Source organism: Melozone crissalis, unplaced genomic scaffold, assembly GCF_028551555.1.
Source record: "Melozone crissalis strain CALT ecotype California unplaced genomic scaffold, PUWL_Pcris_2 ptg000012l_1, whole genome shotgun sequence".
Lineage (NCBI taxonomy): Eukaryota > Metazoa > Chordata > Aves > Passeriformes > Passerellidae > Melozone > Melozone crissalis.
This window is the reverse complement of record NW_026535790.1, coordinates 14434798-14718074: the sequence shown is the minus strand read 5'-3', so window position 1 is coordinate 14718074 and position 283277 is coordinate 14434798. Positions and strand designations below refer to the sequence as shown.

Below are 283277 nucleotides of genomic sequence, written 5' to 3'. Positions count from 1 at the left end.
GCCCCAATCCCAGCACCCTCACCCTTTTCCCAGCCTAAATTGGCTCTTCCCAATCTCATTTCCTTGCCTGGAGTTTGCCAGTCTTAGAAGTCAGGGAGAGGATCCAGGAGAGCTGCAGTGGGTGCTGAGGTGAGCCATCCATGCAGTGGAATTCCTGCTCCCGGAATGTGGGTCAGGTGAGGGAATGATGGATGGTTGGGAAGGAGCTGTTGGGAACAGCTCTTTTCCCACCTCTTTTTCACCTGGAATTAGGTCTGGATGTCCCCACATGAAAATCAGGCACAGGAAAGCTTTGAGATCTCAGTCTTGGCCGGTTTTCCTTAGCAGAAGCCATCCTAAAGCAGAGATTCCCAAGGAAAGGAGCCTGATTTCACCATCCCAGGATTTCCTTCCTGATGGCTCAATCAGATCTGTGCAAATCCAGAGGAATTTGGGGTTTTCTGGAAGCTTTCCTGAAGGAAAATACAATCCCACATCGTTGGAAATTTGATTTTTCAAAGAAGGTTTGGATGTTCCGCCTGATTTCCATCAGCAACAGGGAAATTTTCCTGGATCTTGATCGAATCTGCTCCAAAATAATAGATTATAATGTGGGAAATTCAGGTTTTTCTCTTCAGACAGAGGAAATTTCATCCCTTCTGCTGCTCCAGAGGATCCATCAATCCATGTCTTTTTAGGAAAAAGCCTTTTCAGAGCTGTCCACACTCCAGGATTTTATGGTTTTCCTCTTTCACTCTCAGGTGAGTCAGGGTCAACACCAGCACTTGGCCAATTTGGAATAAATTTTCCACAAAATTCCCTTTCTCCTCTGTTTTCCACGATCAGGAAATTCTCTTTTCATGGATATGCAACCAGGAAAAGGAAACACAGAGGGGAAAACCATTGATCTGGAAGGAATCTTTGAGTTTTGGCTCCCCAAATATTGAGATAAAAATCAGGAAAATGGGATGGAAAAGGAAATTTTCCACGGCTTGTAGGCTGAGTTGAACAGATTGTGTGAAAAGTCCTGGGATGAAGCAGCACTTTTCGATCTGGAATCAATCCTGGCAGGAAGTGGAAACATTTGCCGTGGAGTGGGAAACAACACATGGTTGTTGCATTATATTTACCCAATAAAGTCCTTTTTTTTTTTTTTTTATGTAGGATTGGAAAAAAACAGCATTTAATAAAAGAAGGATGCTGGGAATGCTTTTCCAGTTAAGCAGGGAGAGATGAGGAATATTTTTTTGCCATTTTCTCAGGATTTTAGCAGGTAGGGAATGATCCTTCCATGATTTGGAAAAAATAAATGCTGGAAAATAAACAAATACTGATATTTTTAAATTTGATTTTTTTGTCTGATGATGTTGTAGGGATATAATCCTCCTGTGTGCAGATTCCAAATGATCCCATCTGCCATTCCCATGGAGGAGAGAGCCCCTGGACCCTTTGGAGCTGAGCGTTCCCCAGTGCTCCCTGTGCCAGGCTGGGGGAGAAGCTGAATTCCCGCTTTGATTGCCACGTGTGTGGGATGGCACAGGAGGAGCGTGGGCAGGGAAGCGATGGAAGGAGCTCTCCCACCTCCTCACGGCATTTCAGGAGGAATCAGGCCCTGCCTGGGAGGAGAAGGAGCCGCTGGTGAGGGCTGGCGTTGTGTAACGGGATGGTGGCACGCGGGATGTGTCACCTCCTGTCCCCACACGGGGCTCCAGGCGAGGATCCTGCTGCAGGTGGCTGATCCAGGAGGGGTGGCAGCTTCCCTTTGGATGTGGTCATGGCACAGGGTCTGGCTGGTGAGGAAGGTTTTCCACGCAAACCTCGGGAATTGTCCCTATGAAGGTGCCTATAGGAGCACAAAGTGTGGCTGGAGCTCTGCCAGAGCCTCTCCTTCTCTGGGTGGGGGGGGGGCAGCTGATGACCCCACTTGTCCAGGGGTTCAGAATCCCAGAATCCCAAAATTCCTGAGGTTGGAAAAGCCTCCAAGGTCATCGAGTCCAAGCTGTGCCTGATCCCCACCTTGTCTCCAGCCCAGTGCACCAGGGATTCCTTGGACACCTCCAGGGAGGGGAACCCCAAACTTCCCTGGGCAATTCCAAGGCCTGACCAGCCTTTCCATGGAGAAATTCCTCCTGCTGTCCACCCTGATCCTCCCCTGGCACAGCTTAAAACCTTGGATTTCTCAGACTTGTCAATGGCAAAAGCTTTGCCAGGTCCTTCACACCGGGAGGGAATTTCCCAGGATGGGGACTGGGGAATGTCCAGCCTGGCCTTGGACACTTCCAGGGATCCAGGGACAGCCACGGCTGCTCTGGGAATCTGTGCCAGGGTCTCTCCACCCTCCCAGGGAACAATTCCTGCCCAGTATCCCATCTCTCCCATTCCCTGTGTGCTGTCCCTCCATCCCTTGTCCCAGGTCCCTCTCCAGCTCTCCTGGAGCTCCTTTAGGATCTGGAAAAGGGGCTCTGAGCTCTCCCTGGAGCCTTCTCCAGGCTGGATAATCCAAGTTTTCCCAGCCTGGTTCTGGGGCAGAGGGGCTCCAATCCTCTCATCCCTTCCCAGCTCCCACAAGGGCTCTCCAGTGATGGAAATGTTTCCATTTCCAGGGAAACAGCACCAATTCCTTAATTATTGCTGCTCAGAGCTGGTTTCCACAGAAACATTTCAAACTCTGAACCTGGAGGATTTTCTTCCCTCAGCTCTCCCTTATCCCATTCCTGATGGGAATTATCCCAACCCAGAGCAGCTCAGTGTCCTGAACATTTCCCAGCCAGGTAAACCAGGCTGGGAAAAGGCTCAGGATTTAAACCAAGAGGACAATTGTGCTTATTCCTCATCATTTTTAACCTCTGCCTGTTGGAAAACCTCTCTGTGGTTGTCTGGGAAGGGAGAGACAACTGGAGACCAGGAAAAAACAACTTTCCTTTTCTCGGAGTGCCTGCAGCTGTCAGCTGAACCCATTCCTGCCCTCTCCAGAACAACAGCTGGAGCAGCCAAAAATGGGATGCTGGGCATGAAGCAGAACTCCTGCAGGGATCATTTACAGCCAGCACCTCGCAGATGCCACTTCCGTTCAAAAACATAAACTGGGCAGGAAAAAAACACCCCACAGATGGAAAAATTATTTGCCTGACATTGGGAATTCTTGTTGTTACATGACCCCCACCATGTGTTGCGCTGCAAAAGGCGGGAGGGGGAAGAAAAGGGAAACTGGAGGAAGGACAAATTCTCCGTGAATTCGCTTTTCACCTGTTGTCTCAGCCTGGGGTGTCTGGGGATGTCTGGGGGCAAGATGGGGCCACTGGTTTGGCTCCAAGGATTCTCTTCCCCAGAAATATTTCCAAAAGGATGGAAATTCCTCTCTAGCAATTGGGGGTTTTGATTTGCTGGCTTGTGGAGTGGTGAAATTGGGTGTTCTTCCCTAGAAAATCCCATTCCAGCTCAAGTTGGAGTGAAGGAAAATTTGAAAATGGGCTCTGATCTGTTTGTTCCTGGTTAAGCAGGCAATGTGTGGCTGGAGAATGGGATGGAGGGAATAGAGGGATGGAACAGAAATCCTGGCACAGGGACGTTCCTGTGGGCCACACACCTCACTCCATCCTTGCTGCATCCAAACCTTGTGATCCCCAAATCCTGACACACACAGAGCCATGGAGCTGGGATGAGGATGTGGGGAGCCTGCATGCATGGAGCATCAGGAAAAGCTTGGATATCAGGGAAAGGCTCTGTGGCGGGGCACTGAACAGGATTCCAGGGAATGGTCACATTCCCAAGGCTCCAGCAGCCTTTGGACAATGCTCTCAGACACAGGGTGGGATTGTCGGGGGGTCCTGGGCAGGGCCAGGAGTTGGGTTTGATGATTCCCATCCCTTCCAGCTCAGGATATTCCATGATTCCATGAAAACATCCCTTCCACCAAAGGAATCATCAGCCCTTTTCCCTGCTGTGGAGATATCCGTGAGATTTGGGAAGACATCAGTGTAATTTGCGAAGACATCAATATAATCTGTGAAAACATCAATGTAATTTGTGAAGATATCAATGTAATTTGGGAAGATATCAATAGAATTGTGAAAACATCAATGTCATTTGGGAAGATATCAGTGTAATTTGCGAAGACATCAATATAATCTGTGAAAACATCAATGTAATTTGTGAATATATCTATGCAATTTGGGAAGATATCAATGTAATCTGTGAATATATCAATGTAGTTTGCAAAGACATCAATAGAATCTGTGAAAACAATGTCATTTTTGAATATATCAATGAAATTTGGGAAGATATCAATATTATCTGTGAAAACATCAATGTAATTTGGGAATATATCAATGTAATTTGGGAATATATCAATGTAATATGGGAAGATATCAATATAAGCTGTGGAAACATCAATATAACCTATGAATATATCAATGTAATTTGAGAAGACATCAATAGAATCTGAAAACATCAATGTAATTTGTGGATATATCAATGTAATTTGTGGATATATCAATGTAATTTGGGAATATATCAATGTAATTTGGGAATATATCGATGTAATTTGGGAAGATATCAATAGAATTGTGAAAATACCACTCTGAATTGTCAATATCCCAGGATATTGAGAAAACATTCCCAGGGTTTCTCCTCCGATGCTCCCCAGGTCCAAAGTTCCTGCAAACACTGATTAGTTCCAGCCCTGCAGCTGATCGATCACTGCCTCCCCTCCGTGCTGCAGCTCTTGTCAGCATTTCAGGGCTTTGTCTGGGGCTCATTCCCAGCATCATCCACTCAATCCGAGCTGCTCCCCACGCACAGCTCATCCCAGAGCCTCCTCCTTGGGCTGGAGCCTCTCCCAGCTCCAGGAGTGGGGGAAGAGTGGCCAAAACGTGGGGACAAAGTGGGGACAAAGTGGGGACAAAGTGGGGACAGGAGCATGGGTGGGACAGAGGTGGGGAGGAGATGGGGGGCTTTGAGGGGAGATGGAGGCAGAGCCTTCCCAGGTAGGGTGAAATGGCAAGAGAGAGGGGAAAAGAGGGGGAAAGAAGGGAAAATAGGAGGAAAGAGGGGGAAAGAAAGAGAAAGAAGGGAAAAGAGAGGGAAAGAGGGAAAAATAGCAGGAAAGAGGGGGAAAGACAGGGGGGAATAGGGGGAAATAGGGGAAAGGAAGGGGAAAAGAGGAAGAAAAAAGGGGAAAGAGGGGAAAAATAGGAGGAAGGAGGGGAAAAGTCCTGGCACAGGGGCACAGGAAAAGTGTGGATCCTCAGCCTTGGAGCTGTTCAATGCTAATCCAGGTGAATTCCTTTCATCTTCAGCTTGTGGCTCTTTTGGGGCTGGATTAGGGATCTGTGCGGTCTATTCAGACCTGTCCCAGTGTGACACAGGGCTTTGCAATTTCCCACAACATTCCAAAAACCTGGAAGATCCACAATGTGCATCCAAGCCTTGAGGACCAGGATGACAGCCCTGGAACAGGGGAGACTTCCCTCACCTCCTCTCTGTCCTCCCCTTCCATTAGCCTGGAATGACCCCCCCCCTCCAATCTGAAGCTTTCTGGGTTGCAATTTCAGCATCACAGACCTGGATTGACTTTCCCAGATCCCGGCGCTGCCCATCTCCCCCTCACTGTGAACCTGGGGAGCTGCACAGCCCCACATCCCCTCCCTCCAGAGCTTTGGGAAAAGGCAGCGAGCGCGAGGGATCTCGGAGAGCTTCTCCTTGGAGCCTCAGCCTCCCCATTAGGAGCGAGCGGGAAGCATTTGCTGCTGCTGCTGGTGGTGGGAGAATGTTCCCTGTGACAGGTCCCAAAATAATTGTGGAGGTGACAAGAGTGAGCGACACCGCTAATGAGCGCGAGTTGGTGGAGCTGCCACCGCTCGCTGCGCAGCTCCGTGGTCCCCAGGGAGGCTCTGCCGCCCCCGCCGCGCCCGATTTAACACAAAGTTTGGGAGTTTCACTTCACCCCGAGCACAGCTGAGGTGCTCCAACTTCTCCCCGTTCCTCTGGTGCAAGATAAACGTTAACTCTTCCCTGGGATTTGATTTCCAGCTCTTTTTCAGCGACTCCGTGTCCCAAAATATGTGCCCCGGTGTGGTGTCCTCACCCATTGGGATGATCCCAAAGGAGTTCACCCCTTTTTAGGATCATTTCCAGCTTTGGAAGGAGCAAATGTCACTTCCAAAGTGTCCTTTTGCTGGTGGCTTTCAGGCAGTTGTGGTACAAATGTTGGGAAAAGGATTTAGGGTCAGGAAAGCTGATTGTGGCTGCAGGGCTGGAGTTTTGTCAGGATTTGGACATCTCTTTGTACACCCTTGGATTTTTTTCCAGCTGTGGAAATTTGGATTAAATGTTTTGGGAGGGACAAATCCCTCTGGATTTGAAACAGAGCTGGACCCTGTCTGTGAATAAATGGAGACCTTTGGGGTGTGATGGTTTAATTTAGAGGTGGCACCTGACGTCGGGCTGAGATGATCCCAACCTCACCCAGTCTGGGAATCTCCCAGATTTTGGGCTGGGAGCCATGAGGGATTTGGGATGTGGGTCCAAACTTCCACCCTGGAGACTTTGGGAAGCTCAGGATCCCAAGGGATGATTTGCTGCCTTATCACACGCCACGGAGAGAGGAATCAGCTCCAGGTTCCTCTTGCACCAAACCCAGGGGATCATTCCTGTTCCTCCCTTCAAATCTCCCTGTGAACTTCCACTTGTGCCTCCAGCAGCAAGGACTTCCCATGATCCTGGGGAAAAAAGGTGACATTTTGTTGGAGAAATCAGCTGGATCTTCAGGAGCATCCCTTTGGGTTTGTCTGTGATTTTTATATCCAGACGAGCACAGGGAGTTCCTGTTTGTGCCAATCCAGCAAGGACACCCCATTCCCTCTCTCCTGACATTCCTTGGAGCAGGTTAAAGAGAGGAGGGAAAGTTGGGGTGAAGGGCTGGGAAGCAGCTTGAGGGGGGACACCAGGAGTGCAGGATTTGGAGAACATTTCTCCTGAGTTTTCCTCCTCAGTCCCTGAGATCCCTCGAGCTCCAAGTCCATTCCATGGGATGTGTCCTTCCCTCTCCATACCCAAAATCTTCCCACCTCCCCCGTAAATCCCTGCCAAATCCCAGTTTCTGCTGGGATTACCCAAATTCCAACCCCTCCAGAAGTATTAAAACTTCCCAGCATTATCATTCCAGATAATTTAGTTTTCCTCTAAAGTAGTTAAGTCACTAATTTTCTGACCCTTTCCTTTTCATCTGGGAACTCGTGTTCTGGAGAGAATTCCAAACCCCCTCCTACTTTTCTTTCCTGCATGTTTCCCCCAGAGCATCCTAATTAATGATCATCAGCTTCAACGCCTCCAGATTACTGCAAATGAGTGATGCCTCCCTAATTAATAACGTCTTAATCACGTTATCACCCTTTGCCATTGCCAGACAGACTGCACAGAGAGGATTCCTTCCTTTGGGAAGCTCTCCACAGAAATGATGGATGGTTTGGAAGGAATCCCTCTGTGTTTGACACGTGTTTTCCCCATGTTTATCCCCAACACCCCATTCCGAGATAACGTTATCAGCAAAGGCCTTATCAGGGCAGGTTTCATTCGTTTATCACCTGCTCTGGGTGTCAGGGTTAACAGGGCTGGGATTCCTTGGATTTGCTCTCCTTCACCTGGGATAATTGCAATTAAAACATTGATTGTTTTCCTGCTGCAGATAAGGAGCCACATCCACACGGGGCTGGAATCTCCAGGCCCCACATTCCAGAAGGTTTTTCAGAGCAAATCTGGGAAATATTACAGATCTTTATTCCCCTCTAGTGGCACATCCACAAAAATCCAGCTGAATATCCAACATGCTTCTTCCTCAGGGATCAGATTTTTTTTTATTGCTTTTCTTCCCAGTCCAAATATCCAGGTGGTGTTTGGTTATTAAATTGATTTTTGATACGTCGAGTGTGGAGGGAGCATTTCCAGCTGCTGCTTTTTCCAGGATGGGAATGGGGATCACAGCACATTGTCCTGGAAGGGATTTACCTGTCACTAACCACAGGATAAAATCAGGAATAATTCAGAATTTGAGAAGGAGAATTGATGGAAAGAGGAGCATTTTGGGAGAGTCAGCATCACCTGCGTCAAACGTGCTGGGAGAGCAACTGGATCCCAATCCCTGCATGGAAAAATGGGAACTATTCTGGGATTGATGTGATTTTTATCCTGCAGGAGAAGGAGGCTGAGCCCATCTGGGTGCACACATGTGGGACAGGGATGCAGGGCTGGGAACACTCCTGGAATTCCCAACTGGGCCACTTTGGATGGATTCACCCTCCAAAGCAAACCCTGAAAATGAGAGAGATGTGGGAAACCTGCAAAGATGGGAGAGAGGGAATAACATCAGTGGGAAAATCCTGTTATCTTGAAATGTAAAATATTCCTCGTTTTTAAGCTTTTGTGGCAATTTTGGTTGACTCCAGAATTCCCCAAATTGTGGCTTTGGCTTAGATTCTTCCAAGCTAAGTGGAAGAGAGAAGCTCATGGCACCTCAATTCCCTTGGGAAGAAAAAAACAAATAAAATCCACTATTTTATCTCCAGGGTCAGCACCCACTGAAAACTTCGTTTAAAAAATTAATAAATGATGGAATTAACAGCAGAATTTCCTTCAGAATTGTTTTTCCTAAAATGCAAGAGTGGCCTCTAGTGGTGTCATCTCCTGAGTCATCCTTCCCAGGATATGAAAAACAAGTGATTTGACTTATTAATTAGTAATAAATAATTGATATTGGACTTATTAATTAGTAATAAATAATTAGTATTGGACATATTAATTAGTAATAAAAACATAATTAGAAAATTTAAGAACTCTTTCAGGAATTCAGCCTTCTTTTCCCAATAGCTTTTCTGCTCCTTATCAATTCTGATCTTCCCAAGCCAACCTTACATCAAAAATCAGACTGAAATGAGGTGAATTTGAAATTTATATTATTTGGGACATTTGATAGACTTACTATGGGAGATAAAGATAATTCTGATTTTTTTTTTTTTAATAAAGTAAAACTGGGAACAAAGTTTTTTTTGGGGTTTGGTTTGGGATCTGGCTTTTTGGGGTCTGCTTTGGGGTTTGGTTTGGGGCCATGTCCAGGGCCCAGCTGCAGAATTTCCATGCAGCACTTACACAGAACAAAGTAAAATCATTTTTCCCAGGATAAATGCACACATCCCACATTTGCTGTGCCCTCAGGAACACTCTGAGCCAGACTCTCCTTCACCCACCAGTGGTTTTCTATTCCCACCTGACCAGACAAACCCAGCCTGAATAAATGATTTAAAGCATTGAGAAACCGCTTTTGGGAGTGGTGATCAGCGCCAGCTCTCTCCAAAGCTGTGCCAATCACTCTGGGAGATTATTTGGATTATTCCTGGATTATTTCCCTCTTTTTGCTGCCAACTTCAGCCCCTGCTTTGTGCAACTGCCTGGCTATTCTCAGGTTAAGCAGGAAGGAAAATGATGATAAATAACTGTGCCAAAAACAGACAATGGTTTTGAGCTGCTCTGGAGGTTTGGGTAAAGCAGCAAATCCCACAGATTCCCTTTCAAAACTGAGGGAAAAGAGCTGGGTGAGGATCGTGTTTACTGGCAAGGGTTTATCAGGAATAGACATCACACAAAAAGCATCACTTATTTCTAAGAGAGTCCTTCAATCACAGGGGAAAAATATGTGGGAAGAGGAGTTGCATAGAAATCCTTTCTGGATTTATAGAAATGCTTGGATCTGGCTTTAGGGGCTGAAAATTGGAACTTTTTGCCCTAAAGGATGGATATGTACAATGGAAAATCCAGTGGTTGTGTTGTTCTGTTCCTTGTTCCTTGCATATTCCCATGGCATAGGGAATGGCTCTGCCCAAAACAGGGCAAAGCTAGCCAGCCATCTGCAGGAGAATCCTGGAAATTGTGGGGAAAACCTCCTGGGAATTATGGCAAAAACCTCCTGGGAGTCAGGGTAAAATCCTCCTGGGAATGATGGCAGAACCCCTGGAAATTATGGGAAAAACCTCCTGGGAATTATGGCAAAAATCTCCAAGGAATTATGGTAAAAACCTCCTGGGAATTGTGATGAAAACCTCCTGGGAATTATGGCAAAAACTTCCTGAGAATTATGGTAAAAAACCCCTGGGAATGATGGCCAAAACCTCCTGGGAATTACAGCAAAAGCCTCCTGGGAATTATGGTAAAAAAGCTCTGGAAATTATGGCAAAAAACCCCTGGGAATTATGGTGAAAAAACCCTGGGAATTATGGCAAAAATCTCCTGAGAATGATGGCAAAAACCGTCTGGGAATTACAGCAAAAGCCTCCTGGGATTTACGGAAAAACCTCCTGGGAATTATGGTAAAAAGTCCCTGAAATTATGGTAAGAAACCTCCCTAAACTGACATGGCTGGGGAGGAATAGTGGGAATTCATGGCCAAGCTCTGCTCTGGACCAGGAGGAGGAGGAATTTCCCTTGGGGAAGCACAAAATTCCATTTTCTATGGAATGGGAATGGTTTGGGGGGGGAGGGACCTCAAAACCCACCCAGTCCCAATCCCAATCCTAATCCCAATCCCCAATCCCAACCCCAGCGCCTTCCAGGGCTCTCCAAGTCCCATCCTGAACAATTCCAGGGCTGAGGCAGCCACAGCTTCTCTGGGAATCACTGTAAAAACCCTCTTAATATCTCCTCTAAATCAACCCATTTTTAGATTTTAGAAAACCATTTTTGGATCATTTTTATTCCCTTCAATAATTCCTATTTTTGAGCCGCGGGACGCGGTGCCCTTGGCTGTGACTCGAGGCAGGGCAAGCTGTGCCCTCCCTGTGCTCCTCCAGGCGTGGCCCAGCTCCTTTCCTGGAGCACGATGATCTTCCCTGACCTTCCAGCTCAAGCTGTTCCCAGGAAAAAGGAGCTCCAGATGCTCCACAAAATCCCTTCTGCACCAAGGGATGCAGTTGGTTTGAGAAACTTGCCCGGAAAAAGCTCCTTCGTGAGCTCAGCTCGGAGTATTCCTGGGTTCTTGGTCCTCTCAGGAATTTAAAATAAAAATTACATGTGAAATTCCTTGGGTACTTGGTCCTCTCAGGAACTTAAAATAGCAAAAAAAAAAAAAAAAAAAAAAAAAAAAAAAAAAAAAATTAAACACAATATCCATTTAAAATAAAAATTGCATGTAAAATTCTTGGGTTCTTGATCCTCTCAGGAATTTAAAATAGCAAAAAATGAAATGTAAAATCCTTGGGTTTTTGGTCCTCTCATGAACTTAAAATAAAAATTACATGTAAAATCCTTGGGTTCTTGGTCCCCTCAGGAATTAAAAAGATGAGATTTTACAGCTGTGAACATTCCCACTTTTCCTGCCTCTCCACCTCCCCTGCAGCCTCTCCAGGGGCTCTGGGTACCCAAACTTTCCTTTCTCAGGGGAACATTCCCAATTTTCTCAGCCTCTTCTCTCCTACTTGGATATTGTTGAATCCCCTTTTTTCGGACTCTCTATTCCTCATTTTTCTACACTGATTTTTGCCTTTTTTTTTTTTTTCTTCCACATGGGCAAAATCCAAGCCCTATAAATCCACTGTGTAAACAGGAATATCCTTCCCTGAATGGGATTATTATTCCCAAAGAGCAAGCTGTCATTCCAAGAGGCAAAATCCTGTTTATTCTGGAGACACCAGCACTGCTTACATAAAATCCAGACTAAATTAAAAGCTCCCATTTGGACCATTCCTGGACAGTTTGGGACCAATTTTCCAGGTTTTCAGAGCCCCAATTTCTCTTTTTTCTCCAGTTTAGTCCCTGTTTTCCTGTCCAGGTGTGGAAGTTCCTCACTCCCTGTGGAAGCAGAGCTGTGGCCCCTCAAATTCCAGATTTTTTTTGGTCTTGGAGAGTTTGGAGGAGCTGAGATCCAGAGGGTGCCCCATGGAGAGCTGAATCCTGCTTGGGGTCACGCCAGGACAGTGGGAAAACTTTTTAAAATAAAAATATTTTCATTAACAAAACCCTTTTCTGTTTAAAAATATTTTATTTATAAAACTATTTTATCCATAAAATATTTCACTCATAAAGCATTTTCCTTATAAAAATATTTTTCTTTTCAGTTTTTGAATACATTTCTATTCAAAAATCCTTTTTGAATTTTAAAAAAAAAATCATCACCTGCTCATTTCATTAAACTCCACCAATCCCAAACTATTCCTGACAAAACTCATCCGCCAAGGATTTTTTTTCCCTTATTTATCCCAGCTCCACCCATGAATTTAAAGGTTGTTTTCCTTCTTTTATTTGGAAAAGCTGTTGCAGAGCTGTGTCAGCTTTTCCATGGAAACAGCCCCGCCTCTGCTCCAGGGCTCAGAGCACTGGGAGCACTGGGAATTGGGGCAGAATGGGAATTTCTGGGAGCTCTGATGGATCAGGAGAACCCCAGGGAAGGGAATATTTAAACCTGGAATGGGAAAGGCGCAGAGAGGGAAAAACTCCCCTTTCCCTTCTGGTGTCCCCAGGCTGAGCTAGGATTCCCTTTTCATTCTCATCCCTGCCCAAGGAATGGTGCTGGAGCTGCCATGGGACACCTGGAGCTTCCACCCCTGCTGCAAATCATGGGAAAAGGAAAAGGAAAAGGAAAAAAGGGAAAGGGAAAGGGAAAGGGAAAGGGAAAGGGAAAAAGGGAAAGGGAAAGGGAAAGGGAAAAAGGGAAAGGGAAAGGGAAAAAGGGAAAGGGAAAGGGAAAGGGAAAGGGAAAGGGAAAGGGAAAGGGAAAAAGGGAAAGGGAAAGGGAAAGGGAAAGGGAAAGGGAAAGGGAAAAAGGGAAAGGGAAAGGGAAAGGGAAAGGGAAAGGGAAAGGGAAAGGGAAAGGGAAGGGGAAGGGGAAGGGGAAGGAGAAGGAGAAGGAGAAGGAGAAGGAGAAGGAGAAGGAATGAGAAAATTAAATTCAGAGCCCAAAGTGACTTTAAATAAATCCCCAAAGTGGTTTTCCCAAGGAAGTGACCAAGGGTAAGAAAGTGTGGGCATGAAAATCATGGAATTCTGGAATGATTTTGGTTAGGAGGGACCTTCAAACTGATCCAGGTCCATGGGCAGGGACAATTCCCACCATCCCAGGGTGCTCCAAACCCCATCCAGCCTGGCCTTGGGCACTGCCAGGGATCCAGGGGCAGCCACAGCTGCTCTGGGAAATCCATTCCAGCCCCTCCCAGGGAAGAATTCCTTCCCAATATCCCATCCACATCTCCCCTCTTTCACCTCAAAGCCATTCCTGCTTTTCCAGCTCATGCTGGAAATATAGAAATGCACAAATCCCAGAGATTTTATTGTGGCTTCGTTGTTTCCCTTTTTTTCCCTTTCTCCTGCTTAAAAAGATGCCGAAAACTCCCAAAGAAAAATTCTTTCCATGTGATCCCAGCACTTTCCCTCTTGGCTGGAACTCTGGATGTGGTTTTGGGTTCTGTGGTGGAATTTTTTTCATCCTTTTTTTTTTTTTTTATAATCCCATTTTTTTTTTCATTTTTATTTCCATCCCTGGGAGAGGCCCTGCAGAATTCCAGACTGGCAGCGAATCCCGAGGAATCCAGAGCGGGACAAAGGCTCGGGAGCGCGGCACATGTTGGTGCAAGCAAAGAAAACCGGGGAAAAAATTCCTTTTGCCAAGGTTTCCTAAGGATCCAGGCTGACTTTCCGTGTTTCTCTTGGATCCCAGCACGGGAGCTGCAGCCTGCCTGGAGAGCTGCAGCAGCTCAGGAACAGCGAGGGAAGGAAAATCCAGGGATTCTGAGGGACCAGGTGAGCTCCAGGGATCGGGATAAAGGGATGGGATCCCTGTGGGATCAGAGCATTCCCACCCTGCTGAAAGATTCCTTGGGAAAAGCAGGAATGAGGGGGTTTGGGAGTGCTGGGCTGGTTTAATTTGTCCCAATTAAAATTCCTGATCCCATTATCCACCCTGCACACGCCAGGACGGAGCTTTCCCAGCGGGATGGGGATGGATCCGCCATGCCCAGGGGATACAGGGCAGGAAGGAGTCGCTTCCCGGAGCCTCCACAAGTGTGGAAACTTCCAAGGAATTCGCTTTTCCAGCCCTTTGGGGTGTGCTGCCCTCTCGAATTCCTCCGGGGAATTCGCCTTTCCAGCCCTTTGGGATGCGCTGCTAGCTCCGGGATGGGATCCAGGCACCGCATCCTGGGATGGGAAGAAAATCCCACCCGGGACCCTCTGCAGGGACAGCCCCGAATTCCCGCTGTATTCCCAAATCCCGGGAAAGCTGCTTCTCCATAGGGAAAGGTGAGGGAAGGATCGGTCGCTTCCATCGGGGGGGTTTGTCCTGCTGGAGAAGCTGCCCTGGGAATGACTTTTACTGTAATTCCTGCTGAATCACCGCCTGCGCTGGCTCGGGAGCCGGGAATTCTGCCAGGGAGCCGCCCAGCCTGGAGCAGGGACAATTCCAGGACGCTGCAGGAGTCAGAGGTGCGGGCAGGGACACGGGGAGGGAGAGAGGGAAGAGCTGTTCCCTTGGGAATTGGGAGCATCCTCCTGCTCCATGCCTGTGTTCCCTTCGCATCACAAACCTCCTCCTGCTCCCTGTCCTAGGGCAGGATGGAACCTTGGGAATTTGCAGGAATCCAGGGAATGTTTCCATCCAGGCACAGCCTCTCCTCCTGCAGCACCCCCATGGAACTGTGGTAAATCCATCCAATCCCCCCGGGGCGCAGGGATATTTCCTTGGGAATCTCGTCTCTTCCCATTCCTGGTGGATTCCAGGTGAACTCTCAGCAGGTGAGCACCCCAGTGTTTGCTGTTCAGGAGTGGATCCTCCCAGGATGGAGGAATTCAGGGAATCATCCCCACTGGAACAGGCCTAGGCTAAAAAGCATCAGAAAAGTAAAAATAAACTGGATAATTGGAAAAGGAGCTGTGAATTCCCAGACAAATGTTCACCCAGGCACTGCAAATCCTGCTGCAGCTCCACTCCTGGATCTCTCCATGGCTGGGTCCTGTTTTTCCCTCCATTCCTGCCTCTCTCCCAGTGTCCAGCCCCTCTTGTCCATCATCCCAGGCTTGGATAAACACCCGGGACAAGGACCTTGCTCATCCTCCAACCACGACAGGCAGTGGGAATTCCCAACCCTCTTCCTTTTTGGGATGCAAATATTCCTGCCTGGGAGTTCTCAAACCGCTCCTGCCACAGCCCAGCTCCTGCAGGACCTCCGGGATATTTTGTCGGCACAGAATCCAGCAGCATTTTCCTTGGAAAACTCACAAAATCCTCCCGTGCTTTGGGCTTTTCCACAAGGAGCTGACCACTAAGAAATTTTAGATCCTCCAGGGAGAGAAAATAAAAACAAATCCCGGGGAAATCCTTTCCAAGAGGAAGTGCAGTGTTGGACAATCCCAGCCCTGAGGATGCCTCGTTTCCTGCTGCTCCCGATCCAAGGAGCTCCGGAGCCGTGAGGAGATTCAGGCTGAGATTCAGGCTGAGATTCAGAAGATAAAAGGTAAAAAGGCACAATCAGAATATTTTCCATATTTCTGGAATGGTGCTGAGCCTCTGAGCTGGCACATCCGTGAGTTTTCCATCAATTTTTTTGGGTTTAACTCTGGGGTTTTAATCAAGGTTTTTCCTAAATTAAAGGGGGCAGTGCCTGGTGTTGTCCATGGATTTAAAGCAAGGATTGTCATGGATTTCTTTTGCAAGTGAAGCCCTAGGAATAACCCTAGGAAGGAAAACATCAGCAGGAATTCAGGGCGTGGCTCAGGGAGTCCTGGAATTCCTGAGGCTGGAAAAGCCCTCCGAGACCATCAAATCCATCCTGGGCTGTTTTTTAGGATTTTCTGCCCATTTAATCTTCCTTTGTTTCTATTCCCAATTGGAAACTCAAAGATGACTTTAAAAAGGATTTAATTACCTGGAATTCAAGCAATTAATGCTGGTGGAAAAGGGGGATTGATCCCTCCTCCAGCTGCTCCTGGAATGAGGTACAATTGCAATTGTACAAATCCAAAGGTATTTCCAGTCCTGATGGATTTCAGGAAAGAACATTCCCTGCTCTCAATGTCAATATTTTCCTGCTAATAAGGATGTCTTGGATTTCCAGGAAGCTGGAACAGTGTGAGTGACACTTCTTTTGCAGCAGGGAAGAATGGGAAGCAAACATTTCCCAGGAATGCTGGCCCAATCCCACTCCTGACAGGTTTTTCCTCCTTTTTTCCTCCCCTGCCTCATTTTGTTCCCAGGGAAGCAGCTCCAAGGCTGGAAGTTCTCCCTCTGGATGTCCATGGAATGAAACCCATGAAATCCATGAATCCTGGATTTCCAATGGAATCCAGGCCATCCAGCACCCCCTTCCCAAGCCATTCCAGGAATTCCAGCTGGTGGCAGAGGAGCCATTCCCAGCCCAGGGTCAGCCCGAGTCCATCTCACTAATTGGACTTTGGAGAAGATCCACAGAGGCATCGATCCAAGAAATCTGTCCTGGATGAGGCTCCACTGCAATCAGTGCAATGACACCAATTACACATGGAATGGGAACCAGGGGCCAATCTCCAGCTCCAGTCCTTCCCTGGGAACAGGTCAGTGAGGAGCCAGAGAAAATTCCTCTTCTTTTCACCTGTTCCTAGGGAGGGATTGGAGCTGAATCTGGGAGAAATCCAGGGAAAAAATGCCTCAGATGGAGAGATGGAGATGGATGGAGATAAAAGAGGAATTTTCACCCTGGATTTCTCCCAGAATCAGCTCCAATTTTCCTTAGGAACAGGTCAATGATGAGCCAGAGAAAATTTCTCTTTTTTCCCCATGTGAGGCAATTTTTTCCCTGGATTTCTCCCAGTATGAGCTCCAATCCCTCCCTAAGAACAGGTGAAAAGAAGAGGAATTTTCTCCCTGGATTTCTCCCACTATCAGCTCCAATCTTTCCTTAGGAACAGGTTAATGATGAGCCAGAGAAAATTCCTCTCTTTTCCCCATCAGACACATTTTCTCCCTGGATTTCTCTCAGCATCCAGAACCTTTGGAGCTCGCCAGGAGCAGATGAAAATCTAACCAAGGATTCCCAAACCCCAGAGTTTGTGCTGAGCACATCCAGTTTGGTGCAGTTTGGTGTCGCTCTTTGTTTTTCTGTTCCACACATGAGAAAATCAAACTGGAAAATACACGCAGGAATTCCAAGAATATGGAAATGGATAAACCATGGAAAGAAGTCACCAGCAAGAGGCTGCTGGAGAACACTTAAAGATAGAAATACTTTTGATTTCTTTTGGGTTTGGTTTTCTTCTGGGCTTTCCCTCCCAAAAAAATCAAGTTTTAGATCTATATTTTAAAAATTTCCATATTTTGCCCTTCATTTTGAATTTTTTGGGATACTGAGGCACCAAAAAATCCAACAGAGCATCGCTTTTGTCTTTTCCCCAGAAATTTCCCGTAGCACTTGTTCCAGGAGCTTTTCCAGCGGAGCCTCTCCTCCCAGCAGGTTTTGTTTGGCTTGGGATTTTTCCCCCCCCATCCTTTTGTTGACCTGGTGTCTCTCAGCAGCTGTCACAGGTAATGCCAGCCAGGAATCGCCTTTTCCAGCGCTCCGAGGGTCACCGCTCCCACCTGGAGTCTCCCGGCGCCGCTCCAGGAGCCGTTAATCATTAACCCCAAGGAAAGCACTCGCCAGCTGGCCCTGATTGGGATCGCCCCGTTAATGGTTTGTGTTCCCTCTCCTCCCCAGCTACTCCCCAGGGAGGATGAGCTCCGTGATCCTGCTGCTGCTGCTGCTGCTTCCCGCCGGGAATGCCGGTTCTGAGGAGCTGCCCAGGCGGCGCCTGGCGTGCGTCAGGTGCTGCGGGCCCTCGGAGCAGCCCGTGTCCATCTTCTCCCAAAGGTCTGCCAGGATGAGCGGCCATCCCCAATATCCCCTGCCCAAAATCCAGCCCACCATCGACATCACCATCCTCAAAGGTGGGTGAAGCTCGCTCGCCCCTCGGCCTTCTCCTTGCTGATCTTCCTCGGTGCTTCCCTACGGAAAAATTCAGCTCAAAAGTCAAGAACGAGCAAAAGGGGTGCCCAAAAGTGCCCATAATATGGTTGTGCCCAAAAGTGCCCAAAACGAGGTTAAGGGGTGACCGAAATGTGGTTGTGCCCAAAGGCGTGCAAAATAAGGTCAAGGGGTGCCCAAATATGCCCAAGCAAAGGTCAAGGGGTACCCAAAATGTGGTTGTCATGCCCAAAATTTGTCCAAAACAAGGTCAAGGGGTCCCCAAAATATAGTGGTGCCCAAACATGGCCCTAGGTTAATCCTTCTGGGAATTGGGAAGCTGCCAAAATCTGATTGATATTCCCAGATTAATTCTTCTGGGAATTGGGCAGCTGCTGATATCTGACCATGGATTAATCCCTCTGGGGATTGGGAAGTTGCTGTTATCTGATCAATATTCCTGGGTTAATCCTTCAGAGGAATTGGGAAGGTGCTGCTGATATCTGATTGATATTCCTGGGTTAATCCTTCAGAGGAATGGGAAGGTGCTGATATCTGACCATGGATTAATCCCTCTGGGGATTGGGAAGGTGTTGATATCTGATTGATATTCCCAGATTAATTCTTCTGGGAATTGGGAAGGTGCTGATATCTAACCATGGATTAATCCTTCAGGGAATTGGGAAGGTGCTGATATCTGACCATGAGTTAATCCTTTAAAGGAATGGGGGGGTGCTGATATCTGATTGATATTCTTAGATTAATCCCCCTGGGAACTGGGAGGGTGCTGATATCTGACCGATACTCCCAGGCTGGGCAAACGCCCCAGCACCTCCCCTGCTGCCTGTCCCCAGGCCATTCCCACCACCTGACCTCCCCACCCTTGTGTTCTCCCTCTTTCCCCACCCTGGGCAGGCGAGAAGGGCGAGATGGGCGAGCGAGGATTCCCCGGAGCCGCGGGGAAGGCGGGAGAGCGCGGATCCCGCGGGCTGAGCGGCCGCAAGGGCCAGAAGGGGCAGCCGGGCCCCCAGGGCCACCCCTGCAAGCAGCTCTTCGCCGCCTTCTCCGTGGGCCGCCGCAAGCCCCTGCACAGCTCCGACTACTTCCAGCTCGTCACCTTCGACACGGAGCTCGTCAACCTCTACCAGCACTTCAACATGTTCTCCGGAAAGTTCTTCTGCTACGTGCCCGGCATTTACTACTTCAGCCTCAACGTGCACACCTGGAATTTCAAGGAGACCTACGTGCACCTGATGAGGAATGAGCAGGCCGTGGCCATCCTGTACGCCCAGCCCAGCGACAGGAGCATCATGCAGAGCCAGAGCCTGATGCTGGATCTGCAGGAAGGGGAGGAGGTTTGGGTCAGGATGTTCAAGAGGGAGAGGGAAAACGCCATTTACAGCGAGGAGTCGGATCTTTACATCATCTTCAACGGGCACCTGATCAAACCTGCCCTGGAGTAGGAGCTCCTCGGCTCCAGGGTCATCCAGCAGTGTCTTCCCTCTAAAAGTGCATCTTGAATTCCATCTGGAATGGTTGCAGCCCTGGAAGAGTTGTTTCTCCACATCTATATGTCTCCAACTGCACAAGAATTCCAGAAGGTTCCCAGCTCCCTTTGTGGCCCCTCAGGAAGATCGCTGAAGAGCTGCAAAGTTAGCAGCAAAATTTTTTCTTCTTTCTGCCTCTCCCACTCCATTTGGAATATTTGGAGCCCTTGGAAGGGTGGGTTTCCACCCCTGTGTGGACAAAGGTGGCTGTTCCACCTGCACAAAAATTCCAGAAGGTTCCCTGGTCCCTGTGTAGCCCCTCAGGAACACCCCTGAAGAGTTTGCCAAGTTGGCAGCAGAATTTCCTTCCTTTGCTGTGCTTCAGATAAAGAATTATAATAATTAGGATATGATTACAGTAAAATAATTATCCTTGAGGACCAGAGTGGTTATCCAGGTGCTAATTAAGGAATTTTGTTATTCCTGCAAAAATCTCAGCGAATTAGAGCCACCCCCCTCAGCAGCATCAGGTTGGCTCCTCTCAGGCAGGAATTTTGGCATTAAAATCAGTATTTTGCACAGGAATTAATCCCAAATTCCAGTTTGGTTCCATTCTGTGTCATATTCCATGGTTCCAGCAGAATGGAGGAATTAGAGCAATAACAGCAGATGGATTCAGGAAAGCTTTTCCAGGGAAACAGATCTTGGTACAATCACAGGCTCCAGAGGAAAACTTCCCAGAAGAAAATACAGCCTGGGAATGTGCTTCCCAACTGGACAAAATGCTGAGAATTTGGGATTTGCCAAGCTGGAATTTCAGGCTCTGCTCCCATCTGGACGTTCCCATTCTGGAACACCATAATTTCTGGGAAACGGAGGAGAAACTGGAAAGAAAAAGGTTTTTGTTGTGTTTTTTTTGTTCTTTTTTTTTTTTTTTTGAGCATTTGGGGTTTTTCCTCAGAAATTACCATCTTGGAGCACCATAATTTCTGGAAAATGGAGGGAAAATGGGAAATAAAAATTAGTTTTTCTTCAAGCAGTGATTTTTAGGTATTTGGGTTTTTTTCCCTAAAAAATTATGGATAGAACCATGGTGCATGCAGCAAAACCCCTTCATTTTATCCCATTCCTTCTTCTCCTTTCTCCCAGTCTCTTGTTTGCTTCCCAAACCTTTTGTACAAAGAATCCAGGGAAATTCTTGCCAAGAAAACGTTTCCATGGATCTGACCTTCCCCAGCTTTGGGAAAAGTAGCTGAAATAAAGATTTTGCTTTCAGTACCTGGGGTCGTTTCTCTCTTTTCCATAAGTTTTTCCATAAGTTTTTCCACATTTCCTAGCTAAAAGCACTACACTGACCATGGAAAAGTATCTGGGGGCAATTTTAGCTCCTTTAATCCAAAGAATTCCCAAAAGGAAGCTGTCACCAACTCCTTTTCCTCTAAATCAATCCCAAATCTTCAAGACCTCCCAATTTTCCTGAAAATAGGGACTTTTCAGCAGAAAATTCCAGATAGAAATGCATCCCTAGCCTTGAAACCTGGTGTATGCTCCTGCTTCCCTTAACCCACATCCTAAAAAGGGAACCTGGAAAATTTCCATTTTTAAAGCCACATTGGAGATCTCCACATCTTTTCCCCTCCTTTTCCCACTTCTAAACCCTTCCCTGTCCCATCCCTGGGTTAGAAAAATAACTCCAAGGCTGGCAGGATCTCTGTGGTGGAGCAGGGGCATTCCCAGCTGCTCTGGAATTCCTTATTCCTCACAGATCCAGCAGATTTCCCACAATTTTGGCTCATTCCCTTCTCCCATTTGCTGCACTGATTAAAATTGCAATTAAAAATATTTCTGATTATTGCCAGGGATGGAAAAAACCACACCCAGAACATTTTCAATCCACAGAATTCCATAGAAGTTCCTTTTTCCAGGGAAGCAGCAAAATTCTATCATTTTTATCCCTGAATAAACTCATCTCCAGGGGAGATATTTGGATTTTGGAGCTCTCATGACTCATCCCAGTGCCAGGAGCAGGGGAATCATTAAATCCACATCGATTCCAGGGGCACAACGACCTTTCCAAGCATCCAAAGGGATCCACAGAATCCAAATTATCCCTAATGGTCCAAAAACCAACGGGTTTTTGGATAATCCGGACCAATCTCAATCTGCCAAGGTTTTGGGGGAAAAACTGGAATATGTCAAAGCTGAGTGCTCTCACTGCCACATTTTAATTCACTTTTCCAGGGCTGGACATTCCTTTTGGGAAGGAAATTTCCCAAAAATCCAACTTAAACCTCCCCTGCTCTGCTCGTTGAGCTCCCTCTATCCTGGGAATGCCAAAATCCCTCATTCCCATCTCCTCCCAACCTGTTTTGGGGATAAAGAGGGAAATCATGAAATCTGCATCAATTCCAGGGGCAAAACCCAGAGGGTGCCCACAGGATCCAGATGGCCTAAAATCCACCAGGAGTCTCAGCCTGCTGAGGTTTTTTGGGAATGAATTGGAACTTCTAAAAGCTGAATGTCCAAAGAATTTCCCACTTCCACCTTTTAAAATCCCTTTTTGGGGCTGGAATCCCTAAACTCCAAATTAACCTCCTCTGCTCTGTGTGGTTCTGCTCCCTCCATCCCAGGAATGCCACAACCCCTCATTCCCATCTCCTCCCAGCCCTTTTGGGGACAAACAGCCTGTTTGGGTGTGGTTCCATCCCTCTGGATGGATTTTTTCTCGGGAATAACAACAGGCACCCGTGCCTTGGGCAAACTCTTCCCTTCCTCTCCAGGAGGAAACTTTGGATTTATAACAGGAACGGCGAGATAACATCGAGGCTGATAAGGAAACCAGGCAACAAACCAGACTAATGGATTGCCTCTGGATGAGTGGAATGGGATTTAATGGCTCCAGCAAGGATCTATCCCACCCCAAGGATTGGGAGAAAATGCAGGAGATGGGAGGGGAAAGTGGGAAAACAAACAGAGAGTGCTTCCAAGCCAGGGAGCAATCCTGGCTAAAAGCTCCAGGATGGAGACTTTGGCCTTCCACACCCTCCCTGCAGGCTGGGAATGGCAATTCCCAATCCCTGGACAGGCTGGGAATGGCAATTCCCAAACCTGGATAGGCTGGGAATGGCAATTCCCAATCCCTGCACAGTCTGGGAATGACAATTTCCAATCATTGGACAGGCTGGGAATGGCAATTCCCAATCCCTGGACAGGCTGGGAATGGCAATTCCCAAACCTGGATAGGCTGGGAATGGCAATTCCCAATCCCTGCACAGTCTGGGAATGACAATTTCCAAACATTGGACAGGCTGGGAATGGCAGTTCCCAAACCCAGAACAGACTGGGCAATTCCCAAAATCTGGACAGGCTGGGAATGGCAATTCCCAAAGTCTGGATAGGCTGGGAATGGCAATTCCTAATCCTTGGACAGGCTGGGATTGGCAATTCCCAATCCCTGCACAGACTGGGCAATTCCCAAACCTGGATAGGCTGGGAATGGCAAATTCCCAAACCCAGGACAGGCTGGGAATCTCAATTCCCAATCATTAGACAGGCTGGGAATGGCAATTCCCAATCCCTGGGCAGTCTGGGAATGGCAATTCCCAATCCTTGGACAGGCTGGGAATGACAATTCCCAAAGCCAGAACAGGCTGGGAATGGCAATTCCCAATCCCTGGGCAGTCTGGGAATCTCAATTCCCAAAGCCAGGACAGGCTGGAATCTCCATCCTTCCCTGGAATGAGAAGTGGGATTCATTTGGGTGTTTCCTGTTCTTGCTCCCTGCTCTGTCCCTGTAAATCCTGAGGATTCCTCATTCTCCTCCTGATTTTCCACAGTGGTTTTATTTTTCCTGGCAAGACGCAGAAAATCCATGTGTGATCTCTGCCCTCAGCACCTTTTCCTTGCCTAATTTTGCGAGATTTCCTGTTCTCTCCCAGGTTTTTCAGTAAAATCCCTAGGATTTGGATGGGACAGGGCCATCCTGTGGGGATAACAGGATTTGTGTCCTTGCAGGGCTGGATTTGGCCCCAGCAGAGATGTGAGAAGAGCTTCATCCCCTCAGGAATGGGCAAACAGGGAGAGGAGCTGGATCCCTGGGATGAGGAGGGATTTGCTTTCCTGTTCCCAAAGCTGTGGATGTTTCCCCTCACAGCTGCATTTGTATTCCAGCCAAAAGCTGCTGCAGAGATTTGGGCACCCAACAATCCCTGCCAGACATGGGGAATGACAGCCTAATGCTATTTCCAGGGAAAATCACATTAAAATCCAAGGAATTGGTTTTCCTCTGGATGGTTCTGGAAGCAAATCCCTCTCTGCTGGCTCCAGGCTGGAATGCTGCAATCTCAGCCTCCCCAAGGCCATTCCAGGAGTGAAATTCCACGTGCAGGAAACTGAGGACTTGCCACTGGATTTGGGGTTTTGCTGATCCAAAACCCAGCACAGAGCCTGAGTGAATTCCCAGGGGATCACATTGGAATCATCTCCCTTTTTAAGAATCCAAAACAATTCCTCCACCAGATCATTTCTCCCTGGTTTTCTCTGTTTTGATCCCTTTTAAGTCAGAATCCTGAATTTTTCCAGGATGGAAAAGACACCAGGACAGGGATGAGCTCAGTGATCACAGTGATCCTGTGATTCCAGGGATGCAGAACCCTCCATTCCCATTCCCATTTCCATTCCCTGCCTCTGTCAGCTCAGCTCCCATGTTTCCATCAGGTCACAAACCCACAGATCTGCTGTTCCCTCCCTGAAAACGTGCTGGAAAAATCCAAACACCATCGAGTGCCATGAATTAATTCCATGGAAATGCCTCTGATTCCTGTCAGGAAATAAAAGAATTCCAAATGTGGTATGGGGCCTGTCAGCCCTGTCTGGCACCCGGCATATGGGGCTGGGATCTGTGGAAAAAACGGGACAGGGATGCAAACAGGATGCTCTCATTAATTCTGGGAATGCATAATTAATTAATTACCCTGCCCAGGGGAGCTGCTGTCACCACGGCTCCCGAAGCCAGCGCTTCTCCTGCTCTGGTGAAGCAGGAATTGTGCATGAGATTTGTGCTGCCTACTCTTGAAAACAGGAATTGTGCATGGGATTTGTGCTGCCTGCCTCTTGAAAACAGGAATTGTGCAGGAATTGTGCATAGGATTTGTGCTGCCTGGTTCCTGCAGCAGGAATTGTGCATGGAATTTGTGCTCCTTGATTTTTGGAAGCAGGAACTGTGCTTGGAATTTGTCCTGCCTGTCTCTGTTGTTCCTCCTGGATGCAGGAATTGTGCCCAGGATTGCTGCCCCATCCCTGGAAGTGCCCAAAGTCAAAGCTTGGAGCATCCTAGAATAGTGGAAATTGCTCCTGCTCATGGCAGGGGTTGGAATGGGATGAGCTTTAAATCCCTCCCAATCCAGAGCATTCCACGATTCTTTGTTTTGCTAGGAAAAGCCAGGAGTGCATAAATTCATTGAGGCCTTGGAGGGATTTTTATCCTTTGTTTTTTCCACCAGATTCTCCAGAGGAACCCATGGTGGGATTCACCTCTGGAGCAGGGAGGGGAAAAGCCCCAAATCTCCCTGTGGAATATGAAATAGAGATCCTATGGAGCAGGAGAGGCTGAAATCCTGGATCTCCCATCCCAGAGGGATGCACCAGGATTACAAACACCAGATCCAGCCAGCAGAGGTGATCCATGGAAGGTGAAGGGAAAACTCTTCCCTGATAATTCCCAAGTCACTGCAATTCCAGGCCTGGGGTGTGTTTGCATCCAGGGTCAAATCCCCACACAAATTCCAGTGTTATCTCCCACACCCCAGGCCAGGATTGTTCATTCCCAGCTTTTTCCAAGGGCTGCCGCTTTTCCTGTTGGAAAAATTGATTCATCCCAGGCTGAGGGAATGGGATCCATCCAATATTTGGGATGACTCCCAACTCGAGGTCAGGAGCGGGATCCAGGGCTTAGAGGCTCAGGAGAAGGGAGGCAGCAGGGACAGCTTCACCTGCTGTGACTTTCCAGGGAATGATGGGCAGATAGGGAGGATTAAGTGTGAAAGGGAGAGGGAACACAGAAACCCCGAGCGTCGCCCATCCCATGGCAACAGCGCCGGATTTCCATGGAGTTCTCCAAACAACACCCAAAGGGGAGGGAATGAAGGACCCAGGAGCACGAGGAGCTGGGTGAGGTGAGCAGCTGAGGCATTCCAGGTGAGAGAGGGGCTGGAGCTGGATAAAATACCCTGGGAATAAAGCTGGGAATGAAATCGGCCGCTCCTGCCTGGGCTGCAGCTCCAAGGAGCAGGGACTGGAAATTGGGATTTGTGGGATTTAAGGATGCTGCTCATGGGTCAAGGCTATGCCAGGACTCTGTGGCACAGGGAATGTTTGGATTCCAGGGATAATCCCAGCCCTGGAAGCTCAGGGAACAGAGAGCTGGGAGTTTAACTGGGAGTTAAAGAGGGGAGGTGCAAAAATTCCATGTGTGCCCTGCTCTTACTCCAACATCAATCCATTGATAAATCCCAGGATAAATTCCACACTCCAGGCACTTTCCTGGGTCTTTTCTCCCTTGGGGAGCAGCCAGGACAGATCCCAAAGATCCCAAAGCCAGAGGATTCCATGGTGACCCTGCTGAAACCCAGGAGGTGCCCAGTGAAGCCCATGGATCCCAATCCCTCTGGTATGCCCACCTGAAATCTGCCCTTTGGAATTGCTGTCTCCTAATGCCACTTGTCCAAACTGAATCCATTATTTCCCCCCCTCAATTAAACCCATTTTTCATGGAATAAAAGTGGATTCCTGAAGGAAGCTGTTCCTGTATCCCAAAGGTTGCCTGGTGGATTTTTCCACACACCCTTCCTTCCCATCCTCTGGTATCCAGCAGCTGCAATTCCCTTTATTCCATGGATCTCATTGAATATTCATAGCTGGAGCCTGAACCACAAAATCCAGTTTATTTTTTATTTATTTTTTTATTTCATTTTTATTTTATCCAAATGATTTTTCCACCTCCTGAGGGTCAGGTGGGCACCGGGCAAATTTTCCGTGATCTTCCCGTGGGTGGTTTTTTCTTGGTTTTTTTTTTTTTTTCCAGCACAGCAGAGCCAACATTTGGAATCCTTGGATAAATCAAAGAAAAAGCTGAATAAGCTGGAATTTGGAAGGATTGTCTGTCAAGGTATTAAAGATGTCACTCAATCCCTGGGGCTGAGGGATTGGGGCTGGAATGTGTGGATAGAAAAAGGGATGTGGGGAGTGTCGGTGCTGTCTGGAGCTGCTGGGAAGGGCTGGCTGGGAGGACAGATTCTCCCTGGAATTTGTCATTCTTTGTGGAAGGATGACATGTTTTGATGGGATGTGTGCAGGGACGTTGGCAGCTCAGCTGGCTCCTCAAAATTCCTCTGCCAAGCTGCCAGGAGAAGCCCAGGAATGGCGTTTGGGATGCAGGGAAAAACCAGCAGAGCTCCTTCCCAAGGCATAGATCTGAGGAAAGATTTGTTAGGATGGGGAGGGAATCCCATGGAGCAAAGGCTGAGTGGCACTGGGAGAGATGATCTGCAAGAGCTGATCCCAGAAAAAATTCCTAAGGCCAGGAAAACAAAAATCTCATCCAAAGCAGCATTCCCATGGCACTGAATTCCCCAGGGAGCTGCTGCTTGGAAAGGGAATTTTCCTGGGAATTGGGGCTTTAAGAGCTTTCCTGAATTTGCTCCATAAATGTGAGGGATTGCAGCATTACCAATGGGAATGTTGGATGGACTGGCTGGAATTTCTGTTTTCTGGGAATTGGGATCCCCATCCTGATCTGGAGGAAAGAGGTGGGATTGGTCTGGGGCAGGTGGAAAACAAGGCCCAGGTTTATCCACCTCCTTTCCAGGGTCTGTTCCCTCTGGATAACACTTCCCTTGGATTTGATTCCCTTTAATTCCAAGGATTTGATCAAACTCCATGGAAGGAGAGGACAAATGCTCTTTGCTTTGCCCAAAACAGGGTTTAGCTCCTTCCCAGAAATCTGAATTTATTAAAATCTTTTCCTTTTTTTTTCCAAAGCAGATTTTCCTGCCCCAACCTTGAGCTTTCCAGTCATTTCCCTCTCCAGAGCTTCCAGGAAGGATCATTTCAGGTGGAAAACTGAGGGAATCACCACTCAGCTCATACCAAACCTACAGGAAAAGTTCATTTTATTAATTAATCAGCTAAACCTGGCTATGCTGGGATTTGGAATGTGCTGCAGGGCAGGTGGGCACTGCCTGCTACTGGGAGAAACCTGGGAGTAAATTACTCATGGTCCCAGCCAGGCTCTGTGCTTGTGTCTTGGTGAGTTCCTGCCTTTGGGAATGTGAGGGTCACATCCAACAGAACAAATGGAATGATGGAATCATTAAAGTCGGGAAAAACCTCCAGGACTGAGGCACAAACACCCCCTGGCAAGTGCACCAGTCAGGAGGGGATTGAGCTGGGTTTAATTTCTGAAAACACAATTTTGAGTCCAAACTTATGCTCAGAGGGGATTGAACTGGGTTTAGTGTCTGAAAACACAATTTTGAGTCCATACTTTTGCTCAGAGGGGATTGAGCTGGGTTTAGTGTCTGAAAACGCAGCTTTGAGTCCAGATTTACACTCAGAACCAAGGAATGGACACCAAACCTCCCCAGGAGCCCACGGCCATCAGCACTGACATCACAATAACGGGGTCACAGCACATTTCATGGGGTGGCAAGGTGGAAATGTCATGGCTGCATTGATTCCTTTCCAGAATGTTTTCCTAATCTTGGTTTTTTTATCCTTTCTGGCTGTGTTTGAAGGGTTCCTGGCTGTTCTGGCTCCCTGGGATGGGTTAATGGCAGGAAAACAAAGCAAAGGCAGCACCCAGCACAACCAGAACCCATTTCCAGAGCAGTGCTGGTGCCTTTTTTGCATGAAACTCTGAAGAAATCTCATTTTCCTTTCAGAAATCCCCTTGAAGAATTCCCAAATATCCCAGCTGAGCTGTTTGCTGCTCAGAGCAGATCCCAGCAGTACAAAGCAACCTTAAACCAAACTTAACAAGAGAATTAGAGCTGGCTTAGTGTTGTTTGCATGGCTAGAGGGGCACAAAGCCTGGAAATCATTCCCTGGAGGCCCCAAAGTGGTCCCAGACATCAGATGCATCAGGACACCACCAGAGCTTGGCACTTCCAGCTGGGAAAAGCAGGGAAGAGCCCTCTGTGTACATTTGTGGGAGCTTCTGGGGCTCCACATTTTCCTTTTGCATGAACTGAAGTCCCCAAGTCCTCCAGGGGACTTTGCAGTGCCAGGCCATGCTCCATTTGAAGTCCCCAAGTCCTCCAGGGGACTTTGCAGTGCTAGACCGTGCTCTGCTTGAAGTCCCCAAGTTCTCCAGGGGACTCTGCAGTGCCAGGCCATGCCCTCAGACCTTGCTGGTCTGCATGTGCCCGTTGAACTCCACGTTCCTCTGGGTCAGCATGGACTCCTGCAGGCGACTGCTGTTCTCCTGCCTGTGCTCCACGGGCTCTCCATCCTCCGCTCCATCGCCCTTGCAGAGGCAGAGAACCTTCTGGAAGCTCTGCTTGAAGTTGTCGGAGAGGAAGCCGTAGAGGATGGGGTTGGCGCAGCTGTTGGCGTAGCTCAGCACCACCATGAAGAAGTAGAGCCCCTCGAGGACGGGGTCGGCGGGCAGGATGAGGATCAGGTTGACGATGTTCATGGTGTAGAAGGGCAGCCAGCAGAACACGAAGACCACCACGATGATCACCACCATCCTGGTGACCTTCCGCTCCGACCGGCGGCGCCGCGTGGAGCCCACGCGGATCCCCGAGGACTTCACCTTGACCACGATCAGCAGGTAGCACAGGCAGATGACCAGCAGGGGCCCGAAGAAGCCCAGCACCGAGGTGTAGATGATGAACGCCGCCGACCAGACGTTGACCGGCTCCGGCCAGTTCATGTTGCACGTCTGGAAATCCTCCTGCACGTCCGAGAAGATGATCACGGGCAGCACCACCAAGAAGGAGAAGGTCCAGACCGTGGCGCTGATGAGCTTGGCCACCCTGGGGCGTCTCCACTTGGTGGATTTGATGGGGTGCACCACGGCCAGGTAGCGGTCCATGCTCATCACCGTCAGGCAGAAGATGCTGGTGAACTGGTTGATGCCGTCCACGGTCATCACCAGGCGGCAGAGGAAGGAGCCGAAGGGCCAGTAGGAGATGGCGTTCTGGGTGGCCAGGAAGGGCAGGCCCAGCATGAAGAGCACGTCGGCCACGGCCAGGTTGAGGATGTAGATGTTGGTGACCGTTTTCATCTTGGCGTGCCGCAGCACCACGTAGATGACCAGGGCGTTGCCGCTCAGCCCCAGGGCGCACACCAGCAGGTAGCAGATGGGGATGAGCACCTTGTGGATGTACTGGAATGGTGGCACCTCCGGCAGCGTCCCGTTCTCTGTCCCGTTGGGCAGCAGGGACGAGTTGGCCTGGCTGGGAGCGGCCTCCATGCTGAACGTGCTGGAGAAGTACAGAGGATCCATGGGTTTTTTGTTTTGTCTCTCCGTGGTTTTTTTTTTCTCTCTTAGGAGAGATTAAACTTCACGGGCATCTTGTTCCTAGAAGGAAAAATCGAAATGCGAAAAGTCAAAATTCAAAGATTAAAAAAAGAAAAAACTTTAAAAATTATAAAATAAAAAAATAAAAGTAAAACATTTAAAAAGTAAAAAAAAAAAAATTAAATATTAAAAAATTAAAAAATTTTAAAATTAAAAATTTCAAAGAATCAAAAACTCAAGGAAAAGAGAGACAGCACTTTCACAAAGTGGACTTTGACAATCACTTCCATTTTCTCTTCTATTCAGGATTTGGGGTTGGGTTATTCAGCCAGGAAGGAGGATGGGATCAATTCCCTACAAAGGAATTGCACAATGGGAGAATTCCCGTGCTCCTCCCAGGTTCTGTTTCATTTTCACAGGATTCAGGGCTGGGTGTAGCTGTGATGGATTTTTCCCTGTGAAGGTGGAGAGGATCTGGAACAGAATTTCCAGAGAAGCTGGGACTGGCCCTGGATCCCTGGAACTGTCCAAGGCTGGGTTGAATAAGACTCGGAGCACCCTGGGATAGAGGAAAGTGTTGAGGTTGGAATTGGGATCAGGGGAGGAAGCAAAACTTTCCATAATAATGGAAAATACTTGGAAAAAAATCCCTGAGTTCCAAGACAGAAAGGATTGTGTCTGAGATCTTCCCCACCAGGACAGGGTGTGTGCACAGAGAAAGGAAGGAATAAACTCCTTTTTTCCATCTCTCAAGATTATTTTTTGTATTCCTGCATCCTCTCCTCTCACCCTGAACTGCTTTTTATCCCAAAAATCCCTTTTTTCCCTGCAGGAAATCCAAGCTGCACTGGGCAGCTTCAGGACAGCTGAGCAGATTTGAAGCTGGAATAAATTTTACCAGCCATCCTGAAAAAGGTGGAGAATTCCCATCACCCCTTTCCTGCGGTGAGCTGGATCTCCAGGAATATTTTTCCACCTTTTTGTTGGAGTGGGGTTCGATTTATCAGGTGGAGAAACTTGGAAACATCATATGAAAAATGGAGATTTAAAGCACCAAAAAATGGATATTTAAAGCATCAAATCCTGGTGAAGGTGGAAGAAACACCCAGCAATTTTTGCTGCCGTCACCTGACGATCAGATTCCCACAATAATCCGGGGGTTTGGGGCTGGAATCACAAACAGCCAGCCCACAGCACTGGAAAAGCTCCTTGTCTCCAGGAGCAATGTGAAACCACCTCCATCCATGGCTGGGCTTTCTCCTGGGGTGAGAAAACCTGGGGGAGAGGAGGAGCCCCTGCAGCTCCCGGGAGGAATCTCAAATGTGCCGAGCTGCTTTGGGAATGTGCAGATGGGGAGTAGGTGTCTCACGTGGCTGGGTGGAGATGCACCGGGGGAATTGGGAGTGCAGGAGGAGCTGGGGGAGCTGCTGGAGCTCCAGGGGGATGGGGAGGATGGGGCAGGAGGAGCTGGATGTGCTGCTGGAATATTTGGGGTTCAGGTGTTGGGAGCATCCCTGCAATTCCCAGCGTCCCGCTGCAGGCAGAGCTCTTTATAAATTAAACAGGAGAGGGTCAGAGGCTGGGTAAAATACCACAGGGAAAGTGTCTAGTTCTGGCTGGAAAAGTGGATTTTTAAATCCTGATCTTCAACCTGTTTTGAAGTCCTGAGCTGCAGCAAATCTCAGGTTATTTATGGGGGAATTCTGGGAGAAGCTGAATCTAGGACGCCTCATTCTCAGCTGGAGGGGTTTGGAAATTCCCATTTTCCTGCTGTGACCCCACTGGGATCACCAAAGGGAAGCACAGGAAGGGAAAATGCATAGGATGGGGAAGACCAGATTTATAAACTCATATCCATGGAGCTGCATCCTTGGGATTGGAAAATTCTTCCCAGAGAAGCTCAGCACATCCAGGCTGGGCCCAAAAAGCCCAAATTTCCATCTGAGCCTGGGAAAAATTGGAAGGCACGGAAAGAAGCAGAGCTGGAGCTCAGCAGGGAAGGTCAGGAGGGGCAGTCATGTGCGGCTCATCCTCTAACAAATGGGAAAGGACACCTTTTCCAAAGTCCCTTTCCTACAGAGTGAAATCCTTGGATTCAGGACTGCAGGAATTGCACAATGACTTCAGTCCTGCTCCTTCCACCACCTCTGCAGATCAGGCCTTGGAAAAAGGATAATTCTTTGGATAATTCCCATTTCTTCTCCCCCTGGAGAAATCCTCCAGCCCCAAATCCCTGTTTGCAGAGGGCCTCAGGCTCTCCCAGCCATCCATGGGCATTCCAGGGGTTATTCATGAAAGGCTTAGGTGTGTTTTCCATGGAGAAGGGTGGATATTTTGGGCTTCTTTAGTGGATTTTTGGATTTTTATTTTCCAACAGAGAGGAATTTCCAGGTTCCCTCAGCAGCCAGACTTTTCCTGGAATTAGGGACACTTTATCACCTCAGCGTTTTGGGGCTCTCCCTGTAATTTTGTGGGAACATTCACCTTTCCCTCAGGATTTTTGTTCTGTGGGATGAACTGTAGAACATTCCCTGTCACACTGAGCAGATTGGGAAGGGAATCCCAGAACCCTGGAATGCTTTGGGTCGGAAGGCATCTCCAAGCTCATCCATGAGCACCTCCCATCATCCCAGATTACAATTCCAGGGATGCCCCAGAGCATTTCCTGAGGGGAAATCCATTTCCCAAGGCTCTGCTGCAAATCCTTCCAACTCTTCCCTGCTGTTCTCAGCACCAGGAAGGAATTTACTCCACCTGGACATTCCCCATTCCCAGGATTTGACGTCCCAAATTCCCCCAGATCTGCAAACCAAACCCAGATTGCCATCCCACCTTTGCTTGCCTCAGCCTTTGCCTTGCAGCCACCAGAATTTTGGGATTTTTCCTGGGAAAAAAAACCCAAAAAAACCCTCAGCTGCAAACCCATGTTTTCCTGGCTGCCTTGGAGGAGCACAGGGAATTTTCCCCCCTGTCCAGGTGACAATTTGTCCCTCACCAGCACCATTTGGCCTCAGCTCCTTTTGTCACCACGACCCTGAACCTGCACAAAGGGTGATTAAAGATGATGATTAAAGGTAATTAAGAGGCGCTGATTGATCCCTCATCGCCTTGTTTGGTGTTCTTAATTAAGGGATTAATAACAAACACGCCTCCAGGGGTTTTTCTCTCATTCAGCTTTTTATTCCACTTCGATTTCCAAGCCCCCACCCTGGGATTGTCCATAAATTCTGGGTTTTCTGCTTAAAAATGAGGAGCTGGGAACGTGGACCTGGAATAATCACTGACAGAATTCCAAGTTTTGACAGAGCACCATCCAGGAAAAAATCAGCATCCACAGCAGCTGAATATATCTCTGTCTCTGCTTCCCAAAAAAATTCAGGGAATAAATAGCAGAGGTGTTATGGTGCTAGAATTTCGCATTTGTGAAAACTCCTAAATAAACCTGGGTGAAAAAAACCCCAAGCATTAACAGAACAGCGACTGAAAAATCATCCCAACCTAAGGAAAAACAAACGTTTAAAATGGAATTAACATTTTTAATTTAAAATTAAAAATGCCCAGACAGATCAAGGCTGAAGTTTTCCCTGGGCTCAGGTCACAGCAGGAAAGCAAAAATAACTCCATGGAGAACATTGCATGAGAGTGGGGCAGGAATTGCAGGAATTAAACCTCATTTTCCAAGCTGGATTGGATCCTGCTGCCTGTTTGCCTCTGGAATCATCACTCTCTCATCCACGATAATTGCTGGGAATGGAATTACAGCACCAGCATGGCAGATTGCTGCTTCCAGCAGCAGGATAATTAGGGATAACACAGCCAGTGGGAATCCAGGCTTTTCAAACTGTCTTGGGAGGAAAAACACCCCGAGAACTCTCCAGGAATTGTCTCCTGACAGCAGAGCTCCCATCCCGTGGAGCTGGCCGCAATAAATCCCTGGGGTTTTGATAATTTCATTGTTTTCATGTTTTGGAGCTGTGTCCATCAGCTGCTGCTCCTCAGGGAGCTCCTGGGGCCTCGTTTGTGGGTTTGGGTGGATGGGGCAGGCAGGGCAAGGAGGGAGGGAGACTGTTGGGGAAGATGAAACAGGAAAGCCTCACAAATATGATTGCCTGGCAAAAGATGTTGAGAATATGGAAACTATAAGCGAGATTGAAATGAAAGCAAGGTTTGAGATCCCTCAGTTACTGAACAACTGGAAAACAATGGTGTGGCCAGCTGAAGGTGATCCCCTTTTGATGGAACAACACCCTCTGCTTGCAGGCAGGCCCAAGGCTCAGAGCAGACCCTACAGCTTGGCAGAAGGGGCCCAAAGAGGAGTTTTTAGGGTTTAAAATGTAACACAGTGTGGTAATGTAGTGATTCTTATAGGCTGTATGTAAATGCTATAGGATTTGTATCTTGTACTGGATTGGTTAGTGAGAATCAGAATATTCAGCACAGAAGAAGATTTATTGTATTGGAACGGGAACTTGGCTGTCTTAGCTCTTGCCTCTTAGCTCTTACTCTCACCTCTTGTCTCTGAGCTCTTGCCTTTTATGCTCTTACCCCTTTTACTCTCTTATGCTTTTACTCTCTCACCTTCTCATCCTCTCTCCCCCTCTTCTCTGGGGCCTGCTCTGAGCTGTGATTGGCAGCTCCCAGCAGGGCCCTGCACCCAGGCCCTTTGCAATAAACCCCAAATCCCAGCAGGGCCCTGCACCCAGGCCCTTTGCAATAAACCCCAAATCCCAGCAGGGCACTTCACCCAGGCCCTGTGCAATAAACCCAAGTTCCATGACCAGAAGAAGATTTATTGTATTGTAACGGGAACCTCACTGTCTCATCCTCTTTACCACTCTCTTTACCTCTCTTTCTCTCTCTCAGTCCTGCTCTGAGCTGTGGCAGCTCCCGGCAGGGCCCTGCACCCAGGCCCTGTGCAATAAACCCCAAATTCCACGACCTGGCTGCAGAGATCTCTCGTGTCCGTCTGTCCCCACCATCCTACCCCCCTTCAATCTTACAGGAGACCTGGCAGGGCAGCTCTGGGATAGCTCAGAAATCCCAGGAAAGCTGGGAGGGGAGCAGCAGGGAAATGCAGCATCACCCTGAGAGCTGCCTCAGCTCTGAGGGATGGAAATGTTCTGCACAATGCAACAGGGACACTTCGGTTTTCCCATTCCCACCACCTGGAGTTTAAAAAAACCCAAAGGAATCCTTTCAGATTCTCCTGAAAAGGAATTTTCTCCTTGGACAAATCTTTGATGCTTCTCAGGGGGCGTTTGTTGCCCTGAAAAAAACAAATTATGGATTTTTCTCTGCTGAAAACAAAACTTTCCCATCTGAAATTGCTCCTCTGCTTCCACTCTCTGAATTGGGACTAAACCAATCTGCTGAATTCCAAGTTCAACAACTTCTTCCGACTTTTAACCCTAAAAAGTCTTTTAAAATTGTATGTTTGGCACCACCTTGTTACCCCTCAGCCCTTCCCAGGGTTTCCCAGAGCACCTGAGAGGCTGCTCCTATTTTTATGAGCAAACAACTCATAAAACAACTCACAAACCCAAATCTTTGCTGAATCTTTTTTTCTCCCCAGACACATTTCAGTCATGCTCAGGGATTACTCACTTGGGCTGAGCTGCTCCTGCCACACCAACACTCGTGGAAAGCAAAAGCTGCTGGGCTTGGTCCCAAATTTAAACTGGGTTTGGTCCTGGATTTAAACTGGGTTTGCTCCCGGATTTAAGACGGGTTTGCTCTCAGATTTAGACTAGATTTGCTCCTGGATTTAAGGTGGGATTGCCGTTGGATTTAGGATGGGTTTGCTCCTGTATTTATGGTGTGTTTGGTCCCAGATTTAAGGTGGGTTTGCTCCTGGATTTAAGATGGGTTTGGTCCCAGATTTAAGGCTGAGTTTGCTCCTGATTTAAGCCAATCCAGGCAGAGCAAGGTGTGCAGCTCCATCTCTGCTCCCCCACGGGCAGTGGGGCTGGCGTGAATCTCCCAAACCCAGCTCCAGCTCCAGTACATCCCCAAACCCAGGAGGTTTCCCCAAAGGTTTCTGTTCCTCCCTTTCCCTCTGCAATCCAGGGACAGGCAGGGATTTCAGGGATATTCCAGGTGGGTGCAGGAGTGCTGATTCCAGTCTGAGGGAGAATGGGAACAGCCCTGGCCCTGCGATGGAAGAAGCTCAGGAACAGCAGCTCTGGGGGGGGAAATTCCAGGATTTGGGGTGTCTGGCTTTAGGATCCATCCCACCCCAGCAGTGCAGCTCCACTGCAGCCACCGAGGCTGGCCCCAGGAGCTGGGGGTCGCTCAAGCACCTCCAGACTGGTCCCAGCACCCCAGGGAGCAGCTGTGGGGTCTCACCCGGGGGTCTCCTCCTCCCCAGAGCTACAAAAGTCTCTGCTTGATCCCAAACCTCCCGAGCCTGGCTCTTTCTGAGGCCGGCTGTTCTCTCCCTGTTTTTCCATGCCAAGCTCTGGGTTCTGGGGCCGGGAACTGCAGGGATCCAGCCCAGGGACAGCCGGAGCTGCTCCCAGTCCGGCTCCATCCTGACCCTCCTGATGTCACCTTGGCCTGACCCCTCGATGTCACCTCGACCTTGACATCTCTGCTCTCTGACCCCCCTGGAGCAGCTCCCAGCTTTGCTCTCCCTGCCGTGTTTTATCCCAGGGCTCTGCTCTGTCCCTGAGCCCCACCAGGGCTCTGTCACACCCCCGGGTGACAGCGGCCCCGGGCTGTGCCCGCTGGTGCCCTTCGAGTCCCTTCCCAGCCCCAAAACCGCGCTCAGGCTGCTCCTACTTCAAATGCGGCATCATCCCCACGGCCGGGGGTCCCTCCCGGGTATTCCAAGCTGGGATTGTCACCTCACTGCCCAGAGGGTTCCTCCTTGTCATCCTCCCAGCCAGAACTGTCACCTCACTGCCCAGAGGGTCCCTCTCCGACATCCCCCAGCCAGGATGGAGTCACTCCAGCACCAAAATCCCCCTCAGAAGGGCAAATTCGGTGTTTCCACAAGCGGGACCGACGGCTCCGGTGCCTCCTTCGCTTTGCGGATCCCCCGCCTGCCCCGTGCCCATCCTCCCCGCAGCGATCCCGGCTCCCGTTCCCGCATCCCCGTTCCCGTTCCCGGCTCCCGTTCCCGCATCCCGGCTCCCGTTCCCCGTTCTCGGCTCCTGTTCTCGGCTCCCGTTCCCGTTCCCGGCTCCGGGCCGTGCTCACCTGCGGCTCCAGGGCTGCTCTCCGGGGCTGGAGCAGGAGCCGCCGCTCCCGCAGCCGCGCCGGGAGCGCTCCCCGCGCTGGCCGCTCCCCCGGGAGGAGCCACGGGGCCCGGAGGGGCCGGGGGTGCCGCAGCCCTGGGGCCGCCCCCTGCTCGCCAACTTGGGCTGGCAGCGGCTGCTGCGAGCGGGAGCGCTGCGCAGGGATGCTCTGCCCGCCGGTGCCCCTGCGAGTGTGTGTGTGCCCCCTCCCCGTGTCTGTGCCACCTGCGAGCGTGTGTGTGTGCCACCTCCACTGTGTGTGTGCCACCTTCAAGTATGTGTGCTCACTCCCCGTGTGTGTGCCACCTTTTCATATCTGTTCCCTTTCCCATTTCTGTGCCGCCTCCCCATGCCTGTGTCCCCCTCCCCACGTCTGTCCCCTTTTCCGTGCCTCTGCCCCACTCCCCCATCCCTGTTCCCCATCCTTGTTGCCCCCTCCCCATCCCTGTCCCCTTATCCTTATCCCCACTCCCCCATCCCTGTTCCCCTATCCTCATCCCTGTTCCCCTGTCTCTGTTCCCCCTTCCCATCCCTGTTCCCCCATTCCAATCCCCGTTCTCCATCCCCATTCCTGTCCCCCCCATCCGTGTCCCTCCATCCCTGTCCCCACTCCCCCATTTCTATCCCCCCATCCCCATCCCTGTCCCTCCATCCCTGTCCCCCCATCCCCATCCCCATCCCCATCCCCGTTCCCCATCCCGGGCTGTCCTTACCCGGCTCTGCCGCTCCCGCAGCCCCGGGGCTGAGCCGGCGGGGGAAGAGCCGCATCTCCCCCTGCTCCAGCTCCGAGAAATCCCCTAAAGCCTCCCGCAGGCTGGGACCGAGCCTTTCCCAAACCCCAAAGGCAGCAGCCGAGCCCGGGGGCGCGTTTGGGGACAGCGGGAGGGCTCTGGCACCTGCGGGGTTCCGGTTTCACGCCCCCGTGCCTGGGCAGAAGGAGAGCCCCAGTGCCAAGGGCGCATCTCCATCATCCCCGCAGAACGGGATCTCATGTGGGGAGGATTTCCTCCAGCTGGCTCCGAGTCAGGCCCTAAAATCGCTCCCTGGAGGGAAGATGGGGGCTGAAAATCCAGGCTGGGAGGAGAGCCCGGTGTTGGGTTCGCTCCCTCCTAAACTCTGCTGGGCAGGAAGGGGCTGAAGGATTTGGGATTTTGAGTATTTTGCGATGCAACAAGTGCGATAAAAGTGAGGCAGAGCTCTCCCCCCTCCTCCCCGCACCCTCCCTGTGCTGTCACACATTCAAACATCGCTCCCAGCATCACCTCCCCAATTTCTGGGCAGCTTGGGGGGCTCAGAGCAGCTCCGAGCTCAGCCCCTCCTCATCAGCATGCACAGAGCATCGCGCTCATAATAATGGATCTGATCTTAATCCTCTGTTGAGGCTTTTCAATTAGAGCCGGGTGCTTGAGTCAGACGTGTGAACACGGGGGAAAAAAAGCGAGGCAGAGCTGCTGCTGGCATGTCAGGCTGGAATTCAATCTGCTGATGTATTTATGGGCATGGGTTGCTAAACGCGAGCGAGACTCCAGCCTGCTCTCGCCATGACAATGGGAAGAGTCATCTGATAAAAATAGAATTTGGCATGATAAACAGGCAAGGAGAGGAGCTTCGCATCACCTGCTCGGCAAACACGCCCAGAAAATGCCCACAATTTATTGCCCAGCAATGATCCCGCCAGGAGCGGCAGCTTGAAGCCAAATGGGGTTAATTTAAAGGAATTATCTTTATTTTATTAGAATTTATTGGCAGTTTGTGCTAGGGAAAATGTTGCTGGATAAACACGGTGGTGCCTAAGTTGCCCTGAAGAAAGCAGCGCTTTTCCTGTAAATAAACACTGGGAAAAGAGGAATTTTACTGGAATCTGAGCAGGAAGACAGGCAGGATTTTCCAAAGCTCTCAAGGCTGGTTAAATTCTTTACCCACTTGAGCCAACAGCGCTCTGTTGGGGCTGAATGAAGGGAACACAAAGCCTGGGAGAGAATTCCCTGCAATCCCGATTTCAGTGCCCAATTCCCCTGGGCAGAGGGCAAAGAGCAGAGGGAAAAGAGCTCCTGGCACCCGTGGGTGGCACAGGGACCTTTGGTGGCACAGGGGACAGTGCCCTACAGGGACGGGAGAGTTTCTTTCCTTTAGAATTTGTCTGTGTCTCCCCTTTTGCTGGATGGGATATTTGACGATCCATGTGCTTGTGGCATTTTTTATGTTGACATTGCGGAGAGGAAGCAGAGCTGAGATGGAGATAAAAGCCTCAAAATGAGGGACTTGGGTTGGTTCTGCTCTTTGTGCTGTCCTGGTGGCCGTGAAGGACAATGGGATGGTGAGGTGTGTGGGACAGAGCATTCCCAGCAGGACAAGGAGTGACCCTGCCCCTCTGGGTGCTGTGTCCTGCTCTGGGCCCCAGCACAGAAGGGACGGGAGCTCCTGGAGGGATGTGAGGATGAGGAAGGGCCTGGAGCAGCTCCATGCCCAGGAGAGGGTGAGGGAGCTGGGGCTGCTCAGCCTGGAGAGGAGCCCCAGCTGAGCTGAGAGGGGCCTCAGCCCTGGGTGTCCCTGGGTGTCCCTAGGTGTCCCCATGTGTCCCCATGGATCCCTGGGTGTCCCTGCGTATCCCTGTGGGTCCCTGTGTGTCCCTGGGCATCCCTGGGTGTCCCCAGGTATCCCTGTCTGTCCCTGGGTGTCTCTGGGTGTCCCCATGGGTTCCTGGGTGTCCCCAGGTGTCTCTGTGTGTCCCTGGGTGTCCCTGTGTGTCCCCAGGCATCCCTGGATGTCCCTGTCTGCTCCTGGGTGTCCCTGGGTGTCCCCATGTGTTCCTGGGTGTCCTTGGATGTTCCTGGGTGTCCCTGTCTGTCCCTGTCTGTTCCTGGGTGTTCCTACCTGTCCCTGGATGTCCCTGGGTGTCTCTGGGTGTCCCTGTCTGTCCTGTCTGTTCCTCTGTGTCCCTATGAGTTCCTGGGTGTCCCCAAGTGTCCCTGGGTGTCCCTGTCCTGCAGGGAGGGCTCTGCTCCAGAGGAACGGGCAGGGACTGATCCCAGGAATCCCCTCTGAACTCCTCCTCAGCCCTGAGCAGATCCCACAGAGGGTGTGGAGTCTCTCTCTTGGGGATATTCCTGAATTTCAGGAGTTATTCCTGTTGCCATAGAAATAATCCCACTCTGGGATGACCCCTGTGCTCCCTCCCAACCTGGCCCAACCCAGGATTCCATGATCCGTGTCCAACCCTCTCCCAAATCCCCTTAATTTGGGTCCAAGCCTGGCTGGAACTGGACGGAAATGTTGGAATTGGGTGGAAATGTTGGAATTGAATCCTTCCTCCTGAATTTAATCCTGACTCTGATTAAGGACTGGAGTAATTAAATCAAGATCTCTTCAAACCTCAGAACAGCAGAGGGACTGAGGAGCAGAAGGTCCTTGAGTTGCTCCAAGTTTTTGGAGACGGCTCCAAAAATGGATTGGATGGATGGGAAGGATTTGACACAGAATTTTCACATCCAGCAGAGGAAAAAGGTCAAACCCAATGGAATGAGTGTGGAAATGAGGGAAAATCTGCAGAGCTTGGCCAGGCTGGGAATCAACAGATTCAGAACCATCCCAAGTGGTGAAAGAGCAGCTTTATTTTAAAAAAAATCGAGTTGGAGGCTTTGGAAGAGAGGGAAGCAGATCCTGGTTACACAGAGGGTTGGGGCTGGAGATTTGTCCGCTCCTCATTCCCACAAAATTCCCCAAAGTGCAGTAAGGCCTTGGGAAGATCCCAATCCCAGCCAGACACAGAATTTCCAGTCAATTTGAGACTCAATCCCAGTTCCTGAGGAACCCAATCCCAGCCTCTGCCTGGAATTCCCACCATGTTTTCCTCTAAGGATTTTAAAGACTGATTTTTAACTTGAGGTGAATGAGATAAAAACTCTGGATGTTGCTGGGAAAGTCATGGATCAGAGTGGGAATCATCACTTGGAGTTTCCAAAGGCAGCTGAGATTTGGGCTCTGGTGAGCCCTGAGTTATTCCTGTTGCCATAGAAATAAATGGATGTGTTTGCTGCTGCTCCCTGCTCCGGAGATATCCACAGATATCCATCACCACCTCCAGCAATGGTGCTTCATTCCCAGCTTTTCCTTCTCCCAGGAATTCCATGTGCAGCAGGAAGTTTTGTTATTTTTAGTTTTAGTTTTATTTGGTTTTATTTTCATTTTCATTTTAATTTTTATTTTTATTTTTATTTTTATTTTTATTTTTATTTTTATTTTTATTTTTATTTTTATTTTTATTTTTATTTTTATTTTATGTTCATGCTCATTTTATTTTTATCTTTTGTTATGTTTAGTTGAATTTTAGTTTTAGTTTTACTTTTATGATTATGTTTATTTTTATTTTAAATTGTATTTTTAATTTTACATTTTAAAATTATTTTTATTTTTATTTTTATTTTCGTTTCATGGGAATTTCTGCCTAGGAGGGCTGGGATGGAATTCCCAGAGGAGCTGTGGCTGCCCCATCCCTGGGAGTGGATCCTCCAGCCTCACATCAGTTAGACTCAGAGTTGAGCCTTAAATGAGTGCTCATGGCCAGGCCTAAAATTAAGATTAAATCCACTTTGGGATGCACGAGCCTCTGGATACGGATTTATCTTGTCTTCAACCCTTATCAGCTTTATTTTGCTGTTCCCTCACCTCTTTTCAGTTAAACTCAAAGTCAATCCTGAGTGCTCAAAACCAAGCCTAAAACAAGAATTAAATCCCTTTTAGGATGGATGAGCCTCTAGAAAAGGATTTCTCTTATCTGTGACCCTTATCAGTTTTATTTTCCTGTTCCTCCTGACTACATGAGTTAAATTCAAGCCTTAAACAAGAATTAAATCCACTTTGGGATGGATGAATCTCTGGGTAAGGATTTCTCTTATCTGTGACCATTTCTGAGCCTTTTCAGCTTTATTTTCCATTCCTCCAGCCTCATAAGAGTTAAGCTCAGAGTTGAGCCTTAAACAAGAATTAAATTCACTTTGGGATGGATGAGCCTCTAGAAAAGGATTTATCTTGTCTTCAACCCTTATCAGCTTTATTCTCCTGTTCCTCCACCGCTTATCAGTTAAAGTCAGGCCTTAAATGAGTGTTCAAAACCAAGCCTAAAACAAGAATTAAATCCCTTTTAGGATGGATGAGCCTCTAGAAAAGGATTTCTCTTATCTGTGACCCTTATCAGTTTTATTTTCCTGTTCCTCTCATCCACCCAAACTCCCCATCCTTGGGTTTGTGGTTTGTCGCTCTCCGTGGTGCTGCAAAACTCTGGATGCACCAAAATTCCGGTTTTTGGCCTCATTTTCCCCCCAGCTCCCACTCCTAGCAGGAATTTATTCCAGCCTGAATTCCATGTTCTCCAAAGACCAGAATTCCACAGGGAAAGCTGATCCTGGAACACAGCTGTGCCTTATTCCTGCCCCATTCCCATTAAACCCACCCTAAATCCCATTAAACTTTCCCAGTTCCAAACAAGTCTGAAACTCCTAATTGCTTCCAGTGAGTCATTCCAGGGTGGAATTGTTCCCTAAAAGTCGTGGATTTGGGGCTGTAATCAACACTGAAATGGTTTTTCACACGAGGTTTGAATAAATCCATTCAAATCCTGACAATTCCTGATACCCTTGGATTGTTCTCCCAGACAAAGCCGAAGTGAAACTCGTGAAAAATCCCATTATTTTTGGAATTTCTTCTTTCCAGCGCCTCCAAAACGTGGTGAAATTCCTGGAAATTAATTTTCTACCATGCCAGACTTTGAATAAAATTAAGGGAAGGGTCTGGAAGGGAAAGGGGCTCCCAAAATTCCCCAAAGGAAAAGGATTCCTGCTTTTCTCCCTAGGAATTCCAAGTGCTGATTTTTGGGAACCTTTGGTGAATAGTCTTGCCTTGGAAAGATAACAATGCTCAGCTCTTATCAAAATCCCTCAGAATCCAATTTATGGAAATTTTAAAAACCCAAAAAGAATAAAAATTGTTTTATCCATAGGGGCCCAAAGCTCTTGGAATTGGAATTCTGGGAATAGAAGCCTTTTCCTAATGATCCCTCTGGAATGCACAGGGGAAAGATCTGCTGGGAGAAAGAATTCCAGGAGCAAAACCCTCTCCTGCTCCTTCCCAGGGCACAATAAAGGAGATTTTTAAATATTTTGGGAGCTCTGATAAGACTCTGCTTCCCCCATTCCTGGGAGCAGCCAATTTTCAGGAGCCATCCTTGAAATCTCTCTTGGAAATAAAAAAGATGGAATTCTCCAACCAAATCCATCCCTGAGTACTAAAAATAACATTTTAATACTTCCTTTTTACCAGAAAAATGGCGTTTTACCCCACATTTTTGAAATGGGGGGAGATTAAAAATAGCCCCAGTGCCAAGGCCCAGCACAGCCTGTGGAATCTTGTGGAATTTGTTCTGCTCCATGGAAAATTCCAGATTTTCCCCTTGTGTGGAGTTTGGGCTGAGTAGAAGAATTTTTAGGGGGAAAAAAGGGCTTTTTTTGGGGTGATGGAATAATTTCATTTGGTGGCAAAATCAGGGAATTTTCTCACCTAAAAGGGAAAGAAAAGCTGGGAAAATCCACCAAAATCCCAGGTTATTTTGGGGAGATCCATTCATTTTCCCTGGGTTCTGTTTCCCATCATCAAAGAACAGAAAACTTTGCTAAATCCCAAGAATCCCATGGAAACAAATAGAAATAACCCTGAAGTGGCTGCAGGATGGTCTGGATGGGAAAATCCAAGAGCCAAGGAAGCTTCTGGATATTTCCGATTTAAATTCCATAAAATAAAGCAAAATTAGGATTGGCTTGGAGCAAAAACTGAGAAAAAAAATCAGGAATTCTGCTCATTCCTGTCCTGATTTCCAGGAAATTGTTGATCCCAAAGCTGCAGCTCCAAGATTCTCCTGGTTCTGGAGAAACCCAGGATGGGGCAGGCAAAGCAGGCATGTGGGTGAGGAAAATTCCAGGAATAAATCCTTTGCCACCTGCTGGAAAAATCTGCTGAAGCTTGCAAACACCAAGGTATTTAAGGAAAACACCAGAAATTCCTGCCCTGACTGCGTGGGAATCCTTGGGAAAGCTGGCAGCTCCTTCCTGACGTTTGTTCTGGGGTGGGAATTTGAAAATCTGTTAAAAATCCACACCAAAATTAAATTGGTGATTTAATTCAACCTGTGATTCCTCCAGAAAATGCTGGGACGGAAAGGGAACAAGGAGGGAGGAGAAATTCCAGATATGAATGGTGAATCTCTGGCCCCAAATGAATCCTGTTGGACTGAACCCTAATTCCAAGAGGAATTTGGTTTTTTTCCAGAGGAAAACTCCTTGCAGAGCAGCAAAACCAGCTGGAATTTTATCCCAGAGAGGACTCTGGTATTGCCAAACCCTGAGATCAAAAAAGAGTTGGGAAATTGGGGATTTATGGCTCAATTTGAGACGTTTGGGAGTGGAATTGCATCATCCCAGCTTTCCTTTTGCTTTTCCTATTCCTGCAAACTCCAAACTCTTCCTGTTTCCCTGTTCCCAGTTTTATTAAAATCAGGGAAAAGTTTGATTTATGAGTGAATTGCTCCCTAAAATGATCACAGAGAATCCTTTGTGTTTAATGCAGCCTGGGATGTGGGAATGCCTCAGCTCCAATCCCACAGAGGGAAATGGGATCCCACAGGCCCTGTTCCCTGCACTTCCCAGATTTAGGATCCCATTTTCCCTCTGGCAAATCCCACCAGGAAAACACGACAGGAACACCGTGTTTACCTCCCTGCTGGATTTCTGCCGTTCCATTTTTATTCATTTCCTGGGGAACATCATCCCAAATGAGGTTTAATTTATTCCCAGCTGCTGGTGTTTATTTAATTCCCACCTTTTTCCACCTGTGGGATAGCTCCATCCCAGCAGATGTTCCCTGAAATTTGAGGATGGAGCAGGAAAAGCTGCTCAGAGGGAGGGGTTGGGGTGGGATGGGAAGGTGAGACCTGTGCTGGAAGTGGGGAAGGGAAAAGGGAAAAGGGAAAAGGGAAGGAAATATTTTATTTCCACCTGGATATTGCTATTATTCCTAAGAAATATTCACTCCTATTCCTTATTATTCCTAAAAATGTTCACTCCTATTTAATTATTAGGATGAAATCCCCCAAAATAGGCACACATGCTATAGATAGATTGCAGATGGAATAAATTGATTTTAAGATGGTTTAAAGTCTGTTTTATGGCTTTCATAAGGAAAGGAAAGGAAAGGAAAGGAAAGGAAAGGAAAGGAAAGGAAAGGAAAGGAAGGGGAAGGAGGAGAAAGGGAAAAGGGGGAAAGGGGAAAAAAGGGAAGGGAAAGGAAGGGAAGGGAAGGGAAGGGAAGGGAAGGGAAGGGAAGGGAAGGGAAGATTGCCCCATGGATGCAAATTTGGGATGAAGAGAAGTTGGAGAGCCCCATAACCTCATCCCAAAGCTGTTCATCCCTTGGGTTGTTTCCCAGCCTGGTTCCTCACTGCTTTTCCAGAATTTTTCATTATCCCAGCTCCCAGGCTCCCTCTCTCCAGAAGATCCAGCCTAAAATCATTACAATAATCTGCCAAATTGGCTCTGTTTTCCCAGGAATGAAACATTTCCACTGCAGCCAAATGGGCCCTGCCCGTTCCTGGGGAACATCCGTGTGCTCTGGTGGCACAGGCAGTTAAATGGAGCCTGGGAGATAATCTCATTTCTGCCTCCTCTGCTTTTCATTCCATTTTCCCTCCAGACCAATTATCCCCAGGAATTGAATCACAGGAATTGGCACCGCCGCTGCCTGTGGGAGAAGTGGGAAAACAAGAGGAACCACCGGAGGGAAAGGAGGGAAATGATTTGGGATGGAGGGAAAGGGGCTGGGAATTCTCCCTGAGAGCCACAACTGCTCTGGGATCCTTCTCCCAACATTTTCCTGCCCTTGGTAAGGTTGGAATGGGATCACCCCCCCACCCTCCCCAGCAGAGATGCTCCAAAAATCCAAAATTCTGGTGATTTTAAAGTCCTTTCCAACCCAAACCATTTGGATTTTATAGAAAATAAAAGGAATTCTATTTCACCAGAATTTTCCAACCTTTCCCCCTCCAACTTTCAAACAGGCTGGGAATAAATTCTCTCTTATCAGCAGAGGGTGATTAATGTTGGGATATTTGATAAATGTGTCAGGGTATTGGATAAATGTGTTGGAATTATTTGTTTAAATGCCTTGGGGTGTTTGGATTCTTTTTTCCCAGCCCATTTTTTCACTTTTTGGGGATTAAAGGCTGAGGTTTCCCACGCTCAGGTTTCCCTTTTTCCAAGTGCTGCTGGTTGGGAGGGCTGGGAGCAAAACTTTGCTGCTTGGAGTCCTGGGAAAAGTGGGATAAAGGCTGCTCCAGGGTTTTCCCTTCAGTCATAATCCTATAAAATATAATAATTCTATATTATAAATATATTTAGCAATAAAAAAAGGGAAGATTTTCGGAAGGAATTCCAGGCTGGGATGGAATTCCAGACAAGTTGTGGCTGCCTCATGCCTGGAATGTTCAAGGTTGGACAGAGTTTGGAAAAATTTGTTGGAGTTGCAATTGGATGGGTTTGAAGGTCTCTTCCAACCCCAATCATTCCAGGATTCCCTGATTTCTCCCTCAGGATCCAAAATCAGGGCTATCAAATGCAATCATGAGGAGAAATCCATGAAAAACCCCAAAGGACAACCCAAACTCTTGGATCCCAAACCCTCCTTGACATTCCCAAAGGAATGGGAGCAGCTTTTAGCAGGAAAAGCAATTCCTGGATAATCCTGAATTCAGAGAACACAAAATCCCAGGAATTCCAACCCCACACCCCATCCACGGACTCTGCAAATGGCCCTGGCCAGGGTTTTTTGTGGCAATTTTGCCTTTAAGGAGTTTTTGTTTTCCCTTTGAGCCACTGCTTTTTAAAGGTTAAAAATCCCTGTAAAACAGGAAATGATGGAATTTTGGTCTGGTCATTTTTCCCTGGTTTTGGACACTCACATATTTAACAAATGCCCAATAATGGCTGCATGGCATTTGCTGGGGATGTGGATAATTGTGGATAAAATGATGGATAACAGCTCATCCACAGGCTTTGCTTCCAGGGAAAGGCCAGAACACAGAACCAGCTCCATTCCACATCCCAGTGATGAAGTGGAAATTCAGGATTGCATCCCCAAGCTGGTTAAATTATCTTTTTATTTCTTGAAAAAAATTTAAAATTAAAAACTCTTGGATTCATCTCAGCAGGTGCCACGGATTGGGAGTGGTTTTCCCAAGGGAAAATTGTCATCAAACCTGGAAAATGTGTGGAAAATTTGGTTTTTTTATTAATAATGTCTGAGCAGCCTAAATTCCTTGCTGAATGAGTGTTCCTCAGTTTTATTGCTCTCATTTCAAGCTATAAATATTTTATTTCCACCTGGATATTTTTATTATTCCTAAGAAATATTCACTCCTATTCCTTATTATTCCTAAAAAATGTTCACTCCTATTTAATTATTAGGATGAAATCCCCCAAAATAGGCCCACATGCTATAGATAGAATGCAGATGGAACAAATATATTTTAAGCAGGAAAGGAAAAGGAAAAGAAAAGGAAAAGGAAAAGGAAAAAGGAAAGGATTTTATCCTAAGTAGAAGAAAACCGAGTGAACACAACACTTCAATGTACAATTTCTCAATTTATTCATATGAAAGCTCACAGATTTTTTTTTTTTTTTCACACTTGCCAATGGCTGAACAGAAAAAAGGAACAGTTTTTCTCCTGGGTTTTACAGGCTGGGTACAGAAATCACTGTTGATAACTCGCCACCTCCAGGTCCACAGGGTAGCGAACTCGGTAGCCCATGCACTTCTGCCTGTCAATAAAAATGCTGTTGGCTTTCACAGCAATCTCCTTCTCCAGCTTCATCCTGGTCTCCTCCAAATTCTTCAGGTTCTGCTCTGACTCCATCAGTTTTCTCTTCAGGGCCTCCAGGAATACTGTGAGTCCCTCCACTTCATTCACCAACCTGCAAGGAGTTGGGTTAAGCCATGAAAAATCAGGGGATGGTGAGCAAGAGATTGGATATGGGGTAAAGAGCAACTACAGATTCTAAAATTCATCAGGAAAAGACCTCAGAAAAGTGAAAAAAAATATTTGATTTGGGATAAAGATTAACTACGGAATCTAAAATTTATCAGGAAAAAGCCTCAGAAAAATTGCTCAAAAAGGTAAGATTTGGGATAAAGATCAATTACAGAATCAAAAATTTATCAGGAAAAAACTTCAGAGAAATCCAAGATTGGATTGGGGATAAAGATCAACTATAGAATCTCAAATTCATCAGGGAAAAACCTCAGAGAAATTGCTCAAAAAGTTAAGATTTGGTATAAAGACTACAGAACTACAGAATCAAAAATTTATGAGGAAAAAACCTCAGAAAAATCCAAGATTGGATATGGGATAAAGATAAAACAGAACAACTACAGAATTGAAAAGTAATTTCTGACTTCGAGTAAAAAAAATTAAAAGTCGTGAGGCAAAAAATTGAAAGTCGTAAGGCAAAAAACTAAAAGTTGTGAGGTAAAAAAAATTTTAAAACGGCCCCAAATCACTTTGGGATGGAACAGGAGCCTTGGAGGAGTTGATTAATGACCTAAGTTGGAGTTAATTGTGTAAATTGGGGTTGATTTACTGACCTGAACTGGGGCTCATCCCTGCAGAGCTCGACGTTGGGCCTGGAGGATCTGTCGTAGAGCCTGGTCTGAGCCACCTTCAGGAAAGCTTCCTTGTCCCTGATGGCTTTTTTCAGGTTCTCAATGTTGGCCTCCTCATCCCCAATATCCTTCAGGATCTGGAGAGAAAATCCAAGGAAAAAACATCTTCAAACAATGATGAATAGCATCCCCAAAAATATCTGTTCATGGTGAAGCGTTAAAGTTTTTACCACCAGTCTGGGGAATTAAGTACAACAAGAATAATTTTCATTTTAGATGATAATACAATTAATTTTATTTTATTTAAGATTAAATACAAAAATTAAGGTGGGTTTGACCTGTTTATTTTTAATATTACACTGAGAAGCACAGCTTTAGTTGAAATAAAACAGAAAATATTCTGCAGCTTCTCCCATGTCCCAAAACCATGGGAGAGATCCCAAACCTCTCTCATGGGATGAAAACACATCCCACATCCATGGAGTGCTTTGAATTGTAAATTTTAACTGGAAATTCAAGAAAAAAAAATCAATTTATTTTGAGGGAGAGCTGCTGATTAGCTTGGAAATACCTGGTTTTCTCAAGAAAATGGAAAAGACAGGAAACCCTGAAATTCTTCCCTTCATAACCATTGATACACGTGCAAAAAATAAAGATATCCAGTTGTCATTCCCAGATCCTAAGGAATTATTACTTTTTCCATACTTGCCAATGGCTAAAAGAGAAAAAAGGAGCTGCTCCATATTGGAAAAGGGGAAAGGCCCAAAGTCACCCCTTGTTCTTAGAAAAAATAAAAGTACTGTGGTGGTTTTGACCTCTTTATTTTTATTATTACGCTGAAAATCCCATTTTCAGTCTAAAAAGAAGCTGGAAATATTCCCTCAAAACTTCTTCCATGTGTTCTGTGGGATGACAACACATCCCCAGCCCAGGAATTGCCACCAGGGGCTAAGGAATTACTTTTTCCCCACATTTCTAATGGCCTCGGTGCAGAGATGAGGAAAATCTTTACTTCCAAAGTTTTTAAAGAAGGAGCAGGATTTCATTAAAAAAAACCCAGTAAATAACTTTTAAAGAGCACAGAATTCCACGTAATATCCAGTAAAATCCACAAAAGAAGGAACTGCTCCACATTGGAGGAGGCTGAAGCCAACTGCCAGGTTGACTTTGCTGCCATCCCAGAAAAATCTGGGAATCCTGGCTCAACCAGAGCTGCTTGATCAGCCAGTTTCAGGGTTTAATTCATGTTTAAAGTGTTTAATTCATGTTTAAAGGGATTAATTCAGGTTTAAAGGATTTAATTCAGGTTCAAAGGGTTTAATTCAGGATTAAGGTGTTTAACTGAACTCCAACCCAACAAACCCACCAAGACTACAACAAAACCCCAAAACCTCTCCCCGTATCCTAATCTGACACAAAAATACTTCACTCCTGTGTGGATTAAACCAATTTTTTTTGGTTTAATGATGCCAAAACTCCATGAAGTGCCCCTGACCTGCTTCAGGTGGTTCTCCAGGCGCAGTTTGGCATCGTCCAGCTCCCTGCAGTGGCTGTCAAAGGCCTCGCTGACCGCTGCCCGCTGCATGCGCAGGTCCTCAGACGCGTCGTGGATGATGTTGTTGATCAGGGACCGGAGCTGCACCGACGCCAATTTTTCCTGTTCTGCCCTGGAAATGTTGTCGTGGCTGAACTGGGCCCAGGACTTCGGTGTGGAGGCGCTGGAAGAACAAGGAATGGGGTAAATTGGGAATTTTGGCATTAAAAAGGGTTCTTACCCTGGGAAAGTGGGGTTGGCTTTTGGTTGGTTCGGGTCTTGCTTGTGGTGTGGATTTCTTGTGAGGAACAGGATTAATCCTTTAATGAATTAATAAAAATCCTCAAATAAATTAATATAGATTCTTGGATAAATTAATATAATATTCTAATAAATTAGTGAAAATCCTTAAATAAATTAATAAAAATCCTCCCATAAATTAATGGAAATTCTTGAATAAAATAAGAAAAATCCTTTAATAGATCAATAAAAATCCTCAAATAAAGTAATAAAAAGCCTTGAATAAATCTGTTAAAATCCTTGAATAAATTAATAAAATATTCTAATAAATCAGTTAAAATCCTTGAATAAATCAGTTAAAATCCTCAAATAAATTAATTAAAAATCTTGGATAAATCAATAAAATATTTTAATAAATCAATAAAAATCCTCGAATTAATTAATAAAAATTCTTAAATAAATTAAGGAAAACTTCTAATAAATCAATAAAAGTTCTCAAATAAATTAATAAAAAAATCCCCAAATTAATAATCTCTTTCTCCTGTGGCTTCAGAGGGAGCTAAAGCCTAAAATAAATTCAGTCCAAGTGCTCCATCTTGAGCTAAAGCTGGTCAGAACATTCCACACATTTTTTGTCCAGTTCAGTCATGGCAAGTAAACTTGGGAATAGATCCAGGATTTAAAGGATGGAAATTAAAAAAAACCAGGATCTTGACAGGCTGGAGAGGAGAAGGTTCAAGAGAGAGCTCAGAGCCTGAAGGGGTTCCAGGAGAGCTGGACTGGGGACAAGGGATGGAGGGACAGGAGACAGGGAATGGCTACACATGGAGAGATGGGATATTGGGAAGGAATTCCCTGAGAGGGTGGGGAGGGGCTGAAATAGAATTCCCAGAGAAGCTGTGGCTGTCCCATCCCTTGGAAGCACCCAAGGATGGAGTTTTGAGCAGCCTGGGATGGTGGAAGGTGTTGGGACTGGAACCGGATGAATTTCCAACCCAAATAATCCACGCAGAACATCCAGCACAACCCTTCCAACCATGGAGCTGCCATGAAGATCTTCCCCCAGCTGGGATTGGGCATTCCAGGTGTGCTGTCCCAGGAGATCCTGGGAATTACTCACTTCTCCTCGAACTTGACGGAGCTGGGGTGGAACTGGACGTCGGTGCTGTCGGTGCAGTAGCCGATGCATTTGTCGTCGATGTTGTACGTCTCCACCTTATCCGACCAGTCCAGCTCGCAGTTCTCCTTCTGGATCCGGTTGGATCTGCAAAAGTTGGGATCACAGCTCAGCTGGAAGCAAGAGAATTCCCAACCCAGCCCTCTTTGGGAAGTACAGCTCCACCTTTTGAGTTCTACAGGGAAACAAGAGCGTGAAATTCCTTGCGGGTTGGAAAATCCCAAACTCTCCCTTCCCACCTCCATCTCCTGGAAGAGGAGCCTGACTGAGATGGGATTTTGGGAAAAAAATTGGAAAAAGAAGCCTGTTTGAGATGGAATTTTGGGAAAAATTCCATTGTGAGGGTGGGGAGGCCCTGGAATAAAATTCCCAGAGAAGCTGTGGCGGCCTCTGGATCCTTGAAGTGTCCAAGGCCAGGTTGGAGCACCCTGGGATTGTGGAAGGTCCCTGTCCATGGAACTGGATAATCTTTAATGATATTCCGATTAAAATTGCTGCTTTGTTGTTAATTAGAGGCACACATCGTTCAGTTAATTATAATTATAATGATTCTAATTACAAAAGCCTGTGGGTTGTTATCAGCTGATAACAGCAGGTGTCACTCTCAGCCAAGGAATTGGGAATTCTCTTGGAAAAAAGGAATAAAATGGGACTAAACTTGGACTAAAATGGGGCTAAAACTGGGCTAAAATTATCTTAAAACAATTAAAACCCCCAAATTAACCTCATTAGGCTCCTCTCATGCTCTAATTAATATAACAGAGCAACTTTATATTAATTGGCATTTACAGCCATTTTTAAAGACCAATATTTTTTTATCAGGTAGAACAGGAGCAGATTGAAGGATTTTTTTAACTAAAATATGAAGTTTCCAGCATGATTCCTTTATATTGATGGACTTTAGGACACAATAACATCTTTCCAAAGGGTTTGTTAGAAATTCCAAGGAAATAATCCTTTGGAATGGCAAGGAACACCTGGCCTGGCACAGAAATTCCAGATTTAAAGTCCACACTGACCTCTGGTGGCAAGAAAATTCCTTTGATACCAAAAATCCCTGTAATAATACAAATATCTTCTCCAAGAAGATATCCAGAGAATATTTTTATAGCACTGGAATTTAGTGTTGGAAAACAAATCCAACACCATTGTGGAGAGCAGGAAAATCTAAATCTACCTGAAAATCCGGGTTTGCATGGAATTCCCTCAGCTCCTAAGCCTGGCCTGCCTGAGATCTGTGTCCACCTTCATCCCAGGAATTATTTGGCTGAAGAATCCTGGGAAATGCTTTACCTTATCTGGGTGGCAGCTTGGATGATGGTTCTTTTCAGAAGATCCCGGATATCCCGGATCAGATCCGCTTCCTAAAGAAAAACAGGGAGAATTCCATGGATCCAGAGCAGGAAACACCATCCTGAGGAGCAACTTGGGGATAAATCCTTACATTTCCTTATCTACTCTCACTTTGTTAGGGTAAAACTTGGAATTTTGGAGTCATCAGATCCTGAGGGAACTCAGCCCTAAACCTACGGAGGCTGAAACACCTGGAATACTTCAAAAATTTGTGGATTCCATTAAAAAGTCTGAGTCTTATCCTGTCATGGAAGGAATTTTTCCCTGGCACAGATTCCCAGAGAAGCTGTGGCTGCTCCATCCCTGGAATGTCCAAGGTCAGGCTGGAAGGGGCTTGGAGAAACCTGGGATAGTGGGAGAGGGTGGGAAGAGTGGGAAGAGGTGGGAATTTATTATTTTTAAGGTCCCATCCATCCCAAACTATTCCAGGATTCCATGACCCCATCAGATTAAATGGAATAAATTCATTCCCTGCTCAGTTTTGAGATAGGGAAAAATCAGGGAATATCCCCATGCCTGGAACCATGGACTTCATGAGCCTTAAGTCTTTTCCAACCTAAAAATTTTAACAATTCCCACATGGAAATATCCTGCACCAACTCTTCCCTGTTTATATTTTTGACTGGAAAAACCTCTTAAATATTGATTATAAATCAGAAATTACACTCGATTTCCATTCAAAATATTCCTAAACCCTATCATGCCCTCCATGTGGAACCCTAGAATATCCTGAGTTGGGAAGGATCCACAAGGAACAAGAAATTCGTGGTTCTTCCCAGGATAATCCCAAACCCCCATCAGGCTTAAACATTTCAGTCTGATCCATACTTTTCAAATATTAATTCTCTGGTTTAATGAGTAACTGATTATGAATTGACTCTGATGGGAGGCTGCAGGTGAATAATCCTTAATTAATTTATGGGACATTGGAATAGGTGTAATTCCAGGATGGAAGATGTGTTTTTTGTAACATCCAGCACAAGAATGACACTGGAATTTTACAGGAATCTCGGTGACAGGGTTGGATCATCACCTTGGCAAAACACAGGCAGAATTAATGACAGAAACTGCCAAAATTTGGTCAATTTGAGCATGGGAACAGCCAAGGAATATCCCAACATTCCTGAACTTCTGGATTGTGGAGTTTTAAAGTGTAACCTGCAGAGAGGAGGGGATTTCAAGGCGAGTAGAAAAGGAATTTATGCCAAATTAGGATTTTCGTGTTGGTGCAGGAAAACTCTGGGTTGGCTTTGTTGGGGTCTGGGCTGAGGGGGGGATCTGCTCTCCTCCAGTTACACTTCCCAAAGTGATTTAATCACTTCCCAAAGTGATTTGAACACTTTTTAAACACAGCAAGGACTAGAATAAATCCTCAGAGTGACACTGGGAATACAGGAAAGAGCAACAGACCCAGAATCGAAGGAGACACTTCCAGCAGCCACAGTTTCACCTCCTCACTGCTGCTCCCCATTTCAGCACTGTAAGAAGGGTTTAACTTCTATTTTTAGAGTCACAGTCTAATGTTTTGGTTGAAACTATACTTGCATATGGGGATACCAGACATTAGTTCAGGTTTGAGGATTAGGAGCATTATGGGGATTATATGTAGGGCTGTGAGAAGATGTTCTCGTGTGGAGTTTTGGACTGATGTAATGTGGGATGGGAGAGTGCCTGGTTGTGTCATTATGAGCATGTATAGGATGCATGAGGCAGTAAGTAGGATTGTGGCTCCTGTTAGATAATTGTGAAGGTGGATCAGTTGAAAAGTGTGATTACAATCGTTAGTTCTGCTATGAGGTTTGTTGTTTGTTAGGTTAGCTAGGAGTCATCAGGTGGCTATGAGTGGTAGAAGGGGCTGAAGGCCTCGTGTAAGTAGGAGGATTTGGCTTTGAGTTTGTTCGTAGTTGGTGTTGGTTAAGCAGAATAGTATTGAAGAGGTTAAGCCATGCCAGATTATTAGAATTATTGCCCCTATTACCACCAGAGCAGCAGCGCCGGGTCTGTCACCAAGCCCAGGCACCGCTCACCTTCATCAGCTGCTTCTCCACCTCATCGATCACCAGGTCCGGGGGCTGCCGCCGCTCCCGGCACTCCAGGTTATCGATGACAACCGAGTAGGGCACCTCGGTGGCATCGAGCGCCCGCTCCAGCCGCAGCTTCTGGGCCACCAGCAGGTTGGTCTCGGCGTCCAGCTCCATGATCTCCTTCTGCAGCTCCACCCTCCAGAACTGGAGGTCCTGCAGCCGCTGGCCCAGCGTGGCCTTGGAGTATCCCTGGGCTCGCTGCGCGCTGGCGGCCGCATGCTTCATCAGGTGCTTGGCCTCGCCGCGGCCGCGCTCCGCCTGCTCGCCCGTCGCGTACGCCTCGAAGCAGACGCCCGCGTTGCGGCGGTGCCACTCGGGCAGATGGTATTTGGCGGTGCGCAGGCCGGCCAGGGCCATGCCGCAGCAGGAGCGCGGCCTCTCGGTGGGGACCACATCGCAGGTCTTGCTGGGCAGCGGGCAGGAGGGAACGACCGGCGGGTGCGGCTCGTCGGGCTGCGCCATGGCGGAGCCTCCGCCGCTCGCCGCTCCCGCCGCTCGCGTCCTCGCCTCACCGCGGCAACCAACGACTGGGCGGGCCCGCTGCTCGATGGACAGCAGCATAGACCAATCAGAGAGATGATCCGCACATAGCGCGGCGCTGATTGGTGGGCGGGCTGTCTGTGCCCGCCCCCACGCTGCTCGTTGCCGTGGTAACGGGAAGGCGGTTGCAGTTAAATTGGGAAGGCCGCGGTGAATGAAGGCCGCGAGCTGCGGAGGGCTGAGGGGAAATGCCAGGGATTTTGGGAGGGTGAGAGCACCTCGTTCCAGGAAGGAAAGGAGCGGTTCAGATCCGGTGCTTAGCAACACCTGGAGCCTGAAATCTGGTGTTTGCTGCCACCGCCAGAGCCCAGATCCAGAAATTTCTTGGTGCCAGGGCAGCCAAAGTCCAGCAATTTGCTGGCATGGAAAGGCAAAATCTGACAATTTCCCGGCACTGCCCAGGTCTGGTAATTTGCCGGTGCCAGGACTCCAGATCCAGCAAATTGCCGGCGCCTGCACCGCCCAGGTCTGGCATTTGCCAGCACCGGCACCGCCCGGATCCGGCAATTTCCTGTGGCTGGGGCGCTTGGGGTGTCTGGCTGAGCAGCAAAGGTGACCCTAAGCCAGGAACTTTCCTTGGCTGCAGCAAAGCCTCGGCACACAACACCCTTGCCCTGTGCCAGGAGGGATTGTGCCAGCAGAGCTGACCCAAAATTCCTTCTCCCAGGCAGCTTTAGGTACGCGCAATATGGCGACGCCAGAGGCTGCTCAGCTTTCTGGAGTCCTTCACAAGAACCTTGTGCGGGAAGCAGGGTTTATGTGCCAGGGTGGGCAGTTCAGAGCCTTTTTCTCCCCCGTGGGCTGAGGGTCTGGCCCTTGCCCTTTCCAAGAGCCCAAGGATGGCCACGGTGAGGGTGGCTCGTTGCCATGGTGACAGGAAAAGGCGGGAAGGCGCCTGAGGGAGGTGTCATGGTGGCCAGGGTGGCCCTCATGGAACCATAGGAAGGACGTCAATATTAAACTTATCCAGAGGAGAGCAACATGATGAAGGGCTTGGAACACCAATGTTTAGAAGAACGGCTGAGGGAGCTGGGGTTGTTTAGCCTAGGAAAAAAGGAGGCTCAAGGGTGACAGGATTTCATCTCAGTTCCAACCCCTCTGGTTTCCCCCGGAAGATTCCAGAGAGCCCCCCTGGTTTTAGGCTGCTCAGCTGAACACATTTGTGCTCTTTGTTCTGCTTTTATTCCCAAATATTAATTGTTGAGGCCTTTGCTGTGACTCTGGTCCTGTTGGGGAAAAGGGAAAAGAAAGGAGAATAATCCCACACTCCAGGTGGATTTTAAAAGCACCTCTCCCCATTCCTGCAGAGGGGAATCACTCCCATTTTGGAAAACCGGGAATGTACAAGAAAAGCAGGATTTGGAGGGAATTATTGCTCAGATTGCAGCTTCTCCCAGCACCTCGGAGCTTTGAATGCAATTTTGGGAAGGATTATGGGTATCTCTGCTGAATTATGGATATCCCTGCTGGATTACAACAGCCCTGGGAGAATTCCAGCCTCCAATCCTGTTTGCTCCCAATCCTCCCCATGCTCTGGAGCTGATTAGCTCTTGGAATAATCCCTGGAATGCAAATAATCCCAGGTCTGTTCTGGGTTTAGGATCATTTCAGAGGATCAATGGGATCTGACAATTTCTGGGATTTACTGTACAGAGAAGTGCTGATGTAATTTATTTAACTCCTTCATGGAAAAGAGGGATGAGGAATTTCTGAGTTTTACTGTGTAGGGAAGTGCTGATGTCATTTACTTAATCCCTTCATGGAAAAGCGGGATAGAGGATTTTTTTGGGATGCTGGCAGCAGTTTGGGAAGGGTGGATGAGGGATACAAAAATCATGCCTGGGATAGCTCAAAGAAAAGGAAAAGAGCCCACCCCTCCCATCTTTCCCAGTTTTTCAGCCTAATAAAAGGATCAGGGATGGACAGATCCTCCTGGGGAGGGGAGAGGGACACAAGTGCCCCCCATTCCCGGTGTCCCCCCTATTCCCGGTGTCCCCCCATTCCCGGTGTTCCCCCATCCACTCCCGCTTTTCCCGGCACACATTCCTCCGTGTGCCTGCGGCGCTGCCGCCGTGCAGGAGCCGCTCGCCCACGCAGCTCCAATTCCCCGTCTGGAGCAGGGATAAAAACCTGGAGCGATCCCAATCCCAACATCCCCGGCTGGCTGCTCCCGGTGTGGGGGACAGGAGGAGGGGAGGGCACATCCAAGGGAATTTTGGGATTAGGGAATGTGGCTGTGCCACAGGGAGGGATTTTTATCCTGGTTGGAGGGGGATTCGAACACAGGGATTTTATTCCCAGCGTTTGGAGCAGGGGATTCTCCGGGATAAAGGGAAAAGTCGGATGTGCTGGGATTTGGGGAAGGAAGGGGGCGATTTTGAATATCCCAGGAGTTGCTGGCTCTGATCCCAGCACTGTGCCCGGAGTTTTGTGGCATTCCTTGTTTTCCACCCAGGGGAACATTCCTTATTTTCCACTCGGGGAGCATTCCTTGTTTTCCACAGAGGGAACATTCCTTGTTTTCCACTCGGGGAACATTCTTTGTTTTCCAAAGCAAATCGCTCTTTCGAGAGAGGCCACACAGAAAAGCAGGAAGGGAACGGGAGCTTCCCTATAAAATATTCACTGGCTCAGCTCCGCTGGAGCCTCCTGAGGAATTTTGGGATCTGGGATAATGAGGCTCTGCCGCTCTTCCCGCATTTCTGCCTCCTCCTGGCTCATCCCTTATTTATGTGCCCTTTCCATGACTTTTCGGGATGGCTTTTCCTGCAGGAGCTTTTGATGCCTTTGTTCCTGCTGGAGGAAGGGAAAGCACCGCTGGAAAAGTGGGAGAAGGGAATTTCCTTCACGGAATTTGTTTGGATTAATGGGATTTTATGGAGGATCCCATTGCAGCCCTGTCATGGATGGGGACACTGGGGTTCTTTCATCCCAGCCTAGAAAACATTTTTATGGGAAAGAAAGAGGAATTCTTTTTCTGCTGGGATAATCTGAAGTGCAAGAGGAGCTTTCCCATTCCAGGAGGAACCTGGAGGCTCCTGCTGCTTGGATCATTCCCATCTTTTTTTTAATCCTAAAATCCCACTTTTTTGTGGGATTGACTCTGGAATGGTCAGGCCAGGATGATCCTGGATTGCTCCTGCAATGGTTTGGATTGGGATCTTAAAGCTCATCCCATTCCAACCCCAATGCTTCCCATTATCCCCATCCTCAACCAGCCTTTCCTTGGACACTTCCAGGGATCCAGGAATTCCACACAGCTTCTCTGGGAATTCCATCCCAGACAGGATAGAATAATTCCTTCCCAATATTCCATTTATCCCTGCCCTCTGGCAGTTGGAAGCTATTCCCCTTTCTCCATCATTCCATACCCTTGGGAATATTCCCTCTCCATCTTTCCTGGACATTTCAATCATTCCCACCCAGCTGAGGGGATTTTCCTGGGGAAAAAAAAAAAAAAAAAAACCCTTAGGTGGTTTTATCCCACTTTTTTAATGCCGGAAATTCTCCATCCTTGAAATGGAAAGAGAGAAATCCAGGAGAGTGAAACACCGGGAGTTGAAACCGAGGGAAAAGCGGGAGCGGGAGATTCCAGCGGGAGTGAGGTCAGCGGGAATCCTCGGCAGGAAAACCCGCCTGGTTCCCATGGAAACGCCCAGCCAGGATTTCACACTCCACGAGTTTCAAGTCGGAATTCCTTAAAAAAAAACGGGAAAAACCCAGGGAGGGAATCCTGAGGGAACCCCTCCAGCACCTTTATTTTTCCTGCATGGAATGCGTGGATAAATAGGAATATTTGGGAGTGGAGCACAATTCCAGGGAGCTGCTCCCAGTTTAGACACTTTCAGGTGATTTTCCCAGATTCCAGAGGGTTTGAAATTATTTTGCTGTGGGATAATCGGTGGCACAAAGAGCTTGTTGGAAATGAAAGGAATTTTAGGGGATAAATGAAAGAAAATTAAGGAAAAAAGGGGAATAAGAGGAGCTTGGAGGTAAAGAATCCATAAAAATCCTGATTTTCTTCTTGGGAAAAATACAGGATTGCTGGATTTGGGAGGGAAAAGGAATTTTAAGGAGGATTTTCTATGGCAATAAGAGGTTGCCATGGGCAACAGGAATTCCTGCCCCGAGGTGGGAATTCAGGAATTCCTGAGTGGAGCAGGGATTCCCTTCCAGCAGCAAAGCCCATGGAAGAGGAAAATCAGGAATGCAGCTGGAAAATCCAATTTAAAAGAGTAAAAAAGGCAAAATTCCCAAGCTGGAGCTGTTGTGGACCCTGAAGGGTTGGAATTCCAGGAGAAAATGGGAAGGGGTTTTCTGGGATGAAGTGGGATGAGTGGGAATGGGAATTGGCAAAAATATTCCATAACTAATCCTCAAAAAGTCAAATTAATCCGGATTTTTGGGGATGATTCGGAACTCCAGTGGCATCTCTGGGCTGGGCAAATTTGGGAATTCTCTCCAAGGAGAGAATTCCAAAAGAAATCCATGGATTTAGCCATAAAACAGGAGTAATGATAAAACTGGATTGGGAATTTTGTTATTCCTTATCTCCTTTGGGATACACCAGATAGATTTATTTGAGCCAAAATATCTCAAAAATCCCCTTTAAACAGGAAATAAACCATAAATAAACAGGAATGAAGCCCATGGACAGCCCGGAATCTTGGGAAGCTGCTCCAGCTTTCCCTGGGAATCCTGCTGGAATGAAAACCCCCTTACAGGGCAATCCTGAGCCTTTGGAATCATGGAATTAGGGAATGGTTTGGGATGGAAAGCTCAGTTCCATCCCAACACCTCCCACAATTCCAGGTTTATCCAAGCCCCCTCCAGCCTGGCCTTGGACATTCCTGGGACGAGGCAGCCACAGATTCTTTGGGAATGCTGGGATTTTAGGGAAAATCATGGAAAATGTTGTTCCTGAGGAAATTTGGGATGGAAACCAGGCTGGACATTAAGAGGAGGAGAACAAAGGAGATAAAAGGAAAATTCCCGAATTGTCCTTGAAATGTGGGATGGGAAGAGCTTCCAGGCCCTGGAGGGAGCTCATTCCTGCCTTTCCCAATCCCACATTAACCCCATTATCCCGCTTTTCCCTGGCTAAAACTCCCTCTGGAGAGGCTCCTTTCAGCCTCTGGATCATTCCCAAAGATCTGTTCTTATCCAGGCTTTTAGAGCCAAAGCTGGGCTTTACAAAGCCGGGCTTTTAGAGCCAACCCCGGGCCCTTAGAGACAAGGCTGACTTTACAAAGCCAGGCCTTTAGAGACAAAGCCAAGCCTTAGAGGCTAAACCAGGCTTTTAGAGTCTAAACTGGGCTTTTAGAGGCTACGCTGGGCTTTTAGAGGCCTCCCATGAATATTTTAGGCTGGAGCAGCACAGGGATGAGGCCAGTGAGAGCTCCAGGGATGGGAGATGCTCCAGGGGGAATTTTCCGGAATCTTCCAGCTGGATTTGCTGGGATGAGCTGGGATTTTTGGGGGTGTCCTTCCCTCAGGGTCGGGAGCAGCCAGGGAAAGCTCTGGAACAGGAGAAGTTTTGTCTTCTGGAGTTGGGATCAGCTTGGATTTCATCCCAATGTGGGCTGGAGGATCCCAGTTTTCCTGGTTTTTTGTGGATTTGTGAGGGAATTCCCGGCTCTGCAGCCCCTCTGCACCAGGAATTCCTGGGGCCCTCACAGCTGGGGCTGCTTCTCCTCATGTCTATCCCAAAAAAAAAGGGAATAATTTTGGCCAAGAATGGAGCTTCCGGAGCTCTCACCTCATTTTTCAGGATCACCAAATCATTTGGGCTCATTTGACCCCTCCCGCTCCTGGTTTTTAGAGGCCAGATAAGGAATCATCCCAATTATCTGTGGAAAAGATTATTTTCCTTTTTTCTGGCTTTATTCCTTCCTTGTTGTCCCCAAAAAATGAACATCCAGGCCAGGAGGCCAAGGAATCTCCCAGATAACAAAGAGAAATTAAATTACTTTATTCCCCCCTGGCCCAAGGAGGTGAATTCCTCCCTGAACTCATCCCTGAGGATTATCAGGAATAAACTCCAACTTTTCCAAGGTTTTTAACCTGGCCCAAAGGTTCCCTGACCTCATTCTGGGCTGAACATTCCGATTGGAGAAGTGCTGAGCTTCCCAAAAAATAATCACAGCTTGGAAGTGGAATTCTGGGAATTGGAGGTGCCGACCTGAAATTTGAGAATGCAAAGTTTGGATGAGGGAAGAAACTTTGTAGGGAATATTTAGGAAGTGCAAGTGGCTTGATTCTGGTTATTCCCAATATCCAAAATTCCCTTTAAAAATTATTTTCTGGAAAACACCAGTATTGCCTTCAAATTTCCCTCTCCTGGTTTTCCCATGTTTCACAAAATCCCAGAATGGTTTGGGTGGGAAGGGGATAAAGCTGATCCCATTCCAAATCCCAGGTTGCTCCAAATCCCATCCAACCCGGCCTGGGATTTTTCCAGGGATTGGGCATCCCAACTTCTCTGGAAAACAGGGAATTCCTGCCGTGGCTCTCCCGCTGATCTTGGATATCTGCCAGGATTAATTCCATAAATTTCTACTTTTCCCTCATTTATTTCAGGGATAGGGTGATATTGAGGGCTCTTGGAAGCAGAGAATTCCAGGGATTCAGGGGCTCCTGAAGGATCCAACCGGCCCCAAAGGAAATCCATGAGCTTATTCCCTGCTCCTGCAAGAGCAGAAGGAAATCCCTGTGAGGATCAGATCCTATCCAAGGATTGTCCCATATTTGAAGGGCAGCCCCAAATCCTTCCCAGAGGGATTTTCCCGTTTTTCCCTGGAAAAGAGGCTGCCAGCAGAGGGCACACAATCGATGGAGATGGGATCCTGCTCCCAGCTCTTCCCGAACCCGTTTTCCAAGAGGACAAATGGAGGCAGGAAGCGAGGTTGAAGAGGGTCGGGAATGGGATCTGGAATCCACCAAAACTTCCAGGAGTTTGGGATGTGATTATGGATCAGAAATCCCTGGCTGCTCCTTGCCAGGGATCTGAGATCCCTCAGAACTTCCAGGAGTTTGGGATGTGATTATGGATCAGAAATCCCTGGCTGCTCCTTGCCAGGGATCTGAGATCCCTCAGAACTTCCAGGAGTTTGGGATGTGATTAAGGATCATCAATCCCTGGCAGTTCCCTCCCAGGCCGGGTGGGAATGCCATAAATCCCAATAAAACCAGAGGAGCATTAAAGGAATCAGGAGTGATCCATAAAAAAACATGGAAAGAGCCGGATGAGACTCCCAGAGCAGGAGCAAGTCCTGGCTGTTGTTCCCTGGCACTTTGGAATGGGGTTTGTCCTTCCTGGTCCATCCTCAGCCAGAACATTCCCTGCTCCATCCCAAACTTTAGCAGGGATGAAAATTCCCCTCTGGATGCACTCCCTGATCTTGGATTTGACTTTGAGGCTGGAAGGGAAAAGCCAAACAATTTCTGGGATGGAAACGGGACTGGGAGGATCCACAGATCCCAAACTCAATGATTCCTCCTAAAACATCCCGAATTTATTAATCATAGCATTTTCTTGATGGATCCCTGGCTGGATGAACTCCTCCAACACATCCAGCTCTCCATCAGCATCCCAGATAATTAATTTCAGGAATTTGCAGCAATTCCAATGATTTTGTTCCTTTGGATTTGGGATTTGGTACCATCAAGGGGAAAGGAAAAGGAAAGGAAAGGTGCAAAGCAGGGATTGCACTGGAGATTCCACACTTTTCTCCCAGCTAATCAGGACAAATCCTAAATTCCAGAGGGGAGATGTAGTTGGAAGTTGGTGGACCTCTTCTGGAGTTTCCCACTCTGGAATTCTCCCATTTGGGATAATGACTTTTAGAGGGAAACAGGAGGTGGAGTCAAATGGGAATGGGGAGCAGGAGGGGCCAGGAGGTGCCTCAACCCCATCCCAAAGGCAGGCAGTAAAATTCCCGGCTTTCCAGTGGGGTGTCAGGAGAGCAGGATGCTCCCGAGAATGCTGGATCCATCCCCAAATCCATCCTCCAATCCATCCCCAAATCCATCCCTGGAGGAAAGGAGCCCACACTTTCCTGGCATGAGGATTTATTCCCTCCCATAATTCCTGAGGATCCCACAAGGAACTGGGGGGATCAGGGCAAATCTCGCTCTGTTTATTCCAGGGTTAATTCCATCAGGTTGGAATCAAAGTTGATGTTTTTTTCACATGGACGCCTTCCACTATTCCAAGATGCACCAAGCCCCATCCTTGAACAATTCCAGGAATGTGACCGGAGCAAGGATCCTCCTCGTCATTCTGGAATTCTCTTTCCCAGAGTCAGGAATCCCAAAAGCTTGGGAAACAAAGTGGCTGAGACCCCCACATGAGCTGGAAACCCCACATCCTTCAGAATTCCCACAAACTCACCCTGGTTTCAATGGAAAACATTGGCAAAAAGGGCAAGAAACAGAGGGAATTCAACCCCAGGGAAGGAATTCAAGCAGAATTCAACTGGAAGAAGATCCTGGTGATTCCTTTTGGATTTTCCCATGTGCCTCATCCCAATCCATCATCCCATATCCCTCCTATCCCCGTGGCATTCCCACAAGCAGCCCTGCACCCAGGTTGGATCATCCTGATGAATTTTTGGGAATGCTTGGATTCCATCCTCAAGGTCTTTTCCATTCCTCTCTCTCCTGCTTGGCGGAGCTTTTCCCTTTGTATCCCACACTAAAATCGCCACACCCGGTTCATCCCAACCCGGGACCATCCCATAAAACCCTGGGATCGCCGCTACGTCCCAGCTCTTTAGGAGCCCCATTAGGCTCAGCTCTGGGTGCTTTGAAAGCCGCCTGACCTCTCTTCCCTATCAATTCCCGGTTATTAACCGGGAAGAACATCGGGAGCTGCATTTGCAAATGGGATGTGCTGCTGGATAATGAGCTCGCACTCCTGAAAAGGTTCCAGGGGACGGGAACTCATCCACTCCCAGATTTCCAACCCATCCCCGCACCCCCAGCCTGAGAGAATTCACGGAATTCCAAGGAATTCAAAGGGATAAAACTTCCAGAGCGGAGCTGAAGGGCTGGAGCCTGTGAGGACTTTCCCTGAGCTGCTCCTTGGGATCCCTGGGAGTTTCTTGGGAGTTAAACCTGGAGCAGCTGAGCTTTGAGCTTACAGCCGAGCTTAGTTACTAAACTGCTCCTACCTCCAACTTGGGCTCAGACGGGGGCAGGGGGAGCACCGGGAGGGGCGATCCACCTTTTTGGGGCTCCATCTCCCTTTTTAGGGGTGCATCCCCCCTTTTTGGGATCTCCCCCCTTTGGAGGTGCCGGAGCCCTCTCGGGATGGAGCGGAACCAAACCCGCACCTCCCGCTCCAAATCCTCTCGGCCCGCCCGGGGGTGCTTTGGGAGGGTCCCCGGCTCGCTGCCCCCACCCATGGGTGCCCTCCCGTCCCGCAGCGCCGCGCGGAGCCCGAACAAAGGCGGGGGAGGGGGCGATGCGGGGCAGCCCCGGCTCCTCCCGGCCCCCGCCCCCGCCGCCCCCGCTCTCCCCTCCCCTCGCTCTCCCTCCTCCCCCGGTAAATCCGAAGTTTCCTGTTGGGCACGGGCGAAGCTCGGCGGAGCTGCCTCCTCCTCGCTCCTTGGGATTTACCGTCGGGAGAGGCTCGGGAAGGGCCCCCGCCACCTTCTCCTCCTCCTCCTGCTCTTCCTCCTCCTCCTCTCCCCAGCCTTCCTCCATCCTCCATCCCCGCGGGCGGGCGCCGCACGCCGAGCCCCAACCCCTCCCTTTCCCCCCCCCCCCCCCCCCCCCCCCGCTGGATTTTGGGGGTGCCACCGTGCCTGGGAGGGGGCTCGGCCACCCCCGGGAGCCGCGATTGTCGCCGGTCCCATGTGAGCTGCAAGGCACGGCTATGCCCCTGGGGACACCGCGCTCCGCCCAACTGAGGTAGGACACCCCCCAAGAATCCGCCATCCCCCAAAAATCCAACGCCGGGAGGCTCCTCCGGGGGCTCCCCGAAGCGTGGGGGGCACCCCCGGCTCGCCGTGGGGGGCGGGAGCGGCCGCGCCCGGGCGGAGGCTCGACCTCCCCCCGCCCGCCTTTGTTGTGGCTGGAGCGCCGGGACCCGGCGGAGCATCCCCGGCGGCGGCGGCGGAGGCGGCCCGGCCCTGACCCGCTGCCCTCGCCCCGCAGGTGCCGCTGGCCGCGACCATGAGCGCCGGCGAGAGCCGGGAAGCGCCGCGCCCGGCCGAGGTGCGGGTGCCCATCACGGCGCTGCCAGCGCCGCGCCGCCCCGCCGAGCAGCCGCCCGAGGATGCCGGCGGCGGCTCCGGCAGCGCCTCCGGCTCCGGCAGCGGCTCCCCCGGCCGAGAGCCGCCCGCCGAGCTGGGCTCCGAGGAGGAGGAGCAGGTGCCTTACCCGGCGCTGGCACCCACCGCCTTCTTCTGCCTCAAGCAAACCACCCGCCCGCGCAGCTGGTGCCTCAGGCTGGTCTGTAACCCATATCCTTTCCCTCGGGACACCCCCGGGACACCGCGACACCCCCGGGACCCTCCCCGTGGCCGGAGCATCCCGGCGGAGCTGCGCGTCCCCGCTGCCGGCAGCGCCCGGGGATGCCACGGAGCCACCGGCGTGTCCTCGGTGTGTCCCCAGTGCCGGCTCGGAGAGGGGGACAAGGGGGATTTGTGGCAGCGGGACACGCATGGAGCGTGTCACCAGTGTCACCAGTGTCCCCCGAGCTGGGGACACGCCAAGGTCCCGCAGCGGCTCCGTGCGAGTGTCCGGGACGGGCCGGACGGAGCCGCTCGGGGGGTGCGGAGCCGCGGACCCCCGAAATTCCCAGCGGGGAAAAATATCCCTCAACTGCACTCGCGGCTCGCCGGGATGGGAATCCTCGCAATTCCAAAGGCGAGTTGGTTTTATTGGAATGCCGGGGGGCATCAGCCCCTCCGCTGTTTATATAAGAGCCGCGAGTGCACGGGAGCTTTCCCGATGGGGGAAAAATGAAGCTGGAGTTGCTTTGGGAAAGGCACATTCCCGAAAAGTCCCCTCCGCTTTTGTTCTGCTGCAACTTGCAGGCAAGGAAGGGAACAGTGAATCCCTTAAATCTCCGCCGTTCCCGGTGTCCTTTCCCGGCTTTAGGAATGTTAAATAATCATCCAGCAGCGTTTTCCTGTGGCTCGTGACATCCAGGAGATGGAATTTTCCCCGGAATGCTGGGTGCGAGCGGGAGTTGTCAGCTTGTGCCCGGAATCTTTGGGAAGTGAGCTTTTAGCACGGGCATTGTGTGGAGAATTCCTGCTTTTCCCTGCCCCTCATCCCTGCCTGCCTCTCTCCCCGTTATTTATTAATTTATTAAGCCCATTATTTATTAATAAGCTGATTATTGATCTGCCTCAGCTCCCCACACAAACCCCTGGTTTTCCGCAGCAGGAATTGCACATTTCTCCCGGGAATGCTGCCCCGGGCTGGGAGCTGCAGGAATAATCTGAGGGAAAATCCCACAGTTTTTATGGATTTGGGGCTGTTTTTGTTCTGCACAAAATGTTGACCAACTTTGGTCCTGTAGTGATTCCTCAAAACCCTCAGGGATTCATTAAGGGTTGGATTTAGTCGGGAAAAATCCCTTTCCCATTTTTTTTTCTCTGGAAAATGGAGCTCCTTGGCCCCAGCTGATTTCTTGGTTCTGCTCGTGTTGGGTGAAGTCTCTGCTTGCAGCAAATCTAGGCTTAAATTCCTCTTCCTAAAGTGCTTCTTGCTGGTTAAGCCAGGCCTAACATCACCAGTGCCATCCTGGGTGCTCGTTCCAGCATTCCTGAGAGCCTGGATGCTGGAAAAAAGGGATTTGGGGCAAGGATTTCCAGCCCTGGGGGGGGGGGAACTTGGATGTGCAAGGGTGGAAAGGAGGAATTGATGCTTAAATATTCCACAGAATGGTAATTCCATAAGAAAAATGGGATGGAGCTGGCCTTGGGGAGGGCACTGTGTTATCACAGGCAGGAGTGAGTCAGGATGGATTTATTCCCTAATCCAGGTGCTTGTGATGGAAAACTTTGGGAGTCTGTGGGAGGAAAGGTCATTTCCTTTGGGTTTGGGGGAGTCTCTGGGTTTGGCATTCCCGAAATCTCCTCTGGCAGGTGGAGAATTCCAAGGCAGGTGTTTTGGGAGAGGGTTCAGGTGTGCTCAGGCTGGGCTTGGATTTTCCTGTTGGGAATTCCCAGCAGAGCACCTGCCTTTCCCAAACTTCCCCATCCAACAGAACATCACTGGAAATGGAGATGGATTGTTAACAGCCAAGCAGGAATTCCACAGAATTCCCAGGATTTCAGTGCTGGTGTGCTCGGATGGCAGCAGGAGGGATGAGCTCCTTACTGGGATTTATTCCCATTTTTCCAGTCTCCAAAACCAAATCCTTGGATTAAATTTTTCAGGGAGAGCTGGTTGGGATTTTTGGAGCCACCTCAGAGCAGGATCTGTGTTTGGGTGTGTTGCACCAGAGGCACCTGGAAACCAGGAGCTTGGGAAAAATTCCATGGAGGGAGTGGGACACCTGGGAAGCAGCTGGATGAGGGGATTGGCTGGATCAGGGCACTGAGGGCTGGAATTCCTGGGAGATTTTCCCAGAAGGAAAAGATCCCACAGAGGGAATTTCTGGCTCTGTGGGTTTAGATTCTCTTCCTGCCCTTCCCGAAGCACAAATCCATAAACCAGGAAAAAGGGTGTTAGGTTTTTCTTAGGATTTATGGAAGGGAGGGATGGGAACTGGAAATGCTCCCAAAATCCTTGGATCTTCCTGAGGTGCTCTCCTTGGATGGGGCTTTTTGGTTGTTTTTTCCAGGGAAGTTGTCCTTGCTCCCACTGGGATTGATTTGGTGGGAAGAGGGGAAGGTCTCACTCCGTGCCCTCCAATTCCCATATCCCTCTTTTCCCTGTGTTTGCTGCTTTGGGAATTCTCCTCCTGTGAGGAATTCCAGCTCCAGGGTCCAATTTCCAGCAGCTCCTTGAGGCTGATCCCATGGGACGCTCTGGGAATGGAGCTGCACTTGGATGAGGCACCCAAAATTCCCATTCCATCCAATGAACCCCTTGGGGATCTCCCTTTCCCACCCAGATTTTCCAGGAGCTGCCGGCCACTCCAGATATTTTTGGGAATCGGAGCTATCCCAGCCCTTTGGCCCGGAGCAGGTGGGAATCTTCCCAAAAAACGTGATTTGTGTGGAGCTTAAGCAGGAAGGGGTCACAGGGAGGCTTTGGAATGGCTAAAAAAAGCTGGAGCCGGGTTCTGGAGGGGACAGGTGGGGCAGGGTCAGGTTACAGAGCCGGGAACATTCCCGGGGAACATTCCCAGCCGGAGGCATCAGTGGGAAATGGGGATGGGGCACACGGAGGAGCTGCACCTCGGGGTTGGGGCTCCACTGCCTTTGGGAATGCTGAGAACAACCTGGAAAAGTGATCCTGGCAAGGATCCTGCTCTGCCTCCCCTCTGCTTCCAGAGGTTTGGGTTCATGGCATATTCCAGTTGGGAAAAGCGCTGATTTTGGGGGGTGGGAGCATTAATTAGGAGTGTGTTAATTCAATTAATCTGAGCAGGGACACTCTGCTGTCACTTTTGCTGTACAGTGGCATTCCTGGATTTATTCCTGGATTTTCTGAGTGCAGGAATGTTTTCCCAAGCTCCAGGGTCACCTCCAATCCCAATTCCCACCCGAAAATCACAGATCACAACAAGCTAACAACCCAAACATCATTTTTGGGATACAAGCCCTGATCCAAACGGGATTTTCCCTCAAACCTGGGTGGATTTTCTCTCTCTTTCCCTGCTGTGCTTTGCATTTCCCTTTGTTTTTTTTTTTAATCCACACAAAATTAGGATCAAACTTCTTTATTTTCCTTCGGATTGGATCTCCTACGTCTGTTTATTTCTGGAGGGCCGTGGGTGGCGTTTTGTGCTGTTCCCGCGGGGATTTGGGGTTTGCCACCCCTCAGGGTTGTTCCCTGGCTTTTCCCAAGTGGATCCATGGAAACCTGGAATGTCAAATGGGGTTTCCTTGAATATTTGGGATTAGCAAGGAAGGAGTGAATCCCTAAAGGTCTTTAGGAGGGGTTGGAAGCATCTCCTGGATTTTTGGGTCATGGATGTAACCCCAGGTGGGCTCTGATGTGAGGAAAGCTTGGAATCCATCCCAGGACATCTCCAAGGGGTTTTCCCTCTGAAAAACTGGGAAAAATGGGATGGAGGGGATGGGAAGCACAGCACTGGGAATCTGCTTCCAAGCCTGGCTTTTCTAGGATCCCTTTATCCTAATCTGTGTTTTATTGCCAATGGATTCTGGAATTATCCATCTCTGAATCCCCAAATCCAGGATTTTTAACAGAAAATAGGAATTCAGTGATTCCAGGGTGCTTTTGAGGCTGGTTTTCCTTTTCTCCTGATTTATTTTAAGTTTGCCTGGGCTGGGTACTCCCTGGAAAATCCACTCCAGTGCACACTCATCCCATTGGATTTTCCTGAGGATTCCTCATAATCTCTGGGAAATATCCTCAATTTATTCCCTGTTCCAGACTAATTTCAGAGCATCTAATTCCCATTTTCCATGGCATTTATGGATGCATGGATCCATAGAAATCCCAGACTCCACTTGGCTTTGCCAGTTGCCTTCAATTCCTCCCCTCAAATTTGCTGAGAATCAACAAATCCCATTCCAATTTGGAGTTTGGTTTGGAATTTTGGGACGTGGATTGAGTCCAGGTGTGTTTCCAGAATTTCAGGATGAAAAATTCCTTGGAAATGTGGAGCAGCGTATCCCAGGAGTGGAACTGGGAATGCAGCAGATCGGAGGCTCCAGCTGATCCCTAGGGTTGGATCTGGGGCAGGGGGATCCCAGATTTTCTGTGGATGTTTCCTGATTAACCATTCAGCTTCTCTGGGGTGTTTTGCTGGTTTTTAGGGAATTTTTTAATGGAAAAATGGGATTAGATTGATTTAAACTCACCTTTCCCTTGGCTTTGTGTTTGAGGGATTGGGCTGATTCCTTGGGAGACAAATCCTGACTTTTTCAAGCTCCAAGTGGGACAATTCCATTGGAACTGGGATCACTCTTGTTTGCAGTAAATAAACTGGGAATTGGGATTTTCTCCCTGTTTTTGCATGGATTTGGGATTTGTTTCCAAATCCCTGCTGCAGTCAAGAATTCCTGCTGCCCACTCAGAGTTTTCCCTGGATTTCCCCCCTTGTTCCCAGTCTGGGATCTCCTCGGGCTGCTGGAAATTCAGGAGGAATCCCAGGGATGCCCAATCCAAAGCCATCCAGGTGTGTTTTCCTTTAATCCCTCAGAATTCCATCCCCTGGAGGGCCTGCCCAGCATTCCAAGGCTGGAATTTCTCATGCAAGGAATATTTTCTGAATATTTACACAGATGTTGGAAACTTGGATTTTGCTTTTAATTCTTGAGGCAGCAGCTGCTGCTTAGGGCAAATCCCTAAATCGTTGGGATTTTAAGGAAAAGACACTTTAGAGGGAATATTTTGCTGCCTGGGATAGGAGGGAAGTTACTCCAGGGTTATTCCATGATCCCAGCTAGGAGTTAATTCCAGAAACTTCCAATCCTTTTCCTGAAGCAGCAAGGGAAGGGAATTAGAGGGTGCTGAGCTCCCTGGAAAACCAGGAATGGTCACTCTGGAGTGGTCTGGGAAAATTTGACAAAAAGCAGCTGAAAAAGACAATTTTCCCTCTTTTTTTCCCCAGATAAAAATCCGGTCTGGGCACTGCAGCAGGAGCAGGGATTTGGCAGCGGATGAAATGCTCGGCTCTGGGATCTCATTTTCCCTCTTTCCATGGACAGATGGGAATTGTGTGAGCTCACAATGCTCCCACTATTTGGCTGGTTTTCCCTAGAATTCCAGAGGAATGGGATGGCTCTGTGTGTGTGCAGCTATTCCAGGCAGGAATTCCAGCTGGGTCTCTGCTCCCAGTCCCTTCCCTCCATCCCAGCAGGGGAGGATTTGCCCGGATATCAAAATCCTGGGAGATCTTGCTGGAAGCAGGAATTGCAGTGTAGGTTTTTGGGATATCAGCCCCATTCCCAAGGGATGGAGGATGCTGGATGGATGTGACAGACAGGGACATTTTGGGGAAGAGCATCCCCATGGGATTTGTGTGGAGCTCGTTGTACCCAAACTCTTTGATCCTCTCTGCCTGTTTGTTTGGTTTTTCCCTGCTGTCCCAGGAATTCCTGGGAGATTTGGGATCAGAACACAGGTGTTTCCATGGATTTCTGCTCCTGTCTCTGAGGATGAGGAGAGAAGGAGGAACTGACACCTCCTTCATTGGGAATGACAGGGAGGGAAGGACAGGAGACAAAGCAAAATGTGGGATTTGGTGCCACAAATGGGAATTCTTTGGGATTGGGAAAGGGGCCACCAGCTCAGGTGGGATGGGGCTATTTAATCCCAAATCCATCTCCAGCATCCCTTGGATAAAGCTGAGGGCAAACAAGGCAGGACCATCCCTGCTGAATCACTTTAGGCCGAGTTTAAGCCAAGCTTAACCTGTGTTCCTGAGAGTTGGGAATAAGGGAGTTAGGAGCAGGGAGATGTGGGAACAGAGAATTCAGGAATCAGAAATTCAGGAGATTTGGGAACAGGGGAAACTCAGGAATCAGGGATGTGGGAACGGGGAAACTCAGGAATCAGGGAGTCTCAGGAATCAGGGGACCCATCAGGGAATGCTCTTGGCGCAGCAGCGTGTCCTGATCCCAGCTCCTGCTGGATGTTCTCCAGGACTTCTACACCTTCCAATGGCTCCTGGAGCGACCCAGTTGCCAACAATTCCTGCTGCTCCAGACATCCCTGGGGTTCTGTCTGCCTGGGAATGCTGGACCAGAATCCCTAAAAAGGCTCCAGGGCCGGGCTGCCAAGAGGGATGAGCTCGATCTGGCTGTGCATCCTGTGCGTTGGTTTCTCTGGAATTCTGGGATGTGCTGCCCTGTCCAGAGGGTTGGGAAGCCAAAAGCTCCATTTTTTCACCAGGAGCCTGTCCCGAGCTCCTTTAGATTGGATATTGGGAAAAACTTGGTTTTTCCATAGAAGTTCTCAACAGTCCATAAATATTACCAAGAATGGGATTGCTCTAGGTTGGAAGAAATTCCAGTCATTTTAAAACTCCTCTGGAGCACTTCATATTCCAAGCACTTATTCCAATCCTTGAATTCTGTAGGCAAAATCCTGGGGAAGCAAGGGTTGGGCTTAGCTCTGATTTGGGAAAGGTTTTGGAATTCCAGAGGTTTAATTTGGAGGAAAAAGCTGTGGAATAGGAGGAAAATAAAGTGAGGAAAAGGCTCTTTTGCAGCACAAATTCCATGGATTGAATCCTGCCTGGAATTTTGGAGATTGAAAGAGGAATAAAAAGATGGAAGGGACAGAATTTCCCAGGAATTTTGTAATTCAGGGATCAAGCATTGCTGTCCTTCAATTCCAGTTGGGAACAAGCGATGACAATGGAGAAAAGTTCAACTGGGCTGGAAAAATGGGAATATTTTAATATTCCCTGTGCTGCCTGATCCCAGAGTGTGGAATTTCCAGGGAATTTCCCTTTAGCAGCTCCTAAGAGAGTTCTGCATCAATTCTTCCCTCAATCCAGGAATTTTGCTGTTAGAGCAGCGAATTTTCCACATTTTATCAAAAGTCCATTTCCTTCCCTGTCTTTTCCAAGTCAGATTCCCTCAATTCCTCTCCTACCTGAACTGGGATATCCACAGGACAATGGGATTTCCTGGCAGTGCTGGAAAAGCTCCAGCCAGGGGATTTTCCAGGAGTGCTTTGTGTTTCCTGGGAATGCCAGAAGGAATTCCAAACCAGAGTTTGGATCTCATCCTCCTTCATCTCCCTTTTCCCATCTTTCCTCATCCTGCTCCTCTTGGAAACCCAACCCCAGGTTCTTTTAGGATGAGGAGGGAATTCCCAGTTTGAATCCAGGGGAAAACAAATTTATCCAAGAATTGGGACCTTGGCGGGACATGAGGGGATAGAGGGGAGAGAAAGCACAGAATTTTTTGCTTCTCCTCAGTTTTCATGGCAAAATCTCATTTTTCCCTTGGGAGCAGCTCTCAGGCACAAAAAAAGGGAATTATCCCTAAAATCCTCATTTTATTTGAAATCCAGTGGGAAAAAGCAATTTGGGTACATGAGTGGGAATTTTGGTGCTGTTCCTTCATCCTTGCACATTCCTGGTGAAATTCCTGAAGGGTTTTCCACCCCGCGCCCAGGAAAAGTTGCTTTGGGTTTGGTTTGATTGGGATGGGGAGAAGGAAAGGAGGAATTAATGAGCGTGGAGCTGTTGCCATAGCAACCTGTTGCTAATGGATCTCTGGGTTTCCTCTCCACCTCCAGCAGCGTTTCCTGGGAATATCATTCCCATGGCAACGGATGGCGCTGATCCCTCCCAGGCCACCGCCTTGGAAGGGCACAAAATGCTCCTTTTTCCATCATCCTGGGAATTTTTAATGGGAAAAAAATTCCTGCTACCCCAGAGAGATTTTTGGGATGCTCTGGAGTAAAAATTCCCAACTTGATCCTGTCTTTTTTTGAGAGTTTTTCAACCAAATCCAGCCCTCACCTCCCATGTGCTCTTTGCTGTCTCCTCTTCCTTGTCCTGCCCTTGAAGTTGGAATTCTGGGAGAAAAGCCCAGGAAAAGTGGGAATTTTGTGATGTGGGATAATGAGGCATGAGGGAATCCTCTTGACCTTGGAATTTTGGGAGAAAAATCTGGGAAAAGTGGGAATTATGTGGCAGGATAATGAGGCACAGGGGGATCTGCTCATTCCTTTGAAAAATTCCCCTTCCCTTTCTGTGTTGGCTTTCTGTCACCTTTGGATGATAAAAATTCCATCGAATTCCTGCCTCCCAACCTGAGCTCTTCCCTCTTCCCAAAGAATCCAGATGGATTTGGATCCAAATGGATTTCTCTGGATGAGCAGCACTCCGAGGAGCTGCTTTTCCAAGGAAAGTTGGGTTTGTTTCTCTTTCAGTCCAGGGAAGGCCACTCGGAGTCATTATCCAAAGATTTCCTGTCCCATGGCCATCTCTGGTGGATTCCTTATTTTCCAAAGGCTTCTGCAGAATGGATGGCTTTGCTAGGGAGCCTGGAATGTTTGGATCTTCATTTAGACTGTTTAACTCAGAGGTCCTGGAGTTCAAACACTTTTCCAGCCTTTCCAGAGGCTCTGGCTTAATCCACCCTGCAATCCCAGGAGGATCAGCACTATTCCAACAGCAGGAGGATTTTTAGGGATTTACAACCCAATCTGGTGCTTCTTGCTCTTCCTTTTCCCCAAAATTATTCCTGGAATCCCCCTCCCAGCCGGTGTGGTTTCGCTGTTCTCTTCGCTATTCTGTGCCGGGTTCCTGGTGGTGCCTGGAGAGGAAAGGTTGGATTTGAGGGAGATTTATGGATTCTGGCAGCTTTTGCAAGGATGTTCCTGCATCCTTGACCTTGGAGAAGAAGCTGGGCAGCACTGCAGGTTCCCACTTGGCTCCTCGGCGTGAATTCCCAGCCTGTCAATCCCGAAAATGCTGATGTTGGGATTTGAGCGGAGCGTTAAAAATCCGGGATAATTACCTTGGAATTAGATCATTCCATGGGAGAGGTGCACAGCTGCTCCTTCCTAATCCGAGGTGCTGATTTAGGCTTTATTCCGTATTTCCTCTTGGATTGTTTAAAGGGAAAATAAATTGGCTCCATTTAAAAAAAGATGGAATTCTTGCTTTTCCAGCAAATCTAGGCCGTGATTAAATCCTTCCACGGTAAAAAAAAATCATTCCAATTATTGGAGAGGGAATTTTTTCCAACTAAAGCTTAAGTGGTCACCCTCGGCTAAATTCCACCTTTTATCAATTTAATTGGAAAACATTCATTCCATGAAATAATCTGGGAATGCTGGGAAGGAATTGCCAGTTGCCAGGACAACCCATTTCTCCCTGGCTCCCTTTTTAATCCTTATTTTTCCTCCCCCCTTTCTTTCTCCAATGTCACTTTGGATCATATCATCCTGACGGGAGATTTCATTATTTGGGAATTCAGGCAGCCTGCATTGAAAGGCTGAGGGATTTTTGGGAAGTTAATGGAATTTAGGGAGCTCTCCTTGTATCCGTGCCTGTCCTCCATGGAAGGTCACGAGGAGAAGTGGGAATTACAGGGAAAGCTGGAAAGTCAGTGGGAGCAAACAAGAGGCATCTCCTCTCTTATCCCAACACCTCATTCCAGCAGATTCCAGCTGGGAATGTCCTTGAATCCAAGCTGGATTTGTGACATGGGACACGGCGTGGGATCCACGAGGTTCTGGTCAGTGAAATTCCAGTGGTAGAATGAGGGTGGCTCAAAGTCTGCTGGATCCAGGATTTTCCTGGACAACCACTTCCCCCTCTCTCATCCTTTCTCCTCCCCACTGGAATAATCAGGATTTCAGGTTAGGATGGAGTTTTGGTTCATGAAGAAGGAAATAATCCCAGAGGAAGTCAGGGACACAGGGCTGGATGTCACCTCGAAGGGAAGAGTTGGTGGCAGGTCTGTACGCATTCCATAGGAATGGATTGGACATTGGGAAAAGGAGCCTGACAAAATCCTGACAAAGATCCAAAGCTTTTAGTGCAGCCTGGACCAGGCCAAATCCCAGAAATCCCTGGATTTGGTCATTCCAAGGAATCCTTGGCTCAGTGTCCCAAGGGTTTGACATTCTGGGATGAAAACCCAAGGACAGGATTCCTCATGCATTGCTGGAAAAAATGGGAAAAGCTCTGGAATGCACCCAGGAATGGTGCAGCAGTGATTTCCAGGGAGATAATTTTGGAGCTGGATTTGGGGGCTGTTCGCAAATTCCATAATTGTCCCACAACTCCCAGAGTGCTGCCGGCCTCGATGTTGGAATTCTGGGGGGAATCGGATGATGTGGAATTTTTGGGAATAGACACCGGACTCCAGAAAGTAGCCTGAAAAAGAAAAGCCTCAAAATAAGGTTATTCCTAAAAAATCTTGGATTACTTGGAATCCAGTGAAATCCCAGCCTCCTCTGGCACTGGAGCTGCGGAGGGGATAAATCCGTTCATTCCAGTCCCGTTCCTGATCCATTATTTATGGCCCAACATTTGCTCTGGAAAACATCTCTGTGTGCTCGCTGCCAGAACCTTTGGATCCCGGGGGATTTTCCCTGTTTAATGAGTCCCAGGGGTGGGAAGAGGGGTCAGGAGAGGGGGAGACTCTGAACGTCTCCGCTCGGGTTTTTCCTGCTCTGGGTTGCTCCAGTTTTGTCGGAATTCTCCTCCCAGCCCGCGAGATCAAAGGAAAAAGGGAAAATAAATCCACGGAGCCACTTGTTGGGATTTCCCTTTGGAGACACCTAAATTGCAGCTTTGCTTTTCCATCTGCTAATTATCCATTGTTGGGTTTTTCCATTTAATTTATTGGTTGTTCCTTTTTAATTTTTTTTCTTTTTTAAATCCCCTTTTTTCTGGGAGCACTCGGTTCTGCAGGAAGCTCATCCGTCCCATTCCCAAGGATCCCTTTAGGATCATTCCCATTTTTCTGCCCCCTCCCTTGCCCTTGTGTCTCTGGCTCCAATGGGATGATTTATTTTCCATTTGCCAAAGGATGGAATAATCCATATCCGTGTGCCTCCGGCTCTAATCCCTCTTTTTTTTTCCCCTGGGCGATTGATTCCGTGTGGGAGGGGTTTTAAAGCTTTTTTGGGTTTTTTTGGGATTTGGAATTAAAAACCAGGCTGGAAATGCAGAATGGAGTGTGAAGAATATTTGTTTAAATTTGTCCTTTCCCCTTGACTTTGCTTGAATTCCAGATAAATCCGGGAATTGCTCCCTGCCCCCATCCTTCTCCCACCATCCTCAGCCAAGGATCAAAAATCCAAATTCCTAAAAAATCAAGGGAGTCAGTGAAGCTTCCTGGCTCCATCTCCTCCATCCTGGAGAACTTCTTCCATTAACTGTGTGGATTCTGAATTTCCCTTTCCCACTAATTTCGAGGGAATGAACCCATCAGGCTCCTGGAAAATGCAGCTTTTCCACACTAAACAGAGGGGAAAAAGAGGATTTAAAGGAATTAGGGGGATATTCCCAGCATTCCTGATCCATTTGCTATTACATGGGAATCTGGCAGTGCTGTTCAATCTGTGCAGCCTCATTGATTCCCAATAAATTGTTGGGATCACTTGATCCCATTCCATGTCCCCAGTCCAATGTCACTCATCCCACACGTCAGCGCTGGCTCCAAACATCCCACGCAGCTTCCAGCCCTTCCCAGATGTGGATCTGGACTCCCAGAAGCCTTTTTTATCCAGGTATTTAATGGAAAAATCCATCAGTATTTATTTTTAATCTCAATTTCATTGTCAGAGTTTGGAATTTGGTGTTTTTCCTTTTTTTCCTGGATTTTTATGATTGGATGCTCCATCCCCCTGTGTTAAGCAGGAAAGGCTGATGTTGGGATAAGGAAAATAAAAAATCCATGAATTTGGCTTGGCACAGGGACAGTGACCACTCCAATGACACTTCCAGGGATCCAGGGGCAGCCACAGCTTCTCTGGGCATTCCATCCCATCCCCTCCCCACCCTCCCGGCTGGGAATCCCTTCCCAAATCCATTGAAACCTCCTCTCTTCCAGTTTAAAGCCATTCCCCTTTCCTGAGGAGGAGAAAGCTTTTAAAGGAAAAAGAACTCCAGGAATATTTAAATTTTTCCCTCTTTGAGCAAAATTCTTCCAAAATCTGATAAATCCTGGATAAAACCAGGTGTTTCCAGACAAACCTTGGCCTTTTCCTGTGTAAGGGAAGGAGGAGGATTGGCTCCAAGGAGAAGTTTGGGAAGAGCATGGAGATGTCAGGTCTTATCCAATGGAAGGGGAAAAATGCCCGGAACCCTTCGATGTTCCCGAGGTTTGTCAGGAAATCTTTCCTAACAACTTCACTCTGCATCTCCACCTGGAGTTCTGACGGGGTTTGGAGGGAAGGACATCGGAAAAGATGGATAACAACGGGAATTCAGCAAGGACTCCAATTTCCACAGGCAGGATGTGCCACTGGAAATGCCAGGGCTATTTATGGACCCTGGGATAGAGGGGAAACGTAGAAAACTTAGGAATTTCGGCAGCTTTATCAGGATCTGGGAGGAGGGAGAAGCTGTTAATCCTTGGGAAGGTCTGGAGGGAGCTGGGGGACACATCCAGCCCCATTCCCTGGCTGAGGAATCCCAAATCCTGCTCCTTCCTTGCCTTTTGTTCTCCCTGGGCCATCCATATATGGGGCTTTTCCCAGAGAAACCTCCCACCAGGGCTCCAATCTAAACAGTGGCAGCATCCTAGGATTTCTGCAGCTCCAAACTCCTGGAACAGCTTCCAGCTGGAATTAGGAGCCCTCGGGAATTCGGAATCCCAAGCTGTGCTTTTGTCATTGTCAAACTCCCACCTGGAATTTGCTTGGAATTCGCTGTGGTGTATTGGAAAGCTGAAAGGGGAACCCAGGAAATGCAGGAATTTTTTTAGGAATTTTTCCCATTTTTCCCTTTTTTTTTTGGCTGTACAAAGCTCCCATCTCTGGTAGTTGATCTCTCCATGGATCCATGTTTTGTGCAATCCAAAATCTGCACCTGCAGGGATCACACTCAGAATTCCTGCTGGCAGACTCAGATGGTGCATCCAGAATTCCCTCATTTTTTTGGGGTTGGATCAGAAAGGAAGAGGAATATTCCCTCTGCTCCACGAGTGTGTGAGCAGGGAAGGGCTGATCCATGAGGGGAACTGGCACAGATTCCCAGAAAAGCTGTGGTTGCCCCTGGATCCCTGGAATTGTCCAAATCCAGGCTGGAGCAGCCTGGAATAATGGGAAGTGTTGAGATTGGAACTGGATGAGCTTTAAGATCCCTTCCAATTCCAAACCAGTCTGGAATTAGTTTGGACCAATGGTAGCATCCAAAACTTCCCAGTTCAATGGGATCACCCCTGGATTGTGATGGTGGATTTGGGATAATTAGGGCAGGATTTGATCCTGGATATGTTGATGTTTATCCATGGGTATCAGCTCCTCGTGTCCTAAAGGACAGGAGGAAAAGCAGGAAGAGAAGTGGGAAAACCAAAGCTTTTCCATCCTTCCTGTCCCTGTTTTCACGGGATGGAAATATTCTGCTCCAACCATAAATCCTGATCTCCAGGGGGAATTTTTTTCCCTCTGGAAATGGAATTTTGTGCTGGCATAACCTGGCAACCCACCCACGCTGGAGGCTGAGCTATCCAATAATTATTGGATATTGGACTGGGAGCAGCTTCCTCTGCATCCCTGGGCTATTGATCCCTGGAGTATCCTGGGATTAGAAATGCAGGGAAGGAAATGGGAATTGGCATTTGAAAGGTGGCTCTGCTGGGGATAATAATGGGATCATTTCCTCTGGAGCAATGGGGAAACCAGGCTGATCCATCAGGGATGGGGATGTGGGGTTTGGGTTGGCTGGCACTGGAGAATTCATGGAATCATGGAATGGTGTGGGTGGGAAGGGGCCTTGAAGCTCATTTTGTTCCAACCCCAACACTTCCCACTATCCCAGGGTGCTCCAAGTGTCCAACCTGGCCTTGGGCAATTCCAGGGATGAGGCTGCCACAGATTTTCTGGGAATCTGGGGCCTCAACACCTTCCCAGCCAGGAATTTGTCCCAATATTCCATCTAAACTTTCCCTCTGGCACAGAAGCCCCATCCATGTCCTCTGGACATGCAGCATCCCATTGTCCAGGAGCCTTGGATCACTTCCCAAATCCTTCTGAGATCCCAGGAGTGGGCACTGAAAGGAATTCATTGCTTCAAATTGCTTCAAATTTCATCCCAGAGTTAAATTTCAGTCAAATTCCCATTCTCAGGAATTTTCTGGCTTGTTTAGAGAAGGAAAAGCATCTTAAAATCCCATGTTATTGACTCATGCTCTCCCACACATCCTGCAAATCTGGCTTTGGGAAAAGCTGGAATTTTGTGGATGGGAGGGATTTGTTTGGAGCAGGAGCTGGGAACTGCTTTGGGCTCATTCCAGGCTGGCTCTTGCCTCCCATGGGATGATGGTGCTGAGGATTTGGGGAATATTTGGGTTCAGAGGCTCTGGAAATCCCCACTCCAGGACGTGTGGAGCTGTTTGGTATTGGAGCTTCCTGCTGATCCTGGTTTTTCTTAGGGATAAAAAAAGCCAATGTCTTTTGGAATTGCTTTCAGTTGGTTTTGAACTTCTGGAAAATTTAGATTTTGGCTGTGGAGATGCTGGATTTGGATGATTTTTCCTGAAAATGGGATATTTATCCCTGAAAACAATCCCCAGTGCTGTGGGTGATGTGGGATTTCTGCTTTTCACCGCTGCTTTCCTAAGCTGTGTCCATTAAATCCCAGAAAATCTCCTGTCTCTGCTCCCCTGTGACACTTCCACCTGATTTTTCCTTTTCCTTTATCCTTCCCTCCCCTCTCCTGCCTTTCCCTGCTCCACTTTTCCCAGGAGTTCAACCCCTGGTCACAGCCAGGTCAGAGCAGGATTGAAATGAGGCCAGGCTTTGTCCCAGTTGGAAAACGAGGAATATTTTTGCTCTTGAAAAACATTCCTGATGTCACTTTGTGTTAGACATGACACCACTGCCAGCCTGTTCCTGGTGTCTCCTGGAAAATCAGGGATTTCTCCTGGAAAATCAGGGATTTCTCCTGGAAAATCAAGGATTTCTCCTGGAAAAATGAGGGATTTCTGTTTTTTCCAAGAGAAACCAGGTGCTCAGCAGGCAGGAATTTCTCCTCTTCTGCTTTTCTACATTATTTTTCCTGGGAAAAATCTCTCTTCACGGAGAAGGGATTGCTGGGAATGGGAGAGTTTAAAACATGTTTGGATTTGAGGATTTGGCCATGACCAAAATCCTGCTTTATTCCTATTGGGATTTTTGGGAATCATCTAAAATCCCATGGGATTTAAGGCTGAGGAGGGGGGGGAAAAACATGGAATGTTGGGATTGGGATGAAAGGTTGGGATCAGCCTAAACTGGGCTGCTGATCTCTGATCCCAGGGGTCCCAAATCCCCCTTTTCCATGGAGGAAAGGTTGGGAATGCAGCTCTGCCAAGGGCTGCTGCATCTTCCACAATTCCACCCCAAAATTCAGAATTCTGGCCTCTTCCAGCCTCACAACTTCTGGGATTTCCCTGGATTTGTGGTGTCCCCAGGGCATCCAAAATTCCGTGGCTGATCTCCCATCCCAGCATATCCAAAGGGGTTGGAAAACAGCAGAAAAATTCCCAAATCCAGGCCTGGATTCCCAGCAGTTCTGGAGCTGTTTTGTAGGGCAGGATCAGGACAATTCCAGCATTTCCATGATCCAGGGTTTTGTTGGGAATATTTTAGTGCTAATTAATCCCCATTCCCAGCACTTCCAGACTCTCCAGGAGCTGCTGGATCCAGGGAATTTGTCTCCAGCTGCTCAGAGCCATAAATATGGAATTTGTGTCAGCTTTATCCCTTTGGATTGGCACCCAGAGGAGGGAAAATGCCTGATCCAGCATTTCTGTCCTGGAAAAAAAACCCCAAAGCCAGCGATTTTGGATGTCAGGAAACCCTTTGGTGTCCAAGGCTGTCATTTTGATCTCAGATTTTCTTTTCTGAGTGGAGAGAAGTGAATGTGCCCTGGAAATCTGGGAAAATGCTGGGGAAAAAAATTATCACTCTCTTAGGGAAATTTTAAAAAATAATTTCTGAGAATTTTGAGAGTTGGTTTTGAGGGGTGTGAGGAGCATCCATGTCTCACTAGTGGGATGCACTGGGGCACTGTGGAATCTCTGGAAGGGGAAGAAGCAAAAAATTCCCACTTTTTCCTCCTGCACAGCTTAAAAGTGGTTAAAGGAAGGAGTTGGGGAAAATGGAGGAAAATCCAGCTGAGAGCTCTGTTCATTCCCAAGCCATAAAATTCTGGAAAACAGGGATTTATAAGGCAACACTTGGAATGATCCCACTTTGTGGGATTAATGGGAAGGTTTTTTAATTTTTAAATCCATTTTCAAGAGGAGGAACTTTCCCTTCAGCAAAAGGAAAAAAATATTCCAAACCCTCTGGCTCCTGAAGCATCCTCATTTTCCAGCCCAGCATAGTTGGCAAAGCTGCTGCTTTTCCTTCATCTCCCATTTCTCCTGGTAAAATAAGGATTAGGAGGTGACAGGTGTGAAGTGGGAAAGGCCTGGGACAAAGCTCTGGCATTGCAGCTCCTTCTCCCATTGGATTTGCCTCTTCCCAGTTGCTCCCAGCTGGAAATGTTGCTCCAAAGGGAGATTTGAATGGGAAGTGGGAATAGGATCTGGATGTTCCTGTGTTCATCCCTGAAAATTCCAGGAATCCTCATGGATTTAATGGATGAGGTTAAAGCTGGGTTTAAGCCCAGGGGTGGCTTCCACTGCAGAATTCCCTATTAATTAGTGGGAATTAAGGAGTGATCTCTGCATGGAGGCAGGAGAAGGATTTACCCACCATCAGCTGGGTCCTGCTTTTTGCCAGGAGTCAAAGGCAGGCTTGGATCAGAGAATTCCAAGAGATCTAAAAATCTCTTTTTTGGCTTGGATTCTCAAACAGGACACAGAAAATCCCGTGCTGGAGAATTCCATGGAATTCCGAGGTGCTGCAGGGAGGGAGAGTTTGGAAAAGGCACCTCCGAGGCAGGAACGGGGAGGTCTCACCCAGGGCTGGGAGGGAGATCCCTGGATAAAATCATCCAGGATTAAAGGATGGGAATTCATCCAGCCCCCAGGGAAGCCTCTCTCTCTGCTCCATAGGGAAAGCTTCTTCCTAAGCCTGGATTTGGGATGGGATGCAAATCCCAAATGCCTTGGGCTGGGAGAGGCAGCACTGGGTGGGGATGAGGATGGGGATGGGATAATGGGACGGGATGGGATGGGAAGAGATGGGGATGGGATGGGGATGGGATAGCATGGCGATGGGGATGGGGACAAGGCTTTTCTGTCACCACCTGCCCTTCCCAGCCGTTCCCAGCCCCTGGCACAGCCCGGAGTCTCTGGAACCGGCCCAGGCACAGAAACCCGAGCGGGCGCTTTAATCCTCGGCTGCGCCAGGGAAAATCTCAAGGTCACCGCGAGGCTCCGGCTGCCCCCGCCCCTGGAATCTTTCCTTTTATGTGGGAAGTGTCGGGGTGGCTCCGGGCCAGCTGCTGGTGTCCCTGTCCCCTCCTCCATCCCGGGAATCGCCGCTCCATGGGTGTCCCCAAAGGAATGTGCTGGGGGGGATGAGCAGAGACAGCCCGGGGCACTCAGATCTAGCATATAAAACTTCAAAAAGTTATATATAAATATAAATTAAAAATTAAAAATTAAATATGAAAAGATATAATTAAATATAAATAAGTCATAAGTACATAAATACGTAACTACAAAACTTAAATAAATATAAATATAAATAATAAATTAAAATATGAATATGTATTTAAATATAGCTGTAAATATAAATAAAAATAAGTATAAAAATAGAAATTTTATAAATTATATAAGACTCTATAAAATAAAAGTTTTATAAATTAGATTTTATTTTAGCTGAGTTAATAGCTAGCCTATTAAGTTCCCATAAGAAAAAGAGTCTAAGAATGAAAATTAGTTTATGTAACTAATACATACAATCTATTTCTTGTAAGAAAACCAGTTTATGCCTAAAAAAATAGAAAATCTATCCCATGAAAATTCATTTAAAAAATTATAAACTATCTAGAAGAAGTTTAATAAATAGACACTAGGTATTTACTAACCTATAAACTAAATTTTAGTAGATTGCTAATTAATTAAATTTAAAATAGTACCTTTTAATATTCCTATAAATATAAGCTAGGTAAATAAAAATTCAGCCTTTCTAAATTAAAAAACCCCAAATATCTCAACAAGATGGGAGCATCAGGTAAACCAAGATCCTTGTCTGATAACTTGGTGGGCTCCATGGAATTATTTGGAATGAGATAAGGATTGGGCTTGGAATAACCTGACCCAGTGGAAGGTGTCCCTGCCAGAGGGGATAAATATCCGTGTTCAAAGCTGGAGCTGGGCATGATCCAAACCACAGCTCCTGTTTTTCCACAGCTTGGAACACCTTGGAGAGGCTGGAGCAGGGGGAAAAAACTCCTTTTCTCCATAGCTTGGACAACCTTGGGAAGGCTGGAGCAGGGGGAAATGCTCCTGTTTTTCCAAAGCTTGGAAAACTTTGGCGAGGCTGGAGCAGGGGGAATTCTGCGTGCCGGGGTCTCCAGCAGGATCCCATCCCACGTGGAGCCATCCCGAGGTGCCAGCAGAGCGGGAATGCTCGGCAGCCAGGGCGGGGAGGGATCCCTGCTCCCAGGGGCATCCCAAACCGCCCTGCTGATCGCAGGGAAGGAGCAGGGCAGGGACAGCTGCACGGGAGGGACAGGAGCCAGGGCAGGAATGTCCCCCTGCTCCTGCTGCCAAGGCCAGCCCAGCCCAGCGGGATTCCCACCGTCCACACCCAGCGTGGGATGGGAGCAGCTGGATCCCAGCCCCCCCCCGGCTCATGGAATGCTGCTGGGTGGGAATTGCTGGGTGGGAAGGAGCAAAGCTCATCCCAGAGCGCGTTTGGAGTCACCCAGGGCCTGCTGGGGCTTCCCTGAGACCTTCTGGGGGTCTCAGTTGGGAAGGGCCAGCCTCGGAATCCAAGGAATATCAGCGTGTGTGTCCCTGTGTGGATCCTCCTGGAATGGGTTCTGTGCCAGGCTCGGAGGAGATTCCCAGAGAAATTAGGGATTCCCCATCCTGGGAGTGTCTAAGACCAGGCTAGAAGAGACTTGGAGCAGTTTGGGGTAGTGGAAGGTCCCTGCCCGTGGAATTGGAGGAGCTTTAAAGTCTCTTCCAACCCAAACCATTCTGGGATATTTTCCAAGCATTCTTTTGCTGCTGCAGATCCCGCTGTGATCCCGCTCTGCTCCCATCCGGGTGTGCCTGGACAAAGGGACATGGGACACTCTGTGTCACCAGGGCTGTCCCATGTTCCCCTGGAGAAGGAGCTGGATCCATTTGTAACTTTAAATAGGATTTGAGGAAGCAGAGGAGAGCTCCTGATGTGTGGGAAATCCATGGATGTCAAAGTGGGGGAGATTCCATTGTGCAAACTGGGAAATTCCCACTTTTGGAGCTGGGATATTCCTGCCCTTGGAGCTGGACTCATCCTGATGTGGGAATACAAGATTTTTCCAAAAGTTTCCTTTCTCATCTTCAATCCCTCCTTTTGGGATTGCTCTGGTTTGACTAGGAGAGCTCATTGCTGGTTCCTTGTCCCCATGGATATTCCTAGCTGGGAATTCCTGCTGGAATGACTCAATCCCTGCCTTAACCTCAGCCTAAAACATCCCTGATCTTCCCACCCTGCAATTCCTGGCTGGATTTCACATTTTGGGATGCACTGGAAGAGATTTTAGGGCTGAGGGGTGGAGAAGGAAATTCCAATCCTCATTTCCTTGGTGTATTCCCATTTTCCTGCATGTTCCATCCTTTCTCCCTGTCCCACTCCCTGTGAATGTTGGTGATCCATAGGGGATGTTGATGATCCATGGGAAATGTTGGTGTTGCATAGGGAATGCTGGTGATCCACAGGAAATTCTGGTGTTCCATAGGGGAATGTTGGTGTTCTATAGTGGATGATGCTGAGGCTGCTGTTGCAGTTTTCTCCCATGATCCCACCTGCATTTTTCCATGCCCTTGAGCCAGGATTTGCTGCTGAGCTTGGCTTGGGAGCCTCGTGGTGGGATGAGAACGATGGAACTCAGGTCAGGAATCCTGGGAGAGGCCCAGGGCCAGCTGTGGAGGAGATTCCCAACATGTGGCCTGGCTAAACACGGCACAGAATCCCCATGGAATGGGCCAAACTGGGAAATTCCCACTCCTGGTGGCTCCTTCTTGAGCATTTCCCACCTCTTGAGGCATCCAAGGAATACCTGGATGGGGCCCTCAGTGCTCTGGGCTGACAAGATGGGATCAGCAATCCTGGAGGGCTTTTCCAACCTCAGCAATTCCAGGATTTTATGGAGAGGGAAGCACTGCTGGAGGTATTTCTGTCCCCATGTGCTCTGGGCTTTGCAGCAATCCCATTTTTTTTCCCCTGGATTTCTGGTGATATCCAGTAGCCAGCGGGTTTCATCCCCAGCCAATCTTCCCTGCGGATCTCACAGAATCTCTCCTTCAGCCCAAATTCCAAATAAACATTGCCATGTTTGGAAATCTCCCTGCTGGGCCCCCCCTTTCCTCCCGCAGGAACTTTGGCTGGAGGGTGACTCATCACAATCCCTTCCCAAACAGCAGAAATTCCCAACGGAGCCGCCGGGATCCGCAGGGGCCTTTGGATGCCACAAAATCCCAGCCCTTCCCACCCCTTTGGCCTCCAGATGGATTTTCTCCATTTTCCCCCCATTTTTTTGATTTTTCTGGGCACTCAGAGCTCCTTTGCCAGCAGCAGGAGCAGCAGCCTGGATGTGCCATTCCATGGGGTGATCCCAAGTTTGGGAACATCTTTTTTCCACTTCAGCTCTTTCCAAGGCACACCCAGGCTGGGTTTATCCCTCTTTCCTCCATGGAGTGGATTTTTATGGAAAAATTCTCTTTTCTTGGAATCCTACGGAGCAGGGGCTTGGGGAGGCGGCTGAGAGTAACAATTAGTGCTGGTCAGCCTGGCTTGTTAATTAATTAAGTAATTAATTAATGCACTGCAAATTACACTTTGATGAGGGATAACCTTCGAGGTGTAATTAGAGGGATGCAGTAATTAGCCAGGCTGGGGTGGAGGGGAGAATTCCCAATCCAAGTTGGGATCCAAAGCTGCCTTTGGCAATCCATAGGGACAAATCTCTGCTGCTTCTGAGATCAGATCAGAATCAGAATCAAGCAAATCCATCCCCAGAATTCCTGGATTTCCAAAACTATGAGAGATGGAGGGATGATGAACCAGCAGTGGGGAAGGCAGGGTGGATTTATGGGATTTTGGGAAGGAATTCCTGGCACAGATTCCCAGAGAAGCTGTGGCTGCCCCTGGATCCCTGGCAGTGCCCAGCGTTGTTCCATCCTTGTGGATTGGGATTTTCCTTATCTGGGAATGCTGTGATGAGTCTGGCTTGCTCCTGGTGTTCCTCTTTAAACACTTCCACAGAGTTCCAGAGGATTTGGGGGTTCCCTAAATCGTGGGATGTTATGGGATCACGGAGTCATGGAATGCTTTGGGTGGGAAGGGGCCTTGAGGCTCATCCATTCCATTCCAATGGCAGGGACACCTTCCACTGATCCAGGTGGCTCCAAGCTCTGTCCAACCTCGCCTTGGACACTTCCAGAGATCCAGGGGCAGCCACAGCTGCTCTGGGAATTCCATCCCAGCCCCTCCTCATCCTCACAGGGAATAATTCCTTCCTCAAATCCAATTTTAATGTATTTATTCCCTCCTGTCCCGACCCTGGTTAAAGTCTCTTTCCATCATCCCGCCCAGTTCCAGAGCCATGATTCTGGAATATTCCTGGGATATCTCACCAGAGCTGCCTCAGCTGGTGAGATCTCCTTGTCAGGGGCAGCCAGGAGCTGCCATCCCTTTTCCCCATTGCTATTCCTGGAAAACATGATTTTCCAAGGCTCAGGAGCTGCATTTGGGCAGTTTCTTTAAATAACCCTGATGATAAAGCGTTATCCATGGAAAGGCCATCTGTTCCCTGTGCTCCCAGAGCAGCTCCTCACGCATCCCTCCCTCCTTCCAGCATTCCCAAAGTTTCCAGCTCAGACTCTTCTCCACCTGTCCCACCCATTCCAAACTTTTTTTTCCACCTTTTTGCTGGAAAATCCAGCTCTCCTTGGAGGAAAGGTTGGGTCTTCACCTGAAGGGCAAGGAGCTGCTTCCCTTGGAATTCCTGCCTCATTCCACAGGGCTCTGGAGCAGAGGGATCAGTTCACCTCAATTATCTTCTCCCTGTGTTCCCAGACTGAGCAGGGCAGCTCCTTCCCTCATCCCTTCTTCCCTCCAGCATTCCCAAAGTTTCCACCTTGGGCTCTCCTACCTGTCCCACCCATCCAAGCCCTTCCAGGCCACTTTCCCCAGTTTTCTGTGTGCCCCAAATCCAGCTCTCCTTGGAGGAAAGGTCACTCTCTGCCCCTGAAGCGCCGGGATCTGCTTCCCTTGGAATTCCAGCCTCGTTCCACAGGGCTCACGTGGGGCTGGGCTGGAGCAGAGGGAGCGGTTAACCTTAATCAGGGCAGCCAAAGGAAAGGTTGGGAAATAATTCTGCTGGAATGTTTGGATTCGGAGAGCTGACATTAGAGCGGGTAAATGTCAGAGGGAGTTTAAACAACGGAACAACTCTTGGAGGGCCACGTTTTCCTCTGGTGGATTTCCAGAAATCCGCTTCCTTTCCACCCAGAATTTCTGAGCAGGGTTTGTGTTCCCACTTGGAATTCTGGCCATGAACCTGCTGCTCCTTTCCCAACTTTTCTTTGGATCCCAATTGTGGTTTCCCAGTTTTTCCCACCTTTCTGTGCTGGCTGGGCCCCTCTCCACTGCATTTCCCACTGATCCCACCAACCTGGATTTTCTGGAGCATTCCAGGGTCTCCGGTGCATTTTCCACTGATCCCACCCTCACCCCAGCATTCCCTCACTCCATGGCTGCTTCCTGAGTCATGTGTTATCCTGGGATAACAACCCACCATTCCAGCCATGGACACCCCTCAATTTGCTCCTTCCAACTTAGAATTTGGGGAGATCCCTCTTCCAGGATCAGGATCCATCTTCCATGAGCAGGATCCCCCCTCCAGGAGCAGGATCCATCTTCCAAGAACAGGATCCACCCTTCAGGAGCAAGATCCCTCTTTCAGGAGCAGGATCTCTTCTCCAAGACAAGGATCCATCCTCCAGGATCAGGATCTCTCCTCCAGGAGCAGGATCCCCTCTCCAGGAGCAGGATGCAGCCCCCACAAGCTGGATTCCCACTCCCAGCTCATCTTCCAGGGCTTCCCCGCTCCGTGGCTCCCATCCTCCATCCCCGCTCCTGGCAATTACTCAGCTGTTTCTCAGCTGTTCCCTGGAGCGGCGGGGATGAGAAGGCAGCAGAGATATCGCTCCCAGGTTTTTTTTCCCCTACATTTTATGGCTGGGATAAGCTGCTCCCGAGCCCTTGGAACAGCTGTGGGGCGGCAGAGCCGCATGCCGGGCGCGGCTCCCGAGGCAGCTCCAGGTGCTTCTTTATGGTCCCTGCTCCTGGTGTTCCTCAGGCTGGGGGTGCTGAGGGCCAGGCTTTTCCAAACCAGCCTTTTGGGAGCTGTGGGATCAGGGAAAGGCCGGGAGAACAGGACTGATCTCCTCAGGCTCCAATGCTGACAGATCCTCACGCGCTCCCTGGGCAGTGTTGGTTTTCCTGCTGGGTTTTCCTGAGGGTGATGGATCACCTGCTTCCCTCCCTCCCTCTCTTTCATCTCTCAGGATTTATTTGAAATCCTGTGGATTTGTTTTGATGGGAATTCCTGGTTTTCTGTGGCTCAGGGCATCCCGGCCACGCACTTGCTTCTTGCTGTTTAACAGACCCTGCAGCTCCCACAGCCCAGGTTTGGCTTTTCCTGACCAAAAGCTGGATTTCCCTTCCCTTGAGCTTTTCCAAACCCTGCCAGCTCCTCATCCTCTGGGATAAATCCCTAACTGGACTCTCTTGTTCCCCTGTTGGTTCATTTCCCCCCAGAGGCTGCTCCATGAAGAATTGCTATCCCAAATTTCCAGAGCTTGGCAAGGCTCAGGCAAAGCCTTGTGTGGTCCCATTTCATTTCCAAAACCCAATATCCCAAAGAAAATCCCTTTTCTTCCCATGCCTGCAGGCAGCTCATTCCTCACCATGCCAGGCTGGATCAGGTTTAACTGGATTGGAAAGGAGACCCCAAGAGGGAAAACCCGAGCATCCCAAGGCTCATCCCGCAGCGCTTTTTGGGATGATCCGAGGGTGCCTCGCTCCGGGATCACCCCGAGGATGCTCAGGTGCAGCTCCCACCCCCGCCGAGCCTCGCCCACATTCCCGGGCTGCCCTTTCCCATCTGGAGCTGCCAGGTCCTTGGGAAGCGCCTCGGCCGCGTTCCCTTGGCAACGGCAGGAGCCGGGAATGGCAAGGTGTGTGGGAGAAACACCAAACCGCCATCCAGCCACGGCCCCACAGGGACAGCCCCGTCCCCGAGGATTTTTCCCGGTTTTTTTCACAGCCAGGTGGGTATTTTTAGCTCTGCCACGTCCCAGGGATCAAATATCCCCCAGGATGGAGGAGCTGGCAGGGGGGGAACCCTTGGGATTGACGGTGTAAGCCAAGCCTGGCCCTGGCTGCCAAGGATGAGCTTGGATTCCCCCGGCTGCTGCTCCGGCTGAACTCGGGGTTACCTCCAGCATTCCCCATCCCCAGGAATGACTGACACAGCGGGAAAAATGCCAGAGGTTTTCCAGCAGAAGGGAGAACAAATGAACTTGGTGTGCAACCCGTGGCAGTCTGGGCTGGTGGCAGCTCCCTGCCAGCTCTGCCCTCCTTCTCCTCCTCAATTTGTTAATTTGTCTGTCTGCTCCCAGGGAAGGTTTCTTTTCCTTTTCTCAATCCAGGAAACCGGAGGGGGAAAAAAGGAGCTGGGGAAGGAATCTAGGCCATCCCATTGTGGCTCTATCTGGGGCTTAAAACCATCGAGCTGGGTTTGTTTGAAAGGGCCCATTTCTGTCTCAGGCTCGCTCGTTTGATTTTATTTGGATTTTCCTTTGTTCACTCAGCTGGAACAGGCGGGCGCAGAGGGAGGGGAAAGCAGAGGATTCCAATAATGGGGTTTTGGCAGCAAGTTGGGCATAAAACAGCTTTATTTGGGATTTTGGTCCTTTTTTGCAGCAGCAGCAGCAGCAGATGAAAGGAATTCGTGGAGGGCCAGGGGCTGGTGATCCCCAGGCTGTGTCGTGTGAGTTGTGTCCCACCCCAACAGCTGGGATTTTGCTGGGAATCCCTGTCCTTTTCTTCAGGGAATCATTGGGAATCCCTGTCCTTTTGTGCTGGGAATCATTGGGAATCCCTGGCCTTTTCTGCTGGGAATTATTGGGAATCCCTGTCCTTTTCTTTTGTGAATTATTGGGAAGCTGTTGGTGATTGATCCATGGCTCCAACCTCTGTGCATCCACCCCACTCCTGCACCCACTGCCCCCAGGGCATCCCAAATCCTGGGATGAACACAGCAGGAAGTTGAATCATAGACTAGGTTGGGTTGGAGGGGATCTGAAGGATGATCTAGATCCAGCTTGGAGTCCTGTTCCCACTGTGGGATTTGGCTCCCAGCTGGAAGCCACATGAATCTGGTTTTCCCCCAGGGAGTTTCCTTTGGGTTTTGCTTCCTGCAAATCCAGATTTTGCTGTTTTGGTGCTGTTGCCCTTCCCTGCAGTCTCAGAATCTGCTGATGGAAACCTCTTCTTTGGTCATTTTAATGATGCCAGGAGCCCAAAACCTCCCAGATCCCTGGGGTGGGATTTTGGGATGTGTGTGCTGGGGCAGTGTGGGATCAGGGAATGGTTTGGGTTGGGAGGGACCTTAAGGATCATCTCATGCCATGGGCAGGGACACTTCCCACTATCCAAATTTCCAAGTTCCAGCCCTCCCTTCTCCCTCCTTCCCTGACATCCCACCCAATTCCCCTGCTGTTCCTGGTGGGATTGGATGGGCTTTAAGGTCCCTTCCAACCCATCCCATTCTGGGATTCTGGGAATCAAATCTTTGCTGTCTGATCATCCCTAACCAGCAGCCAGGGTGGGATTGAGATAAACTGAGCTTATCCTGGGCTCAGCTTGATGGGCTTGAGCCCAAACCACTGTGCACGTGCTGGAGAGCTCGGCTGAGCCCTTGGGAGAGAGCAGGCACCGGAACGTTTTTGGGAGGAATCATCTCAAATGTCGAGCTGATCTCCAAATCCTGGTGGGAGTAAATGTCGAAATGTCGCTGGGATGGCTGAGCCTGTGCCAGCCGTGAGGGGAGCCTGGGAGAGGCTGGTGTTGGTTGGAGCAGCTCCAGCAGGCTGCAGAAGGGGGGGTGACTCCAGGATCCCATGGAGAGCAGCATTCCCGGGATGGGGACAGTGACAGAGCCAGAGCCTGGGGCTGTCCAATGGGTTCCTCCTTCCTTTGGTGTGACACCACCTTTGGAAAGCTGGGATCTTGGAACAGTAAACTCTGGGGAGCTTTGGGAGGACAACTCTGAAGGATGAGCTGCAGGCTTTGTTCACCCTTTGTTTTCCCATGGGATGAGGGGATGGATTTGGATGTCCACACAAGGTGTGGATGGGGAAATGTTGGATCCAAAGTGTAAAATTCCCTGTGAGAGGCAGGAGTTGGATTCCTTGTAGGACGAGGGGTGATTGTTTTAAACTCAGAGACAGAAGATTTGGATGGGATATTGGGGAGGAAATCCTGGCTGGGAGGGTGGGCAGGCCCTGGCACAGATTCCCAGAGCAGCTGTGGCTGCCCCTGGATCCCTGGCAGTGCCCAGGACCGGCCTGGATGAGGTTTGGAGCACCCTGGGACAGTGGAAGCTGTTGGGGTTGGAACTGCATGGGCTTTAATTTCTTCCCAACCCAAACCACCACTTTTGATGGGAATTCTCTACATGGACATCCCTTGCCTCACCCTCAGCAGGGACAGCTCTTCCCAAGTTCCAGGAGGGTGCTGGAGGAGCCTCCTCAGCTCCCTGCACTCGTGGCAGGACTCATCCCTTGGAGGAGCAGCTCGGAGCCCCAGGCAGGGCCGGGATCGGCAGCAGGAGCGGCTCCAGCTCCGTGCTCAGAGCAGATGGAAGGAGCAGCATTTCCCTCCCACGCTCCTCCCCAGGAGCCCCTTTGGAGCGATGACATTTTTCCTTTAACCCCCTGATATTTTTCCGGGATCTGAATGAGCAGCCCACACACGAGGATGGGTTTTTTCCTCCTTTCCTTTTCTTTTCTGTCTCTCCCTGCATTCAGGGAAGGGGCTGCTCTGAGTATTCCAGTCATTTGGATGACAAATTCCTCATTAATTAGAATTCCAGGAAAAGATGAGAGCTGAGGGAGGTAATTTTGGTGCTGCAGGTGTGGACATCACTTTCCCAAACCCCCCACCCTCCTCAAGTTCTCCTTTCCCAGGGAACATCCCCAAGGGATGGAGGATTCTGTTTTACCGGACTTCCCAGGGTGTAGTTTTCCATGGAAGAGGAATATCCCTGGAAGTATTTAAACTTCTGCTGCTTATCCCTCGCTCACTAAGTCCCAAAGCTCGTTAAATCCCAAGCTTTGGAGCAATGGTTTAATGTCTTAAGCCTTGACCTGAATTACCTGCTCTGTGTCCTAGGAATGCTCTGCATTGGGAAGAGTCCTCTCCTCCTCCAGCTTTCCCCTGTTCCAAACAGTTCTGCATTTGGAAGTTGGATTGCTTTAAAGTGCATTTGGGAGCAGCAATTGGACTTTTCCTGATTGGAAGGCTTTTTATTTTTTTTATTGTAAGCAGATCGGGGGGGGGTTGGAGTCAGGCTTTAAAAGCCTTATTCATCCCTAATCCCAAATAATTCCGTCTCCGTGGCTTTTAACGTGATTAAATCAGGGCAGGCTGTGACGACACCGGCAATTCCGCTTCCCAGAGAATATTGGATTGAACCCGGAGCAGAGAGAGGCTCCACCAAAGGAGGAATTTGGTGCTTGGGTTGGGCACTCCTGGGTCCAGGTGCTGTGGAATTCCAGGCTGGAAAAGCAGAGCCTTTTTCCGTGGGTTTTGCCTCATCCCTGGATCTAAAGCTGTCCATATTCCCTGCTTGTGCTGCTCTCCACATCCCAGATTTCCCAGGATGTGCAGAGCTCTTTGTGCATGGATGGGATGGAAGGTGGAGTGGGGTCACCTGGGTTGTCATGGCCATGGATTTATCCATCACCAAATGCCAAATCCTTGGAATTGCATCCCCCTTGAACTGCATCCCCCTGGAGTTTCATCCATCCATCACTCTCCTGCAGGTGCTCCCCTCTGGAAAACCCCAGGAATAATTAACCCCTGGAATAATCAGTGATCTTGTGCCAATCACTCAAACTCTTTATGTCCCAGTTCCTTTGTGCTGAGACAGCGGATAATCCAGGAAAGGAGATTTCCAGAGGGTGCTGTGGGATAAACCCATTGGCAGCTCGGAGCTGCTGAGCCTGAGGGATGTGCCAGAGCCCTGGGAATACGGCAGGGAAAGGAAATCCTTGGGAAAAATGGGATTTAACCGCAGGTCCTTGTAATAGGGCCCCCAGTAAGTCACAATTCCCAGACAAGGAAAGGCCTAAGGCAGAATTCCCCACTGGTGAGAGGAAATCCCAGGATGGGGTTTATATCTGCTGCTCCATAAATTGCTCTGATACATTCCCAGCGCTCTGCAAGTCCAAATTCCTCATGGATCTAAAAATGTGTCATTTTCCAGGTCTTTTTTTCCCCAATCCATCAAAAAACAAAATGAGAGGGGTTGAATGAGAGAGGGGGGCATATCCAAGGACTGGGATCAGGGCTCTGCATTCCCAAAGCTCCCAGGCAGTTTGGAAAGGGAGGCACCACTCCCATCCAGATGTGTCTCAGCTGCACCAGCTCCCAAAATTGAAGCCAAGGATGGATTTTTTGGACCAGGGTGTGCTCCATATTTTTCTTCTGGACCCTGGAAAGAGGGAGAGCAGGCTCAGAATTCCTCATTTCCCTCAGGCACAGCAGATTCCTGATCTGCCTGATTTACCTGTGGGGATTCAGTTTAAGTCTGGCTTTATTCTTTCAAATTATTTCTTCAGCTCTTCCCTGGCCACCCCACAGCAGCCACATCTCCTTTGGCACCAGCTTCCCCAATATCCAAATATTCCCTCTCCACCTTGGCCTCCATCCGAGATTTAACGTGCAGGGAGCACTTGTGAGGGAAAAAAAACCTCAGATTTTTCCTTGATTTCTCCTTCATTTTTAATCCTTCAAAGGGCTCTTGAGTCCTGATTCAAAGGGGCCTCGTGTTTCTGTGTTTTGGGGAAGATGCAACTTTGTCATGGCAAAACAGCTGCAAGGAGATGTGAAAACAGAATAAATATGAAAACAGAATAAATGTGGGAACAGAATAAATGGGAGAACAGAATAAATCAGGAGCTGGAGAAAGGAAGGAGTGGGATGTTTTCATCTATTCCAGCACTGTCCCCAAATGTCCCCATTTTCTGTCACTCCCAGCTCCTTTCAGATCTGCCAGACAGGGATGTGGCACTGCAGGGGATGAGGAGAGATAAGGCAGAGGGACTTGGTTAATTATTAATATTTAATATTAATATTCCCAAAGAATCAATGGGAGCTATGGAGGGCTCCCAACCTCAGAGGGCAAAGCTCAGCTTTCCTCCCCATGTTTAAAATTCTCTTAATTGATGATTTAGGCTCACCCTAAAGGCAAACTGGACTTGGGATTTACAGAGGGCTTGAGCTGCTTTTGGAGGTTCCAGGGCAAAAAATCCCTGGGGAAAAGCTCTGAGCCAAAATTCCCTTTCCATGGTGCAGCCGCTTCCTTCCACCCCCTCCTTCCCAGGTCTGGGTTAAAATCAGCTCCATCCTGATGGGGAGAACAGCCCAAGGTGATCTCCAGGGCCACCATCCAGAACAGGAGCACTTTGTCCTCCTGCTGTCCTTCCCTCTCTGCAGGCTCTGGGGTTTTCTGGAAGCACAGGCAGAGTTTGGGTTTAATTGGAACCTCCCCTGCACAATCCACGCTCGGGAGAGATGGAAAAGGGAGATCTGAGGATGCTGCTGAGCTCCAGCGAGGCGCGGGAGGTGGGAGGTGGATCCATATCTGCACCTGCCCTCGCTGGCCCTGCTCTGCTGCAAACACAATTCCATCAAATCCTCATTTCCTTCCCGCCCTGATGCTTTGATGGAGCTGCAGCAGGAATTTGTATGGGATAATGGAGATTTGGAGGGATAACAGGGATTTGGAGGCAGCTGTGTCCCCTTGGGGTTGCTGTGGAGGAGAGGGATGCTCCTCTCTCAGCATTCCCAGGAATCCCTTTGATGCCTCAGGAATTTGGGAATATTTTGGCTGTGCTGATGCCAGGGTGTGGCTCTCACTCAGCAGGGTGGGATCTGCCAGGGTGCAAAACCCCAAATGGGAACATTTGGCTCCCTCATCCATCCAGGAGCAGGGCTGGAAATGGGAAGCAGGAATTCCCACTTGGGTCACGGCTGAGCCTCAGCTGGATTAGAGAAATCCCAAAAATCCAGTGCAGGGAGGGGTTTGGAGTCTGGGCTTTTGTCTGATTTATTAACAGGGGATTTCAAAAGAACCCCAGAATGGTTTGGGTTGGGAGAGACCTTAAAAATCATCCAGTGCCACCCCTGCCAGGACAGGGACACCTTCCATTGTCCCAGGCTGCTCCAACCTGGCCTTGGACATTCCAGAGATGGAGCAGCCACAGCTCCTCCAGCCAGATTTATCCCAATATCCCATAAAATCCCATTCCAACAAACCCCAGGCACCAGGCCCAAGTGCTGCTTTGCCAAAAATCCTCATTTTGGGTTCATCCTGAGGTGCTGTCCCATTTCCTGCCCTTTTGGGTGGCCCTTGGGTCATCCAAAGGATCTAAACCAAAAACCATAAAGGACTGGAAGTATAAAGTACAAACTGGAAGGACTATAAAGCACAAAATGAAGTCAAGCCACTGTGAAATGAAGGAAAGAGAAGCAGAGAATGACAGGAAGGTGCAATCCCCACCATCCAACCCCTCTGCTGAGAGGATCCACGCTCACATTCCATCATCCAGCCTTCCCCACAGATCCAGCAGGACTCGTGGGCACTCCAGAAGCTGTGATCCCATAGCAGAACAGGGAGATAAATCAGCAGCTCCTTTGTTCCCCCATTCCCACGCCGGGCACCCCGCGTTTGTTCAACGGGAGCATCCAGGGAGCAGGAGCTGCTCGGGGTGCTCCATCACGGGCACTAATTGACTGTCACGCTGCTTTTTCCCTGCTTTTTATTCCCGTTATTCATCAGCCCCAGGGAGCAGAGGAGCTGACAGGCAGGGAGGGAGCGGCGGTGCCCGGCGGGCAGCGTGGGTGGCACCTCCCGAGCTGGCACCGAGCCACCCAGGGGACACCGAGGGACAGCACAGGGCCCACTGCAGCCTGGCCCTGCCGATGTTTTCTGAGGGGTTCTTGGGGAACAAAAGGCGAGTTCCCAAATTTAGCTCCGTGGCGATTAACGGGTTCTAATCTGCGAGGAAATGGGGTTTTCTTCCTGTGTTTTTTTTCTTTTTTTTTTTCCCTTCCAAGTTAAATTATTCCTCCGCGTGCTTTACAGCTGGAGCATCCAATGAAATTCCAGCCTTTGCCACCTTTTTCTTTCCCAATTTTCCCCCTCAAAATCCCTTTTTCCCTTCTCTGTGCAGCCCTCCCGGGAATGTTTTTGGTTTTGTTTTTTCCTTCAAATTCCGTCGATTCCTGCACATGTCTTAGAGCTGGAGCATCCATGAAATTCCAGGCTTTGCCACCTGTTTTTTCACATTTTTTCCCCCAAATCCCTCTTCCCTTCCCTGTGCAGCCCCCTTGGAAATGGTTTTCTTCCCATTTTTTTTTCTTCCTTCCAAGTTAAATTATTCTTCTTTCCAAGTTAATCTGTTCTTCCACGTGCTTTAGAGCTGGAGCATCCAATGAACTTCCAGCCTTTGCCACCTTTTTCTTTCCCATTTTTTCCCCCAAATCCCTTTTCCCCTTCCCTGTGCAGTCCCCCCAGGATGAGCTGCCCCATTATCCCACCCTGCCTGTGCTTCCAAGCGTTTCTGTGGAACTGAGCTGCTTCCCAGAGATCATCTGAGGCAAGAGAGGCCCAATTAACAGCCCATTCCAGCCCTCACCTAATTGAGAAGGGAATTGAGGGTTATTTTTACTCAGTCTGAAGACAGCAAAATGTTTTCCTCGCTGGGGAAGTTGTTTGGCACAGTCAGAGAGGGGGAATCCAGAAAATTCCAGCTGGGAAGCATCAGGGCATGGCAGGGATGGAGAGATTCAGCCATGCCAAGCTTGGTGTTACAGCTTCTGCAACATTCTGGGTGGAAAAATGGGGATTTTGGGATCTAACTCACAGCTGGAAAAAGCAGTGGCAAATTCCCATGAAGTGCTGAGGGGTTTCTGCTGCTTGCAGCTGGATCTGAGGAATTTTTTGGGGAAGAATTCTGGTTTTCCTGGTGATGATGCTGTTATTGTAGGGTTTAGGGTTTGCTTGAGGCTGGGGAATTTTCTGCTGGGTTCATGGTGGGCAGTGGGCTTGTGGATCCCATGGGTGTGGTGGGAAGCTGGAGGAGCACTGGGCAGATCAATCCAAGGCCTGGATGGGCTTGGAGAAACCTGGGAATGCTGGAAGCTGTCCCTGCCCATGCAGGGGGTGGCACTGGAGGAGTTTTTCCAACCCAAACCATCCTGGGATCCTCTGAGCTGGACACAACCAGGCTGAAGGGGACTGAAGCCCTTGAGATGTGCAGGAGATGTGCAGGTTCTGCTCTCCAAACTGGAATTTGCAATGGGAAACATGGAGAAGTCAGATCCTGCTGTTCCAACCAGGAGAGGAGGAGCCTGTGGCCATTCCCACCTCCTTCTGGGCATGGATAAGGACAGGGAATCTCCTTGGAATTGGTGTTGGATGCCTTGGAGCAGTGGGAGAGGCAGGGATTGTCCACAGGGATTGTCCTGTTCCATCCCACATCCCCAGAGACTCCTCCTGGGTCCAGAGCAAGTCTGGAATATCCATCCCAGAGTCTGTAGGGACAGCCATGACCTCCAAACCCCAGTGAGGGCAGGATCTGTGTTCATTAGGGCTGCAATTAACGCTGCTAAATGAGTTTGGGGCCCCCAGGCCTGCAGGGCCAGAGCTACCCAGGTGGGATGTGAATATCCCAGAAAATCCCAGAGGAGCCACACATGGAAAGTTCCAAAGAACCCGAAGTGTGCCAGGGCCTGCACTCCCCAATGGCCTCAATTTTGGGAGAATCCAGGCTGGGAAAAGCTCCTGGGGCAGCACCGACCCAGCACTGGGGGCTGGGAATTCCCGTGAGGAAATTCAGGCCCTGTCCCTGCCACGAGCTCCAAACCCTGGATCCCTGCAGCTCAAACCTCCCAGAATTAACCCAGAGGAATGGGATGAGCTGTTCCCTGGATTTATTAATGGCTGGAACATGGAATTATGTTGGAATTAAATCCCTGAGAGGTGTTGTCCCAGGGGAGCAGCACAAGGCCTTCCCAAGGATTGCCCTGGCCGCTCCTTCCCGGTGCCTCCTCGGATTTTTCCCAGCCTGGCTGTGCTTGGAAATGAATTTATACCTGACTAATGCTGGGATTTGTATCTGACAAAAGGAGTTTGGCACAGACAGCTCCAGAAAGTTCAGCCTGAGGTGGGAACTGCTGATTGGAGCTCGTGTTTGTGGCTGGCTGCGCTCAGCCTGGAGCTCTGGGAGTCCTGGGATTCCTGCAGCTTTGATTCCCAGCCTTGTTTTAGCTTTGCTCTGTTGCTGAGAGGGGGGAAAAGCCCTGATTTGGGTTGTTCTTCCTGCACACAGAATTCCTCAATTGCAGCTGACAGCTTGGAGTGATTCCCTCTTGGAAGGAGGAAATGGAGGTAATGAACAGTGCTCTGGCAGAAATTGAGAAATTCAGGTTCATCTTTGCTGGGCCACCAATTCCTGTCCTGCTTTGCTTCCTGGGGATTCCTCTGCTGCTCCATCACATCCTCCCCTTCTGCTGCTCCATCCTCACCTCCCATTTCCAGCCTGCTCTAAACCTGGGTGAAATCCACAGGAAAATGTTGGTTTGAGTGCTCTGCTGGATTTGGGCCAGCTCTGGTTGGGTTTACACACGTGCTTGAGCCAGGACTAAACCCTGAATGCCATCACTCAGGGCTGCAGCTCAGCATTCAAATATCCATCAGTGCTCAGAGCAAAAATCTGTTCCCTGCAGCATCCTCAGGATGCAAACATGTGGGAAAATGGGACAAATCCACAGAATTTCCATCCCAATTTAAAGCCTGGCTCATCCAGGCCTGGCAGAGACCTGTTGCTCTCCAGGGCAAGCATCCCTGAAATTTCATCACTTTGAATTTTATAAATTAAAATTATAAATTTTATAAATTAAAATGATAAATTTCATGCCATCGCTTAATTAAATTAAAATTATAATTAAAATTAATTATAATTTTAATTTAATATCATTAAAATTATTTATCAATTTAAATTAAAAATTTAATTATAATTAAAATTATAAATTTTATAAATAATTTTGTAAATGTTGTTTTGGGATTTTTTTTCCCCAGTTTCAGACACCAACCCTGCTGTGATCCCTCCCTAAGGAAACACCCCCAGCCCTGGCACTGCCCCTCTGTGCCAGCTGCAGCTCCCTGAGCCCCCTGCTAACGAGCAGGGCCTTAATTAGTGCCAGGGCCTTAATTAGCAGGAGGAGGGAGAAGTTTCTCCCAAATTCCTCCTGCATCCAACCCCACATTTCTTTGCTCACCCTGTGCTGTTTGTGGCAGCACCTGGGAGGATCCTGCAGGGAAATCCTGGTGGTTCTGATGGAACTGAGGTAGGAGAGCCTGGGAAAAGGGTGGGAAAAAGGGATTTTGTCACCTCTTTGCAGCTCCCACTCCTCGCTCCTCATGCGGCACCACAGCCTCCGTGTTTGGGTTGCAAACGCTGCAGGGGGAGTTTTATCAGGAGCTTTCTTTTATTGCTGTGTGAAAAGGAAAAAAAAGGGGAAAAAAACAGCCCAATAACTTTCCTATTAATGCCGAGCTTTGGGAGGCTTTTGTTTGGTGGCTTTGTTTACAAAACCTCTCAGAGCTGAGCTCTGGGAGAGCTTCCCTTGGAATTAGGGCTGGAATTGAGCTCGGAGCCATTCCAGGATTTTTGGGGGGAATCCCACGTGTGGGCCTGGAGTGGAGATGGATGGGGCTGGCTCAGGGAGCAGCCACTGGGCCTTGCTGGTGTTACTGGGAGCAGCTGCTGGGATGATGGATTTTAGATGGGAAAACTGAGCTTTTTTTGGGTGATTTATGGAGTGACTGAACCCGTGTGTGTGACAGTGGCTGATGGGCACAGATAGCTGGGAATTGTGGTGAAGGAAATCCCATCTCCAGCAGCATTTTTATCCCAGATTTCCCCCCCTCAGGATGAGCTCCTGTCCTGCTCAGAACCACCTGGATCAGGCCCTCAGTGGGATGTGCATCCCTCTTTTCCAGCTGTCTTTTTCTGGAGCTGCTCTCCAGCTGCAAACCTGGAATTTTGGGTTAGAAACTCCACAACTGAACCTCATGTGGCCTGGAAATCTGCTGGCTCCTTTCCCTCAGCTCCAAAGGGATGGCCAGGGCTCCTTCCTTTCTGCCAGCTGCACCTTGAGATGGTGTTTTGGATTTATTTTTGAGATGATTTTTTGGATTTATTTCTGGGGATATTCCAGCTGGAGGCTGAAGGAAGAGATAACACAGGGAGAAATGCAGGCTGGTGGGAGCTTTTCCTGGTGTGGTCACCCAGGACAGCTCTGGGGTCACAGATGGCTGCAAAAGTCACTTCCAAGGATTTTCCCTCTTCCCACTGTGGCATCCTGAGGTGGGATTCCAGTCTCTGGCTGGGTGGGAGGGAATTCCAGGGGGGTTTTGCATGAGGAGGCTGCCAGAGGCACTGAATGGGATGTTCTCCATGGGATTTGGGGATATCCAGGCAGCCACAATGCTGTGGTGGGACATTTCCAGGCTGTGGAGCAGAGGGATGGGGATCTGTCACCATGGATTTGTCCTGGTGACAAAGTTAAATCCAGGTGTGATCCATGCACAGCTGGACTGGATGATCCTGCTTGCATGCTCCATATCCTGTAACCTCCAGAGCTTTGGGATAAAACCATCGCAATCCTCATTTTCCCTAAATTAATTCCTCCTTCATCCATTTGGAACCTGCCAAAGATTCAGCCCCAGCAGGGAGCCCAGGGATTCACAGCTGCCACTGTGGATTTCTCCCCAAATTCCTGCATCCACTCCCTGTGGAGCAGCTCCTGGGAGGAGATTCAGGGCCAATTCCCTGGGTTTGGGGTAGATTGGATGTGGGATCTGTTGTTATCTCAGACATCCCTGCTGCATCTGCCTGTGCCTCATTTCCTCTGGCATTTGGGGCCGTGTTTGTCATCCTGGCAGAGCTGGGATGAAAGGGAATAAATCCAGAGGGAGGAGAAGCACAGGGAGAGGATGAAAGAGCGTTTGGGGTGAGGAGCAGGGAAAGGCATTACTCACACAGAGAATTAAAGATCAGGAGCCTGTCTGGGATCCCACAGCAGCCTGGGAATCCCCAGGATAGAAACAACATCCCTGGGATGTGTGGGAATGTGTTTATGTTGGGATTGTGCTGCTGCAGCTCAGGGATGTGTCACAGCTCCTGGGCGGATTCAGCCATCCCAAATCCAGCCTGAGAAAAGGAGGGAGAACCTGGGAATCCCTGGGAAATATTTATCCAGGAATCCAAGCAGGGACAGAGGTGGTTTTTCTGGGAAATATTTATCCAGGAATGCTGCTGCTGCTCCTGCAAATCCATCCCAGGATTTTGGCTCTTTGGGAATGGCACTGGAATTCTCCCAGCTGAATTCAAAATGAAAAAAATGCCAGGATCTGCCTTGGAAAAGGGAGCCTGGAAGGGGCAGATCATGAGGAGTTCCAGGGTTGTAAGATCATAGGAGTGTTATGGATGGAAAATTGCTAAAAATCAGAATCCTGGAATCTCCTGGGCAAGGATCCAACTCCTGGCCCTGCACAGACATCCTGAGATCCAGACATGTCCTGTGGGAGCCCAGGATGCTCAGGCAGGGAACAGAAATTCAGAAAGCTCCAAAATCCCATTTTCTTTTGTCCCTTTTCCCCTCTTTCGGCCACACTCACCCCCAGGCCCAGCCCAGAGCACCGAGGGCTCCGCTCCAGGCTTGGGGCTGTGGCTGGAAAAGCCCCACTGAGCTCTGCACATCCAGAGCCAGGGAAAAGCTGGGAAAAGAGCTCCTGGAGCACGGCAGGGCCTGGGGGTGACCCCATTCCCCAGCCCAGCTCGAGCTGTGGGAGCTGGGAGCGCCATTCCCAGGGTGAAAAGGGCATTCCCTGTCTGGAGCCGGCTTTGGGAGGGATTTGTGGCTGCAGCAGATGTTGGGGACAGAGCAGCAGGAATGTGAGGCTGCTCTGGCTCCAGCTCCAGCACGGGGCTGGGAATGCTGCCAGCCCCCCCCCTGCTGCTGCCCCTTCCCCAAATTTGGGGCCAGGCTGTGCCTGCTTTGCCTTCTCCTCAGTTATGGCTGTAAAATCCTTCCTCTGATAGGTAACCCTGGGAAGGATCATTGGGAATGGCACAGGATAAATCCATCTGGCCCTGGGGGTGTGCCAGGAGCTGGCCCTGGGGTGGCCACTGGGTGCTGTGCCCTGGACATTGCCTGGGGAGCAAAGGGGGAAAATATCCCTGGGGAGCAGAGGGAAAAATCCCTGGGAACAGAGGGGGAAAATCCCTTAGGAGCACATGGAAAAATCCTTGGGAGCAGAGGGAAAGCATCCCTGGGAGCAGAGGGAAAGCATCCCTCAGGAGCTGCTCAGGTTGGGGTTCATGCCCAGGTTAAGAGCAAAGGCCAAGAGAGAATACCAGAATTATTTAGGAAAAACTCTCTGAGATGGAATTAACTCAGCACTGCTAAGGCCGCCGATGACCCCCAAAGCCCCCAAATGTCACCCAGGCAGTGACAACCCAGTGCTTGATCCCAGGATCAAATCCAGGAGCTGCCAGAGCTTGGGGCTAAGCAGGAATGAATTTCTGCTCTAAACAAATCCCACACTCCAGGAGCAGCCCTGAGTTGGCTTTGATCAACATTTCCTGGGAATTCCACACGTCCTGTCTTGGGGAGGAACGTGGTTCTGCTAACCCTGCCTCCAAAATCCCAATTCCTGGAAAGGCTGGCATTATTATTGTCCCTTTTTTTGCTCTTTGCCATCTTTTCTAGCCACACTCATTGCCAGGGACATCTCATCCCCAGGTCAGGCTGTCCTCAGCAATTTTGGCAGCAGGTGACATTTGGCTCTGCTGTGTGCTGACCCCTGCCTCCAAAACCCCATTTTCTTGAACAATTGGCATTATTATTGTCCCTTTTATTGCCCCTAGTCACCTCTTTTAGCCACATTAATTCCCAGGGCCAGCCAGCTCGGGCTGCTGGGGACAGCAGGGTGGCAATTTGGGGACCAGGTGACACAGGACCCTGGTGCTGGGTTGTGGCTCCTCCTCTGGATCATCCCTACCCTTTGTTCATCCCCTTGCTTTGCTATTAGTAACCTGATCATCATCTTTATTACCATTATTATCATAATTATTAATTGTCATCATCATCGCTATAATCATTATCTGCACTGCTATTTTATTAGCATGTTATTATATATTACTACTATCTATTATTATAGCTTTTGGTTTTGTTTGATTTTGTTCTATTTTATAAATATTATAAATGTTAAAATAATTTACTTAGAATAAAGCATTATAATTTAGAATAAATCACAACAATAAATTATTATAATTTAAAATAATGTATAATAACTTATAAAGTATAATAATAAAGTATAATATATTAAAAGTATAATAAAAATATTACTATTTTATTATAAATTATAATAAAATAGTAATATCATATAAATTATTATACTTTATAAGAAATAATAATAAATTATTATAATTTCTATTTTATTATAAATTCCCTTTTTTCTCCCCCCTTTTTTCTCACCCTTTTTATTATCCCTTTCCCCTTCCCACATTCCCCTCCCAATCCCTCTGCTCTCGGAGGAGCAGGACATCCCTGGAACGCTCTGAACGCTCTGGAATTCCCAGGATTTCTGTTTGTATTCCGTGCATTACTCACATCTCAAACCACCCAAACTGAAACTTCCCTTGGCGGCTCCTCCTGTAAATATTTGGTTTTTCTTGGAACCAAACTGCAATTTAGGGCTTTGGGATTTTCCTCAGCCTCGGGACAGATCTATAATAACCAGGATCCTGCCAAATCCCAGGGGTTAAAATCATGGGTTAAGTCTCCAAAATCCCCTGAGTGGCTTAAAAATAATAAGATTATGGGGAAATAGTGGCATGATCTTGTTTCTGTTCAGTTCCTGGGTGTCAGGCCTGTGGCTCCAGCCTCTCTCCCACATGGAATGAGGATTGGGATTGGGAATTTCTAAATGGAGCTGCTCCCTCTGGAGCACCTGGGAATTTGGGAATTGTGTCCTTCATTCCAAGCATGGGATGAAAACCATGAATTTGTCACAGTGGTGATTCCATCCCAGATTGGTTTTGCTGTGTTTATTGCAGGAATATTTGTAGGATTTGGGAGAGGGATGGTGGAGATCCATAGCAACCAGGAGGCTGCCAAATCCCGGTGGAAAACAACAGCTTAAAATCCACTGAGTGGCTTAAAATATAATAATATGGGAAAATTAAATTCCATAAATCCCACATGAAACTGGCAGGGAGCGTCATGAGAGTTTCCCTTGGAGAGTCAGGAGCGTCAGGAATGGAACCAACATTTGGGGGCAGAGCCTGGGTTTTGTGGTGCCGCTGTTAAACTCGGGACTGAATTTCAGCCTAAGAGCTGCTGTGGGTCCCTCAGAGAAACCAGGAGCCCCTTCCCAATCTGAGAATTTGAAATCTGGGAATCTGAGCGTGGCCCGGGTGCTCTGAGCTGTGTTTTCCCTGGAATTTCTGCCGGAGGATGAAACACCGAGCGCTCCCTTTGGGATCTCTCTGCCTCCAGCGCGGATCCCCCTTGGCTCTTTCCCTTCCCAAGGATTTGGGAACTTGCCCGAGCTGCTGTTCCCATGGCAACAGCCGCGTTCCCTTTTTTTGGGGATTTTCCAGGAGGGATTTGTGCCATCCCTCACCTGCCCTGGTTCCCCCCGCTGGAAAAGCGCTCCGGGAACATCCCCGAGGATGTTCTGTGGGAATTCCCTCTCCAGGCACATCCTTGCTCTTTGTGCTGCTCCAGGACTTATTTTTTTCACCATTTCCTCACTTTTTTTTCCTTCCTCTGGGGGTTTTCCCATCCTACCAGAATTGGGATTTTCATCCCTAATCCCACCCTGCCAAGCAGCATCACCCCATCCCCACCTCATGGAATTTTTTTGGGACATCTCTATGGGACTGCTGGAGTCTGGATGGCTTTGGGAGGCTCTGGAAAAGCAGGAAATCTGGTTCAGTCTCAGTTTTTGGGGCTCCAAGGACTTTAAAAGGGGGAAAAAAATCTGCAAATATAATACAGGAAATTTATGGAACTGCAGGCACAGGAGCCGTATTTATAGGGAGTTTTACATGGATCCCACCACTCCATGGAATATTGGGAATGGAATCTGGCTGTGGTTGGGGTTTTGGGGGAGGATTTGGATTTGGCTCTGTGGGGCTGGATTATCTCTGGGCTTCCAGTCAGGAAAAAGCATCCAAACAGCTCTTAAAGGTGAGAAAAATCGTGGAAGGGAGGGAGAAATTAAACTAACATTGGAATTTCAGCGATGGAAAAATCCCATCAGGAGCTTCCCCTGCTTCATTCCCAGGATTTTATTTCATTAATTTCTCAAGCTTCCTACATTTATTTCCATTTTGGACAAGTGGGTTTCCAAGCCTGCCCTGTTGGTTCCCAGCTTTGAGGTGTTCCCAGCTCTGACTTAAATTTTATTTAATTAAAATTTTAAATTAAATTAAATTTATTTTCCATTTAAAGCCCCTCTGAAATAAGAACTTGGTTTTTGGGATCAGATTTTAGGGAGCTGCAAGGTTTGACCCCAGTGATTTTTGCCTTGTTTTTCCATCTGGCTGAATAAGAATGTGCAAAACCACTTTGAGACTGAAGCTCTGATCTGCTGCAATAAATTTTATCCTGAGCAGATAAAATCCCAGATAAAATATTCCTGAGGAATAAACATGGGAGGTTTTTTATCCAGGAATTGCTGTTATCAGAAATAATTCAATGTCTGTGCCTCTCTCTGCCTCCCCCAGGTGTGGGTTTGGAAGCACAAAGGTTTATTCACATCCAGATGTTTCCAATTATTTTCCCTAGAAACAGTTCTCTCGTTCCTGCTTAATTTGTGGAATTATTCAGTCTTTTTGTGGGATTTTTAATTGTCCTGCCAGCAGCAAACAGCAACTTTGGGCCTATTTTGCACTGATGCAAAAGCACCACTTCCTACTTAGATCAATTAATTATCGGTTAATTGAGCACTGGCGGATCCTGTAAGGAATAGGAGGGAATTTTGGAGACTGGAGACATCCAACTGGGGCCCTTTCCTTCTTTTTCATGCCCTCTGCATCCTGAATCCAAATTTTCCCATCCTTGGTCCTGTTTTGTCTTTGTCCATCAGGATGTAAAATTTGTCACTCCTTGAGGTGTGGGAATGGGGTTGGAATGGGAGAACCTGATTCCCATAAGGATGTGGATCTCAGAGTGGAATCTGTCATTCCTGGAAATTTGGGAATGGGGTTGGAATGAGAGGATCTCATTCCCATCAGGATGTGGATCTCAGAGTGGAATCTGTAATTCCTTGAGATTTGGAAATGGGGTTGGAATGGTAGAACCTGATTCCCATCGGGATGTGGATCTGAGAGTAGAATCTCTCCCTTCTGGAAATTTGGGAATGGCTTTGGAAGAGAGGATCTCATTCCCATTAGGATGTGGATCTCGGAGTTAAATTTGTCCTTCCTTGAGATGTGGGAAGGGGTTGGAATGGGAGAACCTCATTCCCATCTCAGAGTGGAATCTGTCCCTTCTGGAAATCTGGGAATGGGGTTGGAATGAGAAGACCTCATTCCCATCAGGACGTACATCTCAAAATGAAATCTGTCATTCCTTGAGATGTGGGAATGGGGTTGGAATGGGAGAACATCATTCCCATCAGGATGTGGATCTCAGACTGGAATCTCTCCCTTCTGGAGATGTGGGAATGGGGTTGGAATGGGAGAACCTCATTCCCCCAACTCCAGAGGGAATCCAGGAGAGCAGGGTTGGCACTGGGCACTGCTCTGGTGGTGCCCTTGAGTTTCTCTCTTGCTGTGGGGCGATTCCCTGCTGCAACTCAGGATTTGGAGCTGGGAATAGCCCAGGAGAAGGGTTTGGATGGGAGGAGGGTGTGGAGGTGTCCCCTGCCGAGGCTGTGCTGTCCTTAACCCGGTGCCACCTGGTTCGAGCACGTGAGCATGCTGGTGATCCTGCTCAACTGCGTCACCCTGGGCATGTTCCAGCCCTGCGAGGACGTGGAGTGCCAGTCCGAGCGCTGCACCATCCTGGAGGTGAGGATCCACGACCCCAAAATCCCTGGGGTTTGTGGGGTGCAGGGCTGGGGCGGCTGCTCTGGGAGAACTGAAATTACGGAGCAAAATTCTGTGTAGTTTATTAAGGGAAAGTTGATTAATGAAGACAAGTCCCTCTCCAGCTCTCCTGGAGCCCCTTTAGGCTCTGAGGTTTCCCTGGAGCCTTTTCCAGGTGAACATTCCCAGCTCTCCCAGCCTGGCTCCAGCCCTGTGATACCCTCATGCCTTATCAGGCGTGAACAAAAGCTGGGGGCTCTTCCCAAGGCCTGGAATGAGCCAGGAGCTGTGCCAGGGGCAGGTTTGATTTTGGTGATGGGAACATGGAATATCTCCGTGCTGGGGGCACTCAGGACTGACTGAAATCCTCTTTTCCCTCTCTCCAGGCGTTTGATGATTTCATTTTCGCCTTCTTTGCCGTGGAAATGGTCATCAAGATGGTGGCCCTGGGCATCTTTGGGCAGAAGTGTTACCTTGGAGACACCTGGAACCGCCTGGACTTCTTCATCGTCATGGCAGGGTCAGCAACCACCTCATCCCTTCATCCTGGGGCAGGGAAATCCCAGGGAACAAATCCCTGCCTGGTTCTCACAATGCCTTGGGAGGCAGAATCGCCCAAATCCGATTTTTTAAAATCCTTACCCGAAAACCACACTGGGTTTGGGGGTGGGTGGTGAATATCAGGCAGAGCTGTGGGGGTTTGGAGCAATCCTTTAATCCTAACACATCCTGAGTGTCCCAGTGGTGTTATCTCCAAAAAAATCAGCTCAGCCCCACTCCTGCCCCGTGCCAGCAGCACAATGAGGCAGGGATGGGGTGAACAAGGAAATTCAGCCCAAAAACCCCGTTAGGAAGGTTGAAATCTCAGTGGGAAAAGCTGTTTGGGAGTTCACCCAAATTCCAAACTCCTCCTGGTTTACAGCTTCCCTCCATCTCCCCCAGCTGCTGGTTTGTGCAGGATGTGTTAATAAACAGCTCCAAGGATGATCCTCCTGCTTTTGACACCACTTCCCTCACCCCCACAGGGAATAACTGAGTGGAGTAAAAGCTTGGCAAAGCTCAAACTTTTTTTTTTTTACCCAATAAATAACCAGCTTTGGAAAGCCCAGGCTCTCCTACCTGCCCAGTACATCCTGGGAAGGGATGGAAAGCTTTAATTACTGCCTGACTTCTGAATTCCTGCGTTTCTAATGACCAGCCCGGGGTTAATTAAAACATCCTTGGAATATGTTGGGGCGTTTTTCCCTTTCCATTAGTGCTGTGCCATCTCCCCTGCACTAATGGGGTTTTGTTGTGCTCCGTGTTATTTGTCTGGAATACAATTAGGAATGGTTTTAGTGCCCTGAATAAAACATGAGCTCTCCTGAGCGGAGCTTCCTTGGAACTCGGGTGCAGTTGGAGGAGGAACATCAGGGACAACAAAAAAACACCCTAATTATTAATTATTTTTACCTTAATTATGTTTTCCTATAAAACTGCTGCGGTGTTTAAGGGAGGAGTGGCAGGGGAAGAGCAGGGAAAACTCTGATCAAGGAGCTGAGGGTGTTTTTCCACGTTGGATCTGTGGGATGAGCAGAAAATCCCCAGCTCCTCAGGGCTCCCCCAAACCCAGGATTGGGACACCCCATGGAGGCAGAAGGGCTGAGCCCTCTGCTCATCCTCAGGGGCAGCTTTGGCACTGGGAATTTTGCTGTTGGAATGAGGGGGAAAGGGGCTGGTGAGGCCATTTGGGAGTTTTCCAAGGTTTTTCCCCACTTTCCATGGCTGGAATATGTTTGGGGAGGATGCAAACAGCAGGAGGCCCTGCTGGAGATGAGAAGAGGAAAAACCCCTTCCCTGGGGGTCTGATCCTAGACCTTCTCCAGATGTGAACCAGACCAGAAATATGATTTACCACCTCCCCTGGCTGATTCTGGATCATCTCCAGATGGTTTTAGTGGATTTGAGCTGTGCCTTGGATATGATTCCCACCTCTCCTGGCCAATCCTGGACCATCTCCAGATGGTTTTGGTGGATTTGAGCCATACCTGGGATATGATTTCCCATCTTCCCTGACTGATCCCAGACCATCTCCAGATGTTTCTGGTGGATTTGAGCCATACCTTGGATATGATTTCCCACCTTCCCTGGCTATCTCAGACCATCTCCAGATGGTTTTGGTGGATTTGAGCCATAGCTGGGATACTATTTCCCACTTCTCCTGCATGATCCTGGACCATCTCCAGATGGTTTTGGTGGATTTAAACTGTGGCTTGGATATGATTTCCCACCTTTCCTGGATGATCCTGGACCATCCCCAGATGTTTCTGGTGGATTTGAGCCATACCTGGGATATGATTTCCCATCTCTCCAAAGAGAAGCTGGAGCTGGGAGTACCCCTGGCGGAGGAGAAGCTGTGCTGAGGGCTGGGATTCACCTCTCACCACCACCACCCTCCAATCCAACATGTGCTCCTAAAACTGGAGCTGCTTTTAGCAGGGAACTCACCACTGGAACAACAAAGCTGCTTTTTCCAGCCAGGGGATGGATGTGCTGAAGTTACTCCGAGGTTTTTTTGTGATAAGAAGGGAACAAGTGATCAGCAGAGCTTTGTTTGCCCCGTTCTGCCTCCTCGGAGGAGCTGCTTTGCCTCAGCAGCAGCAGCTCCAAAGGGAGCAGAGGAACTACAAAATAAACACAGCTCCCGCCTCCAGCACGGATGGTGTCTGAAGTTCCTTCCAGCTCCCAGAGTCCTTTCATGTTTTCCTCGCCCCAGAAATGTTCCCTGGAACGTTTCAAGCCTTCTGGAACTGGTGAGCTCTGTGTCTGCAGCCCAGCAGCAGGGATGGTGCTCAGGAGAGCTGAAATCCAGAGGTTCCTGGTGCATCCAGCCCCTGGAGACATTCCAGGGTCCTGGGATAGGATTCGGATTTGACAGCTGAAGGTTTGCAGCTGTTGATCCCAAAGTCTCGTGTTTTTCAGGGTAGGGAATTACCTACCAAGGGACAATCCTCCCAAAATTCCCAGTTCCAGTAGATTTCTGTGGGGCATTTCCAAGGGATTCAGGATTTACAGGCAGAGTCTGATAACAGGATCCCACTCTTGGCATCCTGGTCCCTCCAGTCCCTGGAGATCTTGAAGGGTCCCAGGATAAATTTTGGAGTTGAGAGCTGAAAGTTTGGAAGTTGTTGATGGCACAAGACATCCCAAAGCCTTGTGCCTCCCATTTTCCAGTGCAGGGAGTCACCCACTGAGTGCCAATCCATCCAAAATGTTCAGGGAGAGTGGGGAAGAAGAATCAAGGAGAAAATGTTCTTTATTCTTAATAATCAAATGGAAAGCAAATGATTTGTGCATTTTTTTGTTGGTTTGGGTATTCAGGTTTGGTCGCAGGAGGAGAAAAAAGCTGAGGTGCAGCTCCTTGTCCTGGAGAGTCAGGGAATCATGGAATGGGTTGGGTTGGAAGGGACCTTAAGGATCATCTCATGGGCAGGGACACCTCCCACTGTCCCAGGCTGCTCCAAGCCCCATCCAGCCTGGCCTTGGACCCTAACCAGGGATCCAGGGACAGCCTCAGCTTCTCTGGGAATCTGTGCCAGGGCCTGCCCACCCTCACAGGCAGGAATTCCTTCCCAATATCCCATCTAAATTCCCCTCTTTCAGCGTGAACCCGTTCCTCTTTGTCCCATCACCACAATCCCTGCTGGATTTCCCTCTCCAGCTTCCTTGGAGGTTTTTGCACATCCTGGAAGGAAAATCCTGCTTTCCAAAGCAAAGGCAGTAAAGGCTGGAAGGGACCTCAAAGCTCATCCCATTCCACCCCTGCCATGAGCAGGGTTCACTCCAACCACCCCAGATTGCTCCGAACCCCATCCAGCCTGGAATTGCATCCATGGAATTGCAACCAAGCACCCCTGGGCTTGCAGGCAGCACTTCCTGAGCTTCTCATGAGCACCCCCATCCTGATTGCTGTGCTGTTTTCCCTGCAGGATGATGGAATATTCCCTGGATGGCCACAACGTCAGCCTGTCCGCCATCCGCACCGTGCGCGTCCTGCGGCCCCTGCGTGCCATCAACAGGGTCCCCAGTAAGTGACACCCCCGGGCACAGCTCTGGAAAACTTTGGGAATAACCCCCCCACACACACACCTGGGGTTCTGAGCTCAGAAAACTGGAGTGAGTCTGGGAAAACAGGAAAACTTTGGGAATAAATCCACCCCACCTCAATTTCTTGAGTCTGGGAAACTCCAGAAAACTGGAGTGAGTGTGGGAAAATTGGAAAACTTTGGGAATAACCCCCCCACACACACCTGGATTTCTGAGCTCAGTTGTGGAAAATTGGAAAACTTTGGGAATAACTCTCTCCACCACAATTTCTGAGCTCAGTCTGGGAAAACTGGAAAACCATGGCAATAGTCCCCCCACATCTGGATTTTAGAGCTCAGTCTGGGAAAACTGGAAAACTTTGGGAATAACCCCCCACACACCTGGATTTCTGAGCTCAGTCTGGGAAAACTGGAAAACTTTGAGAATAAACCCACCCCACCTCAATTTCTGAGCTCAGTCTGGGAAAACCGGAAAATCATGGGAATAGGCCCCCACACACACACTTGGCTTTCTGCTTTGTGCAGCTAACGAGAGGAAATGAATTAATTTAATTTTTAATGGCGAGTTAAAGATCGTCATTATCATAATTGGTGTTAGCAAAGGGCAGGGGAGCAGGGGATTGACCCTCAGAGATGTTTTCCAAGGTTTTCGTGACTTTTCTAGGGAAAACATCTCTCTGGTGGTGTAAAGTAAACAATGTTCCTCCAAAGGAAGGGAAAAGGTCACTTCCAAGAGGGATCTTCTTGCCCTGCTGGGTTGGTTTTCCCTCCTCAGTGATTTAAGATCTTTCCAGGACTTTATGTTCGGGATTAGCGGCTCAGGAGTTTCCCTTGCTGCTAAAACCCCAGGGAGGGTTTGCTCCATGTGAAACAAAATTGGGATCATCCTCGATAGGAAGTTCAAGTGGCTCCTAAATCCATTTTCAAGTGGCTTCAGCTGCTTGGCTTGTAAATCCAATTTTAAATCCGAGGCACCACGTTGGAATAATTCCCTGCTGGAATCAGCCAGCTGCTGAGCCGGCCTTTGCAAGGTGCTCATTCCACAGCAATTCCATCTTTTTCCACCCCAAATCTCCACCTCAATCAAAATGCAGCAGCATTGGGTGGAAATCACAGGGATCCTGGCAAAAAAAAAACCCTAAAAAACCTAAAAAAAACCCCAAATAACAAACAAACAAACAAAAAGAAAACTAAAACTAAAAAAAAAAAGGATATTTCCTGTTCTGCTGGAGTGAGCCAGCCCCAAATCCTGCCTGGATTCAGCACATCCAGGGACAGCCAAACAACCTCGCCCAGAAGGGGTTTGATTCCAGGCCCTCCAAGGAAAATGTGAGGGAACAGATGGATGTTTACACCCAGAAACCTCGGAAATTTCTCTCAGAACTCCCAATTCCACAGGGTTTGTTTTCTGGAAAACAAGGAACAAAATCAGTGAGTTGCACAGTGAGGTCCTTAGTTCAAAACAAGGCCACAAAAAAGAGAGGCCAGAAGGGGCCTGGAACCCTTTGGAGCTTTGTTTTCCTAACGAGGTTTTGTTGCCAGGGATTTGAAAAGCACAACACCAACTTTCCCTCTGGGATTTGGGGTTCTAGGGAAGTTTCTCTCTGTGATTTGGGGTTCCAGAGAGGTTTCCCTGTGGAATTTGGAGTTCAGGGAAGCTTCCTTCTGGGATTTGGGGTTCCAGGGAAGTTTCCCTTTGGAGTCTGAGTTTCCAGGGAAGTTTCCCTCTGGGATTTGCTGTTCCAGAGAAGTTTCCCTCTGGGATTTGGGGCTCTGGGGATGGGGTGGAGCAGAGGGACCACGGGCTGGGCTCAGAGCCCTCCAGGCTGAGATGAGGATCAGGCTCCCTCTGAACTCCTTCAAATCCACAGAACCCTTCAGTATTCCCATGGAACAGTGGGAATCTCAAGCTGGGATCCAGTGGGACTGAAAGATTCACACCAAGCTCCAGGGATCCAAACAACTCCAGCTTTAGGTGGAATTTTGCTCTTGAGTCCAACTTGTGTTTGTCTCCCTGATCCCTGACACCAAATGAGCCTTCCAAGGTTCTTTCACTGCAATTCCCATGGGATTTTCATATTTTTCCAACAGGCAGGTGATAGAAAACATCCCAATTTTTTATTAATATTCTGTGGGATGAAATCCAGCGGGTTCAATTCATGTTTGGAGTGGAGGTGCCTGAGGAGCAAGGTGACCTGAGCACCAGGATTGGGATTCCTGGGAATGATTCCCAGAAATATCCCCATTCCTGGAGGGCAGATCATCCAGCCTCCACTTTCCAACCCCACCCACTCAGAACATTAGGAATTTTGCTGTTTCAGACCAAAATATTCCAGAATCTGTAAAGAAAAGATGGGAGAATCCCTGGATTTTGGTGGATTTTTGTGATTACATTTTCATCCATGAAAATTCCTTGGAATTTCAGCCCACCCCAGCAGCATCCATGCCATTCCCAGCTCTGGGACTTGGGAATGGGATTTTCCATCAGATAAAATTTACATCTGGATCAGAGGAGATGAACCTGGTGTTAAATGCAGGGAAACAGGCAGAACCAGCCTGGAGAGTTATCCCTGGGATTCCTGGGCTCTTCCCTGGGATCCAGCCAGCACCATCAGCTCATGCCTTCCAGGCACAATAAATTCACCCACGAGATTCTTTCAGCTCCATGCAGTTTGTTAAGAAAAGAAAGAAGAACCCTGGCCAATAAAAACATCATTTCTATTAGAAATGATTCCTTCCAAACCACTGGAAAAATGGAATTCCTGTGATTTATTCACTTGGCAGGGGCTGGAGTCAGGGATTTTTTTTTTTAGCAGTGGTCATTAGGTTGTTTTTTTTTTAATCCATTTCACTGCTTTATTTTTATATTTATTGTTACATTTATTTTTTAGATTTATTATTATATTTTTATTTCATTTTTCTATTTATTTTAGGATTTATTTTAATATTTATGTATTTATGTATATTTATTTTTCTATTTTTTGGGGTGTTTTTTTTCAATTTTATTTTTCTGTATTTTTAAAATTTATTTTTATTTTTCTGCTGGGGGTTTTTAAACCAGGCATCTCATGGCATGGGGATGAAAATCCTGCTCCTTGTTTCAGCCCTGGTGATGCTGTTTTCCCATGGCACACTCAGCATTCCAAGGAGAGCCCGGGGTGGCTGGAGAACAGCTGGATTCAATCTCTGGGATGATGCCACTAAACAACCCCAAATACCAAAAGGAGCTGAGCAGAAAAAAAAAATGGTCTGGCATGGGGAGAGAAATTTTACCCATTTTTGGAAAAAAAAGGGAGGATATCAGTGAGAGAGGGGAAAAAAAAAAAGGAGAAAATCCCAGCGTTGTCTTTCAGTGGGGATTGATTGTCCATCTTTTCCTAAGATGGATTTGCCAGGAAAATGTGGGATTGCTCCTGAGGGGGTGACAGTGCTGGGCAGGGCCAGGAGTTGGATTTGAGCATCCTGATGTGTCCCTTCCCACTCGGTTATTCCATGATTTTGTGACAGGACACACTGGAGATAAACACCAGGAATTCCAACTCCCTTTTGGAAAAACCACCAGGGATTCCAATCCCCCTTTTGGGAATGACCACCAGGATTTCCTGCCCCCTCTTTGGAAATTAACACCAGGAATTCCAATTCCATTGTTGGGAGCAAACACCAGGAATTCCAACCCCAATGTTGGGAATAATCACCAGGAATTCCAATCCCCTTTTGGGAATAACCACCAGGAATTCCCACCACCTTTGGGAATAACCACCAGGAATTCCAACCCCATTATTGGGAATAAACACCAGGAATTCCAACCCTCCTTTGGGAAAAACCACCAGGAATTCCAACCGTCCTTTGGGAATAACCACCAAGAATTCCAACCCCATTGTCAGAAAATTCCAGGTGGAATATCTGGCATGGAAATCAGCATTTCCCTGACACCAGAGGCCTTGGATCCACCCTCTGGAAATTGCTGTCATTCCCATTTCCTGCCAAACCTTTGGCATTTCCACCTCCCTTTCCAGCCTCAGCATTTAGGGGAAAACACCAAATCCTGATTTTCCTGCCCTGGCTGTGCATCCAAGGTGGGAACGGGGATTTGTGCCCATCCTGACGTGGTTTTCCCTCCTCCCCCAGGTATGAGGATCCTGGTCACGCTGCTGCTGGACACTCTGCCTATGTTAGGCAACGTCCTCCTCCTCTGCTTCTTCGTCTTCTTCATCTTCGGCATTGTTGGGGTCCAGCTCTGGGCAGGGCTGCTGAGGAACAGGTGCTTCCTAGACAGGAATTTTGCCATGTAAGTACAGCAAAAGCAAAAATTTTCCACTTTTCCCCCCCCCCCCTTTTTTTCTCCACATTTCTCTCCCTTTTTTCTTCCTTTTCCAGCAGGGGATTTTTCTGTCCCCTGCTGGAAAAAATCCCAGCGCTCAGCAGGGTCCTTTTTGCCTGGGGAAAAAATCCCATTTGTCAGCAATTTCCTGAGGGTTTTGTGCATTCCTGCTGCACCTGAAGGACGAGGATGGGAGAGGGCTGGATTAGCTCTGCCTGAGATCCCTCCCTGTGTGACTCTGGGAGGATGCAGAACAAACTCCCAGCTCTCCAAACAGTTCAGGTCACCCAGCACACCCCAACCCCTGGCAGGGGATGGAGATTTGGAGATGCAGCTGAAACCCAGAGATAAATCCTTGTCAGGGATTTAAGATAAGAAACTGGATGTGAGAAGCATTCAAATCATTTGGACACAGCTCAGAGTGTGGGACAGGCACCAGGATGGGCAGGACCTGAATCATTAAGGCTGAAAACACCTCCAGGGTCATCAAACCCCACCTGACAGAGGAAAATTTTCATGTGGGATTTTCCAGGCTGGGCACTTGTGTGGAGCAGCCCCTCTGATAATAAACCTTCATTGCCCTGCTGAGCCTCACCTGGGACCTGCCCAAGGCCCAGCTGATCAATTTAAGCCCAGCCCAGGCTCTTAGGCCTGGTTTGGGCTGTGCTGCTGGTGTTTGTCTTTGCTCCTGTGCCCTCTGGATAAATCCTGGACCCTGCTGCCAGCCCTGGGCTCTTCCAGCTGGGTTCAGAGTGGGATTGAGGAGGTTCTGCTGGAGCTGGGATGGGTTTGGGGCATCCCTTGCTGCTCCCTGAGCTGGGGCTGTGGTGCCCCTGCCCCTTCCCAGGGTTGAGGACTCACCTGCATGAAAACCAAGCACAGCCAGCATAGAAAAGAGGGATTTTCCTGGAAAAAAATCCTTCCAAAGGCTCCTGACAGAGATGTCAGCAGCTCAGAGGTGAGGAAATGCCCCAGCCCAGCTCTTAGGGCAGCTCTAACTCGGCGACAGGAGATGGAGCCTGTAATTACATCGCTGGGTAATCACCGGCTGCCTGCGCTCGGATTGACTGCGAGACAGGCAGGGATCATCCCTCAGGTCCTGCTCCTGCCTCTCACTGTCACTCCCGGGGCTCCCTCAGCCTCTCCTGTCCTCTGCACCAGCTCTGGTGACTTTTATTCATCCCAGCAGGGTGGAAAACCCTTAACCTGCCATGGGTGTGATTCCACTCGCCATACCCCAAACCCTCTCCTGCACCCCCAGCCTCAATTTCCCGCTCCCCAAACCCCTCCAGGCTCAGCTGGACCCCGGAGCTGCCATCCCCAAGCCCAAATCGAGCAGTTCCAGCCCTGCTTGGGTGGCCCCGTTGCTGTAATTAACTGCAGCGAGCCCCTCGCAGCTCTCTCCGAGTCAGGTTTTGAAACGCTCGCTGATTTTCTGGTGATTTTCTGCGAAGTGGAGCTTTCAAGATGAACCACAGGGGAAGCGTTCTCTAAGCGCAGACATTAAGCAGCAGTTATGTAATGGCCATTAGCAGCATCAAAGGCCTCGCTGGATTTTCTTATCGGGGCTTGCTCCTTGTCAGGAGAGGTTTTGGGATGAGCTGTGTTTGATGGGGTTTGGCTGGGATCACCTCCTTCCCCCTGAGATGGGTTCGGCCACCCCCCAGCTGTTGAGCTCTGGTTTATTGTGCTGCATTTTAAAGGAATTTGGGGAAATGGGGGGTGTCCATAGGGCAGGAAAATTCCAGTTTGTAGCTCAGTGTCAGTGGGAGAAATGTGGGGTTTGCTGGTATTATTAATTTTCTGGTATTATTAATTTTGCGTTGATTTCAAATTAATGCAAAATGTTCCAGTCCCTGCATTTCCAGCTATCCCTATTTCTTGGAGCTCAGTGTGGAAGTTTTAGGGTCGCAGGATTTTCTCATCAGGGCTTGCTCCTTGTCAGGGAAGGTTTTGGGATGAGCTGTGTTTGATGGGGTTTGTCTGGGATTGCCTCTTTCCCTTTGGGATGGGTTTTGCCACCCCCCAGCTGTTGGGCTCTGGTTTATTGTGATGGAAGGTGCTGCATTCCAAAGGAATTTGGGGAAATGGGGGTGCCAATGGGGCAGGAATATTCCAGCTTCCAGCTCAGTGTCAGCAGGACAAATGTGGGGTTTTCTGATACCTTCGCTCCAAGTACTGCTGCTGGATTGGGCTTTTTCCATTAATTTCAAATTTAGAGAAACCCAGCAATGTTCCAGTCCCTGCATTTCCAGCTATCCCTATTTCTTGGAGCTCGGTGGGGAAGTTTTAGGGACTTCAGATGGAATTATTCCCATTTTTTTAAAATAATTTCTGACTCATTCTCTCAACCCAGGCGTCAGGGCACGGTTCCCCCCTGCAGTGGCTGTTAACACACCAGCAGCAAATTGTAAAGGAGAAAAGGGCATGGAATGACCTGGAAAACACTTCAGGGCTCCATCCTCTTGCTGTTGGGCAGATGATGGAATCCTGGAATGGGTTGGCTTGGAAAGGACCTTAAAGATTCTCATTCACCCCTGACCATGATCAGGGACACCCTCCCCTACCCCAGGCTGCTCCAGCCCAGCCTCAAACACATCCAGGGGTGGGAAATCCACAATTCCTCAGGGCACAGAGGTTTCCCAGCCCTTCAGGGGCCTGGGAGGGGCTGGGGCTGAGATCCTGCCTCTGATTTCCTCTGCAGCCCTGGAGACAGGGAAAACCTGAATTATTGGAGGGTCTCCCCTTGGTGCTGCTGCCAAACCCTCCCAGCCGAAACCAAACCTGCTTTAAACACAAGATCTGGACAAAATCCAGGGGCCAGCAAGGCAGGGTGCTAACCCCAAATTTTCTGGATGAAAGGAGGTGTAAGTGAGCTCCCAAAGAGCTGCTTCAAATCCAGCTTTGCCCTGCTGTGTTCTGCCCTGCAGCTTCCTGAGCCTTCAGCTCTTCCAGAGGCATCAGATGGAAGGAGTGACTTTGATTTTTGCCATCATTCTTCTTTCCCCATGGAAACCTTTTCTTTTCAATCCCCCTTGAAAGTTGGCAGCTCTGAGTAAAGCAACTATTTTTATGTCGAGCGCATTGTGAGAGAAAATTTGGGGACTTTTTGGAGGTGCACTGGGAATTTCTGCTTTTCTCTCTCTGTCTTTCAGAGCTGTGCTGCTACAGGGCTGGAATGAGGTTATTTAAGGATTTTTACTGGGGGTTCTCAAGGAATTGCTGGGTTGTTGCAGGAGTGGGTTGGAAGTGGGGTTCTGTTTGTTGAGAATCTCTCCCTCCACACCCAAAATGATCCTACAAAAGCATGGGATTGCATGGACCAGCAGCCCCAGGAGGGGCTGTGAGCGATGCCAGGAGATCCTGGCACTGGGAGCTGCAGGAGAAATCCCCCAAGGATCCTTTGGTGGCAAGGAGGAAGGTTTGGTGTGCTGGGTGGGGAGGACAAGCAGAGCCAGCAGCTCCTGGTGACATCTCCAGGATGGTTTTCTCCCCCTCGGGCTCCTTCCCACCCTCCTGAACTGCTCCCGGTGGAAATAAGGGAACTGGGTCAGGCCCAGCCCCTCTCCTGGGGCTGCCCCTGTGTGCTGGGATGCAGAGCAACATTTCCAGGCTGGAGCCTTTCAAGGAACTCAGTGGCTCAGAAGCAGGAGAGGGGAGGGAGCTGCGGAGGGTTTTGTGTTTCTCTGCTGCCTCAGGACACTTGTGGGAGCTTTCAGCCTTCAGCTCCTCAAGCAGGCTGAGGAATCTGTCTGGAAGGTGTTTTAATTGCTGCTGGTGGCATTGCTGAGCAGGGAGAGCAGGGAATTCACCCTGAGTGCTGAGCTCCTGCACCTTCTCCCTCTGCTCCCCCAGCTGGAGCAGGCTGTGCTCTGCTGTGTTCCTGTGGTTGGGATGGATGGGCTGGGAAATCTTCCCCTGGGAGAGGCTGGAGCAGAGGATAATCCAGGAGGAGTGGGAGGAAAATGGATTTTCCTGCCCCTCTGTTGTCCTTCCTGCACATGCAGAGGGACAGAGAAAGGGAAATCCAGATGTGCAGGGAGCAGGTGTGGGAAAAGCTGGGAAATCCTCTCTGGTGGGATAACAGATCCATCCTGGGGCTTGGCTCCTCCTGTCTTTCCCCCAGAGCTCTCTGATTAGTGGGTTCATTAGCATTAATGAGTGATTTGTCTCTACCTGTTGGCAAGGAACAGGGAAGGCAGGAAGAAGTGGAAGGTCCTGGCAGAACTCATCCATTTATTTGGGGGGATATTGGGGATTCCCTCATTCTGCAGCATTTTTGTTTCTCATTCTTGCTCTCCTTCCTTCTTTCCCCTTTTTGATTTTGCCAGGAAATAAAAAAAGGGGAGAACGGTTTTAAGAAAGGTCTGAAATTTGCAGTGTTTGCTGCCAGTTGGGGTCCATTCTCCCCTCACTGGTGGTGCTGGAGCTTCCCACAGGAGAAGTTCCCAGTGGGAAAGACAAAGACAGGGAATAGGGGAAGGCTGGGCACAAAGTGCCCTTCAGGTGACTGATTTTGTCATAGGGACAACTCTTAATTGAGAAATTATTTTGAAGACAGCTGCAAAAGCGAGGAGAGCAGAGGAGAGGGAGGATAAAACCCTTCAGAACTGAGCCAGGCTGCACCCAGCCCTCCCAGCAGAGCTGGGCTTTGTTCTCCTGCTCGGATTTTCCTCCCCCAGCCACCAAACTGCTCCAGATTCGTGCCCAGATCTTCTCTGTGCAGCTCCTGAGACCCCAGCCCGGGGTCTTCATCCCAAAACTTCCCAAGTGGAGACTCCTGGGATGCAAGAGCCTCTCCAGCTGTGGGTGCCTCATTCCAGTGGCATGGGGACTGATCCTGTAGTTTTAGGAGTTAAAGTCACTTCTCAGGCGTCTCCTCTCTGCTTCTTCTCCCAAATTCTCCAGCTCTTCCCAATTTTCCTGCATCTTGGTGTGTTTTAATCCTCTGTTTAATCCTCCCTGTGTGTGGCACTGCTGGGTGGTGTCTGATGTTCTCCCAAACGCGGCTGCTGCAGCTCCTGGCCCGTTCTCCAGCCTGTTTCATATGGAAATTTCCTCCTGGGGAAGCAGCTGGTGGGAGGGCAAGGAAAAGGCTCGGGGAGGAAAAACATCTTGCAGGTTTTTGTTGGATCCCAAGCCCAGAAACAGCGCAGGTGATGTCACAGTTTAGTCTGGAGCTGCGGGGTGTGCGAGGAGGGGCTGCTGAGCACAAAGAATTCCCAATTCCCAGGACGTGCTCCTCTTCCCTCTCCCATTCCTGAAGCTGCTGAGCCCTCCACACCCACCTCGGGTAATTGGATTGTGGAACAGACCCAAATTCCCCCGGGAAGTGGCTGAGGGCTGATTTCCCTCAGCTCTGCCCTGCAGCAATTGTTCTCTCCTTAAAGTGCAGCCGCAGAGCAATTCCTGCTTGGCTCCAGGGTTTTGGGGAGCAATTCCAAGCAATTGTCTGGAATAACACTTGTTAAAGCCAAATCTCTTCACCAGATAGGGACGTTCAGAGAGAGATAAAAATAGAGCTGTCCTGGCTGGAAGAATTACCTGGTTATCTTCTGCCCACATCTTTTATAATGTGTGTGCTGCCTCTCCCTTATCTCGGGGTGATTATGGAGCAGCTGAGATCTTTGGAGCTGGGAAAACACTGGAGAAAGTTGGCTCTGGAGCAATGCAGCCCTGAGTGCTGCAGGCTCTCACCAGCACTGAGCACACGGCCCAGAAAGTGCCAGATCTGGGACACAACTTGGGGAAAAGCAGCTCCTGCCCTGCTGCAGGTCCAGGCTGGGACAGAGCCATCGGCTCTATCCAAGCCGGTTCCATCAGAAATGCACCAAGCACGTGGTTTTCCCATTAATTTGGGCTCTTCCTTTCTTTATGGAGGTACAGAGGGAGTGGGAGATGGCTTCTGGCTGGGTCTCTCCTTGTGGGAGCTCAGATTCCTCCTGAGGGATGCATTTATTGGGAAGCTGCTCTGCCACCCAAGTAAGCATCTTCAAATCCTTACAGAGAGCCCAAAAGCTCCCTGAATTTTGGGGGAGAACCTGATCTGCTGGGATTTTCTCTCCATCCTCTCTCATTTCGTGCTTCTTCCTGCTTTGTTTGCTTGGGGAAACTCGGACTGGTCTTTGCTGGGAGATCAGCGGGGTCTGATCAAATCAGAAGGATTTGATTTTAGGGCTGGGATTCTGACAGGAACTTTTTGAAGGGTGAAGGGATAGCAACCAGCACCTTTTCCTGCTGCTAAAATCAGGGATGAACAGTCAGTGATGGAGAGAGATGGGGACACTTACTTGGTGATCAGAATCCCATTTTATTGTGGGATACAAAGCTTATATACTATTTACGAGACACTAGTAATGTGTACTACAATGATTAGGTTAAAATCACATCCACAAAGTTATGGATATAACAACATCTCTTGCTTGCAGAGTTTAATGGGATTTTATTTTTCCTGTAAACCTTTTTGATTGTGAGAGGAATGGTGGATTTGTCTTTACAAACCAGCTGTGGGTCTGCTGGTAGATAAAACTAGCACTAGGAGATAAAAGAAACAATGGGAAGGATTCCACTGATTGATAAATAGAAAAATATATTTGCTTTTGCAAATAAACTTTAGGTTTGTTGATAAACTAAATTAGACATTGAAAGATGAAAGAAACAATGGGGAAGAAAAACCCCTAAATTACGTAAGAATTAAAAATTTAAAAAAAAAAAAAAGGAGGGTTGTACATTAGAGGGAAATCTTTGGTGTCAGGTGTATTGGGGAGTCTGACCTCTCAAGTACCTCAGAAATGGGGAAAGAAAGAAGGGAAATTGGGATAAAAAGGAGGCTACGTCCTCCAAAAATCCCGTAGACCCCAGGGGAATGCCCCATGGCCTCTCCTTTTATTCGAATAAAATAAAAGGACTCCTGTCTCCTTTTTGGACATAAACCTCTGGTGTTTGTGGATTAATTTTCCTGACAATTGAACCTTCTTGCAATCCAGGTCTAATTTTCAAAGCTCCCTTTGCTTTTGCCAAGGCACCCTGTTATCAAACCTTTGATGTCCACCAGGTCCCAAATCCATCATCTCTCTTGTGTCCCCCAACATCCCAACATCTCCCCCTCTCCTTTCCACCAAAAACACTTTTAATGGCCTTAATAATTAATCATGAACCATTTTTTTTTTACCCTCATCCTTTCCCTTCTTTTCCACCTCACCCAGGACATACAACCTGACCTTCCTGCACCCCTACTACCGGCCGGACGAGGCGGAGGAGAACCCCTTCATCTGCTCCTCGCACCGGGAGAACGGCATGCAGAGGTGCTCCAACATCCCCAGCAGGAAGGAGTCCAAGGTGGAGTGCACCCTGAGCATGGAGTCCTACAGCCCCAGCCTGGCCAGCCCCGAGCCCAGCAGGAACTCCTGCATCAACTGGAACCAGTACTACAACATCTGCATGGCCGGGGACGTCAACCCCCACAATGGGGCCATCAATTTTGATAATATTGGATATGCCTGGATTGCTATTTTTCAGGTAGGGTTCTCCCAAAAATGGGATTTTTTTCATGGTTTTGTTGGGTTTTTTTGTTGATTTCCTGTTTTTTCCTTGTTTTGGGTTTGTCGTTTTTTGCTCTTGGGAAGGTTTTGCATTTTGGTGAATGCAGCGAAGTTGGAAGGAATTTGCTCAGCCCTGAGTGAAACTGGAAATCAAGAAATAGGGAATGAATGAATCAGGCAATAAATGGTGCAGGAGAGCATGTGGAGAGAAGAAACTTTTCTTTTTAAATCATTCGAAAAGAGGGAAAATAAATAACTTCTGGAGGCAGAAAAACTCATGGCAAGTTCCACCTCTGTAAATCAGATAAATCCCAGGGATTTTTGGGAGCAGGGTCTTCGTTGCTGGAGCGTCAGGAAACTGAAAGTGCTGTTGAGGTTTTTAAGCAAGATTTAATTTCATGCTAAAATGAAGGAAGCTGGCATGGCTTAGGCTTGGTTTTAAATCCCAGGGTGAGCCTAGTGAGCATAGAATGCTGGAAAGGGGAACAATCAGTTCTGGCCAAAATTCCTGAGAGGAAATTCTGCCCCCAGGGAATTTCAGTCTCTTTTGAGGCACTTGAGAAAATAGAAAGTGCTTCTCACTGGGACTGGGGGAGATTTTACAGGTGATAAAACTCTTCATAAGGGAAGGATTTTCCACGGATTTTCATGTCCAGAGGCTGTGGTTTCCCAGGGCTGCCCAGCTGGAAGATCCCAGTGTTCTTTCCCATTTTTAATGGGCACTTCCTGGTGTTGCAGCATTTCTTTGGCTCTGGCTGGGTGCCCTGGTTGATTCAGTCCCCCTGAAGTGGAGGTGACATCTGTTCCTAGAGCAGAATTCTCCTTTCAGCTTCATTAATGAGGAATAATTACTCATCCACAGCTCTGTGTTTCATTTATGGATTTCCTCCCAGTTCCATGTTATCCATGAAGTTCATCACTTCCAGCTTTCACCTGGGGGCTGCAAAGTGGGGAATGTTGGCTCTGAGCACCTTCCCTGCTCCTCAGGAGCTGCCCTTGGGTCCCAGTGCTGGTGCCAGAGGCTCAGAACCAAACCCAGAGGGGTTCGGGCAGATCTGAATCCCAATTTTCCCATTGGGAAAATGCTTTGGGATTAGTGAGGAAGAGAGGAGCTGCTGGCTGCCAGTGAGTGCTGGGCAAAGGGCAGAGGGAATTCTCCTTTTCCTGCTCTTTGGTGGATCTGGAAGGTGTTCCCAAGAGATCCCACCTGGTTCCTTTTCATGAGAAAGGACACTGAGGAGGAGCAGGAGCTTCCTCAGAGGGGTCCTGCTGCCTTTTCCCTTCCTGAGCCATTTCCCAGGCTGCAAATCTTCATTCCATTTGATTTCCTCATCCTTAAAAGGCCCAGTTGAATTTCAGGAGGGGCCCCCAGCCCCAGGAGAGGTTTCAGCTGGTTCCTTTGGGCAGCACAGTGTCTGGCAGAGGGGGATCTCCTGTCCTCAGATGGTTTTGGCAGCTGCCAGGAGGTCGATGATTTGTTTTATCTCTGCTCAGGCCATCCAAAGGCTCCAGAGGACTTCCAGCCAAAAACTCTTCTCATGTGTTTATTCCTGCTGGAAGTCAGGGCTCATTTTTAGGATCTGGGGATGATTTAATTCCAGGTAAAGAGGCAGCAAAGGTGCTGGCTCAACCTGGATGTGGGAAATCATCAGTGCAGGAGGTGAGGTGCTGAATCCAAACAATTGCTGGAAGCAGGGAAGGTTCAGCACATAAATCCATGGGATTGTGCTGGGTAGCACAATGGACAGCTGGAGCTGGACAGCACCAGGCCAGCAGTGGGATGAGGGCTCTGAGGAAGCGGTGCAGAAAGCCAAGCTGATGGATTCAGGAACTCTGAGCTTCCCTGGAGATCGGAGTTGAGTTACTGGGGTGAGACAGGGCTGGCTGTGCTGAGCCATTATTCTGCAGGATAATGAGCCCAACCCCTGGCACCGTGCAGGGGTTCTGAGATGGGGTGACAGCCCTGAGGGCTGGCAGATCTCCAGTGGGAATTGTGGCCAGCTCAGGTGGCTGCTGGACAGAGATCCCTCAGGATTTATCCCAAACGAGCTGGGAATCTTGGGGTATTCAGCTGGGAAAGAGGGGCCTGGGGGGACCTTCCAGGACCTGGAAAGGGTCTGGAGTGCCAGGACAAGGGGGAACAGCTTCCCCTGGCACAGGGCAGGGATGGATGGGGTCAGGGGAAGGAAAGGGAGGGTGGTGAGGCCCTGGCAGAGGTGGTCTCTGTGACTGTGTTCACAGGGGTCCCAGGATGAGGGAAGAGATGAGGATCTGACTCCATGTTTCAGAAGGCTGATTTATTATTTTATGATCTATCTATTACATTAAAACTATACTAAAAGAATAGAAGAAAATGTTTCATCAGAAGGCTAGCTAAGAATAGAAAGGAAAGAATGATAACAAAGGTTTGTGTCTCCGCTCTCTGTCCGAGCCAGCTGGGCTGTGATGATATTAATTATAAACATCTAAGATGGGCCAATCAGAGATCCACCTGTTGCATTCCACAGCAGATAACCATTGTTTACATTTTGTTCTTGAGGTTTCTCAGCTTCTCAGGAGGAAAAAATCCTAAGGAAAGGAATTTTTATGAAAGTTGTATGCAACAGGCCTCATCCCTGGGAGTGTCCAGGGCCAGGCTGGGATGGTGGGAGGGGTCCCTGCCCACAGCACAGATGGGACTGGATGGGATTTCAGGTCCCTTCCAACCCAACCCATTCCAGGATTCCATGATCTGGTGTGGTTTAGGAGCTGTCAGAAGGGAGGGGGATGAAATGAGCCCCCAGGAGGAACTTTCCAAGTGCAGGAAGTGCCCAGGACTTTCCCAGGGCAGTTTGATACTGTTCAGACCACAAATAAACCAAACCAAAAGCAGAAAAAAAGCAGAAAAGTCTGAAGATTTCCACTCCAGAACATCCAGCAAAGCTGTCCCAAGGATAGGTGAGCACTTTTAGCCACCAGAACTAAGATTTTAAAAGATTTCTTTCAGAGGGAGTGGCCCTGAACTTCCCAGAGCCAGGACAGGTGACAGCAGGAAAAGAGGGAAACGTGTTGTCCACCTCCCAAGGAGGAGTCAGAGACAGGAGAACCTGGTGCAAATAGAAAAATTAAAAATAATCAAGGGAATGGCTGCATCCCTGAGTGCTGTAAAGGATGATAATTCCTTATGTAATCCTGAAAGTGATTCATGTTTTGCTTCCCCTCATTTGTTGTGCAAGAGGCTAATTCGTGTCTGTATTCGTTACAAAGGCACGTTCTGTGGCAAATTAGGTGAACTAATTAGCTTATTACAGACTAAATGAAAGGAGATGGAACCTAAATTAACTGTGAGGTTTGGCATGATATGAAGATCCCTTTATTGCACATGAATTCCAGCCCCAACAATCGGAGCAGTAATTACAGGTATTGTTGTCACGCAGCAGATGATGAATTACCCACCTCAACAAAGTCCAATTTAATTGGAATTACTGACAGTCCCAGTGGAGCAACCAAAACCTTCCCACCTCCCTGACCTGCAGCCTCAGGGTGGCCAGGCCTGAGTGCAGAAATCCTGATAAAATAAAAAGGGATTGGGGAGCTGAAAGTTTGGCAAGAAGAGATATTTCGGCTGCTTTGCAAAGCAGAGAAACTTTGAGTGGATAATTTCACATAGGATTTGTAGGAAAGCAAGGCCTCTACTCACACTTCACTCCAGGGGTGATGCTTCTGGCAAAAGTTGAAGGAAAAAGCAATCCCAGGCAGATCCAAGAGGAATGGTTTTCCCATTGGCTGCAGCACTGTCCAAAGGTGATGTTAATGCCTCGCTCTGCCCCCTCTGTTCCCCCACTCCCAGCAGATTTTGGGAAAGAACCAAAAAAGCTGGAATGGGAGGAAAAGGTCTGAGGTTTCCAGCAGTGCCCAAAGTCATTTTGGGGCTGTGTTTTCAGGAGCTGTCACACTGGGTGCCCATGTTTTCAGTGTTCATTGACCAGAGAAATTTGGGATTCAGGAATTTTTTTCCTCCAATGGCTCAGCCTTTAAATTGGAGAGTGTGTCAGCAACACTTCTCTGTGCTGAATTTGGCAAGAAAAAGAGTTTGGAGCTTTTCATTCCCGCTGCTTGGAGATGATGCTTTGTCACTCAACTCGAATCTGTTTTGGATCACCGAAAATATTTCCCTGGAAATGACGGGGTTTGAGCTCTGTTGCTGTTGCTTTTTTTAATTTGGTCAGCCAAATAAACAGCACTTGCTGCATTTGAAGAGCTCTCAGGCTGAATACCCCAGCTAAAAATATCCAGCCCTTTTCAAGCAGCTTGGAGCATGCTTCCAAGAGGGATTTGTTGCCTTTGGAAAATCTTTGTTTTGAAGGCTGGGAGGAGTTGTGTCGTGTAGGACAGGGCAGAGAGGCCACCCTGATGCCAGGAGTGGTTCCATGACCCGTGGGGGTGCTGGATGGAATTAAAACCTCCTGGAGATGGAGTTTGGGCTTCCAAACCTCTGGAGTTTGGGAGAGTTTCATCCAACCTCAATCATGGATTCTTGCGTTTGGAGTAGGAAGAGGGGTCCTGCAGCAGGACCTGAGCTAGAGTCCAGTCAGGAGAGCAAAAAGCTGCTGGTTGTGAGGAACATCAACAATTGATCCAAGGGAGATGTGCCAGGGAGGGTTAGGTTGGATTTCAGGGAAAGGTTCTTGCCCCAGAGGGTGATGGGGCACTGGAACAACTCCCCAGGGAATGGGCTCAGCCCTGAGGCTGCCAGAGCTCCAGGAGGGTTTGGACACCATTCCAGGGATGCCCAGGGTGGGGTTGTTGGGATGTCAGGGTTGAACTCTGCTCCTTCCAGCCCAGGACATTCCATAAATCCATAATTCTCACAGGGAAATCTCACTTTGCTTCAGTTGCCCCAAATCTGCTCTGTGACCTTTCCCCTGAGCCAAAGGTGCAGCTCCTTCACCCTCATTTCCCGGCTTCGTGCTCCCAGATATGGTTTGGACTCAGTAAATCAGTAAAATCCCCTCAGCTGGAAGGAAAGATCTCAGCCTCCCTTTCCCCTTTCCCTCATGGCAAACCCTTCCTGTCCCAGCTGGGCTCTGCAGAAATCTGGGGTTTGTGGGGCCCCCAGGGCTCAGGTGAGCAGTTAAACCCTTCCCTTTGCCAGGGATCCTTCTCACAATCCATGAGGACAGGGATCATCATCAAACTCAGGAATATGGGCTGGGGGGATTTGTGGGAGCAGCAGCTGAGGGAAACCAGGGAGGTTTTGCTGTCAGATGAGGGCCTTGCAACAATAATTTGCCTTCCTTTGGAGCCAAACTGAGATTTGGGCTGGTTTTGATCCCAGGGCTACCATTCCATGAGGGTTTGTGTGACAAACAACAGCATCAATGACATGTCTGGCTTCACCCCACACCTCAATTCCCACTTTGCTTCTCAAAATCCACCAAGAGCTTCCAGCACTGCCCAGGCCTCGCATTTATGGGACCAGATTTGACAGGTCAGGAGCCCAAGGCAGGGAAAGAAGCACAATTTCCTTTTTTCCCATCACTTAGGGCCACTTTTCAGAGCAGATTCCTGCTCTGCAAGGCTCAATTTATAAAGAAATGACAAGGCCTCGAAGTGAAAGGAAAAGCATCTGTTCAAAGGATGTTTCTCAATGTAATAAACCTGTTTTTCTGGCCACAGAGGTTCCTTAACAAGATGTTTCGGGAGGAAATAATTAAAATGGTGACGTTGGCTTCAAAAATAGGGATTTGATTATCTGCCAAGCTCGCTCTGCCTGTGCAATATTCCCTGGAATATTCACTGGGCAGTGCTTGGGAGCCAAATCCATGTTGCCCAAGAGGGTGAAATTCAGATAAGAGGCTTTCAGAAATGGAAGCTAAAGGCCTTATAAAACTTTCTGAAGCCATCAGGGTAATTAATAACTCTCACAATTTATAGCACTGGATCCCATCTTGATAAGTTTGATGAAAATAAAATATCAGAAAGCCTCATAGCAGGGCCAGGGGAATGAGGAGATAAAAACTAAATGACCCCAAACACTCATGGCCATCCTCAGAGTTGCTGTTGGGTTCAGGATAATTGATTTGGATGCGGATAATTCCCATTTTTTTGTCCCCCAAAGGACTCAATTTAGGCCAAAGAAAAAGCGGCTGAGCGCAAATTAGAGGTGTCAGTCAAGATGAAGTCTTCAAATGTGGCTTTCTCTGGGTTTCCAGAGCATCTCCAGCCTCAGCCAGGCACTGAGCTCAGCCAGCAGCTGCAACCCTGGAATCGGAAGGAATTTCTGGTTGCCAGAGCTGCATTTTATCAGGATTTTAATAAGGGAGCGATGCTGATTTTGGGTGCCTGCTCAGAGAGGCTGTCACTCCAAATGAAGTTTGTTCAGGTAATCAGAGCAGGGAAATCTTGCCACGAGACAGCTCCAGGCTGGAGTTTTGTGTGCCCTGTGCTGGGTTCTGATCATCATCCCATCATCAGGCTCGCTCCACAGGGCACCTTTCCAACCTTCCCTCGACTGATCCGAGGAGCTGGAGGTGGGTTTGGAGCTGCAGCTCTGGCCCCAGCCCTTGGTGCTTTCCAGCAGCCAGAAATTCAGCCCTGGACTCGTGGAACTTGGAGTCTGAGCGAGGTTTTCTCCCCCTGGATGATTCTTTTTGCTCTTTGTTATCTGACACTGGAGCAAAAAAAAAAGCCAAACAAACCCGTCCTGCTCTCTTGGAGTTGGCTGCAGCCAAGAATTTGCAAAGATTTTGGCAGAGCTCAAAGGAAAGAGGGTTTATGATGAAAACTTCTCGACACAATAAAAGAAAATCGTTCAGTGCAAGCTCTGAAGTGACCCCAGAAAAAGCAGTGTAAACCTGCTGCCTCCCTGGGAGCACTGAGGAGGTCTGAGTTAATTGCCAGCATCTTTAATCTCCATTTCCCTCGTGATTTTCACTCTGGAGTTTTAGATTGACTCTGATTAGCTTGCCTAGAAGATCTGATTCTGTCCCCAATTACTCTCCTATAAATCAGACGAGCATCTTTATTACAGCTGATGAAATTACTGTGGCATGAGCAGAGCAGGGGGATCAGAATCAGCAAAGACCTAAAAAAATTAAATCTGATTGGGTTTTGTCCACACTCATCCTGCTCCTGTGAGTCAGGTGCTTGGGGAGTGTTCAAGCCAAGCATCACTGAAATCAAAACCTGTCTGTCTGTTCCCCTGAGGGAGTTTTCTTTTAAATTTTTGCAGTGAGGGGAGAGAGAATTGGGCAAAACTGAGAGATTTACTGGTATTAATGGGAGAGAAATGATTTATCCCAACCCTGGGGAAGGGGTAAAGAACTGGAGGAGCAGGGAAGGACCTGAGCATCACCCAGGAGCTGAGTGGGGTGAGAGGACAGCCCTGTTCTCCTGGCAAGGCAGAAATCTTTTCCCAGGTACCTCTTGTGCCCCAGGTGAGGAGCAGGAGCAGCGCCTCCAGCACCACCCTGCCAATCATCCTAATTGAATCTCCCAGCTCTGGCCCTGCAGCTGCTGATTTTCCTGTGCCTCGCACATCTTTCCCATCAGAGCAGAATTAGGAGCGAGTTCTCACCCTCTTATCTGGCTGATAAATAATTGTGGGTTGTGTTGGTGGGAGCCTTTGAACTGGAGCCTTTGGAGAGGCCCCGTGTGAACAAGCAGGGCTTGAGCAGCCTTTAATTGCTGAGCAGGGATTGCCCAGATTGGGAAGCACCAGGAGGGTGCTCCAGGGCTTTGGGAGACGTCCCTGGAGGGCTTGCAAGGGCAGTGAAGTGGATTAATCAGAGTGGGGATGGAGAGAGGAGAAAGTCCTTTCTCCTCGGTGGAATAAGCAAAGCAGTGCTGGAAAATCCTCCCCGAGCTGCTGGTTCTGAGTCCATGGAATCCCACAGGGCTTTGGGCTGGGGAGAAACCCATCCAGTTTGGACAGGGACCCCTTCCACCCTCCCAGGCTGCTCCAGGCCCATCCAAGCTGGTCTGGAACACTTCCAGGCATGGGAGTGTGGGAACAAAGCAGAAAATTCTGCAGGTGCCCCAGTTTGGCTTCCAAAACCAGTTAAAGGATTTAGCTGGGGGTTTATAAATCAGCTCCTGGTGCTCTGGTTCCCATTTCCAGCAGGGCCTTGCTGGGGATGTGCATTTTTCCTTGGATCAGGGAAAGATGACCTCGGGAAGTCCTTGAAACCCAGCAGGGATGAGGCTGGAAGGAGCCCAGCCCTTGCAGGTGCCTGTGCACGTGTTGTCCTGCATTTTCCCAGAGCTTTGGGATTAAAAACCCTGCTGGATGTCTGGGAGCCTCCTCTTTTCCAGGAGATGTTAAAAAAATTAGATTTGCTCCTGGATCCTGGCAGCCCAGGAATGAACCCCCCAACGTGCCAAACACCAGGACAAGCCCCAGAGGTCTCCTTGTCCCTCCTGCATCTCCCCCTGCTTCACAAATGAGCACTAAATAACACAAATTCTAATTACACCTGGAATATTCAGAGAGCTGGTGAGCATTTTCACCCTCCAGAGGAGGAACAGGGGGTGTTGATTGATTCCTGTGGGAAATGCTGCCTCTCATGCAACAAAAATATCACTGCAAGGGTTGGTGGGCCCTCAGTGCTGGCTCAGAAGCCCTCAGGTGACTCCTTTTTATTTCTCTGTGTTTAATGGGTTTAATCCATTGGATTTGAGGATTTCCAGCTAAATCCAAATCCAATGTAGAGGTACATCCCGTATTTTTGGGGTCCTTGGGTTTTTCATCCCTCAGTGGGAATGGCTGGAGAACCTTCTGAGCATCCAGAGGAAAAGGAGAAAGGGAATAATTCCTGGGAAAGGGGCAGAGATTTGGTGTCACCTCCTGACATGATCCCTCTGTTCTCCCTGACCCTACAAGGGCTGTGGGAGGCTCAGCTGTGCACAGAGCCCTCACAGACACAGCACCTGCCCCAAAAGGACTTTGTTCTCTGGAAATGTACTCAGGGAGAGGCAGGAAAGGGCAGGAGGGGTTTGATTGCTGGGCTGTTCCTCATGGATGAACAACCAGGGAGTTTAACCCCTTCCCACCCTGTGGGAATAACAGCACCAGGAGGAAAATGGGGATAAAAACCTGCCCTGGGTTGATCCTGGGGTTAATGATGGGCAAAGAATGCTCTGGGGTTTTGTTAAAGCTGTTTGTGGCAGGACAAGGAGCAGTGGATTTAAACTGGCAGAGGGCAGGGTTGGATGGGATTTTGGGGGAGAAATTCTTCCCTGTGAGGCTGGGGAGAGGCTGGAATTAAATTCCGAGAGGAGCTGTGGCTGCTAGAAATGTCCAGGCCAGGCTGGATGAGGTTTGGAGCAGCCTGGGACAGTGGGAGGTGTCCATGGCAGGGGTGGGATGGATGGATGGATGGATGAGCTCTGAGGTCCTTTCCAACCTGAACTCTCTGTAATTCTGGGAAGCCAAGCATTACTGAGTGCTGTAATTCTCACAGCATTCTCATTCTATAATTCTCATAGCAGCAGTGCATCCCTCTGAGCTCTCACATTCCTAAAAACAAAATATCACCCACTGGAGTTGCTGGGGGTTGTCTCCAGGAGCTGCCAGTCCATCTCCACAAGGTTCTGGTTTTCCAAAAGGCACTACCTTCTCCAGGAAGTGAAAAAGTGAAATATTGAAGGCAGGAGGGGAAGGTACCACAAAGATTTCAGGCAGGACATGGGATGGAGGTGTTTAAAAGCGATTTTATGACTGGCCAGTCCTTCCTGCTGGCTGATCAGTGAGGGTGGGATGTGGAGGAGCAGCTGGTGGATGTGAGGAGGAGCAGCAGAGGTGGGAGCAGTTTGTGGAAGCAGCCAAGGTGTCAGACCTGATCCCCACGAGCCTTTAACAGCCCTGACACAGGGGAACAGCTGCAGAGACAAATTTCACAAATTATCTCCTCCTTGGCAGATGAGCTTGGTTGGTTTTAGCTGTGCTGCCTCCTCACTCGGTGGGGGTGAACCTCCACAAGAAGAAGGTCAGAAAATTGCTGGGAAAACATCAGCATTTTGAATTGAGGGTGAGAAATCCCAAAGAGGCAGCAGCCCTGAGCTGCTCTGTGGGTTCTGATGGTTGTGTGAATGTGTGGTTGTGTCCTGAAGATCCTTATCCAGGAGTTTCCTTCTGTTCCTCTAGCAAAAAAACCCAGGGAATTCATGGATTCATGCCTGAGTTCCCTGCAAGGTTTTTGCATTGTTTCAGGGTTTATGGATCAGCTTTTGGGGACACACCAGGCAGAAAATCCCTTACACCCCATCTCCTCCACCCCTTCTCTTCCCTCAGCAATTCCTTCCCTGCAAATGTGGTTTAAATCAGGGATAATGCCACTGAAATTGTGGGGTTTAAATCAGGGATGGTGCCACTGAAATTTGGGGTTCCCCAAGTCACCCCAGGCTCAGGTGGGATGGTGATGGGGGATGTCCCTGGGACTGGGTTCAGACAGGAGCTCGTGTTCTGATGGAAATTGCAGTTCCAGGGTGGAATTTCAGCTCTAGTAGCAAGCCAGCACTGGAAGTTTGGGGTATTTTATCTAAATAAAAAGTGTAAATTACGTGGCAGAGCTCGCTTTGCTGTGCACACAGCCTGGGTGGTGTTAATTAAACCCTCAGCTGCTTTTTTTAGTGGAAGGAAGGCTGAGAAAACGAGCCTTAAATCAAGTCTACATTTAATTAAAGCCTCTCTTCCATTCAGATGCTCTCCCACTATGATAGTGGTGGTGCACTTGGAATGCTGAGCCAGGAGGAATCAACAAGGAAATTGGGTTTGCAGACACAAAATCAAGTTAAAAATGTGGGAATTTTCTGGGTTACATTACAAAACCAGCAGCTTGAGGTAAAACTCCAGATCTCTGCAGGGAAAGGAGGTTTTGTTTTTGGGATTTTAATCCTTCCTTGGAATTTCTTTGCCTCAGAACCAGTGTTTCAGGTGGTTCATTTGAATGCTTCATGGTTTCGATTGTACCAGATTCCTGTAGGAATCTCAGGCCAGCCCTTTGTCCCCATTCCTTCTCTCTCAAACAAACTTGGGATGGATCCCAAGAGTTTCTGTGGAGGGATGGGTAGCTGGCCCTATGGGAAAATTGATATTTAACAACTTTTGGGGTGACTTTTGTCCTCACACTCTTTTTCTCTGTCTCCCTGCAGGTGATAACCCTGGAAGGATGGGTGGACATCATGTATTACGTGATGGATGCACACTCTTTTTACAATTTTATATATTTTATATTGCTTATCATAGTAAGTATGACTTGGCAGATTCTCCTATTCCTTGTCTTTGGGGGGGGGGGGGGAGGTTGTTCCCTGATTTTTTCCACAGAGAAGAACCAGGCAGGATTCAGGACTTTCCCTCCCTCTTGCCTTTCCACTCTTGGTCTTGTCACCTGGACGTGTCTGTGCCCAAAAATCCAGGTTTTTCCTCCTCAGTGTGCCAGAGGGAGCCTCATTTCTTTGGAGAGCCCTCAAACCTTTGAATTTCACCTGGAACCCTTTAAATGATAATAATTCTCATAGCAGCAGTGCACCTCTCTGAGCTCTCACATTCCTAAAAACAAAATGTCACCCACTGGAGATGCTGGGGGTTGTCTCCAGGAGCTGCGAGTCAATCTCCACAAGGTTCTGGTTTTGCAAAGCTGCCAGTCCATCTCCATAAAGTTCTGGTTTCCCAAAGGGCACAACCTGCTCCAGGAAGTGTAAAATTGAAATATTGAAGACAGGAGTGGAAGGTACCACAAAGATTTCAGGCAGGACATGGGATGGAGGTGTTTAAAAGTGATTTTGTGACTGGCCAGTCCTTCCAGGTGACCCTGTCTCTGTCAGGGTGGGTTTGGAGGCCTTGGGAAGTCCAGCCAGTTCCCAGCAGGAGTAGAAACCTGAACGAGAGCAGGGTGAGAGTGCCCTGGAGCAGTCAGGGGTTCCTGAGCTGGAGCAATGGGCCATGAGCAGAGAGTCATGCTCCACTCCACTGAGCTGTTTCTCTCCAAGTGGATCCATGTGGAAAAGGCAGAAGGTGACTCCTGCCCAAGTCACCTGGGGCTGGGAAAGGCATCTCTGCTGCTTCTGTGGCAGCATCCAGGCTGATACTGCACTCTGGAGAGCAGCACCACAAACCATCTCCACACAGCTCCCCTGAGCGTTCACCAGACAATTCCAGGTTCAATCCATCCCTGCCCTGAGGTCACTCCCTTTTCACCCCTCAGGGCACCAATTCTCTGTTGGACATTTCCCTCTGGCTGATTTAGGAACCAGAGTGGTGAGAAATACTTTGTGGGCTCCACAGCTGAGGGGAGGATGCAGCTTTAGGTCACATTCTTGTCCTTGGGACTTGATTTTGAGAACTTGGTGTCCCCCAAGAACAGATCAGCTCACCCAGAGACTGAATCAGCCCTTCTGGAGCACTGTGTGTCCTGGAGATGCTTTTCTGGGTCAGGGAGCCACAGGAGCACAAGATCACAGATCCTTGGGCCCTGACTGTACCCCCAAAATGATTTCACCCCACTCTTTTGGGGTGTGAAATGATTGAAGAAGAGAAGAGGATGTTTCAAACCAGCACCAACTGGACTTGAAATCATCTTTCCCTGCTGGTTGGCCAAATTTCAGGAAAAAGTTTTTCACTGTAAGTGACTGGGCCCTGGAATGGTCTGCCCAGGGAGGGGCTGGAGTCACCATCCTGGATGTGTTTAACAAGACCAGGAGGGGAAAATGTGGCACTCAGGGCCATGGTTTGGTTGATAAGGAGGTGTTGGGTCATAGGCTGGACTCGATGATCCCAAAGGTCTTTTCCAAGACCTTTGAGAATTCCAAGACCTTAGTGAATGCCCAAAGCAACGTTGTGCTGGGCACTGTGTGTGTTTCCTACACCTGCATTAGCAAATGTCACTGCTTGGAGGAGAGGAGAGTGGAGCTAAAATCATTGATCGTGCTTCAGAGCAGTTTAGCAGCTCAGGCACACGTTGGCAGCACATTTGGTGAGCAGCCCCTGGGATTTGGCACGTTTGGAAATCCCAGGATTGCTGAGAGCCACATGTGGCACTGAGGAGCTTCCCTCGCTCCATGCCACCCCTGCTTCTGGGGACTCTAGCTGGTCACAGTGACCCCAAGATACATCAGAAAGTCTCTTTTCCCAGCCTGGCAGTCAAAGAAGGAGTCAGAACTCTTCAGTTCTTGGTCTCAGGGCTGTTTATTGTTTCTTATCTATAAAATTCTTTCTCCTGTCCAGCCAAGGTCTACTCAGCAGGACAGACAGAGGCCCTCTGGCCACCCCCGGGGGGTTGTTATATTTTTATACTAAAATCTACATATACAATATTTACAATTACTTCCCAATACCTATCACTTTTGTTAGACAGTGATCTTCTACCCTAAACCAATCCCAAAGTGCCAACATCACAGCAGAAGATGGAGACCAAGAAGAAGAAGGAGAAAGGCTGGACACGCCCAGATTCCTCCATCTTGCCCCCTGAACCCCCATTCTAAAAACCCCAAAAAATTTATTTTTCCACCTCATGATAACTAATTATTATTCTACTTATACTTTTGTGGCTTGCAGATCCTCCTTTAAGGTTGGTAACTTTTTCCATGGGTCATAATCAAAGTCACAGGTGCCTTGCTCTGTGCCAGGGTCTCTGAGCCCCCTGGCAGGGTCCTGGCAATCCAGGACAGCCTGAATTCCGGCACCTGCTGACTCCTTGCCCTGTTCTCCCCCCAGGTTGGCTCCTTCTTCATGATCAACCTGTGCCTGGTGGTGATTGCCACCCAATTCTCAGAGACCAAGCAGCGGGAGAACCAGCTGATGCAGGAGCAGCGTGCGCGCTACCTGTCCAACGACAGCACCATCGCCAGCTTCTCAGAGCCGGGCAGCTGCTACGAGGAGCTGCTCAAGTACATCTGCCACATCTTCAGGAAGGTGAAGAGAAGGACCATCCGCCTCTACAACAACTGGCAGAGCAAACGCCGGAAAAAAGTCAACCCCAACAGCAGTGGTGGCGGCGGGCAGAGCCAGCGGAGCAGGAGGAGAATCACCTCCATCCACCACCTGATCCACCACCACCACCATCACCACCACCACCACTACCACATCAGCAACGGGAGCCCGCGGGGACCTCGTGCCAACCCCGAGCTCTGCGAGCTGGAGCTGCAGGTGATGAAGCCGGGCCGGCAGCTGATGCTGCCGCCGCCCGCCTCGCCCAGGCCGCAGGGCCCCGCCGGCGCCGTGCACAGCATCTACCACGCCGACTGCCACGTGGAGGGGCCTCCCGGGGGCTGCAGGGCCGCCAGCAGCCCCGTGGGCACCAAACTGGCCGGGCTGGGCAGCCAAGGCAGCATGAACTATCCCACCATCCTGCCCTCGCCCGGCGGCAGGGCCGGCTTGGCGGCCTTGCCCAAAGGGAAGAGGAACGGGAATTCTCCGGCGGCCGTGGGGAACAGCCCCGGGAGTCTGGGCCTGGATTCGTACGGGAAGCTGCAGCAGCTGGTGGGAGAGCATGGTAAGGGCAACAGAGCTGGGGTTTGTTTGGGAGAAGGGCAAATGGCTCCAGAGTTGAGGTTTTAGTGTGTGGTGCTGAGGGTTGGGATGGTTGGGAGTGTGCTGTGGGACAGGTAAATCCTTGGATTTGCCGTCATGGATGGTGGAGGCCTCTTTGCTGTGGTTACAACATCAGGGTTTGAGCTCTCATGGAGCTTGAGGCCTGTGGAGGCCTCTTTGCTGTGGTTACAACATCAGGGTTTGAGCTCTCGTGTGCTTTGTGGTATCCTGGAGGTGCTCCCACTCTTCCCACCCAATCCCAGAGCTCTGCAGCCCGGGGGATTACAGCTCCAGTGGATGCTGGAGCTCCAGCCAAGAACCCCCAGGGGTTCTTGAAAAGGATGAGCAGGTGGAATCTGCAGGAGAAGCATAAGATAAAGCAAACTGAGACGTTTAAAACAGGCAGGCACTGAAAGAACTCGAACCAGACACGTCCAGTTCTGCTCTGCTGGGCCCTGGAGCCTCTGAATCTCTTTTTGGCAAGGAGGAGCAGCAGTCTCAGTGCTCAGAGGACGTGTGGAGGGCAGGACAGGAGCAGAGCTGCGCACCTCAGACTTTCCCTGTGTGCAGAAGAAACGTGGAACTGAGTTTTGCTGCGGATTTGGGGCTCCATTCAGTCTGGGGAGGATTTTGGGGAGCAGTTCAGTGCCTCTGTCCCATCCTCTCTGCACAGATGCAGCCACCCCAGCACAGCCAGGGAGGTTTTATCTCCCCTCACATATAAATCACCCACTGGAGCAGTGATTACATGCAACACTTGGATTTCTATTTTATGAAATGTTTTTCCAGTCCTCGTGGCTGGAGCTAAAAGCTGCAAAATACTCTTAAGCCCTCCAACAGTGAAAAGTCACAAAGATCCAGCTTCTATTTTTTAATCTCTTTAAGCCAAACTCGTCATTTGGTTTTTTCAATGCCTGTGTTTTCCAAAACTGTTTATTTGCGTCTGCATGGACACAAATATTTACCCTGGTGATGGATGTGCTGAAAAAATACCAAGCCTGGCTTTGAGGGGGGTCACAGGGAAGCTTGCTTGACAGAGGGTTCGGGAGGCTTGCCTTTGTTAATTTTGTTGTTTTTAAGGACCACACAAAAGGGTAAAAGTGGATTGTTTATAGAAACTGCCTCGGGCAGACGCTTCCGAACGCTCGAGAGCTTGGCACGGGGGGCAAGGTTATTGCCAACAGTTCTGTTGTTCAGCAAGGACTTTTTATAAATCACTGCTTCATCCTTAGCTGTGCCAATTAGTGAAGGTTTTTAGGAGAATGCGTTTTTACCTTGAGATAAAAACCCAGGCTCTGCAGAAGGCTGGAATTGGGAAAGAAAGGAGCAGGAGAGCTGTTGAAGTCAGAGTTTGGATCCTCCTGCTTGCTGCTGGGGTCCTTTTTAGGAGAAGAAAGGCCCAAATCTCAGTCCCAACTGTGACATCCCCGAGCCAACTCAGTGATTTAGGAGATTTTCCCGCAGCCTGGGGTGGTTCTTTGAAAGCTGGGATTAGATTGAGTTGTCATTAATAATGCAATTACAGTGTCCTCTTTCCACAGAGGGATTTCAGCCCAGAGGATGCCAAAATGCTTTAAACAAATCTCCTGGAATTGTTTTGTCTCTTCCAGAAGTGTGCTCACAGCTGGGAAGGGCTGGAAGGTGGGGAGAGGCTGCTCATCCATCCCCTGAGGGAAACAGGCTGGGAAGGGATTGGGGCAGACCTGGAGACCCTGTGAGTGCCCATGGATCTTCCCTTCCATGGATCTGCCTCTTTCCAGGCCCTTCTTCCCACTCAGCCACTCCTGCAGGGCTGGGTCAGGGTCAGTTCTGCACCAGGAGTGATGGATGTGACTTCCAGGGGTGCTGGATGTGACTTCCAAGCTTTGGGATGATCTTTAAGTGCCAGGGTGGAACTCTCCCAGGCACAGCCCTCAATTCCCACTTCTCCATCCCTAAAAATCAGCAAAGGAGCCGCGAGCAAGAATCCAAAGCTCTCCCAGCCCTCCCTCAGCCTTTTTTGGGGAAACAAAGAGCCTTTAATTCTCTCTCTTTTTTCCCAAGCCAACAAGCAGAGCGTGTTCAGTGCAAGGCTAGTGCAGGGAGAGCACAGAAGTGCTAATTGAGAGCTTTAAGGAGCATTAACAGCCCGGGCTCTCCCAGCCCCAGCTGGAGGCCAGGTTGGTGTCTGCTGGGAAGGATGCAGTGGTGGGAGAGAGCATTCTCCTGCCTCTTTTGTTGTGGATTTGAAGAGCTCCGAGTACAGCCTGTTCCCCGTGTTCCCGTGCCCTGCAACGCTGGAGGTTATTTTAGCAGGCAGCCAAGGAGACTCTGGTATTTTGAAGACATCTGTGGCGCCAGGGCTTTTCATATCGTTTTTAACACTTTGATAGCATTAAAAGCCATCTGGCAAACCCCCTCCCTGTGCTGCTCCTGGGGCTGGGCTGAGCCTTCCCCCCCTTGGCTCAGTCCTGAGCAGGAGCACCGTGAAAGGGGCAAAACATTCCCGATCCTGGCTGTGGTCGTGACGCAATGCCCAGGAGCCAGGCACGTCCTCCAAGGCCCTTCTGAAGGCCACTGATACCCATGTGACATTCAGGCAAGGAAAATGTGTTTTGACTCTTGTCACATCCTGGTTTTCCAGCGAAGGGATGCGTTGGCTTGGTTCGGAGCCGGGGCTGAAATCAGCATTCCTGCTGGGTGAGCTCCAAGCTCCAGGGCTCAGAGCCAGGAGCAGCCACTGCTTCAAAACTCATCCAAGTGGTCACCATCCCACCTCCACATGGATATGGCACTTATGGATGTGGTTTAATGGACTTAGAGGTGAACTTAGAGGTCTTTTTCATGGTTCTGTGAGAGGGGAAAATTGTCCCTTTGCCTCATGTCCCTGAATATCAAGGAATTGATGCTTAAACGGAATTCTGTGGGAAGCATCCTGTGCTCATGCCATTAATATCTGGTTGCTAAATATAAGGAGACTGAGAATGAAGTTCCTAAATGTGAGGAAACTTAAGGACTGGATTCCTAAATATGAGGAAATAAAATGTGGGTGCTGTTCCACCCAAATCATCCCAGTTACTCTTGTCCCTGTCCTTCCATTCCCTGGCTCCAGGACAGCCAGCATTTCTCCTCACACCACAAAAAACATGTGTTTGATTTTAAATCCCCCTGAAGGCTCAGCCCTGTGCCTCAGGCAGCGAATCCACCTGAGCTTTATTAAAGGCTGAAGGAGACGGAGGGGACTCGGTGACTCTCCAAGCTGTGATCCCAGCAGCCACCTTTGGTCCCTTCTCCCTCTCCCTCCTCATTAGGAGCTAAATGGCAGTGGTGGCTAAATTGGGTGGAACAGCTTGATAGCGCTCAGAGATCGTTAATGATGGGAGCTGCCCAGGGATAATCAGGAATAATGGAAAGGGAGAGATGGCACTGTCACTCTTCCCTCAGCCCAGGACACAAAATGAGGGCCACGCTCCATGGAGAGCCCATGGAGGAGGTAGAGGGTGGGAAAAGAGGGGAAGAGGGGAAAATGAGACAACCACCAGAGCTGCCTGGGAGGATAGAGGGATGGAAGGCTTTTTTAGGGTCTGTGAGGAGCAGCTGTGGTGGCTCAGCCTGGAAAAAAGGAGGCTTGGGGAGACCTTCTGGCTCTGCACAGCTCCCTGACAGGAGGGGACAGCCAGAGGGGTCGGGCTGTGCTGCCAGGGAACAACAGGACAAGGGGGAATGACCTCACGTTGGCATGTGGTGGCTCATGGTGGCTCCCAGTGTGTACTGGCTCTTGGTGCATGGTGGCTTTTGGTGCTCAATGTCTCATGACATAAGGTGGCTCTTGGTTGCCCATGGTGGCTTTTGGTGCACGATGGCTCTCAGTGGTGTCTTGCAGTGGCTCATGGCCCACAGTGACTCTCGGTGTCTGGTGGCTCTCAGTGGCTCACAGCATGCGGTGGCTCTCAGTGCATGGTGGCTTTCAGTGGTGTCTCTCAATGACTCTTGGTGCATGGTGACTCTTGGTGGCCCATGGTGACTCTCAATGTCTGGTGGCTTCTGGCGGTGTCTCATGGTGGCTCTCAGCCATGTCTCACAGTGCATGATGGCTCTCAGCAGTGTCAGCTCTTGGTGCATGGTGGCTCTCAGCATCTCTCAGTGTGTGGTGGCTCTCAGTGGTGATTCTCAGTGTCTGGTGGCTTTCAGCAGTGTCTCATAGTGGTTCTTGGTGCATGGTGGCTCTCAGTGGTGTCTCGGTGTCTCGCAGTGGCTCTCAGTGGTGCCTTACAGTGGCTCTCGGTGCATGGGGACTCAGTGGTGGCTCTTGGTGCATGGTGGTTCTCAGTGGTGTCTCTGGTGGCTCTTAGCAGTGTCTCGTGGTAGCTCTTGGTGCATGGTGGCTCTCAGTAGTGACTCTCAGTGTCTGGTGGCTCTCAGTGGTGTCTCTCGATGTCTCTCGATGTCTCACGGTGCCCTTGCCCCGCAGGTCTCTGCCGGACGCCCAGCCGGCTGTCGGGGCTGAGCGCGGCCGGGGCCCTGCCCAGCGCTGGTGGCCCCGGGCTGAGCTGCGAGCTGCAGGACTGTCCCTTCTGTGCCAGCCTCCTGGACGACCCCGAATTCGCCCTCAGCGACTCCGACAGCAACGGCGACTCCGACAGCAACGGCGTCTACGAGTTCACGCAGGACCTGCGCCACGGCGACCACCGCGACCAGCTCCAGCAGCAGCGCGGCAGGAGGAGGAGGAAGAAGAAGAAGGCCAAGGAGAGGAACAAGGTGGTGAAGCTCTGGAAGGCATTCGGCACCAAACTCAAGAGGATCGTGGAGAGCAAGTACTTCAACCGCGGGATCATGATCGCCATCCTCATCAACACCCTCAGCATGGGCATCGAGTACCACGAGCAGGTGAGTGACCCCTCAGGGTTTGGGGTTTGGAGTTTGGGTGCTCCTGCAGGATGGCTTGGGGTGGCTCTAAAGCAATGTCAGGAGGAACAATGATTTTCGTGGTTGGAAACGGGGCTGAAGATGATCCCGTGAGGAGCAGGAGAAGCCTTTGGGGTGTTGGACACTTGGAAGTGCTGCTGGGGTGTGCAGAGCTGAAATGTGTGTGGTGGATGTGTCTGCTCAGAGCATGGCTGCTCATTGGCTGGGAATTATTCATACAAGTAGGAATTTTTGTGGTGGAAATACCTTTGGTCTGATGGTTGTGCTGGAGATAACCCAGGCAGAAATTTCTTCTTTGATCTGGAGCTTCAAATAAGACTTAAACTATCAGGCAATACTAAAAGCAACAAAGAGAAAGAAATTAGGGTGTCCCTGAAGGCTCCAAACCCTTTAATTTGCTCTCACAGGGTGTGAGTAGGACTTTATTGAAGTGTTTAGAGGAATGGTGCCGTTCTTCCCACTGCTGGGATGGCAGGAAGCAGAGCTGGAGCTGAGGACAGCTTGGGACTGGAGGGGCTGTGCCATGGGACAGGGAACTGAGACAGGAGGGCATCTCCACTTGGTCACCCTGGCAAAGTTCTGTTCTTCTGGGCTTTTCTTGCTTGGAAAAATTGGGGATTTTCCACTGTTTTGTCGAGGCGTGCTTGGGAATTTCTCATGTCACCTGAACTCTACGTCAGGTGCAGGAAACGCATCCCAACGAGGCCAGGTCTCTTTTTCTGGGATCAAAGGCATCCAGTGCTTCCCCAAAACCTTCCCTGCAGGGTCACGACCAGGTCAGGGTTATTTTTAAAGCTGCTCCTCCTCTCTTCCATGGCCTGTCTATTTGGGAATGAGGAGGAAAGGCAGAGCAGCATAATCCACCCAAAGGCAGGACACGAGAGAGGCTCTGCAGCTCCTTCTCCATCATTTCCCAGGATTAAGCGCTGCTCAGGACCATGACAAAAAACCCTCTGGAGTGCTGCTACTTCATTTTCTCTCCACTCCTGTGCTTTAACCACCCCTATTTTAGGCTAAGACTTATTTTCTTTCCAAAACAAAAAAAAAAAACAGGACTCAGCTAAAACAACCTCAACCGTGCAACGACAAATCAGAATTACAGCAAAGTGTCCAAATCCAGCAGAGATTGAGCTGTCCCTGTCAGCTCCCTGTTGAATCCTGTTTCGTTGTTCCACAAGAAGTTCTAAAATTGGGAAATACACCTTGTCAGTGGCTTCTGAATAGGCCATTCATCCCTCATTTCTGCATGGATACTCTTTTGTCAGGCGGATACAGCTTTGTCAGCCCTTGGATTTTGCCGTGATGGGAGCTTGGGGAAAACCTGAGGCAGGCAGCAGGAGAAAATCCAGGATCACATGGAGTGTGTCCCCAATCAGTCCCATAAAAGCGAACTGGGATAATTACAGCCTTGCTGCTAACAAAGGAGAGCTGTAGCTGGCTGGCTTTTATTGGATTTTACCTTGTAAAATCTTGGCTTTAGGGCATCTCAAAGCCAATGGCAATAAAGATTCCGAAGCTTTTTTGGCTGCGGAGTGGCAGATTGCTGCCAGCTCTGCTCACAGGCACTGCCCAATAAAAAGGGAGGAAAATGGAAGTGAAACCTGGAAAAGTTCTCCCACGTGCCTGGGACACTGGGATAATGAGGCGTGGAGTGTCAGAGCCCAGCTTGGTGACACCTCACCTCCCAGCAGTGTCCCAGGGGCTGAGGGACTGCCCAAATCCAACAGGAAACTGCTCTGGATTTTGGCACAAAACTCTGTGGCTTCTGTGGGCAAAGTGGGAGGGATTTGAGAGCCCCCCTTGTGTGAGAATTGGCTGCAAGGCTCAAAGTGGGGCTGGTTGGTGTGGAGAGCAGGAGGAGGTGTCTGGGCAAAGTGCCCCAGAGGCAGAGCTGGGTGTTGGGGTGGAGGGAGGGGGAATGGCTCCTTTGGGGCCGTGAGCCTGACAGGAACAGCAGTGGGATCACAGCTTGCTGGGTGCTGCCCAGCGTCTGCCCCCAGAGTGTTCCAGGTGGGAAGTTCTGAGGCTCTCCAGGCTGTAACCAGGTCTGGGTGGTGTCGTTGTTGTCTTCTCCATCCTGCCAAATGCAGAGGCCATTCTCCAAGTTAAAAGGATTTAGGAGCTGCTCTGTGGCTCTCCTCTCTTTTCCTTGCTGTTCCATGTTACTCCAAGAGCAGTTTTTAGGGAATCAAGGGGAGCCTGTGCTCTGCTGGTGGCAGCATGGAAAGGGCTCTGCTGGACACAACCACAGAATCCTGGAATGGTTGGGATTTTAAAGTTCATCCACTTTGCCATGGGCAGGGACACCTTCCACTGTCCCAGGCTGCTCCCTATCCAACTTGGCCTTGGACACGTCCAGGGATGGGACATCCACAGCTTCTCTAGGAAACCTGTCCCACCAACATTTCCCACCATTTCAGAGCTGTTCAGAGTGAAACAGCTTCAGCAGCTTCTCTGCTCTTGACTTTCATCACTTTTTTTAGGCCATTGTCTGGTTGGATCAAACTGCAAACAAACCAGAGCAGCAGCCCCAGGGAAACCCATCCCAGACCTCAGTGTCCATAGGGAAATGCCCAATCCCTTTTATACAATTTATTCTTGGATTTTTTCCTTTTTTCCCCCCAAACTTTTCCACAGTCCCCAGTGCCTTTGCAGGTAGAGGGACACAGAAAATCGATTTTTATTGAGCCAAAGCCTCAGTGCTGTGTGTGTGGGGAGGGTGAGGGGAGATGGAACAGAGCAGGCTGGTCCTGCTGTTCCTCCTCTCATCCTGGGACGCAGCAGAGCTCTGCAGAGAAGTCTCACGGAGCCCTCTTGAGGCAGTAGAGCATCATTGTCCAGCTCTGCTGGATGAAGGAATCCTGGCTGGAAGGTGCCAGGCTGGAGGCAAAACCCACCCAGCTCCTAGGACTTCTTTGATTTTGGAATCACAGAACATCCTGAGTCAGGAGGGACCCACAGGGACCATCCAGCCCTGCACAGACACCCCCAAATACCACCCTGGGCATCCCTGGAGTGATGTCCAAACCCTCCTGGAGCTCTGGCAGCCTCAGGGCTGTGCCCTTTCCCTGGGGAGCCTGGGCAGTGCCCAGCAACCTTTCCCTAAAATCCAACCTGACCCTCCTGTGGGACAACCCCATCCCATTTCCTGGATCCTGTCAGAGGGAGCAGAGTCAGGAGGAGCTGGCTGCCACAGCCTCGGGTGCTGCCTCCAGACAAACAGAGCCCTGGGCTCACCCAAGGCCCCTCAGGACCTCAGTCTGTGTTTTTATGGGAATGTGAGATTCCCACCAGTCTGCTCACCTGGCTGCTCCTGGCTAAATGGCACCACCCCCTTTAGAGCACAGAGCTTGGGTGAGTCATGGAGCCATGGAATGGTTTGGGTTGGAAGGGACTTGAAACATCATCGTCATCTCATTCCTCCTCATCATGGCAGGGACACCTTCCACCATCCCAGGGTGCTCCAAACCTCATCCAGCCTGGCCTTGGGCACTGCCAGGGATCCAGGGGCAGCCACAGCTGCTCTAGGAATCTGTGCCAGGACCTAACACCTATTCCAAAGCATTGTTCCAAATCCTCCAGGGGATCCTGTCCCGTGACAGCTCCTGGGGAAGGTGAGGAGACACCAGAAGTGCTGTGCAGAGCTTTTCTCAGGGCAGCACAGCCCACTGGGGGCAGGAGATCAGGGCAGCTGCTGATGGGAAGTGTTTCCTTGGCATTCTAGGCATTGGGATCAGTCAGATTCTGCCCAGGACATCCTCAGGGTTCAGAGCCAGCTCCACCTGGGACATGGCTGGGAACTCAGAGTTCCAGGGTGCTGTTCATTAGCAGCAGCACAGCTTGGATTTCAAAGGTTAATTGCCTGCTGTACAGTCCTCCCTGGGTTTTTTTTCTCCCCTCCAGTGCTGTGTTTATTTACTTGGTTTTTATTTATTTATTAATTCATTAATCCATCCATCCCCAGCACAAGGAGCGCTCCCACGGATGAGGAGAGCCAAGTACAAAGAGCGAGGCAATCCTTGCATTAATCTTCCAGGCCATTTCAGAACATTGGATGAGTTTTGTTCTGCATTCATTGCAGCTGACAGCTCTCCAGAGGATCTGAGAATGTGCCATGGCACTGCAGCACTGAGCAGGGAGCAGGGCACTCCAAAGGCACCACCTTGGGCTGGTGGGCTGGATCCTGGCACAGGGACCCCATCCCAGGATGTTCTTAAGTGGAAAACTGATTCCTTTTTGCCCCAGAGGCAGCATCTCTGAGTGCTCTGAGGAAATAATTGCTGCTCCTTCAGCCTGCCTTGATTCCCAGCTCTGGGATTATCCAGGAGAAGGACAGAGCCCCTCATTTGCTGGTGTGGTCCCTGCAGAGGGAAATGACCCATGAGCCCCCCACTCAGCTTCCCAGAAGAATTCACTGAAGGAGCTGTTGGTGCTTGTAATGACTCCACATAAAAAGCTCCATTTACATCAAATGGCACTAGAAACGTTATTTTATATTCTCTCCTCAGCAGAGAAGTACAAATTAGTATTTGTTCCAAGCTATTGCTGTTCAAAGAGCTTTTAATTGCTTTTCTGATCCCTCATCCATGGCATGTTTCGTTGGGAGCAGCTGCCTTTGGAGCAGGAGCTGACCTTGAGGTGCACCCAGTGGTCCGTGGCTTGTCAGAGTGAGAGGAGTGTTGGTTTTGAGTAGAACATTTCATTATTGTGGAGTAAAAGTCATTCTGTGTGATTGAAGGCAGCGCTCGCTTCAGCAGTGACGTCCTGCTTTAGCGTTTGTCAATTTTGGCTTGAAAAATTGGTTTGGCATGGAAAGCTCAGCACTTACTCAGAAAGCAGAGCAGGATTTTTCAGCAGTGTTTGAAGCAAATTGCTGAAATTCCTTTTGAGTTGCGAGTCAATAAAATACTACCCTGAGCTGAGGTTCACGCTTTCAGCTGGCAAAACTTCTTCTCTCTTCCAGATTTTCACAGGATCCAATTTTCAGGACTCACACACTGGCAGGATTTGAGGAAAAGTGATTCCCCCAGCCCAGGCTGGGATGTGAAAATTCAGCCCAGTGTGTGTGTGGCTGTGGTAGGAATGGTGTGAGACTCAGGAGTGCTTTGGGTTTTTTGATTGTTAAAAAGGAATTCTAGGATTTTGTTTTATTTTGTCTGATAGTATAAGTATTTATATGGGTACTGGTTGGTTTAAATGAAAACAAAGCTTTTTTAGCAGCATCTTTAATATTTGTATATTATTTTGTATATTAATACAGGTTGAGGCAATTTTATTGCTTGATTTTTTGGTTTATGGTAAGGTAAATAAACCCCCTTGCCAGCGTCATTTGGGATGTGCCAGCTGCACTCTGAGCTCTCCCTTCCCTGCTCCCTCTCAAGGTCCCAGCAGTGAGAGGACTCCCCAAGCCTTGATTGGACCACTGGAGAACACATCAGTGATGGAAATTCAGCTTTTTCCACAACCTGAATTCTGTCCCCACCTCAGGGAAGTGCTTTTCCTGAGGAACTTTGGGCAGAAAGGGATGTTTTCCATCTTTTGTGCCCCAAGATGTTTTTATTGCACATCCAGGCCCTCCTGCTGTCAGGTCAGCACCAGGTTGGGGATCGGAGCCAGCAGCAGCTCCCACATGGAGATTTCCACCTGGAAATGTCATTCCCACCTCAGAGGGAATCAGGGATCAAGGCAGGGCAGCAGGAGGTGCTGGCAGGGAAAATCCAGGTGTCCTGGCTCGCTGCTGGATCATGGTCATGGATAAACCACGGCCTTCCACACAGAGCCTCCTCTCTCCCCCTTTTCTCCAATTTAAGGGCTCCTCCCCTGCTCTGTTTTCCTTCTCTTGGGATATTTTTTTTTACTATATAAGGGAAAGAGATCCCAGAGATCCTTCCCTTCCTGGGCCTTGGAGCAGACAGGAGCAGCACCTCAGCAGGGCAGGGCTGAGGTCATAGCTCACCCCAGGGCAGAGCCAGAGCAGGGGGGGCTTTGCTTGCTCTGCATGTGCTCATCAGCCACGGGAATATCCCAAAATTCCCTGTGGAGCTGCAGGAACGTTTCCCAGTGCTTGCTTCCCCTCACTTGTGCCATCAGTTGTTCTCTCTGGTGAGGGCTTGGGATAGAAGGTGACAGTGACAGGCAGATGACAGTGACAGGCAGGTGACAGTGACAGCTTTCCTTGCTGCTCTCAGTCCCACAGGACTCCCAAATGTTGTTTTTTTCCCATCTGGATCCATCCCCAGTGCCCTGGTCCCACACAGCCCCACTGCAGAGCCCCGGGGTGACACTGGGGCCGGCAGCTGCAGCCAGGATTGTTTGAGTTTCAGCTGGCAGGTAAAATAAACCCAGCAGCATCCAGCCCCCAGCAGGAGAGCAGAGTGCTCCTGGCAGCTGCATTCCATCAGGAATGTGTGGAAATCCCAGCCAGCCCCTGGTGCTGGGACAGAGGATCTGAAGAGCTCCAGGCCAGGCAGGGTTGGCACTGTTTGGCCACTTTGTGCAAGGGGACATGGAGTGGCTTCCACACCTCAGAGGGGCTTTTGTGGTGTCTGTTCCTTCCGCTGCCAGCCAGATCCCTGCTTTCCATCTGGGACTGGCTTTGGGAGAGGAGGGTGAGGGTGGCTTTGAGCAAATCTGTGTCCCACAGGTGACAAAGGACGAGTTCCAGGCACAGCTCCGGTGCCAGCTGTGATCAGGGACCCAGAGATGTCACAGTGCCCCAGCCAGGTCCCTCCAGCAGCTCCCATCCCCACAGGAGCCTCCAGGAAAAGCAGGGAGAGCAGAGAGGGGATTGTGAAGGGCTGAGAGAGGAAAGCTTTGGCAGCTGGGGAAGCAAGGAGAGGCTTGGGTTGACACAGGAGGGATGGAACTGCTGGAACACCATCAGCTGAGGATGTTTCTGCATCCATCTTGTGTTTCCTGGGGGTTTTTTGTTCCCTGCGACCAGGATTGCAATGTGCTCTGTGCCAGGCAGATGTGTCAGGTGGGATTTGAGGAAATATTTCCTCCTTGGAAGGGTGGTTAAACACTGGAAGGTGGGGTCACCATCCCTGAAAATGCTGAAAACATCAGTGGATGTGGCATTTCATGGTGTGGGTTAGTGGTGTGTTGATGACCTTGAAATTCTTCTCCCATTTTAGTGACTTTGAGTTATTGCAAGGAATGATAAAATTGGGAATGAGAACAGAGCCTTGCACCTCTAAAGCAGAAACTGAGAAAATCCTTGTGAAGGCATGGAAGGAGCAGCCAGGTGTGGATTAAAGATGCTCAGGGTGGCAATGCAGCCTCTCCCCCTGGGCACCTGAGCAGCTCCATCCCCACTTCTGCCAACCCAGCTGTGGATTCTCCTCAGCTTTTCACCAGGGAGATCTCCCAGAATTATGAATGAAGTGAAAATGTCACCTTGCAAGCTCCTGCTGGGGTTTGTGCTCCAGGGTGGGGATGCTTTTTTAGGAGTGGGGTGGAAAGCTGATGTGAGAGGAGCGAGACTCTTGGAAATGAGGGAGCTTTGGCATCCCTGCTCACATTCTTCTTCCAGCTCTATTTTTGTTTGCACTGTCTGGTTTACAGCCCTAAAGACAGCCTGACTCCCAATTTGGGAAAAACACAGAGCGCAGCCCTCGGAGCATCAGTGGCAAAGCTTTTTTAGAGCAGGGAGGATGGGCCAGGAGACCACTCGCCCAGGAGTTTTCTCCCTGTCTACATTAACAGCTCCTCTCTCCCTGTCCTTGTCCTCTCCTTGTCCCACCCAGATCTGAAAGTTGTGACTGTAGTAAAACAGAGAAAACAACACCCAAAAAAAGGGATAAAAAAAAGGAGTTAATTTTATATACTCCAGAGGGAATTGGCTTTGCTGCAGACAGATGGATCCTGTAATTCCCTGTCTCTCGACATGACTATACATGGATTGGTTCTTTCCTTGGGGCTGGGGTGGGATGGGAGGCCAGGGGGTGCTGGCAGCTCCCAGAGCTGCACCTGGGGCAGAGCTGGGATCAGGGGCACCAGTCCCTCCCTCTCTGCTCCCCAGGCAGGAATTTCCCAGCTCTGAGCTGCCTCAAACCCAATCAATAAACGGGAATAAATGAAACCACCGGGGAGAGAACAGGATATGGGAGAGAAATCAGCATTTTCCTTTCATTCCTGAAGGGTTCAGGGGCAAAACATCCACCCTGAGGGCATCGTTTTTCCGGGTCGCTGCTGCTGGGAGGACAAAGAGTTGAAAGTCGTTTGTGGAGATGATTTTGGGCCAGAGAGGCAGAGAACAGCGTGGGTTGCTGGGCAATTATCTCCTGCCAGTGACCTGTGTGTGCTGCAGAGCCCTCCCTGGTGCTGGGAGCTGCCAGGAGCACAGGTCAGCAGCTGGGGTGGCTCTGGAGCAGCTCCTGATGTGCTGCTGGTGCTGCTGCCAGGTGCCAGTGCTGGGTGTGCCAGGGGGCTGAGCTGCACGGGGGGCACAGCCAGAAATCCCAGAAATCCCAGTTTGTGCCTCTGGGAGCATCAGAGCCAGGGGTGATGCAGGGAACTGTGACCGTGTTCACAGGGGTCTGAGGACGAGGGAAGAGATGAGGATCTGACTCCATGTTTCAGAAGGCTTGATTTATTATTTTATGATATATATTACATTAAAACTATACTAAAAGAATAGATTCTATTTTTTTATTCTGAGAAGATTCTTCTCCTCAGAAGGCTGGCTAAGAATAGAATAGCAAAGAATGAAGACAAAGGTTTATGGCTCAGACTCCCTGTCTGAGCCAGCCAACTGTGATTGGCCATTAATTAGAAACACGTAACATGGGCTAATCACAGATGCACCTGTTGCATTCCACAGCAGCAGATAATCAATGTTTACATTTTGTTCCTGAGGCCTCTCAGCTTCTCAGGAGGAAAAATCCTAAGGAAAGGATTTTCCATAAAAGATGCCTGTGACAGGGAACAACTCAGAACCCCCAAAAACATTTCTGAAGGATACCTAAAGGCTGTTCCCATTTCTCTGCTTGGGCTGTGTCCCCCCCTTTCCAGGCTGGAACAATGGGATTTACATCCCTGCCAGGCTCCCAGCACACACAGACACTCCAGAGCAGCAGGAATCACTCCCTGGCTGCAGGGTTTGATGGTTGGGGGATGTTCCTCAGCCCATTCCCTCCCCAGAACAGCTTTTCCCTGCTCCTGAGGTTGAGCTGAACCTGGAGAGGGTGATGGACAGGCAGGCTCAGGCTCCAGACAGGTAATGAGGGAAGGAAACCATGCAGTGCATGTTTCCCACCCGACTTGCACAAGTCCTTTGGTGTTTCAGAAATGATTTTAAAGCTGTGGATTTCCTCCCACTCCTTCTTTTTTTTTTTTTCCCTCCTTCTTGCTCGTCAGGGTGTAACAGCAGAGGGTTTCATCCATATTTGATTTTTTAACTCTGACAGGAAACCTGAGTGCTGGATTTATGGCTGCAGCTGTCACTCCTCTGCAAACAGGCAGGGAAATGAAGGTTAACAAGTTTGGGCTCAGGGGAAAGCTTGTAAAACAGCCCTGCAGAAGACTTTGTGTCATCACAGCCGCCTGAAGAGCAGATCCTTGCTGAGGTTCTCCAGCCCAGGGTTATTTATCATCATCTGCACTGAATATTTTTCTAATTGTAGCTCTTAGCTGGAAACTCTCGAAACCCCAAATTGAATTCTTTCCCCTTGTTTGATAGGGAGGGGAAATGCAGCCCGGGGAGCCTGGGGGATTGGTTTGATGGTTAAAAAAATCCGAGTGGCACGGGGCAGGCTTGCAGCAGCCATATGCTCAAATCCCAGGGGTGAGCACTCACCAGGAGGCACAGGATGCTCCAGAACATTTCTGGTGTGTTCTCCAGATGTCCCCATTCCTGTGGCTGAGGGCAGGGATGCTCAGCCTGTCCCCCAGGCCGCCCAGTGTCCCCTGCCACGCTGGCACTGTCCCTTTGTGTGGCTGAAGTGTGAAGTCCTGGCTGGGAGATTTTAAGGGAGGTTTGCTGAAAGGAGACAAAATAACTCCTGACTTTTGTTTAAACGAGGAATTTGGCCTGGAAAGTATCAAATCTACTGGGGAATGGTGTGCTTGGAGTAGAAGGACTTGTTAGAACATGTGGCTGTGTGTCTTTAGGGTCACTGCACTCTGCTTTGTGCTCTGTGTGGCTCCAGGGAGTTTTGTCAACAGGATGTGAAATTTTGGCCATGTCCATGTACTTTTCTGTGCCACAGCCTGGAGAGGAGGAGGCTGAGGGGAAACTCCTCTGGATCTGCAGCTCCTGGGACCAGGGAACAGCTGGAGCTGTGCCAGAAAGGGTCAGGTTGGATTTTAGAAAAAGGTTCTTCTCCAGAGGGTGCTGGCACTGCCCAGGCTGCCCAGGGAATGGGCACAGCCCTGAGGCTGCCGCAGCTCCAGGAGGGATTGACACCACTCCAGGGATGCCCAGGGTGGGATTGTTGGGGGTTCTGTGCAGGGCTGGATGATCCCCATGGGTCCTTTCTAACCAGGACATCCCATAATTCCATAATTCTGTGTTGGGAGCCAAACTGGAGCCTGTTCCCTGCAGCTCAGGGGCAGCAGGGCCCCAATTCCTTCCTCACTCCTCTCTCCCAGCCTTTGGTGCTCCCCCAAACTTCTGCCCTGCACCCCAAGGTGCTTTTGGGGTTTCTGCACCCCAAAGGTGCCTTTGGGGTTTATTTAGCATCTCCATGGAAACCACTTTGGGGCTGTGGAGTGCAGGGCTTGGATTTGAAAAGGAACTCAAGGGATGCTTCAGTGTGGTCAGGTTTTTGGGGAAGGAATGGTCCAATCAGAAAAGTTGGGACAGGAAGCACTGGGAGCTCTCAAAGGCAGAGCTGCAACAATTTCCTGCCATGTGAGCTCGGGATGAGGCTTTGATGCTGACACAAACTTTATCTGGAGATGGTTTGGAGGGAGACAGACTCAGCTCTGGCTCTCCCACAGAAATCTGCATGAACTCCTCACCTGGGAGGAAGCTGCAAAGCTCCTTTTTGATGTGCCAGCCCCTGCTGCACCTTGTTAACACATCTGTCTCTCAGCGTGCCCTCTCTTAAAGCCTTTAAACGCTGATGGATTAATTTGGTTTTGATGTCTGGGCTAATGAAGTGCTGGGTCTCCTCTGTTTCATTTTCTAGCTGGGTGGATTGAGGCTCAGGAGCAGCCAGGACTGGAGCTGGGGCTTCTTTGGAGCTGACTGAGGGACAGGTTAATTCAGGGCTGGCTCAGGATGCTTCCCTGGCTCTGCACAACCACCTGAGGCAACTCCTGGCTGGGGCTGAGCTCCAATAAAAGCCACCATTAGGCAGGCAAGGAGGAAATTCCGTGCTGTGCTCAGCTGTGCAGAGGTCAGGGTGCTTCAGCAGCACCAGCAGCCCGTGGTCACCAAGGCAATGCCAGCTCATTGCCATGGAAACTCTCGCCACCTCCTCCAGCCTGGCTTGCAGCAAATTATTGCTGGAGATCCGCTGTGGATGCCACAAATAAAATCATCTGGCAGCTTTCAGCATGGCCTGCCTGCTCTGGGAGCCCACCAGGAGGATTTCCAGCAGGAAAGGAGTTTTTGGGAGCTCGGGGTTTGCACAGGGTTGGTTGGTGGTGGAGCTTTAGGAGTTTATGAAAGCCACCAGGCAGGAGCTGCAATCTGAATTCTCTCACTCCCACTCTCAAATTCAACCTGGTGTTGCCTGTTCCATGCCTGCCTGGAGGATTTGGATTGGTTTGGCTTTTTCCTGGGGGCAGGAGGTGGATCCAGGCCCTGGAGCAGCCGTGGGGTCTGGGCTGAGCAGGGATTTGGAGCAGCTCTGGTTCTGGGTCTGCTCCTTCCTGCTTCACTTCTGCCACTCAGAGCCACGGCAGGACTGGGAAAAAAACACTTGATTGGGGCATGGAAGAGAGAAAGTTGCAAAAGAAATAATCCCAGAATGGTTTGGGTTGAAGGAGCCTTGAAAAGGATCTTGTTCCATGGGCAGGGACCTCCCACCACCCCAGGCTGCTCCAGGAATTGTCCAGCCCAGCCTTGGACGCTGCCAGGGATGGGGAATCCACTGAAATCCTGCTTTGTTTGTTTGTCAGAGCCGTCCCTGCTGCCATCTCCTCCCAGCTGGATGTGGTACATGCAGGGGGTTGAATCCAGTGAAATCCTGGTTTATTTATTTGTCAGAGCTGTCCCTGCTGCCATCTCCTCCCAGCTGGATGTGGGACGTGCAGGGGCTGGCAGAGCCTGGCAGGGTGATTGCAGAGGTGTTGTTATTGCTGCTGTAATTAGTGGTGGGTAATTAGTGCTCCTTAACAGCCCCCTTTGCCCCGCTCACCAGGGCTGAACTAATGACCCCCAGAACCAAACTCACCCACTCCTGCCTGGGGAGAGCCTCAGGTGTTCACCAAGCCCACAGTAATAGTGAACTGCAATAATTTTAATTAGTGCTGCTGTTATTAGGGCTAATCCAGCTGAATTTCATTATTTTAGCAGTGATTTGATGTCATTATATCAAATTAGAACCACTGATTTTTTATTTTTTCCTGTATCATTTCGTTCCCATAACAATAAAACCACACTGAAAATCAGGGCAGGCTTGGGGGTGAGGCATCATTCCTACAAAAGGAATCAGAAATATCCCATGGAAAGTCAAAAATCCCATGGAAAGTCAAAAATCCAGTGGAAAGTCACCTCCTCAGTTTGGAGTCCTGTTTTCCAGGCATTTTTTTTCTTTTCCCAATGTTAGGAATAAATATGGCAAGAGAAGAGCAGTGCAAAGTCAGCACAGTGATTTCTGTGAGTATTGGTGGTGGTTTCATAGAATTTCATTTCATTGGAGGTTTCTTTTTGTCAGGAAGGTGAAAATGTGGGAGCTCTGGGCCATCTCTAGACTCTGAAATTCTGCCAGGTGCAAACCCTGGGCCTGGATAAAATTATGGGATACAAACAGAGGATGAGGAGCAAGACTCACTGAGCTGTCCTGCTGCTTTTTGCTCCCACTTGGAAATTCCAGGATTTCACTCAGGGCAGGTCCAGGTGATCCCAGTGTGCTGAAGGGCAGCTCTGCCTTGGAATTCCTTCCTGACTTCTGCTGTCCTTGGAATTCCTCCCTGACTTCTGGTATCCTTGGAATTCCTCCCTGACCTCTGGAGTCCTTCCCTGCCTCAGCAGAACAAACTCCTCTCATCTCAGGGAGCAGGAAGGATGTTGGTGCTTGCTTTTTTTTATTTCTTGATATGTTATTTATTTTAATTTTTTTTAATCTTTATTTTATTTTATTTATATTTTTATGTTGTTATTTTCTAATGTTTATTTTTAAATTCTTCAGGCACAAGTGGTCTGCAGCTTCTCCTGAGGGCTCTGCTCCCTGCTGGAGCTGTGCCAGGGGAGGTTTAGGTTGGATTTTAGGGAAAAGTTCTTCCCTGGAGGGTGTCTGGAACAGCTCCCCAGGGAATGGCACAGCCCCAGAGCATGGGGACAGCACTCCCGGGGATGCACAGGGTGGGATTTTTGCAGGGAAGGATCTGGATTCTGATCCTGGGGTGTCCCTCCCAGCTCAGGGCATGCCATGATTCCAGAATTCCCGAGGTAAAATGGAGCAGGAGCTTCAGGAGAACCCCTGGTTCCCAGTGCCAGCTGCACGTGCTGGAGGCTGCTGGCAAACACAGCCCCTGCTTTTGTACCTTTTTGTCTTTCTGCTTTCCCTTTCTGATCCCGGTGGATGGGCTTTAATTGCTGCTTTAGTCTGGTGCTGGTGGCTGAAAGGAGAGATCAATAATTCACAGGGAGCTCCAAGGTTCCCATCTGCCTGCCTTGGCTCAGGGCTGCAGCACCCTGGGCTCTCACTGCTTTGTGCTTTCCCAGACAAAAAGCAGCTCAGGATGATTGCTGGGGTTGTTGTGGGTTTGCTGCAGGGGAGGAAAGGTGGATTTCCCCTGGATTTGTTCTCCTGGCTCTGTGTTTGGTGTGAGCAGGGAGGAGCTGCTGCCTGGGTTCCAGATGTGGGTTTGCAGATGATCAGTTCTATGCTGTTAAACCTTGGGATCTTCAGCAGTTTGGGATCATTTCTCTATCTGGGAAGCTGTATCAAACTTGGGGCAGTCCAGCCTGGGGAGATAAAAGGGCTGGAGGTTCCTCCAGCTGTGCTGTCCCCACTGGATGTCCCTGAACTTCATCCGCCTGTGGAAAACGTGAGTTACCCCCTCTAGGAATGACCTGGATCCTGAGATCCCAAGGGATCTTTTTGATGCAGTGCCACAAAAATCACAATAAATAGAGCTCAACTCAGCGGGTCCATGCCCAGGCTCTAGGGCAGGATCAGGTGTTGCCATGTCAGGGTGCTCAGAGGTTTCCTGGCATTGAGAAGGTGAACAGCCCTGGTTAATTGGGATCGGCTGGAATTGGGATTGTTCGGCCTGGAGAAGGATTTGGGGTCAGTGAATTGTGGTCTTTCAGTGCCTGAAGGGAATCTGCAAGAAAGGTGGAGAGAGATCTTCTACAAGGGCCTGGAGTCCAGGACAGGGGGAATGACTCCAAACTGACTATGGGCAGGGACAGATGGGATATTGGGAAGGAATTCCTCCCTGTGAGGGTGGGGAGCTGTGTGAATTCCCAGAGAAGCTGTGGATCCCTGGAAGTGTCCAAGGCCAGGTTGGACAGGGCTTGGAGCACCCTGGGATGGTGGAAGGTGTCTCTGCCATAGCAGGGGTGACAATGGATGGGCTTTGAGGTTCCTTCAACCCAAACCATTCTGGGATTCAGTTCCCCAAAGGGAAACCCCTAAAGAACTCCCTGTGCCCAAACAAGACACACCCTCAGCTTTTCTCCTGCTGTCCTCCAACATTTCCATTTCCTCCTCCTATTCCAAGACCCTTGAACCTTTTAAAACCTCTCCCAACCTTCTCCCATCTCCTCACATCCCACTTGGGCACTCAGAGGTCGGCTCCAGCGGCTGGCTCGTGTTTTTTTCGAGAATTACCCTCTCCTTGAACTCATTTCATTTCCCCCTCCAGCTTCTCCAGCTCCTCTCCTGGGCTGCACAGATGACTAAGCCAAGGGTTTGTTTTTTTTTTGAAACACAGACTAAACACATGCCCACCTTCCCTTCCTCCCCAGCACAGCCCCTGCTGCGCTCCCCTGACGCGTTTCATCTCCCGATGCCCGCGCATCACCAAAGTACATTTTTCAAAGGGACTCTCCATAAAGCTCTATTAGCAGGGGATGAGTAATGGCTTGACAAACCAGATTTAAGTGGCCCCTTCTGAATCATCTTGGCAGTAATAGGGGGAGTGTGTCCATTTTTTGATTAAATATTTCCAGTGCCATTAACTCGGCCGGAGTAAACAACTTCTATTGGGTTTGCCTGCTAATGACAACCCAAAGGTCTTTGATCCCGGGGTTGCAGAGAGCCAGGAGCTGGATAAAGATCATGGAATCGTTGCTAAAGTGTCATCAAAGAGTTGGGAAATGGTTCTTTGCTCTCTCTGTGTGCGTGTCCTGCCACCTTCAGTGCGTGTGGTGCCACCTGTGATGCTCTCAGGCAGTGGTGGGGAGTGGCTGGAGGATTTTCCCAAGAAAAATCCATAATTGACCTTAATTTCTTGTGCAGATTCCTTCAGGCTGGGTCTTTGTTGTTCCTTTTTACCTGCAAGGGGCTGTAGCAAATTCCATGGGTTTTGTGTGTATCCCAGTCTTAAATATTCCAGCTCTTCATATCCCAGGACTCAGTTCACACCTAAAATGAAAAGGTAGAGCCTCGTTTTTCTTTCAAATTAATGAGATTTGAGATATCTTCAGCCTAAATATAAAGGTGTATTTATTAATATATGTTTTAAAGGACCATAAATCAGTAGGAATGCTGCATTATATTTTAAAAATTAATTCTTTGTGGTTAACCAGCCAAACAAAGCTGATTTCAGGCATTGTGCTGATGATTTTGGGGTCATTAATTACTGACTTCAGCACCGAGCATGGTCAAAAACAGCTTTGCAGTGGGCAGGAACCGTGTGGATAAAATTCTTTGTGTGAATGTAATTTTTTTTATGGTGAGGGAGAAGCCAAATTTCTTGGATGAGAGTCAGGCCAGGCCCTGCTCTGAGCTGTCCTGGCCAGCAGATCCACTGGTGCTGCTCAGCATATGGATGGGAATGATTCAGGCTGGATGAATTCCCTGGATTTGGGCCAGAGGCTTTTAAAGGAGCCAAGGCCATGCAGGGTGGGATGGCAGCAGGGAGAAACCTGCTCCTATTTCCAGGGAAAAGGCTCCAGTGACAGGTTCTGGGATGTTGGGAAGGGGCCAGAGCATCTCCTGGGATGCTCCTGAGGGTGATCCCTGCACCCAGCACAGCAGACAATTCCCATTTTCCCTCTTTTTCCTGACAGTGGCACCAGTGTGCAGAGTCCAGTTCTCCCAGCTGCTCCTGGGGCTTTGCTGGAGCCATTCCCTGCTTATTTGGAGAGCTGGCTCCTTTCTGCTGTGACTTCTCATTTAATAACTGAACCTGAGCACTGCTGGCCTGCTTTGGGGCATTGTTTTACAGGGTTTGGGTGGGTTTTTCTCATTTTAGGGCTTATTTTTGAGCCATCTGTCAGTCCAAGTGATCCTCCACCCAGATATAACCCAGCTGATTGCCCTGCTTTCCCAAACTGTTCTGCTGATAACATTTCAGATTGCCCTGGTCCCGTCCTCCAGAGGCTGGAGCAGGCAGCACTTGATCTAATCCTGCTTGGCATTTATGTCACTGGAAATGAAATTGCATTTTGCTGAATGAAACTGAGAAATGGGAAAGTAATACTGCAAATATGTTCTGCCACGTGGGATCTCCTGCCGGGGAAGCTTCGGAGGGAAGCTGATTATCCCAGAGAACAAACTCTGCTCTGTCCGTGGCTCTTCTTGCAGGACAGGGAAATGTGGCATCCAGGGATTCTTCTGCAGAGAAAACACTCCCAGCCTGGAGACAGAGAGCCCTGGGACGGGTTGGGTTGGGAAAAGCCTTAAAGCTCATCCAGTGCCACCTTCCAGCATCCCAGGTTCCTCCAAGCCCTGTCCAGCCTGGCCTTGGACACTCCCAGCTTCTCTGGGAATCTGTTCCAGGGCCTCACAGGGAACAATTCCCTCCCAATATCCCAACCTGAACCGGAGGGACTGGCACAAAAATCTTGGGGGGTGCCTGAATTTGGAATCCGGTCACTGAACTCTGCTGGGTTTGGGCTTTGGTGCTTCCTCCACCCCCCAGTGTCCCTTTGGCAGCTCCAGGAGGGAGCAGAGTTTTGCGTGTGGGAATGGAATCATTAACCATGGAGCAGAGAGTTAAAAGGAACTCTGCAGAGCATTAGGAGATCAAGCAGGTCAATTGAAAGGAGGAAAAATTACCATCAGTTATCTTCAATTAAATTGTTATCGCTCCACATGAAGGATCCCATTTAGAGGGAGGCATAAAACCTGAGAGTGGAGGTGACTGAGGGAATAAATTCCCCATTTTTCATTCCAAACCCAGAGAGGGAACATCCATCAGCAGGCACAAGGAGGAGATCTCTTTTTCCTTCTGTTTCCAGCCTACTTTGAAGCAGAGCCCATTTGGAATCTCTCAGTGACACTTTTTTATTTTTTTTTTTCAGTGGAAAGCACAAACTCCTTAAAGCCACGACTTTTAGGAGAGGCTTTAATAACAGAGAACCCCTTCTTGAGTAGGACTTGTGCTTCTGAGAGGTTGTGGTTGTGTCTGGCTGTTAAATTTGGGGCAGTGGCACCCCAAAATAGCAAAATATCTCAGTTTCCAGGGCTGGGATATCCTGGTTCAAGTCCCTGATCCCTTTCCAAGGCCAAAGAGCAGAAATAACTTTGAACTGTGCTCATGAGCCTGGGAAAACACCACCCAAACCCTTTTTTTTTTTTTTTTAGGAAGTTTTATCACATAAAAGAAGGCAATTCCTGTGGTCTAGATGGACTAAACCAGTTTGAAGTTGATTTTCAGACATGAAGAGTCCAATCTTGTAGTAAATAAACTTCGTCCAAATGGTTTGCACAGGAGATATTTTCAGATGCAGGAGTTGAAAAGCCACTTGTGTTATTCCTGGGGTTGATTTTGATTTTTTAAAGGCAGGGAAAGCAGAGGAGGAAGCAGCCAGGTCTGCAATTGCTCGGGGGGTTCTGCTTGTTTGCTTTGCTGGCTTGTTTACTTACCTCAGAAATATCAGAATTGCTCAGTTTGATCTTTGACAAGCAAAGAAGGAGAGAAAAATAAAGGTCAAAACGGAGCCTTCATCTTCTCTGGGGTGTCACTTACATCCCCTGACAGCTCTGCTTCCTCTGCCTCCTGGAACTCCCTGGAAAAGGAGATTTTAGCCCAGGCTGCTCCAGAGGCAGGGGAATGACACAGCTGGAAATAAAACCCAGCAGAGTGAGGAGAGCAGGGCAGCCTGTTCCTGCTGTAACTGAGCACTGGGCGATGTCACACATCCCTTCTCCCCTCTTTTTTCTCCTGGGGATGCTCAGATTCCTCCTTGGGAGGTTGGGGAACAGATTCCCAGAGAAGCTGTGGATCCCTGGAAGTGCCCCAGGCCAGGCTGGACAGGGCTTGGAGCACTCTGGGATGGTGGAAAGTGCCCCTAGGTGGGACTGGATGTTCCGTAAAGCCCCTGGGTTCCTTCTCCTCTCTCTGCATCCTCTGTGGGTTTTAATTCCCTGACATGGGGCTGCAGACTGAGAGCAGGGCAGCCTGTCCCTGCTGTGTGTAACTGAGCACTGGGAGATGTCACACATCCCTCCTCCCCTCTTTCTTCTCCTGGGGATGCTCAGATTGCTCCTTGTGAGGGTGAGGAAGCCTGGCACAGATTCCCAGAGAAGCTGTGGATCCCTGGCACAGATTCCCAGAGAAGCTGTGGATCCCTGGAAGTGTCCCAGGCCAGGTTGGGGCACCCTGGGATGATGGAAAGTGCCCCTAGATGGGACTGGATGCTCCATAAAGTCCCTGGGCTCCTTCTCCCTTCTCTGCATTCTTTGTGGGTTTTAGTTTTCTGACATGGGGCTGCAGACAGGTGAACTCTGTGGCAGTGGAAAACCTGGTAATTGGAGAATTATAATTGCCCAAAAAATGAGGTGAGGGGAGGAAGCAGGAGTGCCCCGGAGCCAGGCAGGGATTGACAGATCATTATTGTGCCTGGTCAGAGCCTCTGTGGGCTGAATGCAACATCTAAAGCAGAAAAGCCAACATAAACAAGTGCTGCAAGTCCCATTGACAGCTTTAGGCTCGGGACTAAGAGAAAAAACAACCCAAGTGCAAAGGATGTTTATGAGACTCAATGTTCTGGGTTTGTTTATTGCTCCTCGGGGCTCTGCCACTCTCAGATCTCCCAGCTCAGGAAAAGTTGAGCTGCTTTGGAGGGGGATTTCTGAAGGAAAACAACATTCTTAACTCTGGAAACTTCCCTGGTCATTCAGCAGGGAGGAGGTGGTGTGGAAGAGACCTTCTGTCCTCTGTGAGGGATGCAGGTGTGATTATTTCTGGGTTTCAGAGCAGAAAGGTGTGCAGTTGTCCTGCTGAGACCGAGCCTAAATTATGTAAAATAGCAGCTGGTGGATGCAGCAATCAAAGGAGATGAGGGAGAAGGTGGGCGAGGGGAAAAGGAGGCACAAAGAGATCCCAGTCCTTGGAGAACTGCAGGAATTCAGGTGCACAAAGACAATCTGAGGCTGCAAATTCCACCCTTCATTGTCTGCTTGGAGGAGCCATCGATAATTGGACCGTGATGGGTTTCTCTTTTTTCTCTTTTATTGCATTCCGTGGTTCCTGGAAGGCTCTGGGGTCCTTGCTAAAACCACAAGTGGCAGATTCTCAGCTCCCGAGGTTTTCAGACCAAAACTATTTAGGAAAGGATTTTTTTTTTTTTTTTTGGTCTGTTTATCTGAACTTGGAATGAACTGTTTGAGGTTTGTCCCTAATAAAAGCATAGTTTGGAATCGCTGGAATATTCTGCAGCATAAAAATGGCCTTGAAAATGGGCAGAGAGGGGGTGTGTTTTGCCTGCAGTCAGGGTTTGCTTTTATTTAAACTCAAGGATGCTGAAACCTCCCAAACTGATCCCACACAGTTCCTGCCCTTCCCTCGAATAGTGGGAAGTTTAACCCTGAAGCTCAAGGATGATTTAAATCTGAAATTGTAAACTTTAGACTGAAATCTGAACTTTTTTGAGTGTTCCCTGGGATCTGCCAGTGGGACTTGGGGTTAAACCATTCTGTGCTGATTCTTGGTGACAGTTTCCAGCATGACCATTCCCATTCCAGCCTGGGGGATCCCCATACCAGCATTGCCAATTTTCTCCCATATTCTGGGGATTCCTGAGCATTCTGGATCCTCCTGCAAGTCCACATGGTCACCTTTTGGCCCTGGAATCCTGGACTGATGTAAAGGTCAATAATTGCAGCAGCAGAAGATGTGGAGATCCCCAAAGCTGCTCAAGGGGGTCATGCCAACCCTCTTTGTGTTTGGAAAAGGAATTTTTTCCTAGTGCAGCTTGGAGCCCAATGGAGAGCAGGTATTTACCCTGCCAGAATTGAGGCTTCTAAAAAAATGGACAAAAAGCAAAAACCTCCACTTTAGACCAACTCTCCTGGAAGTGCCTCATTTTGCTGCCAAGCTTTGTTACACATCCCAACCCGAGCTGCATCTCATGACAGAACCACTGCTGGAGCCAAAAGCCGAAGTTTCCAGCTCTGAGCAGGTCACAACGAGACACTGCAGCAATTTGAAAGTGTTGTTGCAATTTCGTTTTCGCTCAGCCAGAAAGTTGGACGAAAATAATCCTCGCCATGAAAAGCTTTGGTTTCAACAAATCAACGATTTATTTCACCCTGAGAAAAGGACTCCTGGAAAAATTCCTGCTCTGGGACTGCCTTTAATCCGGACAAAATCAACAGTGGCTCCTAGTGGCTGACTGCAGGGGAATGGCCAAATCCATCTTGAGTGTCCCTTCCTTGACCCTCCTCGTGGATCCGTGCTCGTCAGCGAGCGGGAAATTTGCGCTGCGAGCAATAAACCATTTCAGAAGGCATAAAAATATCCCCGTTTCCCCGGCTCCCGTTGGTGTCAGGGGAAGATAATTACACTGGAAGGCTGGAGCAGTGGATGTTTGGCTCATCTGCTCCTCAGCATCCTCTCCAACAATCCCCAAACTCCCAGCAGCGCTTGGCCGCCGTTCAGGGCCATCCGTCCTTGTCGGTGCCCGGCGGGTCCTGCCCGGTGTCCCGGCAGGATCCCGCTCCAACATCCCTGCTCACAGCTGGCCCTGTCATCACATTAGCGCTGCCTGCCTCCAAACACCATCCCAAAAGGATAATGAAGATCCCTGAGGTGAGGTTTTGCAGTGTCAGCCGTCTGTCAACCTTTCCCAGGCGTCCTGCCGCGCTCCAATCTGCTGGATCAGCTCCTGGGCGCAGCTGCTGACGTTCCAGGCCACCTCCTCGTCCTCTCCTGTCCCCGTCCCTCGTGGCCTCTCTCCCCTCCCTGACAGATCGCTGCAGATTTTCTCCCACACTTCAATAGGAGGCAAAAGTCACGGAGCTGGAGACAAAGCAAAAAGGGGCACAAATCGTTAAAGGAAATTGGGAAATGCATTCAGGATTGGCAGTGCTCCACAGGAGGATCTTGGGTTTGCCTAAGGAAACTTGGGATTTTAGAGAGTAACAATCCACAAATTCCTTTTATTTACCTTATGGTGTTTAGGTTGTTCAGCTTTTCAGACTCTGACTTTTTTGGTGATGACTCCGAGATTGTCTTATCATGCTGCACTCGATGATCTGTGAGGTATTTTCCAACTTTGGCCATTCTGTGCTTCTCTGTCCACATCATTCCAGGATTGGGGATTTGAAGCGACCACCAGAAAGCCCAATTTTCATGATAAAATTGTAACTCTTGGCAGCAGCAAGGGGGATTTGGAGAACCCCACACTACATTTGCCTTCAGTGCATGAGGCTGCTGCTCCATGGGAGAGGACGAGGTTCTGGAAATGGCAGTGGGCAGGTTTTCCATGTTTCCCAGGAAAAAGTGCTGGGGAACAGCAGGGAAAACAGAACAACCCCAGCAAGCTGTCAAGAATGGTAGTGGCTTCTTCTCCCAGATAATCAACAACAGGATGAGAGGAAATGGCCTCAGGCTGTGCCAGGGGAGGCTCAGGTTGGACATCAGGAGGAATTTCTTTATGGAAAGGGTGGTCAGGCATTGGAACTGCCCCAGCCTGGTCAGGAACTGGAACTGGAGGTGGCACTCGGTGCTTTGGGCTGGGGACAAGGTGGGCTGGAACTGGATGGTCCTGGAGGTCTCTTCCCACCTCAGAGATCCTGGGATTCTGTGTGATTCCTTGCTGACAGTTGTCATTCATTTCCCAGCCTCAGCCTGCCACCCACACCCTGCTCCAGGAGCTGTGCCTGCAGGGACACCAGACCTTAATGAGTTCTTTTGCTCCTTGTCAAGAATTCCCTCTCCAGCCCTGCCTGGGGGGACCCTGAACGTGCCAGGTCCTGACAGAGAGCTCGGGGACGCTGCCAGCACCGTGTGGCTTGGAGCAGGACAGCCTGGGAGCCTGCAGGGCTGTTTTGGGATCAGTCTCTGTGGAGAGCTGGTCAAATTCCATCCCAGAGCAGCCCTGAGCCTCTAATAAGGTTGGGGTTTTTTTGCCTCTCCCCAGGTGTGAGTTGGAAACCGAGTGGAAATACTAATTTTGTGTAGTGGCTTTGGTTTGCTAATTTTATATTTTTAAATTTTTTATTTAATTTTTAATTTTTTAATTCCAAATCATGACACCCCAGGTAGTTTTGGCATTGTGAGGGAAAGGAATAGGATGGATGAGCTCTGCCTGATGTGAGAGAACCGGGCCCTGCAAATTTCCCAGTCCTTCCCTTCCTGGTATCCCATGGCAATCCGAGTTTATGGATTAGAACCTGGAGCTCTGAGTGCTCTTCCCCTGGATAAATGGTTGAGCAGCAGACAGACGATTGCAGGGAGTAATTTAGCAGTGAATGATGGCTCATTAGCAGCCCACGGGCTGGAGGGGATGTGTGGGCTCTTCCCAAATCCCAGTTAACTCTTTCACCCTCTCCTTCCACTGCCAGGGGTTGGGTTTGCTGAGTGTGGATGTGTTACAGAGCCTCGAGTAGTGCAACAGCATCCCCCCAAACCTGCCGATTTTTACCCCCCTAACGAGGGATGGGGAATAAAGGAAATTATTATCAGCCCAGGAGATGAGTCAGATATGAAAATCACACTTTTTCCCAGACAATGTTATTACTCTGAGGAAAAGGAAATGAAAAAGACTCATTTTGTCTCACAAAGGAGCAGGCCTGGAACTCGAAATGCTCATTGCAGAGCCAGGTGCTGCTGGAAGGAGCAGCTCCAGGGAGGGAGCAGATCAATCCCACCTTTTCCCATTGTTTAGGGAGCCTGGGTGCTGGGCAGGCTTTGCTGCACTTCCCTGGAAAGGAATGGAATGTGTGGAAGCCCGAGGGAATGTGGTGCTGGGATAGAAGAGGGGCATGGAAAAATCTTGGGTTTCAGCTTCATTAAAGTCTTGTGCACCCAGAGAAACTCAGAGATCCTGAATGCACTCCTGGCACTCAGGGCCACACTGCTGGCACTTAAAATCTGCTGGGTTCAGGAAACACAATTTGGGGGTTTGGGGGGCAATTCCCAAAGGGAGATAAGTACTCAAAAAACATAAAACTATTGATCCCACTGACTTCCAGTGTATTTTTTCTCCTAATGCTCTTAGGAGATGTCTGGAAGCAAAATGCTTTGTTTTAATGAATAGAGCTATGATATCCAATATTCCAATATCCAATATTCCTATATAGCAGTGTCCATAAAATTCTGCTGGAGTCAGTGCAGTAAAAGCAGAGTGATCCATGTGAATCCAGGCAGATTCCAGCCTGGATAATTCTAGCTTGGAACAGTGAACAAACCCTCTCCTTTGCTTAGCTTGAATTATTTTGCGTTGGGCACAATTGTTCTCCAGCTTCTCCAGAGCTGGGCTGGGATCCTGTGATCCCAGTAAAACTCACAGGGAACTCCAGGAGGTTCCCTCAGACATTTCTTTTTCCTCCATGGCTTTCCAGAAGGAGCACAAATCCCAGCAGGAGGAACATTTCCCATTTTCTCTGACCACTTTGCTTTTGTGCCCGCAGCCAGATGAGCTGACCAACGCCCTGGAGATCAGCAACATCGTCTTCACCAGCATGTTTGCCTTGGAGATGCTCCTGAAGCTCCTGGCCTTTGGCATCTTTGGCTACATCAAGAACCCCTACAACATCTTTGATGGGATCATCGTGGTCATCAGGTGCTTCCCCCACTGTGGTTTTTCTGCTGGGGAGTGGGGTGGGGGTCAGGGATGGCAAGGGAAATTCAGGTTGGGTGTTAGGAAAAGGTTTTTTACTGAAAGAATGGTTTGGCATTGGAACTGTGTGTCCAGGGAGGCGGTGGGGTCACCATCCCTGGATGTCTTTAAAAAAGGATTGGATGCCATGGTTTGGTTGGTGAGGAGGCGTTAGGGCTGAGTTGGACTTGATGATCTTCAAATTCTCTTCCAACCTGGTGATTCTGTGATTCCATGTGTCAATCCAGGGTTGGGGTGTGCTGTAATTGTTGGGTTCATCCAGGGTTGGGGTGTGCTGTAATTGTGATGGACTTTTGGATTCCTGTCCTTAGGAGGGCTGTCCAAAGTAAATCAACCTGGCAGATGGAGAGGAAAATCTATTTATGCCACACATCTGGCACTGGGGTGGATTTTCCACTCAAGTGCAGCGTGGCTGGTCCTGGGAAAGGGGTCCTGGGAGTGTCCCTACCCCAGCAGTGCTCTCCTCTCCCAAATGACCCCAGCTGGGCTGGAATTGGGCAAGCAGGAGGGGAAGGGAGGGCCCTGCTCTGCTGTGCTCCCCAGGAACACTGTCCCAGTGCTGGGATCACCCCTCAATCAGTAATTTGGGGCAAAGAATTCCAGGGACACAGAGATGTAAAGCAGGAGAGTGCCCTTGGCACAATCCTTTGATGCAGACAAGGTTCAAGGTTCTGAACAAAGGTCATTCTGTGGTCTGATCAAACTAACCCCCCCAAAAATCCCTCTGGATGTTCTGAAGGAAGATAAATAACTCAAGAGACATAAGAACTATTGATCCTATTGACTTGAAGTGGTTTTTTGTTTCCCTAATTCTCTTAAGAGATGCTGGATTTTGTTTTAATGAATAGAGCTGTGCTGATACTCCTATATCATAGGAATGGATATTCCTGGGATTAAATTGTGATCCACATTATTGTAGTGGTGCAGACATGGAGAACCTCAGGGAAAAAAAAGGGAATTAAGGAGAAATTTTGGGGAATTGACCCCAAAACCAGCTGTAAAGCAGATGAGCCGTGCCACCAGAGGTGCAACCACGCCGCTGGGAGTGAAGCTGCTTCCCAAGGAGCAGGAAAAGTGGGGATTCCTGGGGGGATCAGCTGGCAGGGAGCAGAACTGCTGGTGCTAGCAGTGTCCCCATGTCCCCACAGTGTCTGGGAGATCATTGGGCAGTCGGACGGGGGCCTGTCCGTGCTCAGGACGTTCCGGCTGCTCCGCGTGCTGAAGCTCGTGCGCTTCATGCCCGCCCTGCGCCGCCAGCTCGTGGTGCTCATGAAGACCATGGACAACGTGGCCACCTTCTGCATGCTGCTCATGCTCTTCATCTTCATCTTCAGGTATTTCTTGGTGTTTCAGGTGTTTCAGCTCTTCCTGAGGCGTTGTTCTGCTTCGGGGATGGGGACACATCACTGGTGTGGGGGGGATGCCTTGGGAAGGCTGGGCTAGAACAGAGGATGGAAGAATTAAAGAATAGAACAGAGGCTGGACAGAGTTAAAGAATAAAGTAGGGATTTATTAAAAGGCCTCAATGGATCCACCTTGGGCCTGGCCAGGGCTACACCCAAGATGAACCAAAATGGTCCCAAAATGCACGACCGCTCACGGGGTCTCTCACTTTTATAAGTTCTGCTCCATTTGCACATTGGAGTTAATTGTCCAATTACAGCTTTAGGTTATGCAGTCCTGTCCTTGTTTTTCTCTCCTCAGCCCACGTTGTTTGTGCTCTTGGGCCTGAGATTTGGATCATATGTCCTTGGTCCCCAGCTAGAGAAGGAATTGTTTTGTCTCCCTGCTCTGTGAAGAGAGCTCACCATCCCATAATGTGAAGCTTAGAACTGCACACTAAAACAGCACAGAATCTGAAAAATATAAAAGTCAAAACCTGAGGCATCAGGGGGAATGCTCACAGTGGGATAATTTCCCCTTTCTGGCTCATTTTTCATGGAATGCCATCATTCCGGAGGTGAATGAAGGACACAAACAGGCAATCACTGCCCCTCAGAGGCTCCTGAGCTGTGCCTGTCACTGACTGGACCATACCAGTGTTAGATTTGGGATGGAAGTCATGCAGATTCCAAGATTTCTGTCTGTTTGACCCTCTAATGCCCCTCAGAATCATTTGCTTGGAAGCCAGGGAGCTGGCAGCATGGTTTGTCATTTTTCCAGACAAAGCAGAATCCTGGGTTTTCCTTCAGTGCAGACAACTGGAATGAAATGTGAGGCAGGCGAACCGAATTGCGGGGTCAAAAAAAAACCACTGGGAGTGGAAAAATATCCATAAAGCCCCTGCAATCCTCCCTGCAACCACATTTCACCCAGGTGTTTCTTCCATCTGCCTCTTTCCCCACTGCAGCATCCTTGGCATGCATCTTTTTGGGTGCAAGTTCAGCCTAAAAACTGACACGGGAGACACGGTTCCAGACAGGAAGAATTTTGATTCCTTGCTTTGGGCCATTGTGACTGTGTTCCAGGTAAGCTCTGTGTCCTCAGGGATGTTTTAAGGGGGAACACGAGGAATTTTTATTCCAGGAAACTCTTCCAGGAGGTGTCAAATTTGGAGTGAAGAGTTATTAGGGTAGAGATGGGTTTAAAAGCCCTGATGGAAAAGAAATCTACTCAAAATCAGCACTGTCCATATCTCTTATCAGTAAAAGGATTCACTCTTATTTTCCTTTTTGCTGCCCATCCTGCTCCTACTCTGCAGATCTCTGTCTCCTTCACTGCCTTTTGCAAACAATTCTGTGTGACTGGGGATGACAGATCCTCTCCAAAATCAGAGCTGGAGGTGCTGGGGAAGCCTTGATATAAAAAGTTGTGTTTCCTCTGCAGCCTGGTTTGTGCCTGAAATTCCTGGCAGTTCCACAACAGAGGAATCGTGGTTAATGCTGTTTCAAGGATATTTTAAATATAAAAATTAGACTTTCGTGTTTCAAAGCTCAGGCTTTAGAATCTGAGTGCAACAAGTGTAAATAAAGTTTCTAAAGGCAGAGTAGCATCACTCAAGGTGGAAACCAGGCCAGAGCCTTCCCTGTGGATATAAATTCTCACAAAGGAACAAGGACAAATCAGCCCCAGCCTCAGAGCTTCCCATTTTTCCCTTCCCAACACATGAATTGCTGCATTTCTCCTCCCAATCCCCTGGGAAATGCAGCTGGCACGGAGCACAGAGGCTCAGTCCTGTGTCCCAGGAAGGTTATTGAGCAGCATGACTCAGTGCAGCACTCCTGTCCCCAAAGCCACCTTGGTTCAGGGGGTTTGAGGCCGTTTCCATTGCAAGAATTAATGTGGAACATGAGCCTGTCATCCATTTCTCTAAGATTTTTGAAGCTAGAGAGTGAAAATCCCTGAGGAAGATCCCTCAGAGCCAAGCTTTGCAGTGATGGGGATTTTTTTTTTCTCAATGTTTTTACCTGAAGGAAACAACTTCCCTGAGGTTCTGGAGCCACCCAATGTCATTTATCTCATTAAATATCCTGTCCCTTACCCTTTCCTTCAGCTCCAGCTGCCTTCTAAAGAGCAGCCTGAAAGGAGACAAGATCTGAGGCCTCAGGTCTGTTGTCTTCTGATGGTTATCAAAGGAGGCAACACCTCCAGGAAATAATGGGATTAGGACAGTGCATCCTTCACCTGGGGATATCTTGGATCTAAAGTGTCCTCTGTGGGCAGGGCAGTGCCTGCAGGGAGGGCAGGCTTGGCCAGCAGAGGTGCAAAGATCTAAATAAAGGCAAATTTCTACAACGTGATCCAACCTCACGTGCAGAGAGCTGAACAAAGGCAATTCCTGCTGCCTCATCTCAGGAGAGCTGCCGGTGGAAAGGTCAGGAGGAGAGGGAGAATGGCGGGATTGAGTGCACAGAGGAGCTGAGGGTTCCCCTTTCCCTGCAGATCCTCACGCAGGAGGACTGGAACGTGGTGCTCTACAACGGGATGGCCTCCACCTCCTCCTGGGCCGCCCTCTACTTCGTGGCCCTGATGACCTTTGGCAATTATGTGCTCTTCAACCTCCTGGTGGCCATCCTGGTGGAAGGATTCCAGGCAGAGGTGAGACATCCAGGCTGAGGGAGGGGGAGAGACCTGACACACACGTGTGGGGATGATCCATGGCAGGGAAAACATCCACCCATGCAGGCAGCCCTACATTTAAATTTAAGGGCTGCAGATGATCTGTGTGAACACCTGAAGCTCTTCTGGATCAATCTTTGCAGCTCTAAATTTTAATTTAAGGGGTGCAGATGATCTGTGCTGAGCACCTGAAGCTCTCCTGGATCAATCTTTGTGGCCCTAAATTTGAATTTAAGGGGTGTAGATGAGCTGGGCTGGGCATTTGAAGCGCTTCTAGATCAATCTTTGCAGCCCTAAATTTAAATTTAAGGGGTGCAGATGATCTGTGTTGGGCACCTGAAGCTCTTCTGAATCAATCTTCGCAGTTAAAGCCCACTGGATGTGGACTGAGAATTGGGGGACCAGGACTCTGATCTCCTACACAGTCTCTGTGTGATTTAGAAGAAATAATTTAGCATTAATTTTACTCACCAAATCTCCCATATACCCCATGGTTTGTGTTCCTGTGTGGTGGGACTCAGGCTTTGAATACGTTCAGAAGTTTTACTAAAGTCCCAACAGATTAAATCAGCTGGCTTCCCTTGATGAGGGCTGGTTGCCTGGTTCTGAAGGGAGCTCAGGGCTCTGAGCAGGACTTTCCCCTCATGGGGTTGTGCTGTCCATGGCTCTATCCTGTGATTCCATGTGTTCCACAAGCTCCAGCCCTGAGGACCAGGCAGGATGTGCCCTGTCCTTTCCTTGGGACTCTGTCCCTTCTGGAATATTTAAAGCCAGGGGCACAGCTGCTCAAAAGCCATTCCCAGGTTCCTGACATTGAATTCTCAGATCTTTAGGACGTTGCTTTAAGGTGGAAGGAAGTTTTCTCCTTTAGGGATCTTTGCAGGGAGCAGCTCCTGTTCCTCCCCTGCCCTGTGGGAGGTTGAAGCCGGTGCTGATGTGAAGCCAGAGCTCTCTGAGTGCCTGATTGCTCCTCCAGACAAGCTGTGGTTTCCCTGCCCAGCCCTAATGGCTCCTTTCAGAGCTGTTTCAGACCATGATTTAAATGTGTGCAAGCTCTGCTTTTCCCAGCCTGGATCATTCACCCCAAGGGCCAGCAACCACAGGCATGGCATTTGCAGGGCACATTTTGCTCTCCACTCCCATTTATTATCAATCCTGACATCAGGCCTGTGGGCTTGTCACTTGTCTCAGGGAGAGGCATTACACAAAACCCTTCTCAGCTGCCAGGGCTCCACTTCAGCCTTGCACTGGGAAATCATAAAATCCTGGAATGCTTTGGCTTGGAAGGGACTTTAAAGTTCTGGTTCCAGGCCCCTGCCACAGCTAGGGAGCCTTCCACCAAACCAGGCTGCTCTGGTTGCAAACCAAAGAAAAATTATTGTGGAGCTGGGTTTGTTTTTGTCATTCCTGGCTCTGCTGCTACGCTGGGAATTCTTGGTGTGACCTCTTTGACTTTGCCTCTGACAGGGGCTGTTCTGAGCAGTCACAGGAGGCACTGAGGGGAATTTCTCCTCCATTTGCTCAGGTGTTTCTTTTATTTATCTGGAGAGGGACTCCTGGGACAGCTGAGAGCTGCTCTCGACTCAGAACCATCAGCAGGGCTTCAGCAAGGGCACTGTAATTGTCCTGTGAAGCACAGCACATGCTCTCAGCCTCATCCCAGCTCCTGATCTGCCTCTGGAGCAAGTCTGCCAGGAGTTTTCTTAGAAGAGAACAGACTTAAATGGCCACAAACCCATTTTTAGTACATTTGTGTTTAGTACAAGTAGCCAGACTTCAAGCAGGGCCATAATTGCATATTTGTGTTTACACGGTTCCCATGTCATTTTGAAATCCCCCCCAGACCTGCTCTGGGAGAGCAGGCAAACCTTCCAAAATTGTGTAGATCTTTCATCCACTCTGCGCTGGTGTTTCTACTGTGAAACAAAGATGAATCAGGGAGCTCGAGCCGTTCAGTCATCCTGGCTGCAGCTCTTGGCAATAAATCACAGCAAAGTGAAGCTCATTGCCACTTCAGCACCGTGCCTCTGGAAACTGGGGGGGTTTGTCCAGGCACCAGGCAAGGAACTGAGCTGCTTTCTCTGGGATCAGCCCTTCCATGCAGCCCTTTGCTGTCAGTTTGCACAGGTTTCTGCAGTGCTGAGCAATCCAGACAGATTCCTGCTGGCATTCTGCTGGAATCCCTCCCTGAGCAAAGAGAGCCTGAGGATGGCTCCTGTGTCCCAGGCTGATCATTTCTGGTGGCACATCTGTCCAAAACGAGCCAGACTCCCAGGAGGAAAGGCAGGGTGAGGGTGGCTGTTCCCTGTCCTGAGCTGCTGCAGGGCTGCCAGGCACACTGGCCCCATGCCCTCTGCCTCACGTTGCCAAGAGATTTCCCAAAACAATCCCAGCCAGCACAGAGGGAGCAAATCAGGCTCTCCAGGTCTAAGTCAATTTGAAAGTGTTGTCAAACAGAGAACTAAATCCCTCTGACACCCTTTGACATCAAACCCTAAGTGCTTTCAGCAGGGATCACAGAGAGAGCAAACACAGAGCCCCACCGTGCCAGGTTTCTCAGTCATTCCTGCAATTCCAGCTGCTCTGGGATGTTTTCCCCTGGGATTTGCTGTCCCTGGAGCAGTGTAGGAAGCACAGAGACACGGCAGGGACATGGTGACAACCACAGCATGGTCCTTTCTGTCCAAATGAGTGAAAACAAGGGAGAGGGACTTGCCTGGGATCATTCCCAGGGTGGTCTCAGAGGGAATTTGGCGCAAACCACCCACGGGGAGCAGAGGCAGCTCAGAGCTGCTGAGGAATCCTAATGACTTGGGTCTCTTAATTACCCTCCTCCTCTCTGCAGGGGGATGCCAACAGGTCAGACACAGATGAGGACAAGACATCTGCCAACTTCGAGGACGAGTTTGAGAAGCTGAAAGATCTCAGAGCAACAGGTGGGGCTTTGTGTCTGCATTTTCCTGGGAATCTGGGAGCTGCAGCTCTGCTTCCACAATGGAAGAATCCAGCTAATTTAGCAATTAATCTGACTGCAAAGACACCAGAGCAGCTCTGCAAAGTGTAGGGGAGGCTAAATGAGCACTGATATTTCCTTTAGACAGATGTTTTTCTAATTTAAACGTTCCCCAAGAATTTTTAGCCATGTCTCCTCCCTCCTCCTGCACCATTAGCACAGAGTGCTTTGCTGACAGCAATGTTCTCACCCCACTTCTCGGCAGCTTTTCCAATCAATCAAGATCTCATCTGTTCCTTTTGGTTTCCCACACAAAATGCATTTGGGTGAGGTTTGATGGATGGAAAATGTTGCTGCTCATTTGTGTTCCAGGAGGGGTCTGGCAGTCGGTTTGAGGGGAGGCCCACACTGCTCTGCTGTACCAAAAACATGGAATTGGAGGTGACAGCCTTCGCTTTGCAGCCAGAGGGGTGACAAAAAGGGATCACACATTTTAACAGTGAATGATGGCAAACAGGAGCCTCTTCAGTTCCTGCTTCCTTTGATTCCCAGCTTGGGCTCTGTGAGGATCCCTCCAAATGCTCCTAAACCAGGATTTGTGTCAGCCACGGTGATCCTGGCTGTGGGGAGCAGATGGAATTCAGCTGAGGAAGGGGCAGAGCCACTTGTTGGGGACACAGAGGTCCCTTCCAAGCCAAGCCATTCCATAATTCCACGGCTCCTTTGGAGGACACTGAATTCCCAAAAGCCCCTTAAGAGGTTGTGACATTCACCCAATGCCTTTCAACACCTTAGGGGGATCTCACTGCCCACAGCTCCCCCTGGCAGAGTTCCTGGAGGTCCCCAGGAGCAGCGTCCCCTCACGTGGTGTCCTCTGGTATTGTATTTGCAGGATGCCCTGTGGCAGCAAGGAATGATGAATCTGACTCCATCTTCTCAGAAGGCTAATTTATTATATTAAGATACTATATTATATTGAAGATATATAATAAATATAAAAATATTATATTAAACTGTACTAGAGAATACAGAAAGAATACAGACAGAAGGCTAAAAAGATAATAATGAAAACTCGTGACTCTTTCCAGAGCCCTGACACAGCTTGACCTTGATTGGCCATTGAGTCAAAACAATTCACATAAAACCAATGTGAAACAATTGGTTTCATGTGAAACAACCACAGAAACAACCACCTATTGGTAAACAACGTCCAAACATATTCCAAAGCAGCAAAACACAGAAGAAGCAAATCAGATAATTATTGTTTTCCTTTTTCTCTGAGACTTCTCAGCTTCCCAGCAGCAAAACCCTGGGCGAAGGGAATTTTTCAGAGGACATGACTGTGCCACCCTGTCCCTTTCCCTGCAGAGATGAAGATGTACTCGCTGGCTGTCACCCCCAACGGGCACCTGGAGGGCAGGGGGGCCATGCCCCCGCCCATCATCCTGCGCACGGCCGCCACCCCAATGCCCACCCCAAAGTGCTCCCCACACCTGGACTCCCTGCACGCCCTCGGCGACTCGAGGAGAGGCAGCAACGCCTCGCTGGACCCCACGGGCTACGACCAGAAATCCTTGGTAAGTCCTTGATCCTAGTCCTTGGTCCTAATCCTTGGTCCTAGTACTTGGTCCCAGTCCTTGGTCCCAGTCCTGGGTTCTTGTGGTCAACAAATGACACAGGGTGCTGTAGGGTCTTGGTTTCCAGGTGGTGGTGGGATGTTCTGGGGTGGAAGGGACCCACAAGGATCGAGGGAATGGCCCTGGCAGGGGTTGATCCCATAAGTTTGGTGTTGTCAGCACCGGCTGAGCTCAGCTTGGCATCATGTGGGATATTGGGGACAGGCTCTGCTGGAAAATGAAAAGGAGGGTGGTGGAGATGAGTAAAAAAGGCAGGGGGAGAACAGAGCTGGGGCAGGGCAGGGACAGCAGAACAGCCAGGGACAGTGAGTCCATGGAAAGGAAAAGCAGGGATGTACCAGGATCCAGGGTTTTCCTGCCTCCCTGGAAGCCCTTGCCAATCTCACTGGCCAGCCATAACCTGAATGAGTCCAGCTACTCCCAGCCCCTCAGAGGAGGAGCAGGAATCTTTTTCAGCCACACCAGACATTTGGAATGTCTTGGAGAAGCTGTCAGGTGTTCTGTAAGGATGAGACCTGCAGCCCCCCTGGTGTTTTGGGGCTGTATCTTGAATTTACACCATGTCAGGGAAATGAAGCATTTTCCCTTGAGCTCTGGTGACAGTCCCACAGCCCTGTTGGAGGGGAAATCAGGGGAACAAGGGATGAGGGGTTTGGAATGAGGAGATGGGATGAGATGATCTCCAAGGTCCCTTCCAAACTAATTCCATGATTCCTTTGGAAGGCTCTGAGTTCCCACAGAGGCTGTGACATTCACCCAGTGCCAGGATCTGGCTGAGCTGCTGCTCTGGCAGCCGTGCCTGCAGCAGGGGGGTGGGAGGGCAGCTCTGGGTGGGCACACAGGGAGCAGAGGCAGCAGGCAGAGTGGATTTCTGCTGCTGTTTATCCATCCCACTCCTCTGCTCCAGAGCTGCGAGATCATGTTCAAATCAAGGCAGCAGACCGTGAAGGCACCTCACGCCCCGGCACAGCCACCATCCCCCTTGCTAAGCTGCTTAGTCAACCTAATGCCTTTGAAAAGCAAACAGAGCTGACTGCTGTTTGCCTTGGGCTTTCATGGCACTGCAAGCTGCTGGACAAGGATGTTCATCCTTCCAATCCTTTCTCAGTGCCACCAGCCAGAGGGAGGGGAAGCAGGCAGGGCTGCACTGAGGAGGAGGAGGAGGAGGAAGGCAGTTTGCCTTGGTTTGTGCTGGGAGGAGGGTGTGGAAGGAAAAGGAGTTTTCCTCCTGGCTTTTCTGCACTGACCTTAAGCTCTCTCATCCTGGGAATTGCCTGTACCTGCCCAAGAGTGCAGACAGGCACTGAAATTTGTGGAGGAGGAACATTCACTCCACTTTCTCTCATGGCAAATGGGAGAAAAGTAATGGAAACAGGGGCACAATTCCCACCAGGCATTTGGGTGACTCATGTTCCCTTTGGAAGGCAGGGAAGTTGTGAGCTGAAACTACCAGAACATGAGCAAAGTTCAGCAAAATGCCACTTATTGATGTCTTTGGGTTCATTTTTATGAGGAGTTGGTGTTGCCAGGGAGTCACCAGGATGGAGGGTTGGAGGCTGTGCTCCAGGTGTGGTCCAGGTTCAGTGTGGCCCTAGCTGGGTGCTCCCATCTCAAGGATGGAACTGGAGTGGTGCTGTGTTGGTTTTGCACCAGGGAAGTGATGTTTTAACAGAAGCTGCAAACAGTTTCTTTTGTGTTTGACAAAAAACCAGTTAGTAATTAGGTTTGAGAATTAACAACCTGTTAAATACTGAGAAAGTCAACAGTCCTTTATGAACACACATGTAAAACCATATATATGTTGGAAGCTTACCTCTTTTTCTTTTGCTTTGGAAGCAGGTAAACCCACCACATTAATTAGTACATTAACTAAAACGCCTCAAATCAACAACTTAAACCACTAGGCGGGAAGGGGAGGCCATGACTTTCACCAATCTGGGCAAAACTCCCCAATCCTTTGGGGGCAAACAACCACTCCCTCCCTCCCTGTGGGAATCTATAAAATCAGAGGGTTTTGGGAAAGCTGCAAAAGGCAGGCCTCAGAGACAGCAGAACTGTGATTAGAGCTAAGCAGCAGCCATGAGATTTGTCAGCAGAGAAATTATATAAGAAGTAGAAAAGTAAAGACAAATAGAACAATGGTCTGTGTATTAACACTTGTCTAGAATAACTCCCTAAGCTACAGAAAAGTTTATCTAGTGAGATATTAGGGAGTTCTAAGCTTAATAATGGAGCTCTGTGCATTGTGTTTTAATACTTGTAAGCAGGTATTGGATTTGAAATAAGCAAGCATTGTTTAACCAAAGGTACGTGTGCTTATAGTGGTTGGATGGAACTACTGTCAATGTGCTTTTGCTTTGTGTGGTTGGTCAAAAAACTTTTAAAGTAAGTTGTAACATTAAGCTCTGTGTCTGCTGCCTGGGATGTGAGCTGCTGGCATCTTCCCATTGTCATAACCATGTAATGAGACTGATGCTGGAAAATAAAACAGCTCAAGGCACATTCCACAGCAGTCCCATCCCACTGGTGATTCGTACATAGCCCCCAGGCAGCCATAAATGGTGCCCTCTCCGACGCCTGCCTTTCGCAGCTTTCCCAAAACCCTCCGATTTCACGGATTCCCACACCTCCCTTCCCTCCCAGTCCAGCCTCCGCAGCTCCCCGTGCGCCAACTGGGCCACCAGCAGCACCTGGGGCAGCCGCCGCTCCAGCTGGAACAGCCTGGGCCGGGCGCCGAGCCTCAAGAAGAAGAACCAGTCTGGAGAGCGGGAATCGCTGCTCTCCGGAGAGGGCAAGGGCAGCACGGACGACGACTCGGACGACGCCAAGTCTGGCTCGCCCAGCCGGCTCTCGCCACCGCGCCGGGCCGAGTCCCTGGATCGCCGCGGCTCCCAGGAGCTGCTGCCCGAGCTGCTGAGGGTGCCCTCCGTGCGCCAGCTCGGGCCCGGCCCCGCCGCCCTGCTGCCCGCCGAGTTCCGCGACTGCAACGGCAAGATGGGCGCCGAGCTCTTCCTCAGGGTGGACGGGCACAAGGAGGACGCGCTGGACTACGAGGATGACGGGGAGGATGTGAGTGCTGAGGAAGAGGGGGGCTCGTGGTTTTACAGTGGGTTTTCCGTTCCTAAAAGGATGGATGGAAATCCGACGTGGAAACGTGTTATCCCCACCTGAGGGATGGGCCTTTTCTTCCTGAAAGACCCCTTTTTTAAGAGATTTTTTTAGGCCAGATGGATGGAAATCCGACATGGAAATGTGTTATCCCCACCTGAGGGATGGGCCTTTGCTTCCTGAAAGGTCCCTTTTTAAAGAGATCTTTTTAGGCCTGTGTTGTATTTGCAGGGAAATGCCCCAATGAAGGCAGGAATGATGAATCTGACTCCATGTTCTCAGAAGGCTAATTTATTACTTTATGATACTACATTATATTCAAGAATGCTATACTATGCTAAAGAATACAGAAAGGTTACTTACTAAATGCTAAAAAGATCAAAATGAAAACTTGTGACTCTTTCCAAAGTCTTGACACAGCTTGGCTCTGATTGGCCAAAGAGTCAAAACAACTCACACCAGAATCCAATTAAACAACCGCCTGTGGGTAAACAACCTCCAAGCACATTCCAAAGCAGCAAAACACAGGGGAAGCAAATGAGATAAGAATTGTTTTCCTTTTCTCTGAGGCTTCTTAGCTTCCCAGGAGAAAAATTCTGGGTGAAGGAATTGTTTCAGAAAATGTGAATGCCACAGGCCTGTGACAATTCCATGAGATAAAACTTCCTTTTTTTTCCCAAAAATGCCTCATATTTGGGCCAACTGGGATTGTCCTTCTCCAAAATGAGCTGCTGACACAACAGGCTTTACTCACAGGAGCTCTTTGGTGTCATGAAAGCTTGGAAGCCTAAAAAGAGATGTTTTCCACTTAACTTTTTGGTTGCTTGAGGGCTTTTTGGGTTTGGCACAACTCTGTACATCCAAAATGACTGTTTCCCAGAAGTCTTGCTTTATCCTGTCCATCTCTTCCCTTTTTCCACCTCTTTCCTCCTTATTTTCTTGGACAAATGTGATAATGGCCACCACACTTCTGTCCCAAAAGCTGTGACCGCCTACAGACACAATAAAAAGCCATTAACTGCCCCCTTCTTCCACAAAACCACCGTGAAAGTTGAAGAGGCAGGAAAATAAAAGAGGAAGAAAAGGTGTTCCTTCTTTTTTACCCAGAGTTATTGCTACCGGATCCGCAAGGCCCTGGAGCCCTACAAACCCCAGTGGTGCAAGACTCACGAGAACTGGTCCCTCTACTTGTTCTCCCCACAGAACAGGTAAGAAATTCCAGGGAAATTCCAGCACAGCAGGGGTTTGAGGTAATGGAATATTGCCTTCCTAGCCAGTCTCCCCTTGGGAAAAATCCTTCAGAGCTTTAGGATCCAGTTCCTGATTTTGAGGTGAAGTTTTCAGTTCAGTGTGGGCAGAACTGTGTGGTTCATCCCGTTGCTGTCAGTGGTTTAGCCAGCATTAGTAATAATTAATAATTAATGATAATCATGGCTGAAGCCTGTGGAGATGCTGCCTCACCACTTGGGCTGGTGCTGGTTTTTGGGGAGGAGCCTATTTCTGACCCAAACTTCTGAAGGATCTGTTTTTCCCACCTCTCTCCAGGTTCCGAGTGACGTGCCAGAAGGTCATTGCCCACAAAATGTTTGACCATGTGGTTCTGGTCTTCATCTTCCTCAACTGCATCACCATAGCTCTGGAGAGACCAGACATCGACCCCCTGAGCACGGTGAGAGGCATTTCCTTCCTCCATCTCCCATCCAGATCTTCATCTCCTCAGGACCAGAGCCTGCAAGATAAATGTTGGGTTTCTGACTCGTGTCTCTTTGTTGCTCTGTGTTTTCCAGGAAAGGATATTCCTCAGTGTCTCTAATTACATCTTCACTGCCATCTTCGTGGTTGAAATGATGGTTAAGGTAATTAGAGCTTCATCCCATGGCCCAGAGCAAGTCCTGGCAAAGACCAGACCATGGCAGAGTTATGATCTGGGTGAAGATTTCAACGTCTCCCTTCTCCTGACTGCAGGTGGTAGCTCTTGGCTTTTTCTCTGGGGAGAACACGTACCTGCAGAGCAGCTGGAACGTCCTGGATGGAGTGCTGGTCTTTGTGTCCATCATTGACATCATTGTGTCCATGGCATCAGCAGGAGGAGCCAAAATCCTGGGAGTCCTTCGTGTGCTGAGGCTTCTGCGGACCCTGAGACCTCTCCGGTATGGGCTGATAAATCAGAGAGTTTGGGAAATGCACAAGGTCTTGCTTAATAACACAAAACACTGAAATACAACATGGGTAGAAACATCTTTGGGGATCTCTAAACTCGGTGAGGAATTGTTTGAAAACAGTGAAATGAGTTCAGATTCTTCTTCTCCAGCTCAGACTCATGTGGCTGGAGTTTGGAGTGAGAGGTGTGGTCAGAATCCAGAGTGAGAGCACTCAGAGCCTCCTCCACACTGCAGCTTTGTCAGCCCTTCCCAAATCCTTGTTGCACTGCACAACCTCACAGGCACTCCCCAGCAAAGAGGGATTTGCAGCTGAACAGGTGCTGATGAGGATTTGATAAGCTCCAGCATCCTTCTGAGGATTTGATAGGCTCCAGCATCCTTCCCTGCTCTCCTGACCCTGCCAAACATCCCTTCAAAGCAGCTCCTCCCTCAGCCAGGCACAGGAGGGCAGAGCTTCCAGAGTTTGAGAACAGGAGTAAAGATAATCTGTGTTTTGGTTATGATTACACAATAAAGAGGGATAATGCTTGGGGGGGATTTGGATCAGCTCCTGTTCTGGTTTTGTCCTGCTTGGCAATAAACAGGAGCCTTTTTTTTTCTGAAATTTCAGGGGAATGAGACAGTCACCTCCAAAAATCTGGAAACTTTTCTGGGACAAAGCTGTGCTTGTGAGTGATAGGAAGAGGGAATCTTTTAGACCACAAGAACAACAGCTCTTTGTGCTCTGTGTCCCCTTAGTGAGCAGGAAATCAGTGTTTCTGGCTCCTTGCTGTTCTGCTGGTGGCACCAGGGTCCCTTGGCAGTGCTGGCTCCCCAGGACACCCTGGACAAGTCACCACGTGTGACCCACAGAAGTGGGAACAGAATTCAGGGCACGGGCAGTTCATGAGGAAAGGGGAGGGGGGAAAGGGGGAATTGGTCTTTGAGAATAACTAGGCCAGATCCTATGAATAGAAAGGAATTCATCACCTCTCACCACGGCCTCACTGAGCACAGGATGGCTCCAGGGACCATTCCTAACACTTTGGAGGTGCAGTTCACTCTCCACATGATTTCTCTCAAACAAGACCCTGTGGAAATGCTGCAGCACAAAACGCTTTTCTGTGGGCTTGGCAGGCACAAGGCATCACTACCCACGTGAGCTGCAGCTCCCTGCAAGGACTCACCCTTTACAAGCCCATCCTAAAAACAACTTTGATGTTTTTCAGGCAAAACTCCCACCTGGCCCTTCCTAGGAAAGCTTGGCTTGGGCTGGTTCCACTGCCATCTTCCCAGGGAGGGCAGTGCATGCCCCAGGCTCTCCTCCAGGGAAACAACACCCCAAACCTGCCTCAGAGCACACCAGGAATCTGCTTCCCAACAGGACTGACCCTTTGGCTGTGGAGCTGCTGATCACAGGCTCCTGTTAGCTAAGAGCCAGCTCAGGAACTAATTAGGGAACAAATTGGAATTACTTTGTTTGGAAAGTTGTCATGGCCACTGCTGCAGGAGGAGCACCAGACGTGCTCTCCAGGCCCACTGGGAAGATGTTCACGCGTTGGGAGAGGAAGGAGGGTCCTGCCTGTGTCCCTGGGCTGGGATCAGAGCCCTTGGAGGGATCTGGAGTGAGGTACAAACCTCCCACAGCGGGAGCTCTGTGATGCCCTGCCCAAAGGGAGTCTCCCCTCCTCACTCTGCCCAGCTGTCACTATTTTAATTCCCTCTGATGTGATTGGGAATGTTCTGGTTGTCTGAAGAATTCCCTGCCTGCAGGTAGAGGAGGTTTGGGCCAGCCCCAGAGAGCAGAGGAGAAGCAGCTGGGTGATAACAGGACATACATAAAAATTAAAATTTAATTTTCTTGTGGTTTTTTTCCAGAGTCATCAGCAGAGCCCCAGGTCTGAAGCTGGTGGTGGAAACCTTAATCTCCTCCTTGAGGCCTATTGGGAATATTGTTCTCATCTGCTGTGCTTTCTTCATTATCTTTGGGATTTTAGGGGTCCAGGTAAAGTATTTCCCTCCCCTGTAAGTGACTGCTGCTTTTCTCACAGGCTGGGGTTGAGGTGGAAATGATGAGCTGAAATTCCTCCAAAGGAAGATTTCAGTTTGGGGAGAAGAGCCAGGCTTTAGGAGAAATGATCCAGGGTGGGGTTGGCAGCTGCTCCCAGCAAGGATCTCAGGATTAGGAGAGCAGACAGACCTCCCTGCTGAACTCTACTGCAGGAATGAAAGATAAATCACAGAACAGACTTTTCAAAGCTGCTTCTTTTTTGTTATTTTCTTTTTTTTTTTAATTTGTGTTCTCAAATGCAGCTTTTTAAAGGCAAGTTCTACTACTGTGATGGCCCTGATGTCAAAAACATCACCACGAAGGCTGACTGCACCAACGCTCACTACAAATGGGTCCGGAGGAAGTACAACTTTGACAATTTGGGGCAGGTAAAGTCCTCCCTGTAGGGGTTTTCTGTGCCAGCTTTCATGGATGGACACCTGAAATGTGTGGCTTCAGGAGGGTGTGGAGCCTCCATCATAGGAAGTTTCCAAAATTGATTTGCAATCATCTATCAGTGGGTTCATATTTGCACTCGGTGATCTTTGAGGGCTTTTCCATCCTTGGTCATTCTATGACTTTATCTGGAAATCTCTGTCTTTTACCCTAAATGTGTAAAAATGGATCAGATCAACCCCTTGATCTCTTGCTATGGTTGTACAATTCCTTGGTTTTAGGAGAGTTGTCCTAAAGCCACTGCTTTGGGATGCAATCCCTCTTATTCTCTAGATTTCTTGGTGTTCTCTTTGCAAATGAAGAAAATTAAGTGCTCTACGTGGCTGAAAAGCAGGCCAGGCCATAGGAGGAGTTGGGAGCTCCTTCTCTGGGGACTGCAAGGCAGGACCAACCCCTTCTGTCCATTTTGCAGGCCCTGATGTCCCTGTTTGTCCTCTCCTCCAAGGACGGCTGGGTGAACATCATGTACGACGGGCTGGATGCCGTGGGCATTGACCAACAGGTACCTGTCCTGCAGAGCCCACCTGTGCTCCTCTCTCCAGCCTCAGGCCTGGGCACTCCAGGGTTTTTGAAATCCCAGGAAGCAGCAGAGCTGTAGAACCTCCTTGAGGCCCTTTTGCTCATTGAGCTGCCAGTTTTCCATTTTTTGGAGTTGCTTTTCCATGGCTGCTTCCCATGTAGGACAAGCTCTGGCATGTCCTACATCAGGGGATGTAGAATGAATTAGAATGAGGGTGCTTGAGGATGGGAAACCACCAGAAATGTTGTGGAAAAGGCATTCAGTTTGTGAGTTTTGTGGCATTTTCCGTGGGAAATCGAGTCTTGCATGAGTAGAACCCACCCAGAGCCACAGTAACACTTTGGACTTCATTTCCCCCACTTCTGAAGATCTGGTAACAACTGAGAAACATTAAGCAGGAGCCCACATCTGAAAAAATTAAAAATCTGGAGCCTATCTTTAGCTGAAACAATCTTGCTGGTGGGATGATGCTCACCACTGAGATTTAACTGAAGCTGTGTGAAATAAATACCAAAATAATCAAATCCTGTAAGGCACTTTTGGGTGGGTTTCGCACCAAACTGTAAAATTTTAGTCAGTGAGAAGGTGAATGAGAGGAGAATCCTTGGGGAAAACCCTCCTCCCAGTGCTCCCCACCTCCCCACACAACTTACTGCTCCAAAAAAACTGACTCAACCCACCCGCTCTGTGCCGCTTCTCCCTCGTCTTTCCCTCCCCTCCCAGCCCATCCAGAACCACAACCCTTGGATGCTGCTCTACTTCATCTCCTTCCTGCTCATCGTCAGCTTCTTCGTGCTCAACATGTTCGTGGGGGTGGTGGTGGAGAACTTCCACAAGTGCCGGCAGCACCAGGAGGCGGAGGAGGCGCGGCGCCGGGAGGAGAAGCGGCTGCGGCGCCTGGAGAAAAAGCGCAGGAGTAAGGAGATGTACCTGTCTGGTCGGTAGAGTGCCTTACAAACCAAAATCTTTCTGAGCCCTGCCTGCTCCCAAAGCAAGATTTCATTTTGGTTGTGGGTTTTTTGTGGTTTTTGTTCGGGTTCACAAGGTTGTGTTGTTTCAGTACCTCTTTGGCGGTGCCTTAAGGCTCGGGCTGGTGACGCCTTGGGATTGTCCTGGTGGGAAATGTCACCTTTTCACCTGGCTGGGGGGGAAATGCTCCTCCAGCAGAGTCCTCTCTGCAAGGCCATGCTGTCCCAAGCACTGAGGGACAGGGGTGAACAGTTTCCCTGCTCCCCCCGTGCCTGGAGGCCACTCCAAGGCTCCCCCATGCCTTAACGCGCCGCCTGCATCCGAGGATGGTGGTGGGCTTTGATTTGGGGGTTCATTTCTCAGCTGAAGCAGTGCTGATGCTGTTTGGGAGTCCTGGAGCATGGCCCCGCATGCCACAGACACTGCATGGGGGCATGGACAGAGCCTGGGGACAGCAGGGAGCCCCAGGGTGGGGCTGCAGGCAGAATTCCTCTTGGGACCGTGTCCATGACAGGAGATGCTCGTCCCATTCCAGGCTGGAACTCAGTCCTGGGACTCATTTTGTCCTTGGAACACTGGCCGGGGGCAGGGCCATTAGCCAAGAAAGGCCTTTAGCCAAGAAAGGCCTTTAGCCAAGAAAGGCCTTTAGCCAAAATTTCCTTCTCAGTGGATCTCATAGGGACCATCAAACCCCAGACCCACCTGAGCCTGTGCTCCTTTCCTGCCCCAAACCTGCCCATTCCCACCTCCCCTGGGAGGGTATTCCCAGGAAATCTGTCAGGAAAGCAGCCCCAGCTTTCCCAGAAGTTCCAGTGAGCAGGGAGAGCCTGCCAGGCATTTTTGAGGAGTGAGCAAACCTGGCTTGGCCACTGAGATCAAAGCTGAGCTTAGTCAGAGGTAAGGCTGAGCTTTCCTGGCCCTGTCTGCTTGCAGCAGTGCTGTGACTCTGCCTGGCCGTGTCATCTCCTGGAAGGAGCAAATATTGTGACAAATTGCTTGTGTCCCACACATCAAGGCATGGATATCCATTTCCAGCTGGAAAAGCAGCCCAGCTCCAAGGACACGGCACAGGCTGTGCTGGGAGAAATCCCATCCCATTCCATTCCCTGCATCCCTCCAGGCTTTGAGCAGGAGCTGTGTCCCTCACTGCCCCTCTGCTGCTCCCCTGGTGCTCCTTGGTGGAGCCAGGGGACACCTCAGCACTAAATGGTGGCACTGCTGTCCCTACAGGACCTCAATGACACCACAGGGAGGGCCAAGCTCTTTTGATTTTAGCCAGTTGTGAGTTCAGCGCCTGGCTCAAAATGAAATCCAGCTCAGACACTGAGTCTCCCCAGAGATTTCCAAGGGTTCAAATGCAATTTCCTGCCCCTTTTCCCATTTTGCTGTGGGAGTGTGAGGGTGGAAATACTGAAGGCAGCATTTCCAGCACAGGGAGGAGAATCAGATTTAGGGTCCCAGGGATCCTCCTTGTGCAGCTTCTACCCCAATGTCCTGACCTGAAAGACATTCAGATAAACTCAAGGTTTATATGAAATTTTTAAAAAAAAGCAATTTTAAGCATCCTTTGAGAGAGCAGGGGCACAGGTATGGAGGCACAGCTCAGTTCTTGATTAGGAAATAAATCTTATTAAAGCCTGGCTGTGACTGTACAGCTCAGACACAGAAAGAGCCAGTCCCTGTCAAAGTGATGGACACTGTGACATTGTCCCTCTTTATCCACCACCTCCAAGGAGCTATTTCAGCCCAGCCATTGCACAGATGAGCCTTGTAACATTTCATGGAGAGCACACAGGGAGGAGGACAGATTTCTGGAAGGGGATCAAGTCAATAGAGCAGCTGAGAAGTGAAACATTTGGCCATGTGCTGGGCTTCCAGAAGGTTCCCTGAAAACGTCTGGCTCTACCTGCAAGGACAGCTTGGCATCCAAGCTGGAGCTGTTAACAAGGTGAACCCAAATACCTGCTGCCCTTTTGGGAAATCGCTGTTTCCATTTCTAGGGATGTATTTTTGTTTCAGTTGGGAGGGGTTTGAACCTCCTGGGTGGTTTAGGTGACTAATGGATTTGATGATAAAACCGTGGCAGACTCAGAAAGATGCGAGCTGTGGCTGTGGGCAGTGTGTGTGTGCTCGTGGAGCTGGGGGATCTGCATGGTGGCAGCAGCTGGCAGCTTCCTCTGCTTCCATGTGTCCCTTCCACTGCTTCCATGTGTCCCAGCACTCCGTGTCACCCCTGTGGAGCAGCCTGGTCCCCCCAGGGAGAGGAGGGAGGAATGTGGGGAGGCTGGCAGAGATCCCTGCTTTCACCTCAGTCAGCATTCCCAGCGTTGGGCAGAGCAGGAGAGGAGGAGGAAAATCCAGCCTAGGCCACCAATGCACCCTGTGGGCTTGCTGTCTGCCTGGCACCTTGTCTGTGTGTCCTGTCCCCTGTCTGTGGTGTCCCCTGGGGATGGAGGGCTGGGGGATCTGTCCCTTCCTGCACACACAGAAATGCACCACGGAGCTGTGGCAGGCTGGGAATGGGTTAAACCTCAGCTGGGTGATCCTGGGTTCCAGTTCCAGGTTGGATCCAGGATTTGGGGCTTGTCAGAGGGATTGTTCTGTGGAAAAAACTCTGGGAATGGGATAAACCTCAGCTGGGTGATCTGGGTGCCAGTTCCAGGCTGGATCCAGGATTTGGTGTCTGGAAATACAGCAGAGGAATTTTTTCATAGAGAGCACAGCCCTGTGTTAATGGGTTAAACCTCAGCTGGGTGATCTGGGTGCCAGTCCCAGGCTCGATCCAGGGTTTGGGGCTTGGCAGAGGGATTGTTCTTTGGAAAATACAGCCTTGGAATGGGTTAAACCTCAGCTGAGTGGTCCTGGGCACCAATCCCAGGCTGGATGCAGGATTTAGGACCTGGCAGAGGGATTTCTCCATGGAGGACTCAGCCCTGCAGCAGGACCCAGCTCTTTCTCAGGTGGGATGGGGAGTCACCACCTGCTTTGGGGTGGTGACTCCCCATTTCAGGGGAATGGTCCCTCTGAGCCCAATTCTGTGCTGTCACCACCTCAGATCTTTCCAAAACATTTCTCCTTTCCCATCTGAGGAAGGAGGGCCACTGTGCTGCAAGGATTGGCAGCAGGTTCATTCTGCTCAAGGAGAGCAGAGGGCAGGGGGTGAGGACGCTGAGAAATGCATTTGATGTGGTTTTAAAAGCTCAGTGAACTTTTTTATGTGCAGAGAAGAAAAATCAAGATAAACCAGAATATTTTTCCTGCCGCTGTCCCTGCTCCATCCATTCCATCCAAGGGTAATTTAACAACCCTGCTGCTCTCAGCCTTTTAATGAGCTTCTCAGAAGACACAGACCCAGAGCAGCCTCCCCAGATTGAAGGTTTTCATTAAAAACACGTGGAGCAGCTTGATCTGCTCTGCCTGTGGGATCCAAACCCAGCTGTCAGCTCAGCTCTGACCTTCAGGGGCTGCAGGAGGGTCTGGGTGACATCGGGGGCTGACAGCAGAGCAGGAAAAGCTGGGAAAGCTGGAAATCCCAGCTCTAGCTGCCTCTCAGTGGTGTCCCTTCAGGAAGACCCCAAAAAATGAGAATTCAGAAATACTTTTTCCTGATTTCAGCTCTGTGAGAGGAGAGTGGCCACAAATCGGTTCCTCTGAGGTTTTTCCTACCAGAGCTGGGAATTGTGGAAGGATGAGGGAAATTTTAAGCCCCAGCCAGAGGTGCCTTTCAAAGCAAAAGAAATTTTAAGAAATTCAAAGAAATTTTAAGAAATTCAAAGAAATTCAAAGAAATTTTAAGCCCCAGCAGATGTGCCTTTCAAAGCAAAAGAAATTTTAAGAAATTCAAAGAAATTTTAAGAAATTCAAAGAAATTTTAAGCCCCATCAGAGGTGCCTTTCAAACCAGTGGCTGCAAACCTTTCTCTAGAGGGTGGCACATGGTGATATTTGAATTTAAACACCCTCTCAGTGCCATAACCCTCTGTGTATCCAGCAGAATCATTTGAGCTGGAACTGAAATTTTGGGTGCTGCATCCCTGAGTGTTCAGGGTTTCCAAGCAGGGAATTCTCAACCCCTGCTATTTGTTTTTCCAGGCAGCTGCAGGTACAGAGCTGCTCTGTTCCAGGCATGAATAACCCCATTAGGGCTTTCTAATGTTTCATGCAGAGCATTGTAGTGGAGGAGCTGGGGCTGGGAATTGTAATACCAACTAAAAATGCTTTTAAGCCAGGGGAGGACGGGGCTTCATTAATTTCCATGTCAGCAGAAGCACAAGCAAAGTTGAAATACTCTGCAGAGAGGTGAGATTCAAGTATTAGCCAGCATCTAAAAGCAGGGGGAGGAAAGGCTGGGATTTTCCTTTTTTCATCTGTTTGATGGTTGCTTTTTTTCCCCCTCCTCGCACTTCCACCAGTTCAAACCAGCAGCTGAAGGGAAACTTGGCTGTGTTTGATGGAGGGAGAGCATTTAGAGAGTGCCAGGACAAGGGGAATGCATGCCCACTGCCAGGGGGTTATGGGATTTGGGGAATTAATTCCTCCCTGGGAGGGGGGGAAGGGGCTGGGATGGAATTCCCAGAGAAGCTGGGGCTGCCCCTGCATCCCTGGAAGTGTCCAAGGCCAGGTTGGGATGGTGGAAGGTGTCCCTGCCATGGCAGGGGTGGAATGGGATGGGCTTTAAGGTCCCTTTCAACCCAAACCATCCTGGAATTCTATGAGAACCCCAATGTGTCCAGGCAGGATGAGGCTTGGAGCAGCCTGGGACAGTGGAAGGTGTCCCTGCCATGGCAGGGGTGGCACTGGAGGGGCTTTGAGGCTTTTCCCTGGGCACATCCCTGGGCACATTCCTGCTCTCTCTGTGCTCATCCCTGGGCACATCCCTGTTCTCTCTGGGCACATCCCAACTCCTTGGGCACATCCTGGCTCCCTCCAGGCATATCCCAGCTCCCTCTGGGCACATCCCTGTGCTCATCCCTGGACACATCCCTGGGCACATTCTTGCTTTCTCTGGGCACATCCCTGGGCACATTCCTGCTCTCCCTCTAGGCACATCTCTGGGCTTGTCCCTGTGCTCATCCCTGTGCTCATCTCTGGGCACATCCCAGCTCCCTCCAGGCACATCCCTCCAGGCACATAACTGCTCTCCCTGGGCACATCCTTGGACACATCCCTGGGCACATCTCAGCTCTCTGGGCACATATCCCAGCTCTCTCCAGGCACATCCCTGGGCACATTCCTGCTCTCTCTGGGCCCATCCCAGCTCCCTCTGCCCGCCTGGCACGGGCAGCATCTCCTGGAGTGGACATTGCATGGGGTCCCCCCTGCTGCATGTGGTTATTGTCACCTCTGTCACCTCCCTGCCACCTCTCCTTGGATGTTTCTCCCTGCTGGAGTCCCTCCCCTGTGCCTTGCTCTGCCTGTGGGCTGTGTGCATCCCAGAGGAGCCAGGCTGCACCTGCACTCCCTGGGGTTAAACCTGTCCTGGGTTTTCCCTGCAGGAATTTGGGCAGGGCTGAGAGAGACCTGTGGGACCCCTCTGTGCTGTGGCACAGAGCCACCTCTGGGTCTGCTGCTTCCCCCTTGGGTTTCCTCTCCAGCCCATGGACAGAAGGATCTCTGATTTTAGGAGTTTAGGAAGTTTTCAGCTCAGTGCCTGGCAGTGGAAAATGTCTTCTTGTGATTCTCCTTCTGTAGTTAGTTGATAAAACAGAACAAACACCTGATTTTTTGCTGAATGGTGAATAAATCAGGCATTTGGGCAGGTGAGGGGTGGTGAAAACCACCTGCAACCTCTTTTCCTTATGTGCTGCCAGCCCATCCCTGCTCATCTCCTGGAACCCATTAATCAACCATTCCTCATTAATAAATAGTCCCTTAATATAATATTTAACTATTAAGGGTATTCTCAGACCTCCCAATGAGTTTTCTGCACTCCCAAGAAGACATTTCCCTGAAAATAATTTAAAAAAAATAAGGACAAGGATGTTGTAATCCTGAAAACACATGAAAGCACATTGTACAGGCTGAAATAAATATTATACTGCAATGCTTTTATTATTATTTTTCAGGCAGGCTGAGCTCAGTAGCACAGATAGCCCCAGCAGTCCAAGATGACTCGTAGGATTAAGGCACATGAAAGCAACAGAAAAAAAAAAGTAATCAAAAACAACTCTGGTTGCTTTCATCTTGTTTTTCCACACCCCTTAGCAGAGCAAAAAAAAAGCCTTGGTGACCCTGGTCAGAAGGAAATGTTTTTCAAATGCCTCCACTGTACTTTTAACTACCAGCAAAAAAAAATGTAGTTGAAAGAGAGCTACAGATTCTGTTTCCCTTTATCCAATTAATTTCAAGGGTTTGGATGCTGATCTGGCATCAGTTGCACCAAAAAAAAAAACAAAAAACCTCCCACATTTCAAGAGTCCTTCCATCTGAAAGGTATTAGCAGGATGAGAGGAGTGGAGATGGATTTCAGGAGGGCACTGAGTGCTTCTGAACTGATTTCCCTCCTTATTTCAAGGTGAAGCAACTTTTTCTGAGCTCTGCAAGCATTAAAAGCTGAATTTGCTGATATATTTGTAAAATCCCCTCTCTGTGAGGAACCATCCTGCTCTGCCTTGGTGTGACCTCAGTGTCTCTCCACTTGTGAAATCCACAGTAATGCCGCCTTGGCCTTGTGTAAACCCAGAATATTTACATTGCTGCAGTTTGAAAGGAATTGGAGTGCCCACAGCCATCCCTGTGGTCACACTTTCACTGGAGAGAGGCAGTAAATGCAGTCCTGGGGTCCAAACACTCTTGTTGGAACACTCCCAGCAATTTGGTCACAGGCAGAAATTTCCACATTTGAAGAAAAGAAAAAGGAGGAATCCCAGCCAGAGGCAGAGATATAAAATTCATGTGAATGCTTTTGGATGCAGCCATGCCCTGAGCCCTAGATATATTGTTTAATTACCTATTTTAAATACAAATGTATATTTCTTTTTCCAGAGGAGCTTGTGCTGGTTGTCCTGGCAGAGCCAAGCGCTTTGTGGCTGTGTCCTGTGTGCTCCCATCCCTCAGGAATGCTCTGCTGCTTTTCCTTAAACCTTCTGGAGCTCGGGGCATGTTCTCCTCCCAGCTGGGATGTTCCTGGCACTGCAGGACTGGGAGAGATGAGTGCTGCCCCAGCTTTGCTGGGTTTGGAGCTTTTCCTTTGGCTTTGGGTCCTGTGTCCATCCTGCTCCTCCTCTGCTGCCCATTCTGGAGGGGACTGAGGGACAGAGGGAAGGACCTGGCTGGCACCAGAGCCTGCTCATCCCAAAAACCCCGCTGGGCTGTGGTGAGAGGCAGGATCACTCAGGGATCACTCAGGGATCACTCATAAATTATACAGGGATCACTCAGGGATCGCTCAGGGATCACACAGGAATATTTCAGGAATCACTCAGGAATTACACAAGAATCAGGAATCTAGGGATCACAGAGGAGTATTTCAGAAATCACTCAAGAATCTCAGGAATTACACAAGAATCAATCTGGGATCACTCAAGAATTACACAGGGATCACACAGGAATCACTCAGGAATCTCAGGAATTACACAGGAATCAATCAGAGATCACTCAGGGATCACACAGGAATGGTTCTGGGATCATTCAGGGATATCACAGAAATCACTCATAAATCTCTTAGGAATCACACAGAGACTCTCCAGGGTCACACAAGGATAACACAGAAATCATTCAGGAATTACTCAGAAATTACACAGGGATCACTCAGGGATCACTCAGGAATCACTCAGAGATCCCACAGGAATCACACAGGAATCATTCAGGGATCACTCAGGGACTATTCAGGGATCACTCAGGAATTACATAGGAATCAATCAGGGATCAAAGGGATCCCACAGGAATCCCTCAGGAATCACTCAGCAATCACACAGGGATCACTCAGGAATCACACAAGGATCACTCAGGGATCACTCAGGAATTACACAGGAATCCCTCAGGAATCCCTCAGGCCTCACTCAGGGATCACACAGGAATCACTCAGCGATCACTCAGGGATCACTCAGCCACTCCCCACGTTTTGTCACCTTTGTTCCCCACCTGTGCCCAGCTGGGAGGTGACCTCCAGCCCCCGTGCTGGTGGCCCTCAGCCCTGCAGCCCCCTTGGCTCATGGCTGTCCCCTGTGTCCCCACAGAGGCCCAGCGCAGGCCCTACTACGCCGACTACTCGCCGGCCAGGAGGTACATCCACAGCCTGTGCACCAGCCACTACCTGGACCTCTTCATCACCTTCATCATCGGCGTCAACGTCATCACCATGTCCATGGAGCACTACAACCAGCCCAAGGTAGGAGCTGCCCCCAGAAGAGTTGCCTTGAGAGGAAGTTGGCCATGGGGACACTCTTAGTGATGTTTTAGGGTTTGTATTTTATTATTTTAATGTATTTGTAATGCTGCAGTTCTTTAGTGTAGAACTCTAAACCCCATGTGCAGTGTGAGCTGCTGCTTTCCCATTTTGGGCAGACACAACAATTCCTCTCCAGGCCTGGCAATCAAGGACACCTCACTGGCTCAGGGCCCAGAAATGTAAACAAAAGTGCAAACTTGAGGAAAATTACTTCATTACCTGAAGCTGTAATTGGCAGATTAACCCCCAATATGCAAATGGCCCAAACTTATAAAAGTGTGAAAAGCCCTGACCCGTGGTCCAATTTTGGGTGTAGCCTTTGTCTGCCCTAAATGTACCTGAAGGGCCTTCAATAAATAGAAACACTTTTTATCCCCTAATTTTGTCTAGCCTCTGTTTTTAGGTAGCCCCAAAAAGGCACCCCCAGTTTTTGGGGAGCCTCAGCATGCTGATCCAGCTCTGCCTCAGGCAAAACCTCCATTTCCCTGCCTTGCGTAAAAAAAACCCAGCTAATGGAGAGTGAATTAAGCTTTTACCAGGAAAAGGCCAATCTAAATATTTCCTGCCCTGATCCCAAACCTGACTGAGCCTCACACTGGAAAACAGTCCAGAGTTTTAGAACATTCCATTAACAGATATAAACTCAGAGTTACAGCATGCAGAGTGTTTCTTTTCCTCAATGGATTCTGAATAAACCAAATTTAAAAGTACAATCCTTATTTTTTTAATGTATTATAAAATCATTCTCCCCTCAGAACACCTTTGACAGAAATCTTAGGGGCTGATAGATAAATTTATATCAATTTATACATTTTCCATCTATAAATTTTCCATTTCATTATCATTTATGAAGCTCTGGCTCAGCATTTACTTTTCCAGCATTCCATGGTAACCTGCAAATGCCTCCTGGATGCTGAGCCAGAGGGTAATGTGTGTGTGTGTGTGTGTGTGTTTTACACCAGGGTAATTCCATGGAAATGTTGTTTATCCAGGTTAGGTTTTATTTACTCTTGGTTTACGTTCACTTAACACAGAGTTGTAAATCCAAATGCAAACGGTCACAAACGATGGCAGAAGTCAGGCTCGGGCTTTGGATGGAACAGGGAATTGTGCTGTGTTTTTTAAGCTGCCATTTTATTTGAGGTACTGGTACAAAAATAGGGATTGTTGCCAACACCTCAGAAACTTCCAGCTCCCATTTCCAAAAATCAGGGCATGGCCATGCCCTGGTGACCTCACTGTGTGTGGGGTCAGCAAAGCCAGGCATCACACAGAGGGCACAAAAAGAGCTTTCCTGTGCCCTGGGGTTTCCTGCAGCCTCCTCTGTCCCATTTATTTCCATTTTTGTCCAGTTTGATGCTCACAATTCCCATTTTTAATTGAAAATTCAGAATCCTGCTCTACACTAAACTAAACCCCCCAATCCCTCCCCACCCCAAGAGCTGCTCCCCCTCTCCCAGCTTGTCTATTTTAAGACTCCCCACAAGATTCCTTTGCTATTGTTGGCCCCCAGCTCCAATGAAATCCATTATAAACACTCATCATGCCCGAGTATAAACACTGTGGATTCCTGACTTCCGAGGGCGGCTCCGGGGACAGCGGCAGCGCTGCACCAAATATGGACACGCTTTGCCCAGCTCTGGAGATGCCCCATTTTTCAGCAAGGAAAGGTTCCATCCATCTCTCCAAGGTTTATTTATTTTCCTCAGCTTTTTAAGCAAAGCCTTTGTCCCCAGGGCTGGGATCAAGAAATGATCCATCAAGGCTTTTCTTCTCCCCACTTCAGACCAAGGAATCTTCAGGAGATGGGGAAGGGGGGAATTTTTTTCCTGTCTGGCCCAGACTGAACAATTTGTGCACTGAGCTTGAACCTGACATTTTTAGCAGAACTAATCTCGGTGCTTTGGAGGGTTTTGTTTGACTCAGGGGCTAAGCCTTTATTTGAGTTCTGCTGGGTGATTTAGTGAGCTCCACGAGCCTTTATGACTTAATTCCTGAAATTTCTGAGCTACTCTCACCCTGGTCATTGCCAATCCCTCCATGGGGTCTGGGAAGGGATAACTGGGCTGACCTAACTGGGATCTGTCTTTCCAGTCCCTGGATGAAGCCCTCAAGTACTGCAACTACGTGTTCACCATCGTCTTTGTGTTCGAGGCACTGCTCAAGCTGGTGGCCTTTGGTTTCCGGAGGTTTTTTAAGGACAGGTGAGAGCATTTTGGACCCCTGTGGATTTGGGATTCAGGGCTGGACTGACCCAGTTTCAGAGCCAGATTCTGTGGTGACACAAGAAGAGCCCAGGGCTGGCTCTCAGTGGGTGCAAACTTTGCAAACTTTGTAATGTAAGAACTGAAAATCCTGAGAACTGCTGGCGGTGCTTTGCAGGAGGAATTCAGGAAATCTCCCCAAATTCCAGATCCATCTTTTCCCCCAGGATTTCCCTTTCCACCAGGCCTGACCAGCTCAGCCTAGAGGTCAGAAACCCTTCCCAGTCAGCTCCCATATTTTGTGGCTCAAGGATGTCTGTACCAGCTGCTCTGAGCTGGTTTTGTATCACCTAAAAATCACAGGCCCATTTGAGAATGAGAAGATGTGAGGGAAATAAATTTGTAGAAAATTTTTAAAACTTAATAGAAAGTTTATATAGTATATATTTGTATATAAACTTTGAGATAAAAAAAATATTGATTTAGAAATATTGTAGAATAAGGTAGATATTGTTGAGAGAAAAATATAAATAAAAATAAGTTTTAAAGGATGGTTTTATATTAAAAAAAACCAAACTAAATACTTTGGAACTATAAAACATATATTGTATTAAAACTCAAGAGGAGTAATTTTAGATAATTAACTTAATCCGACAAAGATGCATTGGGATTTGCTGGTGCCTGTCATTAACATAAAATATGTATAATTTGAATTTTGTTTGTCCTGCATGTCTGTGTAGGTGGAACCAGCTGGACTTGGCCATAGTCCTGCTGTCCATTGTGGGCATCACTCTGGAGGAGATCGAGATGAACGCTGCCCTTCCCATCAACCCCACCATCATCCGCATCATGAGGGTGCTCAGGATAGCCAGAGGTGGGTCCTGCTCTGGGGGTCTCCAGGAAATCCTTTGGATGTTTGTCCTTCCCGCCCTGCTGGTTCATTTCCAGTGGGAAACATGGAATGGCAGCTGGAGGTTCCATGGGGTTTCCATCTGGGGCTGGGTTCTGATTCCAGCCTGGGATCACTGAGCTCTTATCCAGGTCCAGGGCAGGGTGGGGAGTGATGGCAATTAGGGCTTGGGAAGATGCTCCTCACTGGTGAGGTGCCTCCCATTTTCCTGCCTGGGCACGTTGGGGTTCTCATAGGTTTTTGTCCATTTTCATAGAATTCCAGGATGGTTTGGGTTGGAAGGAACCTTAAAGCCCATCCCATCCCACCCCTGCCATGGCAGGGACACCTTCCACCATCCCAACCTGGCCTTGGACACTTCCAGGGATGCAGAGGCAGCCCCAGCTTCTCTGGGAATTCCATCCCAGCCCCTTTCCACCCTCCCAGAGGAATTCCTTCCCAAAATCCCAGAACCCCCGCCCTGGCAGTGGGAATGCATTCCCCTTGGGACTGACAGGGGGATGTTCAGCCTGCTGGGATCAGGGAGATCCTGGTTTTCAGCAGAGAACTCCCCACATGTCCAAACAGCATTAAGGGAGATTTAAACCCTCCCTGCAAGACCTAAACTTCAATTTCCCTCCTGGATTTTGCCTGCAATTCTCCCCAGCCCTGCTGAGCAGGATTTGCTCCTCATTTCAGTGCTGAAACTGCTGAAAATGGCCACGGGCATGAGAGCTCTGCTGGACACGGTGGTGCAAGCCCTGCCCCAGGTAAGCCCCCAAAATTCCTGCATCCCTTTGGGGACAGAAGTGCCTTTGGGGCCTGGGGACACCTCTGGGTTTGGTGGCCTCCAGAAGACACCTGGGGAGGGTCTCAGCTTTCTCCAGGCCATGGGAGTGGAGTTTTGTATGGCTCATCCTGGAGTGTGTTTCATGGGAGAAGCAAAATGATGGGAAAGGAGTTCCCAGAGAGCAAATTCCTGTAGGCAGAGTTTGTACAAACCCCAGATCTCACTGGCAAGTTTGGGAAACACCGGGAGGGACAGACAAGGATCTTGGAGAAAGCACTGGGAGCTCTCAGCTCAGGAGTTTAATTTGGGAGGCAGGAACAGCCACAGTTATTGACAGAGGTGCTGCAGCCTTGGAAAGGCAAACTGGGGAGATGCTTCTGAGGGTTTAAATCTTGATTTGGGGTCACCAATCACCAAATTCTCCTGAGCTGCAAGAGAAACAAGAACACTTCCAGACTCAGGGAATTTGATAGGATCCTGCCAGGTTCACTTCCTGGGATCCCTTTTTTATGGCTCTGAGAAAAGGAAAGAAAGAAGCTTTTTGCTTGCTTTCAGTCCTCCATCAGAATTCCAAGGTGTTTGGGTTTTTTATTTTTAATGTTATCCTTTTTAAGGTGTGTTCTGCTCGTTTGTGGGTGTGCTGGTGTGAGCTCTGATTGTTCAGTGTTGAAGTTAACTCAGATTAACCCTGCCCATCCCAATTCCCTGGAGCAGCCAAGGGCAGACCCCACGTGGGTGGGAGTCTCCTCCAGAGAATGAGTGAGAGAACCAGCAGAAAACATGGAATTACCCAAAACCACCCCTGGGACTCAGTTCCTAAGTGCAAAGCAGCCCACAATCTATTCCAAGAGAGCTGGAAAATGGGGGATTTCTTTCCCTTGCAAAGACCCCTTTGCTTTGATCTTCATCATTGCCATGAACACATTTCTAATCCCAGCATTTGCCCTTTGGCATCCAGATTCCCTTAAGGATTTGGGCTGAGGCTGAAGCAGGGATTTCCCAACCTGACCCCTGGGCTGGCATTTGAAGAAATCCTTGGATTTGTGCCTGGTTTTCAGTTTACAAAGCATTGTCACCACAGCCCATATTGTCTCTCCCTCCTTGTTTTCTGTCCCCACCCCCCCAAACAATAGGGGGGCTCCTGGCCAGGGGTTTGGGTTCCTTGGGGTGTTCCTGCAGTTTGCATTCCCAGCAGGGTCTCTTGTCAAGGGAAAACCCCTGGGATGTTCCAAGCAGATCTCGTGCAGATAGAAAAATGCCACTTGGGTCTCCAGTGAATCTCAGAAAATGAGAAGGGAATTTTCAGAAGAGCTCTCTGACAACCATCGCTCTTCATAAAGCTGCAGCTTTCATTTCCGAGGCAGGGCATGAGTTCCTACCCTAATTAAATTAGCATCCTAAAACCACAGCTGGAAAATCCTCGTAGAATGTGGTTTCTAAGTGACAAAAAAGAGCTAATTTAATGTTTATTCATTCAGGTTTGGGGGGAAATTCTTTGTCTGGTGTGTGGAGAATGCCCATTTATGGGCTGACGATGACAAGGAGCTGTCACTGCATTTCTGGGGGGTGATTTTCATCAGCTTGGGATTTAGTTTTTATTCAGCAATTTAAATAACACTTGGAGAACCAATTATCCCCAAATTTGGGGGAATGCAGCATTTTGATCCAGGACTGTCACAGGATTAATCTCCTCTTTTGGGATTTCAGGCTGAGCTTGAGCTGCTCTTTTCAAAGTGTCCCTGCCCTGCTCCTTGTGTGGTGACCTCTGCATGGCAGGCCAAAAACCTTCTCCTCCACCTGATCTGTGGGGAAAAATGAGATTGAAAAGAGAAAAAAAAATGAGGAGAGGCCACAGAAAGAATGGTCAGGGAATGATCTCAGATTCTCTGCCCACCTTCTCCATCTCCTCCCAATCCCTGGTTGTAATTTTAAGGATTCAGTGTTAGGGAATCAGCCATCCCCTGTTGATGGAATACATTTATGTTTACTCTTCTTACTAAAAAAAAAAATTGGTGAGTTTAGTCTGAATTAGCAAGGTTTGGTTTTTCACTGGATGTAATTTTGCTTTTTTCTTGTAGCACTGCTCCTTTTTGGAGCAATGGTAGATAAAATAATCTCCTGCAGTCTGGAGAACAGGAGTGCAGTGAACTCTTTTAATCTCTTGGTGTGGAGCAGCTTTTCAAGACCTGCTTCAAGTGTTTTCCTCTTCTTTCTGAGCTCCTGCTCGTTAAGGCTCCATAATGAATTGCACCACTCATCCATCACTGATCATTTCCTTGCTCCTAAGTCTGGTGGCTGCTGGGTTTGGAAGCAAGGGCTGCTCTCTAAAGCTCCTGTTTGATGGTTTTTCTTTAGTCCTTTTCCCATTCCCAGCTTTCCAAAGTCCCTTTTTGGATCAGATTTGGGATATTTTCCAAAGTCCTTTCCTGCATCAGATCTGGGTTCAAATGCTCCTGGTGGAAGCGAATCCCCCAGCAGTCACTGCTGAGCTGCCTCAGCTCTTCCTGGTGGGGAGCACAACTGGAGTCCAGCCCAATCCCACCCTCCAACAGAAATAAGATGTGGAACTTCCCTGTCAGAAGTTCTGGGTTGTTTTCCTTTCTCTGGTCTCACTTGATTCATGGATGGAACATTAATTCCCTGCACAAGAGACTCCTCTGTCTTCAACAGCTTGAGACTGCCCCCACAGGGACTCCTTTTCCTTTTCCTTTTCCTTTTCCTTTTCCTTTTCCTTTTCCTTTTCCTTTTCCTTTTCCTCTTCCTCTTCCTCTTCCTCTTCCTCTTCCTTTCCCTCTTCCTCTTCCTCTTCCTTTTCCTTTTCCTTTTCCTCTCCCTTTTCCTTTCTCTTTTCCTCTTCTTTCTCCTTCTCCTTCTCCTTCTCCTTCTCCTTCTCCTTTTCCTTCTCCTTCTTTCCCTTCCCCATTCCCTCTTCCCTCTCCTCTTTGTGGAAATCCAGATAACACCTTTTACACATAATAACTCCCACATTACCCCAAATTCTTTGGGATTTCATCAATGCCATAAGTTTCCAGGCTGATTTTTCAGGCACCAAAAACAGTCAGGCTGCTTAGAGCAAAACCCAACACCCTCTTGTGTTGCCTCAACCTCAAAAGTTTGTTTATCCCTTTTATTTTAATTCCCTGTAATTATTTGCTCATTTGCCTCCCCAGCAGTGTGCGTGGGGTGCTTGTGCTTGTGCCTGCTCGTTTCTAATGGTTCCCAAAGCATCAGTGGTCCAGCAGACAGGAGCAGCAAAAGCTGTTCCAGAAGGCAGCAGAGGCAGATGAAATAACCCAGCCCAGCCATCCCCATCCCTGTTTTATCTTTATTATTCCCTGGAGGATTGTAATAATGTTAGGGAAATTGCAGAGCCAGTTTAGGCTTTATAGCAATTACAGCCTGCACTGGGTGATTGGACTATTCCCATTTCTTTAATATAAAAAATCCCTTCTTTCATCAGCAAGAGCTGTGTTAATTTTATAATGACAGATATCACACTGATAAACTTTCTGATTAAATTAAGCACAGTGCAAATAACCAAAAGATCTGTGGCTGTGCCACCTCAGAGAAGAAAACTCTCCCAAAGTCAGAGTTCACCAAAATGCACCTCAGAGATCAGGAATCCCTGGGCCTGACTGCCTGGATCACCTCCCAGCTCCTTGGTTTTAGGGATAAAATCCTGCTGCTGGTGCAGAGAACTCACTTTGTCTCAGTTAGGAGCTGCAAACAAAGAGATTAAAGTGGCAGCAGAGATAAATGGGAGCAGGTGGCAGCAGGTCAGGTCACTCTGCCCTTCGTGTTCTCTGCCTGAATCACCAAAAATCTGCTCCAGGAGAGGTTTTTGAGGCTGGGATTCTGTGCTGGGATGAGATCCAGCACGGAGGGCTGTGATGCTGGTGGTGTGAAGAACTTTTGAGCTGTTTTCATGTCACTTGTCACACCCTTCAGCCACCCTGGGGGCTTGGAACACCTCCAGCAGCACCTGGAGCTGCCAGTGCTGGTGTTTGGGATCAGGATCTTCCTGTGGGACACAGAAAGCTGAAATCTGGGAAGATCTGGTTGAGAAGGGCCTGTAAAGGAAAAGGCTCAGGGAGTTCTCCTCTCCCTTGAGCACTGCAAGCCCTCCATGCCTGTGAAACCTTTGGGAACAGCTCCTCTCCTGCCTTGCTGCTGTCTCAGAGTCCCAGGAAGGGAAAGGAAAGGGAAAGGGAAAGGGAAAGGGAAAGGGAAAGGCCCCAAACCCAATGCAGAGCCCAGGTCCCAAAGCAGCCCTGCCCCACAAACTGCCCTGGGGTGGCCACATTCCAGAGAGCAGGGTGATGGAGAAGCTGCTGCTTCCCCCAAGGGCATTTCTGCTCCTTCCCCCACACAAAGACCTCCCTGGGCCCCCTGAAGCAGAACTCAGAGAGGGACCAGGCTACTGGTCCCAGGGGAAATCTGATTTTCCTCTGGACCCCCATCCCTGCTGTGCTTGTGTTGAAAATGTGATGGAGTGATTTCATTCATGACCTCGACTTGCCTGACCCTTGTTCTGCTTTCTCCTTGTGTAGGTAGGGAACCTTGGCCTACTTTTTATGCTCCTGTTTTTTATCTATGCTGCCCTGGGAGTGGAATTGTTTGGCAAGCTGGGTGAGTAATGGGCCCCAGGCCGCTGGCTCCATCCGGTTGGTGTTTATTTGCTATCTGCCTGCTTCCTTTTCTCCCTCTCCCTCTCATTCCTGGGCCTTCCTTAGCTTCACACTGATGTTCTGGAAGATGGAAGTTTTCTCTTGATCTCAGGGTCACAGCTGACACACGAGGATGTAACACAGAACCTTTCTGACACACACACACACATTCAGAGCTCTGGCCAACGCCAGCCTTGGCTGGAGAGGAACTCTTTGCCTTTTAAATATCATTGCCCAGCATGGATTTGTTCAAGTTTGCTACTGGAGACAGAACACGAGCCTGCAGAGCTGGATGGGGGTCAGGTTCCTGCTGGAGAGATGCCACCATAAACATGTCCCTGCTCACAGCTTCCCCACAGCCCATCAGTTCTCTGCTCTTGGCTGCCACTGCCCCTGCAGCTCCCAGGGCTCCTCTGTCCCCTGCTCTCAGCATCACCTTCCCCTCTCTCCATCAACCAGGAGGCATCCAGGGCTTCCTGCTTGTCTAGCATTAATTAATCCTCCAGTCTGAGGATACTGCAGCTGCTCAGGAATGTGCCCATCACTAAAATCAGAGCAAACCCCAGCCTTGCCCAGCCTGGAAAATGCTGTTGGAGGGAGCTGTGTCTGCATCCTCAACATTTCCATCCCAATTAGAGCTCCAGGAGCACCAGAAGGCCCTTCCTGAGCAGAGTTTATGGCTGTCATTAATCCCCTTTATGAGCCCAGCCCTCTGCTCAGATTACAAGTGCCTGAGAGCAGAATAATTCTTTCAACCAAAACCAAATTATTTTTCAGTCTCTCACAAATTCCGGGGAAGGAAAGAGTTCTGCACCCACCCTGAGTGAGACAGTGTGGGTTTATATTCCACCCCTGGAGTTATGGGTGTATTTGTTCAGTCACAGGGGTGAAAAATTTTTCTTTTGGTGTTTCCACCCACACCTGGGCAATGCCAGCCCAGGGAACCCCACTGGGGCAAGACTCTGCTTCCTAGCCCAATTTAATGGGAATATTCCTTCCTTTTTCCTGATCAGTCCATGCCAGCCACAAGAACCATCAGCCCTCTCTCCCTCAGGACTGGTCATTTGTGGGTTTTTCTTGGAACTTTTTTGTTTTTCCTTCCAATTTACCTCAGAATAATTACCTAAGACTGAAATGCCCAACCAAGAGCCATTGCTGCCTGTCCTAATGGATATTTAACGAGGCTGTGTTTTATGGGAAGATGGATATTTCATATGTTCAATTTGCATTCATTAGGCTATTAATTCTCAGGGGGAAAATGTCAAATTGCTCCACTTTATCTCAGTGAAAATATCCCTCGTGGTGGATGTAAAAAATCATCAAGGCAAGGGCGCAATCAACAGGAAAACAGACAAAGGAGGCTGTAGAGCAGGAGTAAAGAAAATCACAGAAATCAGAAGGAATGGTTTGGGTTGAAAAGGACTTTAAAGCCCATCCAGTGCCACCCCTTGCCATGGGCAGGGATGCCTTCCACTACCCCCGCTTGCTCCAAACCATGTCCAATTTAAATAGATAAAAGGACTCTGAAATCACCTGTAAATTGGGGTGTGTGTTTGGGAGCTGTCCCGCATCGCAATAAACTTTCTAACTTCAAACTGTTAGAGAGTTTTTGTCCCTCACAGTTGGATATCCATACTAGATCAATATCCATATTTTTAATAAATCAGTGGCCTTGAATGTTTCCAGGGATGAGAATCCCACCACCACCATTTCCACACCTCCTGCTGTCCTGTCCCAAGGTTCTCCAGCTGAAAACACCTTTCCCCCTGTGCCCCCTGTTCCTCCTGAGCAGGATGTCACCACCCCCTGGTGCCATAAACCCATGGGACGTGGCTCTGGGGGCTGCTGTGGGTACTCCAGCATGGCTTGGCTGATGTGCTGCTCCTTCCCTGCCCCACAGATTGCAGTGAGGAGAACCCCTGTGAGGGCCTGAGCCGCCACGCCACCTTCACCAACTTCGGCATGGCCTTCCTCACCCTCTTCAGGGTGTCCACGGGGGACAACTGGAACGGCATCATGAAGGTGTGTGCAGTCTCCGGGGGCTTCCTCCTCTCTGGAGGGCTGTGGGTACAGAGTTCAAACGGATTTGGGCAACTCTTGGGTGCAAACAAAAATGTTTCCTCTTAAAATATCAAAATGGGACTTCCTAATAGAAAAGCCAGGTGTGTTTTCAAGATTTGTCCTGAAGTTTGTTCCTGGATGTGATATTGAAGGAAAATGATGCCAGGTTTTTGACTGGGAGGAGTAACCATGTGCTCTGGGTGCTGTGCCTTTGGGATGTGCCATAGAATCACAGGATCAGGGAATGGTTTGGGTTGGAAGAGACCTTAAAGCTCATTCAGTGCCACCCCTGCCATGGGCAGGGACACCTTCCACTACCCCAGAGCTCCATGCTCTGTCCCACCTGACCTGGAACACTCCAGGAGACGAGAAATCCAAAATTTGTGGGCACCCCATTCCCCTCTTTGTGGGGGCTGTAATCCATGACCACCTTATTTCCTCTTACCTGTTTCAGTTGTGCCCACTTTGTGTTCTTTTGGTGTTTTGAGACATAAACTTTAAGAAATTTAGGGATTTTAGAGGAGCTAAGATTTTAGTTAGAGATAAGCTTTATTGGAGTTAATTAAATGGGTAGGCCTTGATGAAGTTAAGAGTTAGTAGTTAACTAATAATTGACTGCTTGTCAACACAATGTTTGGTTAGCTGGGTTTAAAATGAAGAATATAGAAACTGATAAATAGCTTTTAGGAACATAAGACAATTGTAGCCTCCTCTGTTCTGAAACCAACTGAAGATGGGGAATGGGAGTTCTACCAAGGGTTCATTTGTCATATTTGCATTGAAAAGGTAGAAAGTTCAGAACGAGAAGACTTCATTTATTTCCTCATTTTGGGACCCCTCCCCATGAAAGGGACCACCAATCCAGTTCAAGGGGCAAACTGTGCATGCTTAATAGCTTTTGAACTAATTACCATGCTTAATAGCTTTTGAAGTAATTACTATACAAAGCGAGGAATGAGATGTACCAAAGTCATGAATATGCATTTGTATTTTGGGTATTCAATACTTTATAGATAAAAGGGCTCTGTAATCACCTGTAAATTGGGGTGTGTATTTTGGAGCTATCCCACAATAAACAAACACTTTCTAACTTTAAATATTTAGAGAGTTTTTGGATATCGGTACTAGATCAATATCCATACTGGGAATGGGATGTACCAAAGTTCTGAATATGCATTTGTATTATGGGTATTCAATACTTGTATAGATAAAAGGATTCTGCAATCACCTGTAAATTAATACTTCAATAGATAAAAGGGCTCTGTAATCACCTGTAAATTGTAGTGTGTATTTGGGAGCTATCCCGCATCGCAATAAACTTTCTAACTTTAAACTGTTAGGGAGTTTTTGTCCCTCACAGTTGGATATGGGTACTAGATCAATATCCATATTTTAATAAATCACTTTCTGGCCCTGGAAAGCCCTCTAATGTCTGCCTGTCCCCTGGTGCAGGACACGCTGCGGGAGTGCACGCGGGAGGACAAGCACTGCCTCAGCTACCTGCCCGTCATCTCCCCCGTCTACTTCGTCACCTTCGTCCTCATCGCCCAGTTCGTGCTGGTCAACGTGGTGGTGGCAGTGCTGATGAAGCACCTGGAGGAGAGCAACAAGGAGGCCAAGGAGGACGCTGAGATGGATGCTGAGATCGAGCTGGAGATGTCCAGAGGAACCGGCGGGAGCAGGAGCGGGGCCGTGGCCGGGGAGAGCCGAGCGCTGCACGGGAACCTGGAGCACCCCAAGGAGAAGCACCAAGGCCTGGTGAGAGCTGGGCTGGGGAGGGGATGGATCCCACCAGCCTGACCAGCAGATCCCACACAGAGCCAGTGAGGGAGATAAGGAGCTGTCCCAGCCCCTACCCCAGGGATGTCACCACCACCCCATGTCCTGAGGCAGCTCCCAGGGCTCCTGGATGTGGAAGGTGCTAGAAACATTATCCTGGCCATTATTCCAGAGGAGAGTTCAAAGTCCATCTCTCCATTCTCAAGTTCTAGATTTTAAGTTCAGAGCCATAAAAGCCACAGGTCCCTGTCCTGCTGTCCCAGCCCATCCTTGTCATTTTTCAGGGCAGCAGGGCCAATGAGCAATCCCAAAAATCCTGGGAGCGCTGGCATTGGGAGCCCTGGCACCTCCAGCATGGGATGGGATAAATTCCCTTCACGGGTTCTGTTTAATCCCACTTTGGGATTTCCAGAGGATCCTCCAGCAATTCAGTGCTGCAGGTCCCCATGGCTCTGCTTAGGACATGGAGAACTTGGGAATTATCAGAGCCCCTCAGCAAGGAGCTGCAGGTCCCTGGGTTTTTGGAGGTTCCTGGGTTGATTTTTGGAGGTCCCTGTGTTGATTTTTGGAGGTCCCTGGGTGGATTTTTGGAGGTTCCTGGGTTGATTTTTGGAGGTCCCTGTGTTGATTTTTGGAGGTCCCTGGGTGGATTTTTGGAGGTTCCTGGGTTGATTTTTGGAGGTTCCTGGGTTGATTTTTGGGACACTGCCTGCTCTCTGATCCCTGCCAGTCTTCCAGGAAAAGAATCAGAAGTGCAGGGGGGAGGGAGGGTGTGAGATAATTGTCTCACCCCATGTCAGCAGCCTGTGATTAAGAGTGAACATGGAACTGCTTTGTCACCACAATCACAAATAAATCTACCGCGAAATCAGTGGGGGCTTGGAGATTAAATTACATTAAATTAGATTTTTGTGAAATCCATCAGGCTCCATCAGGGCGAGGAGAAAGATTTGGTTCCACAGGGATGGGGAATTGGCTGTTTGAATGTTGCTCCTGACAAACATTCCTGCAGGGAACTGCACAGGTTGCTTTTCTAATTGAGGGAGGAGAGGGCACCTCCCTTCACACAGGCTGGGAGTGCAAACTGTTCATTCTCCTTGGGCTTTCCTCATCCTCCAACACTTCCCAAGCACATCAGAGCCTCCTTCTAACCCTGCGGGTGATGAGGGGAAGCAGTGTCCCCTTCATCCTTCCAGCATGTCCTGCCACCACCCCACAAAAGCCCAGGCCACCAGGCTGAGGTGGCTGATGTCCCACCCATCGTGGTGCTGTGCTCTGGGGCTGTGTCAGAGCTGTCCCCATCCTGTCCCTTCACAACCACAACCTTGCCAGCTGGGAAATCCCACAGCAATCAGCCCTGTGTGGGATAGGAGTGAAATCCTCTTTTTTAGCCTTTAAAATGTGCATTTGGTGTGACTTCAAGTGTTAAACCCAGAGCTGCAGGCAGAGTTTGTGGAGAAAACAGTGTCAGGTTTGATTTTATTGTTGTTATTGCAAGAACATGTTTGTGATACTGAGGAAACTGAGGCAGGGAGGGATCAACACCTCAGGCTTCCAGCAATCCCCAGAGCTGGGGATTCAGGGAATGCTCCAAGGAAATTCCCAACAATCCAGAAGGGCTTCAACCCCCTCTGCTCCCAGTCCCCCCCCCATGCCCAGATCCCATCCTGATTTCCAGGGCATGGGATCAGGCTCTGGAGTGCAGCAGGTGTTTCCCAGCAAGGAAGAGGAGCAGCAGTGATGCCTCCAAACCATCCTCACAGTCCAAAGCAGCTCTCCAACAAATTTCCCATCCATGATTCATATTTCAAGCCCTTATTTCATTTGAAATTTACCCACGTCCCTAATTCAGTCAGCTCTCAACAGCTGAACCTTTAAAAATTGAAGTGGCTGATGTCAAGAAGGGCTTTCTGTTCATTCGTTCCAGCCACAGCCAAGCTGAGCTTTAGGAGCCAAATTCCAAGATCCTCCTGTTCAGGTGCTGAGACCTTTTGTTCTCCTTGTGGCTCAGGGTGAGCAGGAGCCCCTGGCTGTCCCCCAGCCCAGGTGAGGCCGTGCTGGTGGGGCTGATGAGCTGGGATGGCCAAGGACCAGCTGGCACTGGCTGCTGAGGCTTTCATCCATCAGCTGAGAGCCCTGGTGGCTCCTGGGCACAGCCACAGCTGGCACAGCTGGATGCCAACAATCTGTAAATACCTGCTGGTCCCTCCTTCCCAGCCAAGCTCCACAGGGTAAAAGCATGGAGTAATTCATCTTGGGGTGTGCCCCTTCAGGGAGCTGAGGGAAGATATTTCCAAGCCAAAAATACAAGTTAAAAACCAGATTTAACCAGATCCTTGGTGAGCTCCAAACCTGAGGGATCTCAGGGACAGGTTTTGCTGGCAGAGCAAAGCAAAATACATTTAATTTAAGACATGCAGCTGGGAAAATGTTTTCAATCAGTCACTGGGAGGCTGATGTGAAGGGAGAACCAGAGGGATTCACTGTGTTTGAGATAAAAGGGGAAAATGGGAGGGGAATGTGTCCAGCCAGGAAAAGGGAAGAGATGAAAATCTCGACTCCATGTTTCAGAAGGCTGATTTATTACTTGACAATATATATTATATTAAAAGAAAATTATATAGTAAAACTATACTAAAAGAATAGAAGAAGGATTTCATCAGAAGGCTTGAAAGGAATAGAAAGGAATGATAATAAAATCCTGTGGCTGACCAGAGAGTCCGAGCCAGCTGACTGTGATTGGCCATTAATTAAAAACAACCACATGAGACCAATCACAGATGCACCTGTTGCATTCCACAGCAGCAGATAATCATTATTTACATATCATTTCTGAGGCCCCTCAGCTTCTCAGGAGAAAAATCCTAATGAAAGGATTTTTTATAAAATACAGTCATCCTTATCTCCTCACAGACTTCTCCCAGGACAACACCTGGGAAAGCTGTGCCTCTCTCTGTGGCCAGGGAGCTGCTGCTGCCACAGGGGTGATGTCCCCTCTCTCTCCTGTTGCTCTGCAGGGCAGTGCGGGCTCGCTGAGGGCCCAGGACTCCCAGAACCTGCTGACAGTGAGGAAGATCTCGGTGTCCCGGATGCATTCCCTGCCCAACGACAGCTACATGTTCCGGCCCGTGGCCCCAGCCACGGCCCCCCTGCCCCTGCACGAGGTGGAGATGGAAACCTACCCCTGCAAAGCCCAAAGAGGTACCACCCTCACGGATTCCTCTGCTCTGGGGCAAAGGTTTGGGTTCCTCACCACGAGAAGGATGTGGAAGGGCTGGAGTATGGCCAGGGAAGGGGATGCAGCTTGGAGGGCTCAGAGTGGAGAAGCTCAGGGGGAAACTACTCATTCTCCACAAATCCCTGACAGGATGGGGCAGGGTTGGGCTCTGCTCTCAGGGAACAGGGTCAGGATGAGAGGAAACAGCCCCAAGTTCTGCCAGGGGAGGTTTGGATTGGATATCAGGGAAAATTTCTTTGTTGGAAGGTGTTCAAGCATCAGAACGGGCTCCCAGGGCAGTGGTGGGGCCATCATCCCTGGGAGTGTTCACAAAACCTGTGGATTTGGCACGTGGGGACTTGATTTAGCGCTGGCCTTGGCAGTGCTGGATTAATGCTTGGGATCCATGGTCTTTTCCCATCTTTACAACTCCATGGTTACACCCACAGGGGGTTCAGTGGGGAGCAACCAAGCCAAGCATGGCCTGAGCAGGGCTGGCTCCCGTGTGGTTCCACAGCACCACAATGCTGCCTTCCCCACATCCTGCAAAATTCCACATTCCCCACATCCTGCAAAATTCCACTTTTCCATCACCTCCCCAGAGGCAAGCTCAGGTGTCTGGGGAGGAACAAAGCTCCCAGGCACAGGTACAGGATTTTAGCTGAGGGAAGGGAGCTGTGCATTCCCTCTGATCAACAACATCCCCAGGAATAAAAGCCAGAGTTGGGATTGCTTCCAGCGCAATTCCTCATGTTTCAGGCAGGCTGCAGCCTCAGGGCAGTGCCTTTCAGCAGCACACCTGGAGTTCAGAGCTGCAGGAGATTCTTTGGCAGCAGAAAGATCAGAAACCACTCTGTGGTTCTTCCTGAGCTCAGCCTTGTAATGAATGTCATGGAGACCCCAAAATCCAGGAATTACAGAGCCTTTGAGGGGGCATTCATCCTCTGCATCCCAGCACATTTCCCTGAAAATGCATTTCTGTCTCTTCTCTCGAGCTGCTTTGAAGGGAAAATTGTTGGAATTCTGGATGCTGAGAATTTTAGATTTTTATGTTGACAGATTTTGATTGTTAAGAGAGTATTGTATTTAATTTGAAGTTGTGGAGAAAGTTTTTAAAATTAAATGATAGAATTGAGATTATGAGTGTGTAGTTTGATTAGAAGTGTATCATATTATGTAGTGGAAAATATAGAGCTTAAGGTTTTAAAATATACTGATATATGTAAAGTAAAATAGAGGTTTTAGGATGGAGGTTGGGCTTTTTTCAATTTTTTTAATGGGTTTGGGTAGTATTCTATAATTGGATAGAAAACTTTGTATTGTGGGATATGAGGGATTAGTTATTGGGTTAAAAGTAAAAATACAACAGAAAATCAATCTGAAACACAACTCTGCCTCCCTAAAAGCACACGTGCTCCTGGAGGGGCTCCCTAGAACTTTTCCCAGCCTGGTTCCCTTTGATCCAGAGTGGTTTGAAATGCCAGAACTGCCCAGTGGGTTTGCACACCCTGATTTCCTTGGGAGAAGGAACTCTGTGTTTGTTCAGACTCTCTGGGAGCCAGGTCATGTTCTCTGCTCTGTGTTTATTATTATTTCACCTGCAAATTCCTGGTGAAGGAAAGAAAACAGAGGTTGAGTTTCACAGGCAGCCTCCTGGGGCTGCTTTTCATCCCTGGAGTGGCTGTAAAGGAGGATTTATATCCATATAAAACTGCTGGGGCGTTGGCAGGGGTGGGTAGAGCCCACCAAGGATTCTCTGATGTTTTCTAAATTCCTCAATTTCTCTCCAAGAGCACTGGAGGGATGGATATGATGGTTATGATGGATATGACTTTTTTATCTGGTGGTAAAACCAGCAGCACCCCGAGCTGTGCTGCTCCTGAGCTGCCCAAACTCTGCTTCAAGTCACAGATCCAGAAATTATATCCAAATCAAACTGAGCCCATGGAGACTCCCATGAGTGTTTTCATGGGCTTCAGGATGTCTGATCTTCTCCACTGACCCCACAGTGAAAATCTTGTGGGATGAGCAGATCTCAGGACATTTTGGTTTTAGATGCAGTTTGCTGATTTCCTAGAAAAACAAGAGAAAAAACATCCAGCTCCAGAGATCCTCAGTGCTCCTGAGCATCCAGTTTGGAGGGGGTTTGGGTTTCCTATGTGAGAGCTCGATGGAAAGTGTCCAACAGGAGGAAATTCCAGCTGAGGACAGGGAGTAGAGCATTGGGTCTGGACTTTATGACCATGTTTGTGACAGACTTTATGCCAGAGTTTTTCTGCATCATAAAAAGCACTTGATAAAGCCTGGAATAGCACATGAACAGCACAGGCTCAGCCTGAAACTGTGGGTCTGAGAGAGCCCAAAAAAAAATTTGGGGAGAAGCAGGGTGGGGGTGGGAATTCCTTCTGTGTGTTCTAGAGAAAAGCTCCAGAAGAAAAATTATTAAACACTCACTTTTCTTTGTCCCCACCAACAAATCTGTCTGTGAAATGCAACTGTGATGTGTCTGGATGGGTTTTGTCAGGGGTTCAAGTTCCCTGACCCCCGGGTGAGATCTCTTGGAGTGATGGATAAGGGTGTTTGTAACACGGAGCTGGGCAGCACTGCAGGAACAGACGCTGGGTTTCAAACTAATGAGGACAATAAATCCTGCAGCCAGAAACCAGAGAAGATCTTTCAAACAACTCCCAAGTGCAGTAAAGCAGCACCACGGATGGGCTGGGGAGGAGGGATGGCCTTCAGACCCAGCCTGGGAGGCTTTGGGAAGAGAGAGATTCCAGCCTGTCCATGGCTCAGGCTGTCAGAGCACTTGGAGCAGCTCCTGGTGGGACCACACTGAGCTCAGCTGAGCCTTGGGGACAGCCCCTGGTGCTGGGCTGGGTGGCAGAACTGCCCTGGGCCTGCAGAAGTTGTAGAATAACTTAAGAGTTAGAAGGTACCCACAAGGATCAGAGCCCTGCACAGACACCCCAACGTCTATGAGCTCCCTGCCATCCCTGCTGAGCTTCAAAGCAGCAGACAGCACAAGGGGCAAGGTTTTTAATCCAAGATTTATGCTGAGATTTGGCATTTCACCCAGGCCCAACAGGTTTTCCCTTCTCCCTGCTGTGTTCACTCCCCTCTTGAAGCTTCTGCCCCAAGCCTTGAGAGCCCCCGTGCCCAGCAGTGACTGCTCCTCTGTCCTGCCCTAGGGTCCATCAGCTCCACGCGTTCGCAGCCCGTGGGGGGCAGCTCCTCGCTGAGGGTGCCCGCGGAGGACGGGCGGCACCGCTGGAAGGGGCTGGTCCCCCATGGCAGCCCCCGCTCCCCTGCTCTCAGCAAGCTGCTCTGCAGACAGGTGAGGGGCCACCAGCACACAGAGGTAACTCCTGTCTTGTCACCTGGTTCCTTCCCTTCTTCCCCAGCCCTCTCTCATGTTTCTGTGCTTGGAGCTAAAGTGAAATTCCTGTTTCAGAACAAAACGTGCCGTAAATTTTAATATATTCCCAGCAAATGTGGGAAGGCCCTTTTTTCCCTGCTTCCCTCCTTTTTTCCATCTTCATGGCGGTGCTGTTCTGGGAAATAAGAGCTAAAGTGTGGGGAGAAGGTGCCCAGTCTCCATTTGGGAGAGGCCTCCACCATGATGGGTTGTGCTGGCTCAGGATTTGGGGCTGGAACAAGACCAAGGCCCAGCAGATGCCAGCCCTGAACATGAAGGCTCCTAAAGTTTATCCTGTTGTACAGGAGGGTCTGACAGGACTGGCACAATGGGGCAGGGATGGGGTGGGCTGTGTTAGACTCACAAACCCTTTGCCTCGTGCCATGGGCTCCCCATCCCTGTGAGTGTCCAAGGCCAGCTCGGATCAGGCTTGGAGCAACCTGGGCTGGTGGAAGGTGCCCATGGCAGGGTGTGGAAGGAGATGAGCTTTAAGACCTCTTCCAACACAGTGTGGTTCTATAATTCTGTGTCCATCACTGGAGGTGCTGCTGCCCAGCACATCCCCAGGCTCTCACCCCATTTCCCTTCTCTCCCCTTCCAGGAGGCCGTTCGGACAGACTCGGTAGACGGACAGACTCCAGAGCACAAAGACAGCCAGCAAGCAGAGCCTGGAGAGCCCCAACCATCAGCACAGCAGCCTCAGAGCACCCTCACCGCCAGCCCTCTCCATTCCCCGCTCCCAGCCACCCCTCCACGCTCTCCCCCATCCTCCCCACACCGGGCCCTGGGCCCCCTGGCACGGAAGCACACGTGTGGCCAGCACGGCGTTCCCAGCCGGCCACCCAGCCCCAGCAGCGCCCCCGGCCCCGAGGGCTGCCAGGCCGAGCCCTCAGACCTGGCTGACGAGGAGGTTCGGCACATCAACAGCTCGGCCAAAGACTGGGCGGAGGAGCACTCGGACCCCGGCAGCCGCTCCACCTCGCCCTTCACGTCCCCGGCCCCGTCCCCCGTGCCCCTCAAGAACTGCAGCACAAGCAGCCTCTCCCGCAGGGAGAAGGACTTGAAGAAGTTCTACAGCACCGACACCAAGGGCTTCCTCAGCAAGCCCAGCTGGGCCGACGAGCAGCGGCGGCATTCCATCGAGATCTGCCCCTCCGGCGGCGCCCCCGAGCCCGCCGAGGACAAGCAGCGACCTCCCGGCCACGTCCAGCCGGAGGCCGACTACATCCACGGAGCCCGGAGGAAGAAGAAGATGAGCCCGCCCTGCATTTCTATAGATCCTCCCATGGAGGACGAGGGAGCGGCGGCCCCGCGCACCAAACCCTCCGAGAACACCCTGCTGCGGAGGAGAACCCCGTCCTGCGAGTTCCCGGCCTACCGAGAATCCCTGGAGCTCCCGGAGAGCCGAGGGGGGGAACACCTCAGCATCCCCAACTTCTCCTTCGAGCAGCTGGACGGCGGCGGCTCCTTGAGCAGCCTCTCGGAGCTGCGGGACAGCGGGCAGCCCACGCCGGCCTCCCTGGACTCGCGGCCGGACGCTGAGCCGAGGAAACAGGAGCACTTAAAAACTCAGCGGGGCAACAACGGCAAAGAGGGGGGCAAAGAGCTGCTGGGCACTGCCAAGAGCCCCCCGCGCAAGCAGGACTTGGGCCCCGTGACTGTTGCCACAGAAGAAGGCACGGATGAGCCAGTATAGCTGCTGGGATGGGGGACAGGGGGGGGTCTCAAGGGCTTGTCACCAATGTGGGGGTTCCAAAGCGAGGGGACCCAGCGGTCAGGGGTGGCCGTCACCGGGGCCGTCCCCTCGCTGCGGGCACTCGTTGGGAGGAGCTGTGGAAGTTTGCAAAAAAACCACACAAACACACACACACACACACACGTGAAAAAATGAAAAAGAAACCAAACGAGCGTCTGGACGAAATTGGGGATGGGGGTTTTGGGGGATTTGGCGAGAGGTTTTTGGGGTTTCTTTTCTAAGGGGAAGGTGGATTGATGTAGGGGTGGCTTCATTCCTCCCACCCTCTCTGTGGCCTCGATCACATTGATTCGGGTCTGAGGTGGTGGTGGGATTCTCTTGGGGTTTTGTTGTTTTGTTTGGTTTGTTTTTTGGTTTTTTTTTATTTTTATTTTATTTTTATTTTAAAGAGGCTCAACTTTTCCTGAGGCACCTTTTTGAGCTGTCACGTTACGCTGGAGTGCCTGGGAGCTGGACATTGTCTGTATATCAGTAGATCTATAAATAAAAATTCTGTATTTGTGAGCTACAAAATGAGGAAACAAACAAACAAACAAAAAACCTGGAAAAAAAAATAGACCCACAAAAACTCTCTCTTCATAATGCACATATTTTTATAGAGAAACAGAGATGCTGTTTTTTGCATTACATGGGTGGTGTTTCCTTGGGTTTTCTGTGGAATTAATTATTCCAGCCATTCATTTTCCAAATGTTTCTCCTCTTTCCTCGCTTCCCTGCCCTCCACCATCACCCCACCAGCTTCTTCTCACAGCTGATGCTTCTGACGTCTCGCTCATTTTCTTTTGTACTTTAGAGGTTGTCCTAATTACAGACAAAAAAACCAAATCACTACTGAATTGTAGCCAGTGCAATAATAAGTTATTCATTCTTCTTGTCTGTCCAACTGTCCTGTTGCTTTTTTCCCCCCTTTTTTTAACTGAAATTCAGGTTAAACGTTGCAATAATCTGAACTAACGTGCACAAAGACAGTTTCTTGTGTTACAAAGAGAAAAAACTAATGAAAAAAAGGAAAAATAACTACATTTACAGAGAGATTAAAAAAAACCTGAACAAATAAATAGTAAATTATTTAAGAAATGTATTTTGTTTACTGCAGTTCTAAGTAAATTATTGATACAGTGTGTAAAGGTGTAAAGAGCTGTCGTAGGTGATGTTCTTTGTGAGCATTTAAGGTGACGATTTGTCCTCCTTGTGACAGAACAACTCCAACCCCTCGGGGCAGTTTGCCCTCCCTGTCCCTCCCTCCCCATCCCTGGACACGTTCCCCTCCCAAGGCCCTTCCAGAAGCCTCTAGAGGAATCCAGGTCACCTTTTAACACCATTTTGGGGGGGTTTTTTTGCAGCTTTGTTTTGTTTTTACCCTCCTTCCCCACCCCTCCTGCAGGCCCTGTGTCCATGGCCCAGCTTGGCCACGGGAAATTGGAGCAGGGAGGAGCCCGTGGACACCCAGGGGGGAACAAACCCATGCAGTCCCTTCCGTTTGGTTCCTTCCGTGCCGCCTCATATTTATGCCTTCACATTTATCTTCTGTTATCGATGCATCCATTACTCCAAAGGAAATGTATCTTGTTTCACATCTATTAAACTGTATAAACTGGAAGCGTGGCCTCCCTTTGTGCCGCAGCGGGGGGAGCCCAGCTGTCCCTCCCGCTCCCAGAGCTCGGCATCTCCTGAAAATTCCTTCCTCAACCTCTCTGAGCTGCAGCCCCCCAGGTGGGAACCATCCCTGCAGGAGCTGGAGGCTTCTCCCACCTCCCCCTGAGCTCAGAGAATCCCTCACCTCTCCTCCATATGTTGATCCGGCTGCTTCCGAGGAGCACCTGCGCCACTGTAATTAAGAGTCATTTAGAATTATTGTAAATAATGATTCTGTCTCGGTGGGATAGCGAGGAATTCCAGAAAAGAGCCACGAAATCCATGATTAACAGTGCTTTGGGGAGGATGGCAAGCTGCTTTTGCTGCAGTTTAAGGAGGGGAGGTGAATCCCTCTGCTCCAGGCTGAGTCCTGCCTGGAGGGGTGGGGGATGCTCCAGGGCGTCCCTCAGCATCAGGGGACACTCAGGGTGTCATTTACTGCTGGGATTATTTAGCTTTGCTGGAAAAGGCCTGAATTCCCTTCAGGGGGCAAATCCTCTTGCCACGGGGTTGGTGGCTGATGGTGGTGATGGAGAGGGGTGGAACAACTTGGAAGGGCTTGAGGCCATGGCAGTGTCAAGAATAAGTTGGGATATTTGCTCCTGGTTCTCTCTCAGCCTGCCACCCTTCCCAAAGCCCTTCCCAAACCCCTCAAAGCTCATCAGGACGCAAACCAACCCCATGAGCCTGCAGGAACACCCTGGCAGTGTGGGGAGAATCAAGCTCAGACTGAATTTCCCAAGAGCAGAGAGTGACCGTGGATTGCTCTCTGATGTCTCTTTTGAAGACACTCACCTGGACTTGCAGGTGCAAAACCCCCCCAGCTGCATCCCCAAACCTGGCCATGGCCAGAGAAACTATTTAACATCAGCAGCGTTAATTTTGTTGATTAAATCTCTGCAGCATTAAGCAATTTCCCCCCGGACCGACTGCAAGCCTCGCTTAAGATCGGAAGTGAAAAGCACGGGCTAAATGCAAGTCATGATTATTTAATTGGATCGATTTCTATTTTGCATTTTTAATGGCCATTCAGTCCTGTCCATTAATCAGCCAGACTCTGCCCCAGCACTCTCCATCCCAGCAAAGCCACAGCCCGCAGGGATGGGGGCTGTGTCCATCTGGGCTGGCCCAGAGCCACCTCAGCACCCCTGGAGGAGCAGGAACCAAGCAGGGATTAAAAACCACCATGCTGAGGGAGGAAACCATCACAGGGGCTCTGCTGCAAGGGTAAATCTCAGATGGCATCGATCTGAAATTCTCTTTGTCACGCTGGGGAGGGAAAAAAGCTTTAAAAAATCCCAAGCACCAAATCTGACGCCATCCTGGGTGCAATTAGCCCCAACCTTAATCTGTCAGAGCTGTGAGATCATACAGGTTGCATGAATGCTAATAAGCATTTGATATTTGTACAAGCTTTCTGGGGATGAATAATTCAATTGACTTCATCCATTAAATTTCCCCTATTAAGTTTTCAAACCATGGCTGGGTTTTAATGGCTGGGGCCACCTCATCCTCCAGACGAGGGGGCTTAATTAGGAATTTTAGCACACCCTGACAGAGCCACAGGAGCTGAAATCTCTGTGGCTCTTTGGGTTTTGAGCAGCTCATGTCTCTCTGCTGGAGCCCCGCTGAGCCCCTGGAATAACTCCAGCTCACACCAGGTGAGTGCTCCATCCTCTCCCAGCATTATGGTGCTGTCACAGAATGTTTTAGCCCTTTCTTTCCATGGGGTCAGCTTCTCTCTGGAGGTTGGGAAGGTGCTGAGGGGCTGTTTGGGATGGGGGATGTGCAGTGGCACTGATGCATTCCCTGGATTTTGGCACCACTCCATGATTCTGTGGGTCCCTTCCAACTCAGGATATTCTACAATTCCACAATTCCCTGGAATTCACTGATGCAGAGATGTCATCAGGAGTGTCCCACACCCTGCCAGGACCCTTCACCTGTGTCCCTCACTTGTAGCTCAGCGTTGGCTTGGTTTTTTCCAACTGTGGATGTTGGGCTATCCAGTGAAAAATAAATCTGCTCACAATGAGAGGGAGAAAATGCCAAGGACCCTCATTAAGTCACACCACAGGGAAGATCCAGATTAATGATTTAAATATTTGATTGAAGTCCCCTGGAGCAGCTTCTTCTGATTCTGCTTTGCCCCACGTGGAGGCACAAGCTGCCGAGGGCCCGTGGCCACATCTGCAGGGTCTGTTGGATGCATGGCAAACAGAGTTCCCACCTGAGTTATTCCCTAAAAATGCAGCCACCACTGGACACAAGCAGGAGGGCTCCATGCCTGGCAGGAGAAGGAGCTTGTTTACCCTGCCCTCTTCTCCTGCTTTTATTCCTTATGTCCCTATCAAATCCAGCTGTCCCTCTGGGCACCATCTCCCCGGGTCTGCCTCACCCTCTCCCCTCCTTGCCTCTGTGTCAATTTATTCTGACTGACTCATTAATTCATTTTGCTCGTTAACTAAAAGAAATCTCACCAATGATAACGAGTTCTAATACAAATTAATTCTTCAGGGAAGACCAGGCACTTCACAGCTCCTTGGCAGCGACAGCATCCGTGCCCAGCAGGGCCCCTGGCATGGGGCTGGCGGCCACATGGACACAGGGATCATCCCTGGAAGTGTCCAAGGGCAGGCTGGACAGCAAGCTGGGACAGTGGAAGGTGTCCCTGCCCATGGCAGGGGGTGGAATTGGATGAGCTTTAAGGTCCTTTCCAAGATAAACCATTCTGGGATTCAGCCACGGAACACAAAACCCACCCAGCCTCACCCAGGTGCATTCCCACCACCAGGTAAGTGTATTCAGCAGGAATTACAGCAGGAATGTCCCCCTGGGTGTGCTGCTGTGAGATCCCACTCAGCCCTTGTTGGATTTGAGCAGCAGGAGCAAAAGGCAGGGAAGACAAAGGGCAGGGGAGCTTCCTGCAGCCTCCTGGCAGGCAGGGATGAGTCAACGCTGTGCAAACAACTCTAAAAATACAAAAGCTTTATAGCAGATTAATGACACCATCAAATGTATTTCACTGGCCATTTACCAGGTGTTGATCATAAATATTTGGGATTCAAAATAAACATCTGTGCTGTGCTACCGTGGTGTTGTTTGTGTCCCTGCCACCCTCCCTGGATCAGCCCTGGGGCTTGAGCAGGTAGTGGAGACAAAGGAGCTGCTCCTGCTCCCTCCCTGCAGCTCAGGGTGTCCTTGCACTCTGTTCTCCAGGGATCTGCTGCTCCTGCAGGGGATGAGCCCAGAGCTGGGCTGATGGGCAGGAGATACAGCCCACAGGTATCCCCTGCTGGCACTGCAGCCCCTGCCTGCCCTCCCCAGGGCTCATCCAGAGGTGATTCCAGGGGAACCCCAGGGAAAGGGCTCCGCACAACTCTCCAGCCTCCCTGGGAGCCCCTGGACCCAGAGCCAGGCAGCCTGGGCAGGTCACAGTGCCTGGGCTGGATTCAGAAGCTCCCAGTGACAGAGCTCTCAGCAGTTTTGGACTTTTTTTTTCCATTTTTCCAGCCCTTGGCTCTTGCTGGGAATGAAGCAAACATAATTCCCTCAGCTGTTCCACTCTGTGCCCCCAGCACAGAGGTCAGTGCTGCAGGGACACTGGAAATGGCTCTCCAGGAGCTGGGATCCAACCTGGAAGAGATGACAAGTCAGTGATCAACAGGAGCCTGTCCTTCCTCCTTTTTTACAGGAATCCTCCCTCCAAACACCCCAGGGAGGATTCCTGTAAAAATCACAGTCCTGGAGAAGAGGAGAATGTTTTAAACAGCCTGGAGAAACAGCAGCATTGCTAAATAACACCCATGGGGTCACCACCATCCACAAACCTTCGTCATGCTTGGAAATCAAACTCTCTGATGGAGCATTAATTAAGTTTTCCAGCAGGATAAAACCACTTCCTTGCTTGGGATTTCACTCTGCTCACAAAGATTAAAAATACAGCTAATTAAAACAAGGCTGGCATGCAAAGAAGGGAGGAATAAAAAGTCCTGCTATGGCTGGGAGGGGACAGAGTCCTTCCAGATGCAGGTACAGATGACTCATGGCTTCCGAATAACCCCCCTGCCGTCTCTCTGCCATGGGGAAGGTCTCCTATTGCTGGGAGAACTCCTCCAGCAGCTGTATATCACCTGCCAGGCAACAAAAATGTCCTGAAATTGGCTCCAAGGTAGCTGGTAGCCAAGTGCAGTGTTAATTAAACAGCCTCACTAGCTGCTCCAGACAGCTGCTCCAGAACTGCTCTACTTCCCCCCCACCCCGGATCATTTTCAGTTCAAATGAATTCTTTTCCCTGAAGCATTTCTGAAGGGCTGTGGAGAAAGGATAACATGTCAGGCATTCCCTCCCATCCCTCCTGTTTCCCTGTCCCATTCTTTTCTCAGCCAAATTTGTTTGGCCTGAAAAACTGAGTTGAAATAGGCACTGACAGAGAACACATCTACTGAAATGTGGAAGGGCTCCCTCCACTCCTCCCACACTTCCCCAGAGGGTCTGGCAGCAACGAACCACCCCAAAAATTCCTCAGGGAGAGGGGAAGGTGGCCTGGGAGGCAGAAAGGAGGAGAAGGACGAACCACAGCCAGGCTGGGCAGCCTCCATGGCACTGACATGGTGTGTGGGCAGCAAATTCCCTTTTAGGAATGATGAGCCAGCACGATGTCACCAGTCCAGAACTGTCACAGCACTGGGCCAGAACTGTCACAGCACCAGGCCAGCAGGAGAAGGAGCTTGTTTACCCTCCCCTCTTCTCCTTGCTTTTATTCCTTATGTCCCCGTCAAATCCAGCTGTCCCTCTGGGCACCATTTCCCTGGGCCTGCCTCGCCCTCTCACCTCCCTGCCTCTGTGTCAATTTATTCTGACTGGCTCATTAATTCATTTTGCTTGTTAACCAAAAGAAACCTCACCAATGAACCAATGATAACGAGTTCTAATACAAATTAATTCTTCAAGGCCAGCACCATGTCACCAGTCCAGAACTGTCACTGGGGCCACCATCAGAACTAGTCACCCTCAGCAGATCTCAGCGGGTGCAGCTCTTAGAAAGCCCCAGCACATCCATCCTTATTTACACACCAAACTCCCCATTTCCTTTTTTAATTAGAGCAGGATAATTAACGCAGCACCGTGCTGTTCCCTCCTTTTCCCGCCCCCATCCACACCAGCGGTGTGAGGGCGTTTCTCCCGCTCGCCATGATCAACACCCGCCCTGCTGAGGGCACCGCGGGCCCCTCTCCTCAGCGCTGGGGCTGAGCCTCCAGAGAGCACAAAATCCACCATTTCCCTCCTTCTCCCTGCCAACACCTCCCGCTCTGGCCCTTGCCCGGCAGCATCATCTAGTGGCCATGGCCTCCACACATGCAATTGTAGTATCGGTAATATCCCGAGCTGGATCATCCCAGCCCGTCCTGGGATCCCGCCCGGCTCCAAACATCCCAAACCCCCGCCCTGGGCATCCCTCAGAGCGCTGTCCCTGAAGTCCGGCAGCTTTGGGGCCGTGCCCATCCCCTGGCCAGGCCGAATCCTCGGTTGGGGTTGCTTCAGGCTGATTTTAAATTATTATAATGATAAATAAAGTTCTGGACACGTGGCGGTGAGAGGATAACGGGGCAGCGCCGGGCGGGCTCAGCGGCTGAGGGGAGCGGGTAGGATCCGCACGGGGACAGCTGTGCCGGGGATGCTGGGGGTTCCAGAGGTGGGGTGGCCACGTTTTGGGGCGATTTTGGGGTGATTTGGGGACGATTTTGCGGATCGGGAGTTCCGCGAAGAGAAGCGAAGCGCGGCGCCGGGGAAGTTTGGCCGCTGCGCCGCCCCGTCCGTCGCCACGGCAACCGGCGCGCCCGCCATGGCGGCGCCCAGCGTGTTCCTGCTGGCCGTGAGCGGCGAGATCGAGAGCGGGGAGGTGCGGGAGAGCCGGGGACACCGCGGGACACACACCGGGACAGCGCGGAGGGAGGGGGGGATCGCCCTGGCCTGGTCTCGGTGCTGCGGCCGCCCGCGCGGGATGAGAATCTGACTCCCCTGATCCTGGCCGGCCTCAGCCCCAAACCCAACCCATCCTCACCCTACCCAACCCTGCACCCCAAACCCAACCCACCCTCATCCCACCCAACCCTGCACACCCTCAGCACCCCCATAACCCTGCCTGGCTTCATCCCACTTAACCCATCCCTGTCTTAGACCCTCCCAAACCCAGCCCAGCCTCATTCCCCAAGCCCATCCCAGTCTCAGCCCCCAATCCCATCCCGTCTGTCCCAGTCTCCCACATCTGCCCTCAGCACCCTGACTCGGGCAGATCCTCACCCCCAGAAATTCCCAGTGAATTCCCAGTAATCCCTCCCTCTCTCTCTCCCCCCCGCAGTTCCCGGGATTCGATGACCTCTACTGCAAGTTCTCCTTTGTCTACGGCCAGGACTGGGTCCCCACGGCGGTACCGCCCCTGTCCCCACCGCGTGTCCCGCTGTCCCCACCCCCGGGCTCGGCCCCAGGCTCACCCCCTGCTCCTTGCAGGGCCTGGAGGAGGGAATCTCGCAGATCACCTCCAAGAGCAGCGTCTCGCCCACCACGCTGGTCTGGAACTTCCCCATCGACATCACCTTCAAGAGCACCAACCCCTTTGGCTGTGAGTGCTGGGGGGGGGTCTGGCCCTGGTGCCAAAGCCCCCCCTCACCCCCATTTCCTTGCAGGGCCCCAGATTGTGCTCAGTGTCTACGGGCCTGACTTCTTTGGCCACGATGTGGTCAGGGGTTATGGAGCTGTGCATGTGCCCTTCGTGCCAGGCAGGTGAGTGCCAGCCTGACCTGCAGGGCTCAGACACATTCCTGAAACAAAAAAATTCCCAAAAACCTCCTCACCGTGCCCTGTCAGTTCACAGAGATTTTCTGGCAGAATTCTTTCATCACTAAATAAGTTTTCGTAATCCTGTAAAGCCCAAACTGGCCTGGAAAAAGGCCAGATATGAAGGTCAGTTCCTCACACAATAAATTCTCATTTATTGGAGGATGGGATAGAGGAAAATCTGTTGTTCCTGTGCAAACAAAGCCTTTCTGTGTGAAGGGAAAGTTCCTGGTTTGTCAGGAATTCTGTGCCTTCATAAATATAAAAATCCTGGGTTTTATTCATTCCTGAGGTTCTGGGCTCTCCTCTTTGTTTCAGGCACAAAAGAACCATTGCCATGTTTGTCCCAGAGTCCACCTCGAGGCTGCAGCAGCTCACCAGGTAACAATTAATGACTTTCATTCATTAAGGAATTCATTTCTCTCCTCTTCTCAGCCACAAAGGCATTTGCAGCCACTCAGTGGTGCAGAGGTGTCACTGCTCTGTGCCATAACCAGCTTTGTGTTCTGTGGGTAAAAATCACATTTTCTGGTCTCTGGGTCTTCTGAAAAGCTTTAATAAACATATTAACAACAATTAATATAATATAATATAATATAATATAATATAATATAATATAACATAATAATATTTCTGTTATCTACTATATTACAAATAATATAAATATTATATATTCTATTATTTATATTATACAATAATATATAATATAACAGACATATTAATTACCTGCTAACTGCACTAAATTACTGCCTGAATCTTCTTGGGGCTGTTCTGGAAGGACAGCCACAGGAAGAGCAAACCCATTAAAAAACAATTCCCAATCCAATTTTTTTTTAAGAAATTCAAGAAGAATTTTTCAACAATATCTTTGCCACAGAAAGATCCTTCTAGCCCAGAAAAAAAAAATGGATTTAACAAAATCTGTATGAAACCAGTTGCATTGTTTTCCTTAAGGCAAAACTTACCTTTGATTGAATTAAATCAATAAAGAGAATCAGGTTTCAAAACCCTCCTGGCAATCTCACTGACATCCATCTCATAGCCTGGATCAATCTCAGCCACCCAATTCATTATTTTGTAGTTTGCATTCATTATTTTGCATTTTGTATTCAATGATTTTATTTTGCATTCATAATTTTGTATTTTGCATTCAATTTGTATTTTAAATTAATTATTGTGAACTCCATAATTTGTATTTTGAATTCATTAATTTGTATTTTGAATTCAATAATTTTGTATTTTGTATTCAATGATTTGTTTTCTGTGTTCATTATTTTGTATTTTGAATTCATTAATTTGAATTTTGTATTCATTAATTTGAATTTTATATTCAATATTTTTTGTTTTGTATTCATTCATTTGTGTTTTGCATTCATTAATTTGTATTTTTCTCCAAGCTGGTTCACAGGGAGGCGCCCGGAATTCACCGACCCCAAGGTGGTGGCGCAGGGAGAGGGAAGGGAAGGTGAGTCCTGGCAGCTCCTGCCTGCTGCCAAAGAGCTCCACGTGAATCCCTTTCATTAATCTTTAATTAATCTTTAATTAATCCCATCCCCTCCCCTGTGTGCAGTGACCAGGGTGCGCTCCCAGGGCTTTGTCACCATTTCCTTCAACGTGATCACCAAGGACCTGCACAAGCTGGGCTACGACGTGGGCCAGGGCCAGAGCACCGGGCCCCAGGGGCTGCAGGGCCTCTGAACCCCCCCAGAGCCCCCCAAACCCCAGGGGCTGCAGGGCCTCTGAGCCCCCAAACCCCAGGGGCTGCAGGGCCTCTGAGCCCCCAAACCCCAGGGGCTGCAGGGCCTCTAAGACCCCCAAAGCCCTGGGGCAGCACAGGGGCTGCAAGGGCTCTGAACCACCCAGAGCCTCAGGGGCTGCAGGGCTTCTGAACCCCCCCAAATCCCCTGGACCCCAGCGGCTGCAGGACCTCTGAACCCCCCAGGGGCTGCAGGGCTTCTGAGCCCCCCAAACCCCAGGGGCTACAGGGCCTGTGAGACCCCCAAACCTCCAGGGGCTGCAGGGCCTCTGAGCCCCCCAACTCCCCTGGACCCCAGGGGCTGCACAGCCTCTGAGCCCCCCAGAGGGGCTACATGACTCCTGAGCCCCCCAAATCCACAGGGCCTGCACAGCTTCTGAGCCCCCCAAACCCCAGGAGCTGCACGGCCTCTGAGCCCCCCAAATCTCCTGGGCCCCAGGGGCTTCATGGCCTCTGAGCCCCCCAAATCCCCTACACGGCCTCTGAGCCCCCCAAAGCCCCTGCACAGCCTCTGAGCCCCCCAAAGCCCCTGCACAGCCTCTGAGCCCCTCAAAGCCCCTGCACAACCTCTGAGCCCCCCCAAAGCCCCTGCACAGCCTCTGAGCCCCCCCAAAGCCCCTGCACAGCCTCTGAGCCCCCCCAAAGCCCCTGCACAGCCTCTGAGCCCCCCAAAGCCCCTGCACAGCCTCTGAGCCCCCCCAAAGCCCCTGCACAGCCTCTGAGCCCCCCAAAGCCCCTGCACAGCCTCTGAGCCCCCCCAAAGCCCCTGCACAGCCTCTGAGCCCCCCAAAGCCCATCTGAAGGAAAGGAGGAGCTGCTCCAACTCAGTCACTCCAAAAAACACCAGCCTGGGAGGATCTGGGGTAACAACCAAGCCTGATCCTCCCAGCAAGGCTGAAGTGTTGTAGGAATTGATGTCATTGTCATTCAGTGTTTTATTGATGATTATTGTATTTTATTCAGTGATTTTAGGGGTCAGGCTGTCTCAGAGTAAGTCCTGTAACAAAATATTTTTATAGCAGCCTTTTGTACACCTTTTTATAGAATTAATGACAGAAAGTTTAGAGCTGTAGCAGTTTCCCTGCAGTTAAAACTTTGCAAACCCAGTTTCTCTTTTAGTGATTGTTTTTTTTTTTTGCAAATGAGGAATTGAAATTATTGCACCTTGCAAAAATGATCTTGTGAAATGCATCCCCCTCTAAGCTTATTTAGGCTGAATAAATAAACTCTGTTGTATCACTGGATTCATTTGTTTTTCTGCTGATAAAGGGGTTTCTTTGTTTGTGTCAGGATGTTTTTAAGCCCTAAATCATCTGAGCTCTGCTAAACTTAAAGGTAGAAGAGAAAAAGGAGTGTTTCAATGCAGTGACTAATTGCTGAGTCATTTTCCTGTTTAATTTTGGGCATGTAACCTCTTGTGTTTGACTGCAAATCCCAGGAGAACAACACCATCTCCCTAAAAGGGAACTACCAAGACCTCCAAGTGTAGAAATCCCAGGAAAAACACCCAGGGATGAACCACAAATCCTCCAGGCCACAGCTCAACAAAACACCCAGGCAGAGATTGTTCTGATCCACAGTGGGATGGAATAAATTTAATTTCTGAGACCATAAGGTAGCCACTAGAACATTGCTAGGAGCAGCACACCTTTTATATGACATAGAAATACTTTTCCAAACGTTTTTAGGGATAATTTTTCATTATCCTTGAAATGTTGACTTGTTTTTGTTGACTCCACACTTCAGTGGAGTTGTTTTGGCCATTTGTAATCTCTGAACTGAGTCACGTTGGAATCCAAATCCAGAAGCATTTCCTGTTGGCTCAGAGGAGACCTGAGGAATTTTGTTTCCTTTTCAGCAGTTTGGGAAGCAGGATAAATATCAGAGTTTGAAAGGCTTGGGAGGCAAACACTGAACCTCCTGCTGCTGCCTAAGAGCCATTTCCCCTGGAGCACAGTTCCTGCCCACATTCCAACTGCAGCAAAGCTGCACAGGAGCCCGACACAGCCCAAACCTGGGCTGTATTCACAGCCAGCTCCTCATCCCAGTGCTCCAGAGCCCTGAATTCCTCCTGTTCCAAAGGAACTCGTGGGTGTTTCACCCCAGTGGGACCAGCCAGACCTGACAGCTGAGGGGAAGTTAAAAACAATGAAAAGCAAAAATCCTAAACTCCATGACAGGATTAAAGAACCTTGAGGTGTTTAAGCTGCTCTCTAAGCAGATCCCACACTCTTACCTGCATTATTAGGATTTTTGCCTGTTTTCTCTGGGTTTAGCTGAATTTTGGGGTGGTTTGGTGCTCCTCGGTGGCTTGAGCACATCTAAGAGCTTCACTTACCTTCCTCAAGGGCTGGGCAAGTTTCCTGTGTTTCCCTCAGGGCATCACCCAGGGACTGATGTTTGCAGTTTCCCAAGCTCAATGCCATTGATTTCCCTCAGAAACTTTTCCCAGAAATAGCCCTGCTGCTGCTTTCATCATTTCCTAGTTGAAATCTTTGCACCTGGGGACAACCTGTGAATGAAGATGGACACGACACCGTGAGCAAGGACCAGTGACAAGGAAGGGATTTAGGATCCCTAATGGTACATGGAAGTTAAACCCTGGAAGCAGCAGTGATTTAAGAACAGCCAAATCCCAGTAAAACCCAGCAGCAGAGGCTCACCCAGCTGGAACACCGTGCTCCTTTCCTGGTTAATCATTCTCCCTTCTCTTCAAACCTGCTCTGAAACTCCCAACCCCACAACAGCAGCACGAGGCTCTCAGCTGGAGCTCTGCTTCCTTCCCCTGAAATCTCTCCCAGATGCTGAAATTGGTCATTATCCTCTGAATTCCAGATGGGCAGGGAAAAAAAAAGGTAAAAATCTTCCTGGAGAGCGAGTCCTGGCACAGGAGGGGCTGCAAGGCCATCACAAACCAGGAGCTTGGGGGATGTTTGGGGTCTCTGCAGCTCTCCTGGCCTGGAGAGGCTTTGGGTTCACTCCATGGGACTTTTCCTGCTGTTCCCCAGGGAGGGAGGCAGCCAAGGACAGGGACTGAACAGCAGCTGGGGGATCAAACCCTCCAGGAAAAGGAGAATCATTCGGGCAATCCTTAGGAATTGGTATTTACCGCGTTCCTCCCGAACAGCAGCAGCAGCTCCTGCCCTCTCGTGGCTGCTCCCAACCCTCAGGAAAGCGCTGAAGTGATTAATAACGATTAACTCCGATGCTCAATGAAGAATTCCGAGTTTTTCCCGTTCCTCCATGGAAGTGGCTCCGTGCTGGCTGCCCTGGCAGTGCCCCTTGTCCCCAGAGCAGGGAGCAAACACCTCCGGGGCTGAGCCAGGGATCTGAGCATCCACAGAGGCTGCCAGGCTGCCTCACACCAGCAGCTCTGGGGCAGCGGGGAGAGATCTCCATCTGAAAATGAGATGGATTCAAGCTGACAGCAGCTTCTCCCCAGCAGCAGTGTCGGGCTGGGAGAAGGAGATCTGTGAGATGCTCCAAAGGAAAAAAAAAATAGGGAAAAAAATCAAACTCTCAAGCACAGAGCAGAAATGAAGAAAAGAAGAAAATTGGGGATTTAGCTCCAATTTTTGACAGGTTTGTAGTGTTTTCTCCCATTTGTGCCACTGGAGATTTGGGGGGATAAAGACCCTGGACCCGTGCTGGACACAGATCTGGGGGTCACAGGACAGGACAGCTGTGGGGGGAGCAGTGGCACAGCCAGGCTGGCACCACAGCGTGGGACATTCCCCATCCTGGGGTCACCCAGACCTGGGGAACAGCAGGAACCCCAACCTGGGCCTGTCCCCTGGGCTGGCAGCAGCTGGATGGGCTGGAGAACCCACCCAGGACATCTCCAGGGTGTCCCTCAGACCTGAGCCCCCTAGCTCCAGTTTGGGGTGTTTTCCAGGCCTTTTTTGGGATGTTTTCCATCTGAGCAGCCACCAGCTCCAGTTTGGGATGTTTTCCAGGCCAGTCCTTCAGGCCTGCACAACCCTCAGCAGAACTGGGCAAAGGCCACCCCAATCCCACCCTGTCCCCACCCAACATCACCCTCAGGCTGCAGAGGGGATCTCTGAGGGCCTTTTCCATCAGCTGAGTCCTCTGGGAGGCAAACGTGAGGGAGCAAAACCCCCAAATTCTGAGACACATGAGGAGCCACCTCCACCTTTGGAAGCAAAAACTCCCAAACGTGCAGCTCCCACCCAACTCCAGTGCAGCCCCGGTGGGTTTGGGAGCACAGGACAGCACAAATCCCACAGAACCCATCCCTGGGGCATGGAAAGCAGGGCTGGGCCCCCGGGAGGGAACAACAGGAGCTTCATTCCCAGCAGGATCTGAGGGATCCAGCCTCGTCCTTCAGAGGGAAGAGCAGCAGACACATGGAACTGCTGAAGGTGTCTATTTTTGGCTCCCTATTCAGGCCAGGATATTTAAGTACCCAAATTCACCTCAGAGAATATCATGACTCCATTTAGTGCCAGACTTGCTGATGAAGATATTAAAAAAGCAGAAAAAAACCTCCTCCACCATCACCCAACACAACCCCAGGCAGCCCACGGACTCCAGGGCTGCTCCAGCACAGCAGAGCTGACTCCTGGAGCTTGGAAAATCCATGGATTTCGTTCCATGGCCACAAAAAACCCTTTAGGAAGAAGGCAGAGCTGATTTTCACAGGTTCTAGGGGAAGAAGGACATGAAGGTGTCTGATGATTTTCCATGGCAGGCATTACTGAAGGTGGTTCAGCTGCTGTGGAGAATTCCAGGAGGGTTGGGGATGGATGGGTGGGACTGGGAGGAGGGTTTGGGAGTTTTGAACATGAGGGGTTCATAAATCCCACTGGTTCCCTGAAATTCCCACTGGTGCCCTGAAATGCAGCCTGCAGGGTGTTGCAGAGTGCCAAAGCCAGAGCACGAGATGGGCCCAGCCCTTCCCCACAGCTCCATGAAGAGCAGCAGAAGGGGCAGAGCTGCACCCTCAGCCCAGCACAAAGAGGCAACACAAACCTCAGCAAAATCTTAAAGCAGTGTGGGCGAGGGGAAGCCAAAAGATAAATCCTTATCTTCCTCTGCAGAGCAGGCAAATCCTCCTCGCTCCTCTGGAGAGGAAGAGGAAGAGGAAATGTGGGATGGGGGAGCAGCTCTGCAAGGTCAGCAGAAAGCTCAACCACAGGCACAGCTCTGCTCACCACGGGCTGGGGCAGCTCAGGCTCCGCGGGCTCACACTGCCAGCAGAATTCACCAGAACACATTAGAAGCCACCAGAATTTACCAGAACCCAACAGAATTCACCAGAACCCACCAGAACCCAGTTCCTCCAGACAAGATCAGAGTCCCCACAGCTTCCAGCCTGAGCCATTCCCACATCTTCCACACAGTGAGCAGATTCAGCTGAAATTGTGCAATTCCAAGAGGCTGGAGTAGAATCAGAGTCCCAGAATGGTTTGGACCTTAAAGCCCTTGCTTTTCCAACCCCAACTCCTTCCACATTCCCAGGTTGCTCCAGGCCCTGCCCAGCCTGGCCCAGGACACTCCCAGGGCAGCCCCGGCTCCTCCAGGGACACTGGAACATCCCTGGGGCAGCAGCTTCCCCCAGCAGAAACCAAAGCAGAGACTTTCTCCCCAGAGCTGCCTTTCCCACAGTCACATCTCCAGCATTAATTAGTGACCATTGATTAGTGATCAGCCTGATTGGCTGCAAACGAACCTGGAGGGGCTCTGGAGAGGCAGCTCCTGCTGCTGCCTGCTAATGAAGTGCCCTTCAATTAACACAGCCGGGATTAGAGCCTGGATCTCCTCCAGGCTGGAAGCAGCCTCTGATCCACGCACAGAGCCCAGGCTGAGCTGCAGAAGTGGGAAGTGAGGAGTCCCCAGGCGCTGTCCCAGCTCCCCAGCCCTCCTTCCACAGGCACCTTCCCCACATTCCTGCCTGCACACAAATCCAGAGCCTCCAGCGAGGCACTGCTGCCTCCACGGGGCTGTTCTGGGTTGAAAGAAGGAATTCAGTCACCTGCAACACAACAAATCTCCATTTTTATTGAATCAGTAAGGTCTCAGCTGAGCCTGATTTCAGTGAGCCACAGAAACCCCTCCTCTCTCCTGTCCCGGGAAAAGTCCTGGATGCATCCAAGGAATCCACAGCACCCTCAGTGCTCCTGCCACAAACCTTCCATCAGCTCACCCCAAACCCATCCCCTTCCTGCAAACCTCCACCAAGCAGGGCCTGGGTGGGAATGGGAGAACAAACATCACGGAGAAGCTTGGAAAAAGCAACACAGCTGGAATAGAAGCAATACAATTTTAATTCTGACCAGTCACCTCCAAACCCCTCGTCTTTCCACTGTTCCGATGGCATCGTTTAAATATCACATCTGTGACATTGCTGGGGGGGGAGAAAAAAAAAATGACACAAAGATACAGACATTATGATACAATAGTACAAATGATAAATTATTTATACAGTAAATAATGGCAATAGTCAGCACAAATCCAGAAAAAGCAGCTGGCTCCCGGGGTTATGAGCAGTTTGGGAAATATTGGAACACTTGGAGAGGAAGAGTTGGGTGAGATTCTGGTGGGAAAAGGAAATCTCCTCTTTCTCCCCACCTGTGCAATGGTCAGGCACAGAGCACACCTCCAAAGGGGCACAAGGGGAACAAGAGCTGTCTTGGCTACGGGACTTCCCAAAAACTGAAAACACCACAACCCACCAGGGCTTCCCTTCCCTGCCCCCTCCACAGAGCTGAGTTTCTCTAGAGCATAAAACTGAATAAATAACTGAGCTTATTTAGGGGGAAATTATGCCGAGGAGTGTGCGGTAATTTATTTTTTTTAACAAGATATTTAACACTTTTCTCTTTGGTCAATTTGACCAGTAAGGCTATTTTGGGCTACTAACATTTTAAAAATCAAAAAAGAAAAAAAAAGCATTTTGAATATTTGCAAAGTGAGAAAAAGAAGAAGAAGAGGGGGAAAATGAAGAAATGGGGCAGAGGGGACACACAAACACCCTCCAGAAATGTGGGAGGGAGGATTATCCTGGAGAGCAGGAAAATCATCACAAAGTGAGCTGGACCATTGAGAGCATCCCCAGCCAGGACAGTGACCCCCCTGTGTCACATTTCCCAAAGCAGCTCCTTCTCCTGCTAAACTCAGCTCCTGCCACAGCCCTGGGCCAGGCTGGGATCTGGCCTTGGAAAATCTCAGCCTAAAGATTTCCAGCACCAGAATTTGGGCTGTGGCTCCTCAGGGAGCCTCCTTGGGGTTTGTTGTGCCATAAATGTCTTTATTTCATATAAAAGGGATAAAGTTCTGGGGGCAGTGACAACGATTTGCCATTCAACAGCTTCATTAAGCCAGGGCTCCCTCCCAGAGCAAATTTACAGCGACAGCTCCAACTGCAGATTATTGCAGCACTTTAAATATTTCTTATCAACTTCATCTTGCCTCTAAAAAGTTCCCCAGGACGTGGCCAGAACTCTTGGCTGGACAGACAATGCCCCATCCCACTGCAGTTCAGGGGACAAAGGGACAAACCCTGAGTGCCCTCAATTCCAGAGCTGGTCAAATCCAACTGGGAAAACAACCCAGGAGGAATCTTGGATCAGCTGGAAAAAAGCAGTTTCCCCCCATCTGCAGGAATCACACCCTTCCTGCTCTACACTTCTCAATAGCCTCAACAACAACAGAAAAAAATCTTTTGCTTTGCTCTGAAAGGCAACATGGATGGGGTTTTGTTTTGTTTTTAAAGACGGGCTGGGTGTGGACAGCAATCCTCTTCCCTCCTCTATAAAAACAAGGATTGGGAATGCTCCTTGGCAATTCCAGAGGATCCCACAGGATCATCCACACACTGAGCATTCCACACACTGCCAGAGCTCCCCTGACCTGCACAGCTCCAGGCTGGGGCTGTGTCCCTAAATCTGAGCATCCTTCAGCCTCCCCTTCCCACCAGGAGGTGAATCCCAGCCCTTCCATGGGATCCTCTCTTTCCATGGAATCCTCTCTTTCCATGGAATCCTCTCCTTCCATGGGATCCCCTCCTTCCATGGGATCCATTCCCTCTCCAGCCCCACAGGGAATTGTTCCACCTCAACACAACTCTAGGAAATTCTCTTTTCCCCCTCTTAAACTAAGGAAAGGCCACCAAGTCTGTTCAGAGGTGCTCTGCAGGCAGGAAAATTCCCTTTCCATGGGTTTTTGGGAGAGGCTGGAGCTCCAGCAGAACCCCTGAGCGTGGTGAGGAGTCCAGACATGAAAATTCATCTAAAAGGGGTAACTCAGCTCCCAAGGGAGGCTGCCCATGGAAGCAGTCATCCAACAGAGTGCACCTTCCAACACGAAAAATCAGGGCATAAAACCAAACAAGTTCTGTTTGTACATCAGGATTTTAAACAGCTCAAGTTTTACAAGGAAAATAAAATCAAACAGCCTCTCCTGGGATCTTCATCAAGGCTAAAAGTCTGTCCAGTCTGGGGATTGGGAAATGGGAACAAATCAAGGGAAAGGCGACTTTAGTGTTTTTTCTTTTTAATGTAGTCTTAAATCATGTTATGCTCAAATTCAATTCATCTAAAAATAATTAGTCACGAGGATTTGTTTTTTGATTTGCATTATGAATACTTCATTTAAAAGTAAATATTTTAGTGTTAATCTTCCCTTTTAAACTCTCTTTACAGAAACAAAGAGCGAAAACCATAAATAAGAGGGCATTAAAACCATAAAAATGACATTTGCCAATATCTTAATTTTTCAGCCAGACTTGATAAATCTATCAAAACCAGACAGTTAAATAAGAACCACATTATAAAAATTAGCAAAAAAAGGACTATTAGGTAACTCTGCAAACTCAAAATATGAAACTGTACTAAACAAAATATGTGCAAAAGTATACAAGAGTAACTGCATATAGCAAGGTTAAGCCTGAATTAGTTTTAAAGCTTGCCCCGGTGAAACTGAATTCAAAGTTGTCCCACTGTGTCTCCTTTTTTTGTTTTTTTTTTTGCTTTTCTTTGTTTTTTCCATTTTTTTTTCTTTCAACTCACATTGTAAGTCAAATAAAAACAAAATACACATGAAAAAACTTCCAAACGAAGCTGGTACTGGACAAGCACAGAGCAGGACACTCACTCAGCACGAGTGCAGCCACTCACAGAGAGTTCCAGGAGTCCTTAGAGTAGTGTAGGAATTCAACACTGCACACGACAGCACAACTCGAGCATGGTCTTGGGTGTTTTGTCTGGGGTTTTGTGTTATTTTCCTTTCGAGACAAGCTTGCTGTTGTCAGTCACACCTCAGAGATACCAAAGCAGTGCGAGTTTGCAATGTTTAATGCATAAAAACCAAGCCCCCCTGGGCCCTCCGGGTCGGTCTCTTCTAAGAGTAAGGACTATGGGTGAACCAACAGTCTAGAACTGTGTGTAGTTATGTGCAAAACATTCACTAGCACTCGGAATCTCAGGTCTATCTTATGGGCAGAGGAAGTGACAGATGCAGGGCAAGAGTAACTTCAGGAATCCAGCACATGATCTGACATCTACAAAACAGCCAAGGGAGTTTTCCGGTGGCAGGTTCTCTCTCTCTCCCTAGAAAGTGTGTTTGAAATGATTAACAAAGTAACAAAAATGGGCAGAATCTAACTTTGGTGAAAAGTCTGAACATTTCACATGATGCTCAACAAGCCAAAGTAAGGTACCATCTGTAGCAAAGACTAGATTTAGATTAACTGGTAAGTAGAGACAACTCTTCAAAGATCATAACTGTAAACTGCAAATCTACTTCCAAGTCTCTCACACACCATTCAGTCCACACAGGCCACGTTCGTTTCGCTGGAAAGACTTCAGCCTGGAAACACTAAGAAAAGAAAAGTTCCTTTAATTGGGTCTTTATAGGAGGAAAGGGTTAGTTGTATTTGCAGCCTGGGAGGCTGCTGGCGGCATTCCTGTACTGTGCAGAGCTTGGGGCATTGATCCTGCAATGCTCAGCCCCTGGCCCATGCGCATGGTGCCCATGGCCGGCAGCGGGGCCATGCCCACGGGCACGGGGGCCATGGAAGACAGAGGTATTGGCTCCATGCTCAGAGGGGGCACGGTGCTGAACGAGGGGCTGCTGCCCATCACGGGGCTCGCTCGCATCTGGTTCAGCGTCAGAGGCTGAGGCTGGTTCACCTGGAAGGGGTTGATTGGAGTCGCTGCCGTGGCGGCGCCTGCGGGGAGAGAAGGGACAGTGAGGCACTGCCATCGATCAGCACCAGGGGCTGCAGTCATCTCTGCTGGCAAAGAACACTCCCTGTGTGCATCCCCATGCCTGAAACGCCCTCAGGAGCATCTGATCACCAGTGTGCTCCCTGGAAGCAGCCAGTGCCTCCAGCACCCCTTCACTGACCCACAGCTCCCACCTCCAACAGCCCTGACTGGAGTTCCAAATTTGGTTTCCTGCAAAAGCCCTAACCACGACATCCACATCACTGCTTTAATGTTTTATATGCTCCTTTACTGCAGAGAGTGAGTTCACATCAGATATTGGGAAGAAATCCTTCCCTGTGAGGGTGGGAGGCCCTGGCACAGATTCCCAGAACAGCTGTGGCTGCCCTGGATCCCTGGCAGTGCCCAAGGCCAGGCTGGACAGGGCTTGGAGCACCCTGGGACAGTGAAAGGTGTCCCTGCCATGGCAGGGGTGGTTTTTAAGGTCCCTTCCAAACCATCCTGTGGTTCTGTGATTTGTGTGCTTGCTCCAAGCTCCCAGCAGCCACCTCCATTTTTGTGTTTCTGGCACCGAGCTGGGACAAGAATTCCCAAAGTAAACAACTTGTTTCCGAATTGCAGCGGTGCTCGAAAAAGCAGAGCACAACTTTCCCAGCCTCTGAGGTTCCCTGGATTGCTGCCAGCCTTGCAAATTCCTTTTAGTGTACAAGCCCAGGATTATTTGGATGGCCCAGTGACCCCTCACAAACTTTTTGTAGTACCCGGGAAGGGCAGATACACAGATTTCCTCTCTCTGCCTGCTCGCTGCCAAGGCTGCTCAGAATCACTGCTTTTTTTCCTACTCAGGGATTTTAATAAATTGACTTTTTCTTCCATTGGAAGAGTGATGAAAATAAATACTGAAAGAGCATTTCCTAAGTTTCACCCTAAGAACAACACAGGAAAACATCAGTGCAAATTCAGCTTTTAAAAAACACACCTGCCACATGTTTGGTGTCACCATTTCAGTCTGCTCCAAGCAAGGGCTCACTTCTAACAGGCCCAGCTTGCAGGAGAAGCGCAACAGCCAATTTTTCTTCCAAAATACACTGAGAATGTGTTCTCAGATCAAAACTGGCTCACTGTGGCAGCCTAACACAGACTAACCAGCAGCTCACCGAATTACTCAGTGAGTGATTCAGTCAGAGATCTCCTGCGCCTGCTGCAGCTCCAGGAAAAGGGCAATTCCAACCTTCTTCCACAGCAAACTCCTACCTGTTACCTTCCCAAGGCAATCTTACCTGTTTTGACAAAATCCAGCTGAAGTTCAGCTGTTTTTAACAACCCCAAACTTTCTAACACAGATAATTCTGAATGAGGGGAACTGCTGGAATGAAATTCAGCTGCAGACCAAGAGCAGAGACTTTGTATTTTCAGGGACTGTCACTGTGCTGCGTGAGCCCAGGATGCCTCCTTGAGACATTCCTGCTCTTGCTCATGATCTGTTGGCTGAAGTATCCAACAAAACCAAGCCCAAACCACCCATCTTTAACCCCACCAGCACCGAGCTGGGCAGAATTCCCCTGCAGGAAGGGAAAGCTCAAACACAAACATGAAGGAGTGTGCAGAAACCAACCTGGTGCCAAGAATGGGTTCAGAGAAGTAACAGGTTGTGGTGGCTTGGACACCAGGGAGTCCAGGTTGACCAGGGCAGCGTTGGGGCCCAGGAAGGACTCCGGGGTTTTCCGGGCCGTGCTCTGCTTGCCTGATGTCCCACTCGAGTGCTGGGACTCAAAGAGATCAGGACTCGTGGTGCCACTGTGCTGAGAGGGCAGAGTGGAACCTGATTCAGCTGCAACAACACAAAGGGACAAACAGAGCTCCTGGTTAGTGCCCAGAGCCAGGCAGAGAGCAGGCTGCAGGGTGAGAGAGCAGAGATGCTTTATGCTAAATTAGTGTTAGTCAGGGCTCAGTGCTTCAGGCTGTTACACCCTCTCAGCATGCAAGCAGGTCAATGTCCTTTAGCAGAGCATGAAGAAGCTACAGTCAGAGTTGCAGTGCTCTACTGCTGGAATTCCCACAGCTCTGCTGCTCCAGGTGGGACTCACAGGCTCCAAGGAACACACACTCCAAAGCCTTGGCCCTACACCACTGCTGTGCCCTTCCTAGCTGGATTCCCCCAGGGTTTTCTCCTCAAAAAGCCCAGCTGTGCTTCAGGCAGAACCATCCTGAGAGCAATGGTACCACAGCACTGACAGGGTCTGGCAGTGTTGATTTACTGATCATTGACCACAATAAAAAATAGAGTATTCATAGAAGGTATTTTGTTATTTTCCTACTGGAATTTACACATTTGAGAGATTCAGTCAGCATGGTTCTGGTTGAGTCTCTGAGCATAAGCCCTGCTCCAAGCATGTTGGACACTGGAAATTAGGAAGTCCAACAAATTTCTGGGTCAATGCAGCAGAAGGTCACACAGTGCAATTCCATGGAGTACAAAAGGCCCATTCCCCACGAGTTCATGCACAGGCCAAAATGGGAACAAGGAGCTTTTACTGCTGCATCATCACTTCCTTTGTGAAAACTGATTTTTTTGTTCAATAAAATTTAAGAACAGAGACATTTGTTGCCATGACTGTCACCCAACCTGTCCACATGCTAAGAACTTGATTCGTACCTGGCTTTTTGGAAGTTCGAAGTGTGTCAAATTCAGAAAAATCATCTTTAACTGTACCATTCAAATTACTGAAGAGGTCAAAAGATGTACTTCCTGTTCAAAACAACAAGACAGCCCTGTCATTAACACATCTTTGGTCTCATCACACAGCTGATCCTCCTGGAAGCAATTCCTGACCCATTCCTGTTATTACCAAGAAGCCACCACAGGCTCCAGGGCAGCAGCTGGGAGTGCTCCTACTCTGAGCTGGGAGAAGGAGAATGTCACAGGACTGTCCTTTCTGACAGCATGGAACAACTACATCAGAGCAGTTTGCTTTTGGATCAGTGCAGGGCACACCTGAGCATGCTGGGGTTTGGTTGGTTGAGTGTCTGCATTAGAGACAAGCAGATCTTGCTGTGGAAGGAGAGAACAGAAATGGATTTACAGCTTCTACTATCAAGTGTTAATCAGCCCTCAAGGAAAACACCACCAGTGATTATTTAATTTCTGTTTCCCAAGTGGAAAGGAGGAGGAATGCAGAGCAGAGGGTGGGCAGATGGCAAAGCCCCGTTAGCTGAAGCACCAGCACTCACCCAGAGCTTGCAATCAATGAAACATCACCACTTCCAAACGTGGACACACTCTTACCTCAGATTGGAGGCACAGGAACAACACCTAAGTGATCAGCAATCACACTCCTGAACAGCTTTAAGGTTTGTGTGGGTATTTTTAATTAGCTGAAATGTTTTCTTAGTTTATTTTTAACCTTCAGGACATTTCAAGCAAGAAGAGCACAAGATGACAAACCCCAAGAGAAGGTGAAAATTGAACATAAAAACAACATTTATCAAGAACAAAGAGCTACCATAGCTAGAGGCTCATTTCAGTTTTTGCCCTCTGCCCAGGGAAAAGCTGCTTAGAGAAGTTTTTGCAGCACACAGATTCCTCTGTCTGTTGCATTCTGGGATGAATGATGAGCAGAAAATGCATTTTGGATGCTTTTAGCCACGGTGCCAATATGAAAATGCCAGGTATTAACACTCATCAAGGTTGTATTAGTTACAGAGCATGGAAAGACAATTACAGCAGCACCTTCTGCATCTTTAGCAGGGCTCAGGGAGGGTTTCACACCCTCAGTCTGAAAGAACAAACCTTAATTTGCACCTCTAAAAGTCTCCTCGAGCTGCTCAACCTGTCAATCTACATCTGCAGAGTTATTTATCATGAGGAAAGGTGAAATCAGTGTATCATTCATTGCCAAAAATTAAGTCCTTGTCTAATTAAAGATAAAACCCAAGAGCAGCAGCAGTCCCAAGTGCTCAGCAGGCAGCCACAAATACCATGAGGAGACGTAGAAGGGACAGAGAAGGAAGCAGCACCTCAAATTCAGAGCTGCAAGTCTGAAATAATCACACTGAAATTTCTTTTTCCTGCTGGTTATTACAAGTCCCTTTTATTTTGAAGACCAATTCTGCCAATTGTCCAACTTCTTTGAACCACACAATGCAAGAAAACCACTTGGACTTCTCCTCATTACTCAAATGAGATGGATATGGGATGAGAACATTGCTCACCAGAAGTAGAGAGAGGTTTGTTTGCAGGTGCTGATCCCCAGGGATCCACAGAAGATTTTGCTGCAGTAGAAGATGGCTGAGCAGGAGCCCAAGGGTCCACATTTTTGGCCAGAGGCTGAGCTGTGGATCCTGCTGGTGCTGCCCAAGGGTCAACAGAAGCAGCTGGTTTGGCACCTGCAAGAAGGATCAGCAGGAGAGAAGTGAGGGCAGCTTCCCTTTGGAAAGCTTTCCTTGGACACTGACCCCTCCATGAGCCTTTCCTTGGATTCTGACCCATCCCAAAGCCTTTCCTTGGTGACTGACCCTTCCCAGGAGCCTTTCCTTGGTGACTGACCCATCCCAAAGCCTTTCCTTGGTGACTGACCCTTCCCAGGAGCCTTTCCTTGGTGACTGACCCATCCCAAAGCCTTTCCTTAGTGACTGAGCCCTCCCAGGAGCCTTTCCTTGGATTCTGACCCTTCCCAGAAGCCTTTCCTTGGACACTGACCCCTCCATGAGCCTTTCCTTGGATTCTGACCCATCCCAAAGCCTTTCCTTAGTGATTGACCCCTCCCAGGAGCCTTTCCTTGGATTCTGACCCTTCCCAGGAGCCTTTCCTTGGGGACTGACCCCTCCCAAACCCTTTCCTGGTGACTGACCCCTCCAGGAGCCTTTCCTTGATGACTGATCCCTCCCAGGAGCCTTTCCTTGGACACTGACCCCTTCCAGGAGCCTTTCCTTGGACACTGACCCCTCCCAGGAGCCTTTCCTTGGACACTGACCCCTCCCAGGAGCCTTTCCTTGGACACTGACCCCTCCCAGGAGCCTTTCCTCCTCCCAGTTACCACTGAGTATTAATGGGAGCAGCTCAGCACCAGCCACTCCCAGCATTTGTCACACTCTGACCAACAACAGCACCAGGAAATTCTGGGCAAGGCAGAGGAATAAACAATTCCCCTCCCTGGATCCAATACCTGCAGTTCCAACCAGGAAATAAACTTGCCTTTGTTGGTGACATTGCCACCACAAGTGACAGTCCCTGGCTGGAGGTGACCTAAATCACAGGGTCTATTTATGAGCTCAGGGGAAAGTGAGTTTATAAAAAGCCCAAAGGTAAAAGGTGTGACATACACAACATTAACCCTTGGACAAAGGAAGCTGTAAGATTCAGAGGGAATGTTTTCCAAGCCTTTTAACCCCACTGCTATTTTATAAAGGTATAATCAGCTCCCCTGAGCCTGCTGTGCTTTTTTATTCCCATTTCTAAGCACTCCTGACACACATCTAAGCTGCCCACTGATGTCCCTTTATTATTTTTAACCCAATGTCTGTTATGCTCAGGGTTCTCATTTCTACTGGAAGATGCTGACAACTCTTCATTCCTACAAATTCAATCACCAAAGGTTTGATTCCCACATGAGGATTTTATAACCCAAGAGAGCAGGAGAGAATCACCCACATGCAACAACTCTGACCTTCAATGTCCTGCAGCTTTCAAATTACAACTGAAAATTATTTTAGCTTTTAAAAATCCATTCAACCCCCCCTGGCATCTCAATATTCCTGTAAATCAGGAATGCTGCACAAATTCCAGCTGGAATTTTGGGTTTTGTTTCATCAGCAGCCACGTGGTCACTACAGCTCCAGAGCAGGAAATGCCAAAAGTCTCTAAGGAAGCCCCATAATTCCCACCCCAGTACTCCCATCTCCTTTATCTGTCCCCAGTGCTGAGTTAGGAGCAGTGCCACACTAATGACAGCATTTCCCATCACCAGCAGCTTCCCAAAATGTCCTTTCTTCCCTAAAAGGAGCACTCAGAATGAGAGCACTCAGGAAAATCCCTTCCTGGAGCTTCCCTCAGCTCCACTGAACACCACAGCACTGGCAGGATTTGGGAAATGCAGATTCATGAGTCATTTTTTACCAGCAAATTCATGACCTGGCATCCTTGAGACTATTCCTGGGAGAATCCAGCAGGCTGCAAGCAGGGATTGTGCTGTGGTGAAAGAAAGCTGGGAAGCACTGAGGAGATGCTACAGCTGGAACTGGTACAAGGAAAATCCTGTCACAGGGTGACACATCAGGCTGCACATTTGAGGAAAGTGGATTTTGGTTGCTTTTAGCCATGGAAAAATAAACTGAATGGCCTCAAGGCCCAAAATCTGAGCTTTTTCTCAGTTCCTATCATCAAAATAAACCAGGTGACACTTGGAATGATGACCTGGCAGTTGGCCCAGGAGCTTTGTAGGTGCCTTTAATGCCATCATGAGCAAGAGAAAAATCCCCAAACAAGGCAGTTCATCATTAAATTTCCAATTTTTCATCAGGAATCTGATGGTGGTGTGTGGATTGCAAATCCCTCTGAAGCATTTGTTGTAGCATCACCAGCCCAAAGCAGAACTGACAGAACAAAGCTGTCAGTCTTCATGGAAAAGCTTCATCAAGATTTGCACAGAAACTCCCTGCCCTTTAAAACAAAAATTCCAACCAAAAAATAGATCCAGCTCCAGTTCCAAGTGTTACACTTTCTTTCAAAGGAGAAACTCCTTGGACAGGCTGTGGCTGACCCAGACACCAGCCCACCACACAGGCAGCAACACACACAGAAAAAACAAAATACCACACAGAAATTTGGTTTAATTGCTCTTTAAAATGTGAAACACTGCACCTTTCCCTTCAGGAATATTCCATGGATTTAGCATTGAAATCCTATGGAACACTAAGTATTTTAAATGGCAACTTGAATTTTTTTGTCTGCTATAAAAATCTTCGTTTAAGTAATTTAATCCTTTTGGTTCTGACCATACACAAACACATTACAATTCTCTAGGAGCAGCTAAGGACATGATAATTCAGACTGATGGCTTTCCTAAACTTGCCTAAATATCAGGTTAAATTCTGGGAACAGTCTAAACCCATGGCACTAACACAACCAGCAGCAAGACACGAGCTGGACAAGTTGGTTTTGTAAAGACAACAGAAGTGCCACTCTTTTCTTCCTTAGGATTCAAACTGCACACACAAAAACCCAACTGCTTAAAAAAGAAAACCAACTGCCATTGGTGCCTGCTTGGAAATGAGGAATTCAGTGAAATGAATAAAAATGGACTCACACACGAGTACCACACTGAGGAACTTTGAAACGCAAGGTTAAGAAGCAAAACCTCTGAGATCCCAGCGTTCCTGGCAGTTTGCTCTTACCAAATGATTGCCAGGGGTCGGAGGCAGGGGCTGCAGCTGTGGATCCTCCCCAGGGATCTGTCTGGTTGGCAGCAGCAGCAGCAGCAGCAGCAGGAGGGCCCCAGGGCTCGCTCTTGGCCGGGGCCGGTGCCGAGGAGGGCAGGGCATCCATCAGGTCCAGCAGGGTGGTGTGCTGAGGGCAGGAAGAAGCTGAGCTTTACTCAAGAGCCTTGCCAGGCTGGAGTACAAACCCACGAGAGTGAAGAAGCAATTATTATTATTATTATTATTAGCATTATTATTATTTTTCCTTTTACACGCCTGCATTGACTAGCTCCAAATTTAACCCACATGGAAGAAGCTTTAAGCTACACAACAAAGCAAACCCAGAAGCACAAAAGAGCTCAGTATTAAGCTAAGTTTGTGTTACTGTATTTCAGCTTTTTGGCAGCATAACAGGGAATTTCTTAGGCCAAGGCACTACCTCCTTCTTTTTGGGAATTTTAATTGTGTCTCTGCGACTCTCCTCCAGAGCCATCTGTAATCTCAGATCGTCCCCGCGTCTGAGGCGCTCCTCCTGCAAAGGAAACCAACACTGGTGACACCGAGCACGAGCTGCTCTGAGCTGCTGCTGCTCCCTGCAGGGCTCCAGCCCTGCCCCTCTGCTCCACAGGCTGCATTTCCACTCAGCACACACCAGGAACAGGAGCTCTCCTGGGGTTTGTGCCTCGGGAGCACCCCGACCCTGCTGTGGTCATGGCTGGTTGGGATTTACCCCAGTGTTGTTCCATTCTTTCCAAAATTCTGTTAGAAACACCACAGAACTTCAGGTGAACAAGCCATTTTTAAATTTACCCTGGTGTTGTTTTATTCCTTCCAAAATTCTGTTAGAAACACCACAGAACTTCAGGTGAACAAGCCATTTTTAAATTTACCCTGGTGTTGTTTTATTCCTTCCAAAATTCTGTTAGAAACACCACAGAACTTCAGGTGAACAAGCCATTTTTAAATTTATCCTGGTGTTGTTTTATTCCTTCCAAAATTCTGTTAGAAACACCACAGAACTTTAAGTGAACAAGCCATTTTTAAATTGGTTTTTATGATGGTTTTTCAGCATTCAGATCACCACTGAGGGTTCCAGAGAACTAAACTGAAATTTCCCTTGCTTTTGTTCACTTCCTTCCATGCTGGTGCAAGAAGGAATTGAGGGAATTGAGTCTTGCCAAGTCCAGGTGTAATGTGAAGGTTTAAACATCTATAACTACAATGTTTATGCCACATTTGACTCCTTTAAATATCTCTGCTTGCATCATGTCTCTCAGAAGTTGACTAATCCCCCAGTCATTTCTGAAGCTACTTCAAGTGCTTAGTTCTGATTTATATTTTAGTTCCCTTTATTGCTCAATAATGACAAAGTTTACTGGGTGACAGTTTCCCCTTCCAAGCACTCTTGCTTAACACACAGCTGTAAACGAAATTGTTACAGGAATCCTCTAAAATATTACAGGGCTCAGCATAGCTGACTTGAATTTTCACTCAGAGCTGAGATTTGACTTTGTTATGTATTAAAATGCAGTAATTTTATCCAAATTTACTCCAAATGCAGAATGAAGCTAAGAATTAGCACAGTAACATAACTCAGGTGATAGATCAGGAGTCAATTTCTTTAAAACAATTTTTTAATATATTCTGGTACTTTGTGTCAGGTCACCCTCCTGTTCCAGAAACTCCCACCAAACGAACAGACTGTTCCAAATTCCACTGGAATTAGAATTCACTGACATTAATGAAGATTTCAGGACCAGTCATGCTTTCAGCTCTTCCTAACTGAAAACATCTTCAGTAAGTGATGATTAACATCCTCCCACACAAAGGCTTCTCTCAAAGTGACTGTCATCTTCCACTAGTCTCAACAGCTCGGAGGCTGAAGTTACTTTAAAAAGAGATTTTAAGAATAATAATAATAAAAAAGAAACCAACCCACACACAGAATTCTACCTGGAGCAAAGCCAAGCTGCCAGAAATAAATGAAATGGAAAGGGAAGGGGAAAGGGAAGGGGAGGAAAGGGAAGGGAAGGGAAGGGAAGGGAAGGGAAGGGAAGGGAAGGGAAGGGAAGGAAAGGAAAGGAAAGGAAAGGAAAGGAAAGGAAAGGAAAGGAAAGGAAAGGAAAGGAAAGGAAAGGAAAGGAAAGGAGGAAACGGGGAAACGGAAACGGGGAAACGGAAACGGGGAAAAGGAAAGGGGGAAAAGGAAAGGGAAAGGATAAAATAAAAACAAAATAAGATAAAAATAAGAAAAAGTAAAGCAAAATTAAATAAAAATAAAATAAAAATAAAACAAGATTAAACAAAATAAAATAAATAAAAAATAAAAATAAAACAAAAAATAAGATAAAATAATAAATAAAATTAAAATAAAAAAAATAAAATAAAATAAAATGAAAGTTTTAAAAATAAAATAAAATTAAAATCAGATAAAATCAAATCCAACCAAGCAAACCAGGTTGCACAGTGAGCTCTCCAAGCACGGACACTTTGGAAAACCTACAGGGGCACCGACCTGCTCCGCCACCTCCCGGCTCATGGCCAGCGCCAGCTGCAGCTGCAGCTCCTCCTCGCCGCTCGTCTGCGGCCGCGCCTGCTCCAGCTCCGAGGACACCCGCGGGGATGTCGCTGTGGGGACACAAAGCCAAAACCCGGCACGGTCAGCACAGCAAACTGCAGAGATGGGGGACACAGGATCCTGCAGGAGATGGGGCTCAGCACATTCAGCACAGCAAACTGCAGGAGATGGGGGACACAGGATCCTGCAGAGATGGGGCTCAGCACATTCAGCACAGCAAACTGCAGAGATGGGGGACACAGGATCCTGCAGAGATGGGGCTCAGCACATTCAGCACAGCAAACTGCAGAGATGGGGGACACAGGATCCTGCAGAGATGGGGCTCAGCACATTCAGCACAGCAAACTGCAGAGATGGGGGACACAGGATCCTGCAGGAGATGGGGGCACAGATTCAGCCCAGCAAACTGCAGAGATGGGGCACAGATTCAGCACAGGACCCTGCAGGAGATGAGGGACAGCAAACTGCAGAGATGGGGCACTGATTCAGCCCAGCAAACTGCAGAGATGGGGCACAAATTCAGCCCAGCAAACTGCAGAGATGGGGCACAGATTCAACCCAGCATCCTGCAGAGATGGGGGACAGGACCCTGCAGGACATGGGGGCACAGGAGATGGGGCACACCACATTCAGCACAGCACCCTGCAGGAGATGGGGCTCAGCACATTCAGCCCAGCACCCTGCAGGAGATGTGGGCACAGCATATTCAGCCCAGCACCCTGCAGGAGATGTGGGCACAGCATATTCAGCCCAGCACCCTGCAGGAGATGTGGGCACAGCATATTCAGCCCAGCACCCTGCAGGAGATGTGGGCACAGACTCAGCCCAGCACCCTTCAGGAGATGTGGGCACAGATTCAGCCCAGCACCCTTCAGGAGATGTGGGCACAGACTCAGCCCAGCACCCTTCAGGAGATGTGGGCACAGACTCAGCCCAGCACCTGCAGGAGATGCTGGCAGCCTCAGCTCCTGCACCCCATGTTTGCTGTCAAAGCCCCCCCCAGTTTGCAGAGCTGAATCTTCTGCCAAGAGTGAGGATGATAATTTACCTCTTCATAGCAGTTCAGCTGCTTTAAGGGAAAAATATTCCCTAAATATTCCTTGGAAAATCCAAGTTTTTTTATAAGAAGTACCCCCCAGCTCATGCTGGAGTGTATCAGAGCTCCCGATTTAAAAATTCATTGTTGAAGGAAACATTTGTGAGGATTTCTTCCATCTTGCAGTGTCAGTAAGGATCTGCTGGGAGTGGGCCAATATCAGGGTAAAACTGGATACCACCCACTTTTCTGTAAAATAATACAGTCTTAATGGGAAGATAAAGAACTATTCTTAACTGCTGAGCAGGCTTGGGGATAAACAAACCGGCTATTCAGACTCCAAATTTACACAAATACAGGATCATTCTCTGCTAAAGAAGAGTTTGGGGACTGGGTTGGGGGTGTTGGTTGGTTTCTGAGGTTGTTTGGGGTTTTATGGGGTATCTCCTCCCCTCCTCTTCAATGAACAGTCAACCTTGAGAGCTAAAAGATGCAATTTCTCAACACACAAACCATCTTTTAGTGCTGTTTTCACTCCAGGAGCAATGTGAAATTCCCATCCCACACCACTAGCAGGTTTAGCACTAAACAGTAATTGAACAATTTTGCGCTCACTCTCTCTCAGACAATTCCTTAGCATCCAAACCATTCACACAGAAATTCTACCTCACTTTGGCAAGGCAGTTTGTATTTAGTGGCTGGACTGATGATTAGTTTGGCAAAACATATATTGACATTTAATACATTTAATTGAATGTTTCAAACCAGTGTGTCAAGCTTCAAGAAATCAAGTTTCTTCCGACCAGGTCAGCTGGGCATGTGGAAATGAGATTGCCAAATTTGCTTTGAAAAGCACATTTCCATCACTACTTTAATCCTCCCAACATTTCCCAGTCATGTCTCTCTCTGCTGAAGTTTCAGGCCACAATGACACCACAAAACAAGGGGAACTTTCCCATCCAGCAGGCCAGAAGGAAGAGGACTCTCCATAAACAAGGAATGACCTTTCCTCCTTCCCACCCCACCCCGAGGTGCCCTCCCACCCCATCTGCTTCTAAAGACATAAACTAATTTATCACCCACAATGATTCTTCCACCCTGTGCTGATCCTGAGGCTCTCAAACCAACCTTACTTCAATTATGATGCTACTCATAGCTCAATTCTATTACTCTTTCACACTTTCTCATATAAAATAATTAAATTTAGCCTGGCTGATGAGTACTTACTGCTCCAACAGTCACTGCCAGGCTCTCCAATATATTACATTAAAAATATGATGATTAAAGCATGTGATAATTCCCAGCCACTCACCTAATACAGGTGATAAATTAGCACTAATTCTAATCATTCTAATCCAAAATGGATGATTTTAAACCAGGATGGAGGTGGAAACACTTCCCTTTGGAGCCCAGAGAATGTTTTCTATTTATCTTTGCCAGAAGAAGATGGAGCAGTTTATGGTTGTTAAAAACCTCAGAGAGAGAAAAACTATTTCAGATAAAGGGGCAAGAATTCATGGTATGAAGTGGCCATGAATGGGTCTGAGATGCAGATGGAGAGGAGCAGTTTTGCAGCAGGGATTAGAGGAGGAAAGAGTCCTAATAAAAACAGAGCCTGGGACACACGGGACAGCAGCAGAGTCACCTGAGAACAGATGGCACCTGGAGCAGGAGCAGGGAGGAACCTTCTGCTCTGCTGGGCTTTGAACTGCGGGGGGGAAATGGCATTTCCTGCATTTCCTGCATCCCAGCACTCCACAACAACCAAGAGCCTGATGGCTGAGTGGCACTAAAATTAAAAAAGGGTTTGATTCCATTGCTCTTCCTCCCATTTCCACACAAAGGATTGCTGACCTCAGTGCCCTTTTCCTGCCTGGAAAAGCTGTAAAATCAGGGATTCTACCTCACTCCAAGCCTTTCCCTGGCCCTGCACTCCCAGCCAGGCAGGGAAGGGTTGGCTTGGCTCCATGAGCTCCCAAAACCAGCAGTTCTGGGATCCCCACATGGACACCAGGGGCTCACTCACACACACAGGTCATTCCTTCCCACTTTTAGCCTTTCCAGCAATCCATTCTCCTTGCTTTCACTAACTCTGAAAGGTATTTCCAGTTCCTTTTCACTTAAAATAAAAAGGGAAAATGTCCATTTGAAGTTCTTCCTTGGGCCTCAATAAAAAAAACAAACTACAGGAATGTTGCTGTTTTCCATGTAAGTGTTATAAAACCATCCACATTAAAGAGCTGCCAGCACTTTTCTTTTTTTCTTTTTGAAAAGGATTAAGGGGAATTCAAAACACCATTCTTGGGAGTAACCTGACAAGTTTTAGCTAAGATTCCTATATTCCATGTGGGCCTCATTCTGCTGTAAGGTCAGAATGCCCAGGATGCAGCAGAAAGGTGACAGCCTCAGGAGCAGGATGGTGGCACACGAAGCATCCCCCATCCCCAGCACATGACAGCTAACTCACATGTTCATGTAAGATGAGACTCAACAGATCAATTCTGATCTGCTAAACCCTAAACCCCCAAAATTTGGGGATCCCAGTCCCTCCAGGAGCACATTTGTGGGATGTGTTCCTGCAGGGAGCACAGGGCTGGCTGCTCAAGGAAATCATCTGGAGGCTGAGTTAATCACTAAAGCAGGATTCTGCTGCACCATCTGTGCCTGGCCAGGCTGGGCCAGCTCCCAGACACAGCTATTGATAATTTCCTATATTTTGGCTCTATTAAAAGGCCCCTGTAGCTGGTTATAGATCTGGCTGAGTTAAAGTGAAATACAGGACACAGAGAGCAGAGCCTGCATTAATAATAAAAATTAGACTGTATTTTCATTCAGGATCCTGTGCTTGGGCTTTGGGGCTGGTTTTGTAATTTCTGGGGTTTTTCTTTGGTATCAGGCTTTCTAATTTGCAGGTGGAATTCTGAAGATCAGAACTCATCTCTCAGAATGAAAAGCTGCTTCCTCAAAGGTGGGCAAAACCAAAAGTGACTTCAAAAATTGAAATAATATCAAGGTAAGGACTCAGAAACCAGCAGCAATTCACTTGGGAAGCAGGCAGAGATCCCATCTGTCAGTCTGCCAGTGAACAAGCACTCAAATCAAATGGGATAATTTAAAAAAGGCAAATGATGGAAAGGCAAGTACAAGCTGTTTAATCTGGAAGGAATTGTGTAATCCACCTTTCCCCTGGGACTGAAGGAATCTTTCAGGTACAAGAAGAGAGTTGATAACACTGATGATTGTGACAAGGTGGAGCTGCTGAGCTCTCCTGCAGGATTCTGGCTGCACTGAGAGCTGCTGAAATTCATTTAACACCCAACAAATCCTTCAGGTTTGTTTTGCTGGGAGTATTTTCCTCTCAGGTGATGCCAGCCCGTGTGAATGGACACAGTTGGATAATTCAGTGTCACTACAAAGTCTGGATGCTCCAGTGGCACCTCCCACCTTCACTCTCAGCACCAGAAAAATAAATGTATGATGAGAGGATTTAATCAAGCTGTCAAATGACATCTGACAGGAGTCTGCCACATTCCTTCAACACCTCAAACTGCAGCAATTCTCCACGCTGCTCAGCCAGATTCATTGCTGGGTGATATTCCCTATATTCCCTGGCTAAGATGGAAGGGCAGGGATGTGTTCCAACCTGCAGAGATGCAGAACAGATTATTAAAGAAATAATTATTAAATAAAAAGCAAACTTTTTAAAAACAGGAGTGTTCTGAATGGAACAGGCTGCCCAGAGAAGCTGTGGCTGCCACATCCCTGCAATGTTCAAGGCTGGAGCAACCTGGGATAGTGGAAAGTGTCCCATAGCAGGGGATGAGCTTCAAGGTCCCTTCCAACCCAAACCATTCTGCATTTCATAAATTTCCTATTGTGTCAAAGCCAAACCAGCAATTCCTCTGAATTATTTTCTACTCCAAGCAAAAGGGGAGACAAAACAGAAACAGATGAGTGAACACAAACTTGCTGAGGCTTCACAAAACTGGTTTTAAACAACGAGTCAACTTAACGTGAATAATCACTGCAAATATTAAACTCATTAATTTAGCTGCAGAAAATTGCTCCCAGAATTTTGCCAGGTTCAGGTTAAAGACTTGGCATTTCCCAAAATCCATAAAAGCCCTTCCCAGTGCATCTTTCAGCATCTCCTCTCTCCAGCAGGCTGTGAGCACAGCGAGATGAGCTGAGCCCACCACAGGCAATGCTGCTGAAATCAGGTGACACCCAGCTGTGTCACTGAAATTGGAGTTTGTGTCACTAAAATTGGGGTTTATGTCACTGAAATTGGGGGTTGTCACTGAAATCAGGGTTTGTCACTGAAATGAGAATTTGTGACACTGAAATCAGGCTTTGTGTCACTGAAATCAGGGCTTGTCACTGAAATCGGGGTTTGTGACACTGAAAATGGGGTTTGTGACACTGAAATTGGGGTTTGTGACACTGAAAATGGGGTTTGTCCCTGAAATCAGGCTTTGTGTCACTGAAATCAGGGTTTGTCCCTGAAACTGGGGTTTGTGACACTGAAACTGGGGTTTGTGACACTGAAAATGGGGTTTGTCCCTGAAATCAGAGTTTGCGTCATTCAAATCAGGGTTTGTGACACTGAAATTGGGGTTTGTGACACTGAAAATGGGGTTTGTCCCTGAAATCAGGGTTTGTCACTGAAATCAGGGTCTGTGTCACTGAAATTGGGGCATCCATCCCTCCCATCCCATGGACCCCATCCCATCCCATCTTCCCATCCCCTCCTGGAGCACAGGAGAAAGGGAGGGATGTGAGCACACCCCAAAACAACACCTGCACACCCCAGCTTGGGCACAACAGGATTGATCTCTTAAAAAGCATGGCCTCAGTAGACTTGGTTTTAGAACACCACCAGCAGCACCCCAGCTCAGGCTTAAGAGGTCTAAATTAAGAACATCCTACTTTTCCCTGTGCAGCCATAAATCCAGAATCCTATTTAAGTGGTCACTGGCAACTGGAGATGAAACAAGGCCACGAACAAGAGGCTGAAGTTTTTGAAACTGGGTGACAAATGTCAGGTAAAAACCCAATTATTCAGACCCAGAGGCAGATTAGGAGTGAGGACTATTGCTCCAAAAGATTTTTAATATCTATCTTTTAGTATCTATCTATCCTTTATATCCCTTCCTCTCCCCAGTAAGTCTGGTTTCAGCTCTACACAAGAATATTTCCTTAAGGTGAAATAAAACCTGATTTAATGCAACTCTACAGAATTGGCACATTTTCCAAAATAAATAAAAATTATACATTTTGTCATGGAATATTTAGCAGCTCCTAATCTGAGCATTAACTGTCCCTGGTTTAAAGATGGAAGATAAAACCAATTGCTCCCAGTATGTCAGAAATTGCTGACAAATGGAGGTTGGGAGGAGCTTTATTTCTGCTTTTTCTTTTGAGTATCTCTCATGGCTTCCATTTTCAGGTTATGAGACTGGGTAGAAAAAAAACTTTTCCAATTCACATGCCATAATGTGCTCCTGGAATTATCCAAGCACAGAGATCTTCAGGGCCAACAAAGTCATTAAGGCAAAGCTTTGGGGGAAAGGATTTTATTAAAAACCATCAAGTTGCACCATTTCATTCTGCACAGTTTCTAAAGGATTTTGAAAATATTCACAAGAAAACAGGGAAAAATCCCCTTATTTGCCTGCAGCAGTGAGGGATGATTGGATATCAGTCAAGAGATCCTTTTCCATCTTGAATTCTCTCTCACTACACAGGGTATCAATACTGCTTTTATTTTGTTACAAAGGATGAATCTGGGACACAAAAAACAGCAATTCTTAAAGAAAACCCCTTGTGGGCAACATCCAGCAAAAATCCAATTGTCCCCATGCAAACCTGCCCAGGTTGGGAAGCTGGAGGGGGAGTTTGAGCAGAGTTCAGAGCTGGCTGGGCAGAGCGGCTGATTCAACATTCCCAACAAACTGACCCAAAAAGGCTTCACTGATTTAACCAAAACTGCATTTTAGTCCCTGAAAGAGGGGACAGAGCTCCCTCACATCCACCCCAGCATCCACTGGGAGTTCCTGAAGCTGTCCTGCAGGAACCACCAAGCTCTCAGCTCTTGCTTCTGCAAGAAAGCACTAAAAATGAGATTTTATAACCCAAAAATATTCTTCAAGCAAGGGGAATGAATTCTGCAACCCCCACCCATGGTGTCTAGAAGGAGCAAGAGTAAAATGTGCTAAAACCTCTCCTGGGGTGGTGCTGCCAAAAGGGCTCTGCCACTCTCCCAAACTTCATTTCCATTTGCCTGCTAAGCAGGGCTGGGCATTCAGCAAAGGGGATGGCTGGACATTCTGAAGAGGCAAATCTCTTGCTGCAGATAGCAAATTAAAAAGTCTCTGATCTCTTCTTCAAAGGCTCAGAGGAATGAAAGAGAATTTTGCCAGGATATACAGAGCAACAGCATCTCAGGGATGTTCTGAGGGGAGTATTTCCCAGGAGTGAAGCAGAACTTCATTCCTTTTACAGATTTTTTTCTGAATCCAGATTTTCAGCACAAAAGAAGGCATTAATAATAAAAATATATATAATTTAAATATTTATTTCTTTCTAAAATTTATTTTTAATTTTTATTTATATTTAATATATATTTATTTAAATTTAAATATAATTACTAAAAAAAAAAAAGAACACACGATGGATACAATCTCTTTCACTTTAAATAATGAAAAGCATCTCTTCCATCAAATTTAGCAGGCTCAGGAATAACCCTACATTTATGTAACAGATTAAATGTCTGGATTTTAATGAAACTCCTTCCTTGTTTGCTAGGATAAAGCTCTCCCCAGTTCCCCAATATCAGAGGGAATTAGCACAGCTGTTCTGGAAGGTGCTGGTTTGCTCTGCTCCACTCAATTAAACCAGAAAAAACACATTTAAAACTCTAAAACAACCTGAGAGCCACCTGCACTTCTGCTGATCCACAGTGAAAAAAAAAAGTCCAGGAGAGCTGGAACTGAAGGGGGGGGGGGGGAGAAAAACCCCTGAGATTTCTAAAGCTTCTTAGGGGGTGAGGAAGAAAAAAGCTTAAGGAATCTTTACCTCCACAGCAATCCCGCCACAGGACACACACAGGGAGCAGGAAATCCACCCTTGGAGGGGTGAGGAACAGCCAAACTCCTGCTCCCATCCAGATTCCTACAGCAGCCCGGGAACAATTGAGGAACACGTCCTGCATTGCTCAGCCCTGCTGGAGAATCCTCTGGAGCCTCTGGGAGCATTCAGGACTCCAAACAATAGTTCCAGGCTTTAATTAAAGCTGGGACTGGTGGAGCAGTAATTCTGTGAAAGCCAAGGTGTGCTCAGCGAAACTCAGGCACTTATTTCAGCCCAATATCAATATTTCAAGCTATTTCTTAATTAAGAATTTTTGCTGTAGTCAACAATAATCTATAGATTTGAAAAGGAAAAATGTTGTTATTGTTGAGGTAACAATATACGAGTTTTTCTTTAAAAATCCACAGTGCTCAAGCATGGTTATTATAGAAAAACTATATAGATATAAAAAATTATTATTACAGAAAAATTAAGATGTTTGTTATTCTACTGCTAATTAAAAGCCAAGATCAAAGATTCTCATAGCTGGAAACCTTCACTCACATTTCTTGTACCTTCACTCACATTTCTTGTACCTTCACTCACATTTCTTGTACCTTCTATCTTAAAAAAATTTCCTTTTGGAAATTATGTTTTCTGCCTGTCTCCAGAGCTTTAAACAGAGATTTTCTCCATCCTGGCTTGATTTTCTGCTATCTCCTCCTGCAAATGTCAACAGGGCTGACCCCACTCATGGATTTATGATTAAAGAAGCACTTTGGGACACAGGACATGACAAACTTCAGATTCCTAAAGCTGGTGCTCAATGGTTGCTGCCCCCTGGCTCAGTCACAGCCCTCCACACACTCTGAACATTCATTTTAAAGGAAAGATTTCCCTTCAGAATTAGACCACAACCACTGACATTGCAGCCAAAGCAGCTTTCATCAGATCATTACTTACATTAAGGAGGATTTAGTGCCAGATCAGGCCTCCTCCTGACATGGCAGGGAGTCCCACCAAGCACTGGTGGAAAGAATTTGCTCTTCCCACATCACTGGATTCATTTTTTAAGAATGAAGTATAGTATTTAGTATTTAGGACAAACACTCACACACCCCAAATACTGGATATTTAAATATTTAAATACAGATTTAAAGCATTCCTCCTCCAAGAACTGCTGAGTAAGCAATGAAGGAAATTTAAACAGCAAAGTACAACAGGAGCAACATAAAGCAGCAAAATGATTCAGGAAATACTTCGTATTTCTTATTTAGTCTTAGTCCAAGACCAGGCTGGACAGGGTTTGGAGCAACCTGGGATACTGGGAAGTTCCCTGAGCGTGGCAGGGGGGTGGAATGAGCTCAACTTCAAATTCCCTTCCAACCCAAACCATCCTATGATTCCATCCTGCCCAAAAAGAACACATCTCAAGCCCTCCTTTTAAAACCAGAAGCAAACAGAAAATGCCCTTCACACCCTCCCCATCACAGCAAACACTGGACCAGGTTCACATGAGCAGCCTGGCACTGCTACCTTTGGAACTGACAGTAAACAAGGGCTTTTCAAATCGATTCCCATCACTGCACACGGCCCGTCCAAAGCAAACATTTACCCAGGCATCTGCAGAGACATCAACAGCACAGAGCAGATCCAGAGGGACCCCAGACCCCCTGGCAGGCAGCATTTCACCCTCCCACAGGCACCGCTCACTCACTCCTCCCACCCCCAGGAGCAGCCCTCCAAAGAAAGGGATTTGGATGAGTTTGCTGTACTTACAGCCATGGTAGGACGCTGGGGAGCCTCCAGACTTCCCATACTCCTGCTCTGAGTAGCTGGTGGACAGGTTGGGCTGGCTGGAGCCTCGGCCAAAGGTGATCTGGTTGCTGCCCACCCCAGTGGCCACCTGAGCCATCCTTTCTTTGGTCTTCAGGGCTTGGGCCCTCTCTGTCTTGAGGCGCTCGTCGTCCTTCAGAAGGGACACCAGCTGCTTGGACTTCTCCCTCACGTTGATGCCCTGGTCCTTCCCATCTCGATCGATGTACTGGAAATCTTTCAACGTCTGGATAGCAAAAATATTCTCTTTACACTGCTGGGCCACCCTCTCAGAGCCAGTTTTAATCAGGTAATCTAAGAGAGTCAGGGCCTTGTAGACGTGTCGCCAGTTCTTGCCGTGGTCATTGAGGCGTTTCCAGATCATGCTCATAATTTCAGAGAAGGCCACAACATTGTAGGTCAGATCTGCTATTTCAGTCATCAAGGAACTGGAAGGACCCCAGGGGTCATTTGAGGTCGCTTCCCGAACTTTTATTTCGGCCTCTGAGTAATTGTTCACAATGTTCTTCATCTGCCGTCGGATAGACGAAGTCGTCATTTTTATTTCCCTTTTTCCCAAGACAGATCCCACAACACAAACAGCAAAGGGCTAAATTTGCTCTCCCAGGAACGTTTCTGAACAGCAAAGGCTCCGGAGCAGTGGCGTGCTTGTGACACGTTCCACTACAATCATTTCCTCTCCTCAAGAGAATGACACGAGAAAATGAAAATCATGACCTGAGCGAGGAAAGAAAACAGAGCAGGTTAGTTGGCTCTGATTGTTCTGCACAGCCAGCAAGCCACACACACTCGGGAGAAATTTTCCTAGATTCATTTTTTCCTCCTCAAATTTTTTCTGATTTTGAAAACAGCTTGTTCTCCTCACGAGCCACATTAAACACTGAAGATTAAAAACCTGAAGTGCTGAGCAAAACAAAAGCATGAAGACAATCACGCTGATACAAAGGGAAAATCTGAAAAGCAAACCAGAAACAAAGTCCAACCTGGAGATTTATTTTCCTACCTAGAACTTTAAATTACAGAGCTGAGGTGAAACCACGTGAGGAATTCCATGTTCAGCAGGAATCTGCACCCAGACAGGACAAGCAAATTTCCAAAAACTCAACCAAGCCATTTCTGAAACCCTGGATATTTTAAAGCCCTCTCAGTCTCAGGACAGAGATCCTGTGGCCCAACACACTCCAACTCAAGGTGACCTTTCATGATAAGTATATTAGAAGGAATTTTTTTGTTCCCAAATGCATTTGCTTTGTTCATTTGACAACACTCAGCAGATTCACACTTTCTGCTCTGTGTCTTTCACACAGCACTGAAGAATTTTTAATTCTACGAGAATGGAATTGTAAAGGCAAAATGACTGGCAAGAAAAGGCAAGGACAAGCTGTGGAGCTGGAAAGCTGGGTCAGTTCTGGAGTTAAGGTCACTGTTTCAAGTAAACAGAGGCCTATTAAGCTGTGGAATAAATTACTGGAGCAAACTGGCAGATTGGCCATTCCATGAACACAGAGCAGCCCTGGGAGCACAAACACTGAGCAGGGACTCTGAACTGAGCTGGCCACGTCCAGAGATGCCCATCCAGATGTCCTTTAATGTTCCTCCAAACACCCCAAGAACCAACCAGAGACACTGGAGACAAGGAGAGCACAGATTTCAAACCTGACATTGTTATAATTCTCCAAATTGCTGCAGTGCCATTTCCATGCACACATTAAACTCCCATTTCTTGGGATACACACAGTTCTTCTCCCTGTGCATTCATTTCACCTGCCACTGTATCCCTCAGCAGGTCTCCATCTTTCATCATTCCTTTCAATTCAAGATTACATTCAAATTTCACTAATTTGCTTCAATTTAGCCACCTTATTATTCCAGGCCAATCTGCTGAAGGGAATATTTGCAAGAGCACTGATCTCTGGCAGGACACTTGGCTGGGAGAGCCAATCCTGTGAGAACCAAGATTTACTCCTAACCCCATTTCCTGTCCTTTAACCCACTGCAAATTTATGAACAACATTCCTGCCTTAGGAAAGTTTTCTTTCTTTCAAGGCCAGGGATGAGAGGCCTCCCCAAAATCATTTTACAGGTACACTGCAGGAGCAAGTGCCTCCTCACCTGTGTGTATCTCCTCAATCATAGACAAGTTTCTTACTTTACAACTTCACAGGCTTCTGGAAAAATCATTTTAATACCTCACATGTAAAAATCCCTGAAGAGTTAACCACCCTCACAACACAACTGCTTCCCTTTTCTCTCTCTCAAATCAAATCCAGCCATTTTTACACAACAGCACAGGAAAATACTCCAAGTTTCTTAAGCTTTGCAAGTAAGAACAACCCAACCCTGGATCACTTCTGGAGCTGATTAAATGCAACTCAAAGCTATCAAGGTCTAAAAAACAGAGCAAAGAGCCTTCATTCCCTCCCATTACAGACCACTAGGAAAGCAGCACTTGGTTTTAGAGAATAAACCAAAGGAAGAACTCCTTTGGAAGCTTTTCTGAGTCTGGAGCAGCACTTTGGAAAACAATCCCAGAGCAAACACAGGAGGGAACACACTGGGTAAAGAGAAACCAGCAATTCACACACTTCCAGGAAATTCAATATTTCACTTGTTGTTCTGTAATAGACTCAAAACCCATCAATCCATCAACACTGAGGGATTCTTCTCTTTCATATCTTCAGTCCTGAAAACCAAGGACTTCCATGAGAGAAATATTAAGGGTTGTTTTTTTCCTTTTCTTGATGGACATGTTTTCATCTTACTCTGCTCATAGCCCATAACAACCAACTTATTCTAAACCTCATGGTAACACCCAGGGGATGGGTGGCAGGATGGGAAGGTGATGGAGCTGCTGCTCCCTCACCAGTGCAGCTGCACCAACGTCCAGGGTCCTGCCCTGGCTCTGGGACTGACCCAAGAGCTCTGGTTTTGTCCCTGCTTTACCCACTCTGCTCCCTCACCACACAATGGAAGCTTTCTCCTGGATTGTTCCAAATCTTGCAGCACCACAACAACTTCTTTTATCATTAAACAGATCAAAAAGCCAAACGCCCCAACTGCATAAAAGAGGGAGAGTTTCTAACACATTCTAACAAATTCTTACACACAAAGTTTAGATTTCTTTTTTTTCAGTGAATTAACTTCTCACAACAAACCACAAGGAAGCACAATGCGCTTGCAACTTCAGCAAAAATGTGAGTTTGCATTTTTAACAGCCGAGTTGCAAAGAAAGCAGAAAGTGAGACCAGTTGATTAAAGCTGTTCCTGGTTAGCAGGAAAAAGGCTTGAGCAGATTTCTGTGAAAATTAAACAGTTCAGTCTTGGGGAGCCTTCCTCATTTTTGCTCTTGGTCCTTACAAGCCATTTTCTCTGAATTTGAGGTATCTGATATCTCCAAATGGCAAAGCAAAGAGATGTGCAGACAAGAGGGTGAAGCTTACCTGTGTTAGCAGGAGGGAACACTAACCTGGAGGGAAACACCTCGTGCCCTTCTCCCTAATCCAGCAGCTCCATCACACAAATAATGAATTCTCCTGGTGCTCTCCTACACACAATGTGCAGACAGATGGAATTCTTGCCTCTCATCCTCATCTCTCTCACAAGAGATGAAGCTCAGTGCATGAAATCTGCATGAGGCAACATCTTTAACTTGCTGAGACTAACACAGAACCAAGGCCAAGCCACAAAGTCCTTCATGAACTCAGTTCAAAGCAAACAGCCCCACAAATCCACCTATAGACAGGCTTTCAGCAGAATCCATTCACACCTCTGGAATGCAAAACTCCAACCAGGATTTGTCTGCACTGATAAAATGCCCTTTGTATCAGCCTGAAGGTAAATATCTGCACAGCCCAACTAAGCATGCACAGGAAATGTATGAAAAGCTTTTAATATCAAGCGTGGAAATTAACACTGAACATCAGGAGTTCAGCAGACATTTGCATAAAATTTTAATTAACAGTATTACAGACAACATATATCCTTAGATTAGACATTTACTGTAAGTCACATGCATCAGAAGGGAGGTTTGGAAAATAGCTATTAATTCAGTCAGTCTGTGATCTGTGTCTGCAGAACATCAATCTGCATAAAAACAGCCCAGCCCTGCTGCCTCCCCTCTCAGGGGAACACACTGAGATCTGCTCTCCCTCCACCAGGCTGCCATGGCAGGGGCAGGAGATGCTCAGGGACCTGAATCCAGGATCAATCAGGGAATTCCTGCCCATCTGCAGAGGAGCAGGCTCAGAGAAGCGGCTGCCAGGTGCTGAGTGAGGAATCTGACAGACAGACACCAACACCACACCTGCACACACAACCCCAACCCCAACAAGAAGTCAGCTCCTATTTATGGCAAAGGAAAAGGGTTCCCATTGCCTGACACTAAATTCACATCCTGCTTTTTCTGGGATAGCTCATTGTGTGTCTAAATCCAAACCCACTGTGTTTTAGGAAGTCTCATTTCCCACAACCAGCTCAGAAATCAGAAAAAACTCAAGCACAAACCTTCATATAAAAATCAGGAATATAATGCAGAAAAAAGCCATTTTTTCTCATACTAAACCCACATTGCTAGACAGATTCTCCAACTTTATTAATTCTCTGATTTTTTTCTTTCTTCATAAATTATTCTCAGAGAACAACTGGCTGACCAGAGGGTACCATTCCCCTGCCTGGGATAGAATATTCAACTGCAATCCCAAAACCAAACAGGAAAAGGGGCAACTGTGCATCGTGGCCACTGAGAGAAGACACTTGGCACTGCCCAGAAAAGCCAACAAGCAGAACACTTATTAGCTCTCTCTTGCTGTTCTGCAGCAGAGAAAACAGCAATTCATGGGAATAAAACAGCAAAATGAAGAGCCTGAAATTCCCATCAATGCCCTTCCTCAAGCTTCAAAATTATTTAGGAAACGAGTTACAAATACAGATTGGCAAAGGGTTTGGAGAACAGGGTTAACTCCAGATGAAAGGTTTCAGCTCCATTTTTCACAGCTTAAATGCTTGTCTTCAGTGTAATTTCTGAGGAGAGGAAATGGTTCAAAATTCAAAGTTTTGGAAGCCTTCCACTCCCTTTTACAAATGAGAGAACAAGGTTAGCTTTCACAGACAGCAGGTGGCCAAATTATTTCTTTATTTAAAGAGTTAATGCTGAAAGATAATTCTCCTTCAAATTTATGCATATTCATGAGTGCCAAGGTTTGATTCTGCACTGGTTTTCCAGTCCTGTCTCAGCCTCACTGAGGGAAAGCAGCTCCAGCTTGAGCAGACTTTTAGCTCTAAAAGACATTTACAGACACAAATCTGGTTCTGTTTTCCCCACAGCACCTTTTGTTACTCCTGGTCTCCTGAAACTCCCAGGATTTGAGCTCCATGGGGAGCTCATTTCTCAGAGTGGATGGGAAGGGGGGTGAGGAGCAAATCTCTGACCTGCCTCACACAGCAGCACCACCTGGGCATGTCCTTTTGGGACCTGCCAACCACAGCTGCTGGGGCTTTGTCACCCCAGCTCCCCTGGCCTTTGTGGGGCTTTGTCACCCCAGCTCCCCTGGCCTTTGTGGGGCTTTGTCCTCTGAGATCCCCTGGTCCTTGTGGGGTTTTGTCCCACCAGCTCCCCTGGCCTTTGTGAGGCTTTGTCACCCCAGCTCCATTGGCACTTGTGGGGTTTTGTCCCCCCCAGCTCCACCAGCCTTTTTGGGGTTTTGTCACCCCCAGCTCCACTGGTCTTTGTGGGGTTTTGTCCCCCCCAGCTCCCCTGGTCTTTGTGGGGCTTTGTCACCCCCAATTCCACCAGCCCTCTTGGGGCTTTGTCCCCCCAGCTCCCCTGGCCCTTGTGGGGCTTTGTCCCCCCAGCTCTCCTGCCCTTTTTGGGGTTTTGTCACCCCCAGCTCCCCTGTCCTTTGTGGGGTTTTGTCACCCCCAGCTCCCCTATCCTTTGTGGGGTTTTGTTACCCCCAGCTCCCCTATCCTTTGTGGGGCTTTGTCCCCCCAGCTCCCCTATTCTTTGTGGGGCTTTGTCCCCCCAGCTCCCTGGCCCTTGCAGCTGGAATCCTGGCCAGCAGGGCAGTAAATGTGCCCTGAAGGGCTGGGACAGGGGACAGCTCTGCCAGACCTGCAGATCAGCACCACGACCCAAATCCGACCTGCACCAGGAGCTAATTTTAGGATTACAAGCTTTGACAACAGCTCTTTAAAAATAACACATTCCTCCTTCTCCAGCCAGGTCAGGTGTCACCCACAGTGCCACCTGCATGTTTGTAGGCTTGATGTGCTTTTTTTGTATTTGTTCACTTATTAATTTTTAAAGAATATTTAATTTTTTTGTTTAAGAGGTCATTGATCAATCTAAATTGGCTGATTGGTTTTCTATGATAAGAAAAGACTAAAAGACTTTGGAGAGTATTAAGATTAAATTTAAGATTAGTATTTAAGATAAATACTTTAAAGAAATAGAACAATGAAAGATGGAGCCACAAGAGGTAGTTTTAGATTACTGGCTTTAAGGCATTTAGAGCATGGGTGGCTAAAGCTGATAGACCAAGAAACTCTTATGTTGTAATTAAAATACAATATAATGTATTGTAATTAGGAAATAGTTAACGTCTGATTGTGGTGATGTCAATTATGACATCTGTATTGTCTCACCCTTCATATGAGAATGAAAATGGAGTAAAAGTTTTTAAAACACCTCTCAGTGACCCCATCTCTGGGTCAGGAAAAGGGCACTGTCTGACATGGGCACATCTCAGTTCATGCTCCATGCAGCAGGTGTGCAGTGAATACCAGAATATTGCAGAATTACACACCAGGGTGAAGTCAGGCCATTACACACTGAAGCAGAAATGCCAAATGCAAATTAATCCAACAGGGCAGTGAAAATCCCTCCCCAAACTCCCCAAAGGAATTTGTTCTCTGGGGATTACCTGCTTCAAGGAAAGCATTTCATCTCTTTTCTCACAAATTGAGCAGAAAAAAAGAGACCACCCAATATGTGCCTTGACAACCTGAAATAAATTCAGCTTACCCAATATACCTGAATTGTATTTTCAACTCAATTAAGGGCAGCAGGAGCTTCTCTCCTTTCACATTTTCCTTTTGGAAGGAAAGAGGATACCCAATACTCTTGCCAGAGGATGTGCCTCAGAATCTATTACTAATTAGAAAAGTCCAGCCTTGTCACTTAGGCTGTTATGGGGTGACAGGCACCTGCTGAAATCAGCCTGAACTCAGGAAGAACTGCAAAAAATACAAATGTCAGCTTCCTTCTTTAATCCCCAGTGTCTTCCTACAGAACTGCAATATTTAAAATTCGTGTTCGCCTAAATGTGTGCTCATGTATCAGACTCTGTATTTTGGGAAGATACCTGCTACTTAAAATTACCTGATGATTTCATTGACTAAATTGATTTTGCACTTTTATTAACATGAAGCAAACGTCACCAAGTGCAGTTTCTCCCATCCTCCTACACACACCAGACATGAAACCACATTAATGCACTCAGTAGGCCAGAGGGAAATGCTCACCATGACAAAGATTAGGGGGGAAAAACACTTTAACTCTCCATGTTACTACTGGTAGAAGCTGAAGCATTAATACTTTCGTTTTATGACATGGATTTCTAAGGAAAGGGATTGTTCAAGAAGTACAAGATGCCAAGAAATACCTGTCCATACATCCAAACACTATTTTTTCCATTTTAATTAAGTGTGCTTCCTGCCAGCACAAACTACAAGCCTGCAAAGAAAACAGATTGATTTAATATCCTACTTACATTCATCAATGTCCATTCACGGCATAAAATTTCAAGTGCCTTCCCTCACAGCCACCAGATTTTGCACAATCATCTTGAAAAGTCACCACAATGTCTTAATTCAGCTATCAGAGCAAACATCAGATTGCTGTGAACCTCAGAAATTCAGGTCCATGAGCTGTCTGCTCATGAGTTAAGGTGAAAATCCTTCCCTGGGAGGGTGGGGAGGCTCCTGGATCCCTGGAAGTGTTCCAGGCCAGGCTGGATGGGGCCTGGAGCAGCCTGGGACAGGGGAAGGTGTCCCTGCCATGGCAGAGGTGGCACTGGATGGGCTTTAAGGTCCCTTCCAACCCAAATCATTGTGGAATTCTGTGAATAAATTGCTGTAAAATTGCAAAGTAGGAAACTCATCCCAAAATCCTCCCTGCAGGAAGGTTCTGGCCCAAGGCCAGGGTTCCAGAGCAGGATCTGCTGCTCAGAGGAGCAGTGAGGATGGCATTCCCCAGCTCCTGCCCCTCCACCCTGCCCCACAGCAGGGACAGCCCCAGGGCCTGACCCCACACACAGGGCAGGCAGGGCTGGGGCTATCACACACCACAACACCCAACCCATTAATGCCAAGGGCACTCCAATTACTCCAAAGAACACCCCAAACACGGGGAGCACCAGGCATTTCACCAGCAGCCTCCAGTTACAGCTCACAGGGCCAAGCTGCTCCTGGGGAGCTCAAACTGGAGCTGGAGTTGATGGTGCAGCTTTGGGACCTGGTGAATGTGCAAGGACTGCAGGCTGGAGTCCTGGGAAATCTCCTTTTCCTGCCTAAGGACAAAGCAATTCCACACTCCAGGAGGAAATCTGGTTTCTCACTCTCCAAATTAATAAATTTCACAAAATCTTAGCCCTGCCCTTTTCCCACCCCGATTTCAGCTCTGTCCTGCAACACCAAATGTTCAGCTTTCCTCTGACTCCTCCATATCTCTCTCTTATCTTTTCATACTGCACACACCACGGGTTCCAAAATCCCTCCCAAGCCAACCCACCTCTCTCCCTCTTCCTCTCAGACCTGTCTAACGTGTCCAGCACCTCCCCCTGGCAGAGCAATTCCAGAGCAGAGGTCCCAGCTGTGCCACCAGCAGCCTGGACCTACACTGCATTCTGGCTCCCAGGAAACAGAACTCAAGAATAATGAATAATATAAAAATAATTCTCTTTGGTCAACTTCTGTGGTGCCCCAGTTCCTGATTCTGAGCTGTACTTTTAAGTTCAGCTTTGATGGAAGTGAATCACTTAAAGATTTTTTTTTAAAATATGAGCACATTTGACATAAGGATCTTGCCTCATTTTTCTGCTTCAAACTTTCCAATTCCTTTCCCAAAACAAGAGTCATCCTTGTTGTAATAAATAAAATATTTGTTATTATCGTGTTATGATTTTGTTGATTTTTGTGGAATTAAGAAAAAAAAATCTGGTATGAAAATGCCAGTGAATCCCACATTCTCCTATGCAGATATACAGGAATTTTCAGCTGTCAGCATAACAATTCCTCAAGTTTTCTGAATCCATCCTCCAGCAGTAAAATTCTACCTACTCTTTTATCTATTCTGGATATTTAGACGGAAAATGATTTGAGTGGGAGGCAGCTTGTTCGTTTCAAAGAGGATGACAAAGACTTGTTACTCAAAAGCATCTGTGCCTGTTCCTTCATTAAAGGTCATTTTCTTCCAGTCAGCTCTGCTGAGAACATCTCCTACCCCTCAGCTCTGATACCCTGCAAGGAGCAGCTGGACCATGGCCTTGGGACTCCAGATATCTCCTAAGGAACCCACATGGAAAAGGCAATACCCACCTCTGTTTCCAAAGCAGTGATTGTGGCTTGGGATATGTTGAATAAAATGCAAGAAATCCCTGGTGTAGCTCTGCTCCTCCCTGTCCCTCCCAGAGCCGCCTGGTGATTCTTGTTCTGACCATTGTTTTCATGCAAGTCATTAAAAACATTCCCATTTAAAGCAGAACACAAAAGTGGCTTAAAAACTCACCCACTCCATTTTCTCATTATTTTTTTTTTTTTTCAAGAGCTTTCCACCTAGTCCAAATGCACAGAAGAGATTCTGGCCCATTAACATCCATCAGGGAGCAGTAATGAATTCATCAATATTGCTCCAATCCGTGGGCACTGTGCTGAATCATTTGGTAACTACATCTGCAGCAGGAAGGGCTCACCCAACCCTCCCCTCCCTGAAGGAGGAAAAATGAATTTATTGAGATCTCCCTCAGCTCTGGTGTCCCTCTGCATGGGGCTGCTGGTGCCTCTCCACACCAGGATTCCCAGAGCATCAAATCCTCCATGTCCTCCCTTGCCAAGCCACCTTGCAAGGAGCTTTCAGGGCTCTTTCCTTCTAGAAATGATCCAAAGATTTGGTTTTTTCCCTGCTTTTTAATGTACAGTGCAAATATGTTAAGCCTTAAATCGAGTATTTAGTTTGCAAAGAAAAAAAACCCAACAAAATCCCCTCCACACCACGCTGAACTGTGATTTTGTTTTTGTGTCAAGAAGTTTTCCTAACAGTGAAAGTTTTAAGCAGAAGAAAAGCTAAAAAGCTCCCAAAATCAGCCACTCTTAAAAGAAAATAATTATCAAGTAACATGGAAGTTCAGCTGCCAAAAGAAAGCCCATACCTGTGGCTGGAGCACAACAGTATTAAGTTACTGCTCTCACAACAAAGGAAAAGGAATTTATTCTTGAAAAAAAAAAAATCAGCCTTAATGACATAAACAAAATTATCCTTAAATACAGATTGGGAAGGACCCTGCCTGCATTGCCCTGCCCAGGGATGCCAAGGCTGGTGGGCTCTGCACTTTTCCTTCTCTCCAAGTCCCCTCCTTGTGTTTACACTCCCAGCTCTAATGGTGTCTCTAATTAACCCCAGAATAATTAGGGTTTGTTAAGGTAGCCCTTCCAGAGCAAGCACAGCCAACTGAGGTCTCAGCACTCTGCTGCCTTAACCCAGAACATACACTCACACATGTGGCTGCACATCCTCAACTCCCACGGCTTCATTCAATTAATACTATTAAATCTTTAATGCTTGCCTTCAAAGGCTCTTCTTTAATTTTTAATAGCTCTCATAGGTGAGCACCAATGTTTTAAGTCTTTCTGCTATATTTTAAATAAACTCCTCTCTTCTCGCCACTTTGATGTTTGCCTTTCTGACAAACCTCTGCTCTGTGAAGCTGCTGTGACTCTGTTTTGTGTGCAAGGATGACATTACAAGCTCCAAACGCTATGTTAATCACCGAGCTGGAATCTGGGATTTTTTTAATTCCTCTCACCTGCCCTCTGGGCTGGGAGTTGGCACCAGAACAGCTTTCATCCAAACAATGAAACCCAGGAGGAGAGAACAGGCAGCTGGAGGGAGGGGGCTCTGATTTGCATCTGTTTAGCATGGAAGAGGCAGGCGGGGCTAAATTCTCTTGTACTCGGCTTTCCCGTGCAGGGACAGAATGCCAAAGTCACCGTATTTTATTTAAATAGTTAAAATAGGAGTTTTGACAAAAGACTGGCCAAGCTGGATGGAAGAATCAGCCTTGTGGCATCTAAAGGCACATCCATTTCACACATTAAGGGGCACTGAATGTGTTTTTAATTCTCCCCTTCCCTCACTCCAAATTACCTTGAGACCCCTCCCCACCTTGTGCTGCCCCGTTTCTAAATTTTGAATTTGTGAGACAAGAGTTAAAGCTTTGACAGAACATTTCAGGCCTTTCTGTAAAGCATAAACTACAACAAAAACAAAAAACAAAACAAAGAAAAAAAATCAGCACAGACTTTCCTCCTCCTTTAAATTTTCTTCTAAAATAAAACTAAAAATCAGCATTTCCAGGGACAGGAAAAGGCACTATAGTATTATATACACTATCCAAGCTGACACAAAAAAGAAGAGATAAGAAGAAGCCTTGTGGCATCTAAAGGCACATCCATTTCACACATTAAGGGGCACTGAATGTGTTTTTAATTCTCCCCTTATCTCACTCCAAATTACCTTGAGACCCTCTCCCCACCTTGCCCTGTCCCGTTTCTAAATTTTGAATTTGTGAGACAAGAGTTAAAGCTTTGACAGAACATTTCAGGCCTTTCTGTAAAGCATAAACTACAACAAAAACGAAAAAGAAAAAAAAAAAACAAACCAGCACAGACTTTCCTCCTCCTTTAAAGTTTATTTTTCTTCTAAATAAGAAAAAGAAAACCCTTCTTAAAATAAAACTAAAAATCAGCATTTCCAGGGACAGGAAAAGGCACTATAGCATTATATACACTATCCAAGCTGACACAAAAAAGCAGAGATTAAAAGCCTGGCTGGAAGCCAAAGCATCCAGACACAATTTTGCACAGAGCATAGAGAACAAAAGTGTCCCTGCATCCAGGATGTTGGAGCGTTTCCTGCACTCACACCTGAAAGCAAACAGCACCAAAAACCAGGGATCCCCCCAGACCAACAGGTCCCTCACCCTCAGAGTGAAGATGCGCTCACACTCTGCTTGATCCAGAGCATCCCCTGCAGAACAACCCCCTCATAAAGCAAATTAAAACCAGAATAATAAAGACAAGCTACAAAACTCTCCTGCCGCTCCTCACTCCTCACCATTTCAGCAGAGCACTCCCCAAAATTCCCAATCTCCAGCATAAAACACGTCCTGACTTTTAAAGCCATGTAAATACTCCTGGAATTAAATATACACAGGCACTATTGGTTGGCAGACAGACACCAAAATGGCAATTGCAGCACTCAGTGTGTTTAAAGCAGCAGGCCAGGCAAAAGCAGATTATTCACTAGGTAGTCAAACGTAAAAAAGAGCCAGACATTTCAGTCTGGCTCACAAAGGGGTCAGCGATTTGTAAATTTTAAACACAACACTTAAGCAGTTTTGCAGACTAAAAACTCCTTTGATGATTTACCTCAGTGCTCCTCTGCAATAAACCAGTTTAAAAGTGATTTTGCTGTACTGGAGCTTTTATACTTCAGCTTCTCTACAAGAATTCTGAAAGCCAAGTCAAAGCAATTATAAACATTCCTGTATTTTACTTCCTTATTAAAGCTTCCCAAGAGAACCAGTAAACATATAAACATAAATATATTTCACAGGAATCACCCAAGTACCAATAAAATCTTCAGAAAGCAGCAGCTTTGCTGAAAAAGTATGAAATACCACAATCATAGCCTGGTGCAAGGACAGTCATGCTGTTCTTCTGAGCAGCAGACAGAAATTTCTGCCTTAAAAATATGCACAAATTGAAAATATTCTCCATAATTACAGTATTAAATATTGATTTCTGATCTGCATTTGCATACTCCTAAGAAAAGCAGTCTGTGTCACCTATGCTGTTTATCTGAAAACATTCCAACAGAGGCACTGTCTTGACTTTCTGAGAAACTCTTCTAAATTGGTAGACAAAGTTTAACTTCATGAACTCTGCTCAACAACAGCAGCAAAATATAGTAACACTTCTCAAAGGTAATAAGCATTCCATCCTTCAAAAAAAAAAAATCACTGCAAGCAGCAGAACACTGCAAGAAGCAATCAAACCCCTGCAATAAGGCAGGATGGGCTCAGAAGGCAAATATTTCATTAGATAATACAACAGAGGGGAGTTTGTGCTTTCCAGTGGTCATTAGAGAAAGAGTTTTCATCAAATAATTAAATACCTGGGCAGGGGCATTTTAAAGATGCATCAGATCTTCCCTGGATGTGAACATTGAGGGTAATCAGGAACCTCTAACCAGACATTACCAGTCACAATCCAGCAATGGCACAAAATGGGAGGGTGTTCCTCCGATTAATTAAGTGAATAATTAAAAATATTCAAGTTGTGTTTTTCAGCTAACAACTGCAGTGCTTTCCTTTACGTGCAGCACGTGGCAGAGCACACTGTGCTTGACCATCCCCACCAGAGAACAGGCATGTTAGAACAGCTCTGCAGATAAGGATTAATTAATGATCTTCAATTCTGGCTAATTTCATAGGTTAGAGCAAACATCTCTGCCTTACTGCTGTTGTCACAAGCCTCATCCCTGTCCAAACAGAGCTGAAAGTCAGTAGGAAAGCAGCTTCAGCAGCAATTGGGTCAACAGATTTGGCTGAAGAAATCCTCATCACTAAAAAGAAAGAAAGAAATAAAAATCAGAATGACAAAACTGATGTATGAGGTGATGCTTGGGGTCTGCTCATCCCCACGAGGAACCTCCTGGAACAGAATTCCCACCTCGAGGGAAATGAGTCTGAGGGATTCCTTGTGCTGCCATCCCAGGGGAGAAGTTACCTTTAAAAAGACTTTGTTTGGTCTCTCCCTGAGGAATATCAGAACTGTCTGTATCAGTGCTTTCAGTGGGGTTTGTCCCACAAAGGTTTTACTCGTGAACTGCACAGCTCTTGCACCAGTGAGCAATTTACTCACGCGATTACTCCCAGTGGACTCAGAGGAACTGTGTGAGAAAGAAGGAGCTTTGCCAACCTAAAGGTTGCACAATCAGGGGGAAAAAAAACTTCAACCAAACCAGGGAGGGGGATAAATTGCAACTGACAAAAACTACAATCAAGAAATAGCTGGTGACAGATTGTTATTTAAGTACAAGGAAGTGATTTAAACAGGAGCAGTAGTAATAAGATTATACGATTCTCTATTAAGATTCTTAAAATGTCTTTGTTCTAGCAAAGCTCTGAGAAGACCATTGCCCTTGCAAAGGTTCAGAAACTACTAAATTGATGTTAAGTCTAGAAATTAATATGATTTGGGAGAATAAAGATAAAAATGTAAAAGAACATCCCAGCCATCATTGGTATTTTTCCCTAGCAGGGGTACCAGGTCTGTTGTAACATTTCTTGGTGGCAAAACTCAAACCCATCCAACAGAAGTAGGGAGCTGGCTCTGCCTGGGTTTCTGCTTTTAAATAATGAAAACTCCCAGGTGGATTGTAGAAGCCATCACATTATGTAAGTGACATCTCCAGAAGGGCAGGGGAGTCTCTATGAGGTTATACAGGAGAGAGATTAAACCAGTGTCTGGTTGCTGAATTTCAGCCATGACCCCCAGACTCCACCATGAATTTTAGGAATTTGTTCTAAAACTCCAGCTCTCAAAATTGGCCATAACTCCTGCAATACTGAAAAGCAAACAAGGCAAGGGAGTCTTCAGATTTCTGTCTGGTAGGGTGAACATAAAACATCTCTAACTAAGGTGTCTGGCATGGTTTTAAACTCATAAGCAGCTTTGAACTTTCAAAACAATAATTTATTACTTAATTTGTATGAGTATTGTTCAGTGAGTGCTGCATTCTGAAAAACAAAAAAGCCTCAAAGAGCCAGGAGAAACAGCACAGAGGCCTTCTCCTGCCTGGGCCACCCTCCAAACTCTCCTGGACCTCACGACCATTTAGGATTTATTGTATGGTGACATGAGAGGCTCGGGCACTGCAAACAACGTGGTAAAACAGCTCTGGGAGGAGAGGCAGGAGCGGGGGGGAAGGAAAAGAAGGAGAAGGAACAGGGTGGAAGGAAAAGAAGGAGCAGGGTGGAAGGAAAAGAAGGAGCAGGGTGGAAGGAAAAGAAGGAGAAAGCAGGGTGGAAGGAATGGGAAGGAAAAGGGTGGAAGAAAAGGTAGGAACAGGGTGAAAGAAAAGACAGGAGAAGGAGCAGAGTAGAAGGAAAAGAAGCAACAGGAGCAGGGTGGAAGGAAAAGCAGAAGGGGCAGGGTGGAAGAAAAGGAAGGAACAAGAATAGGGTGGAAGGAAAGGCAGAAGAAGGAGCAGAGTGGAAGGAAAGGCAGGAGCAGAGTGGAAGAAAAGGAAGGAATAGGGTGGGAAAAAAGGTAGGAACAGAGTGAGAGGAAAGGCAGGAGCAGGAACAAGGTGGAAGGAAAGGCAGGAGAAGGAGCAGAGTGGAAGGAAAGGAAATAACAGGAGCAAGGTGGAAGGAAAGGCAGGAGCAGGGTAGAAGGAAAGGAAGGAACAAGAACAGGGTGGAAGGAAACTGCAGAGATCTCACACACAAATTTCAGCTAATTACTCCAGACAGCTCAGGGAGCTCCACTCCTGACGGTGGAAGGAAAACTGTGCCTTGAAAACAATTTGTATGGATCACAACAACAAAACAAGAGTGTGTTTGAGACTCCTTCAAACCTCCCCAGCCACCTCCAGCACAGAACACAGATAAGGGAGCCTGCAAGGTGGAGCTGCAGCCAGGCCTGGGCTGGGACTGGTTTCACCCAGAGGCAGCTGCACTCCCACTGCCAGCGGGGACCTGTCCGAGCCTGAGCTCCTACCCCACCTGCACAGGGCTGCATTTGGCAAGCCAAGGCACAGGAGGCGTGAACAGCCCAGGCCTGGCCTTGAACACAAGCTCCAGGCACCGGTTAGAGGCATTTATGTTAACAGCCCTGGGTGACAGGAAACACAGAGACACACTATTAACAATTAATGTAACACAGGGTATTGGCTCTGAGATCAATTCAAGTTCAATTTTTGTAACAATACCAGAAAAATGAGCTGAAAATTATCTGCACAGAGGAAAAGCATCTTGCTAGCATAACTCAAAGTTGTGTTTCCATATAGAAAGGAACAATGGTGAATTACAAACTGAATTCTGCAGACATCCTCAGTGCCAGTGCAATGAACAAACACAAAGCACTTCTATACTGATTTTCTAATTAGTATCATCATTCATACAAGCTTCACTATTAGATATTTACATAGAACCCAATCTTGGTAACTTAAGCTACTCTCCTTAAACTCTGCCTACAACCACTGGTAACCTACAGAAAACACCACAGAACCTTCTGACCCAACTACTTCATCTTTATCAATGGACTGGAGCAGCACCATAAAATGAAGCAAACCCCAAATTTGGAAACCAGAGACAAAACTGTTATTTGTGAAATGATAAATAAAGAAGATCAATTTTCCTGTAGCTTTCTACCTGCTGCACCTCTCACTGAGAGGCTCAGCCCAACAGCCACTGAGTTCTAGATCCATCCTGAAGCCCAGAGTCTCTGAACTCACTCACATTCAACCATTCTGAATTCTCCATTCTGAATTCAACCATTCTGAATTCTCTCCCCACGCAGAACAGGAAAGCAGTCCTGTACCAACCAGCTGAAGTGATTAACTCGGGCTTTTCAGGGTCTGTATTGAGCACAGCCCAGTCTGTACCAAACCTACAGCACACCAACGCTAGCAGACCCACAATCAGCCCCGGCAGGTTTGATTCCAGAGCACAGCAATCCGTGTTGTTCTCCTCCATGGAGTCTCCTGCCTCCTTAATGAGCAGCCGGGCTACTGAAACACACAAAAACCTGCTGTTCTTTGAAGCACTTAAGCCAGCAGGATGCTGGTACGTTTCGATATTTTCCCTGCACAGATCAGAGCGAGGCAAAGTGGGAAAAGAACATTACAGGCGTTCCTACAAAGCAGGCACATTTCATTTTCTATTAGCAACATCCCAAGGGACACTTTAGCACTCTGCAAATATGGCCCTGCAAGACTGGGAAGTTGCTTCCTGAGTACCAGTCATTAAAGAAAGGTATTAGAGTAACTTATATTCCTGTACACCAAGCAAAAGCCAGAGTCATTTCCCCATCCCACGTAGGAGACCTAAGAAAAGCAAGATCAGGAACATCGTAACTACTCTTTAATGTATTTCCCCTAAACTGATTATCATTTAATGATTGTTCTCTCTCTCTCTAAAGGAAAAAAAAAAAAAACAACAACCACAGAAACAAAACCCGATTTCTGTATCAAGAGAGACTATCAGCATTTTTATGAAGTAACAAATTAGGCCTTTGGCATTTCCCAGCAGTGATCCAAGATTTGAGGCTTCTTAAAAGCTCCAAGTTTTAAAGCAATCAAATGGCTGACAGCTGGAACAAAACTAGCATGATTAACCAGTTATGTAAATAATGATGTGGTCAGTGCAAGATGAATTCATTTCTGCTGCCTGCATTACACTGGACATCAGATGTTTGTGAACCCTTCATTAAATGTGACTGTAGAATAATGCAAGTGAAAACCAACATGAACATCACCAGCCAGGCTATGTGACAGTCAGGGTTCTCTCCTCTGGTCCTTCCACACCCATCAGGTAACTCATAAACAGCACTTTTATAACCCAAATATTACCCATATTACCACTGCTTAGCTTCTACTTAATAAACACGTCTGCTTTTTCTCAGGAGACAAGCCCATGGAGAGAGAATATTTATTTACAAGGGCTTGGAGTGACAGGCCAAGGGGGAACAGCTTCCCACTCCCAGAGAGCAGCACTGGATGGGATATTGGGCAGGAATTCCTCCCTGGGAAGGTGGGGAGGCCCTGGCACAGGTCCCCAGAGAAGCTGCGGCCACCCCTGGATCCCTGGAGGCGCCCAAGGCCAGGCTGGATCATTTTTGGAAAACCCTGGGATAGTGGAAGGTGTCCCTGCCATAGCAGGGTGGGACTGGATGAGCTCTGAGGTCCAACCCAACCCATTCTGGGATTCAAAGATCCTGGGAGTGCTGCCTTGCATTTCTCAAAGGCTGATAACAATTTCCATTCCTCAGCAGATGTAAAAGTCAAGCTGCTGTGTCAGAGAGCTGTTGTGACACAGGTGAAATGTTGCAGAGTAACTTCATGGAATAGAGGAAGTTACCACCAGCACCCCCAAGTCAAACTTCCTCAAATGGAACCCACAGTCGATTTGGCCTTATCAGAATCTGCCTTCAGGAATGCACACTCATGGGTCATTTCTGCTTGATAATTTTTGATAACATGGTTAAATATTTAATATGGGGAAGTTTATCTCTGAAATTCTGTCAAGCTAGTTTACCATTACTTGGAGTCCATAAAGGAAAATTTATCAAAAGTTTTGATTCCTCCCAATAAAACTCTACACTTGAGTTTGTTCAAAAATAACACATCTGAGAACCAGCCAAGACAAACATATTTAGAAGTAACTCCTAAACAGGCTGCATTTTGCTAAAGATACCATTACAATATATTTCTGATTTTTAAAAAATCATTCATCCCACATTTCACACCCCAACGATATAATTTCCTATGACCTTGTGTCTCACAAAACACAGCAACACACTGGAATTATGCAAGAGTTCTGTGTTACCATAAAACAAGCATTTCAGTGGAGAGAATAATAAAACTTAATCTCGTGGCCTGATTTGCATTTTGAACTCCTCAAGTCAGACTCTACAGCCCATAACATCTGCAACAGCTTCACAATCCTAACAAGTCTTTTAGGCCTCCTGTTGAAAATGGATGAGCTTGTAGATAATTCAGGTTATTTTCTTAATAGATGAGAACAAGAAATATGTCCAATTTAAAATCTCACTTGGCTTTTCACATCAGTATACCGTACTTGAGAAGGGGGAGGGGGAAGCATTACACACCCATAAAACTGAGACCAAACGCTACCAGTCTTAAAGCCTTAGAGCTTTAAATCTTAACATGAATATTTTAACATTTACATTAAAGCCTTACGGCTTTAAAATAGGGGACTTCCATTGCGGGCAGCCTGTGATAATTACTGTTTCAATACATTTCACAGCAATAATGTAATACAGCTCGCTGGCTACCCAACCCTAATCTCTAGCATCACAGGTACTGCAGATAAAAATTTTTTTAAAAAATATATATAAGTATGTATCAATGTAAATATATATAGGGAGAGAGAGAGAATATTACAGAATCACAGAATTATCAGGGTTGAAAGGGACCTCTGGAGATCATCTAGTCCAAGCCCCCTATATAAAACAGACCCTTAAAAATCATTAAAAGCATTAACACACATCTCCCAAACAACGATATCACTGAAAATACAACAAAACATCCCCGGCCCCGCCACGATGGAGGTGAACAACGCCGGGGCGGGGGTCGGACCGGGCGGAGCGGAGCTCCCCCCGCCCCAGCGCCGCCGCCGCCGGGAGCCCCCCGAGCCCGCAGGCCCCGCCATCCCCCGCAGCCCCGGGAGGCCCATCGGGAGCCAGGCCCGAAGCCGGGGCCGCGGGGGCCCGGCCCGGCCCCGCCGCCACCCGCCCAGCCACCCACCGGCGACAACAAAGGCGACCGCGGCCCCGCGCCCTCCCCGCGGGGACCCCCGGGGGCCCTTCCCGCGCCCACCCCGCGCCCCGCGGGGAAAGGGGGAAAGGCGGCGCTGCGGGGGCCGCCCGCCCGTTCCCCCCGTCCCGTCCCGCGGCCCGCGGGAGCCGCGCTGACCTGCGGGCGCGGGGCGGGCGCGGTGTCCCGGTGTCCCGGTGCCCGGCGGCCGCGGGCTGCGCTTGACACCCACACGCACCATCCAACATGGCGGCGGCGGCCGCGGGGAGGCGGCGGAGGAGGCGGAACCGGCGGCCGCGCGCGGCCCCGAGGCGCGGCCGCGCTGAGGGCGGGGGGGACGCGGCGCTGCCCGTCCCCTCCTTCCCTCCCTTTTCCCCTCCTTCCCTCCCTCTTCCCTTCCTTCCTCCCTCCCTCCTGGCGCGGCTCCTCGCAGCCGGACCCGGCGCCAGTGCGGAGCGAGGCAGGATCGGCCCCCGGGCACGGGCGACGTTGCACGGGAGAGCGCCTGGGGAAACTCCTCAGGGGTCCCCCAAAAAACCTGTGTGAAATAATAAAAAGCAGCTCTATCATTACAAAATAACTACATTTATGGGTCAGGGAACGCTTTAGGGAGGGTGCGGGGCTGGGTTTGATGGAAGGAGGGCGCTTGGGGATCCCCTTCAGTGCTTACAGAGCCGAGGAAGAAGTGGGTTCAGGGCTAGAGATCCCCCAAAATCCAGGGGACAAAAATTAGAAATTAATTAATATCAGTACAAAATAACCACATTTATGGATCATGGTACACTTTAAAGCAGGTCTGGGGCTGGTTTTGATGGAAGGAGAAGGCTTGGGGAACATACTCCAACCCAACATTCACAGCGCCCAGGAGAAACACATTTCAGGACAGGGCTGCCCCCCAAAAATCGAGGTCCAGTGTGGGCTGTCAGCCCCCAAAGGAGAATCATAGAATGAATTAGTTTGGAAAAGACCTGAGATGATCAAGTCCCAACTTGTGGCCAAACACCCCCTTGTCAACTAGACCATGGCACTGAGTGCCACATCCAGCCTTTCCTTAAACACCTCCAGGGCCAATGACTCCTCCACATCCTCGGCCAGCCCACTCCAATATTTATTCACTCTTTCTATGAGAAAATCCCTCCCAGTGTCCCACCTGAACCTCCCTGGCACAGCTCCCATTGCCTCACACAGCACAGATACTCCCACCGCAGATGCCAATATAAAATAACCACATTTATGGCTAAGGGGACACTTTATGGACACATTTTTGGATCAGGGTCACCCCACTGGGTGATGAAGGGGAGCCCAGCAGGGACACAGAGGCAGGAACGTGGCAGGAGGGTCTGGGTGGGTCAGAGCACACGTCCTTCCCCTCAGGATAATGACTAAACCTGTGTCCGGCACACGGCTGGAGGAGGGCTCTGCTCCCATTGTAGTCCTCCCTGAATATATTTGTTCCCATCTTAAAACCAGGAGACAATTCAAGGAAACGGGACACGGCTGCTCGGGAGACAGTCGGGATTGGTGTGGGCCAAGGGAGAAGCTGGAGAGCAGAGCTCTGCTTGGAGCTGCTGCTGGTTCTTTAAAACCCCAATTCCTGAGGAATCGTGCCTTACAAAAGCATAGGAAAACAGAAATGTGGAGCAAAATCCAGTTTATGAGTCACTGCTTTTAAGTGAAAGGAGGGTCAGGCTGAGTGCTGCAAACTTCATCAAATCCCACAGTGGTTTGGGAAGGGACCTTAAAAATCATCTCATTCCAAACCTGACAGGGACAGGGACACCTCCCACTGTCCCAGGCTGCTCCAAAATGCATCCAGCCTGGCCTTAGAAACTTCCATGGATGGAGCATCCACCACTTACAGCCCAGCCTTCCTCCCATGGAGCCACTATGAAATCTGCCACAGATTTGAGGTTTAAATACAGAAGAACGGGGACTGCAGTGAAACGCCGGGTGAGCTGCATTAAAAGCAACTTGTTTAGAAATGCTGCACATTCCAATGCCTTGAACACCATCTGGGAGCTGGGAAGCTCCGAATCTTCTGCAGCAAGCTGTGATTCTGGCTTAGCTGTTAACCTTGAGCTAGGCAGGATTAAATTCTGGGTGAAAAAAATAAGGGATCAGCACACATCTGATGGTATCAGCAGGAGCTGAAAGAATACTCCCCCCTTTTCTTCTTTGCAAGAAAACAGCAATGATGGAAACCCAATGTTTCTGTGCACGTTCATTAATCCTAATGATCAGGTGCTGACAGCTCTAAAGGAGGAGAAGAAAGCTCTTGGTTAAAATAAAATGGGAAGAACAGGATTGTTCCTGCTGCCTTCTTTCCTGCCTGTGCTCCTTCCAGATCTCGGCAGACAGCTCTCCAGAGCAGGAGCAGCTTCCTCTCCATTCCCAGCTCCATCCCAGGTGTCTGTCTACATCATTAAGTGTGCAAATCAGCAAACCCAGCAAAAACCTCCTGCAGCTGGCACACTTCCACCAAAAAAACACTTCTCTATCAACCAGATCAAGCCCCTTAGTGCGAGTAAAACAAACCAGCCATGTAAAATCACTTATTTTTTGATTATTTTATCAGTGCTAATGCCTTAAAGTGCAGTGTTCCTGCTGCCCTAGGCAGTACATGAGTGGTAGAGCTGCACCAGCAGAGCTCTGCCCAAGCTGCACAGGGATGTTCCCTCCTGGCGGCCCCTGAGCAGACTCACGGCAGTGGATTTATGGCTCTTGTTTCCTATTAGCAACAGGAGGTCACTGCATTTGTCCTGATTTCAAAGGCAGGAGCTGGTGCACAACACTTCCCACTGCAGCCCTGCCCCATCCCTCTCTGGAGCAGGCTGGACCTGGATCTTGACCCGAGCCATCTCTGATCCTTCCCAGCCCACAACATTTCAGCTGCGTTGGTAGAACAGAGTCCAAGGCCACAATCTGCAGTCTGAGATGGGCACCAGGAGCTGTGGCACCACCCTGATAACCAGCAGAGCAATGCACATGGAGAAGGCAGCTCACAGACTCCCAGGATATCCTTGGGATATGGAAGGAACTCATAGGGAGCATCAAACCCAACTCATGGTCCTGCACAGGACAACACCAAGGATAGGGACACCTTTCACTAGACCAGGCTGCCCAGAGAAACTGTGGCTGCCACATCCCTGGAAGTGTCCAATGCCAGGTTAGGCAGGGCTTGGAGCAACCTGGCATAGTGGAAGGTGTCCCTGCCATGGCAGGGGTGGAACTGGAGGGTTTTTGAGATCCTTTCCAACCCAAACTGTTCTGTGATTCTGTGAATCCCACTGTGTCCCTGAGAGCGTTGTCCAAACACTCCTGGAGCTCTGGCAGTCTTGATGCCATGACCATTCCCTGGGGAACCTGCCCAGTGCCCCAGCACTCTCTGGCTGAAAACCCTTTTCCTGAAAACCTAAACTTTCCTGGCACAGCTTCACGTCGTGCCCTTGGGTCCTGTCACTGGTCACCAGAGACGAGCTGGTGGCAGTGGCCCCAGTGAGTGGGAGTAGGCAAGGAGCAGGAGGATAAGGAGCAGGAGGATAAGGAATAGGATGTCAGGAATGCAGGAGGCTCTCCCAGAGACGATGAGGAAGGCACATCCTCCCCCAGCTGCCCTCCCAGCTAACCTAGGGAAGAGCAGCTGCCAGGGAGCCTCAGGAGGGCCTGTTCCACAGCCATAATGGGAATATCGCCCACGTGGGGCTGAGCACAGCACTAATTAGCTAATGAGTTTGCTCCAAATGTCTGGCCACGGTGTGAGGGACAACAGGAGCAGCACTTGAAAAGCCCCAAACACTGACAAGTGCATTTGTCCCTTGCCGCTGACCCCAGCCCCGCATTAACAAATAGGTCAGAACCAACGGTGCTTTGCAGTGATCTAATCCTCCTGCCATATGTCAGCTGCCCGAAAAAACACTGCCCAGAGAACGCCCCAAAGCTCTGCAGAAATCCCAAGGAAAACTCGATAAATATATCCCTGCCGTTTGAAATTTGATTTCCTCACTCTATTGTTCCTCATTTCCTGAGAGCTGGCTTGGTGGATCACATTTTCTGCTTCTGTCTCCAGTGCTTGTAAGCAAACAAGACTGAATCTCATTATCCTGATGCATGGCCCTGGCTGCCTGCAATCCGATCTCTAAATCACAGTCATTTTGCTCCATTACTGATTTTCCTTCCCACTCCTAACCTGCAGGTCTTCAGAGGAATCAATGCAGAAATAGAGACGAGCATCATCTAATGAAGGTGTGTTTAACGTTCAGATCTTCAGCCTGGATTAAACAGCCAAGTGAGGAACTGCCTGCTTGGGCACCTCCACTCCAGTGGCAGCTGGAGCTTCCCAGCCTTCCCGAGAAGCCACATGCTTCCACATGGGGTGAATGGGGACTTCAGTCCCTGAGAGCCCAATTTGGGAAATCTGCTAATTAAATAGTCTGGGCAAACACAATCATCATTGTCCTCAGAGCCAAAGCAGCGAGATGTTTCTCAACAAGCACAGACCCTCCCCGGAATTTTCTGAGCTGTCTGCGTGTTGCTGACAGTTATAGAGAATATATTGAGATTATACAACTTGATGTTCACCCCGGGTTATTCTCTCCTGGATTCATGAATATTTCATTGAAATATGCAAAGTCTGAGTTACAGTCTTGTCTGCTTCAATTAGACACAGGGATCCACGGGGTCTGCAGCCCTTCCACACTTGCAGGGTTTGTCTACAAAGCGAGGAGAACCAAAATAAGAGTTTAGCTCCCATCATATTTAGCCTGGCTTTTTCAAACATCTTTAAATAAGGGAGAGAAGCAGAAGGATGGGAGAGTAGAGCCCAGTGAGCCTGTGCCTGAGTTCAGCTGGAAGCAACCCAAGCTAATCAGAACAGAGCCAGCAGGAGGGGGCTCGTTCCCTTCGTGATGCAGACAAACTTGTAGAACTGTTTCCAATGCAAATATTCCTTTTGACAAGTTCAAAATTAATGCACCTCTAATATGGGTATTCAAACCAGACCTTTTCTGAACACGTTGGCAGATTCATGAAAAGAGAAGGGAGAATGCAAGCCCAGCACATTCTGATTTTCTCAAAATGAATGTGCTCTGACAGTGCAAGAGGCAGTGACGTTTGAATGTGCTTAGTTCTAGTAATTACCAAGTGTTGTGTTTCTTTAGAAGCTGGAGCTGTTCTCATCTGTGGGCACCTTCCCTCATTCCTTTCTCCTTACTGCTCAGGAGGTGCAGTTTCTCCCATGCCTCAGCAAGAAGCCAAGGCCTACTGTGCTGCTTACATTAAATCCCACTGAAGCCTGGGGGTGAAATTCCACAAGTTTTAATTGACCTAAGTCAGGGTGTTGTGGTTCCTGCCCTTCCTCCACCACCCCTCCCTGCCACCAGCACCAGCTTATACCACCTGTGGTGAAGATTAATCACTTTTTTGGGGGGAGTGCTGCTTCCCAGCCAGTTCAGCTCCCTGAACCAGCTCACCAGAGGCTCAGATCAGCACCCACATCAGCACAAAAGAGAGGACAGGGCCATGCAAGGCCGCACCGAGTGCTGAGGAGGTATTTTTCTGGGTTTATAGGACACAAGGAACACATTTGACCTGAAGAGCCTGGATCTGCTGCTTGTTTCCAGGCTGGGAGCACTCACCCATTAGGACCATCTGCACAGTTTGGAGTGGCAGACTCAGGCCCAGCAAAGTCAGGCTCATTTATTGTTACCATCTGGCTCCCCAAAGCAAGAAACCAAGGCAGAGCCTGTAAGCATTCCCTTTTGCTTGGTACAGTTTGTTCTACCCCTCTTGACTTCTTCCTTGTCACAACAAGAGCACTTCCTGCCAGGATGGAGCTGACAGGACAACATCTCCCGTCAGGATTCCTGCTCCTCATTCCTGCAGCCACCCAAAGAATGTCACCCGGAGAGGCAGCCCCTCCCTTTTGCCCCAGGCCCATCCTCACACTGATAGAGAGAGGCTCCATAATCACTCCCAACCTGCAGGATGACCTGTGCAGTTGCACAAGGATCTCACCTCACGTGGCCAAGGTTTATCCTCACTCCTCCCAGCTGTTTCTAACCTTGAGGGAAAACGCCCTGTGGGCTTGGCTCTGAGGAACTGTCAGGAATTTTGCTCCTGGCTCTGCAGAATCCTCTGGGATTTGGGTCTCCTCTCTCCTGCTGGAGCCGGGATTTTGGCTGGAAAGGGTGGCAAAAGACTTTGTACACTGGTAGAGGAGGGGGGGAAATGATGTGTACCAACCAAGCACCCAGCCTGTGGCCACTGCTGAGGACATGGTCCAGCACAGAGTTTCATTTTTAAGCACAAAACCCCAGACAGCACCACAGGAATCAGATGCAGCAAATCATCCACCCTTTACCTGGGGTGAGTCAGGGGTGCCAACACTGAAATCAGCATTATCACACCACAGTGGGGTGCTCACAGAGATTTGGGGCATCGTGGGGACAACTGGAGCTTCCTTCATGAGAGCTCTGCTCCCAGAGCATCCAATGCCTGCAAAGCCACCTCAGCTCCAACCCTGCACAGCTACAGCCAGTTTGGGTCAAATTTCAGAGCCTTGCTCTCAGACACAAAGATGTGACCCCCAAAGCAGAGCAAGTACTGGAAGCTGCAGGTATTTTGTGTCCTTTAAACAGAGAGGCTGGAACAGTGCTGCCACATCCCTGGATTACAGCTGGGTGCCCATCATTGACAAGCTGGTAGCTTTTCCCCTTGACAGAGGAAAACTGAGAGCTGTTTGGTTTGTGTTTGCACAGCATCCAGCCAGCCCCTTAATTGGTTGGCCCAATTTCTGGGTTTCTGATTCCCACTTCTGCAAGTAACTTCCTCCATTCCCAGGCTCACAGAGCCAGTTGAAACTTTCATATCTGCATGCACGGTTGTGACTCCAAACTTGTCCCTGCTGCCCCATCTCATACTCAACAGGGCTTCCCAGGAACTTTCACTCTGTAAAAAACCCTAAACAATGCTGCAGAGCTGTAAATACATGGTCTGTGTGTGATAAACAAGCAGATTAAAAAAATTCACCAGCTGGGCTGGAAAGGATTCATGACAAGCCATCAGGACTCCACAAAGCAAACAAACTGCACAGCACTGCAGGCAAGAATTCCTCCAGAAATCCAGTGTTCAATCCTAAC

The 283277-nt window shown here is 48.7% G+C and overlaps 6 protein-coding genes across 8 annotated transcripts; 3 read left to right on the top strand and 3 right to left on the bottom strand.

Annotated features, from left to right (window-relative positions):
* Nucleotides 1-17694: 17694 nt before the first annotated feature.
* C1QTNF8 (C1q and TNF related 8) lies at nucleotides 17695-19387 on the top strand. Its single transcript, XM_054270955.1, has 2 exons — nucleotides 17695-17908; nucleotides 18840-19387. The coding sequence occupies exons 1-2, from the start codon at nucleotides 17695-17697 to the stop codon at nucleotides 19385-19387; spliced, it is 762 nt and encodes a 253-aa protein (XP_054126930.1).
* Nucleotides 19388-27515: 8128 nt separating this feature from the next.
* On the bottom strand, nucleotides 27516-37972 carry SSTR5 (somatostatin receptor 5). Of its 2 annotated transcripts, none has more exons than XM_054270953.1 (2): nucleotides 37888-37972; nucleotides 27516-29996 (listed from the first exon to the last, which is right to left on the bottom strand). In XM_054270953.1, exon 2 carries the CDS (start codon nucleotides 29919-29921, stop codon nucleotides 28809-28811), a length of 1113 nt encoding a protein of 370 aa, XP_054126928.1. In that variant the 5' UTR covers nucleotides 29922-29996; nucleotides 37888-37972; the 3' UTR covers nucleotides 27516-28808. The 2 variants fall into 2 exon arrangements, with proteins under 2 accessions (XP_054126928.1, XP_054126926.1); XM_054270951.1 differs by lacking the exon at nucleotides 37888-37972 and adding an exon at nucleotides 37137-37208.
* Nucleotides 37973-47905: 9933 nt separating this feature from the next.
* On the bottom strand, nucleotides 47906-55724 carry TEKT4 (tektin 4). The gene is made up of 6 exons (XM_054270950.1): nucleotides 55206-55724; nucleotides 53119-53189; nucleotides 51769-51912; nucleotides 50370-50592; nucleotides 48857-49011; nucleotides 47906-48186 (listed from the first exon to the last, which is right to left on the bottom strand). Exons 1-6 carry the CDS (start codon nucleotides 55722-55724, stop codon nucleotides 47967-47969), a joined length of 1332 nt encoding a protein of 443 aa, XP_054126925.1. The 3' UTR covers nucleotides 47906-47966.
* Nucleotides 55725-65630: 9906 nt separating this feature from the next.
* CACNA1H (calcium voltage-gated channel subunit alpha1 H) lies at nucleotides 65631-215907 on the top strand. The gene is made up of 35 exons (XM_054270947.1): nucleotides 65631-65717; nucleotides 65964-66271; nucleotides 109039-109150; nucleotides 109555-109688; nucleotides 113137-113234; nucleotides 117382-117541; nucleotides 124780-125092; nucleotides 136249-136341; nucleotides 138809-139586; nucleotides 144075-144490; nucleotides 168679-168830; nucleotides 170036-170221; nucleotides 171238-171355; nucleotides 172770-172925; nucleotides 175792-175882; nucleotides 177268-177476; nucleotides 180180-180605; nucleotides 181752-181852; nucleotides 182190-182313; nucleotides 182432-182500; nucleotides 182610-182794; nucleotides 184664-184790; nucleotides 185099-185224; nucleotides 185704-185793; nucleotides 186535-186748; nucleotides 194957-195108; nucleotides 197263-197372; nucleotides 198113-198246; nucleotides 198961-199031; nucleotides 203602-203680; nucleotides 205619-205740; nucleotides 207232-207537; nucleotides 210576-210759; nucleotides 213967-214112; nucleotides 214795-215907. Exons 2-35 carry the CDS (start codon nucleotides 65982-65984, stop codon nucleotides 215887-215889), a joined length of 7167 nt encoding a protein of 2388 aa, XP_054126922.1. The 5' UTR covers nucleotides 65631-65717; nucleotides 65964-65981; the 3' UTR covers nucleotides 215890-215907.
* A 7508-nt stretch (nucleotides 215908-223415) lies between these two features.
* Nucleotides 223416-226699, top strand: B9D1 (B9 domain containing 1). Its single transcript, XM_054270954.1, has 7 exons — nucleotides 223416-223486; nucleotides 223946-224014; nucleotides 224095-224206; nucleotides 224271-224367; nucleotides 224740-224802; nucleotides 225819-225886; nucleotides 225992-226699. Exons 1-7 carry the CDS (start codon nucleotides 223430-223432, stop codon nucleotides 226117-226119), a joined length of 594 nt encoding a protein of 197 aa, XP_054126929.1. The 5' UTR covers nucleotides 223416-223429; the 3' UTR covers nucleotides 226120-226699.
* Nucleotides 226700-236018: 9319 nt separating this feature from the next.
* Nucleotides 236019-276408, bottom strand: EPN2 (epsin 2). Of its 2 annotated transcripts, XM_054270948.1 has the most exons (9): nucleotides 276301-276408; nucleotides 256245-257018; nucleotides 246296-246408; nucleotides 244220-244312; nucleotides 243757-243928; nucleotides 240577-240750; nucleotides 239021-239113; nucleotides 237980-238195; nucleotides 236019-236366 (listed from the first exon to the last, which is right to left on the bottom strand). In XM_054270948.1, exons 2-9 carry the CDS (start codon nucleotides 256837-256839, stop codon nucleotides 236047-236049), a joined length of 1776 nt encoding a protein of 591 aa, XP_054126923.1. In that variant the 5' UTR covers nucleotides 256840-257018; nucleotides 276301-276408; the 3' UTR covers nucleotides 236019-236046. The 2 variants fall into 2 exon arrangements, with proteins under 2 accessions (XP_054126923.1, XP_054126924.1); XM_054270949.1 differs by lacking the exon at nucleotides 239021-239113.
* Nucleotides 276409-283277: the final 6869 nt, after the last annotated feature.

Bases quoted from the DNA above. Each gene is read 5' to 3' on its own strand.
- B9D1 (XM_054270954.1), top strand. From the start codon at position 223,430: ATGGCGGCGCCCAGCGTGTTCCTGCTGGCCGTGAGCGGCGAGATCGAG. The intron at 224,368-224,739 runs GTGAGTGCCAGC...TCTTTGTTTCAG, and splicing joins GTGCCCTTCGTGCCAGGCAG to GCACAAAAGAACCATTGCCA. The intron at 224,803-225,818 runs GTAACAATTAAT...TTTTTCTCCAAG, and splicing joins AGGCTGCAGCAGCTCACCAG to CTGGTTCACAGGGAGGCGCC.
- C1QTNF8 (XM_054270955.1), top strand. From the start codon at position 17,695: ATGAGCTCCGTGATCCTGCTGCTGCTGCTGCTGCTTCCCGCCGGGAAT. The intron at 17,909-18,839 runs GTGGGTGAAGCT...CACCCTGGGCAG, and splicing joins CGACATCACCATCCTCAAAG to GCGAGAAGGGCGAGATGGGC.
- EPN2 (XM_054270948.1), bottom strand. From the start codon at position 256,839: ATGACGACTTCGTCTATCCGACGGCAGATGAAGAACATTGTGAACAAT. The intron at 246,409-256,244 runs GTAAGTACAGCA...GTGTCCCCACAG, and splicing joins CCCAGCGTCCTACCATGGCT to CGACATCCCCGCGGGTGTCC. The intron at 236,367-237,979 runs GTTGGTTTCTGC...CTCTCCCCGCAG, and splicing joins GAACCCATTCTTGGCACCAG to GCGCCGCCACGGCAGCGACT.
- TEKT4 (XM_054270950.1), bottom strand. From the start codon at position 55,724: ATGGCGCAGCCCGACGAGCCGCACCCGCCGGTCGTTCCCTCCTGCCCG. The intron at 51,913-53,118 runs GTAAAGCATTTC...CAACTTTTGCAG, and splicing joins CAAGCTGCCACCCAGATAAG to ATCCAACCGGATCCAGAAGG. The intron at 49,012-50,369 runs GTCAGGGGCACT...TTTTCTCTCCAG, and splicing joins TGGAGAACCACCTGAAGCAG to ATCCTGAAGGATATTGGGGA.
- CACNA1H (XM_054270947.1), top strand. From the start codon at position 65,982: ATGAGCGCCGGCGAGAGCCGGGAAGCGCCGCGCCCGGCCGAGGTGCGG. The intron at 168,831-170,035 runs GTGCTTCCCCCA...ATGTCCCCACAG, and splicing joins GGGATCATCGTGGTCATCAG to TGTCTGGGAGATCATTGGGC. The intron at 175,883-177,267 runs GTGGGGCTTTGT...CTTTCCCTGCAG, and splicing joins GAAAGATCTCAGAGCAACAG to AGATGAAGATGTACTCGCTG.
- SSTR5 (XM_054270953.1), bottom strand. From the start codon at position 29,921: ATGGATCCTCTGTACTTCTCCAGCACGTTCAGCATGGAGGCCGCTCCC.